Source organism: Mercenaria mercenaria, chromosome 3 (genome assembly GCF_021730395.1).
Source record: "Mercenaria mercenaria strain notata chromosome 3, MADL_Memer_1, whole genome shotgun sequence".
NCBI lineage: Eukaryota > Metazoa > Mollusca > Bivalvia > Venerida > Veneridae > Mercenaria > Mercenaria mercenaria.
Genome location: NC_069363.1, coordinates 24,603,684 through 24,855,476, shown reverse-complemented (window position 1 = coordinate 24,855,476; position 251,793 = coordinate 24,603,684). Strand labels below are relative to the sequence as shown.

The following is a 251,793-nucleotide window of genomic DNA, read 5'->3' as shown; positions in this document are numbered from 1 at the left end:
TACTAGCTGATATATATGTGTAGACAGCTGTTTAATTTTTAGAATCTAACCATGTTTGGATTGTGCTTTCTTACAGTTTTATTATTTTATCTGGACATAAATACTATCGTAGCAGGTAAAATATTACACTTTCCACCTGGGTTTTTTTTCCACAGGGAGACCGCATCACAACCCAAGATGCAGGTGGAAAAATAATTTAAAATGCCATGTACTGTCTGAAGTGATATTTTTGGTATCCACAACGTACTAGTTTACACTATATTTTGTTCCTGTTACGAGGGTTACAGATAATCAGATGAAATCCAGTTCGGTACACAATGTGCTGTGGAAAAATGAAGTGCTTTAATAAATGAAACTTTAAAAATGATATAATATGTTTTTCCTAAAGCATTTCTTTTGCAGCATTACTAAGTTTTATCGTGTCTCAACTACTTTTGAATTGATGTTAAATCAGACACAACACTGTTCGTCAAATTATGAAAGCCAAGCACAAACAGTTTTATTACACGTAAAACCGCCGGACCATTATTGTGCTATATGGCTAGTCTATATTTATCATATAAAAATCTGTTTAAAACGTTTATAAGGATCTAAACTCTTATTTTATAATATAAAAGTGTATTGTAAAATTTCAGATGAGTTCGAAAAACCCGAGGTATTCCCTCGGTCCCAGAAAGTTGTTGAAAACAGCCCCGTCGTTTTCACATGCGTGAGTAATAATCCAGAGGCTGAAATTTTCTGGTACAAAGGAAATCGCCCGGTTGACGAAGAAGCAGATCAGGTCTCTATCAGGCGGATGACTGCCACGAGTGTACTGAGGATCAATGAGGCACACATCAAGAAACATAAAAAGACTTACAGCTGTCATGTCAAGCACGGACACGGTCAAAGCACGGTTGTTACGTCAGACGTGACTCTAAAGGTGCTGTCCAGAAAACGTAAGTGCATAATTACGTCTCTCCTTACATGGAGAAAGTAATTATTCGTCTGTCCGTTCGTAAAGCTGAGAGTATACAAGTATTGTCACTTTACATTTATTTGTAGGTATAACCTTGTATATCGTCACCATATTGATTATTCTGATTCAATGATTTTTCATGGAGTAATTATCCATTGAGGATTTTTTTCTAAAACGGAATCTCTCCGATGCATTTTCTAAACCGTTTGATGGTTTTTGATGAAACTTTGTGACAATAATTTATACGAGTTAAGTTTAGTTGTGCACATCGCAATTAAATCCGGCCGTCTTGTGATGATTTTAGCTCACCTGAGCACGAAATTCCAATGGACGAAGTGCCCATGGTGATCTTTTAGTTTAGAATACTTTCTCCTAAACCACTATGCCAATTTCAACCAATCTTCTCAGGAATGTTCCTTGGGTGGTCACTTTCCAGATTTCTTTAAATCTTGGTCATCCATGCTGAATTTTGGTTTGCCGTGGTAACCGAAAGGAATAGCTTTAAAAATCACCACAGACACCGCTGGTTCGATTTTGAAATAATTCCACAGAAATGTTCGTATAATAACCAATTTCCTTCAAATATTTGTGTTCAAAGAGCACGACTGTACATGTGTTCGTTGTTTAATTACAGTTTTCCGAACAATATAGACGTATATTTGTTTATTTGCGCCATTGAATCTTGTCGTACGATGTGACATACAATGAAAGTAGAAGACCACATCTGCCTATTAAAAAACAGTAGTTTTATCATCTATTGAAAAACTGCAACTTAAACCCTTATGAACTGCACCTGCAGCTAGAGACCGCTGTTTGAATCTCATTAGTGAGGCTTGGATATACAAAATGAGTGAATGAAAGTAACTGGCAGTGCAAATTGCATTATAGACAGTTATGAAACATTTGATTTGATTTCCTTTCCAGGCCTGCACAAAAATTTTCCACATATCGCCCCAGTAAGGACTGGTGATGATTATATCTTGCCGTCCCCGGACCCAGGCTCCTTACACATGAAATGTGAAAGCTTGGCAACAAAGAAGAGCAAGCCGTCGTGGAGATGGATCAAAGATGACTTTATTGACCTCAGTCTGGATAATCATGACGACAGTGAAGACGATGAGGACAGAATAGAAGTGACAGATGAAGGTAGGGAACGATAATTTGTTTACGCCCAATAGTTTCGGACTTACTGTGTTAGATTCGTTAGAATTTTACACCGAAATACAAAATATGATAGCACCGAGCATAACAGAGATCAACATCATGTTAGTCATAGACTAAAAATTTTCTTGTTTTATATCAGTATCTATGTACATTGCTAACAAACCTAAGAAATAAATAAACAGACAGACGGTCTCAGTACCACAGTATGTTTTAATAGTTCCTTCACAAAACTGTTAACCATTTTGCTTTATTTGCATGTGTGCTTCAGGGGACCTGATCATAAGCAAGGCGACCGTCCGTGATAGTGGAAGATATATGTGCGTAGCGACAAATAATCGAGGTTCGGCGTATGGTATGCCAGTCAAAGTGACTGTACAAGAAGGTAAGTAACAACGTGACACATAATCGAGGGTGGGCGTATGGTATGCCAGTCAAAGTGACTGTACAAGAAGGTAAGTAACAACGTGACACATAAAGAAGGTAAGTAACCACGTGAGAAATAATCGAGGTTCTGCGTATGGTATGCCAGTCAAAGTGACTGTACAAGAAGGTAAGTAACTACGTGACAAATTATCGAGGTCCTGCGTATGGTATGCCAGTCAAAGTGACTGTACAAGAAGGTAGGTAACTACGTGACAAATAATCGAGGTTCTGCGTATGGTATGCCAGTCAAAGTGACTGTACAAGAAGGTAGGTAATACGTACAAAATAATCGAGGTTCTGCGTATGGTATGCACAGTTCAAAGGTGCTGGTACAAGAAAGGTAAGTAAACTACGTGACAAATAATCGAGGTCCTGCGTATGTTACAGTCAAGTGACTGTACAAGAAGGTAGGTAACTACGTGACATATAATCGAGGTTCTGCCTATGGTATGCCAGTCAAAGTGACTGTACAAGAAGGTAGGTAATTACGTAACAAATAATCGAGATTCAGCGTATGGCATGCAATTCAAAGTGACTGTACAAGAAGATAGAAATAATCGAGGTTCTGCGTATGGTATGCCAGTCAAAGTGACTGTACAAGAAGGTAAGTAACTACGTGACAAATAATCGAGGTTCTGCCTATGGTATGCCAGTCAAAGTGACTGTACAAGAAGGTAGGTAACTACGTGACAAATAATCGAGGTTCTGCGTATGTTATGCCAGTCAAAGTGACTGTAGAAGAAGGTAAGTCACAGCGTGACAAATAATCGAGGTTCTGCGTGTGTTATGCCAGTCAAAGTGACTGTAGAAGAAGGTAAGTCACAACGTGACAAATAATCGAGGTTCTGCGTATGTTATGCCAGTCAAAGTGACTGTATAAGAAGGTAGGTAACTACGTAACAAATAATCGAGGTTCTGTGTATGGTATGCTAGTCAGTGACTGTACAAGAAGGTAGGTAACAACGTGACACATAATCGAGGTTCTGCGTATTGTATGCCAGCCAAAGTGACTGTACAAGAAGGTAGGTAACTACGTAACAAATAACCGAGGTTCTGCGTATGGTATGCCTACAAGAAGGTAGGTAACAACGTGACAAATAATCGAGGTTCTGCGTATGGTATGCCAGTCAAAGTGACTGTACAAGAAGGTAGGTAACTACGTGACAAATAATCGAGGTCCTGCGTATGGTATGTCAGCCAAAGTGACTGTACAAGAAGGTTGGTAACTACGTAACAAATAATCGAGGTTCTGCTTATGGTATGCCAGTCAAAGTGACTGTACAAGAAGGTAAGTAACTACGTAACAAATAATCGAGGTTCTGCGTATGGTATGCCAGTCAAAGTGACTGTACAAGAAGGTAGGTAACTACGTAACAAATAATCGAGGTTCTGCGTATGGTATGCCTACAAGATGGTAGGTAACTACGTAACAAATAATCGAGGTTCTGCGTATGGTATGCCTACAAGAAGGTAGGTAACTACGTAACAAATAATCGAGGTTCTGCGTATGGTATGCCTACAAGAAGGTAGGTAACTACGTAACAAATAATCGAGGTTCTGCGTATGGTATGCCTACAAGATGGTAGGTAACTACGTGACAAATAGGTTCTGCGTATGGTATGCCATTCAAAGTGACTGTACGGGAAAATAAGTACAAAATGTACCACTATTTCCTATAGGCCTTACCATTGTCATGATGAATGTTTACCCTGCCGGTCGTGATGAATGTTTCCAATGCCCATCACGTTTACCCTGCAGTTCGTAGTGAATGTTTACCCTGCCGGTCGTGATGAGTTGAAAGCAGTGTTAGAACAAAATCAACATATCTAATTTTGACTTCGAATGTAGTTTTAGCATTGACGGAAACGGAGTTTCCCTCCTGTCTGAAGAATTTTAGCAGCATAATAATTATGTAAATATCCCTTGTTGATACAATCTCTCAATAATGCATACATTCCTCGTGCAGGTCCTCCAGTTCCAGTATCTGATGGATGTTTTGATGATATGGGAGTACGTTCTGCCTTTGGGGAGACTTATAACCGTGAAGGAGACCCGTGCACGACTTGCACGTGCATTGAAGGTGCCGGTCTGAGTTGTAAATCTGTATCATGTTTCCCAATGCCGTGTCCTCCAGGACAGCGACATGAGATGTCTTCTGAGAAATGTTGTGAACATAAATGCGTACCGATTTCAGGTGAATAACTTTATACTCTCTGCAGCTATATCATGTATATAAAAACTAAGAAAACTAGGTTCTGTTATGTGTGTGTAAAATTTGTGTAAGTTGTAGCACTAAACACTAAATTTCTTACCAACTATATATTAGTCTCTGCTTAACGTCTCATGATGGTGAGTCTCATATAGTCAAAATATTTCTAATAAAAGTTGGAAGTTTTATGTAAGATGATGCATTGTCTCCTCATTGTCCTTTCTCGCGATGGTACTTCATCTGTTCCTACTTCATCTGTTCGTACTTCTGTCTGTTCGTATTTTCTTTAATTAGCACTCTTCCAAAAATAAGTGAAAGTAGATCTATCGTATCAAAAATCTATGTATGTTTTTGTTTTTGTTTTTTTTTGCAATGAGCAGAAGAGAGCACTGATGTCGCTATGTGTACTGACCGAGATGGACGCCAGGTGGCATCTGGAGAAAGGTTCATGCCCGAGGAAGATCCATGCTTGCAGTGCGAGTGTCACAATGGCAGACGGGGACGATGCATGATGGTCGCATGTCAGACACCCACGTGTAATAATTACACGTCATCACGTGATGTGTGCTGTAGTTACACGTGCTTAAGCACTCCTCCTCCCGTGCCATCAAGGATTGAAGGTGATCAATCAGATTATTTGACGTAATCATTTTTAAGTCCGAGACGTGTGTAACTTACAAACATATTAGAAATAACTAATTTACTCAGTAAAAGGTTTAACACGCATCAGTCCGATTATCATATGATTTCTACATACATAAAATCCGCAGTGGTATTTGAAGAAGTAATTTCTGTTAAGGCTCGTGTCTTTTGTATTGTTACTCGACAGCATATATAAGTTAAATTATATGTCATGTTTTTTGTTCTCCAAGCACGTTATGTCTCATGACTTTATGCAAAGTACGTGCATTGATGGTTTTACGTGCGTTTATCAAAGGTACAATTGCATGTCTTGCTTACAGTGTCGTGCAAAGATCACCTAGGACGCGCGGTGTCTGACGGGGATATGTACCAGCCTGAAGCGGACCCATGTGTTACATGCGAATGTGTTAAAGGGCTACAGGGGATATGTACAACTGTTGTATGTGATGAACCAGCTTGCAAAAACTACAGACTTATACCTGGTACCTGTTGTGGATTTGAATGTCTAGACGAAGAGACTGAGTCTGTGGAAATAGATCTGGATGGTTTGTATTGCTGTTACCACTGCATCAACCGAAATTATTGTTACTGACTTTATCATATTTAAGGAAACAAACTATAAAGATCTAAATGTAGACTGCCCGTGCACTCTACTACATCGCGATGAATTGCGGGAAACAAAAAATAATGTAAAAAAATGTAGGCAATGATTTACAATGGTTATTTTTCTAATTTTGTACATGAATTCAATGATTTTTCTATGAAACGTCTATGAATTTTGTACTAATTCTGTTATGTCTTAAATGTACGAAACCTCAAGCTCGATACTTACGTGTATGGATTTTAATTGGTGTACACTGTACATCAGTTTAACTCAGATATCTTAAGATTTATGTTAGAAGGTAGTTAAAACGACCCAAACTCTAGCACTGGGGCAGTTTGGAAGTCGTTTAATTGCAGTAAATATCCAAGTAATAGAGATCAAAGAGAAAATATGAAATATTAAGGCTGATGAAATCAACTGTCATATAGTTAAAAAAATCATATTTTAAAGGTGGATGCCGTGCACATGATGGTTCTTACGCTGGTAATGGGGATTCATACCATCCAAGAGCTGACCCGTGCGTCACGTGCATGTGTGAACGTGGACACCCTGTATTATGTAGGAGTATAGCATGTTTTCCTCCTCCTATGAGATGCTCGGACCCGATACCAGTACCCGGTGTATGTTGCCAGTTTACATGTGAACCACCCGAGCCGGCTTTACCTATTTTGGACAACGTCGAAAAAGGTAAATTAATATTTTCTCCTCTGTAAGTCACTGTTTATTGTTCTGAGCATTTTTAACACCAGAGTGCCAGAGTGCCATTACAACGTTTTTATCCCTAACTGCAATTATCAGAAAAAAACAACACAACAACAACAAAAAACAACATATCTTGGAAATGTAAAAAAGGACATTTTCATGACACAAAATACAATGTCATTATGTCAGAAAGTATAATACCAACATTAACCAGTGTTCATAATTAAGAACTGTCATTGAAAGGTTAATCCATTCATTTCTTTCAGTGCTAGGCCGTATCTTCATTCAACAGATTGGTTCAAACAAGGCTTTTGTACAGTGGAAGATACCAGAGAAATTTTCTGAAATGGTACGTAAAACCTTTTTTCTTAAAAACTGATGATCGAGTATAGAATAATGCTACATATATAAACAATTATGCAAGGAAAAAAAAAATAAAAGTTTAATCTGTTTTGTAAGAAAAATGATATTGTCTCATTTAGTACGAGGTGCTGTTTTACTATCTAATGCTAATTTGTGTTTACAGAAATTTAAACTACATGTATATCAGTATGCGATATCTTCCATTAGATTATAAATGATATAGAATATAGGAGAAACGAAAACAAACTAGTATCATAATATCTATTCAGCCAGTTGATTGCAACAGTTCTGGTAGCAGATATTGAATATTCGAATGGGTGATATCAAATATACGGAGTCACAATTTAGTGTAACACTTTCAAGGAAAATATCACATATTTGAAAAAATATGTGATATCTATAGTATTCGAAAATGTGATATCAGATATTCAAAATTATATCGAATTATGTGATTTTAAGCGGATGAATACATGATATGTCTAGAAATGGAATTATTTATATAACATATTCATTTTGAAAACGTGATGACCTATTTATATACGTGATACCAGACCGGCATTTTCGCTGTATTTCATAGATATACACTTAACAACTTTTCTAAAGCTACCAGTAGCCTTTTCGCTATTATTTTAAAACTATCGAAGATAATTCCATGACATTTTCAGGGCAGTTAAAGGAATTATCAAACATTATTTGATTGAAACTAACAACAAACGTTTCCGTAATTTGAAAATTTTGACGACATTTTATTTGATGTAGCCTCGGTGATTTACAAAGTCGCAAAATTTATCCAATAAATACAATTCGTAATGACATGAAAGTCAACGTTCACAATCCTGAAAAACTATTTGGTTGCTACCAACATAGTTCTCAGTCGATTTAATAAACATGTTAGTTGTTATCATCATCTTTGGACAATGTAAATGTAAATTTTTCTGCTACATAACAGGTTATGTTCTGAGACATGGCCGCCTGTCGTGTATAACACAAGTAATAAACTAAATTTAGTACTTGTACTAAAATGATCAACTTTAAAGCTTTTTTAAAGCTCGACTTTGCATAACTTAATATCTAAAAGTATTACTTACCAGTCAACACAAGTTTCACGTGCACCGCGCCTCATTTAAAAACGATTTCTAGGAAAATTAAAGCAATGTTTACATGAGCAATTAAACAGTTATTTATCGGTTTTGGAAGCATGCAAATAAACTCGCATTAAAATATAATAATGACAGCGATTATAAATGAAAATCCGAAATTCAATTTATTATAAATTTGCAAGAATAAATGAAAACCTTTCGCGTTAGTTACTACTGTAGCATATAATTATTGTCTAAATTTTCTACTTTGAAAACAGTGGTTTCGTCGGATTAGTAATAAAATCTGGTTTTTTTTTAGACTTATGTCATTGTTCATTTCGTATCAAACGATGTCTTATATACTGTTACAAATTTCCTGAAAAATGTATTCAGTTCTCTTTGGTAGCTTCAAAGTTATTGCGAAAAGGCTACTGGTAGCGTTAGAAAAGTTGTTAAGTGTTGTTGAGGAACAAGTATCGATTTGCACGGTCTAGATTAACACAGCTTCCGCCGCCGCCATCCAAGTTTATTTTTACTGTTACTTAGCAATAACAATATCAGTCATACATGTACGTTTTCATTGTCATGCCATACTGTATTTATATTTTTAATTGACCTTTTTGTATATAGATCTATTTTTCTCTGCTTTTTAACGCTGAATATTTTATTTATCTTTTTATCTTTTTCAGCCGTCAAATTTGACAGTTTTCTGTTTTAAAAATGCGTCTGATATGGGAAACGCGGATGTCATCCGTATTGGTGACCGTCCATATGCAATCTTGCGTGATCTTGACCCCAACTTTGAATACCACATAATGGTGAATGGAACGCTGGGAAAAGGAAGAGCTCTTATGTCATCTCGGCCTGTTAGATTCTCTCTGGATGGCAGAGGTGTAATACAATCCTCCATTTTAGTTTATTATAGAATTTAATGGCGATCAGAATGATCGGATATATAAGTATTTAACTGAGGACAAACAGAAATCGTTTTTTTTTTTCTTGACAAAAAAGTACAAGACAATCCAGTCTATTTCTGTACAAAGATGATCACGCTTTACATGAATCACGTATTTTCAAGTGGTAGTCAGCGCCCGCTTTGAGTGCATGTGGTCGTTGGATGCTCCATTGCCAGGTCATACCAAAGACGTTAAAATGGTACTAGCAGGTTCCTCGCTTGGCTCTCAGCATTAAGAGGATAGAGCCCGGTGTCGGTATATAATGTGCTGTTGGTATCATGTCACATGTCAACAGAGCGCTATTGCAGTAAGGCAACGCTATAAAGTTGGACATTGTACTCGCGGCTACATGTGGACACTCCTTGAAAAAAGGCGCTAAACCCCAACACTCGCAACCTAAACTCTTTGGAGTTACATAATATATCTCTAAATAGACTAATATATTGCGTTCACTAAGAATGTTCAATTGGTTATAGCAAAATGTATATAGAAATCGACCTGTCATAAATAGATGATTATAAAAGCAAAACGTTTCGAAATTCATATGTAACCGATGTAAACGCAACAATATTTTATTTTGCAGGACGCTCATCTTTTGTGCTGAGTGACGCTATTGGTCAAGTATTTGAATCCCGTGGTTCAATCCCTTACGAAGGATACAGCTTGCCGCGGAAATTCGATCCTGTTGTCCGCACTGATGATGTCAAGGTGATACTTAACACGGAAAGTTTCCACAGAGTAGAGGTGTCAACATATAACGAAGCACCTTGCATGGATCAAGGTAGGTCTGTCAGAGAGAAAAATAAACCCCTCTTAGTGTCATAGTTGAAATGTACCATGTACTTTCTTTTTTTCCACTGGCGTGTGAATGTAGCATGTGTCAAACCAGTATACCTTCCTCATGGTGCATTTTATAAGCATACCCCTCAAACTTGTGTGTTATACTTAAACAGCATTTCATAAAAAAAGAATCCATCAGACTCATTCAGACCAGGCAGTGTGTTATAACTTCTGATAGGGGAGCCCAGACTTATTACTTGCTGCCAAAGTCTTTTAACACTGGGTGGCGTTAAAGAATGTGTCAGGTGCAAATAAGTTACTGTATGTATATACAGGTGCAGACATGTTGTGTGTCGGTATGTGACAGGTGCAGACATGTTGTGTGTCGGTATGTGACAGGTTCAGATAAGTTGTGTGTCGGTATGTGACAGGTTCAGTTAAGTTGTGTGTAGGTATGTGACAGGTGAAGGTAAGTTGTACGAAGATACAGGTGCAGATGACTTATGTTTAGGTATGTGACAGCCTGACAGATGCATGTAAGTTGCATGTAGGTATGTCGCATGAGCAGATTAGTTGTGTTTGTGTTTGACAAGTGCATATAAGTTACAAGTAAACATTTTCATATTTCAGATTGTGGTTTACTGCGATTTTATTTATACACAATGGAAGGAGAATCCAAGAATGTCTTGTCACTGATGTTTACAAACAAACAGGTAAGGTCTACAGTGAGCTTGTTTCAGAGAACTGCAGAAAATTTTCAGTGTTTTAAATATTACGTTATGATGTGTAATGACTGTCTTAATGTATCAGACTTTTGGTATCAGGTTTCAGTGGCTCAGTGGGATTACGGTATCAGAACTGCTTTCCAACCAGTCAAATTGAATTAAGTATGTTTCATTTAAAATTGAAGAGACAGTTCAACTGGAGTGTCAGATCGAAACCTAATTTCAGTACTCACTTAAAGCTACTCATTCTTAGTAAGGTTATAATTTTAGAACCATAGTCTTCATTTCACAAAGTTTCAAATACAGTGTATATCTGACCTAAGACACACGACACTTTGCAAAACAAAATCACGTCATGATACAATTTTGGGTTCATTGCTGTCAGAAATATGAATGATTCGTTTTAAGGTAATGGGTGAGTAATGACAGTCAGCACTATCTGTTTGATTTTTGAACCTCCGTATCTGTGTAGGTATTCTGTAATGGAGAGTACGTTTTCGCATGGAAACTGCCCAGTGTCAATGCAGGTCTTCCGCTACAAGATCTCTGAACTAAATATTACATAAAACATCAGTTGGCAGTTGACATTCGGTCATTTACTTCTTACAATAAGCCTATATTAATTTGATTCAAAGTCTATAACTGGAACCTCATGTTTTCAGGATTTCTCCTGGGCAAAAGCTCACCTGTGAATAAAGCCATTCCAGGACTCTCTTGTACAGACTATGGAGAAGCAGAACTATTGTGAAAGACTACTGAAAATAGCTGAGGAGAGAAATAAATTACATTTCAAATTGTGTACAGATAATAGAATTTTCAAAACAAAAACTAATCAGTTTCACGAATCACTTGGATATTATAATAAAATATTCACTTAGTAGTGTATCAGGGTTTCTATTTTATTTCCTGCCTACACTGTACTCAATAATCTCTGAGGAACCCGGGAAAAGGAGAGCAAGTTGACTGTCAAACTCACCGCAGCGATATAATGAACGCAAGGGAAGGTAACCGCTGTGAGGAGCTTTGTTGACTGAAGGTCTCAAAATGAAACCATTGTCGCTCTGAATTAAACGAAAGAGCTACCACTATCAATCAATTTAGAATCTTTTTTTAGCTCGACTATTCATAGAATAGTAGAGCTATTGGACTCGCCCGTGCGTCGGCGTCCGCGTCCCGATTTGGTTAAGGTTTTGTATGTAAGCTGTTATCTCAGTAACCACTTGTGGGAATGGATTGAAACTTCACACACGTATTCACTGTGATAAACTGACTTACATTGCACAGGTTCCATAACTCTATTTTGCTTTTTTACAAAATTATGCCCCTTTATCGACTTAGAAATTTTTGGTTAAGGTTTTGCATGTAAGCTGGTATCTCAGTACTCACTAATGGGAATGGATTGAAACTTCACACACTTGTTCAATGTCATGATCTGATATGCACTAAGCAGATCCCATAACTCTACTTTGTTGTTGTTATTTCTTTTTCAAAAGTATGCCCCTTTTTCAACTTAGCAGTTTTTGGTTAAGTTTTTGTATGTAAGCTGGTATCTCAGTATCCACTAACGGGAATGGATTGAAACTTCACACACTTGTGCACTGTCATGATCTAACATGCACTGTGAAGGTCCCGTAACTCTACTTTGCATTTTTACAAAATTATGCCCCTGTTTCGACTTAGCAGTTTTTGGTTAAGTTTTTGTATGTAAGCTGGTATCTCAGTATCCACTAACGGGAAAGGATTGAAACTTCACACACTTGTTCACTGTCATGATATGACATGCAGTGCAAAGGCTCAATAACTCTACTTTGCATTTTACAAAATTATGCCCCTTTTTCAACTCAGCAGTTTTTGGTTAAATTCTTATGTAAGCTGGTATCTCAGTATCCACTAATGGGAATGGATTGAAACTTCACACACTTGTCCACTGTTTTGAACTGATAAGCACTGTGCAAGTTCCATAACACTGTTTTGCATTTTTACAAAATTATTTCCCTTTTTCGACTTTTGTATTCATTCAGTTGACAAGGCTGTAGAATAGTCGAGCGTTTCTGTCCTCCGACAGCTCTTGTTTTTTGTTTAGTACAGCTTTTATGTCCTGTAAACTAGTGTTAGGGGACTAAAAGGGGGAAGTATATTTATCCCCCTATGCATTAGTTTACTACATTTAACGAGACTTCTTATGCACCTCCATCACCACCCCTCGATATCTTTTCAATATCATTCATATTACTAACAGTACATTTTCGAAATTTCTCATACATTAGAAACATAAGACAATTTCAAGAATGTCGAGTGACGCTATAATATCATTTTTTATTATTCTACGGCCTCAACATATTAAACTTAACGCACAAATTTCTTTATCAGGCAAGAAAAAAATCAAAATAACTTTGTAAATATACCTCATGATAATCTCTTATATAGGGATATGTACGTATGAGTTTAATGCTCAAATTTGTCTGCAGATCATTAAACACTTATTTTTGGATTATTATAAAGGTATATGCTAAAATAATTGCTCATAAAATAGAGATGTATACTTTAAAGAAATACACTCACGAGTATGTTGATCAATATGCTCATTTTACTAATGTATCAAACTGATTTTACTACTGACAGTCTCGGAATAGGTATTATAGCATTTACTCTCTCGGCCCGGGGCAGACCTATTCCTCGTACGGTAACTGCGTCATTCGGCAAGCCAGTGCAAACATGGATCGCTCCGCTCTTTCGGTTTTCAAATCGTTGCACGGGTCTGTAAATACTATGCAGACCTATTCCTCGTGCGGTAACTGCGTTGTTTCGGTGAGAAATAACACCACTACAAAAGCCAGTGCACGATGTCCGCCAACATTACAGCAATCTAGGCATTGAAGAAGCTGTTTTACAAGGGAGCATTTTTTTCAGTGGGTGTTACGTCAAAAACTCCGCATTTTTAATTACCACTGTGAAAAGAAAATGGTCATTCTATTTATCAAGTAGGCTTTGCCTTAGGAAATGCGAAATATATTTTAGCGTCGTTGTTTCTAACAGTATTTCAGTTATGTATTATCATTATTATAATTATTATATATTTTAATGTATTGGTATGGGGCTGGACATGTTCTGCAGTTTTGTGCCACGTGAGAAAAGTTCAAAATAGCGATATTTCTTTACTTTTTAACGCAAAATTTTTAGCACAAATTGTTAAAATGTGCTTTCAAACAGGAACGTCCAGTTGGCGACTACTCTTGGTTATGTTCTTTGTTACTTACTGAAAATGCCTGTTCAAATCGACGAAAATGCGAGTGCTTTACAAAATAAACAACTTGATTACAGCTAATAGCAAAATACATGTATTGAAACTGAAAATTAATGAACGTTGCCTTACAACACATACTTTTACGGTGGTATAAAGGTGGCATGTAAGTTTTATTTATTTATTGCAAAACAAAATAAACAACAATCGCTTGACCAGCCAAAGTTGTTCGTGCATTTCTCACACACTTTGAGAGAGACGGGTGTGGTGGTTGGGGGGGGGGGGGGGGGGGGGGGGGGGGGGGGGGGGGGGGGGGGGTGCGGGTTGCTTGGCTACCTTACCACCCTTCAAACTATTGAATTTTTTTACACATAAATTTGAGATAGCATTACCTTATGTACAATGTTTTTGTGAATTGTGTTTCCTTTTTACTTAGAATTTTTGGTTAATTTTGATGCACTTACGCTACATCTTTGTTATCACTTAATGGATTTGATTCAAACTTAAAACAGTTCGTCCACATCTTTATCTTCATATTATCACATGTTTGACGTCGCGGGAGCGAAATAAAGCCATTACATAAAATTGATAATAAACTATAACTAAAGCTTTGACGTTGACGTCGTTTACAGTATAAAAGACGTTGGTCAAATTTGTTAAAAAAAAGTAGAATTTTTGGATGTTTCGGCAGGAAAAGCTAACATGTGATAAAAAGAATATTACATGTGTGACTTTCCACATTGAATTTGTTAAACTCGTTGAATACAATTGATAAACTCGGCAGAGCCTCGCATTTTATTATTTTATTCAACTCGTTTGATAAATTCAATATGAAAAGACACTCATGTAATATCCTTTATATATGCCTCTAGGTTCGTATTTCTTGCACAACTATTTGAACTATCTGTATGAATTTAGCCCCCTTTTTACTTACACTTTCAGTTTAATTTTGATGTTTTTTTCACACACGCAATATCAAATGGATTTGACTCAGACTTAAAATGGTGTTGTTCCATACCATCACCCCCAACATATGACACAAGGTCTATCACTCTGGCACCACTATTTTATGAATTATGCCACCTTTTTACTTAGAATTTCAGGTTGAAGTTATGAACCACTTTTTCTCTATCTCGGTTATAACTACAAGGATTTGATTCAAACTTAAAACAGTTTGTTTCACTTTATTAGTCACATGATGATGATATGACGCTTGGTGTATCACTCATGCAGAAATATTAGATGCACTTAGATGCTGCCAGAGCTCAAAACAGAAATCCTTTACTAGTAATTATCCTCTTATGAAATACGTAAACGATGTGATGACAAGGTCAGGTCAGGTTAGCACCTTAGGGTCATCATGGACCACTTGTTCTTCCTTTATCATTTAAAAATATACTAGTAACTGTACTTTAACATATTAACACTGTACAAAGTGTGCATTTGCCTTTGATTAAAAAAAGAATAACATTAAGTTTTTAATGTATATAAAAATCTATATGCTGTCCAATTTAGTAATAAAATCATTGATCCTCTTTGAGCTGGTAAAAATTTCCATTTCTGGTGTTGTAGCTCACAATAAAATTGTATAACATATGTATTAATGTATGTACAAATATTTTTAAACTAAAATACTTTTCAATGAATTCAATATGCGCTGGTCCTCCATCATCTAACAGTCATGACCGCTAAATTCCGTTTCTCCCCATTCATTGCCCGTGGGTTATTTTGTCAGCGTGTGTTGGTAGAGTACATGTCCAAGCGTGCACAGCTGTGGGATGTGGTTTGGGAACCGTTGCATTATTGGAACGTTGCTTTCTCTGTTGGATAGGTGTCCTTGTTCCTAGTGATCTTTCTTTATCAACCAAACTTTCGACGAGTTAGCCCGACATAAAAACGAGGATAAATATCCAACACCAAAAACCAGCCTCCTCTAACTGCAATTTACAGCAGTGCGCACATAGACGCTTACATGACAAAAACACGTGTATACAAGCACGCAGACACGAACGCACAGACAACGAGGTCACAGCACAGTGTAAATGAAAGGTATCCCCCGCCAACAGGTTAACATGAGCATTGGATATAGAAGACATGACATTTATAACACAAGAATTATGTTGTAAGTTCATATAAAAAGCAAATCTAAAGACCCACAAACGCATGTACTCAATACATAGCATCGCGAACAAACACCACTAAGGGCACGATAAAACAGGTCAGAAGATGATTATCAAAACAGCTCAGTCCTAGTGTAAAAACTGCCTGCTGTTCCGTCGGATACAGTCAAAGACCTCAATTGAGTGTAGATCTCGATCAAATGATAGCTGGCTCCCGGAAGGTCGGAAGTTCTACCCAGGCGCCCCGTACCTGAAATAATGCTGTGAGGAGCATCCGAGAACTTATGATCCACCATGTAAAGCTGGAAAGTCGCCGATATATTTCAGCTACATTACCACCTTCATGTTCCCAATATCTAAGCACATTATTCTATAGTTTGGTAACATATTATTCTCCAGTTGCTTAAAGGAGACAGAATCGACTCCGTGATAAGCTCGCGATGGTCATAATAATGTAATGGAGATTTTAATTCTGTGATTATAACAGAGTAACTACATTATCATGCTGAAAACTGCTTAATTTAAATTGATTATTGAACAAGAATTTCTAACAATCATTTAAATCGACGAAATGTTTTCTCTATGCGAACCTCAAAAACTGATTGGCCACCTTAGTCGTTGTTCATACGTTTCGACATAAGATGTCGGTGATACGAAGAAATGATTTCGGACGAGCCCTGGTAACGGATTTCTGAGCAGAGTGTCACGGATTTCAGGACGAGCTTGGAGTAATTTAACGTTATTGAAAACGAAAGTAGGTTGACAATCGATCTGTCTGCTCAGAATTTATCTTATTTTTGATAATCTAGTATTATTTTGTTTAAAACACTGAACAGATTACCTAAATAGCAAAATAAACTTAATGCTAATGGTCTCTTAAATGTCAAGAATTTCATGACGACCCATTTTTTTATGTTAGGGTAAAATGGGGTAACTTGGACAATGGGGAAACTGGGACACTTTACACTTTTCAGTAAATTGGGGTAAATATTGGTTACGTTCCCTAAATAAGATCATATGTTGAAAAAGAACATTCAGTGTTAAAGCCTATTATGACAAAACTTTTCTGCCGATGGATTGGAAAATATTTTAAGAATCGATTTCCTTAGACATATGTTGAGAATATTACTAATTAAATAGAAATAAGAAAACATAAAATTACACGCTGTAAATAATTATGCCTACTTTTTTCAGATGGTGCATTAAAATATTCTCGTTATGTTCCTGTCTAGTGAAACGCACAGTGGAAATAGTCGTCTGACTTTCTAGATATATTTGCTTATATGTGGACGGTATATCAATAAGATCTTAAAGATATTTAATTTCGGTACCGTAACGGCTTGATCATAAATGTGACGTCAATTTTGACGCAAGAAGCTGGTTCTCGTATACATGTAATATCGCATTTAACTTGTTTGAAATATTGAAGCGTATTATGTATCATTGCAAATCAAGGACATGGCATTATTTTTTCAAAATTCTATAAAACCATACTTTATAGATTGAAATGATATAAAGTTGTTTATATTTGCCTTTTAGCTACTAATTTTTACATGTGTCCATAATAGCAGTGCATAGGGGTCTTATCACGTTATTGTTGTTACTTATCCTTTTCGGACCTTTTCCCCCTTTCATTATCTTTAGCCTCGTTTTGAGCGGAAAACATCGGAAAAAATACAGAGAAGTTTTTCTTATTTTATTTTGTTTTTTCAGCTACATATTCTTCCGATAATCGATAATTTTAGCAGTTTTTTCTTAATCATATATCTAACTTTGATTTGACTGAGTAATTTACGTACGAACTACGGATAAACTTAAAATTCGGATAGAACAAAGAAGGAACAAAGAAACACGTTTTTGACCTACTTTATAGCGTGGGTTGTAGCCACATTCCATTGTTCTTTCTACTGCCAATACTTTACGATTGTCACTTTAAATATTAACTATGCCATTTCCCATTAACATTCTTATACTAGGTCATTCATTCACTCGAAGGCTACAGAGATGGTGTGTTGAAAATCAACAGATAAATATGAATCTAGATTCCAACAGGTTGCAGATATTCTGGCATGGAATAAGTGGAGGGAATGTCATTGACACTTGTCATCAGAAGTCCATCTGGCCCGAAACGTATTTGGCATCTGCTTTAAATATTCAAATAACACTTTTAGATATTGGCAGCAACGACCTGTGTGATCCAGCTGTGGAACCATCCAAATTGGTACAGAGCATGACTGAATTGGCGTACAAGCTACTTGAGTATGGGTGTAGAATTATTGTTTTTTCAGAAATACTGCCAAGAAAAAATGCTGAAAATTTCAACTGCAAGGTGTCTCAGACTAATGCCCTGCTCCAGGAAGTATGTTCTGGAGATCCCTCTTTAATTTTTTGGTCACATTCCAGGAACAACTACAATAGACGTTTTCTTGCAGAATATGTGGCTCAAGATGGCATCCACGTAGACAGTGTTCGTGGTATGCCACGATATTACAGCTCAGTTAGGGGTGCACTCTTGTTTGCTGAAAACCACCTGTAAGAGTGTTGTATTATTCAATACCTTGTATATTCATGTACATTATGTCAATATATGTTATTTTTATATGTTTGATTATTCATGTTTACTGTACATTTCAGATATTTTGTATCAAACTACAAACTCGAACTACAAATCTGGTAATCTACATTGGGGAAACAGGAAGAATACAGTTGTTTAGTCCTGGTTCTTTAGAAATACAAAGAAATATTTTGGAAAGATAAGAAAAAGGTTGTATGATGTTTGACTATATACACTTATTGCCTTTGTGCAGTTAATTTACTACTTACGCCTTTGTGCGGCTTGCGCCTTTGTGTGCTTTTTATACAGTTACGCCTTTGTGCGGCTTGCGCAATTATGCGCTTTTTATACAGTTACGCCTTTGTGCGGCTTGCGCAATTATGCGTTTTTTATACACTTACGCCTTTGTGCGGCTTGCACAATTATGTGCTTTTAAAAACACTTACGCCTTTGTGCGGCTTGCACCTTTGTGCACCTTATACACATATATATATGTCTTTGTGCGTTCCTTTGTGCGGCTTGCGCCTTTGTACATTTTTACACTTGAAGTTATACCTGTATTAAAACGACATCCTTTTAGTAGAAGTTGTGCGGATACCAGTTTAACGCATTTTCGCACTTGAACTTGTACTGTTTTGCTTCACCAAAGCCTATATCAAAGCAATAGCTAAACCCTTGAGGTTTTTACTCCATTGGGTTGCTTTTATGGACATGTTTTTTGAAGAGTTCAATAACTCCTTATGATGCGCCTCATATGGCGTCAGTTTACTTGAAATTTCATAATTTAATTTCTATATGATACTTGTATTTAACTTTATTTCCTTATTCAACAGTTGTTGATATTGGGGTGTATCAATAATATCTGTTCTATATATCTTCAAAATTATATTCAATTTGAATTCCTTGGCATAGCACCTTGCTATATATTCATTGTAAACATTACAGGATGCCTAAAATAAGGCCCTCAGAGGCAAAAGGTGGAAAACGCCGGAAACCAAAAGACGCAGATAGCCGTATGGCTAGACTTATAGCAACTGCCCTTGCAAAAGACAAAAACACAATGCAGGAACTAAAAGATCTTATAAACAAGCAGGAGACTGATGACGAGGATGTGCAAACACAAAGAGAAGATGGTACATATGTAGATCAAGACGACAATACAAATGTAAATCTGTCAGGTGAGGATACTGCCTCTAGCTCGGGTGAGTCATCGGAGGGGTCTGACTCGGAGTTGGAGGATGATCTCACAGGTCCTTACCCTCCGGGTGGCCACTCCGGGGAATCCATAGACCTAGGAACTTTCTCGGCAGTACACTCCCCTGTGGATAAAAAATTAAAGGAAAAAATTTTTAACATGCAATATATTGATCTATCCCACTTATATTACAAAAATTCCATTTCTGAAACAACTACCATTAAGAAAACAAAATCAGAAATGGTTACATCTGTGCAAAAATCTGCACCTAAACAAATCTCAAATATTCTAACGTGGTGTAGGGCCTTTCAGATTTACGCAGATGTATACTGCACTAAGTACCAAGATGAAAGCTCCCAACTGTTCCAGTATATGACCTTGATTCAAAATCTGGCCAACCACACTAGACATTGGCAGCTATATGATGAAAAATTTCGTCAGCTGCGTGCTGTGTCTCCAGTCCCATGGGGTAAAATACATACAGAAACATACTTGTATTGCTGTATAGCCCAGACCTCTTCCTTTCGTTCCTACAACAACAACAACAACCAAAACAACAACTTGTATGGCTCCGCCTTCAAGCTTCCACCACATATCATGTTCCGCAAAGGTTACTGCTGGGACTACCAGCGTCTCAGTTCCTGCCCTAAACAAAAGTGTAATGTCCTCCATCAATGTGCCAACTGTGAAGGACCAACCCATGGTGCCTCCAAATGTAACAGACCAGCTAGCCAGCGTAAGCCAACAGAATCTTCGAAACATCCCTCCAAAAACTGACTTTCTGCTACCTACCCCAATATCTGCTAAGCGTTTGGCTTGGTATCTTTCAGGTTACGACAGAGGTAAAACCTCTAAACTGGTAACAGGTTTCACTGCTGGTTTCCCATTGGGCACTGTAGGTTCCATCCCACCAAGAACTGCATCAAATCACCGTTCTACTTTAGAACACATTTCCTTTGTTCAAGATAAGCTAAGCAAAGAAATTACTGATAAACGTATCAAAGGGCCATACCTGTCCCCTCCCTTACCAAATTTTGTCTGTAGTCCTCTTGGTGTTGTACCAAAAAAGACACCGAACAGTTACCGTCTCATTCATGACCTATCCTTCTCAAGAAGCTTACCTTCCGTAAACTCTGTGATACCGAAGGAAAATTCTACAGTAACATTAGAAACCTTTGATCACGTTTCTGCATTGGTCCTGCAATCTGGGAGAAATTCCCTGGTCTCTAAGGTTGATATTGAAGAAGCTTTTCGTATTGTCCCTATCACACCTTTAGATTACAATAAGCTTGGATTTACCTTCCAAGGCCGTTACTACTTTGACACAGTTTTACCTATGGGAGCTTCCTCTTCGGTAGCTATATTTGAATCCTTAGCACAAAGTATTCAATGGATCTTACAGAACAAATGCAATGTTTCCAAAGTCTCGCATATCATAGATGACTTCATTTTTGTAGGGGCTCCGGACTCGTCAGAATGCAAAATAGCCCTTGATGCCTTTATAAGCTTAGCAAGTGATATTGGTATTCCTATCAAACACGATAAGACTGTGATGCCGACTACTCAAATAGTAGTACATGGTATACACATTGATACCTCCACTCTTATGGCAAGTCTCCCTGACGAAAAAGTTACTACACTGCAACAGATCCTTTTCAGTTGTAAAAAGAAACGAAAAGTTACCTTAAAGCAGTTGCAGTCTGTTATAGGCCATCTTAATTTTGCGTGCAAGGTAATCAAGCCTGGTCGATGTTTCCTTCGTAGACTACATGACCTCACTGTTGGCAAAACCAAGGGTTACCCCTACATTAAGCTAACTAAAGACAGTCGTGCAGACCTAGATCTCTGGTATACATTCCTGCAAAAATACAATGGCTGCACACTTTTAACAAATGACAGATTTGTCTCTTCGGTCACTTTGAAACTTCACTCAGATGCCGCAAGTACAAAAGGTTTTGCTTGCACTCATTTAACATCATGGACCTTTGGAGCCTTCCCCAATGAAGTTAAAGGGCACCACATAAACATTTTAGAACTGTACCCAATAGCTCTAGCTGTTTTCCTTTTTGGTCACCAATGGGAGAATAAGAATGTATGTTTTGTGTGTGATAACCTGGCAGTGGTATATTGCCTCAATAAACAGACTTCTAAAATAAGAAAAACTTCTCTGTATTTTTTCCGATGTTTTCCGCTCAAAACGAGGCTAAAGATAATGAAAGGGGGAAAAGGTCCGAAAAGGATAAGTAACAACAATAACGTGATAAGACCCCTATGCACTGCTATTATGGACACATGTAAAAATTAGTAGCTAAAAGGCAAATATAAACAACTTTATATCATTTCAATCTATAAAGTATGGTTTTATATTTACGCTCCCCTGCCGATGCAGTTCATTTATGTCACAATAAAGACACAAGATAAACGTGGATTGAAAATGTCTGACATCTAACCAATGTCAGACGTTTTATTAGAAAGTAATATTATTTAGTTATCAAAACGTAGTACAGAATTAGTTATATGGCTATAAAATTGTGACATAAAGTAGGACAAAGCAAAGTCCTAAACCAGTCCAACCAAAGAGGCAGTGGAGCGCAAACTTATAAGGCGTAACAAAATAAGGTATATGAACATAGTCTAGTAAAAACTTTGTGGGTATGTACAAACTGTTATATTTACAAAGCAGAACTACCTTATACGTAAAATTTGTAAATCGACAACCACATGCCCATGCCGACCAAAAAGTGGTGATGTAAACAATGATATTATACGCCTGTTTAAAAGTATGCTAATAATATTATAACAGTGTCAGCTTAAGATTACAAGGTAAAGGAAAAAAGGTTGATTAGGAACATAAACACATCTAAGAACATACAAGGACCGAAGTATTTCGACAGTAAGTGTATGTAAAATAGTTAAATGACCAGAAAAAAGCATGATAATTAGCTGAGCATATCTGCTGTATATTGCACTAATAAATGTAATGGTTGACACATTATCTTTTTTAAAAGATCTTACGACAACTGATGTGTAGTAAAATAGAAATCATAAAAGTACTAACAAAAATGAATAAAAATAACAAAAATGTAGACACACCCCAATGTCTACTGAACAGAGAGTAAATGGTAGACAGAATAGTACACACATAAATGTACATGTAAGTGTAAAAGTGTAGACACACCCCAATGTTTACACTGAGTTGGATGGTTATAATGTAAAAACATCTCACGGTTTATATTATGCTTGTCAGAATGTAGACACACCCCAATGTCTACACTGTTTATGTTCAATATTACATACATAAAATGAGTTGTAAACAACGTTTACAGCTTACACAGTTCAGTGTTTACACTAAGCAAGATAAAACGTAGACACACCCCAATGTCTACAAGGTTTATGTTCAATATTACATACATAAAATGAGTTGTAAACAACGTTTATAGCTTACACAGTTCAATGTTTACACTAAGCAAGATAAAACGTAGACACACCCCAATGTCTACAATGTTTATGTTTAACAGTATTTACAAAACTAAACAGGCAACAGTGTTAAATTTCCAAAACTAATATTTACACTTTGTAAGATAGATTGTAGACACACCCCAATGTCTACACTGTTTTACTTTATGTTAAGTATTAGCCACATATCAAAACAGTTTACAGTTCCTATGTATATATGGTAAAGTTCCTGTGAGCAACGGATATCTAAAACGTCAGGGCTTGCTTATTCTGTTTTAAAAATTTGCAGAACTAGAAAACATATTCCAATGTCTTTTATTATGCATATCATTCTGACTTCCTAGAAGGACACTTAGATGCCATTTTTAAATTTGGTATTCTGATATAACGTCTGAAAGCATGAGATTTCCAACGGCCCATTTTCATAACTTCGGCCTCAGGGATACCAGATACGATTGCCTGGGTACAAGCCCCTATTCTGAAGCTATGGAGTTTGTACAGTTTAGTTGATAACTTGGAGAATGTTAGCAATTCGTTGAAAACACTGCGAAAACGTGCCAGAGTAATTGGTTCATTTGTTGAGGAGATAAAGAGAGGACCATCTGAGTAACCTCTCAGGGACAGGTATGATTTCAAGGAAGCTACTGGGCAAGAACGTTTTTGTGGAGGGATAATTATGTTAACAGGTTTGTCAGACTTTCTCATTTTATGGCAGTGAAGTTGTAATTTAATTGATGGCGATACCATTGCAACATGGCCAAACTGTACGACATTCCCACAGTTGCTCAGTTTAGAAGGGAGGAGTTCTCCCATCCTGAAAAATCCATGGAAAGTGACAAGAATTATGGCCCGGTATAGGACCCGTAGAAATCTGTTTGTCCTAAAAATATGCTTTGTTGCGTTTAATAACAGGTCTACCTGTTTCTTGAGAAGGGGAAGACGTGAATCTTTCTGGTAACGTGATTTACGACAGCCAAGTATCATGCGGCGTATAATGAATGTGTTACAAGGGTCATCAAAACCAGAAACTAGGTGAAAGTAGGTTATCGCAGAAAGATGACTGCTAATAGTCGAAGGGGCAAACTGTAAGGAGTGTAAGTGAGCTATAAACAAAGATACAACAATGAGATTTGTTTTGAGAAATTACAACATACTTTATTTTTGAACGTTCCTTTTCAAAAGTGTCCCACTTACCCTAATGTATTGGGGCAAGTGGGACACTGTCGTTAAGAACAAAGTTCTCCATGATTTTATTTTTGAACGAACTGGATGCTGGAAGAAAATGGGGATACGCTGCAATGGACAGTACATAAAATGTTGTACATAACTGGACATAACCACTTTAAATTGTCAACTTTTAATCTTTTTCCACAAATGAAATGAAAATAGGAAAGAAAGTCTAGTAATGACGAAACTCTGATATTTTGTAAGTATACCACTAGTTCACAGGCGTGGTCATAATATATATTAGCTTAACTCTGGTGCAACTACTGAATTTTCTACCCGATACCAAGTTTACATGATCTAAGTCACTGTTTAGTCACATACGTTTATTTAAAGGGAGATCGTTCCGTGAACCCCTCCAACTCATTCCGCGTAAAATCTGGTGAGTTTAGAATTTTTGATAGTCTTATAGGCTAACACTGATATTTCTTTCATGTTTAAAGAAACTGTCGGCAAATCTTATATTAATAAGTAGTATATAAACTAGGTGAAGCGCAGGAACCAACTGACAGTCAAGCCAACATAGTAGTTCTTTTAGTTAATTACTCCTTTAAAAGATGACGTTGTGTCAAATATTCAAGCTAAAGCAAACACTAAATATTGGCCAGACAACACATTTGAGGTACAGTTGCCAATAGTTTCCGAGAGCATATGCCCATGTGTCCGTCTAGATCTCCTTAACCCTGCCTTCATTCCCCTCACATTTCATCCCCTCCTCCTCGAGTCTTCCTGTATGCAAAAAAGCTAGTTAATGTCCTTATTTCTTTGTGAAAAAAGACACACATTTTAATTGTCCCGTTAATATTTGATAAAATCTATGTTTTAAGACTGTTTAAAATTTTGATCAGTTTCAAGTGTAAAAATCACATATATAAGTACATAATGGATTATGTCAAGTTTATGTTTAATTCATACATAGTTATTTACACTTATAACATTTTTCTATTTTAAACGATTTATATAATAAGCATATATTGAAACAAATAATGACATAATTTAGGCAAAACTTGGACATATTGATTTCTTTAGGCATCCTTGTTTTACAAAACAGTCATAAATTGTAATTAATACTGAGCTATATTTTCAGTTTAGAATTCGTTTTTGATCTGTGGACATGAATGGTTTCATTTGTCATAAATGCGACTGTAATATACATAAATTCTAATAAAACTAAAATGTCCCAAGTTACCCCAACTGGGTGGGGTAACTTGGGACACTTGACCAATGTTTAATTAATTTATAGTTAATCACAGGTTATCAGGTATTTGTAAAAGTTTATATTCGTCATATATTATATAGGTTGCGCATACTGAAATATCAATAAATCAAGTATATATTTTGTCTTTCTAAAATTTTACTCAACAGTGTTTCTTTAAGTGTCCCAGTTACCCCATTTTACCCTACAGATTTGGGACACGAAATGTCTGTTCCATGTATCACAGACGAGTTTTTAACAAAGGTAGTGTCCAGATTACGCGTACAGTGCTCCCTCTCTACAGCGTCCCAAACTACTACTGACTCCAAAATATGCCGATTGTTCTTTATTTTACCTCTCTACAACAACTCCCTCCGAACAACAACCAAATTTTCCGTCTCCCAAAGGGTGTTGTTGTAGAGAGGGAGCACTGTATATCTAAAATACAAATCTGTCATACTGTAGGCAGAAATCCATGGCACGAAAAATTGGTCATCAGGAAATCGACAAAATGGCATTATGTTTTTGTACTAAAATTTGGCTTAGTCACGTTTTATTCGGCAAAATTACATTATATTTTAAAAAATCAGTTACAATATAAAACAGACATATCAATTCTGTGAAATACCAACCTACTTTAACATAGAAATCGCCCTGCCCACCGTTACAGAACTGAAATACTCTTGAAAAGCGGCATTAAACCCAAAGCAAACAAACTGTTGACAGACCATGCCTCTCATTCAAATCCGATGCTGCGTGCATCGAGACCAAGGTGCAAGTACTATATTCGTCAGCTTAAAGAAAGATAGATTCACAGTGAAATATACTATACATTTTCTGATTATTTACTTTGGTAGTTTCGATTACTGTGTCAGTCTGTTCATGAGAATAAAATAAGTTTCAAAATAACCTTTCAGTTACTCTTGAGGTGTGTATTGTTACACCGTTGTAAATCTGGGTATACAGGTACATTAGATTAGAATTAAATGTAATAATAAAATCACTGAAGATAAATATTTTTGTAAAATCAGCTCAGAGGTAATTAATTCATCTTCACAAACCAAACACTAAAAATGCTTAACTGGCAAATGTTTTCAGTTAATTTTTTTCAATAAAATATGAAATTTAAACAGTGCAGGTCAGCATAGTTTACTTTTTAGTTAGATCATGTCCTAAAATACAAAGACATCATGTTTAAAAATGAAAAAGTTTGAGCTTGCATTGATACTATAAAGTTTTAACAGTGTATTGACTATTTACCTGACGAAGTCTTTGTTTAAATAACAATGCTAGAAGGAGAGACGGAGATTTAAGTTTTAGAAGCCTATTTCCAGTAGGGTCATCTACTGACAAAAGTGAACTCTACTACATTATAGCAATGAGGATGTATTGACAGAAAATAAAATGTGAAGAAAGATTATGACCTATAAGCTATAAAATTTAAAATGGTTGTATATTATATTAAGAACTGAGCTATATTAAATTAGAAGGAAAACTAAGAGATCAGAAAAAAAATACGCTCAATGATCTCCCGTTCAAGGTTAAATCCACAGCTCGATTGTTTGCTGATGACTGCCTTCTATACAGGATCATCAACACAAAGGAAGATACACGCCAGACTTTGAAAGACTTTGACAACGGAGCATGATTAGCAGATGGCATTCAATACCGACAAATGTGAAGTTATACACATCACCACAAAGAGACACACTGCAATCACCCCTACAGCATCCACAGCATACAACTGAAAACTACAAACAATACACTTGGTGTTACCATAGCCAACGACCTCTCCTGGAAAAAACACACTGACAACATCACTAAAAAGGCAAACTCCACCATGTCCTTCATCAAGAGAAACATCCATTCTAGCCCACGAGTGCCAAGGTCAATGCATTCAAGACCTATGTCCGTCCAACTGTGGAGTATGCTTCATTAGTCTGGTCCCCTCACTCCGAAAGTCACATCAATCTACTTGAGATGGTCAAACGGAGAGCTGTTAGCTTTGTTAAGAACAACTGCGTCCGAACTAGCAGCGTTACCAATATTCTCCGTCAACTGAGGCGGGACACCCTACAAGATCGACGCAACTCGTCAAGGATTACTATGTTCTACAAGATCATAAACACACTTTTGACATAACTCCTAATCTATCACTTCGTGAGGCCAAGACCACCAGAGGCCATAACCAGCGTAACTGCCAAATCCGTGCACGTACAAAAGTCTGTTAGAACAGTTTCTTCCCTGCCAACATCATCCTATTCGGAACAAGCTGCCTCAAACTGCTATTGTCTAGACAAGGTTTCCAGCTGGACCTGGCCAACCAACACACCTACTACACCGTGAGATGTTTTTATCAACTTATATCCTACTGTATATAGAGGAACTTTTATTTGGAAGAAGTCAGTCCTGCCTGCTGTACATGTGTGAAATAGTTTTACCCAACTGCGAAAATACTCCATACGGAGGGAGGTAATTACTCAAGATGATGATGATGATGATGATCATGATGATCTGTATCTGTATCTGTATTGATACTCAAAATTATCTCACTAATGAGCAAATATTATCGAGGGTGTGTGCGCGCTTGATGTTAGATGTTTAATAATCGCGCGATCTATAGTCCAAGAGAGCACGTTTGAATGTATCGTTTTGGGTACAAGCTACAAATGAGTCCGGTAATGAGTTCTAATCGCGGATGATTTGAAGTTGCCGTGGGTTGTATTCCATGAGGTCATTAGCGGGGACGGCCACAAGGTCGTAGACACTATTGTGTAGGAATGCCAGGCGCTGGTCTCGTCGGCGCTCCTTTAAGGGTTTCCACTTCAGGCCGCGCATCATGTTAGAAACGCTACTTTTGCGCCCATAATCGTAAGATACGAAACACGCTGCGCGCCATTGTACGCCCTCGAGCTTGTCTATGTCTTTCTTGAAGGGGTGGGTCCCAGACAACACTTGGGTAATCTAACACAGATCGAACAAGGGAAATGTATGCTTGTTCTTTGAAGGCTTTATTACTATGTCGTAAGTTTCTTCTTATAAATCCGAGTAAACTACTTGAACGATTACAAATTTTGTTAATGTGTTTTGACCATTTCAGATTGTCACTTATTTGAACTCCCAAGTATGGATTGTCTTGCACTTGTTGTAGAAAATGATTGTTCAATGTATAGTTGTAAGTTGGTGTGATGATGATATGATGATGATGATGGTCAGAGACCACCAATTCAAAAAAGTACAGGGATCTTACTGGAAATTAGGTAAGTGTATACCCGGGAATAAGGTAATGATCTTTTACAGTATTTCATTGTCTGTCTGTCTGTCTGTCTGTCTGTCTATCTATCTATCTATCTATACTGCCTCACACCTCTCGCGAGTATTATGGGCAGGGTGCGTGTCGGTGATTAATACAGAATAAAAACTGAAAGACAGTTCTTTCAGCAATAGTAAGAATGTGAAAGTGATGGGTGTTGTTAAAATGTTAAAAAGGATAGAGTAAAAGGATAAAAAACAATTGCAGTTTACTTAGTAATTGAGCTGGGCCACTGCCTGTTTGAAGGACTCAAGGTCAGGCATGGTTGCAATATTTGGTGGTAACCCATTCCACAAGACTGCAGTGTGGGGGAAAAAGGAATATTTCAAGTAATCTGAATTGACTTGGACCTGACGAAGACTTAAGGGATGCATGTGCCTAGTAAACCTGGTAGGAGCCTGTAAGTAATTGGGGAGGGAGATGGCTACAAGGCCATGGTATATCTTATAGAACATGACAAGCTTAGAGTCTAGACGTCTGTTCTCAAGCGTGCGCCAGTCAATGGTATTTTGCATTTGTGTTTCACTGGAATAACGGGAATAATCATTCTTGACCCATCTGATTGTGCGTGGCTGGACCATTTCCAGCTTGTGAATGTTGACCTGTGTATGTGGTGACCATGCACATGAGGCATATTCAAGCTGCGGTCTGACCAATGTTTTGTATGCTAGAGTTTTGATGCTTTCATCTTTTGTTTTGATGTTACGTTTGATGAAACCTAGTTTTCTGTTTGCATTTGTTGTGATTCTGGAGATATGTGTGTTCCATCTAAGATCGTGACTGATGTCGACTCCAATGTATTTGGCATCTTTAACTGGGGACAATGTTTGGCCATGAAGTTTATAGGGGAATTCAATGGGTTTCCTGTTGCGTGTTATATGGAGGACCTGACATTTACTAGGATTAAATTCCATGTACCATAAAGATTCCTATTTCTCTAACTTAAGGAGATCATTTTGTAGCCTTTGACAATCAGAGTGGGATATTACCGCGAGATAGATGGCCGTGTCATCTGCGAACAGACGCACCTGGGATGTGACCATGTCGGGGAGGTCATTACCATGTCGGGGAGGTCATTAATATATAGTAGGAAGAGGAGGGGCCCTAGAACAGATCCCTGTGAGACACCGGACGTGACTGGGACTTGATCAGAAGTAGTGCCTTCAACTACTACTGATTGGTATCTGCCTATAAGGAATGATTGTATCCAAGCCACGATTTGGTCACGCACACCGTGTTCTTGGAGCTTGTATAATAGTTTTAAGTGATTGACCTTGTCAAAGGCTTTACTAAAGTCAAGCAGGATAAGGTCGGTCTGTTTACCTATAGAAAGATTTTTCGCTAGATTGTCTACTAACTCAATGAGCTGGGTCTCACAGGACCGTCTTTCACGAAACCCGTGCTGCAATTCATAGAGTATGTTATGTTTTGTGAAGTGTGTGGATAGGCTAGATGCTATGACATGCTCCAGGAGTTTACATAGAACACAGTCATGTTAATGATATGGGCCTATAGTTAGCTGGATCACTAGTATCACCTTTCTTATACAGAGAGGCGACGTTCGCCTTCGTCCACTCGGACGGGAGTTGACCAGAGTTTAGGGACTTTTGGAATAGCAGTGATACTATATCAAGGATCTCATGGCGGAGTTCCTTAAGGGCAATTGGCTCAATCTTATCTGGGCCGGCAGCCTTATCCACTTTGAGGTTTTGGAGTAGTTTCAGGACACCATTTGGGTCTATTTTTATGTTCGGCACCGCTGAGTATTTTGGGTTCCTTATAGAATTTTTGGACAGCTGGGACAATGATAGTGGGGAGTTGCCGGAGAAAACAGACTGGAACTGTTTATTCAAGATATTTGCTTTACCTAGATTATCTGAGGTGAGGGTACCACTGGACTGATCTTTTAGTGGGGAAATACCTTGGCTGTCTTTATACATTTTTACAAAATTTGCTATATTTTATGTATATTGAAAAAAAGTTTTATCAAATGAATATCTCCCGCCATGACAACGATGTAAACAGGGGTCATCTCATTCACACGAAAATTACATAAATAAAATATTACTGCTCATATGTTTTTCGCTCGATATTTTGGTTGAACCTAACCCTAACCCTGGTTCTTCAAAAAGATGTGATTGGATATACATGTTTCGATTTATGGAAGGCCGTACACGTCATAATGTTATAAGGGAAAACAATTGGTGTTCTCTAACCTGATGAGAAGTTCTATGCACATGTTGGATGATTAACTAAAGAAAACTTTGAAGAAAAAAATGTAAAAATAGGATCGCTTAAACCTATATAAGATTACTGTCTTTAGTGTCTGACATGTTATCTTATTAAAAGAATCCACATTAATTATCATCACTCAAATTTTTGGTGTGTGACATAAACACGGTGCCTATACCACGTGACTTTTATGGCTATGTGTGGGTATAAAAAACATAAACAGTCGTCGATTCAGGTAACATTTTTCATGATAACTTTCTTAATCCTGCACCAATTTTATTCAAATAAAGACGAGGGCCCGGCCATAAGAAAGATACAATCACGGCCCATCAGTTTGAAAAGAATAAATTCGTATTTTTGTCGAAAAATGTAACCGCACATTTTTTTTGTCAGATTGCCGACGTGCTATGTGTGGGTGCATTCTGTTAAAATCGTTTATATAACTCTTAAAAATGCGTTCAGCGACAGGGCAAATGGAACCGAGAATGTAATTTTACCTTGTTTGACAGTTGCAAAATGATCGTTAAGAAATATAGCGTATTCCTCTCGTTTTTTAAATAAATAAAAAAATGCTATGTGTGGGTGCCGCTCAATTTATGCTATGTGTGGGAGTAAACTCATAAAAATGATACCGTTGCTTGAGATACTTGCACTAAGTGAATGTTACATTCATAGAAGAAATGAGTATCCATCTAGCATAACTGATCTTTTTTATATTTATTTAGAAAGTCGCTGTGTTATAGAGAATAGCGCGTCAAATTCATTGTTGTTATTGATTACGAGCGCGTGTTATCAAACATCTTTGTAGGCATAACGCATGTTATTTCGTGTTATAACATCTGCAGAATCTCGAGGGATTGGTTGGTACCCCAGCCCGTTACTGCGAGGGTACCAACGATTCCCAAGGGATTCTAAAGATGTTATAACACGAAAAGAATATGCGCTAACGCTATTCTAGCATAAAACGCGTTAAAAACGGGAAAATGAATATATTGTTCCTCAATGTCATTGAATTTCCATGAAATGCGCGGTAAAGTCTACGTTGTTTTGTCACGTTGACGTCATTTCATTTTGAATTATTCGTTTTGGGGCTGTAATCAGGTAATGCGTTACGCTCTGCCATGGAACGTGCATATATATAAAGGTGTTATAACAGCACATGAGCGCGAGAATCTCTCTGTTAACACCCGTTTTCTCTCCTGTTAAAACACCCCCGAAAAGTGACAATAACAGCAGTTTTATGCTAGAATAAACGGTAGTTTTAAAGGGCAGTATGTGTGACAATATAGTGTAGAGCATAGATCGTAGCCTTGGATGCTGCTCCATTGTAAATTCCACTGCTCACCTAGTTCGTGGTTTGTTGCAGCTAAAATGGCATTTATTGTAGCTTTGCGCTATACGTTTGAAACAACACAAATTACTACTACTTCAGGGTTGTAGTTCAAACCACTTTTCAAGCATAAAGAAAGGGCTTCAATCCCTCCAACGAAAGTAAAGTACCTGCGATAGTGCATGTAAAAAACTGCTATTAAATTCATACCACACACATAACGCATGGAGTCATTTCATCAGAGTCGTTATTCATACTTAGATCACTGTACGTAAGTATTGCGTCTTAACTGTTCACACGAAAATATAAACACATAGTTAAGAAATGATATTTTGACAAAAGTTTATATACAGAAACAGTAAAAAGGTAAGACAATATGGTGAACTCTTCCGTGCCAAACAACAAGGTGAATCATATTGCATGGAGAGTTTACTTGCCTGATTACTCATTTTACTATTGAAAATATTTTGTATATAAACAATGTTCAAAATATCGTCTGTGACTAGGTGAGCAGTGGAATTTACAATGAAGCAGCATCAAAGGCTACGATATGTGCTCTACACTATATTGTCACACATACTGCTCTTTAAAACTACCTTAGGGACACTGATTCAATTGCGTGTTTATGAAAAACGTTGTTTATGCATCAAGATAAAAAACAACACTTAAATCAACTGAAGGAGATTGGAAATAAATCATAAATTTTACTTCAAACATATTTCCGAGTTTTAACGTTTAAATAATTATGTTTGATAACACGCGCTCGAAATCAATAACAACAATGAATCTGACGCGCTATTCTCTATAACACAGCGACTTTCTAAAAAAAAAAAAAAAAAAAAAAGATCAGTTATGCTAGATGTATACTCATTTCTATGAACGTAACACGAGTAAGTTAAAACTCACTTAGTGCAAGTATCTAAAGCAACGGTATCATTTTTATGAGTTTACTCCCACACATAGCATAAATTGAGCGGCACCCACACATAGCATTTTTTTTATTTATTTAAAAAACGAGAGGAATACGCTATATTTCTTAACGATCATTTTGCAACTGTCAAACAAGGTAAAATTACATTCTCGGTTCCATTTGCCCTGTAGCTGAACGCATTTTTAAGAGTTATATAAACGATTTTAACAGAATGCACCCACACATAGCACGTCGGCAATCTGACAAAAAAATTTGTGGTTACACTTTTCGACAAAAATACGAATTTATTCTTTTCAAACTGATGGGCCGTGATTGTATCTTTCTTATGGCCGGGCCCTCGTCTTTATTTGAATAAAATTGGTGCAGGATTAAGAAAGTTATCATGAAAAATGTTACCTGAATCGACGACTGTTTATGTTTTTTATACCCACACATAGCCATAAAAGTCACGTGGTATAGGCACCGTGATAAAAATCGATAGCAGTGTCTGACCGTGAGGGGAATTTGAGGTCAACAACAACAACAACTGCAAAAAATAGTGTCCGGACATAAAACTTGGTTCATGTAGTAACTTAAATGTGTTTGACAGTTATATATTCTCATATAAAATAGATTTTCTGACAAGGAAGAGTTATATTGTGTGAGTAACTCTTGATTAGCCTGTAAATCTCAGATAATTATTAATTTTGTAGCTTAGTTTCGGATAGACTTTGATTCGGAAGATACATCACTGACACATTAGGAAGTAGCTACGAGTCTGGTAACCGGACCTTTAAACAACACATATAGGCAGATCACTGCCAAATCAAATGTAAGCCTCCGCTGGTCTCACAAGTAGTCCAAATAATATGAAATTAGGCGCTGCCTATCTGACTGGAAAACCTAGTCATACTGATTCATTCTTTTTTTCTGCATAAATTGTTCTTTCTGATATTTTCAGTTTTGACAGTAAGCCTGATGGTTTTGCTCTTGTTATAAAAATTAACAAAGGAAAATGTTTTAAAATGTTTTGTTTAAATGAACGTAGATCTAATCATTTCTTTAAATGTGTCAAGACTAGACAGACAATGGAAAATAGTGTTCATGAGTTACAGATAATAGTGATATTTGAGTGCACAGAATCTAGTCCCAAAATGCACCCATACTGGTACTGATGATAAACTCGGACAGAAAATGACCTGAACCTGTAACTTTCTTATTTCTGCAAATTGTTATCAATCGTTGATATCAAAATTATACTTAACATTTGCTGAAAACTTTACATAATTCAAATTTATATTTAGTAAGCAAACTCACACAAAGTGAGGGCCTGAAAGGGGTATGTAAAATGGGGACTGTACGAACGTTGATAAATTCGACCACTTTGTCATTTACAAAATTTTCCTCATAGCATTATATTGAAACTTTCCCAAAAATGCTGCAACAGTCATTCTGGATCAAATAATGAAAGTTAACCAAAATTTACAGGCAAAACATTGGTTAACTATACACATTATTGATTTCTGTTCCAATAATTGCAAAAATTGTGATAACATCAATAAAAAAAAAAATTGGGCCTAAGCAAAAAAAAAAAAAAAAAATTATTTCAAGCAGCTGACGAGATTCGAACTCGGACCTCGCGCATGGAAAATATGTACGCTAACCACTGGACCACGGTGAAGTGTTACGCCATTTGGAGTTAAAATTATGTATATAAATGAATTTTGTTAGGGCAGCGGGTCTAAATTCGTTTTACATTGACATTTTTGAAATTATTGGCTTTTCTACATTAAAAAATATAAATAAACGATGATTTTATTATTCAAACACTGCTATAATGTAGCCTACATTATTATTCAATATTGGAAACAAAAAGCGGGCTGCTTGAGTCATCCATAAACTCGCTACATGAAGAAACCCGAATAACACCGATTTCCATTAATACCGCGAATTTTCAACTCGATAAAATAATTTGTTTTGATAATGTGGTGCCGGATCGTTCATAAGCAATTTTATTTTATCAAATGTCGTCCTGAAAATTATCTATTGCGCAAACTACACGGCAGCAGTTCCGGGAATTATGGGTAAAAACAACAACAACGAAACGGTGAAGGTATAGAACATATTCCCAAGTTGAACGGTATATAGGTTTACTTTGACATATACACGTACACATTATCTATAGACGGAAAAACCTTCGGTTTTCCCGTATAAATAGTGCTAATCTTTCTCCCTTTCCTCATGCCCTTCCTCAGTAGCATCGTGTTTTCTTTTATTCAACCGTGTTTCAGTATCCCTGGGAGCCCATGAGCCGTCTCGTTAATGATTTCCAGCAAAAATGCATTTAAAATCTTTAACACTTTCAGAAAATTTTAATCTTACCTTAATAAATGTTCCTATTCCTTTCAATCCATGCAATATTTTCAGAATAGCTTTCCAAGTTCTAAAAAGAAACTAACAGAAAAACAGCACTTGTCAGTTAGATATCGGCCATTTTGGGAATGCCCTTGTGACGTCACACCAAGTTATTTGTCACATCACGTGACTTTCATTGAGGAAATGTAAACAAAGCAGACGTAAATTTTATCCTGAAAAATAATTTTTTATTACAAAGAATCTTCGATGAATCTTTTGAGGATGGGAATAAAAAGTAAGTTTTAGTTGATTCAAAATGAAATTATGCTGATAATTCATGTTTTCACTGCATAATTCATCATCTTCTTCCAAGAAAAATTTAAAATGAAAGTAAAAAGTTTTTCCACAGTTTGCACATGTGCGATGAGAGATCTCGCGAGAAAGAAGTAAAAACTAAACCTGGTAACGGGTCATGGGAAGGGACGGCTCAAGGGCTTCCGACAATATGTATCACTTAGCATTCTATCAAAATCGGCATGTTCCTATCGCGTGCTAGGTAAAAATGGTGGCGTAAGAATTTAATATCTCGAAAAGAGATATTGAAAGAAGCGAAAAGGAGTAAATTCATTGGGTTGTATTTAACGAACTGTAGTTTTCTTATATAAAAGTTAACACCCCCTTTTCTTTTTGTTTTTCAAAAGTAGAGATATAGTTCTGCATGGGAATATAAGTCTCTAAAAATCTGATATGCTAGAAAATGTCAAAAAAAACGTTATAAAGTAAGCGGTTTTTTATTTTATTTGAAATAAAGAACAGTCGGATTTAGTGGTGTTCAGCCTAATTTGGCTGTCAAGAGGTTGGGTTATTGATATTCAGTTGGTGTTTTAAGATTTACCTCGAAGTTAATTGCTGTCTATGATAAAAGGAAGTGTCCAGCATTCTAGCAGTCAGGTAACAGGACTCCTAGCCTGTCCTCCAGGGGTTTTCTTGGCATCTGGTAATCAGTTTATTTATGAATTAAGTATTTTTTAATGAAAGTATTGTATTATACTTCACATAATGGGTTGCTAAACTGCATCTAATCAACGCTTGTTTAAAAATGCTACTGATTATAGATGAATTGCTGTTGCTGTTTAAAAGAGTTCCAGTGTTGTTGTTTTTTTTTTTTTTTTTTGTTGTAAGGTAGATGCTAAGACAAATGTTGACAAACAAAAGTTTCAAAGATGATGGCAAAGATGAAATGCTACAATTTAGAGGATGTGGTGTACAGGAAGTAATGAGAAGTATTAGAAACTTCTCTATTAACATAGTTATGACACATCTAGATTTTAATAAACATGATCATAAAGTAAGACTTTATTATTATTTATTAAATTTGCATAAAGAAAGTTTCAGTTATGCTAAAACATTCGCTTTACTGAACATGTTTTTAAACTTTTTATACGTCCATCTCTAAAAGAGACAATGTTTGTGGGCATAATATCTCAGCCAATTTCGATAACCAGCCAAATCGCCCCAGGCACTCTTTGAAGTTGGATTATGGCCCTTGAATTACTCGAAAAACTGCGAATTTAGCCTTGTCCACTTCCTAAGTCAAACTGTTTTCATCCGATCTTCACGAAACTTGCTGCCAATGTTTGTGGGCATAATATCTCAGCCACTTTCGATAACCAGCCAAATCGCACCAGGCACTCTTGGATTATGGCCCTTGAATTACTAAAAAAACTGCGAATTTAGTCTTGTCCACTTTCTTAGTCAAACTGTTTTCATCCGATCTTCACGAAACTTGCTGACAATGTTTGTGGGCATAATATCTCGGCCAAGTTTGATAACCACCCAAATCACCCTAGGCATTCTTGGATTATGGCCTTTGAATTAGGCCAAGTTCGATGATGGGCATATTTTGTGACAGTCTGGCACTCTTGTTATACTTATTTTTTTCCGTTTTCATCATCTCGCCATTAAAATATTCGTCAAACTACGTTTTTACATGTTGAACTAGCTTTTGTACAAAGGTAAATATTGCTATATTGGGCAAACAAAAAATGATACATTTAATTTTAATTCATTATAACCTATTCATAAACAAACTGATTACCAGATGCCTAGAAAAGCCCCAGGTAATTGTGACTGCACTTTGCAAAATAATGTAATAATAAAGTACCAAGTATGAACTTTTCATATAAAACTATTTTCAATACTGCACTAATATGATACTTCCTAACAGTTGAAGGGTAATGAAATATAGTTTCTCATTTGTATGAAAGTATCTAATTGAGTACAGCATTAAATGCTGTGCCAACCAAACACTGTATTTCTATACAGATTAATATTTTATTGGTATAGAATAATATAGAACAGGTATATATTTGAAAAATATTTTCCTATGGGTAGGGTAGGCTAAGTTAGCCAGACATGTTTGAATTTTAGGTAACTCTGTACACAACTTTTTGAAACATAGCAAGAGTTTTTCCCCATTAACAGCACATCGCACAGATATTAACATCTGTCAAAGCAAGTCTGTGGGGCATATGCATTTTGGATTTTACCCTTGTTCTCACGCCTAGTATGTTTGTTGTTGTCTTACATCACATTATAACTTTCTGTAACAAAATGTATGTTTTTGTTATTGCACAAAACGTCTTTTTTGGGCCCTCCAAAATTTTTGCTTGAGTTACTTAGATTTTACCCTTATCCCTACATCTGTCCATCCATCCATCCATCCAACTTTATGTCATGCATGTCTCAAAAAGTATTTTACCTTGAGTCAAGAAACCATATAGGAATATTATTCAGCATGTGAAATTGTCTACCAGTGGTTTTATTTCGGAATTCTTTCAGTAAGAACAGAGTTATGGCCCTTGACAGTCAAATATATGCATATAGGTCAGAGACCACCAATTCAAAAAAGTACAGGGAACTTACTGGGAATGAGGTAAGTGTATACCTGGGAATAAGGTAACGTCTGTGCGTTCTGATTGGTCAGTCATCTAAACAAACCCAGGAAGTGATTATTTTTTCAAAATTCATATTTTTTCACTGCATTTACAGTATTTCATTATACATTTTGACAAAATTTGCTTCATTTTATGTGTATTGAAAAAAAGTTTTATCAAACGAATTTCTCCCGCCATGTCAATGATGTAAACAGGGGGTCGTCTCATTCACACGAAAATTATTTAAATAAAGTATCACTATTCATATGTTTTTCGTCCGATATTTTGGTAGAACTAAGATAGTTCTTGAAAAACTTGTAATTAGATATACATGTTTCGATGTATGGAAGGCCGTACACGCCATAATGTTACAATGTAAGTCTATGGGAAAACAATTGGTGGTCTCTAACCTAAAGGGCCTAAAACTTTTTCACACATATCTCAAAAAGTGTTTGCCCAGGTCATGAAACCATGCAGAATACTTTTTCAGCATGTGAAGTTGTGCACCTTCAAATTCCTGGGTTTTTTAGGGTTATTTCACTCATCTGTATCCATACCAGGGCATCCCTTGATAACTAAACCCCCTGAAAGTTTACTTAGTATTGCATTGTGAGCAAGTAACATAATTATGTCTCCCCATATGTGGAGAGATATATTGATTTTGTCAGTCTGTCTGTTTGTCTGTCACAAAAGTTTGTCTAGAGTATCCTTCTAAATTCACTGATGGTATTTCATCCAAACATTTGAAGGGATGCTTGTTTTGTCCAGTGTAAGCATTTTGTGTTGAAATAATTTTGGTGAAGTTACAGCCACTTCAAGGTCAGTTTTCCTGCAGCTTGCCTATTTGAAGAATTAGGAAGGTTATTTCACTTGCCCTGGGCATTGGCTTTAGTTAAAGTTTTTTATGAAGTTCAGTATCTTCATCAATTGAAAATTGCTGTACTTTCCCGTAGTGACAGTGTTCATTAGTATGGTAAGTTGTGTAATTGTGACTGCAATATTTCCAGAATTATGCCTCTTTTAACTTAGATTTTTTTAAAAAGTTTTTATAAAGACCAGTATCTTCTTCATTCGTAACTTAAGATATTCAGTTGAAACTTGCTTTACTTGCTTATAGTGACAATGTACTTTAGTTTGACAAGATGTATAACTGTACTTGCGATATTTTGAGAATTATTCCCCTTTTTAATTCAGAAATTTTGGTTAAAGTTTTATAATGTCAGATATCTTCTTCATTACCTAAGATACTCAGTTGAAATTTTCTGTACTTGAGCATAGTCTCAATGTACTTTTGTGTGACAAAATGTGTAACTCTACCTGCACTAGTTATTTCTTTAGAAATTTTAGTTAGTTTTTCAAAGTGTACAATACCCTGTTTTAAACTGTTGCAGATTCTACATTAATCCGTTACACTCATCTTTCAAATAATTACACAAGGTTACAGCATCAACTCCCATAACTCTTATATAAATGGTAACAACATTGGTTGAAGTTTTGCACACAAATTGCTCTCTCCGGAGTCAATGCAGATATTGAATTGAGACTTTATACAAGTTACTTAGGTGGATAAAACATGGTGAAAGGTGCAAGTCCAATAACTCTGATTTGTATTTTGGCAATTTTTAGGGACCTTTTTGTATTTGGAAAATGCAGGTTAAAGATTTGCATGGAAATTACTGTCTCTAAAACTAATGAAGATATTTGGTTGAAACTGCAATCAGGTGTTGGGTGCTGTTGAACAAGATGACAGCATTAAGTCCCATAACTCTTACACAAATTTGGACAATATACCTATTTTCAGATTGAAAATCCTTTTTTACTGACAAGTGTGTGCTATCGTGAGACAGCTCTTGTTAGATTAGCGGTCATTTTTCATTAAAAGCATTAAAAGCATGATATATTATAAGAATCTTTCACTGGTTGCAGGTATAGATGGGAATATCCGGCACGAAGGTAACTTTTTAGGCGGTAACGAGGCTTCTGCCGAGTTACCATCTAAACAGTTACCTGAGTGCCGGATATTCCCATCTTTACCCACAGCCAGTGATTGATTCTTTTTCTTGCATGCCTTATTCTTCAATCTGTAGAAGATATAAAGAAAAATGAAGGTTTTTCTTTAAAGCACTATTTTGTTATAGTAGCGTATGAATTTACGCACCCCTGATGAGTTTTTCTAGCACCGGAAAGGCATGGGAAAATCCTGTCCGGTATGCAAGAAAGAGTTAATAAAGGGAGGTAAAATAATTGAAAATATTAGAATTATTGTTTTAAACTAAATATCAGATTGTCAGTTCATAAATGTAATGATAAGAAAATAAGAAACTGTTGGAAAATCTGTAAGATGAGGGAGACTTGTATTTCTGTATAAGTAATCTTGTATAAATCCTAAATTAAATTTTGGAGAGTGTAAATACATTTGTAAGCGTTTTTCTCAAAGAGAACTTACAAGGACATACTTATTTGATGTCATAGTTGTTTTGTGGCCATTCTGTCCCATAACAAGTGGTCTTTCCCACAAATTGTAGTTTTGTATTTGTTGAATGAATTATTGCCTCTTAAGGTTAAAGTTAAGGTGACAGCATACTTAATACCTATTCTTGTGTGGGGCATATGTATTTTACAAACAGCTCTTGTTCATTTTTTGTTGATTAGTTATGTTTACATAATGTTTTTTTTTTTAATTTTGGTTATTACCCTTTATAAGTATAATTTGTGGGAACAGTTGCTTGGTATAAAGTTTGTTAGAAGTGAAATAAAAATCATGAAGTTAAGTCAATTTAAGGGGAAAACTATGATATTTTATGAGGGGAAGGCAGTCAGCTGTGGGTGGGAGGGCAGTCTGCTGTGGATGGGAGAAGAGATCTGATATTGATGGACTTATTGTTGGTGATTATTCACACTTGTTTAAAGGTCCAATACTAAGGAAAGTGAACATTTTAATTTCTTTTAAAAAGCACAGAAACTATTTCATTTTATTGGAAAATGAAAGTTGGTATGTAGAAATTCGAAATAAATCGCAGTATATGTACAATTATTTTTCTATGAAGTATGAAGAAAGTTAAAAAGACCTGGGGGGGTCATTCTGTCGATTCATTGGAATTTCAACATAATACGCATACATTTCTTTGAGTTCCAAAGACCTTCTGTAAATTTTGACCTGCCAATCTTCATTATTTAGTGTCTTGCAGAAGTCTATGCACTGGCTATGAAAAAAATTGCCAACTCACTTTCCCTTAGTAATGGACCTTTAAATTCATGAGAGGGTGCCTCAGTGGCCGAGTGGTTAAGGTCAAATCACTTGCCCCTCACCAATGTGGGTTCGAGCCTCACTCGGGGTATTGAATTCTTAATGTGAGGAAGCCATCCAGCTGGCTTACGGAAGGTCGTTGGTTCTGTCCAGGTGACTGCTTGTGATGAAATAATGCATGGAGGGGCGCCTGGGGTCTTCCTCCACCATCAAAGCAGGAAAATCGCCATATGACCTAGAATTTTGTTGGTGCGACGTTAAACCCAACAAAACAAATAAATAAATTAAATTTATGAGTGCCATTTTTAGAAAATAATCATGACTATTACGAGCAGTAATGATTTCAGATTTAATCTTTGTGTAGTTATCACCTTAATTGTGTGTAATTTTCACTTATTAAAATGACAGAAATATTTGTCCTGAAATTCATTTGAAGGTTTAAAGTACATATTGTTTTTATAAGCCTGTAGAAGTATGAAGGTGTAGGTAAGACAAACATTACAAAGCTTTTCTTCTGTTTTCCTCTTCTTGCCAATCTTTTCATGTTGAATTGATTCAATTATATTATGTTTTCTTTTACTGCAGATCTCTCCTTAACAGATGACCTAGCATTGTGTCGCCATTGTGTTTCTGTCCAGTTTTAGGTGAACATTTAATGTCCATAAACAAACAAAATATTTCAATTAATCCTCAATAAAAACTGTCCTTTTCACACCGCCACTTCAACAGATATATCTGTTATGCCCTAACGCAATTTTACATGCTATAGTGATCAATTTAAGATTCGGTTCAAATTGGATCAACATGGAGATGCGACTAAGCGGTACACTGCACCAGAAAGATTGCTGGAGGCTCAATGACCACTTTAGCTTGGTCATACCTAAATGTCTGGCATTTCTCATCAAACCACTTGATTTTACTTGACTAATTTGTTGTGTTATTGGTGACCTAATAAATGAAATTTTATTTTGATTAAAGTGGAATGTCCCCAGTCTGTTGTCACTATGTTTTGAGAGGAGGGGGGAGGGGGGGGGGGGAATCGAAGATCTTATATTTGACAAAGTAAATGTTTACAATCTTCATATTTCATTTTGCTTGAATTGCAAAAATAAAGGCACCAAAGTTACAATAATGCAGTCTGAATAAGTGATAATGTGCTGTTGTTTTGGAGACCATTTTATAGATGACATTTGTTCTGTTTGGTGAACTGAATGCCCAGGAAGGCGATTTGTATGAGCGAATAAATAGCTTTTCCAATCATATTCTGTTGTTCATTTTACATTTCTAAATAAACAGTAAAAAGGACATTCTACTTAAATTCTGTATTTAATAAGTTTTAATATTTGGTAGACACTATTTCTTGTTCTTGAAAAAATCTTGTGCGGTATGAGGAGACATTCTCTCTTGAACCTCTTTGAAAGAAATTTTCCTTCGATTGCTTATATTCAGCTGTAGCAGGTGCTATAATTTATTAACTGTACAGAATGGGGGCTTCCATCAGTAAATAGTACACAGTTACTGTTGCCAGCATAGCAAACATATGGAATGCCGTTTACTATTTATTTATATTTTGTGGTATCCTAAATAATTCATTTATGAATATCACACATTCATTTTGTGAAATCATTAATTCATTTATGGATTTCACAAATTCATTCTATAATATCATTGTTTATTTTGGATATCAAATGCATTTATAGATATTTTATTATTTAATATCTTACAATCAGTTTTATTTTATGATACCGGTATCTATGATTCAGTTTAATGATCTCTTTAATTTGAAATATCCATAATCACAAAATGAATATAAGATATCATTAAATGGAAATATGGATTTCATTAAATAGATCCATTCTGGGATATCACTTAATCTATTCATGGTGTCATTGAACAAATTTTTCATATAAATGTTATTTAATGATTTTATTATATTTGTTATTGATATCCAAAAAAAACAACGGTTTTGGATATCTTGAAATATTTTTTATGATATTTTTAATAAATAAATACTGTTTGATAGGAATGATTTATGTCAATAAAATCATATATTAAGGATACCATAAAAACACACATGCTTTGAGATATCCTTAAATCATGTATTGATGTCATTAAATGTATTTTCAGATATCATTGAATGATTTATGATATCATAAAATCAAATTAGGTTTGAAATTAGACATATCAAACACGCTATTTTGTGATAGTACCAGTATTTTACGATATCATTTAAGGATATCATGAAATAAATTTACTGACATCTTGAATTATGATAAGTGATACATGTATCATAAAATATACTATATAAGATCAAGGGGTCATGTGTCACCTGAACCATTTTGCTACATTTTCACCATTTTTTCATGTGGCCGTTAAAGTGAGGCTATTGTTTTACATAAAAGTCAAATATATTGTATTTAGTTACTCTCTAAGTTTTGCACTGAAGGTGGCCCGAAATTGTTTTAAGCTAGTGTGACCCCAGAAGCTATCATAAAATACATTTAATGATGTCATACATTTTTGTAAAATGAATTACATGATATCACAGAATATTGAATAAATGTTAAAATGACACTCCAAACAAACTGTTAAAGTAAATATTATGTACGTAGGTTGCTTGTACAATATATATAGGTTATAAGTTGAATACAGCAGTTTTAAGATATTAATTTTGAGCGGCTTACAGTTAGCCCCTACTCAGGTACAGACTGTTATTGGGTGGAGTCTTAAATCGTAACATTTAACAATTAAATTTAATACATACAGTTGATGAAACAGAATGGCCAGATATGAATGAAATGGAGCAATTCCATTGGCAGAGCAACTTGAGTGAACTGTAAAGATTGAAACAGTCAAGATAATAGACACACATTTTTTTCGAATTGTGTATGTTATTCTATACCATTATGTAATCGATACAGGTTGTCTTTAATCAGCAAAGTTATGTGACCATTGACCTATCAGTTACTGTTTCACATTGTTTGAAAGTCATACAGATATCATTGTAACTACCCGGTCATATTATTTACCCATAGCAAACAATAAGGCCAGCACGGAAAATAACTTTGTCATAATGATTCAGCAAATTCTGTATTGTTTCAGTTTTATTTAGCAAATAGTATATCAATTTATTTTAAATCTTACGTAGAGATATTTCTCGCAGCTTATTTTTAATCATTATTTGGGTCTCAAAAGTGCAGTATGCATCATATACACACTTGAAATAAACTCCACTTATAATTTGAAATGCATTTTCCATTCAATTCTTGAGTTATAAGAGACTATATATATATATATATATATATTGCATTACATGTACACAGTAAGTTTACAGAAATATCTGCAAGACAAAAACATGAAGAAGCTGCAATATTAAAGATTTATTGTTCAACTTTACAATACTACATAGGTTATTATGTCAAGTGTGCAAATTGTATGAAGCAGTAATACAAAGTAGAGCCAGTATTGTGAGAAAATAGGGCCAGTATTAGAAAAGAGGGCTAAAGTGAGAAAACAGAGATATTAATACAAGAAAACAGGGCAAATTCAGAATTTAAGCATTTTTATTAGTTGAAGAGATTGGGTGACATTTATGTGCCATTATTTTGTCCTGAGTTATGGCCCTTTTTAGGACTTTGAAAGTGTACAACTGCATCCTCCTGCAGTTTCTGTCCAACTGAAATTAAACTTGATTTATATGGTGGCCTAATGGATAAGGCACCTGCCTCGCAGTCGGGAGGCTGAAGGTTCGAGCCCTGTCAGAGGCGGGTCTTGTTACTGAAGAGAGACCGGTTGGTGAGCCGCCAGCTAGTTAAATAATGGTTACGGATTGCCTACCTGCCTGGTGCCTGGCATTAAAAAATAGGAATCGGGAAGTAATGCTGTTCAGTGTATGTAGGTGTCTCATAATCCAAATTGGCTGTCCCTTTCAGTAGGGGTGACACTATAATAAACAAACACTTTACTTGGCTTTACTTTATATTGGCAGGATGTTTTGATTTTATTTTTTTAATATCGTTAGAACGCCCATTTCTGGTAATATTTTTCTGCAGTTATGGCTCTTTTTTCGGGACATTAAAATATTACACCTACAACAGAACATTATGTAATCAACTCCTACAGTTTCAGTTAACTGAAATGAAACTTGGGATACATCCACATACCATTTTGTCTAGAGTTTATTGTGTTGATTTTATTTAAGTTATGCCCTATTTCATGATTTAATTGAAATATTATTCTACCAAGTATTTTCAGAAGGCGTGTGTCATACAATGTGGACTGAGGCTGTCTTATTAAAAGGATGGCAACTATAGAGTATCAGATTATAAAATAAGCCAAATGAGTAATGTTAATGAAGTGTTGATTTCATTCTTATTTCATATTTTCTCATTGAAATGATAGATCTGGTTAGAAAATAATAGCTTCACTGTAATGAATTTCAGATCTCAGTTTGAGAATGTCAAAAAGAATGTAGGTTTTGACTGCAAGCGTCATAGACCAACATTTCCACAACAGACGATTAAAACTTTGAAGGCCTTTCATGAGGTCATTGAAGTTAAAATGTAGTACAGTTTAAGCATACTTTCCGTTATATTACTGGCTTACTTTTTCTGTATATGCTTACAAGGCATTATGCATTATTGATAATTTATGTATCAAGTTTCAGATACGTTAAGTTTGCACTGATACCACACTTTTATCATTACAGACTAAAGTATTCATACCTTGTACCAATAAACCACCATTTATAGGCACTTGTCAATCTGTGTTAAATTTAGATCGGTGACCCTCACATTACCTTATATCGCAATGAGATATTACTTCCCAATACAGGTTTAATAGTATAGTGTTGTACCGCTATATAATTTGTTTGGGATTTAACCGCTTTTGCATTTATGTTTCACTTTCGTTTGTCGGTTACCTGCGTTCAGCCATGTGTAGATTTTGTCTCACGTTTTCACCTACACTGAGCATGCGTGAAAATATACTGTGTCATTGTAATGATAAAATGATTGAGTGCGGTTACGATTATGAAGCCGTGTTCCTAGTCATTGACATTATAATGGTTTATGATCAAAATGCTCATTGTTATATCAAACTCTTGCTTCCATTGACAGCAAAATATATTGATTTTATGTCATTTATATATATATATTTTTTTTTTTTATTTTGGTTGAGATTGAATTTTATGTAAATTGTTCAGAATAACAGAATAAAATTACAAGACTGTAACGCTGTGACCTTATTGGTTTTCACTGTGAATAGCAATATATATGTAACGTTTAATGTACAGGTTAAGTTATCCATGCAGTGACATTGTTTTTATAATTCATCTGTGTTGGTTAAGGGAAATTCGCCCAGATTCTTCATTAATTGTCAGCTTGCATTTTCCAACTTTGTGAAAATATCTGTAGAGTATTAAATAAATCTTATTTAAGCTAATATATTTGCTGTAAGGTACAATTTGTACTACTTTTTATCACAATATTTACAACAATGCTTGTTCATTTAGAATGTGCACATACTGCCTGAAACTCCTTAGATCAAACAGTTTCCACTTTCGAGGCAAGGTTCTTACAGAAAAAAAGAAAGCATCAACAACAAACAAACAAAATTTTTTGAAAAAAAAAGTAATTTCCTCTTTGTAGGCACAATTTGTTTTAACCAGTCATGATCAATATTTGCCTGGTATAAATTGTTACAAAGTCAAGTTGACTGATTATATAGAAGTTTAGAGGAAGTATTATCCTCTTATGGGAACAAAATACATGCAAAGTTACCATACATTATAAGCATGTTTGTGAAATGATAAATGCTGTTGCCACTTGATAAATCACCCTGTAGATATTTGAATACATGTAATTCTATTTCTTTATTAATGAGCTGAATACAACTTTGTGAATAAAGTTTATGCAGACAGTTTGCATGAATGCAAAACAATATTTACATTGCTTCTGCATTCACAATGATGTACTTTTATGATAGGGCAACTCCTGATGCACATAAACAGTACTAGATTATCTGTGATTGTTTAAATACGTCACATTGCCCTATTAAATGAGATAAGTGCATTTTACTGGATGTTACCCACAGAAAAGTGTTTTGTGAGTGACGTAAGAACAATGCTAGTCTAACAGCCACCATTAACCTTTAGCCTGCTGGCGGCAAGTGATTCTGCCTTTGCGTCCAGTGCAGACCAAGGTCAGCCTGCACATCCGTGCATGTCTGATCATGGTCTGCACTGTTCGCTATTCAGTCAGTAAATTTTCAGTACAATTTCTCCTTCAAATAATAAATGGTACTACCAAAATTGAAAGATAGACCAGTCCATTTTAGAAATTTAGCAGGGAAGGGTCAGTTGACGATTTTCTTGTTTTAGATATTTACAACTTCAGGAGTTTGCAACACAAATTTTAAAGAAGGAAATTAATTTTCATTTGGGTAAAAAATGTTGCTGGCAAACGCGCACTTTTAACATCCGGATGTATTTCATATCCCATCCGGATGTATTTCGTATCCAAATTGTATACTACTGAAACCACAAATTTTATAAGAAGTAATGGAAATTGAATGATTTTCCTCCAGTTTATGGAATGTCATTATTTTACTGAAGTTTTGGTTGTGCTGACATGTTTATCCATATCAAATCATGCAAGGCATATATCCCTTCCTGTCCAGCTGGAGGAAGCCGTCTGTATATGAGGTAGATCTCACAGAAGTTTTTGAGAAAGTAATAATTATGGAAAACTTCGTTTATTTTCAGAAAAGATCATTCTGCAGAATCTATTGGACAAGAATCTGATTGGCTACATGTATGCTGTTATATTTACTATTAAGGTATGCAAGTTTCTCATAAACCAAAGTTATACCTTTTAGACAGGCATTCTTACCTGTTGTCTAACCACTATATGTTTTAGCTAAGCCTTACATGGTGCTGTGTGTTAATTTATTTACTGTAAAATTTTATTCATCCCTGTTGCTTCTGTCATTTTTAGCTTGACTATTCAAAGAATAGGTAGAGCTATTGGATTCACCCGGGCTTCCGCGTCCCGCTTTGGTTAATTTTTATGCCCCTGAAGGGAGGCATATAGTTTTTGAACCGTCTGTCTGTCTGTCTGTCGGTCTGTCAGTCTGTCAGTCTGTCCGCAATTTTCGTGTCCGGTCCATATCTTTGTCATCGATGGATGGATTTTCAAATAACTTGGCATGAATGTGTACCACAGTAAGACGACGTGCAGTGCGCAAGACCCAGGTCCGTAGCTCAAAGGTCAAGGTCACACTTAGACGTTAAAGGATAGTGCATTGATGGGCGTGTCCGGTCCATATCTTTGTCATCGATGGATGGATTTTCAAATAACTTGGCATGAATGTGTACCACAGTAAGACGACGTGCAGTGCGCAAGGCCCAGGTCCGTAGCTCAAAGGTCAAGGTCACACTTAGACGTTAAAGGATAGTGCATTGATGGGCGTGTCCAGTCCATATCTTTGTCATCGATGGATGGATTTTCAAATAACTTGGCATTAATGTGTACCACAATAAGACGACGTGTCCTGCGCAAGACCCAGGTTCGTAGCTCAAAGGTCAAGGTCACACTTAGATGTTAAAGGATAGTGCATTGATGGGCGTGTCCGGTCCATATCTTTGTCATCGATGGATGGATTTTCAAATAACTCGGCATGAATGTGTACCACAATAAGACGACGTGTCACACGCAAGACCCAGGTCTGTAGCTCAAAGGTCAAGGTCACACTTAGACGTTAAAGATCATTTTTCATGATAGTGCATTGATGGGCATGTCCATATCTTTGTCATTCATGCATGGATTTTAAAATAACTATGCATGAATGTGTGACACAGTAAGATCAAAGGTCCTAAACTCTAACATCGGCCATAACTATTCATTCAAAGTGCCATCGGGGGCATGTGTCATCCTACGGAGACAGCTCTTGTTTGTATGTAAACCGGTATCTCAGTAACCACTTGTAGGAATGGACTGAATGTGATAAACTGACTTACATTGCACAGGATTCATAATTCTATTTTGCTTTTGTACAAAATTATGCCCCTTTTTTGACATAAATTTTTTGTTAAGTTTTTGTATGTAAGCTGGTATCTCAATACCCACTTACAGGAATAAATCGAAACTTCACACAACTGTTCACTGTCATGATCTGACATGAATTGCACAGGTTCCATAACTCTACTGAGCAATTTTACAAAATTATGCCCCTTTTTCGACTTAGCAGTTTTTGGTTAAGTTTTGGTATGTAACCTTGTATCTCAGTACCCACTAACTGCAATGGATTGAAACTTCATACATTTGTCCACTGTCATGAGCTCATATGCATTGTACAGGTTCCATAACCCTGTTTTGCTTTTTTACAAAATCATACCCCTTTTCCAACTAATATTCAATCAGTTGACAAGGCTGTTGAATAGTCTAGGGTTGCTGTCCTCTGACAGCTCTTGTTTAGACTGATAATACCTGTCCATGACTGAATTAATTTATAGGCGTTTTATTGTTTGTGTCTGCTTGTGCCTGAAATCTTGCAACTTTACCCATAGTGCCTGCTTGTGCCTGAAATTGATGCCTGCCTATGCCTGAAATTTTGCACAAGACAGGAGATTTTCTTTACTATTTCAAACCAACTAATTAAAATTTTGGACATACACACTGTGATGTTATGTTTTTTATCAACACTGAAAGAAACAAGAATTGTATAGTCTGTAGTTTGTGGTAGGTAAAGTATTATATATGAAAGTGAGAAACGATTATTTATTCCAGAGCATTACTCAGTATTATTTATGAACACAGCTGTTTATATATGTTTTTTCAGCCTCACTCGAACAAACAGCTTACTTGGTTGCTTTGCACATGTTGATGTGTCAGTCAGCCGATTTGTCTGTCAGTACAGCAAACGGTTTCTGCTTAATAATTTGAGAACCACTTGACCCAGAACCTTCAAACTTGGTAGCATGATTGGGATTATGAGGTAGATGACCCCTATCGTTAAATAGGTCACGTTGGTCTGCCGGTCTGTCAGTAGAGAAAACAGTTTCAGCTCAATATCTTTAGAAACACTTGACCCAGAACCTTCAAACTTTGTAGCATGATTGGGTTTATGAAATAGATGACCCCAAATATTTTGGGGGTCAGCAGGTCAAGGTCACAGGTGCCTGAACACAGTTTCCTCTCAATAGCTTGGGAACCACATTACCTAGAAACTTCAAACTTGGTAGCATGATTGGGCCTATGAATTGTTTTTAGGGCCAATAGGTCAAAGTTTCTGCAAGGTAAGTTAAGAATCACTTGACCCAGTATCTTCAAACATGATAGTATGATTGGGCTTATAAAGTAGATGATCCTTATTGTGTTTTTGGTTCAGTAAGTCAAAGGTCAAGGTCACAGAAGCCTGACACTTGAAAACTGTTTTTGCTCAATAACTTGAGAACCAGTTGACCCAGTATCTTCAAACTTGATAGTATGATTGGGCTTATGAAGTAGATGGCCCCTATTGTTTTTGGGGTTAGTAGGTCAAAGCTCAAGGTCATAGTGATCATGGGACTGAAAAGGGACAATCTATCATGGGAGGCGTATGTGTTTTACAAACAGCTCTTGTTGAGTTATATACTTTGTCTTAAACAGCATCATATAGGCGATTTTTTCCGGCTGTTGTAAACTGTTGTAAACAGATTTTCTGGGTGAATTCCACAGTATTAAATTCTGAGATTATTTTGTTTGCAGATTTTACCTTCAGGCAGATGAAACTTAGTTAAAGGAGACCATTGGACATGTTCTTGATGTGAAATGGTAAGCAAAGTGAAGTTCTGTCAGAGAAAAACAGTGATGTGATAAAAGCATATTGTTGATAACTAGCTTTTAAGTGACTTCTTACATTGTTGGTCCTGTCAAAATTTGTTTTAACTTGTGTTTTGTAAAACTGGCTGAAGTATAGATTTACTGTAATATGACTTTTTGCAAATAATCCCAGTTTAATACAAAAACATTGTTGAAATACTGGTAATGAACAAAATATAATTAGAAATCATTTAATTTTGTGGGCATAAATTTTCATGGTTTTTGCCCAAAAGGGCTGTTTGAAGGGGACGCATATTTGTAGATTTCATTATAATAGAAATTGCATGTTTGTTCGGATTTACTTTCAGTCTCAGCTGAGTTTGATAATGAAACTTTTTTTCTCATTTCTATCAAAATAGCATGTTAAAGACTAAACTTTAAGTTAATAACTAAATTTAAAGTGAATTTTCAGTATTGATGTTCAGTCTCATTTGGAATTTTAAGCTTGAAGTTTTAGAAAAATTGATATTAATATTTTAAACTCAAACTCAGCTGAGGCCGAAAAATGTTTTGTGAACACGGGGCCAGGAAATCCTTGAAAGTTAGTCCCCGGTGAATATGATTTCTCAGTATATTCTACCATGGTTTATTTTGGCAGTTTTTATAGCCGTTATTCGGCTATATTCCCAATGCCAAAAAGTATGTATTTTTCCCAAAATGAATGCAAAAATTCCCAATCTACATTCTGAAAAAAAAATCATCAAAATTGCACAAAAAATGACCAAATTATGGACAGTTTTGTAATGGAAGTATGTTAAAGAGGTTCTACAATGTGCAACAAGTGAATGAGAAAGTGCTTAAGCACATCCTTACTATATCCTATGGGACTAAGTATTTCCCAATTTGGAACATTTACACGTCAAAATTCCCAATTTTAGGGGTATAGGCTTTGTTCCCAAATTAGCTAGAAAAAAACTTGTCTACTGTTAGGTTTCAGGCCTGCATTTTATACCAAATTCTGTAAAAATGAAGACAAATCAATTTGTTTACTCAGAGTGCAAACCGTTCAACCTTGAACTTAAAATGATGTGCTTATGAGCTTTAATGAATTGAATCTTTATTGCAAAATTTACATAGTGACAAGGTGAGCTTTTGTGATCACCCTTCGTCCGTCGTCAGTCCGTGCATCCGTGCGTGCGTCAACAATTTCTTGTCTGCACGATAGTGGTTTCATTTATGATTTTATTTTAACCAAACTTGCACACAACTTGTATCACCATAAGTTCACGGTTCCTTTCTTGAACTGGCCAGATCCCATTATGGGTTCCAGAGTTATGGCCCCTGAAAGGGCCATAATTAGCTATTTTGACCTTGTCTGCACGATAGCAGCTTTATTTATGATTTGATTTTTACCAAACTGGCACACATCTTGTATCACCATAAGATCTTGGTTCCTTTCTTGAACTGGCGAGATTCCATTATGGGTTCCAGAGTTATGGCCCCTGAAAGGGCCAGAATTAGCTATTTTGACCTTGTCTGCACAATAGCAGCTTCATTTATGAATTGATTTTAACCAAACTTGCACACAACTTGTATCACCATAAGATCTTGGTTCCTTTCTTGAACTGGCGAGATTCCATTATGGGTTGCAGAGTTATGGCCCCTGAAAGGGCCAGAATTAGCTATTTTGACCTTGTCTGCACAATAGCAGCTTCATTTATGATTTGAATTTAATCAGACTTGCACAAAACTTGTGTCACCATAAGATCTCGGTTCCTTTTTTGAACTGGCCAGATCGCATAATGGGTTCCAGAGTTATGACCCCTGAAAGGGCCAAAATTAGCTATTTTGACCTTGTCTGCACAATAGCAGCTTCATTTATGATTTGAATTTAATCAGACTTGCACAAAACTTGTGTCACCATAAGATCTCGGTTCCTTTCTTGAACTGGCCAGATCGCATAATGGGTTCCAGAGTTATGACCCCTGAAAGGGCCAAAATTAGCTATTTTGACCTTGTCTGCACAATAGCTGCTTCATTTATGAATTGATTTTAACCAAACTTGCACACAACTTGTATCACCACAAGATCTTGCTTCCTTTCTTGAGCTGGCCAGATTCCTTCATGGGTTCCAGAGTTATGGACCCTTAAAGGTCCAAAATTGGCTGTTTTGGCTTTTGCAGCCATATAGAGACTTCATTTATGGTTTTATTTGACACAACCTTCCAAAATGTCTTCAACAACAATAAATCTTGGATTCCATGACAAATCAGATCCAATCGTAGGTTCCAGAGTTATTTTATATCTGATTACCTCCCCTGATTGTAATCAAAATGGATTTATATCAGTAAGTACTTATAGGACTTATTTGAAATTTCATTATTGTTATTAGTTTGAATGAGACAATCAGGGTAGATAACTATGGACTGATTTTATGTCAAATTACCTCCCTTTATTTCAAATTAAAATGGTTATATCTCTGTAACTAGTGAAGATACTGATCTGAAATTTCATTTATGTCAACAGACTTATTTGGCAGATCCTTCTTTTGTTCACTTACAATATTTTTTTTTTAATTACTTCCCTTTTTAGCTCATCTGATTTTTTGAAAAAAAATGATGAGTTATTGTCATCACTTGCAGGATTGTCGGCGCGCGATGGTCGCGTCTGCGTCGCGTTGCCTGGTTAAGTTTTTGTTTAGTCACTTTTCTCCTAAACTATCAAAGCTATTTGCTTTGAAACTTGAATTACTTGTTCACCATCATAAGCTGCCTGATAGCAAGAAACATAACCATCTTGCTTTTTGCAAGATTTATGGCCCCTTTTGTACTTAGAAAATATCAATTCTTGGTTAAGTTTTATGTTTAGGTCAACTTTTCTCCTAAACTATCAAAGCTATTGCTTTGAACTTGAATATTTGTTACCATCATAAGCTGACCTGTACATCAAGAACATAATCCATCTTGCTTTTGCAGATTTATATTCCCCCTTTTGACTTAGAAAATCATTTTCTTGGTAATTTATGTTTAGGTCAGCTTTTAATCTAAACTATCAAGCTATTGCTTTAAAACTTGCAACACTTGTTCACATCATAAGTTGACCTGTACAGCAAGAAAAGAACTCCGTCCTGCTTTTGCAAGATTTATGGCCCTTTTGGACTTAGAAATATCAGATTTCTTGGTTAAGTTTTAGTTTAGGTCACTTTTTCTCTTAAACTATCAAAATCTATGCTTTGAAACTGCAACACTTGTTCACCATCATAAGTGACCCTGCTCAGCAACAACAATAACTCCATCTGTTTTGCAAATAATTATTGCCCCTTTTGACTTAAAAATCATTTTCTTGGTTGAGTATTATGTTTAGGTCACTTTCTACATAAACTATCAAAAGCTATTGCTTTTAAAACTTGCAACAGTTTTTCACCATCATAAGTGGATCACTGTACATCAAGAACATAACTCTACCTGCTTTTTGCAAGAATGATGGCCCTTTTTAGACTTAGAAAATCTGGGTAGACATATTTCTATTACACAAAAAAAATCAGATGAGCGTCAGCACCGCAAGGCGTGCTCTTTTTGTTTTCTATAAATAGCTTATTTTTAGTAACATTTTTATATTGCCGTAGGAAAAACGAGACCACTTTCTGTGATACAGCATGGATGGTATCGCCAATTTTAGGTGTATTTTAACATATCTTATCTTGTAAGAATTTTTTTCTTTTTCGTTAAATTTCTTCCCTTTGTTGTTCCTGTCCTTTAGATTTAGATATTTTTTCTGAGGACCTTCTTGTCCTCAAGTGCAATGATAACAGGTGAGCGATATAGGGCCATCATGGCCCTCTTGTTTAAACATTTTAGAATGATATGGATCTGTCATGTTTAAACTTAATAAATTACTTGTTATGACTTATTGGTTATACTCAAACTTCCCTGTTTATATTTCTTATTAAGAAGTTTACTATAAGATGACCGAATTAAATTTGTGAGTGGACTGGGTCATATCAGGATTAGATGCAGACATTAATCGGCTGTCAGTGCCCGGTTGACCATATTAGTGATACAGACATAGTTGGTACTAGCCAGCATGTTCTCCCCGCAGGCTGTTTGTCATCTGAGGATAACCATTTAATTGTAGTTGCCCAATGTAGGTAAATTGAAAATTTTATTGTGTATTAATGGTAAATACAGCATTTATAGAATTTAGTCAGGCATTGATATGGAAAATTATTTAAACATTTTGTTAGCTATTTGTATGAAGAAAGGAGTGTTAAAGATAACTTTTTAGCTCATCAGAGCACAACAGTTTAAAGTAATTTTAGGCAAATGTTTTTTGGGTGAGCCACCACTAATGCTGTTCCAGTTATTCTGATTTGTCTAAAAAGAAAAAAATCTTTTAATGCCATCTCCACCTAAATCACTGGTTTGATTTTGAAATAATTTCACAGAATGTCCTTGGAGGGACCCTCAACTAAAATGGTCACAATTTTAATTTGTCAATGATACAAAAAGAAGTTCTGACACCAAACTAAGAGTAACTATTTACATCATGTTGATTCAAATGGCTTATAGCCAGATATGTAGTCCTCTTTAGATAGAATAATTATCTTTAATATTATAGTTAATTTTTTAACTTGACTATTTAAAATTTCATCGTTGTTGGCATCCATGTCACAAAAGTTCAGGTTAAAGTTTTGCATGTAAGCAGGTTTCTCAGAAACTACTTGGTCAAATGCTTTCAAACTTCACTATATCTTTGGCATCATGAGATGACCTTACGGGAAAAGTTACATAACTCTAGCTTTTATTTTGTCAAAATTATGCCTCTTTTTAACATAGAAATTTTGCGTAAAGTTTTACATATAAGCATGTTTCTCAACAACTACTAGGCCAAATGCTTTCTAACTTCACATTATGTCTTATATCATAGCAAGTTCCATATATCCTTAGGACATCGGGCACATTTTCATGCAATCTTGCCAGGTATGTATTTGACAACACAGAAAATGACATCACTCAACCTTCAGTTATTCCCGGAAGTAAAGAAAATGAAAGTAGACAGGCTAAACTTGAAAACGAAAGTCGCATTTGCATTGGACGTTAGTCAGAGGTCACACGCAGGGTTCACCTCGTCTAAACATTTGCATGTGGACTTCTTTTTCTTTGGTTTTTTTTTTTTGCTAATGGGGAGTCATTTTTCAGCACTTTCTAACGATTTGAAAATACCTGGGCTTAAGCATGACATGTCAGCTTTTCTTCTACGAAAACATGTTTGAACTTGAAATAAACACAAATCCAACAGGGGTCCGTAATGGAGCAAGGGTATGAGATTTTTGCAACTTCATCAGATTGTTCAAAAGGTCCTTTTTAATGTTGTCTGAAAGTGTCAGTATATGCCTCGGATGTAATATATTTCCATATTTGAGAGCTGCAGACCTAGACATTTCAGAAATAATTTCAAAATGAAGTTCATCTAATAAATGTTGATTCTACGGAAGCATGAAAGGGCCATCAGATGCTAATACGTTTTATTACATTACAGGTGTGGAAAGGATATCTAGCTTACATTTTGCCCCTTTTTCAGCTTAGAAAATTTTGTGAAAGTTTTTTTTATGGAAGCTAGTATTAAGTGGAAGAGTTCCAAATTAGAAAGCTCTTGTTGTATTATTGTTATTATTATTATTATCATTATTATTTTAAGGTCATTGTTGCATTGTTAGTAAAAGGACATAATATTATAGTAGAATTTTTTGTCTGTTCTGTATCAGACATTTACAAATTTGAATTTTTTTTATGCTTACCAGAAGGTGAGCTAATAGTTATTGCTTTTTCCATTTGTCATTATGTGCTCATCCATTCTTCTTTCCATCCATCACACTTTCCAGTACCTGTAAAAGTACCTAAGAGATTTAAAATGGAAACTGAATATTCAGTGGGAGTGGGTGCACTGCCAATACCTGTCCACCAAAAAATATGTCAAACACACATCTTTTTAGCTCATCTGATTTTTTGAAAAAAAATGATGAGTTATTGTCATCACTTGAGCGGTTGTCGGCGTCGGCGTCGGCGTCGGTGTCGGCGTCGGCGTCTGCGTCGGCGTTGCCTGGTTAAGTTTTATGTTTAGGTCAGCTTTTCTCCTAAACTATCAAAGCTATTGCTTTGAAACTTGGAAGACTTGTTCACCATCATAAGCTGACCCTGTATAGCAAGAAAAATAACTCCATCTTGCTTTTTGCAAGATTTATGGCCCCTTTTGTACTTAGAAAATATCAGATTTCTTGGTTAAGTTTTATGTTTAGGTCAACTTTTCTCCTAAACTATCAAAGCTATTGCTTTGAAACTTGGAATACTTGTTCACCATCATAAGCAGACCCTGTACATCAAGAAACATAACTCCATCTTGCTTTTTGCAAGAATTATTGCCCCTTTTGGACTTAGAAAATCAGTTTTCTTGGTTAAGTTTTATGTTTAGGTCAGCTTTTATCCTAAACTATCAAAGCTATTGCTTTAAAACTTGCAACACTTGTTCACCATCATAAGCTGACCCTGTACAACAAGAAAAACAACTCCATCCTGCTTTTTGCAAGATTTATGGCCCCTTTTGGACTTAGAAAATATCAGATTTCTTGGTTAAGTTTTATGTTTAGGTCAACTTTTTCTCTTAAACTATCAAAGCTGTTGCTTTGAAACTTGCAACACTTGTTCACCATCATAAGCTGACCCTGTACAGCAAGCAACATAACTCCATCCTGCTTTTTGCAATAATTATTGCCCCTTTTGGACTTAGAAAATCATTTTCTTGGTTGAGTATTATGTTTAAGGCAACTTTTCTCATAAACTATCAAAGCTATTGCTTTAAAACTTGCAACAGTTTTTCACAATCATAAGTGGACACTGTACATCAAGAAACATAACTCTATCCTGCTTTTTGCAAGAATGATGGCCCTTTTTAGACTTAGAAAATCATGGGTAGGACAATATTTCTATTATACAAAAAAAAATCAGATGAGCGTCAGCACCCGCAAGGCGGTGCTCTTGTTTTAAGTTTTTACTATTCACATGCATGAAAAATATTGTGCTGGCTTCACTCAGACACCAGTAATTATTCTTAATACCACGGGATGAGGTATTCCTATGCTTGTGTGGCTTACATAAATATTAATGCAAAATTTTATTTCATAACATAATATTATGTTCATCTGGCTTCCCTCTCTGGTCATTATTTTTTACAAATGAATATTACAGTGGTGATACTGCTATGAAATTGAAAGCTTGGAAAAGCATGCACAAACTTTTACCTCACTCTGCTCACAAATCCTAGTTCTATTACCACTGCCTTACATAATAAATTATACAACAAACAAAAACTTGTGTCAATATAATATGAGCGGTGCCATGGGAAAACCAACATAGTGGGTATGCGACCAGCATGGATCCAGACCAGCCTGCGCATCCGCTTAGTCTGGTCAGGATCCATGCTGTTCGCTAATAGTTTCTCCAATTCCAATAGGCTTTAAAAGCGAACAGCATGGAGCCTGACCAGACTGCGCGGATGCGCAGGCTGGTCTGGATCCATGCTGGTCGCATACCCACTATGTTGGTTTTCTCATGGCACGGCTCATATAATCATTATTCAGGGAATGGATATTCCTATACAGATGAAATCTAAAAATTTGAAGTTTTCAGTTGACTTTGCTTGCAAGTCTTCATATAGTATTATTTTTTCAACAGAGAGTGATATTAACAAACACTTCTTGCATATCACACAAAAATTAACTTTATAAGTACTAAAAGTTCATTGCCCCCACTCCCCTCTCCCAACCCAAAATCCTGGATCCACCACTAATATTATTTGTAGATACTATAGCGTCAGTTTCTATAATTACTTTAATTTTCTAGACATCATTTTTGTATACACGTAATTATATGCAGCTATACGTATCATTTCATCATTTTCAAAGATTGAAACCGTCATTATACGGCTACTTGATTTCTTAGCGACACAGAAATGCACACTCATACATCGGGTCCTTCACCTTGGGTGAATTCACGTTCACAGGGCAAATTGTAAACGGAAATCGGAAGCACTAGTGCAAAACATAACAATTATGAGAGTGTAAAATATGTTAAGTCATTCATTTTACAGATACTATAACTTTTTTAATACAAGGGAACCAGTGAGTTGATCATGGTACACATATTAAGGCACCATATTGATTGCTATTCTCCTTGTTCAATGCTTTTATTTTTACACATGTTTATCAAGTTGCTTAAATAATTAAGTCACTCAAAGTTTATTCAAAAGCCCATTTGATGGTATACATGTCTCAGAATGTTAACAGATTCTATGTAATACCAGATTTAAATTCTGTTAATCTGGTGTTGACAAATTTCTACATTTGTAATACCATGTATTGACTTTGCAAGAAGAGCTTATGCTAGTCAAATGAAGATGAATTTACAATTACTACACTATAACATTTTATGTACTTTCAGTTTGTTATGGTGAGATGTTTTGGGAAGTTGGCATTTTCTTGAGAATAAGTCTTTAAAACTATTTTTTATTTAATTAGCTTTCTAATTTGAATGATCTTGATATAAAATATGCACCATGTTTAATTTTCCATGGTAGAGCACTTGTTCAGATATAGAAGACATGTTGTTTAAGTGAAATTTCTTACAGAGCGAATTTTTAGCTGTGATAAGGACAGTATGAGCAAACTATTTTATTTTTGAACCTCCTCCAGTGCATCAGCGGTTACTTACTAGAAATGTAAAAAAGTTGTGTTGCTGTTGCTTGATACTACAAACTGCAATGAAATTTTGTTGTTCAGGTACTGAATGAGTGTAGTTGTACCCACTTGTATGAAAGCCCAGTTTGCATGAACGTACCATTTTTAATTGCCTCTGCTTATTTGTTATATAATGTTCTGTGAATGCCTTCCTAAGGGTTGTAGTTTGAAGTTAGATTTTTCAGGAATGTACCTAACAAAGCTGAAATGATTGAGTTATTGACTGAAAAGAACTGATAACTATCTATGAAATCATCTGTCAGGTTGTTAAAAAAGATTGATTTTTAGAAATAAACGTGAGCGGAAACCGTGAAAATATGTAAAATATGTAACAAGAGGAAAACCTTGAAATTGCTAGATGGTAGGCTCTGGGAAAAAGTTACAAGCAATAAAATTTGTCATTTAGGCCATAGTTTGTTCAGTGTTCAGTTATGTCATAATTGGTCACAAAACATGTAGGGTTGCATGAAACTTTGTACTTGGATAAAGGCAGTAGGAGAATATGTACATCCTTATATTATTTTGTAGGAAAAAAAGCAAGGTGGCTATGGCAACAAGACAGTAGTCAATCAAATATGACAAAAGTTGCAGAATGAGATCCTGGTTTAAAAAGTGCATTTTTTAAAACATGCATTGCTGAAATTGTAACAAAAGCCATTTTATGATCGTCACCTACGCTGAGTACATGTTATAATGCTAGAAAATACTGGTTATCCGTTCCACGGGTGGCGGAGGGTGGGGAGGGGTGTCCTGACTCTAAGTGTCTATGGTACAGAACTGTATGGCACAGTGCGGTAACACATGTTCAGGACAGGTAAATTGTTGGTAAATTAATGTTGTTTGTTTAAAATATATTGTGAGAAGTCCATTTTATGATTATATTCTCTTTTTCATTGATGATTCGTGTCGATTTCATAAAAGTCACTGTATTTGTTTTTCTTAAATTTACAATAACTTTTTGAAAATTTGTCACAAGATTACAAGAAAAGATAATTAAATCAATGAAAAACTTCCGTAGTTGTCAATTTTAGGGATCATATATTCATTCAAATACATACAAATGTACTTATTTTACAGTTCTAAGACAGTAGTGTCCTATCAAAAACTTCAAACTTTCTGGAAATGCAAACATTTTCTTGAGTCATTTTCCAGGTTCTAAGACTCATGTTAATAAAAACAGTTCCTAAGTAGCACAAATAACTTGTTTTATTTCTTGTTATATTTTCACATGAAACAACACTCGTTATATCATATATGCTCTGGTTTTGTTCATGTTCATGTATGTAAACCTTGACCTAAATGTTAAGAAAATTCTCATTGATTTGTGTCCTATTTTTGCCATTCCATTCTTGGAGATGTGTTACACAATCCTGCTTTTATAAATGACACAGTTCCTTTCAGTGAAACATTCTGTCATGAAAATTGCTTCCATGTGTTTTACTTTTTAGCTCACCTGAGTACAAAGTGCCCATGGTGAGCTATTGTGATCACGCTTTGTCCATCGTGCATCCGTTCGTCCGTCCGTTCGTTGTCAGCAATTGTTTTTAAACGTTATCTCCTCCAAAACCACTGAATGGATTTTAATGAAACTTGGTGTGGATGTTCCTTGGATAGTCCTCTACCAAAGTTTTTTAAACGGTTCTCGCTTGGTTGCACGTAGGGGCCACCAGAGCTAAAAATAGAAAAGTCTTCAAACAACATTTCCTCCTAAACAGAAATAATTTCACACAAATGGTCCTTGTGTGACCCTCTACTACGATTAATCAAATTATTCCAATTCGTCAAAAAACATGGCCGCCAGGGGGCGCGGTCACTTTTCCCTAAATATATATATATATATATAATATATAGTATATATATATATATATACACATATATATATAGTGGAAATTAAAAAAATCTTCTTGTGTGAACTGCTAGCCCAATTTTAAAATAATTTTACACAAATGGTCCTTGTGTGACCCTCTACTAATATTATTCAAATTATTCCGATTCGTCAAAAAACATGGGTGCCAGAGGGCGTGCTCACTTTTCCCTATATTTATATAGTGGAAACTTAAAAATCTTTTTGTGTGAAACTGTTAGCCAATTTTAAAATGATTTTACACAAAAAATGGTTCTTGTGTGACCCTCTACCAAGATTGTTCAAATTATTCCTATTTGTTAAAAAAGCATAGCTGCCAGGGGTGGTGGTTACTTTTCCCTATATGTATATAATCTTCTTGTATAAAACTGTTAGCCCGATTTTAGAATAATTCACACATATTGTCCTCTGTGACCTTCTACAAATACTTTTCAAATTTTTCTGATTCTTCAAAAAACATGGCTGCCAGAGGCCCTAGTCACTTTCCATCAACAATTTATTTTAACAACATCTCCTCCAAAACCACTGAATTAATTTTGATGAAACTTTACACAAATGATCTCTGGCTAGCCCTCTTTCAAAATTGTTCAGATGGTTCCAGTTCATTGAACATATCTTTTTTGTTAAAAATAGGTGTTCAGCTGTCAGACTTTAAAAATCTTTTTCTCTAGAGCTTTGATATAGGCTAACATAAAAGAAACCTAAACTCTGTACTTGTACTATTATGTTATACAAATTTGAAGCCTTGTTCACAGGTGAGCGCTTTTGGGTCAATGACCCTCTTGTTTCAAGTTAGGTAACATTTTAATGACCGATTTGTATTCCTCAGAGGTGAGTGAACTGAGTGATTTATAATGATGCATACTGTTTGGAGTTGCAGGTAAGAAGCTTGTCAGTTAACAATGTAGGGGCCAGTTTTCTACCTGATCTTTATGAAACTTTGTCAGAATGGTTGTCTTTCTGAAAGCTTGGTAAAGTTTGAACTAAGAAGTAAGCCAGGTGAGAAATACAGGACCTTCATGGCCCTCTTTTAATATACACTATATTTGTACAGGTATTTTCTTGCTTCAGATCGACAGAATTTCACCTAAGCACGTTTTCATTTTAAAAAAAACAACAATGTCATGAAGTAGCAATATATTGGCTGCTGAGTGCCATTCCAAGGAGAAAGGCATTTCTTAGTGAATGTTATGACTTTTGTAAGAGGAAAGTGCAAGGTGCCATTTAAAGGAGCAAGGCATTTATTGATGAGGAAAAGAAAAGCTTCAGTTTATTAATGTCATATACAGGAGCAAGTTTAATATTGCATAATTAACATGTGCAGGAACAAATTTGATATGGGGTAATTATTGTCATGTGCAGGAACAAATTTGATACTGGGTAGTTAATGTCATGTGCAGGAACATGTTTGATATTGTGTAATTATTGTCATGTGCAGGAACAAGTTTAATGTTGCATAATTAACATCATGTGCAGGAACAAGTTTAATGTTGCATAATTAACATCATGTGCAGGAACAAGTTTGATATGGGGTAATTATATTGTCATGTGCTGGAACAAATTTGGTATTTGGTAATTATTGTCATGTGCAGGAACAAATTTGATATTGGGTAATTAGTGTCATGTGCAGAAAGAAGTTTGATATTGGGTTATTAGTAGCATGTGCAAGAGCAAGTTTGATATTGGGTAATTAATGTCATGGGCAGGAAGAAGGCATCTCGTAGAAAAATACAGTATCAAGGAGAAAGGCATTGATGTCATGTGTATGAGCAAGGTGTTTTAGGAGCAGTATATTGGTTGATGATTGCCATATGCTGAAGGTCAAATCATTGGTCATTGGATGTCTGTTTTGGAGCATATAGAGCACCATGGCATTCATAGATGTCATGAAGGGAAGAAAGGCATAGTCTGATGAATGACATTGAGAAGCAATGCATAGTTTGATTGATGTAATGTGGAGGAGCTTGGCGTTAGTTGATATGTTGAGAAGCAAAGTATACTTTGAAGTGTAGAAAATTAATGCATAAATTGATGAATGTAATGTGGTAGTGAAGGAGCAAGGTATTGGTTGATAGATAGCATGTGGAAGTGCAAGCGTTGGTTGACATGTCATGTAGTTTAGCAATACAAAGTTTGATGAAAAGCATGTGGAAGGGCAAGCGCTGGTTGACGTATGTCATGTAGTGGAGCAAGACATAGTTTGATGAAAAGCATGTGGAAGAGCAAGTGTTGGTTGACATATGTCATGTAGTTTAGCAATACATAGTTTGATGAAAAGCATGTGGAAGGGCAAGGACGTATGTGATGTAGTGGAGCAAGACATAGTTTGATGAAAAGCATGTGGAAGAGCAAGCGCTGGTTGACATATCATATGTCATGAAGTGGAGCAAGACATATTTTGATGAAAAGCATGTGGAAGAGCAAGTGCTGGTTGACATATCATATGTCATGAAGTGGAGCAAGACATAGTTTGATGAAAAGCATGTGGAAGAGCAAGTGCTGGTTGACATATGTCATGTAGTGGAGCAAGACATAGTTTGATGAAAAGCATGTGGAAGAGCAAGCGCTGGTTGACATATGTCATGTAGTGGAGCAAGAAATATTTTGATGAAAAGCTTGTGGAAGAGCAAGTGCTGGTTGACATATCATATGTCTTGAAATGGAGCAAGACATAGTTTGATGAAAAGCATGTGGAAGAGCAAGCACTGGTTGACATATGTCATGTAGTGGAGTAAGACATAGACGAAAAGCATTTGAAAGAGCAAGTGCTGGTTGACATATGTCATGTAGTGGAGCAAGACAGAGTTTGATGAAAAGCATGTGGAAGAGCAAGCGTTGGTTGACATATGTCATGTAGTGGAGCAAGACATATTTTTATGAAAAGCATGTGGAAGAGCAAGCGCTGGTTGACATATCATATGTCATGAAGTGGAGCAAGACATATTTTGATGAAAAGCATGTGGAAGAGCAAGTGCTGGTTGACAACATATCATATGGGCCTATGAAAAGTGGGCAAGCATGTCAAGTCAGAGTGATAGATAGAAAAGCATGTGGAAGAGCAAGCGTTGGTTGACATATGTCATGTAGTGGGCAGACATAGAAGCATAATTTTTTATGAAAGACATATGTGGAAGAGAAAAGCGGCTGGTTGACATATCATATGTCATGAAGTGGAGCAAGACATATTTTTGATGAAACAAGCATGGTTGACATAGTCATGAGTAGCTGTGATGAGCATTGAAGACAATGTTCATAAAGTGGAGCAAGAATAGTTTGATGAAAAGCTGTGGAAGAGCAAGCGACTGGTTGAACATTAATGGGGCATGTAGTGGAGAGCAAGCATTGACATATGATGAGTGAAAACATGGAGAAAAAGCAAGTGCTGGTTGACTATGTCATGTAGTGGAGCAAGACAAATTTTGATGTAACAAGACACATGTGGAAGAGCAAGCGCTGGTTGACATATTTAATGTAGTGGAGCAAGACATAGTTTGATGGAAAGCATGTGGAAAAGCAAGTGCTGGTTGACATATCATATGTCATGAAGTGGAGCAAGACATAGTTTGATAAAAATGCATGTGGAAGAGCAAGCACTGGTTGACATATGTCATGTAGTGGAGCAAGACATAAGTTAGATTTGAAATAGCAGCTTGATGAAGGTGGAAGAGCAAGTGCTGGTTGACTATTAATGTGTGCAAGACTATTGTAGCATGTGGAAAGCAAGTGTGGTTGACATATCTTGTCATGAAGGACAGCATAGTTGATAAAATGCATGGAAGTGCATTGGTTGACATGCATGTCAATTGTAGTGGAGCAAGACATAGTTTTTTGATGAAAAGCATGTGGAAGTGCAAGTGATGGTTGACATATGTCATGTAGTGGAGAAGACATAGTTTGATGAAAAGCATGTGGAAGAGCTAGGGCTGGTTGACATGTGTCATGAAGTGGAGCAAGACATAGTTTGATGAAAAGCATGTGGAAAAGCAAGTGTTATTTGCAGGGTTTCGGAAATTTGCCGGTTTGTCGGTTTTGGACCAATTTTTGACTTTTCAGACCGATTCGTGAAGTGAAAAAAACGAAAAAAATCGGTCCCTTAAAAATGGAGAAAAGTATAAATTTCGGTCTGATATCTCAATACACGATCACCTGCCAAGCAGGAAATTTTTGGTCGCACCCTCAGATAATCAATAAACTTGTCAAACAGTCTGATTGTCACTTTGATAATCGGTCTGTAATTAGCACGTGACGCAAACAGTGCTCGGGCGCGGCACATCCTTTAATGTTTGCAGACAGCCGACTGCAATGTATTAAACATTTTTGACTGGTTTCCAATTGTTTCTTACTGGATCCAAATCATTTCAATGGGGATCCACTTCATTTCAACTAGATATTTTGCTCATACAATTGTGTTTATACATTACATTTAATTTCATGCTTTTCTCTTTGTAAACATTTTGTTGTATAGGATTGTACGCCACTGTATTGGCGATGAACATTTATTTGTTTATGCCAAATAAAATATTGAATTGAATTGAAAAAAAAAGAATCATTTATTTAGAATCCGACGGATGGCTTATTTCAAAAGGCTATGTTTGACAACGGGTAAAAAATAAATGGTCACTGCATTTAATCAACGAGCTATAATTGTACATTATAGGTCTTTGATTTAATGAGACATCACACGGACAACCGATAAAAATAATTTCTATAATTACTTGATTAGAAAAATTACATGATTAATTTTTTGGGGGTCCAATTGAAACAAGTGCAGAAAATCGTCTTTGCAACCCAACCGTACAAAAAAGAAAAAAAAAAAAAAATGGACTGGCAAACACGAATGATAAAGAAAACCGGGGTGGCACTGTTTATCAAATCGGTCTTTTAAAAAACGTTTCAAAATGAAATTTTGTTTACATCAGAAGAGAACATATAACATTATAAAATGTAGTTGCTTACTGAAGTAAACCTAAGTAAAATGAAATATCCGCGGCCAACCTGCGTGATCTTTTGGCACTATACATGCGGGAAATTCGATCTCAGCGTTCACATAACGGACACAATCGGTCCGCGGCAGAGTATTCTTAAAATACTGAGGCTGTTTAGCAGAGAATATATGTCGTGTAATTCACTTTGACGCATTGTATTTTATAGAATTCCGTGAAAGAATGAGAAAACATCACAAAGTATCTGCCGTGTATACGGTACCGAAGTCACGTGCGTTGGCTTTTAGACTAGATACGTGCGCGGTGTCAATGTCTCGGCAATTTTATCCTTGCAAGTATTTTCTCGGAAAAACATCGAAATTTAAACAAAGTAACGATCACTCATAACACTGAATAACTGTCTTCATGGTATGGTAACTCGCGGTGACCGGTAACTCATATTTAATGAATGACATGCTTATTTCTGTACTCTATCACGTTTTACAACATGTGTAATATTGAGAATGCGGTGGGTGGGGTAGTGCCGATATCAGGATTTTCGTTTCGGACCGATTGAGTTATCAAAGTTTCCGGAGCCCTGGTTATTTGATAGTATGTCACATGGAGGAGCAAGCATTGAATGATGTATGTCATGTGGAGGAGATGAGCATTCATTACAAGCATATGTCATGTCATGTGGAGAAGTGTTGCTTGATATATATGTCTATTAGAGAAGCTAGACTTAGTTTAATGAATTGCATGTGGAGAACCAAAACATAGTGTGGCCGGTAGGTTAAGGTCGCTGACTTCAAATCACTTGCCCCTCATCGAAGTGGGTTCGAGCCTCACTCGGGGCGTTGAATTCTTCATGTGAGGAAGCCATCCAGCTGGCTTACGGAAGGTCGGTGGTTCTACCCAGGTGCCCGTTCGTGATGATATAATGCACGGAGGGGCACCTGGGGTCTTCCTCCACCATTATAGCTGGAAAGTCGCCATATGACCTATCATGTGTCGGTGCGACATTAAATCCAACCAACCAAAACATAGTGTGATAAACTGCATGTGTGGAGGTGTAAGTCTTGTTATGCCCTCCCCCCAGTAATCAATGTCAAAGGGGCCTGAACCTTGATAACGGTTTCTGCTCAAAAACTTGAGAACCACTTGACCTAGAACCTTCGAACTTGAAAGTTTGATTGGAATTTGAAGTACATGACCCAGTTTGTATTTGGGGTCAGTAAGTCAAAGGTCAAGGTCACAGGGGCCTGAACCTTTAAAATGGTTTCAGCTAGATAACTTGAGAACTATTTCATTCATATGTTTTTGACAACAATTTTGTTTTTTTGGGGGGGGAGCAGTTGATTGCAAGTGGGAAAAGTAGATCAAAGGTCAAGTTCATAGTGATCACGGTACTGAAAATGGAACAACCATCATGGGGGGCATATGTGTTTTACAAACAGCTTTTGCTTTATGTATGTCTTGTGGAGGGGCAAGCATTGTTTGACATATGCAAGTGGAAAAGCAAGCCATTATTTAGTGAATTTTTGTCATGGAGCAAAGTTCTGGTTTGTTGAAGGTCATGTGGAGGCATTGGTTAATGAATGTCATGATATTATTAAGTTTAAAGAAACTGTTTTAATGTTTAAAGGTGCAAAATAAAGACAAATGAATAGACATAATTCTTAAAAAAAGACTACACATTTTGAAATATAGTACTAAACATTACGATAGCTGTGCAATATTCCCTTGAAATCAACACATGTACAGAGAAACAAATGATTGTTTCTGTATTTTCTTAGACTGACATGGGGGGTCATTTTGTCCTACTTTCGTGTTTATCGCTTTTCCGTAATTGGACGGAAATTCTTCGGGATCACATGATTTTAAAATTGTTTCAAACGAATGTCCATTTAAGACGCGCAACAAAATAACTGTATTTCTATGATGGTAATTATGCACGACTTGCACGAAAAATATGAGATGTACAAAATTTAAATTTAAAATTGACAGTGACATATATTAGGCCAAGACAATGTGTTTAATGTCTAAAATCTTATTATATTAATGTAGCCATGTGTACATAAATAAGTGTATTTAGGTAAATTTCAATCATACTTTGTTTCTGCAGTGTAAGACAGTTACTCATTTATATTCTTAAAATTACACTGAAAAGAGATTAACTGAAAAAGTTTCAGAAGAAGTTGTAAAAACACTTTTATTCGGGAAGGGCCTGAATTGTCCTTATGAAAACTTGTAATATAGCTGTATATTACCTGTATTATAAGAATGATTTTCATGAAGTTTTTGTGAGTTACAAAATTGTTGAATTCCATGTGCTAAGTTTGTAAAAATCACATTATCGTTTGGGCATATGATATATTTTGCATCTATTTATAAATTATAGCCTCGTTTCGGAGGATTCTTCCGAAAAAGTCCGAAGATGCTCGACGGGTTCGTAAGCAGTCGGAAAGCATACTTTCGGTTTGACATAGGCAACATTTTTTTTTTATTTGTTAGTTATTCTTGAACATATTCATGACTATTTGGTCAGATCCGATGCAGTGGGCCATATTTTCAGTAAATAGGAAGTCTCAGCTACAAACTCTGGTTTTCATATAATACTTGTTCGGGTTTTAGTAGTGGACCTTTAAAGAAATATAAGCTGTTGTGCATGACAGCATTATCATTTGTCAAACAGATTGATGACAAAAATTGCTGAGTCATTCCCTATAATCCTGTATAAATTAATTTTCACTCTTTCTTTACTTAAGGTTTCGATGGAGGCCTTGAGAAACAAAAATCAAACAACACCAAATCATAGAAAGGAAGAGTTGTTTGACATGAAAATTGAACAGCATGTAAAACATGTATATTACTTTACGAAACAATTGTCAGTGTACTGATATAAACATTGAATTCCGGAAAAGGGCTGCCTAAAGGGGCTCCACTTCCGGACAGTTAAACGCCTTTAAAAACTCACCATTTTCAAAGAACTGTTACACATGTTTGTTTTGATGCATTTGCAATAGCGTGCGAGTGGTGAAATTTCACGTAACAAGGTGGAACACAGTTTTCAGCAATTGTTTATCTTTTTTTCTTTACAAATGGCATTCATTTTCAAAGGGAGACAACTTTTTCTCAAAGATTACTTAAAATAATCGGAAAAAGTTGTTTCCCTTTGAAAATGAATGCCATTTGTACTTAAAATAATCGGGAACAGTTGTCTCCCTTTGAAAATGAATGCCATTTGTAAAGAAATAAAGATAAACAATTGCTGAAAACTGTGTTCCACCTTGTTATGCAAAATTTCACCACTCGCACGCTATTGCAAATGCACCAAAACGAACGTGTGTAACTGTTCTTTGAAAATGGTGAGTTTTTAAAGGCGTTTAACTGTCCGGAAGTGGAGCCCCTTTAGGCAGCCCTTTTCCGGAATTCAATGTTTATATCAGTATACTGACACTTGTTTCGTAAAGTAATATACATGTTTTACATGCTGTTCAATTTTCATGTCAAACAACTCTTTCTTTCTATGATTTGGTGTTGTTTGATTTTTGTTTCTCAAGGCCTCCATCGAAACCTTAAGGATTAGTGATGAGACAAGTTTGTATGTGTTTGGGAATAGAAAGGTTTCTATTACAAGCTAATTGTTTAAGGAAATTTCTGCTCCAAAGTTAACTTCACCAGCAAGTGAAGGTATAGGCAAATTTATTTTGAATTTTTCCTATGTCCTTTTTATGAGGACAACTTGTAATGTAATATTTATGTTTTAATGGTTAAGGATAGTAACTTTAAATCAGTTTTCTTATAAGTTAGGAATATTATTGCCTTTGAAATTGCTAAATATGTTTGGTAAAAAAATGAAGGCTTGACACACAAAAAAATCTGCGAGATTATTAACCAGCTGTTTTGTTATTTAAATAAATATTTATTGCTTTGGTCATGGCTGAAAGGAAAATGAAAGAAAACTGCATAGGTTCAAAATGTTATGAAAAAATAACCACTTAATTCATGGTTCAGGAAGATGTTAATGTTTGTGTTTTGATATAGGGTTTTCACCATTTTTCAATAAGCAATATTTTTAGAATCTGTCCCAGCATGAATTTATTCTATGCCAAAAACAACTGGACATCTTCATTACATGAATGAGAGGCGGAGGATGAAACACATTGTCCTCTGTCATGCATAACCAAACTTTGTACATTTATTAGATGCACTGAAGTAACTTGGTGAGCAAAAAAGTGCGAATATAAATGATGCCTGCACGTTTCAGAGAATTTTAGAAAATGTCTAGTGATATATTCATTGTTCAGACAGGATTACGATAGAAATGTAATACACGTTTTTTGTGTATTAAAGTGTGCAGAAGCCCACATGATAGTGTCTTGGTCACCAACATATTCCAAAGGTTTCTTCAGACATTAATACACAAAACAAACATGTATTATTAAATTGTTGCTATTCTTGCATAAAAAAAGCATGACACAAAGGCTAAATTGTTTTCATAGGTTTTGACCATTTGATTCTGGTAAAGTTTTATATGGATTCTGTTGTATATGTGCGACATTAAATAAAAGCATACAGATTGTACTAATAAACTTTGATAATGTGGCAGTTGACCTCAATACAGTCGACACTGTTTATTTTCCAATACAGGTAAATCCAATAATTGCTTTACAATAGACCTGTGACGGATTATCTTTGAACACACCTGGACTTACTGGGCTCAACTGCCACATTATCAAAGCTTATTAGTACTTCCCAAAATTGTTGATATGATTCCTAAAAATAAACAATCGCACAAGTAACATGTGATTCAGTACATTCACAGTAACTTTTTCCTGATGCCCAATTTGAAAGAGAGTAAACATTGGGACTAAGTGAGCGGCCCATGTGCTTTCGCCATGCAAAAATAAATACTCGGGCCCCACATGGCATTTTAAAACTAAAAATCAGGGTTGAACAGCATGTGATTTGCCATGTTAATACATGATTTTTCTCCCGTTAATACATGCCGTACGTGCCCGGACCTAGTGAAAAATATATTGGTGTGCCGTAATACCCAAATAAATAAATAAATAAATAGTGAAAAATATTGTTTTTATGCAAGAACACAGGTGAGTTATTGATTCGGTTGAGTTGTGGTTTCCATCCTGATTTCTGAACAGTCATTCATATGTACTTTATGCTTAGTTTTCTGTGCTTTTCCTTTACAGAGAAACACAAAAACCTAAACAATTTATATATCTGATATTACTGAAGTGAATGAATGTGGCATAATAGTTCATTAAACTGCTACATCATTCTATACAGTATTATTAAAGTAACATACACCTTGTAAAATTTGCCTCCTCTAAACATGAACACCACTGGAACCTGTTCCCTGAATTACATGATACCTTTCAAGTTGTGAATTAGTCAAAAGCTTGACATTTTTCCACAGATCAAGTTTGGTAATGGATATCTACAGAGTTACTTTTTAGGGAGACAATCATTTTGATTTATCATAGTTTGACTGACAGAATGGTGCAATTTAAGTCTATGGTTTCAGTATATATTTGGCCATTTTGGTGAAAATTGACAAAAACCTGTGTTTTTTATAGTGTTTTGATATTATAGTTTCAACATATTTGTTTACTTTGCAAGGATTTGGTATTTTTCTCAGTTTTCAATCTTTGAAGCTAACTAAAAAAAGTGACTTTGGGAAACGTAGAAGCCATATAATACATTTAGATATTTCTTTTGTCGGCATGGTTTGTTATATGTGTAGTTAATTTTAATACCATTGTTTACTTCAAACAAGAACTCATTGATTTTCTTCATCATCCCATAAACAGCATTGCTTCTTGCCAAGATAAAAGTCAAAATAATTTTTTGTTCACATTCTGCCTTAGTATTTTATAATTATGATAATGGTGTCATGTTTATTCATATTTATGCATTTGATTTTAATGAGAGTAATTTGATGTGATGTTGAAATATATACATATATTAAATGAAGAATTATTCTGTTCATTGTTTACAAAATGGTTCTTATAAATATTCTGTAACTTAAACTTGAGGCATTATATATACTGAGAAAACATTCATAATTAGGTGAGATTGATTATAAAGAACTATTTTTTTCAAATGAAGATGCAGTGCGACGTCACTGACTGCATTAATGAAGATCAGAAGTATTTTAAACTAACTAATCTTAAATTTACTGGTCACAAATATAAGAATAATTAATGATTGACAATTTTGTTGCACTTTGGGTAAATATCCCATTAGTATGTTTTCAACTCCGCTTCCATGCCTTTATATCTCTTAACTCTTGACAACGTTAAATATGAGCCTTTACCCTGCTGTATTTCTAAAATGGACGGGTTTATCATTTAATTTAGACAGTACCACTTATTATTCAAAGGGGAGTTCACTGAAAATTTACTGATTGAATAGCGACTATGCAGACCATGAGTGCAGTGTGATCTTGGTCTGCACTGGTCGCAAAGGCAAAATCACTTGCCGCCTCCAGGCTAAAGGTTTGGTTATTGACTACATTTTTTGCCTAAAAGTCCAGTATTTGCCTAACGATAAATTGAATTATTGAAAATTATAAGAACTTGTATAGGTAACTTTATCGTTGCTTTAAAAGTTTTTTTTTTTTTTACAAATCCATGCAATTTAAACACAACAGTATGATCTTCTGAAATATTTATACTATATAAATTATAGTTTCGTGAGAATTTAAGGAGAAGATATAAACAATTATGTTAAGTGGTATTATATACTTCTTATTATTCAGTATTTCAGGAAGTAAAGGTTCGGCTGTCTATATAAAGTTTCAGTTGCTTGTTTAATATTTAGTAGTTTTTTAACCTTTTAAAAAATTCAGTAATCATCTTTCTTTTAGATATTATATACATTAAATCTACTGGAAGGAGCATCTACATTATGTAGAAACTTAATCTCAAATGTCTAAACAGTATCAGTATAAACAAGAACATTCTGAAATATGTATATTTCAGTATAAATTCTTGTGACATGTTCTTTCTTCTTCATTATCTTACTACCACAGAAGCCATAGTCTCATCTGTTTATTTCTGGTGTAAATTGCCGACTTCAACAAGAAGACCCTACAGGTGGTTAATCAGATTTTGGTCAGCTAATAGATATGTCTGAAACTTTATCAACTGATCATTTATGCTTATTTTTGTTTACTGAATTCATAATGTGTGTAAGATTTTATTATTATCTCCCTTTGCATATCTTAGTTGAACAACCAAGATAGATTGAAAATACAGGTTGTTTCAAAACTTGACTTCTGTTTAAGGTAGTTGAAATATAGTGCAAATGTAAAACTAGATATTATATTTTAAATCAAAAGAAAAGTCAAGTTTTTGAATACTTTTATATTAAAGGGAGGTAATAACAAAATTTAAAAAAAAGTATTGAAACATGCATTTCTAATAGGGATCTAACTCTGTATAATGAGTCTTTTTGTTCCTGAAATATATCTCTAGCAGAATATTATGAAAATTTAAATCTGATTGACCTCCTTTAAAAAAATTATATTTAGCAGAAAATAATCAGTTAAGTTATACCTAATTTCTAAACTTGTTAGTAGATAACTGTAGCCCTGTAAGTAAGTAAACAAATTCATGTTTTTTATTTATTTTCAGATTCCAGCATGTTTAGACTGTAGATGATGATAGATATAACAGACACTGCCTACCTGGGGAGAAGTTTCAGGACAAGGTCATAGTAAATAAGTGAAAAGTCACAGAGAGTCAACATCACTGATTTATTTATATTTGTCAACAGTCGATACACAGATATTGATCATACTGTCTGTCCAGTGAACAGCACCCTTGGGCAATGTACGGTCACGGAGAGACGATTGGTAGGTCTACGATTAATGTTTGTATATTTTGGTATGACTTTGTCGTTGCTTTATCTTGCTATGGTTTTGATGAATGTGACGAGGCATTAATTGTTCATACAGATTGATGGGACTTGATGAATTTAGCGATATTTAATGGATACCTGTTACAATGTTTACTTACAGGGACACAACCAGTCAGGTCACATATAAGGTTAGAGATACAGGTACAAAATTTCCTATCTGGTTACATCTTACATAGAAAAAATATCTTACTTTTTTTATCAAAACTTGTAGACTTGATGTAAGTGGAAAGCTACTGATAATTTATTAGCATTTTTTCGCTTATCTATTTGAAGTATAGGTAGAGCTATTGGACTCGCCTGTGCATTGGCATCCGCTTCAGCATCAGGATTTGGGTTTTGTATGTTAGCTAGTAACCACTTGTGGGAATAGATTGAAACTTCACACACTTATTCACTGTGATGAACTGACTTACATTGCACAGGTTCCATAACTCTGTTTTTTTTTTAAATAAAAGTATGCCCCCCTTTTTTACTTAGCAAGTTTTGGTTACATTTTTTGCATGTAAGCTGGTACCTCAGTACCCACTAATGGGAATGGATAGAAACTTCACACGCTTGTTTACCGTGATGATCTGACATGCAGTGCAGCACAGGTTTCATAACTCCACTTTGCATTTTTACAAAATTATGCTTCTTTTTTACTTCTATATTCATTCAGTTGACAAGGCTGTTGAATGGTCGAGCATTGCTGTCCTCCGATAGCTCTCGTTAGTTTAAAATATGCTGTTGTTAAGTGCTGACACTGAATCCATCTTTACAGGTTTACCGCGAAACTAGAGGAGTTTTCCAACCAGCAGTTCAATATTTTTTTGACTACCTTTTCCAATACTGAAATACAATGTCTCTTGTGGTCAGAATTTATTGTGTACCTTACACTGTTGAGTTATAGACATTAAAGTCGTAGGACAGGTGTTTGTAACTATAAACTGAAGGCAGGTCAATCTGTAATTATTATGTATTAGTTTATGATACTTGTCATTCAAATAAAATACAGTCATTTGCTTTGATATCGTAGCATGACATTGCACAAACAGGGCTCAACACCTTGTTGGAATGCAGGTTGTCCTTATGGATGACTTTCTTACAATTTTCTCTGGACTGCTGTTTGTACTTGCAGTTAAACTAAGGAAAAAAGATGTTTATCTACAGTATCTATTTTAAAGTCAGGTGAAAATGGTATGTACCAGAATCAGGTTGTATACTATTGAACGTATAGCTAATGCGATCATATTGTGGTATGGTTAGGGAATGGGGAGGTCTTTTTAGAGTTGAAAACAAGCTTTAAAAATGACCTTTGTTTTCAGTTGTTGAGAAGTTTCAGCATCTCGGAGGCTCAATATATTAAACTGAATAGAATTATTGCCTTTGATCAGGAGATGACTCCTACGATATTTTTGGGTGTTAGTACCTCAAGGGAATCTTTAATTTGCAAAATGGTGCAAATGGTAGATGAGCCTTGTTGGTTTTTAGGTCATTTGGTCTAAGGTCAAGTTCACAGCATACAAATCACATACATGTACCTAGTTGCACTCCCCCACTCAGCTGGCCTTCATGAGGTTCATATGCATTTTACACACAGCTCGTTTTGTACCCCCCCCCCCCCCCCTGACAACAAAGTTGTAAGGGGGGGTATACTGGTTTCAGGTTGTCCGTCTGTCCGTAGATGCAATCTTGTGCGCACCATCTCTCCTTATCCCCTTGACAGAATTTAATGAAACTTCACACAAGTGATCAGTACCAACAGTAGTTGTGCATGGGGCATGTTAGGTTCTTTTAGAAAAAAAATTTGCAGAGTTTTGGGACTTTGTTTTTTTGTTACTATACTATATATATAGACACAATCTTGTGCGCACCATCTCTCCTCATCCCCATGACACACTTTAATGAAACTTCACACAAGTGATCAGTACCAACAGTAGTTGTGCATGGGGCATGTTAGGTTCTTTTAGAAAAAAAATTTGCAGAGTTATGGGACTTTGTTTTTTTTTTACTATACTATATACATAGACACAATCTTGTGCGCACCATCTCTCCTCATACCCCTTGACACAATTTCAATGAAACTTCACACAAGTGATCAGTAACAACAGTAGTTGTGCATGGGATGTGTCTCAGAAAAAAATTGCAGAGTTAGGACTTGTTTTTGTACTTATATACATAGACCATCTGTGCGCACCACTCTCTCATCCTTCAACAGTTATGAACTTACACAATGTCATAAACATGTTGTGCATGGGCAGTGGTCTTTCAGCGACAAAATTGCACAGTTATGGGACTTTGTTTCTTGTTAACATACTATGTACATACAGTCTGCATATGCAATCTTGTGCGTGCCTAATCTACCAAACCCTTGCACACAATTTAATGAAACTTCACACAAGTGATCAGTACCAACTCTAGTTGTGCATGGTGCATGTTACATTCTTTTAGATAAATATTCTGCATAGTTATGGGACTTTGTTTTTTGTTACTATACTGTATACATACAGTCTATATACATACAGTCCACATAATTATGCAATCTTGTGTGCGTCAAATTGCAATGTACTGTGTCAGTGCATGCGGGGGGTACATTCATCACCTTTAGTGATAGCTCTAGTTGCTAAATGGATTTTCTTCAAATTTATAATACTTGTTCATTATCATCAGCGGCATCATATGACGTCAGGGCCATATAACTTTCACCAATATTTCATGAATTATGCCCAATTTTTACTTAGAATTTTAGGTTTGGATGCACTTGCACTCTGTCCTTATTTTTACAAAATGAACTTAATTAAAACTTATACTAGTTGTTTAACATCACCACCCACATCATACGACACTTGGTAGAAATATTCCATGAATTATGTTACTTTTATACTTAGAATTTATACATTCGTTTCATTACTGTAGGTTGTGGAAGGAAGGTCAAATTTTTGATATAAATTTGAAAGTAGCAAATTGACTTTTTTTTTATTTATTAATATATATTTGATTAACTCTTGAAATTAAGATCATAAAAGACAGTTTTAAATTTGTATTGAAATTTAGCAGTTTAGAGTTGATAGAAACTGTGGAATGGAAACAAATTGATTAATAATATAGTTCTTTGTATGTGAGCTCATTTACAGACAGTATTATAGATATTTATGGAAACAAGTGGGTGAATGTACTAGATATACCCTCACATTGTCTGTGATGATGTAGTTATTGGAAGACCCAGCCTGTAGAAAATGTCATTTCATTTAACATTTTGATATATAAGGCAGCTTGACACAGTATATTCATGTACATGTATCAAACTGGAAAAAAAGCCTTGAAATGAATTTCTTACCAAGCTGAAAGATAACATCTATTGGATCCGCCTTTTTCGAAAAGTGGTTTCCCCGATTTATCATTAAATATAAGACAGTACCATTGACTTTATATATCATTCTAAAGATTTCCAAGGATGGTAATAGGAACTGCTTAAATTTTTATTGGTTACTTCTAAATTTCACATCAAAAATGAATTTTGAAGGTGTTTTTTCCATTGTAAATTTCAGCTATTTGGAGAACAAAAGATTTTGACTATATTTGTTAATGGATTGTTATAAAACTTTCATGATATTTTAGTTAATAAAGCAGTATTTCCATGTAAAATGTTGTAAAATTTCTAAAAAAGATTTTGTCAAAATTTGGATTTTGCCCAATTTTTACTGCGTGATAAGTATATCACTAGAGATTTTAAAAAGATATGCCATAACCTCAGACCTTTAACCCTCAGCCTGCTGCAGGCAAATTTAACAGCCTTTGCAAACAGCTTGGAACCAGATCAGACACTGATTAAATCGGGGTCTGATCAGGTTCCAAGCTGTTTGCTACTCTGACAATATTTCTTCCAATTTTGGAGCAAATTGAATGAACTTTACAATTTTAGCAGACAATATTTCCAGCAGACGACAATTTATCTAGCATGCTAAAGGTTAAAATGATGTTTAGCTGATGTTGGGGTTTTGCAAATGAAAGCCACAGTTCACCAAAAACCCTGATACAGATTAGGTGGATCAGACAGTAAGTGGTAGAGAAGCAAGAGCCCATTTTTATCAATTTTCTGAGTAACAGAAGTAGACTTGCACAAGGTCAAATGATCTCTGCTTGTTGTGTAAGGAAAGTCCATTGCTTTGAAAGCACCATTTTGCCAAGTAATTATGAAATGTTTTTGTCTTAAGCCAGTTTGTCTGTAAACAAGATTTGAGAATTAGAGTTTTAATTATTAGCTTGTATGATTTTTGAGAAAAATCTATGAGGTATTGTCGTCACTTGATCGTTGGTGTTTGCGCTGGTTAAAATTTTTGTTTACACTGTAAGAGCTACAGTTTTGAAACTTTGCACACTTGTTTACCATTATTAGGGGACTATGTAGGCCAAGAACCATAACTCTGATATGAAATTTGTTAGAATTATGACCCTTTTTGTACTTACAGAATTTGAGTTTATTGGTTAAAACTTTTATTTAGGTCACCTTTTCTCAAAAACTATAAGAGCTGCAGCTTTGAAACTTTGCACACTTGTTTATCATCATTAGGGGACAATGTAGGTCAAGAACTGTAACTCTTACCTGCATTTTGTCAGAATTACGGCCCTTTTTGTACATAGAAAATCTGAACTATAACTCTTTTCTTAGATATTGTCCAGCATTTGCAGACCAGCGATGGCACCTGTAGGTGGTGCTCTTGTTTTATAATGACTTAAGGTGCATGAAATACTGATTTCATTGATTTCAGTGTTTAATCTGTAGCAAGTTGGATACACAGTGGTTTTATTGTTCAGGCCATTTTGTGAACTGTACAAGAACTTTGCGATTATTTAAACTAATCAATACATGTGTAATAATAATAATAACGACCTTATTTATAGAGACGACACAGTTGGGCAAGCCCAGTCTTCCCTGTGAGCCTCTTGAAATATGTACATGGTTATTTACAACATGATAGTACCATTTAAAGAACTTGAATCATGCTTTTCAAAAGAATTTAATTTGTGATTATAACATATTTCTGAAAATAAAACAGTCATACTTTTTAAGTGTTGGGTCATTTTGTTGTTTGATAGTTGCCAAAAATACTTAGTAATAATTATTTTCATTTGAAGTGCAAAACTAAAAATATCATAACAAGAGTCATAATTCTACTAGATGTGCATTATTTTCTTACTTAATGTTTTTTTTTCCATTTAATTAATGTTTGAAGACAAAAACCATTTTTCTCATATATTGCTACCTGTTTGAATTTAAACACTTGAACCCATTTATTTAAATAGTGTGAGTAATTTTGCATTTAGATATGCACTAACAAGTCACTGTCTTAATAATCCATTTTGACATTTCCTATTGTTTTAACACCATATTTGTGTAAATATATGTAATATACTACGTACCTGTGGTCAGATGGTATTTTATGCAAATATATCTTCCCCGTTTATTTTGCTAAGTCATTCAGCAGTGTGGTGTATTGACTAAGTTTTATGAATGAATACAGTGTTTAAACGTGACATAATAGATGACGGGTTAAAGTTTATGATGAAAATGGACATTTTCTAGAGCAAAACCTGTTCTAATTATTTTATCAATTTAAATTTACTTAAAAAAAAGAAGATATTCAACTGTTGGCATTATTTTCAGTTTGATGGACTTGTGCAAAGGAAAATAGCACTATGACGTAAAAGGGAGTGTATATAGATGTATAGGAAAGGTAATATGAATATAGATTTTTGTTCATTTTGCTTGTAATCATGTAAACGTGATGCGGAGTGGAGAAAGTATTTTTCTGTGTCATGGTAGGTATTGAAGTCATTTAACACTTAAGAAAACTTTAATATGATGACATGATCAAAGAGAATTATGGAAAAGTATGTATTGACATGTAATGAGGCCGCTGGTTTAGAACAGTATCACCTGTGTATTGGTGTGTGAAGGTGGTGTTGTGAACTTTTTTTCTCCCTCCATTCATTAATTAGTTGTGGTAACATCACAGAGTAGGATTAAAATCCATAAAACTGGCTGCTATTTCACAGTAAGTGTAGAATCTGATTGCAATTTTTGTACGTACTGCATTAATAGTATAAATTGCAATGGAGTTTAGTTTGCAAGAATGGAATACAGGTACATTTTCTTAAAGTTGCATTGACTTGGAATGGTCAGTGTTTGCATTTCTTCTTTTTATTATTATCTAGATATGTGTCTAATTTATTGAACCAGGTTGTTCAGTTTGTAAGAAAACATGAAGAAAAGGTTTATCTTCAGTATTTTGGTGAATTATTTGAAATTTAGGACAAATTGTTTTAATGATCTGCTTGTACTTAATTATAAAAATCTTTGACTGGTTGAAGGTGCAGATGGAAATATCTGGCTCGAAGGTAACTGTTAGGCAGTAAGGAGGCTCTGTCGAGTTACTGTGAACCACCTTCAGCTAGTGATAGATTCTTTTTCTTGCATACCGTATTCTTCAATTAATAGAGGAAATAAAATAAAACAAATGCTTTTCTTTTAGCACTATTTTATTGTAGAAGCGTATGAATGTACACATTCATTCAGAAATTTCAGCACATGAGATTTCCAGCTCTGGCAAAAACACAGGAAAATCCTGTCTGGCATGCAAGAAATTATTAATAATGCACACCATTTAATTAACTGAAGGTTCAGTGTGAGCTATTGGTATAGGCAGATGGTCGGGTATCCTTTGCTAACATTTTAGATTGAGTATCTACTCGTCTAAAACTGCTGGCCAGAATTACATCAAGCGTTGTCTAAAGCATCCTTACAAGGTCCCAACTGCCTTTTTTCATGTTTTCCACATGGGCCCTTTTAGGGGCTGCCAGTGCTAAAGAAATAAAAAAAAAATCTTTAAATGCCTTCTTTCACCAAACTTGGTCTTAAGCATTCTTGCACAAATTGTCTCTCAGTTTTGTAAATCCCCAGCCACTTGTGGCTTGGGGGTTATAGGAATGGTCTCTGTCCGTCCGTCTGTCCGTCTGTAACATTTCGGGTCCACTCTGTATCTCATAAACCCCTTCAAGGATTTTCATGAAACTTGGGTCAAATGAACACCTCATCAAGACGATATGCAGAACCCATGAGTCAGCCATGTCGGCTCAATGTCAAGGTCACAACTCAAGGTCAAAGGTTTGAGCCTTCCATTTCGTGTCCGCTCTGTATCTCCTAAACCTCTTGAAGGATAATCATGAAATTTGGGTCAAATGATCACCTTATCAAGAAGATGTGCAGAACCCATGAGTCAGCCATGTCGGCTCAAGGTCAAGGTCACAACTCAAGATCAAAGGTTTGAGCCTTCCATTTCATGTCTGCTCTGTATCTCCTAAACCCCTTGGATGATAATCATGAAACTTGGGTCAGATTATCACCTCATCAAGAGGATATGCAGAACTTATGAGTCAGCCATGTTGGTTCAAGGTCAAGGTCACAACTCGAGGTCAAAGGTTTGAGCCTTCAGTTTTGTGTCCGCTCTATATCTCCTCAAGAAAGCCATTAAAGGATAATCATGAAACTTTGGTCAAATGATCACCTTATTAAGACTATATGCAGAACTTGAGTCAAGGTCACAAGTCAAAGTCAAAGGTTTGAGCCATCAGTTTTGTGTCCGCTCTGTATCTCCTAAACCCCTTGAAGGATTTTCATGAAACTCTGGTCAAATGGTCTCCTCATCAAGACAATACACAAAACTTGTGAATCAGCCATGTTGGCTCAAGGTCAAGGTCACAACTCTGGGTCAAATGTTTGAGCCTTCCATTTTGTGTCCACTCTATATCTACTAAACCCCTTGAAGGAATTTCAAGAAACTTGGGTCAAATGATCACCTCATCAAGACGATGGGCAGAACTCATGAGTCAGCCTTGCTTATTGGCTAAAGGTCAAGGTCACAACTCAAGGTCAAAGGTTTGAGCCTTCCATTTTATGTCTGCTCTGTATCTCCTTAACTCCTTGAAGGATTTTAATATGACTTGGCTGTAATATTCCATTTATCAAGACAATGTGCAGAATTCAAAATTCACCCCTGCCAGCTTAAGGTCAAGGTCACAACTCGATTGTTTAATGTTTCCACCCAATACAATAAACACTTTCACTATTCATAACAATGGCGGGGCATATAGCTGTCTTTCAGACTGCCTTATTTCAAATGCTTCTGCTTGGCCCGTTTAGGGGGAATCAGAGTGAAAAATAGAAAAAAAAAGACTTTAAGCAATTTCTTTTTATGAATGATGTGTTGGAACAGTAATATTCTTGTTAGGACCTCTTTCAGATTTGTTCAAATGTTTCCACTTGTCCCTTACAGGGGCTGCCAGGCAGAAAATATAAAAAGCCTCTAAATAACTTTTTCATATGAACCACTTGAAAGATCTTTGCTAAGCTTGGTATATTACATCCTTGGATACACCTTCTCAGATATATTCAGATGTTTTCAGTTAACTGCAGAACTGAAAATAGTAAATATTCAAATAACTTCTTGTCATCAGCTGTTTGATGGATCTTCATCAAACTTGATCTGTAGCCCTCTCAGTTTAACCTCCCTCAAGTTTGTAAAAGTTGTTACTCATTTTGGGGCTGTTGCAGCAAAAAAAACAACTTTATTAATTTTTAATGAACTGCTTAATGTATGTCCACCTGACTTGGTCAGGAGCAAGGTCAGAAAGCCAATTTCCTTCTCAGGTGAGCAATTTAGCATCATTTTGGCCACTTGTATGATGATTCTAAATGTTAAATCTTGACTTGATGTCACAGTATAGGACTTGAATATTAAACGGGGAGAAAGTGTGTAGGCGGCTGGTAGCTCGGTTGAGCATCGGAACGGTATTCTGATGCCCCGGGCTCGAGTCCGGGTCTGGCTGCACATTTTTCTCACCCTGTGACATTTGGCGCCCAACATGGGACCGTTACAGCATTACACTGGTTAGTCTCCGACGCCTTTAATTGCTTTAATATAAAGTATCTACTGAAATTCGAGAATAAATTTCAAAAATGGTGGGGAAATATGTCATGGTATAGGACCTGAATATTAAAACGGGGAGAAAATATGTAGGCGGCAGGGTAGCTCAGTCCGTAGAGCATCGAAACGGTATTCCGAGGCCCCGGGTTTGACTCCCGGTCTGGCTGCACTTTTTCCTCACCCTGTGACATTGACATGAAGATGATTTCAGACCAACTCACATCTGTCTTAAACTGTTGTGTAATAAGACAAACTGGTTGATTAAGAGAGGCATATACTAAAACATGAAGAATTATATAGCAGACAGATTTATTTTTAAAGATTTTAATGCAACATATATATGATTCCAGTGATCCGAAAGTCTGTCTGAACACATTTTTTTCATATCTTCAGGGTCAAGGTCACAAAGCTTATAAGTCACTCTTCTCTTATTCATATCTTTGTGAACTTCTGCATCTATGTTGTTTCACCATTTATGATTCGGTGTGTCTTCAAGATAAAATAACCAAGGTTAGGTGAGCGACTGTCGGTCAGTATGGCCCTCTTGTTGTTATAACATTTCATCTTCAAAAAGATTGTCACTTTGCTAGTTTCATAATATAACACAAGCCTTGTACGTTTTTTTGTGGCATATTTTGTTTCAGTATGTGTAGATGAATGATGTAAGCCCTGACTTCAAGAAGGACAAACATGCAGATCTGACTTAGAAATGTTTCTTGTCCTGCCTTTCAATGTGCTTTACTTGATTGTCTTTATTTATAACTGCCATTGGATGCCTATATGGGGGACTCATGTTAGTTGTTTTAGGTCTTGGAGTTCTTAGAATAGTAGATATTCCAGAAGTTTCCATAGACTGTTGTAAAGAACCTATATATACAGGTGTAGTTCTAACTGAAAAGACTTTCATAGCTCAGCTGGATGATAAAATAGCTGCTTCCAAAAACTGCTATTTACACTGTACCAATGTACAACCAAGCACCTCCATTGTTGAACTAAAAAGGACTTCTGAATAAAAAGAACCCATAGCCGATTAGGAGACAAGTAACTAAGCTGCGAACGTGAAGATTAGAAAAGGCTGTATCATTCTTCCTCACCTGTTATTTTATCTCACTATACATTAATCATTGTTCAATTTTAATATCAAACACAAATTCTGCTTGTGTCATAGCGAACGTGAAATAAAAACGACCTTGACATTGAAAGCGACAAATCAATAATGAAAAGTAATTGGGATTTAAATTTGTTTCAGTTAGAGTAGCGCAAATGTAAAAACCCAATAGGGCGTAAATGAATGCTGTATGAAATACTTATCTTTAAACATACCTGTCATAGCAGCTTAAACGTCCTCTTACTGTAGTTTAAATTTAAACGCAAGGTAATGTTTACTTTTGGCTGGCGAACTCACGTTCACTGCACTATTGATATGCAAGATATCCTTGTATTCATGCAGTTAGGTAAACATAACCAATAGATAATAAGGAATGTCCTCGCTTTATCTTCATCTAGGTTATTGATAAATAACATTTGATACGATTTGCAGTGAATGTCCCTGTATGTTTCATTCAGATGAATCTGAATGCTGTTGTTAGTGTTTCATCATCAATATAATGTGCAAATAGCGAATGCATTTGGTGTGAAAGTGTTGTACGATAAAGTTCATTCATTAATTTTCTATTGCATTTTACGTGTGGACTTTTATGCTGTCAGTGGAAGGTGGAATTTTAAGGATGTTGAATGAAAAATCTTTGACATGTTTAGATGCAAGTAGATTATGATACTTGACAGTTATATTATATTTCTGTCATAAGTTGTTGTTTCTGTGTGGTAAGTTCTGTTTTTCATTTTAGTATGGTTTTAATTAGATTGATGAGGCAGTTCTTTCTCTGCAGAAGATTACAGAATGTATGGTGGTAGAGGGTGCTGCATTGAATCCCAAATGTCTTTGAAGACATATACAAGATCCTGAGATTTCTGAAAAAGGTGTTTAAGGGAAAGTAAGTCAAGCTGGCATTAATGAAACAGAATTTTCACATATATTTATAGTAGCATTGGAAAGGGAACACGAGTATCTTGCTTGCACTTACATTAAAATTGACTGTTTTTTTCCCAAAGATTTGAGGATGCTACTGTTATTGTATTTGGTAAGTTTCCAGCTTGAGCTCAGAATCAACCTATCAGAATCTTGAGTTTGAATGTCTTACTTTCACCATTGAACCTTGCCACCAGTGTGGTCTTGGATGATAGTGGCTATACTTCAGCAGTCAGAGTTATTTTAGAGAGTTTACTAAGGTATGAACTTGATATATTCCTGAAGCTAATTGTTTGTCATAAAATTACTTTTTATTCTCTGAAGTCACATTGAAAATGTATGACATAATGCATGTTAAGGTGGACTTTGTGGGCGGTTTACAATTAAAATGTTGGGTCATTAATTAATTAAAAGTAGAAGTTTAACACTGCTTGATTGATGAGGCTATATTAATGCACCTGGACATTTCAAAACATACAAGATTTTTATGCTTACAGTTTTTTTGTTATCAATAAAGATACAAACAATTGAAGTAGTGTGGGCAGTTGTAGAGTGTGGAAAATTGTTTCTTGGGTTTTCATTAAAAAGATTACAAAGAGGTAAAAAAACATACCACTAGAGACAAAATGATTTGATATAGGTATTATTTTTAAGAAGTAGCTATCATAAAGACATGTTGAAATTCAGTGAATTTTATTCTGAGATACTACTTTCATTTTCGTACAGAATGTAGGTGTGGTCCTGTCAGGATAATATAATCTGTATTTCAAGTCTTCATTTTAAAAGATTTTTAGTGTTAAATGGAAGGATAGAGATTACATTGATGCTGACCTATATAAAATGATGGACCTTTATTAAGTGCAAAAGAGGCATAGAAGTATGTGTTTGGTTCATCTTGGGGACACAGAAATAGACTGTGAAGCAAAATGTTCCTCCATGTATCAAACTTTTTTCTTTAAGGCTTTTCACATAAAATAACAATAATTTGATTGGAGTAAAAAGTTTGAATTCGTGTTATTAGAATGTGGGCAAAGAAAGAAATTAATATATAAATAATTGTAGCAATTTGTACAACGACAAAAATTATACATGTATAGCATGCAATGATGTAGCTTGTATGAGGCCACACAGACCCAGGCCTCTGTATTGAGAACATTAAACAGGAGAACCAAAAAAAAAAAGTAAAAACATAATTATGAAAACTCTTAAAGTGCACAAGCACTTGTCTTCATTAAAATCTGTTTGCAGTGTAATCCTAGATAGATATCAGTTGTTTCTTTGCAGACTAAATGCATCCATTCCAGTTACAGTCAACAATTCTGCCTCCGACTACCAGTTGTCTGCATAAAAATAATGTTGTTTAAACAAAGCTATAAAAAAAGCTATGACAGTATGACACTCATTCCATTAATTTCTTTAGACTTAGTATTGCTGGAGCATGTGTAAAAATATTTGATAAAACATAGTGTTTGGAGAAGTCATTGGCAGTAAAAAATGCTAGTGTTGCAATGGTTTGCTGCAATGTTAGTTGTATCCCAATAGTCTGTAAGTATTAGTCTCTAACCCATGAAGCACCTACAATATATTGGACCTACAGATCTGTATATTAACAGCTTGCTATGCAAGTTATTTTGTTGTATGAATTACCACTCCAATGAAAAGTTATTATTGACAGTGATATTGATTTAAGGTGTATAGTTGTTGATCTATTCCCAAGTGTAAGGTAGCCACTGACGTATTGGACTTTGACGTTGAATGACTCGGCAAAATTTTCTCTCATTATCATGTAATCAGACTTACAGCTATTTGCAGATCACTTCACAGTTTTATCAGTTTGTGTGTGAGAATATTTAACCAGGTAAGGCTGCAGGCAAACAAACTGTTTTATATCATTTTAAAAGAAATTTTATCTATAAAAAGGCCAGTTTTTTAGCTCACCTGTCACATAGTGACAAGGTGAGCTTTTGTGCTCACACAGCGTCCGTTGTCCGTCCGTGCGTCCGTCCGTAAACTTTTGCTTGTGACCACTCTAGAGGTCACATTTTTTTGTGGGATCTTTATGAAAGTTGATCAGAATGTTCATCTTGATGATACCTAGGTCAAGTTCGAAACTGGGTCACGTGCCTTCAAAAACTAGGTCAGTAGGTCTAAAAATAGAAAAACCTTGTGACCTCTCTAGAGGCCATATATTTCACAAGATCTTCATGAAAATTGGTCAGAATGTTCACCTTGATGATATCTAGGTCAATTTCGAAACTGGGTCACGTGCCTTCAAAAACTAGGTCAGTAGGTCTAAAAATAGAAAAACCTTGTGACCTCTCTAGAGGCCATATATTTCACAAGATCTTCATGAAAATTGGTCAGAATGTTCACCTTGATGATATCTAGGTCAAGTTCGAAACTGGGTCACGTGCCTTCAAAAACTAGGTCAGTAGGTCTAAAAATAGAAAAACCTTGTGACCTCTCTAGAGGCCATATATTTCACAAGATCTTCATGAAAATTGTTCAGAATGTTCACCTTGATGATATCTAGGTCAAGTTCAAAACTGGGTCACATGCCTTCAAAAACTAGGTCAGTAGGTCTAAAAATAGAAAAACCTTGTGACCTCTCTAGAGGCCATATTTTTCACAAGATCTTCATGAAAATTGGTCAGAACGTTCACCTTGATGATATCTAGGTCAAGTTTGAAACTGGGTCACGTGCCTTCAAAAACTAGGTCAGTAGGTCAAATAATAGAAAAACCTTCTGACCTCTCTAGAGGCCATATATTTCACAAGATCTTCATGAAAATTGGTCAGAATGTTCACCTTGATGATATCTAGGTCAAGTTCGAAAGTGGGTCACGTGCCTTCAAAAACTAGGTCAGTAGGTCAAATAATAGAAAAACCTTGTGACCTCTCTAGAGGCCATATTTTTCATGGGATCTGTATGAAAGTTGGTCTGAATGTTCATCTTGATGATATCTAGGTCAAGTTTGAAACTGGGTCACGTGCTGTTAAAAACTAGGTCAGTAGGTCAAATAATAGAAAAACCTTGTGACCTCTCTAGAGGCCATACTTGTGAATGGATCTCCATAAAAATTGGTCAGAAGGTTCATCTTGATGATATCTAGGTCAAGTTCGAAAGTGGGTCACGTGCCATCAAAAAGTAGGTCAGTAGGTCAAATAATGAAAGAACGTTGTGACCTCTCTAGAGACCATATTTTTCATGGGATCTGTATGAAAGTTGGTCTGAATGTTTATCTTGATGATATATAGGTCAAGTTTGAAACTGGGTCAACTGCGATCAAAAACTAGGTCAGTAGTTCTTGAAATAGAAAAACCTTGTGACCTCTCTAGAGGCCATACCCTTGAATGGATCTTCATGAAAATTGGTCAGAATTTTTATCTTGATAATATCTAGGTCAAGTTCAAATCTGGGTCACATGAGCTCAAAAACTAGGTCACTATGTCAAATAATAGAAAAAACGACGTCATACTCAAAACTGGGTCATGTGGGAAGAGGTGAGCGATTCAGGACCATCATGGTCCTCTTGTTTTTTTTTTTTAAGAAAATCTTTTTAAGATTGGTCAACCATATTGAAGATATTGTTTTATGATATAATATTAGGTACTGGTGAAGTACCTGTAGTAAGTTTGGTTAAAAATGGATTGTGTTGAAAGAAGGACCTATTGTATTTGGCAAACCAGTGAGCTTACCCTTTTAGTTAGGTTAAAGTCTTTGACATGTTTCAAACTTCAGAAGTAGTCAAATAATACAGTGTTTGATTTTTGTGATACTTTATGATTGAAAGTTTGTAATTTTGAATGTGATGTTTTCAAATAGAACAGTTTGCCCAACTTATTGTGCAGCTTTCTATTAGGCTAGAAATAATTGAGGACAGTTTGTAGTTAATATAATTCATCTGCAACTAAAAACATTACTGTTTCACAGACTTTTTTTTGCATGTTTGCAATGCTAATTTTTCGAGATAAATACTATTTTCTGTCCTCTACCTTAGTATATAAAACTTGCAGAACACCCAGTTTCCTTCCTTTTGAAAACGTAAAACGAGGGACGTATTTGACATATTTCAACTTGCAGGCACATGTTATTAAAGACCAGATTAAAAATCAGAATGTAATTTTTTTTTATAGTATTTAACTTGCAATGAGCTAAAAATATCATAGCTGTCAGGTCTTCTTGTTTCCAGAAAATATTCATGATTGATGTGAGTGGTAAGATGTCCATCAGTGGTATCGCCAGTATTAATGATGTATTATCAACAGTAGCTTCTGACATTTCTACTGGCATTCAGTACTTTGAGCTAGTTCTGCAACATCATCCTTCAGTTAATTATGTCTCTTTTTTATTGACTTATTCTTAAAAAAAAATTTGCTTAATCATTCTGTCTGATATGCACTTTTAGCGACTTCAAGAAAGTTCACACTCTGTTCTACTGCCAGCTAGGACTAAAGTACAATACGGAATTTTATGTGCAGAGACTTGTTTTCAGTGAAGAAGTATTCAGAAGTCATACTTCTGATGGTTTTAGGTTATGAGTTTGGAGACCAGTCTCACAGCCTTGCCATTGGTCAGTTACAAGATGGTATTCAGAATTAATGCAGCCTTGCCATTGGTCAGTTACAAGTTGGTATTCAGAATTAATGCAGCCTTGCCATTGGTCAGTTACAAGATGGTGTTCAGAATTAATGCAGCCTTGCCATTGGTCAGTTACAAGATGGTGTTCAGAATTAATGCAGCCTTGCCATTGGTCAGTTACAAGATGGTGTTCAGAATAAATGCAGCCTTGCCATTGGTCAGTTATAAGATGGTGTTCAGAATTAATGCAGCCTTGCCATTGGTCAGTTACGAGATAGTGTTCAGAATCAACCAGTCAGGTCCAGGAGTTTGGAGACTGTCTCCAGTCTGGTCTTTATAACCTTTAACCTTCATAATAGTAAAATTCTATCCAATGACCAACATTCTTTTGGAGGTGTAGCTCATATTGATAACTACAAATAACTTAAATACATATTACATAGTTTAATTGCCCATTGCTTGATAAAATGTCAGTGTAACATGTATGTAGATTGTATCATTAATTGATTTATTTAACATTTAATTAATTTAAATGTTTGATTCAATGCTACAAAAGGTATTTGACATCATTTAACACAGACTACTTGATATTACAAACAATAGACTACATAATTAGATTACAATAGATTGCTCTCCTACAAAGATTTACATTATGAACATTTTTGGAATTCTGCCTTTATAAATGAATTGTAACAATATAATAACCGTACTTAATTGCAGATGAAATTTTGTTCTTAAATAACTCGTCTAGTAATCTCACAGAATTTCTGCAAGGATGTTAATACACTGAAAGGAGGCCATTTTCAGAATGTAGCAAATTTTTTGTGACTGGTCTCCGAATTCTGCCATAGGGTTTTTTTTGTGTAAGATTATTAAATATTTGAGATGAGCCCGTGCATTGGTAAACCAAACCCATTGATTAGGTGTTGATGTTGCCCGATGCGGCAGGCTGGTCTGGATCCATGCTGGTCGCAAACCCACTATGTTGGTTTTCCCATGGCACGGCTCGTTTTAATATTCTATTCATATTTTTAACTCTCTCTCAAAACTGTCTTGAGTCTCAGATGTTCTTATTTCAGATTGAATGGATATTTTAATGAGCTCTTGACATGATATTGCTGTGTTTATGAGTGTTACTTGATCTAAATTTGGTCATGTGAATTTAAAATTAAAACCAGGTTATTGCTGTGTTAGCCTAGATATAAAGGATATTTGAAACATACTTTCAGGTTTTGATAGGTCTTGATCATCAAATACAAAATTACAGACCTCCTTTTTTGAGTTCAAGTCCTTAGTTGGTTCCAGTTGACTTGTTAATATCCTTTTATATCCATTTTGTGCTGACACATCTTTCATTTAAATATATTTTTAATTGTTGAACTTTATGATGTGTGAAGGTTTAAAATGAAATCCAAGCAAACGTGCCTGTTTAAGTCTTACTATCTCTGTGTAAAAGATTGCTTAACTTAACCAGGAGAACAGAAGTATGATAATCATCATATGTTTTGTAATGACATATTGTTCAGGTTATCCCAGGTAGCAGACCCAGGAAGCCGAAGCTAAAATGATTCAATTTTCTTCACAAAGTATTGAATTTTAACCTTTAGACTGCTGGCAGCAAGTGATCTTGCCTTTGCTACCAGTTCAGACCAAGATCAGCCTGCATATCCATGCAGGCTGATCATGGTCTGCACTGTTCGCTATTCAGTCAGTAAATTTTCAGTTAACACCCCTTTAAATGATAAATGGTACTGTCCAAATCGAATGATGGACCATTCCATTTTAGAAATTAAGCTGGCTAAGGGTTAAATATCCGAGAAGTAGATACAGGTATTTTATGTTCACATATAGAAAACCAAGAGAAATATATGTATAATTCAGTTTTAATGAGCTTACTTTGTATCATTTCGTCTCCGGAAATATGAAACTAACAATCGTAAAACATGATGCTATTCTTTATAGATTTAAAGTTGGTTATGCAAAGTGGGTTGTACAGGAGTATTTCATTTCTGCTGTGATGTTGCGGCAATTACATAATACTATATATAAATCATGCAAGTGTCACTTTCAAAAGCAGCAGTATCAGTTTTCTCTGAGAAACCAATAAATACCTGTGATTTTTCAGAAGTGGTCAAAAACAGTAGTGAAAATTAAGGCCTCCTTTGATTCATGCAGAATTGTGGAGTGAGACTGACAGTTGCGGCAGTCAAAGTAAATTGTAGACCAACGAATGTGGGAATCAGAACCAATGATTGCTAACTTTGGAAAAACCAGTCATTATTTTTGGATGGAATTCATTGGCTGAAAATGAAAATTCCGCAACAGCAACCACGGTCACTGATGTTTGCTCTCTTTACTTTTACCTGTCTTTACACTACCCATCATAATGATCCCAAAACTTCTTAACCAATAGCACTTAAACACAGGGCATCTTTGTTTTTCCAGACACCTATTATATGTGTAGATGGGTGCCCATAGCATTTATATGGGGGCTGTATTTGTGGAAGGTATAATTTCAAAGAAGCATGGTTTAGAGGTAAAAATATGGTACAGTTAAACGGGATTCTGTTCAAAATTAGCAAACAGTCATCAAGTTTAATTAAACTACCGCTGTAGATTTGAAATTTCTAAGTGTTTTCCCCGTTTTAAATATTGTTCATTTGGATATTGCTGGTAAAACTGTACAATCTGAATCATTAATCTGTCTTTCAGTTTATTTGAGGAAGGCAGAAAAACTGCAAATCATGCTAACTCAAAAGTTACAGTTAAATACCAATACCCGATACAGGTATTAAATGACTGGGTTTTGTATAAGGAATATAGAGTGACACACCTGTATATAATTTTTGCCACACATGAAAAAGCTCGAAAATAGCAGTACGCTGATAGTGTCGTTCATTGGTAGATAGCGTATAGGTTCTGTATTGGCAAGTAGCAGTTTACTGTGTTCGCGTTGTATCGGATTATGAAATCTTAAAATACTAGTTGGAATATCTCAGCTGATGTGTTTTCCCAGGAAACATACCTTCCCTTGTAGAGAAAAAATTTATGAATAGTTTAGGATCAAAAATGTATTTAGTGATGGATTTAAATATATTGCATGGACATGCAGAAATCATTTAACAGTTGTTTTTTTTCTTTTTTTATAATGAATATGGAACTTAAGGGAGAAAAAAGAGAAAAATTTATAAAAATGGATATATCGTTTTGTTCAGGCTGTTGATTCTGAACTGTTTCTTCTAAAACTGGTAAGATTTTAATAACTTACTTTTTTTCTTTACTTTTTTTTAAAAGAAAAATATAAAAAAAAGTCAAAAAAAGTCATTGTAAATACTAAAAATTAGTGTTTTTTAAAAAAAATTTATTGAACAAATAATTAAGGACTGTAAGTAATACTGTTTTAATTGAGTTAGTGAAATTTATTATATAATCAGTTTTTTTTCTTTGGAAAATGAAATTATCTGTTTTTTTTTTCATTTACCTCACCCAAACAAAAATAAAAGACAGGAGATATATTTCATTCAAAAGATAAAATTGTGTATTATTTGAAATTAAAAAAAAACAATATTCAGTTCTGTAAAATTTCATAATAATTTTATAATGGTTTATGGTTTTTAATAACTTCACATTCCAGTTAATATAAAGATTTGTTTCAAATAACCATGAATCATTCTTATTTTGAATTTATCTTTATTTCATTTTCGTTTTCCCTGGATCTGAAATAATATGATCGTTTGTTGCATTTTTTGTAACTGTTGAAAGAATAAAAAAATCATCTTGTTTGAAAATTGTTTCTGTTATTTATGAAAACAAAGACATATTATGATATTTTGTAAAGAATATTTTGAAATGGGCGTTTGATGCATAATTAACATTTACAACAAAAAATTCAGCAAAGGTTTAGACAGAAAAAAAATGTATTTTCCCTACAGCTTTAACAAATGAAATTTAGTCATATTAAAGCTTTGTCAAATTGTTTTAGTTTGTCTGAAAGCAGTTGGGGATATTCATACTGTTGTCACAGTATATACAATGAGCATAACAATGGAATTAATGCACATGAGGTTGTGAATTGCTATATGTCTGTGATAACAAATACAAGATGTATTTAATACTTATAGTTTTTTGTATGTACATAATATATGATGTAATTTTGTTTCAGGCACTTTCAGAGAGCCTGTGTTTCGAAACACAGATAGATTACAGGAATTTCAAATGTGTTTTGATGTTTTAGGTAAAATTAATATATTTCTAATCTGATAAAATTTTATTTTTCAGAGTTCTGCTAGGGTATGAAGAAGTCCAGTCTCCGACATATGTTTTTTTAACGTTGGAGGGAAGCAACAATCAAGATGCAGGGAAATACAGAAGTTGAACTTACGGAGTTTGAGAAGAAGATCAATGAACGGGTCGGGTTTTCCTCGTGCTACCGGCCGAGACCCGTTACAACCGAAAAATCAGATGGAAACATGCATTTTAACATAACAAAACATCCAAAAGAAGCATTAGAAATCATGAATGCTTTACGTAGATCAGAAAAATTATGTGATGTGACGTTATTAGTTGGTGATGAAAAATTTGTGTGTCATAAAATAGTGCTAGCATCGTCGAGTTCATATTTCCGTGCAATGTTTACAGGCGGCATGAGAGAGGAGGAGATGAGCATAATTCCCTTGCACGGAATTCATCCGTGCACATTAGCAGTTCTAATAGACTTTGCATACACTGCAGAAATTAGAGTCAGTGAACAAAATGTGTGCTATCTTTTGCCGGCAGCTACTATGTTCCAGATGAATCACGTTGTTGAAGCGTGTAGTGTATTTTTAGAACAGCAGTTGGATGCTAGTAACTGTATAGGAATAACGGACTTTGCGAGTGAACATGGATGTACAGACCTGGAAACAAAGGCACGAGAATATATTTATAAACATTTCTCAGAAGTAATCAAATGTGATGAGTTTTTGCAATTAACTTCTTCTCAGTTAGTTAATTTAATTAAACACGATGAACTAAACGTGAAGTGTGAATCGGAGGTTTTCAATGCTGTGATACGATGGGTGCAACATGACACAGAAAAAAGACTGTGTAAATTAGAAAATATGTTGTCTGCTGTAAGGTGCCACTTTTTGTCCCCAAATTTCTTAGAAAAGCAGTTAAATCATTGTACAGTTTTAAAGAAAATGCCCCAGTGCCAAGAATATTTATCTCGAATTTTTCAGGGGCTTAAATTACACCAAGTTTGTCCAGAAAAACCAAGAAAACCTTGTGCGCCATTAGTGATTTTTTCTGCTGGAGGATATTTGAGACAATCTTTAAGTAATTTTGAATGTTACAATCCACAAACAAATCAGTGGTTAAAACTTCCCGATTTACCAACACCACGTAGTGGGCTGTGTGGGTGCACAGTTAAGGGTTCATTTTATGCTGTGGGGGGTAGAAATAATTCTTCCGAGGGTAATTTAGATTCTAATTCAGTGGATATGTATGACCAGTATAGACATTGTTGGGTGCAGCGGTGTCCAATGATACTGCCGAGAAACAGAGTTGGGGTTTGTGCAATGGACAATATGATATACGCTGTAGGCGGCTCTCAGGGACAGATTCATCATAATTCAGCTGAAAGGTGGGTACGAGAGAAGAAAGTTTGATTTAATAGACTGTATTATTTCTGTGCTGAACTATTTACCAATGATCAGGTTGGGAGGGATATAGTGTTTTTTCTGGCTGGAAAAAAATGCGAATCAGTAAAAAATTATTAAATGGTACTATATATTATAAACTGTACCCCAAGAAAAGTTCATGTATTCAAAATGTTTTTAAATTCTTAGAGGTTTGTCACTGTCAAAAAGATTTAATTAGATAAAATTTAGTGGAATATAAATCTTTTTAAAATCTTTCTGCTTGATATAACAATGGCCCTTCTATGAACTGTTGGAATTGTACATTGGATAAAGAAAGAAAAAATATATAGAAAGGATGGCTGTGTAATAGTTAGTAAATTTCATGAAGAAACTTCCTTTAAAATAATAACTGGAGTCTGTGGGTACCAAATTTGCTCTGCTTCCTTAAATAACTAGAAAGCTGGTCTTAAATGTTTTCTCAGTTTTTTTAATAAAAGTGAAAAAAATGTACAGCAGAAAAGTTTTATTTGTAGATGAAAGTCTTACTTAATTTACAGAGTATTTTTCCTTGGCTTCAAGTTACCGGTATTGAGATGTGATTGTATATCAGTTAATTAATAGGAAAATAATTATGTATGTTCTATGAAAGACACAATCAGACAGATGTATCATAAATTGCAACACTCAAAAAGCCATGATAATATTACAGTGTGTCCGTAAATGACAAAAACTGGCATTTATTTTGATCTTACGACTGGGCTATCTCTGCTTTAATATTCTGATGGTAAATACTAATCATTATCATCAATACTATACTGTAGTCATAAACAAAACATTTGCAAGTCATAGTAATATTATTACAACATCAGGCAAGGCAAGTCTGATTTATTGTTTTACATCATTTTGCAATTTCATATTTCATATGCATTTACAAATATACAATTACAGTAAATCACCAGTTTTGTAATTAAGCATTTGATTGAAAGCTTATGTTAATGAATCTCAGTTTTGCATCTTTTGATATCAATGAATGTACCTATATATATTTAAAGAAGTTTTTTTTTCTACAAAACCTTATTATAAGTTATGTGTATATCTGTTTGATATTTCGATTTATTAATTTAATAATGTTTTTTTACTGATACTTGCATTCAAAGGTAAAGAAAGAAAAAAAGAAACATTTATGAAATAAAGAAAAGAAATATTTCTGTTGGCCTGAAGTAAGTTGAAAAGGGGGATATTGCTGTGTAAGGCATTGTATGTATCAGTAACAGAGATCTTTTGGCAGGAGATTAGCGGCCATTGTTTTTGGTGTAGCCATTTAAATTGATTTGACACCAGTCTGAATAAATAAATTGATATAAGGTAGCAAAAACTATAAATTGTTTAATGAGCGTTTTGTACTGATAAAGACTTGAAGTCTGATTAAATCTTTGCACCATGATTTAGCTCAAACTGACAGTACTTTGTTACAAAAAAAGGTTGAATGTATATATATGTCAATTTTGTGTCAAAGAATATGTGCACGAATATAGATGATTCAGTTGACACCTCAGACTGTATTAAGATGAAAAAAAAAAAAAATCCCCAAAAAATTAAAAAAAAAAAAAAAAAAAGAAAACAGGATGTACCTAATTAAAGTTCTTTGGGATCATTTATTTATCTAAGAACACGAGGATATAATCTTAATAAGGACATTTTTTTTTTTGTAGTTATAGCTTCTTCCTCTTTATCATATAAACGTGATATGAATATAAAACACGAAGGGAAATCCCTTATCTCGTAACTAGAAAACCAATTTTAATATCACAAGTTGTCATTTATCAGAAGTATTTTGATAAAGAATCTAAAACAAAATCAAGGCTTTTTATTTTAATCAAAAATCCTATATTTTTTAGGCATTTACTTTTAATATTTACTATATCATAGCAATAGAACTATTTTCAATACAATTAGATGCGTGATTCTCTTACCCAGAGGAGTCTCTGTTTACAATTTATTCATATTTTAAGTAGAGCTCTGTTTTCATGTAAGAGACTGGAATATTGCTGGATATTACCTAGATACAGGACTGTATTTTCTAGAACTGGAAATTTACCAGGATAATGTCGGGGACTGTCTGATTTCTAGAACAGATTCAGTTACCATATGATATGCTATATTTGATACTTCCTTTTAAGCAGCCATGTAAAGTAAGCTGATGTTACTGTGTCTTTATTTATCTTGCAAACATTAAATTATAGTTATGAAAAATTTTCCATCCTTTTCCTACCCAAGTTTAATATATTTTATCACATATGAGCCGTGCCATGAGAAAATCAACACAGTGGGTTTGCGACCAGCATGGATCCAGACCAGCCTGCGCATCCGCGCAGTCTGGTCAGGATCCATGCTGTTCGCTAACGGTTTCTCTAATTGCAGTAGGTTCTAAAAGCGAACAGTATGGATCCTGACCAGACTGCGCGGATGCGCAGGCTAGTCTGGATCCATGCTGGTCGCAAACCCACTATGTTGATTTTCTCATGGCACGGCTCATATATTTATATAACAAGCATACAACATAAACAGTGTGCAAGGTCACAATGTTAACATTGTTACCTATGGTCCTCCCTTTTTTTCCTTGTAGAATTAAGTTGATATAAAGCTACTGGTACCTAAAATACTATTTTTTTACAAAAAAAAAAAAAAAAAATGAAAAACACCTAAACTGATTTTTTACTCAAAATTGATATTGTTTAACAGTTATTTCATCATTATAGTAGCATTAAGTTCTAGTGATGATTTAAGTTATTTACTTTTTACGTTTTTAAATGGTGATTTATTATAAAGTATAAAATTCTTGGAGGTTGTTAAACTAGTTTTCGCTGTTGAAAACTCCTGGATACTTTTTTTGTAGCAAAAGTAAGGTGGAAAATTTGTTATTTTTCTACCGGACAATAGATCAAATTACCAGTGTGTTGATGATAATTGAAAAGTTAAAATAGTATAAAACTTCAAGTTTTATGATATTCAAACATTGAACCATACTGAAATAAGGACGGTCTGATTAAATTTAATTGCATAATGCCACTTTTCGATATAATTCTTTATTGCTATAATGCACTGTAAGCTTATTTGAGACGATTTAAGAGTTTAATGTATTGTCCAACTTGTTACAGTATCGACATTCAATACAGTTGACACACTATTGTTGACCAAATTTTTGGACACTAGAATGTTTTGATATATGTTTGTGTGCACCAGGTGTATGAAGTTTTTCCAGGTGGAACGAAAGAAAATACAGAAATGTAACTTAATTGGGATTAATTTATAAATCTCAGAATTTATATTTAGAAGTACGCCATCTGGTCATAGGTGTAATCTCTTTAAATTTAGGAACACTTACTGTTTTAAGTGGCCAATTTTTCATACATTATGCAAGTTTTTTTTAAAATCTTTTATTTGGTGTGTGCCATCTTTTATGACATTGTTTTAATGTTTGTTGTTGCATTAAAAAGTTTTTCCACGGCAGTAATTCCAATTTTACTGGGGTAAAAAGAACAAGATTGTATAGTAGTAATAAGATTAGACAGCCATCTTTTCTATAAAGTAACATTTTCCTACCTTTTATATATAAAATGTTGGCCCTGTTTAGTAAGAGGTTTGTAGACTTCAGAGAAATATGGAAAGCCTTGATTTGTCATAGGGTATTGAGCTTTTTGTTTGAGTGTTTTAACTAATATAGAACTGAAATGGATTTTTATCTTCTTTCAGGTATGATCCTGATTTAGACAAGTGGCAGAAAATTGCTCCTATGAACAGTCAGCGTATTGGTGTGGGTCTCACATGTGTTAACCGGCTCTTGTTTGCAGTCGGAGGTTTTGACGGTCAGCAGCGTTTAAGAAGTGTAGAACGATATGATCCTGAAAAAGATGAGTGGTCATACGTTTCACCTATGAACACGACAAGAAGTGGTGCTGGTACGTTGCTTAAAATAAAACTTGAAATCTCTATAAATTCTAAACAGATGCAAATGTGTCTTGTACAGGCACATGTCTTGCTATTTTTAGAACAGTATAGCATTACCTAGAAGGTCATACAGATTTATTGTAGTCATGCAAAAGATGGAATTAGTTATGAAAGATGGACAATTGAGATTTGCACAGATCTCTGCTTTCAAATATTACTTATACTTAGACAGTATCTAGTAATGTTATACAGTACATTTTTCCTGTTGAATCTGATAATTGAACTTTTTATTTCAAAACCTGTAATTAGGATATATTTGTAATGTTGATAAAATCTTTATAGCAGCTTAAAGGAAAGATCTTTAGTTATAATTTGCACAATACAGAAATGGTTTCACATCTATTATCAGTTAAAATTAAGAAAACGTCATTTATTTGTAAAAAATTTAATCCTGGAGATAACAGTAGAACATTTCTCATTCTTAAAAATGAAATACGTAGTGATCTTTGTTCTTGACAAAATCCCTGTTGTCTCGCATTTTTAATGCAGCTTGTATGGGTTTTTTACCTAACTGGAAATGACGTAAACAAATCGACAGTGATTGATAAACACTTCCATTTAATTTTTACATCTGACATTTGGTTGCATTTAACAAGCGAGGTTAATTTTAATGTGTAAAAACACAGGTAATCTATTAACTGATATACCTGGTTAAATATCAGTAAGCGCCTGTAGGTGAAATTTGTGAACTCCATGTTTTACTCATAAGACAGCTGAAGTTACCTCCCTTCTACCAAGCTATAATATTGCTTTACCAGCAGGCTTGTTGTTTTTGAATATTTATGGGGTTTGTAATGATAGAATAATGAAAGAACCCCAGAACTCTTCTGCGTGTTAACTAATATCTAAAATTTAATCATACTAATGTTAAGAAATAGTTATACAAAGATTTACCTTGCACACTCAGTGCATTTATATATTTATCATATTTACTATAAGCATTAGTTAGATAAAAGAATGGACTATGTACAAGGCGAGAGCTAGGGCTTTATACTTACAGCTTAAGAGTAAATCAGAAGCCATAAAGCTGTTCTATAATATCTGATCTTTTCAGACAAGAAATTAGGGAGACAAAAAACACACATTTTTTGAGGTGATATTTAAAGGTAATCACCAAAAGATGTTAGACATGTTGCATATAATATTTGAAAATATATTTACTTTACCGAGAATCTTTACTTTAATGTATGAAACATTATGTTTTTCAGGTTGTGCGTCCCTTGATGACTGTGTATATGTTGTGGGTGGTTACAACAGTTCCAGTCAGTTATCTACAGTAGAGCGATACTGTCTCATGACAGATAAGTGGGAGTTTGTAGCATCAATGAGAAGTCCAAGAAGTGCCCTCAGTGTAGCAGTACTGGGCGGAAAACTTTACGCTTTAGGTATAGAAAACAACTTACGTTAGAATTTGTGTTTTAAAATTGTAAGAAATTTTATAAAAATCACGAGGATGGGAAATTTGAAATATGGGGGAAAAAGAAATTTTATAAAAATTATGAGGATGGGAAATTTGGAATATAGGGTGAAAAAGAAATTTTATAAAAATTATGAGGATAGGAAATTTGGGGTATGCGTGGAAAAAAAAAAAGTTATACAAAAAATATGCAAAGATGAATTCTATGGTTATTCACATAGCACCAGAGTGAGGCTCTTGAACCTTTACTTTTTACCTTTTTAAATCTAATTTTTGCTTCTCTACATTAATTTTTATATAATATTTCAGGTGGATATGACGGCAATGATTTCCTGTCCACCGTAGAGTGTTACGACCCAGATAAAGATGAGTGGACAGACGTCTCATATATGACTTGCGGGCGGAGTGGTCACGGAGTTGCAGTGGGTGCAGAGCCTGTCGGCAGCTGACGGCAGTAAACCAGAAATTACGTTGGAACAAATAAACCAAAGTTGAAACTATCAATGTTTCTATGGAAATGCTGTACAGATACAATCACAGGAACAGTTAGGGTGAAGTCAATGTTTTCACATTCTGAAAACACAAATCCTGCTTATATATCTGAAAACCATAGTACCAAAACGGACACCAGTGCTCACTAACTTTCTAAGATATTAAAACACCAACATCAGTATTAAGACAAAACCAGATAATGTCTGAAACACTGTGCAAAATCCAGTTTCATGTGCTTTGGCTGACCAGTTAAATCTGAAAATAAACCAGCTCTGCAGCTAAAACATGCACACTGTATTACAAGTAGGCAAACAGAATAATAGAAATACTTCTAGAGGAACTGGACACAAAAAACTGAACCCTGTTGTATGTATTCAAAATCTTTCAAACCTGTTACCAGTACAAAACGGTGAAAGCTGATTTACCATAGAAAACTATCTGTGAAAAGCAGTTCACCAGTAGAAAAATATTAATGAAAACCAGTTTACCAGTGATGTATTGAATGTCAAAATGGACAAGTGACCTGTGTAGCAGGCAGAAACGAGGAAAGGTTGGCGGCACAGCTGTCTCGAGCCTGTAATAGACACACAGTGGAAAGCTGCTAAACAATCCAAACCAATACAACCTCAGCTAGTCATCAAAGATCTTATGTACTGTCAAAGTTATCATTTTTATGGCTCCTAGAAAAATGGAATAGTCACAGAAAAATTTTGAAAGGACAGATATTTGTGGGTTTTGCTCCTCATTTTTTTCTGCTCATAGATTGGTGTGAAATGTCAATTCTTTCAATGACCTATAATATTTAAATATAGAAAGTGAACGTTTAAGAAAACTACGGTTTCTGCAGAGTTGAACATAAAGAGAGAATGTTGTTAAACTTTTTTGTGAGTTTTTTTTTTGAAAACTTCTGTCTGGATGACAGCAGTCAAATAAAAGCAATATGTGATTTTCAAGGCCAGTCATCTGTTCCATGTATGATTACATGTTCAATAAAACAACTTATTCAAAGTTTTCTGTTAATAAAAATGAAATTATTTCGTAATTTTGTGACATTGCATGTAGTTTAAAATTGTACATGATTGATTGCCGTATTTTTTTTTCAGTTTAACATTGTTGGTCAATATTTATAGGTTCAAAAGTTCACAAGTTTTGCAGTATAGATTTCATGTGACTTCATGAGTGCAGTTTAACTCAAAGATAAAATGCAAAAAAAATCATATTTTTATTACATGTACATGGACTCTTAAAAAGATACAAATTTGTTTGTGCCTCAGTAAAATAGACATTTTGATGTTGGTTAACTTTTAAATGGGACAACACACAAAAAGTCATTAATGAAAAATTTTGACTGTAAAGGTTCTGTTGTAACTTATCAGCACTTTATGTAATCACAATTTGGTTCTTCCATTGAGATTATTTGTTAGATGTCCAGCAGTGAGTATATGAGAATTTTTGTAAATGTTCACTTCCATCTATGAGTAAGTAGTTTTGAATTATGTAGTATGATTTGATGCTTCTAAAGTTGTACCTTCATAATACAACAAGTAAAGTGCGGTTTTTTTGTGCTCTCAGCATAGTTTTACTAAATCAGTTTTATTTTCAAGCTTTTTTGGATTGTGTAGTTAAGTTTGCCAAATTAACATTTTTCTATAGATTACAAAAAAGTAAATCATTTGTTCCCAGCTTTTGGACTGTAATTCATACTGTTTATATATGATAATTAATTTTTTTTAAGTACAGGTGCAATACTTGTGTACAATGCTGAATCAAGTCACAAATTTCTTTACACATAAAAATCTGACCATTTCTGTCCTAGCATAAAAAAGTTCTTCTGTTTTAAAGATATAGAAATGTGAGAACTTTTGACAGGTGAATAGAGGCAAAACAATCATTGAGGTACAAAAAGCTTTTCTGTAGTTTACTGGTACTGTACCTCAACATTCGTCCCGAATAGATTTGAATGGAATGTAGGATCAAATTGTATGACATTGTGCATGATTTCTTTGTTGTAGAGGATTTTCAAAAACTGGGCTTTCTTTGTTGTATATGATGTAGGACCATTTTCTTATTGAATGCAATCAGTTTTAATCAAAATGACTAATACCTAGTAGATATTAGTATATTATGTTAGACATACTGAGCCTGTTCTTTTCTTAGTAACATGAAATTAAAGTGATACTATTTAACCATCATAAGATGTGTTTATTTTTCAGTGGTCAGATTGCTAACAGAAAGTATTCACAAGTGAAGAAGTTGTCTGATAGAAAACTTTGTCTCTGTTTTGTTTGGATTAAATGAATGAAAATGTGAGAAAATTGAAAACAGTGTTGTTATGTAAAACTAAGATAAATAGTGTACATTTTCTACAACATTCAGCAAGTTTCAAAGATTTCTAAGTTAGCAGTTAGCAAGGAGACAGGTTTTCAGTAAGATTTAGCAACTTAATATCAGTGTTCGCTTTAGATAAACTATTATTATTTCAAATTACACTATTGTATATTATTTTACAAAAACAATTACTCTGTAAAAAATGAATCAGATTTTTACCATTTTTATGAGTTTTGTTTTTCGGATATAAATGGTAGAAAAACACTGATCAGTTTTTACTGATACTCATTTCTATAGCATGGCCAAGATAGCATCTTTTATGAAATGATTCAGCATTTTTAATTTTAAGTTCTGGTATGTTATTATTCCTGTCCCAATAAAAGATGCTTTCATTGTTATATGATACTTTTATATGGCAAACCATTAAACGTCTGTTTATGGAACATGTATCAGTTTTGGTTGTGAGACAGTAACTATATTGGTTTCAGTTTTTTGCTGGGAGAATAATTATATACACATACATAGGTTATGTATAGTCTAATTATGTTTAGGGATGGTGTACCCATAGGTTATTTACAGCCAAAACATGTTTAAGGGCAGTGTGCACACAGATGCCTTATTTCCTAAGTATTTAGGATAGAATAACTCCTGTTCCTTCATGTAAGCTTGAAATTGTGAAAAATCTTTTCTAGCATCATTTTATACAACAGAATAGGAAGAAATGATGAATAATTTGTTAAGACTATTGTTCATGTTATTACCATGTTTGTTATAAGACTTGAGATCTGCATAATGTTCTTGTTACTTATTATTGATGTTTATTATGATAAATTTGTTTTGTTATGACAATTTGTTAAGCATTATATAGCTTTACAAAATGATCAGAACTGTGAAAATAAAAAGAAAGTAACTAACTGAATAAATGTGTTTATTCTATTTTAATTTTTGACCATTTATATGACCTCCCAACTCCAAGAGGGCACTTAGTTTTTTAGCTCACCTGTCACAAAGTGACAAGGTGAGCTTTTGTGATCGCGCAGCGTCCGTCGTCCGTGCATGCGTCCGTGCGTAAACTTTTGCTTGTGGCCACTCTAGAGGTCACATTTTTCATGGGGTCTTTATGAAAATTGGTCAGAATGTTCATCTTGATGATATCTAGGTCAAGTTCGAAACTGGGTCACTTGTGGTCAAAAACTAGGTCAGTATGTCTAAAAATAGAAAAACCTTGTGACCTCTCTAGAGGCCAAATATTTCAAAAGAGCTTTATGAAAATTGGTCAGAATGTTCACCTTGATGATATCTAGGACAAGTTCGAAAATGGGTTACGTGCCCTCAAAAACTAGGTCAGTAGGTCAAATAATAGAAAAACCTTGTGACCTCTCTAAAGGCCATATTTTTCATGGGATCTGTATGAAAGTTGGTCTGAATGTTCGTCCTGATGATATCTAGGTCAGTTTCGAAAGTGGGTCACGTGCCTTCAAAAACTAGGTCAGTAGGTCAAATAATTGAAAAACCTTGTGACCTCTCTAACGGCCATATTTTTTATGGGATCTGTATGAAAGTTGGTGTGAATGTTCATCTTGATGATATCTAGGTCAAGTTCGAAACTGGGTCATGTGCGGTCAAAAACTAGGTCAATAGGTCTAAAAATAGAAAAACCTTGTGACCTCTCTAGAGGCCATACTTGTAAATGGATCTTCATAAAAATTGGTCAGAATGTTCATCTTGATGATATCTAGGTCAAGTTTGAAAGTGGGTCACATGCCATCAAAAAGTAGGTCAGTAGGTCAAATAATGAAAAAACCTTGTGACCTCTCTAGAGGCCATATTTTTCAATGGATCTTCATGAAAATTGGTCAGAATTTTTATCTTGATAATATCTAGGTCAAGTTCAAAACTTGGTCACATGAGCTCAAAAACTAGGTCACTATGTCAAATAATAGAAAAAACGACGTCATACTCAAAACTGGGTCATGTGGGAACAGGTGAGCGATTCAGGACCATCATGGTCCTCTTGTTACCACTTGAATTCACTTTTTGTCTGTCTGCCTACAAAAAAAAAACATGTCGCTTGTATCTCAAGACCCGTTAAACTAATGATTTTCCGCAGGAACAGAGATATGTACCTTGTATGCATAAACACCCTAAATAGTTGTTTCACATGTGACCCGCAGTATTTGCTTTTGAGTGAGTAATATGAAGAGTTATTTCATTCATTAGTTCATAGGAATATTACTCAGCACATAAGCGTGTGAACTTGTTCAACTTTGGCAAGTAAAAGCAGAGTAGCCGACATTGAATTAGTATTTTCAGACTTGTGTTATACTCGATTTAATTGGCTAGAGACATGAAATTGACAGAAATGTTGATCAGCATGTAAAGCTCTGTACCTTGGGTCTTGTTTGTGCTTTCACAGTAGCATCGAAGTTTTATTGCATATTAATGTGATAATTCAACGTCATAATGTATGAGCGATTTTTGATTTACGTAGGCAAGACGATGTTCCAATACTACAAGTTTCATGATCGGCGTTCCGATTCGATTCTAAACATTTTCATTTTTCCATATCTATATAACAATGAAACTGTCAAACTATACTTGTTCTGAGGCACGTTGGCTTTACACCAGTCGCCAACTCGGCGATATATGACCATTTTGTGTCGATTCGCCGTAAAACCCAACTCGCTCACCACACCAGTCGCCAAATATTCGACTTGCTGTAAATCAGTATTGACTTCTTTGCAACAATCATTACGTATTAAATTAAAGTTACCATTATACTGACCTGTATTTCACATTGTTAACACTACTGCTATCTTTATATTTCATTTTCTGTATTTTTGTCAAAACAAAACACAATAATATTTTAATCCTTACCCTGCTAAATTTCTACAATGAACTTGTCCATCGTCAAATTGGGCAATACCAGAAATTCTGTTGGTCCATAATTACAAGTTTTACGTATTATATTTTATTCAGAACAGGACGGCTCAAGTAATGTCTGAATCAGTTGCACCTAAAATTATGAAAGGTAGATACATGGTAAAAAATAGCCAACACTGTCTAAGAACTTAGATATTTTTTCGTGATAATGATTGAATATAGATACAATACATACATTTCTGTATTTAACAATACAATGTTAATGCCTCAGCTCTATGTTCACTTTAGATCTACTTAATAAAAGAAACAAAAGTAGATAAAAATTGTTACCGTATGATAGTGTTTTGATATTTTCCGCATTCAACATGTAATTTGCAAAATCTTTTCCATGGCAAACACTTTGGCAGACAGACACATAATTGATGTTAAGTTTTTTTGTTGTACAATGCAATTATAATATATAAATAAAATTTGTCATGTAGTTCAAAACAGCGGTTTAAATGAAATAGTTTTAATCTCTTATACACAGTAAGAATACATGATGAATACTACACGGAAATGTACAAACATTTTAATAAAGAGGTTCTGAACATACATATATATCTTTTATTCCACAGTTTTGCTATTGCAAATCGTGTGAAAATCCTTGCCACGGCCAATCGTAGCCCAGATCCTTGCAAAAGCAAAATTATATTTAAAGGCATTTGAACTACAAGTATGTTTTAGCTATGAGACCTTGGCATTTTCAAAGATTTAAAACATAACATAAACAAAACCGAATTACTACTGTCATTGCTCACCTACAAAAAAAATGAATACTGTTTATCTTAACTTTAAGCGTTTTTATTTGATGTATGTGCTCCGGAAAAAGCGTAAAATAGACATTACTGATAATCCAGCGGTGCTCAATGATCTCAAATTGAATCATTTAAATTACCAAGAACTAGGCCGAGATCCGTAATTCCTTTGCCCTTCCAAAACTCTAATCAGTCGTCGCAACAGAAAATAACATTTACGTAGCTGAATACATATTCTTGAGGCGCAGGGTAATACCTGAATTTGTAGTTCTAAACCTACCATATCAGCCAGATAGCTCCGCGCAATACGTATACACAGAAGTCAAGACCGACCGTTTAGATGTACCATCAAGTATGTGTCACTGTAAAGAAGTCCTTAGTTTTATGCAAAGACACGGTTAACACCGTTCCATAGCCTTGTAGTTTTCGTTGTATTTTAGCATATGAGCTGTTCAAAGCAATGAAAACTATTTGTTTTGTGTTCCATGTACTAACACAAAAGATGACTGGGCAGTCAACAAACTTTAGAGACGTAACGAACTGAATTACAGACTTTTCTGCAACATTTATAGGCTACATAGATCGTCAAATAGACTATATATTTGTGTGTACTTTATGCACTGTCATATATAAACAACAATCCTACGAAAGCCGAATATTTCATTAATATTGAAAGGTACGTCAACACCAGCTTTGCAAAAACTAACATTTTGAGAAATTCAACAAAAAATGATATGGATCACCGTACATTTCAATATTGATTATGTCTTTAAATGTGCATCAGAGGTACTACGATACAGAGGCCAGCAGTATTTTTTTTCAAACATTCCGGCCAAGATAGCTATAAAAGACTTCCTCTCTGTTACTAGTTAAAGCATAGGCCTACGCAGCCACGATGTTGTCAATTGCATTTTGTGACAAAATACGGAATCTCCGGAGCCGCGGTCAGTTCAATGTTTCAAAAGGCAGGATGAAATGAAATTGCTCTCTGCCTCAGAGGCTCTAACGATAAATTTACTTTAATTTAAAAGGCACAAAATGTATCGAAAGGTACTCATTATCAAAAAAGTAAAATGTAAACCTCGGGTATATAGTTTCGAAATGATGACTCATTTAGGGCAGTATTTTGATACACTAAATGTCGAGGTCTTTTTAAATTCACGTTCACTACTATGACGAAGTATTTTATACACTTTCATTTGATTTAATGGCTTTACATTGACAAGTTATGAAAACAAGTTTTATTAGCGTAATGACTTGGAAATATTCCCACAGACCGACAATGATTTAAAACCATTCCTCTTCACGTTAACATGATTTTGCAAGTAAAACTTAAAGTAGAGGATTTGGATAGTAAATATTGCATTGGAAATTAAAATCATGACCTTGTACACCCTCACGTTCGCATGATACTGCAAGATCAATGGATTTAGTAAAGTAGAAGCTCACGTTCGCTATAAAGATGACCCATCAACAGAATTTGTAGTTCTGAATCACCAATATAGAGCTAGATACTACCTCTAGCTATGGTATGGTATGGTCACATAAGTAACAGTATATATCTTCTTTAATTTGACCTGTCGTCTGTTCATTGTAGAACTGTGGCCCTGTACAAGGAAGTTTTGGCATTGTTCGACTGGTCCGAAAGCACGAACGGCCGATTATCAATGACAGTCATGTCGCCAGTTTTAGTAAGACGATTCTTGCTTCTTTAAATCTTTTACTGTAACAAAAATTAATGTTCTGAAGTATGATCACAAGGAACGTTGAATATGCAAATTTACTGATGAAACGCATTTTCATGAGACACATAACTCTCGCTAATGGATAATTTTATAATCTCACATTCTCATAAAATCTGTAAAACATCCCGCTTAACCAGCCTAACAATATACGCTTGCAATTTCGGCACATCTAAAATGCACTTTCATGCATATTTAAAAACTCTGTACTTTAGACGTCCGAATGCATGTTCAAGTTCGAATAACCATCCGAATTAGTTCACTGAGCAAGGTCGATACCCGGGTCCTTACAAATGATTTCTGAATATCAGCTGTGCCCTTCCTCTTTACAGCCTATGTCGCATAACCAAAGTAAAATCAACTGTCTGAATGTATATATAAAGGTGAAAAAAAGAAGAAAATGATAATGAAATATAATATAATAAACTGATTACGTAAAGAAGTAAGTAACTTAAATCTTGCGTGTATTCAGTTTGAAGAAAACGATTATCACAATTTTACTGTCATCTGGATTTTTGTGGCGTTTAGATACCCGTTCTAGATACAAAGAACGTAAAAAAGTTTGTGTCTTGATCGGCCCCAGACATAAGAAGGACCCTGTAATTCTATTTCTTAAATTCACTAATATATAAATATTAATATTCTCATTTTAATTTTGCGGCATTTAGATACTAAAATACAAAGTCACTGCATCACCTTGCCGTCGCCTTGCAGCAGTTAATACCATCGTTATTCCTGTTATCAGAATCCGGATGGCCATAATCTAAGTGCGTACTTGACGGGATGAACATCTTTCTATCTTCTTTTGCCACTCACTTCGGCTTATAATGACCTACTTCCGCAAATGCAAGTGCACAGTTGTGTCTTAGTGACGTGCTTCACGTTGAAACCCCTAGAATATGTGGATGAAAATGTTAGAAAATCTATTTTATGATATGTAGTAATTTTAACTGAGGCTAGATTCTGAGAACGATACATTTATAGTCAGTGTTTTAGGAAATAGTATTCAATTTGACTACATATTATAAACAGTTCCATTAACTTCTATTTGAAATTATGTAAATTTTACAATCCATTAGCTTAGATCATATAGGATTTGTAACATTTATCAGTGTATTATAGAAATAGAATTACCGTGTGGCCTTCTAAAATCTTGGGCTAATTATTGAAGGATATGGAAAAGGCACACATCCTTTACAGCTGCAATCAGAAAAAGCCAAGTAACGCCGCATCGCATTTATAACATGATATTTATGCATTCTTCAACCTTATCTTGTGTCAAAATATTTCTGAACCTCTAGTATAATTTCTAAAACTTGTCCTTCTGTTGCCATTTTTACAACAAAATCATAAACCAGTCTGTACTTGCTCTTAATAATATACAATTTCGGAATATCCAGATGCTATAGATATAGAATGACACTCCTCTTTGTGTGATTTAAGAAATAATATATAGCTGGACTATGTTTTAACATACTGAAAGAATACGACGAGGTTATAAGCCTGCGGAATAATTTCACGTGGGAGTAGCTCGAGTGAATTCAAGCCGTATAACCGATTCGTATTTTTGAGATATGTTAAAATATGGTTCTTCTATATTATTTCGATTGCAATATGTATCATGTGTAAACAAGAAGCTGAAATTGGGAAACACTATTGCAAAAGATCAGAGGTAAGGTAGATTTCCCGGAAGCACAGAGCACCCCGAACACAGCCATAGAGCCATGCATCGCAAAGTAGGCCCACAAGAAAAAGAAGCTGTAACGGAAAATACTGTAGACGGGTTGCTTCAAGTACATTATAAATATATGCTCTATCCTCTGACCTCTCTATTACTTGTCTACATAAATGATATTATTCTCGATTTACGTTCAAATGTGAGGTTGTTCGCTGACGACACTAGTATGTACATTATTGTCGATGATCCTGCTACGTCGGCAGTAACTCGAAACAGTTCTGAAATGATTTAAGACTTGGCCCTTCGAAAACTGAGACTATCACCTTCTGTAGAAAAATGACAAAACCTGTACATCATGACCTATATTTTGATCATGTTTTATTACATCCTGTAAGTACGCACAAACATCTAGGTCTAACATTGTCGGAAGACTGCAAGTGGAATGCACACATCACAAACAGTCAATAAAGCCTGGTAACGTCTTGCACTTCTACGTTCCTTTAAAAACCTTTTAACCAGACAGAGTCTTGAACGGCCCTATGTTTCATCTATCCGTCCACTACTAGAACACGGCGATGTCGTCCAACTAATTAAAATCAGAACTAGAGTCTTTGCATAAAGGCGGGAAAAAGAAGAAAAATGACCCGAATAACTATAGAGCAATTACATTAACATCTACTGTATTAAAGCTTTTTGAAGATGTTCTACTTCATCGGTCAAAAACTAAAATGCTATCAAAACTCAGCCCACAACAAGGTGGTTTTCAAAAGAATCTCGGATGTATCATGACTTCTTTCAGTCTACGTGAAGCAATACTATTCGCCAAAGAAAATCACAGTAAGGCATACGTTTGCTTTCTCGACTGTAAGCAAGCTTTCGACAGGGTATGGCACGACGGTTTAGTGTTCAAAATGCATGGAAGTGAAATCGACTCCTTAACTTTGAGATGCTTTATTAATATGTACTCAAATGATTGTAACCAATCATTCATTTCAGACTGGTTCGAAATAAAACAAGGAACCAGACAGGGTGGGAAGAGCTCTCCTATGCTCTACCTCCTATACATCAATGGACTCATTTTGGAACTTGAACAATCAAAGCTTGGATTTTGCATGTATAATATGAATATTAGCAGCCCAACTGTCGCAGATGACATGGTACTTGTATCGCTCTCGAAACATGGCCTTGATGAAATGATTGATATTTGTTACCGTTACTCAACTAATTGGCGATTTGAGTATAATGCTACTAAATGTGCCGTTGTGGTTTACAATGAGTTTACAATGAGTCAAACACAGAATTTGAGAATACTACTAGAAATTGGTCAATTGGTACAAAATCAATAAAAGAGGATACCGAATATGTGCATCTTGGTATAACACTTAATAAATACTCACTCTTAAACGTACATTCACAACGCTAGCACTAAGCTTCGGGAACTCACTTAGTATAACTATAGCGGGATTAATAATGGAGACGACCTAAACCCAATGACCCTATCAAAGATATATAAATCAATAGTACAGCCTAAAGCATTGTACGGTTGTGAATTATGGAATTACATGACTAATTCTATAACATTGATTCTTGAACGTGCTCATTGTTTTTGTGTTAAATATATACAAAGACTACCGCTGCATGCAAATAATGACATAGCTCTGTTTTCGCTTGGATTGCATTCCATAACAGCAATAGACTATAAAAAGCTGCAAGTTCTAGGACAGCTTTGTAGGTTACCTGGTAGATACTTAGCAAAACAGATTTTATACATAGGCTGTTTCGGTATATTAATTGTACAGAGAGACAGTGCTTAGGGTTTATGCCAGATATATTTAAAATCCTGCAAAAATATGATTTGATAAGTTATATGAATATTTTCCTAGAAACCTCATATTTTCCAAGCAAAGGAGCATGGAAGTCAGTATTACAGCGTTCCGTTTTCCAGCATGAGCAAGAGAAACGCTTTGGAAACCTGTGCCAGCTTATAACAGTTGAACAGTGTATAAACATTTTTGATGTGAAAGGTCCATGTATTTTCTGGGCAATTAGTAGGAAATACCCAACAACAAAATCATATTGCTTTACGGCTACAAAAATACTTAATAAATTGTTTATATTTAATAAAACGGAGAGGTGCAAAAAATGCAATTTTACTGTGGACAATTCTACAATACACTTAATATTGTTTTGCCCATGTAATGAGACAGTCCGTTCATGTCTATGGTCAAATCTTATCGCAGTCTGTGGTGTACGTTCTTTTAAGACGTTCATATCGAAATCACCTTTGAATCAAATCGTGGACTTACTGGCTGGTTTATATTGTACCGATAATGATATAATCATATTAGAAGTGATAAAAGCATGCCATAAAATGATAGTTTAAAAAGTCACTGTTTTACTCGTCTATGTATTGTTCAAATGCTGGATTTGCGGAAAAGACTTAATCATGTTAATGGAATTTGTAAAAATTATATGTATGTATATATATGTGTGTGTGTATTTGTGTGTATATATATATATATGTGTGTGTGTGTGTGGGGGGGGGGGGGGGTGTGAGTATATACATATGTATGTAAGAATGCGATTGTGAATCAATTGAAAGCTGTCTATTGATTACCCTTTTCTTTTGCCTTGTATTTCGTTTCGACAAGGCATGAATAGAAGGGTGATATCCATCCATATGTTGTTAATGCCAAATTTTAACAAGATTGCGTCATATAGTTTACATATAGTTAAGTATATGTACACATAGTACTTGTAATTGATATTGTATGCACAGAAACAATTCCTGGTCATTTTAATATCGGCTGGTGATATTCTCGCTTTTCTTATCTTTGAAACTAAGTTGTACTTGTTTGTATCTTGTCATGTTAATGCTCTTTGTGTATATATTTGTATTTAGTTTACTTATTTGTATTGATTGTTGTTTGAATAATTTTGCCATGATGCTCTCCTATCTGTGGAGGTAATAAAGAATCTATCTTTAGTCGAGACGTAGAAACATAAACTTTCCCTATTATTTAAAATGAACAATAACCTAGCACCCAACTACTTATGCAATTTAATTCCTCCTCGGGTTGATCATATGTTCCAATTTAGAAACCCTCAAAGGTTTATACCGTTGATACCATGCAGAACAGAGTTCTATAGAACATCTTTCTTACCCTCTGCAATACGGGAATGGAAGAGTTTACCAGCTTCTATCACAGACCAAGCAACCATTCCTTCAAAAATGCTTTAAATGCAAGAAGCAATCTAAAGCCTAACGTCCTGTTTAAAATTTGTGAGCGTAGGGTCCAGATGCTTCATACACGCCTAAGACTGGATTGTAGTTCACTAAACTTTGATCTCCATCGGCGTTCACTAATTGACTCTGCATAATGTAGTTGTGGCTTAGTCGAAACAGATAGTCATTTCTAACTGTCCTGTCCCAACTACACCAAGCAAAGACAAAATCTTTTGACTAACCTCCCCTGTCCAGCTACAATTGACAGCCTCCTCTTTGGCAACGAGCATCTGTCTTTCGAACAAAATAAGCATGTCATATTCAAAGCTAAGCAATTCATAGCAGCGACATGTCGTTTTGATCCGAGTCACAACGGTTGATGGGCGGGGTCCCCTAGTAGCTAAATACCGGTATATTTTTTACATTATTTTCTTCATTTGTTTCTGTTCGTATTTTTTTTATCAGTGGAAGAAATAATCAGTTTTTTAGTTTTTTCCTCTCATTTTTATTTTCTTCTAACTTTACTTTTCTACATTGTTTTGATCATTCAACTATGCATATCTTCTTGCAACCTGCCATAACAATAGAAGTCTAATTGTAACACTTAGGAAAAATATTCAGATAAGTTACCTTGCAATTTTTTTCCTAATTCTAACTGTATTTGTTACAATGCTGTTTCTGTTATGTTTACTTGATTAAAATGAATAATGTTTAAACTGACCCCAGGGCCTCGGAATACCGTTCCGACGCTCTACCAGCTGAGCTAGGCCTACTTGGCCGCCTACGCCTGTTCTCCCCGTTTTTAATATCTAAGTCCTATACCGTGACAGTCCGAAACGTTATTTTTTTTTATACAATATAGTAGATTTTAACGGAAATATGCATGGATTTTTGTCATCATACTAGAATGTGTCTTTCATAAGTTTTATACGAATAAAAATTCATGTAAGGGAGATTATTCATACAAACATTCTTAAAATACTGACTAACATTACTTTACCCCTCCATGTATGTATGCTTATTCTAGCATGAAACTTGTGAAATGAAAGGTTACTATATATTCTATATAATGGTATCATTGTTTTAATGTGTTTTGCTGGAAAAGCGTGAATTTACGATAGGGGTCAATTTTAAAACTTGCAGATTTGACAGAAAGTGACCAGAAAACTGTTAATAGGTTATACACAGCTCTTTTCTCATAATTCTAGTAAATATTCTGTGACTTACAACTGTCAATAAACGAGATCGCACTTTTAGTTCAAATCATCGCAAGTAAATTTGAAAGTAATCCTCATACGATTGCTGGTACCTTCTATACAGATGAAGGTACTACACATACACCCAGCCAGCATTCTATATCGGCCCGATATCAAACCGACGTCGTTGTCTATAACGACCCGATATCGGCTTCAATTTCGGCTGCAAATAGGAATGATGTCGGCCCGACGTCGGCAGCTGCAAGGACCGCACATTGTTACAAACGTACCAAATACCAATTAAAGTTACAAGTTAAAACACTACATATTCACCCAAAGTTATTCCGGTATAAAGTTAAAAGCGCAGCATATGCAGTTGAAAGCGCCACATATAAAATTGAATGCACCACATATACAGTTAAAAGAACTGCATATAAAGTTAAAAAGATCGCAAACACAGATGGAAGCACCGTATATACCGTTGAAAGTACCACATATACAGTTGAAACGGTCGTATACACAGTTAAGATCACATTAAATGCAGATGAAAACACCTCATATATAGTGTTAATCTCTTTATAGGCCTATACATGTATAATCACTGTAGAGGTACTTCATATACCGGTAATAATACAGCATAAAATACTATATCAACATCACAATACAGCAACGGCGTTCCATAGATTACTGGAATCTTATGCACACAAGTGTATAATAATAAATTATTTATTATTAATTATACAGAATTTCAGTAGGAATTAGTATCTGTTTCGTCGCTTAGCTCAAACCAAATGAAAATAGCTACGCAATTATGTAACCCTAATGAAAGACTTTGCAACCTTTTCAGCCAAACACTTCTTCACTTTAAACAAGCTTGGTGTATTGCCTTTCTTTATTTTATGTGAGTTAATGTACATTTAATTTTAAACTAAGTAGTCTCTGCAGTAGAGATGACGAGTCGTTTTTCAAGACTAAGCATCATTGTAATGTTCGAGTTCAGAAGGACTGGCCTGTCACCATTGTAATGTTCGCGTTTAGGAGGGCTGGCAAGTCATTTTTTAAGACTAAATATCATGGTAACATTCGTGTTTAGGAGGGCTGGCAAGTCGTTTTTCAAGACGCTGCAGGCGGTATTTCGTACTTCTACAAACTTGATCACAGTTTAAAGCTGTTGTGTAATACTTTCTAGCGGTATCGTAATTTCCTTGCGCCTCATAACATGCACCGACAACTGTACAATCAGTGGAGTAAACGGCCCCGACTGATGTGATGAGGAACCGTGTTTCAATAATGTGATCTAGAATTGCCAGTGTTTCCAGTGCTTTCTGTTCGTCATTAGAATGGTGATAGCATACAAACTTCAAAGAATATGCATACACTGTAGGGGAAATCATATTCAGAGGACGATAGTTGAACACTTCTGGCTGAAATTCCTCAGGAACAATTGAAGAATTGTCAAGAAGTACCAATTTCCTCACTAACGCATCATTGAATTTGTTTTCTAAACTCAAACCTCGGCCACAGAACTTTTCAGTGTAAATACGTATCTCTTCTTCCGTGTAAAACGGATTTCGGCGAAGCATCAGACCGGCATCAGGCGTTATTTTGGGGCTGACAGTATTCAGTATTTCAAGTGCCGTGTAGTAGTTTCTAGTTGTACAATGAAAAGATGCTAGTAGAATAAGACCACACAGTCGGTCTGACCTGCACCCTTTCCGTAAATGTTCTTTTTGCAGCCGTCGTAATTCTTTACACTGTTCACCATCTCCAGCTACATGTATCATCTGCGCTAGCTCTTGACGAAGAGAAGATACCAGGCAGCCGATTACTCCTTTTGCAAAAGGTTGTACTTGCTTGTCATATTCCTTTTCCATTCTTTCCAGTGCAGATATCAATAGCTCCATGTCGTCGAACGGATAAACGTGTAATACTCTGAAACACAGAAAATCTAGTTTAGCTTCACGTTCTGCTGCTGTCATTGGTGTTGTTGTTTCCATGTATGGGCGTAAAGATTCGCAAAGGTATAATCCTTCATATCCAGAGCATTTCAATTGAACGAGAGTTTTCAAAATGTCCGGCTTGTTATTTTCGTGTACCTTTCCTTTGAACATATTGTTATCAGGTATCACATAGTTAGGACAGTTACACGTCTCTACCCATTTGATTAGCTGGTCAAGACACATCATGTAGCAAGTAAATAGATTGTCCTTGTTCCAGACCTTCTCATCGTTATCTGTTTCTTCAATCAACCAGAAAAGGCATGTCTTTAGATAATAAGAACATATGATATCCTCGTCCGTAAGCGTTTTACCAAGACCCTCTTTAAACACTACCTTCAATAGACCATAACACAGCCAATGGATGTGTCGCATTGACAAAATTAGGCGCTTTTCGGCTTTGGCAAACGACATTCTCCATAATGTTCCGGAATAATAATGTCTTGGTCCAACAGGTACATATATGCAACCAGCTGAAAGGAGTTCGTTCACTAATTTGTCGGAAAGCCATCGTTTACTAGTACATGTGGTAACTCTCTGTTTTGCAATCCGCGGCCAGAAGGATCCGTGTAAACTTATGGCGAAATCATGTACTCCGTCGCTAATACATGGACCATGGCTTGTGTTACCAGGTCTTATGAACTGGCCCCTAAATCTAGCGCTTGCTACAATACATTTCCCACCCGACTTCTGAAGAGATCGTTTTATATTAAGTATTTCCGTCCTTTTTGTATTTTCTTCGTTATTAACAAAGCTTTCTTGAACCTCAGACAGAAACAGGCTTGCATATCCGGGTCGCTGTTCATCTTCTTGCATGTTTACTCTGAGAGTATTTTTATCGAGTGTCACTTTCTCGTCTATGGGAAGTACGTCTACATTCTTGAGGACAAGCATAATATCTTCGTCACTACCTTTCAAGTCAAAACCTTCTGAAAGACTTCCTCCAGATATTGAAATAGAATCTCTATCACCGAAACTATTAATCATGCCCATATATTTAAATATTTCTTGTCTCGAACGAATGTCTTCTTCTGTACCAACAACATCAAGAAGTACTTTATACAGTTTGTCATTTACCACCTTATCTTCCATTCTTGAAATAATTGTTTGGACTGTTCTTTTCTGCTCATAAAAACTACCTGAATATAAAATAAACAATATGTAAATATTAATTCAAGACTAGCATTTTAAATGAATTATGAACAAAAGATTATATGTATATACCTTGATTTGTACATGTGTTTCACTACTACAGAATGAACGTTTATATATTTGCTTGCAATAAAACAACTTTATTGACATTGTCTCAAGTTCCTGTAGTTTTCTATATAGACCTAAATATGTATACATGTACACTGGAAGAACGATCCATTTTGTTATACTGAATAGCGTGGAGTGTGATCCTTCTGTCAGTTTGGAAACAATATATAAACAAAGTTTTAAACTTAACTTAAATTTTTTGAAATATGGCGTTTTTATACTTTTTTTAGGTAAAATGTGAACATATACATATGTATTAATGATGTGTAAATAAATGTATGGATGTTGACCATTTCGTGTAGTAATGTAATATTTACAGAGATAAAAAAGCTAAATTAATTATCCGCGCTATTTGAATTTTAAAGATCACGTTACTATTAATTGGTAATCATATTAATTGGTAATCGTATTCATCCTGTTCTTGGTTCAAGTTAAATCAATTTTGACTTAATTAAATTCTAGTAGACAACCACTCACCCAAAATCCATATTTCTTTTGACTTCCTCTTTGCTATTATGATCAATAACCTTCTTAATTAAACTAAGATACAGCTGTTAAATACCGAAATATCGAAATCCGACATATCTACAATGTATCTACTCAAATATCAAAAATCTTAAATCAAATTTTCCGAACATATTATTCGTAAGTTATAATGGCAGGGAACTGACGAAAGATCTGTGTTATTCAGTATTTCTTTTGAAAAAATAAGACACATGTACGTACAAATATTATATTACATATATTAAGAATGTCTATATAATTTTAACGATATTGTGAATTCAGGAAGTTTGGACTTGACTTGGCGCTATTTTTAACTCCAAGTATGATTTATCGGCGCACTAATTATTAAATTACATTATGAATCATTATCCGGCAGCCTCTGCATGATTATGATGCCGACTGTTTTAGTAATACATTTGTATTTTGTGTCCCGAGAACTGATGTAGTGATTTATATATTCACTACACAGGGCCGAATTACAAGAAATACAATGTTATCTGGCTGCTTAGCTTAACAGACAACAAGGATGGACAGTACATACATGTAAACAACTACTTACAACCGATATTCTCGAGGCTGGAGTAGGAAAATACAATTACAGATCTGAATAATATGGATGCTGGAACTCGACTGAAGCCGGTTGGCTGGAATTCCCGCGTGCTGCTTCAGTGACGTCACATCTGCAGGTCAGCGACCCCTTCCATCGCTGCTCAAAGGCCACTATTCACTACACTGATATTACCATTGGTTCATAATATGCAAAATTAGCTAAACATATCTAATGTAGAGTAAATAATTTACCTTCGGAGTAACAAAATAGCCTACCATTTTAAAAATAATGAGGGACTTTAGGACCTGATCAGAACTGTCTGGCACATTAAAATTGATGTAAAACATAAACTATAAAAGAAAATAACAAACTTGTAAGTTTGTGTTATTCTCTTTAATATTCATGAATATGCAAATAAAGTTATTAACATAAAAATACTGTCTACATATATCTTCATAAAAAGCATATTCAAGACCATACGACATCCTGTGTGTTTATTCTCAAAACATCTGTACAAGTCTGACAAGTAATGAACATTGCACATTGGTAGAACAGAACTCACAGCTATATATTTGATTATTTAAACATGCACTAAATTAAGCTTTCCTCAGCTTGTTCAAACAGGTCGGTTTAGTGTTTTCATTTATAGTAAATAAAATTTATACATAGACCATTCTAGACAATTGTACTACATTTGATCTGCTATATATGTTCGGAAGACAGTGACAGCATTAGAATCAGTATGTGATGCGAGTGAGCTACAAGAAACGCTTTTGGTAAGAAACGCTCTCGGAATACGTTCAGTCAAAAGAACGTGGCTTTCCAGAATATTTCCATACACGTAGGCCTACTGCTAAGCGACGATGTGTTTGCCATTAATCTTGTGAAGAGACACGCCAATACATAAAATACGTTCTGATTCTGGCACTGCTACAATATAATAGAAGATGTGGAAACTCCGCAGATCGCTCAACACGACAAAAAACGATTGCAGGCTCGGTTTGACAGAGCCTGTTCATGGACGCTAGTGGAAATGCATGCTACCGTCCACGCCCTCTAGCCCCGGGTTGAGCAGAACTCAACATTTACACATGCTACAAGTACAAAAATCAATTTAGAAACATCCACAGATGTATTCATACGGCGGTGTGATAGTTGAAAATACATTTATTAAACTGTTCTTCATGTGCATACTTATGAACTCTAGGTGAAATAGTCGATTTTAGTTCCGGATAGAGTTCTAGCATTGCGGGTCACCACCTGTTGATATGATGGCATGGCTGAAGAATGCCACTCCCCATTTTGAAAACTATAAACACGTACATAAAACACAAGAGCTCATTGACAACAAATTTTCATTCAGACTTGCAGATGATGACATTGCGATGTACGATATACTTTTAGTACAGAGATACAAACGTTGCGACCTGCCGTAAGCATCAAACTTCCTACGATCACCAGTAAATATATTGTTAAAATCTCTAAAATCAACACCAACATTAGCTATGCGGGAACTGTTCTCTACAGCTCTGACATTTGTGTAGTAGCAGCTTGATGAAGTAGAAAGACCACGCCAAATAGTTGCTACACTTTCAGATAGAAAGAAATATCCACAATACCTTTGATAGTGGAACTATCAATACTAATTGAGTTTATGCTGGCTTAGTAGCACCCGAGTACATTTTGTCAACTGAAGTCAGAAATTATGAATGGACCCATACACTTACGCAAGTTCGTTATAATCTAGGCGTTAGACTGGCTCCTCGGACGCAGTTTCACATTACGAGATGTTGGGGCGTCCTTAAAACAATCGAGCTTTGGAATCCATCTACTGACGCTGTGGAGAAATTTTAGTAAGAAATAAGAAAATAAAGTATCTGTCTCAGACAAACAATTCTGATTGGACTCAGTGCCAAATAGAATTTCGTTATATTTTTTTATAAACAGTAAATGTATATCTCTGTATTGTATCCCTTGTAGAAAAAATCCTTTTAAACATTTTTCCCCCACAGTTCTGTTATGACCATTACACGGCTAGGGATGTCGGTCACACGAAGAAAAATGGTTTCGGACGAGCTTTTGTAACTAATTTCTGGACAAAGTATCACTGATTACAGAACATTTCCCGTGTTATTTACCGTTATCGAAAACGAAATTAGGTTGGGATTTCACAGAATTGACATCTGTTTTATGTTTAATTTATTTTAGATAATACAATTTTGCCTAAAAAGTGAACAGGTGATGTAAACGTCAAAATAAACCTACTGTCACGATTCATGAAGATCCATTTTTCTGTCTACAGTATGACAGATTTACATCTTTATTCGCGTTTTACGGCACGCCAACACAGTATTGGTTATATGGCGCCAAACAAGATTAAAATTTTTGGTTTTACATCTTATTTAGTATTTACATCAAAATAAGAATACGAGGTCTTTATACCTGCCGGGATCACAGAGGTCACCAAGTCTTCAGACCCAATCAGTCGTCTACTACGATCATGCAAGGGTAAGGCAGTGTTTCCAATTTATTTCACACACAGTCATCTCAGAAGCACACGGGACCTTAGAAATGTGGGTAATTTGGACATTTCCTTCATTGAAAATAGTCTACGATAAACGACACAAATATTTCATGTAAGTTTCCAACAGGTTGTTCGCGTTTTTCAGTTAACATTGTTGACAGTCAAACCCGAACAAAGTCTCCCAGTGATATTTTACCATATACTGTAGGAATCTTTTACCAACATCTAAACACAACCGTTATTTTGGAATTTCAAGGGCTAAAACTGTGGTTTTTATTTCACGACTCTAGGTCAAATACTTTTTTAGATATACACAACACAAATTCGCAAGGACGGACGTATGTACGGACAAGGGTTAATCTAAGTGCGCTCCCAAAATTTTGATAAGAAGGGGGCATAAAAAATGATGTTTCCAGGAAACTTGGTTGGTACCAGAGGAGACAACTTCAGTTTCATTTGAACAAGCAACAAATCCAGCTCCCAAGGACACAGATGTTGTGGACTACTCATGCACGTTCTCCAACACCGTAGAGTACCCAAGCAGTACCTTTAAAATATTTTCTCATGCACAAGATCAGCTTTTGTCATTATACAATAATTCTAGGTCTTCCCTACATACATTACTGCCAAATCTAGATAAGCTTGTTTTAAGAATGGCAGAGAATATTTCTACATCTACTATAGACGACTTCCACATAGACCTAGCAAAAAAGCAGCCGAAGTTCCCAACGACTTAATGTTTCTTCAAGGTTCAATATTTACAGTTTACACATTGCTGAGGTGGAAATCAGGATGGTTTAGCATATCATCCCAACCTCTGATATTATCAGAAGTTCCACTTAAAGATGTAATTCGACAACTGCCATCAAAACCACAAGCCTTATGTAGAGACAGCATAGTTACTGATTATAAATAATGTACAAAATAGATTGAACATGTGTTGTTTGTAAACATTTACTGCATAAATGTTGAAAACCATCAAATGCTTCAAAACAAGCATATTGTTGTTTGGTAAATAGGCCATCAGTGAAAATAGTCTAAATATATGGTAAAACTATTTCAGATGTAATGGCAAGAACATTCTTATATGCTACAAGCACACCACAGGAAGTAAACAAAACAAACTGCCAACTGTATGCTGTTTTTATTTCTTTCTAAGGTTACAAGCATCTGTAAAAGGTCAGACACTACTGTACAAAACAAAAATCTTACTAGTATCAATGCAATACAATTTAAATTATATTTACTATATATCTTTATACTGACAATCACATTTTGTTCCATTTTAATATAAAATGGAAATATGATTTTACATATGAACACTATCACAGACAGGTTACAGCTTTTTCCACATACTTTAAGTCTTAAATACACCAGACAAAATAAAATTTTGCATAACAAAGGCCACATGAGGTGTTGACCCTGCTACTGTGATGTTTTTAGCATCTGCTTTAATACAATAACAATCTATGTAGTTACTTACAGTCAATTCTAAACCTAACAAAAGCGCATGGTTGTGTTGCAAAAAAGCAACATCAAAATTAAATATATTAAATGTTACACATGAACTCCAGAGTATATTCAAGTAACATGGTACTTAGTGTCACAACTTAATGTAATAGTAAACTGACATAGATAAACTAAATGAATTAGCCATCAATTTTCATAAGGTACTGAATGGTCCTCAAGCACATGCCATCTTTTATGCCCTGGTGACTGACTTCCCACAAAATGATGTTGAACAGTGAATCTAGAAAGTAAGTTCTATCTGGCAGTGCGTGGTGGGTTAGGTGAAGGACTACCCCCTGACTGATCCATATCAACTTTTGGTATAGATACAGATACAGTAATTCCCCTACCCATTGGAGCACTCACACTCGCATTCTGAAATGTATTTTTAATATTTTAAAGTTTTGACAATAAAAGAAACATTAATTACACAGAAATTTAAATACATCTCGCTGACAAAACACATCTGCATTCTGAGAAACAGCATCATCGTCTATCAAATAATTACAGAAGATAATGTAAAGGGATTCATGCTCTGTTTTCTCTCATGATAATATATCACATTTCCTAAAAAGGGAGGAAAGGCTGAAACAGTCTTAAGTAATTTCATGTGAAAGACATTGTATTACTTTTTGTAATGTTGAAAGAATTTTCCAAACTGGACCACTTATGAAGAAGATATATGGCATTGTGAAATTTAAGAAAAAGGTGAAACAAGGAGGCAGCCATTTTAGTGTGTTTATGACAGCATTTAAACAATACTGAATTATTTATCAGCAAATACCTTTCAAACAGATTAATTTCGATAATTATTGAGTTTAAGATGTGAAATGTAGAAAATTACAGAAATTATTCAAATTAAGGAAAATAAGCATCTAAAAATAATTTAAAACTGCCATTTTATGTTGTCATGGAAACAAAATGACTGCCATTTTGATAAAAATATTGAGATGTTCATAACAGTAACTTTCTAATTTCTAAGCCAATTTTGAAAATTAATTCACTGCATTTTGGTTTAAGAAGGCTTAACAGACGGAATTAACATTAAACTAATGTTGCCTTTAACTTCAAATTCAAATCATCTATGTTAATATTAAATAATCCTTTTTCACTAGGTAATTCCCTACCTGACTATCAACTGACTGGAACATCATTTTGTAACTCTCAGATCTCTGGGATATTGGTGAAATATTTGGAGACACTGGATATGCTGGAAGACCAGTCTGAAACAATGGATTAAAAATTGTTACCATGGTACACAAAGAGCAGTTATTAATGGCCATTGATGGCACAGCTGTGTTTCACAGCTGAAACAGGAAATAATTTTGGTACAAAGTCATCCAAGAACATTTCTGCCAAATTACTATGATAGCTTTCCTGCAGATCTAAAAGAAAATATGAAAGATTTCCATAGAACCATATAAGGAAAACTAGCTCCACCTCCAAGCAGCCATTGTTCACGAATCCAGAAAGTTTGAATAATTTTGCTAGTGGGCCAACCAAGAAACATTTGTGTAAAATATTTTAAAATTAGGCCAGCAGTATCTGACAAGAAGACTTTTCAAGTTTTCACAAAGTCCTTACAGGAAAAATGATCATGCTCCCTAGCAACAATGTTTTCTTCTGGCAAATATGAATATTGTGACAACTCTTGGTAGACTGGTAATCAAGGAACATTTCAGTGGAATTATTTCGAAACTGGAACAGTAGTATTTGATGAGAGGTTTTTAATATTTCCACTATTTACATGTGGGAAAAGGTGACCAAATCCTCTAGATGTCATGTTTTATGGTTATAGTCATTTAAATATTTCTCTGTTTATAACTCTGCTGGCCATGTTTTCTAAGAATAAGAAAAGTCTAAATTTGAACACACCAGGTAGTCACCATTTGATTATTCTGTGATTATCAGGATAGCAGTTTTTGACAAAAAGATTTTTAAAGGTTTCACTTTTTACATTATGGAAAGGTAACCCCAACCTCTGGCATCTATACTTTTTTGACAAATCAGAATAATTTGAAAATCCTGATACAGGGTCAACCACACAAAATTTAATTGAAATTATTGTAAAATTGGGCCAGCAGTTTCTAGGTTTTAGCCAGGTGTTTTTAGGAAAAATCAAAGCAGACAGTCACCTAAGGAATGTTTGTGTGGAATTATAATAAAATCCGGAGAACACTTTTTGACATCCACTATATACAGAGAAAAGTGACTGATATGAGTGTGAAATTACTGTGAAATTAGACCAGCATTTTTTAAAAGATTTTTCCACTATTTACATACTGGGAAAAGTGACAACAGCCCCTGGTGGTCAGGTTTTTGAAAAATGTGAATAACATGAATAATCATGATGCAAATCGTTTCTAAAGATTTTTAAGGTTTTTCTTTACTGTTGCCATGACAACCAGAGTTCTGTATGGAATCCTTTGAACAACTTTGAAAAGGAAACAACACAGAAAGAATTCTTTTGAAGTTTTGTGGGAAATTCTGACAGATTACTGTTGAATATAAACAGCAGAGGAAATTGTACTTTTCTAGCATGACAGAACTTACACATACAGACCAAAAAAAAAAACAACTTATAAATTAGAAAAGGAATGTAATAAATTTTAACCCGTTTCTGTACAGGTCTGTATCCTGGTAATTCTGTTGACTGTCTGACAGTTGTCGTTCCATTTGTCATCTCAGCTGGTATAGTTGGTCTGGGGCGATGATTCTGCTGTACTTGCTGCTGCAACTGTTGCTGCTCCTCAAGCTGCTGCTGCTGAAGTTTCTGTTGCTGTTGCTGTTCATGAATTCTTTGCTGTTGCTGCATGACCATTTCAATAAGTCTCTGTTGCTGCTCATGCTGCAGCTGTTGCTGTTGAATCCGTTGTTGATTTTCTACAACCTGCTGTCTTGCTTCTTGACCCTGCTGCTGTTGAATTTGTTGTTGTTGCTGTTGTATTAATACATCTTGACCTTGACTCTGAGCAGCCTGCTGCTGATGCATTAAACTATTTAATCTCTTCTGAGCTTCAGCATGTTGCTTATTCAGCTCGGCAATTTGTGAGGCAAGAAAATCTCTGTCTGAACCAGGAACCATTGGGTCATGTGACCTTTCTGAAGAATCAGATTGGTCTTGTGATGACACGCTATTCTGGTCATGTATCCTTTGCAATGTCTGAGGCCTGTCTTTGGGTATTACAGTTATTGGTTGATTTTTCTCATAAAATGACAGTGGTAATTGTTGAGAACTTCTGGACGGGAGCCCAGTAGAGTCCGAAGGTAGAGGTATTCCTACATTGCTCTGAACTAGTGGTGTAGGTCTGGGAACATTTACAGAGTTCACTGACACTGATACAGGAAGTCTAACCTGTGACTGAGAAGCTGGTTCCTCACTCGGTAGTCTGTTTGTCTGCAGGGGACCAGTGTTTGGGTTGATGACTTGAGCAAGACTTGTTGTACAAAGACCCGGCAGCTCAGCAAAATCTTCTTGCAAGGCAGAACTATCCACACTTGAAACATAGTCCTGATAGTCTAACAAGGAACCCTGCTGCCCTAAAATACAATGATTAATATAACTTTAATTGAAAACCATAGCTCAGAGAGAACATGTTCAAATTCTTGATTTCTTAGGGAATTTTTTTAATGGAAAGTTGTATCAGTTTTGTTTTCAGCTGACAACACAGGAGAAGGAAATCATTTAACATCCCATAAAGATTGTTACTGTTAAGACATGTACTTTAATTTGTACAACAATTATACATAAAATGCTTTCACCAAATGTTTGTTTCTTAGCAACAATGCTTAGAGGAAACCCAATCCTGCAGAAGTAAATGTATACCTTGTTTTCCTATGCCAAGGTAAATGCCATAATTACAAATTACTGTTTTGGCAGAAATTACAATGTCAACAAAATCAAAAGATTTTGCAGCATCTGTCCGAGGTATTTGACTTATTTTGAGTAAAGAATTCCATAACATCTCTGAGGGTGTCATTCATATTAAATACAGTTGCTCACTAAGAAAACCTTTAAGTCAAGCATTGTCTTTCAGGTAAGTTTTGCATAAAAATCACAAAAAAAATGGAGGTGTTTGAGAAGGAAGAAAGAATGTTTTAGAAGTCTGGATCGCTTTAGCGGTAACAAAATTGTTGACAGCTGTAACAGTAAATTATGATATTACTGCAATATAAAAGACCAAAAATACTGACTAGCAACTTGTCTCTCAGGTTCTATAACTCTTGACCTTCTCACAGGGGGAGATAACATAACAGCAGCAGAAACAGGCTTCAGATGATCTCCAAATGGCTGCTTACTAGGCATATCTGTTTAAAAGACAAAATAAAGTGCAATGAATTATATGGAGGAAGATATCTGCCATATTACAGATTGCTTTACTGTATATTTTCAAATTTGTTATCACATATAATGATGTATGTCTTGATGAAGATATAACAGTAAAATTGTTTAAAAGTGCAATCCATCAGTGGTTTTGAAACAGATACCAAGGACAGACCACTCTGATGCTTTTAGACAATGGATATTTCATCTACATTAATGCGTTTTTGTTTTATAGGGGGAATACTTTGAGGGACTGAATTAGGCGTTATTTTAGTAGATTTTCTAGTTTGCATTTTTGAGCCCGGTAACAGAACTTTTTGAATCACCCTCATATTTAAGATTTAATTAAAACTTCCATAGGTGTTTCCTTAACATTACTTTTATCCAAACAATGATCCCCATGGCTGACCCAAATTTGATCCAGTGACCCTTCTTGAAATTTTTAGGAGCACACTAGCCAATACCACGTACAGGACTAAATATCAGATGTCCAAGTCACTTTTACTATTACAATGTGAATGTAATAATGTCCGTTAACATACCAAGTGTTTCAAAATTTCATACCAGTACTAACTCTTTCAAACAAATCAGAGATAGAGCATAGATGACTCTTGACATAATGTAACGCCTTTATTGAAAACCCTAAAGCTCAACAGTAATTTTGGCTTGTGGGATTCGGATTAGTGGTTTACAGTGAAGGCAGTCAAAAATTAAACCATACTTTGTATATCTTGACGTTGCTGGGCTTTTGGTGGTGTCTGGGTCTGAACTGGTTCTGCAGGATTGGAGTTCACTGACTGAGCCGGGCTCCACTGCTGTGAGGACTGGGGCTGTTCACCCTGTCATGAAAATATTGAATAAATATATCAATAGAGAACACAGACATATCAAAACAAATGAATGTATCAAACACATCATAGTCTCAGTCACAGACATCTTCACCCTATATAGAGTAAAACTCCAACAAACTAAAGCTTGAATGTCAGGACCAAACAAATTACTTGAGCTACTGATGCCAGGGTTATTGGTGTTTCATCAGTTCAAGTAGAGATAAAATAATTTATGCTTTTAGATAACATTATTGACATACATACTCATAAACAGTTTCTTACAGGCATTAAACAACTAATTCACACATGTCTTTAAGAGAAAGGAGATGGAACTACTTCAAAGGTTTCAAAACTTATAGTTTGTTAAAGACGTTTATAGTTCTAAAATTACCACACTAGCACAGAAAGTTAAAGCTACAGATACCTTCAATCTCTGTATTTCAGCCTGTGTGTCTTGTCTGAATTTCCGGAACTCAGATGCCATAGTGTGGAATTCCTCTTGTGTAAGAATAATATCCTGAAATTGGAAATTGAACTCATTATTTTTCATACTGTACAATTTAGTACTTCAAACTGTAGTATTCACTTCCTCAATAAAAATACAAGTGTCTGGCACAGACTACTGACAAATTATGGACAAATATGATTTATTTTTTTTTTTCATTACGGTACCAAACTGATGTTAATGTCCTTATGAATTTGGTATCTGATGAGAAAGTCCGTAACAGTTGTGTAAGTTGTAAATTTGAAGCAACATGGGGTAACTGGAGTTGAAAAAATTATAAACACTGACTCGTAAAATTATTCACTATGCATATTATGGAACATTTCTTTAAAATCTAAGGTCTTTAAGGGAAAATATAACAACTTTAGGGGAAAATATAGCTATTTTTAGCTAGGGGAAACAACCTGTATTCGGTTGTAAAAAAAAAATCAAAAAAAAATCACTGCACACAAAGAACAATGCACTGCTCTAGAGTAAAGCTTAAATACAATCTACAGAAATATAAATCTGTGCTTTAAATGTCAACATAAGTTCATAAAGAAACAGAATTCCAAGTCCAAATCTCAGCCATCATGACTGTGTCTCAAAAATCTGAAACATGGTAAAGCTTTGCAAAGTTAAGGAATAATCTAATCATTTAGCAGACTGTCTGTTTACTTACAGAAGTTAATGCATCAACCAATGCTTTAAATTGCACAACATCCTGTGCAAGCTGTTCCCTGACAGTGACTTCAGCATGCAAACGTAGTTCACATTCCCTAAGGTAGCGTGTCAGTTTTGTTACTGAGTCCACAATAGCTAGAGTGTAACCGGAGAACGACTCCTGCCTGTGACGTTCCGCTGGAGGTCGACGACCTGTCAGACGCTCGTACTCTGCTACTTCATCTTCTAATGTTTCTAAAACCTACAGCAAGTTACTTATTATGTAATTTATTGAAATGAATATTTGCAAGAACAAGAGCTGTCCGTAAGACAGCCAAGCTCGACTATTCGAAATATTGTCACAGAAGCTGGAAATTATTACCCAAAATGTTAAATATCAAAAGAGTTTTAAGTTCGAAAGGGGACATAATTTGGCCAAAATGAAGGTCAGAGTTATGGGACTTGGTGCTATAAACTAGTTTTATAACCCCGAAGACACATGTAAAGTTTCAATTCAATATCTGCATAAGTTTTGGAGATAGTAACTTGCATGTAAAACTTTAACCAGGATTTTCTAAGTCCAAAAGGGGGCATAATTTGCCCAAAATACATGTCAAAGTTATGGGACTTCACCCAGTGAGGTAGGTAATTGATCTAGAAAAAGAAAAAATAAGTTTCAAATCTATATGCCTTTTAGTAATAGCTGTATGTACTTGCATGCAAAACTTTAACCAGAATTTTCTAAGTCCAAAAGGGGGCATAATTTGGCCAAAATGAAGGTCAGAGTTATGGGACTTGGTGCTATCAACTAGTTTTATAACCCCGAAGACACATGTGAAGTTTCAATTCAATATCTGCATTAGTTTTGGAGATAGTAACTTGCATGTAAAACTTTAACCAAAATTTTCTAAGTCCAAAAGGGGGCATAATTTGCTCAAAATACATGTTAGAGTTATGGAACTTGACCCAGTGAGGTTGGTAATTGACCTAGAAAAAGAATAAATAAGTTTCAAAGCTAGATGCCTTTAAATGATAGCTGTATGTACTTGCATGCAAAAACTTAACCAAGGTGTGACGCCGACGCCAGGGTGAGTAGAATAGCTAGACTATTCTTCGAATAGTCGAGCTAAAAACTAGAAAAATCTGGTAAAATCAAACAATTGTTGTTCTTAAAAGATTTCTTTAACAAAAAAAAGATGATATTCAACTGTTCTGTTTTTGTCGAGTTTTAAACAAACCAACAATGTTACTGTCATATGCCAACTTTCCAGCTTTCAAAGGTGGGCGGAGTAAAAATCTCAAGCCACAAATCAATCACAAGACCTGTGTTAAATTCAAGCCTGCATACTCGCATAATATTAATGAAAATTTAAATCTGCAAGTTGAAATTTTATGAACTTCTTTTTGCAAGAGAAAATTTTGGGCCCAATGAAATTGAAATGCATTTTTAAATCAGTGATCTCAATGAAATTTTTTTCTTTGATAAACTGTGGTCAGTGCAGAGTATTTTGTCATTTTTGGAATGCCAGGGTAACAGCAGAGGTTAACATTTGAATGACACCTTTTACGCATGTCTTTTCAAGGGTTATCAAGTACCTGTATCAATACTAATGGCGGCATCTTCCGTATAAATAAAATTTGCTAGTCTTTCATGTGCCTTTTTGTGTTTCCTAGAATCAGCAAGTTAAACACTGAGAATTTGAAAATACAGGTTGTTTTTGCATTTTGTAAGTAGAAAAAAATACTACCTGCAAAAAATGCAAGTAGAAAACCTAGCTAAATTCTGAATGATGAAGTATAAATCACTGGTTAGGTGGATGGATAGCTCAGTGGTTTGCACACTGGCCTTCCAATCCTGAGGTCGGGGGTTCGATCCCCGGCAGCTACTCGGGAACTTTCAGAAACGCTTTTCAGTGTTTCCCACCCAACTAGAGGTGTACTGGTCAGGAACCCAGGCAATCCTTGCGTGTATCAGTGCTTTACACTGGGCACGTTAAAGAACCAGGCTGTCTATTTGCAACGAGCTAGTTTAAGTTAGCCGGACAAGCCTGTATCTGATTTCTGATCTCTCTGTCGTGGGGGCTGTCTCACTCTGTCCCTCTGGTCAGATCGCTCTGTGTCTGTACTAGTAGAGGATGAATTATGCGCCCTCTGTGGCTGCATTTGAACTATGTAAATCACCTTAGAACATGAAATTGATCATGAAAAGGGCGCTATATAAATCTGGTATTATAATAATAATAAAATTAAAAAGTTACCTTTCTTAATTCATTGAGACTGAGGTTTGATGTGTTCTGTTCTGGCTGTGGTTTTGGAACTCTTCCTTTGGTTTTATTGATCTTGTTTGTATCATTCATAGCTGATTTTGGTGGCTGTAAAATTTCTATTGATTCATTTGGGTCTTTCTTGTTCTTTGGTGGTGTACGAAATGAACCATCTGGAGAAGAAAAAATATGTCACCAAAAAGTATTTCTTACAAGTGTTACAGTGGATTCTATTTTTATCTTTACATACCCATACACTTCATATATGAAAATATGACTCGTAGTATCAGCAAGTGAATATTTTTTTCATTTAAAATATGAACAGCCAGTATAGGTATATATTGAACATCCCTTGAATTCATGACAACGTGGTTACCTTTTGATGTTAATTCTGTCTGATCAGGTAGTTGAGAACTCTGGATATTTCTACTGTTGAGCTGACTTGACAACATCTGACCCAGATGACTCATGCCTGCCTGTCCGCTAATTGTGCTCAGAGTGGTATTTTTCTCTTCGGCTTCAATAAATTGCTGGAATCTCTGCATGTTCATTTTTGGCTGGTAAGACAATGGCACTGGATGAGATTCATCTAGGTCTGTGAATATAAAAGAATATCTTAGAGAGAGCTACACGCCTTTCTGCCATTAGCTGTTTCCTGTGTAACTGGTACATGAATCACCCACATGAATCATGGCAATCTAAAGCATTCTTAATGGATCTAGTTGATTTGTAAAGGGATATTTGTTTGTATTGGAATTTCTCATGAAATTGTGACCTTTTCAGACTTTGAATACTGAATCATTGTGTAAATGAATCAAGGCAATACAAGAGACAATAAATGGTCCTTTTTAAATTTAACAGTGTACATATTCAAACTTTTTGGCATTATTTCAAGTGCAAGCGAGCAGGCAAGCTGGATGGTTTTCTGTCTAGAATAAATCTGAATGCTGGTATTGGCTGAACTGACATGTGTATGTCAGCCATAAGCAACTCTGCCGGACTCTCTTTTTTCGTTTCTCTTGATACTTTGGATACTTGTACATTGTCTATGGTTCATGCATATGTAAAATAAGGAATTTCTAGCATTAAGTTCCTTAAACAAGAGGGCCATGATGGCCCTATATCGCTCGCCTGTTATCATTGCACTTGAGGACAAGAAGGTCCTCAGAAAAAAAATCTAAGTCCAAAGGACAGGAACAACAAAGGAAAGAAATTTAACCAAAAAGAAAAAAAATTCTTACAAGGTACAGATATGTCAAAATACACCTAAAAATTGGAGGTACCATCCATGTTGTACCATAGAAAAGTTGACTCAGTTTTTCCCTACGGCCAATAATAAAAAAGTTACTAAAAATAAGCTATTTATAGTAATGTAAAAGGGAAGTAATTTAAAAAAATAATTATTGTAAGTGAACAAAAGAAGGATCTGCCAAATAAATCTGTTGACATAAATGAAATTTCAGATCAGTATCTTCATTAGTTACGGAGATATACCCACTTTAATTTGAAATAAAGGGAGGTAATTTGATATAAAATCAGTCCATAGTTATCTACCCTGATTGTCTCAGTCCAACTAATGACAATAATGAAATTTCAAATAAGTCCTATAAGTACTTACTGATATAAATCCATTTTGATTACAATCAGGGGAGGTAATTAGATATAAAATAACTCTGAGCCTACGCTTGGATCTGATTTGTCATGGAATCCAAGAATTATTGTTGTTGAAGTTATTTTGGAAGTTTGTATCAAATAAAACCATAAATGAAGTCTCTATATGGCTGCAAAAGCCAAAATAGCCAATTTTGGACCTTTGAGGGGCTATAACTCTGGAACCCATGACGAAATCTGGCCAGTTCAATAAAGGATCCAAGATCTTGTGGTTATACAAGTTGTGTGCAAGTTTGGTTAAAATCAAATCATAAATGAAGCTGCTATTGTGCATACAAGGTCAAAATAGCTAATTTTGGCCCTTTCAAGGGCCATAGCTCTGGAACCCATTATGGGATCTGGCTGGTTCAACTAAAGAATCAAGATCTTATGGTGACACAAGTTTTGTGCAAGTTTGATTAAATTCAAATCAAGTTTGTATCAAATAAAACCATAAATGAAGCTGCTATTGTGCAGACAAGGTCAAAATAGCTAATTCTGGCCCTTTCAGGGGCCATAACTCTGGAACCCATAATGGAATCTGGCCAGTTCAAGAAAGGAACCGAGATCTTATGGTGATAAAAGTTGTGTGCAAGTTTGATTAAAATCAAATCATAAATGAAGCTGCTATTGTGCAGACAAGGTCAAAATAGCTAATTCTGGCTCTTTCAGGGGCCATAACTCTGGAACCCATAATGGGATCTGGCCAGTTCAAGAAAGGAACCAAGATCTTATGGTGATACAAGTTGTGTGCAAGTTTGGTTAAAATAAAATCATAAATGAAACCACTATCGTGCAGACAAGAAATTGTTGATGGACAGACGCACGGACTGACGACGGACGAAGGGTGATCACTAAAGCTCACCTTGTCACTAAGTGACAGGTGAGCTAAACAAGAGCTGTCGGAGGACAGCAACGCTCGACTATTTAACAGCCTTGTCGCTTGAATGAATAAGAAAGTCGAAAAAGGGGCATAATTTAGTAAAAAGTAAAATAGGGTTATGGAACCTGCATAGTGCTTATCAGCTCATGACAGTGAACTAGTGTGTGAAGTTTCAAACCTTTCCCATTAGTGGATACTGAGATACCAGCTTACATACAAAAACTTAACCAAAAATTTCTATGTTGAAAAAGGGGCATAATTTTGTAAAAAAGCAAAATAAAGTTATGGGACCTGCTTTGGGCATGTCAGATCATGACAGTGAACAAGTGTGTGAAGTTTCAATCCATTCCCATTAGTGAGTACTGAGATACCAGCTTACATACAAAACCTTAACCAAAAAATTCTAAGTCGAAAAAGGGGCATAATTTTGTAAAAAAGCAAAATAGAGTTATGGAACCTGTGCAATGTAAGTCAGTTTATCACAGTAAGTAAGTGTGTGAAGTTTCAATCCATTCCCACAAGTGGTTACTGAGATACCAGCTTACATACAAAACCTTAACCAAAAATTTCTAAGTCAAAAAAGGGGCATAATTTTGTAAAAAAGCAAAACAGAGTTATGGAACCTGTGCAATGTAAGTCAGTTTATCACAGTGAATAAGTGTGTGAAGTTTCAATCCATTCCCACAAGTGGTTGCTGAGATACCAGCTTACATACAAAAACTTAACCCGGGACACGGATGCGGACGCCGACGCATGGGCGAGTCCAATAGCTCTACTATTCTATGAATAGTTGAGCTAAAAAGGGTAAAGTTTCTTGTTCAATGTGGGTAGTCAATGAAAGTCCCCACCTGGAATGGATGGAACAAACTATTTCCAGTCCAGCCCACGGCAGGTGTCATATTTACCTCTTCAGCATCCTGCCTAGGCTGATATAGCTGGAAACAGTACCAATTTAAGAAATCAACCGGCACTGAACTCTAGTCAGGATATCAGCAGCAACTGGGAATCAAACCTTTTTTTATTTTTTTTGACTTACCAGATCCTGAGTCTTGAAGTTCATTAAGTGCAGACTGATTCATCATTAAATCACTGATATCTTCAGTCCGAGTTCTTATATCTGGAGGTAGATTTATCAGAGAGGAAGCTACGTCTGCTTTCCGGGAGTTTGGTGCAGTTGTTACAGATGGGATACCTGCAAACCTCTGGAATATAACATACAGAATTTACACAACTGAAAAGTTGCTTTCTTTCTGATTTCTATTTCAATAGTAAATGCTGTAATCACACATGATGAAAGAAAAAGCTTTACATGTTGACTTTTTTTTTTCAGTGCTTTAAAACTGACACAAGATTTTGTAGATTTGGGTTAACTAAACATTTCCTAGCACAAAGCTGTCTCACAACAGCAAGCTTGACTATTCAAAGGCTTGTCAGTGAAATGAATTTTCTATCTAAGAATAAGTATGTTGTCTAAATTCATGCAAGAGTTATTGGACCTGATGCTACGATTTTGTTCAATTGCACCCAATATCTGTGTGAAACTTTAACTTGCATTTTCCAAGTCCAAAATGGGACATAACTTTGCAAAAATAAAATTCAGAGTTATGGGACATGAACCTTTCACTATGGTTTATCCTTCTCAGTAACTTGTATAATGTTTCAATTCAATATCTGCATTGACTTTGGAGAAAGCAATTTGTTTACAAAACTTCAAGCTAGATTTTCCAAAAAGTCCAAAACGGGGGTAGATTTTGTTAAAATTAATGAAAGAGCTGAAAGATGAGTGTGAAGTTTTAAAGTTTTAACATAGTATCTGCAATGGTATTGTACTCTTTTGAAAAGCTTTTAACAAAAATTTCTAAGTTAAAATGGGGCATCATTCCTGAAATATTGCAGGTAGAGTTACATATCTTGCCACACTAATGTACGGTGTCACTACAAGCAAGTATAGCAAATTTCAATTAAATAACTTAAGTAATGAAGAAGACATGGTACTTCAAAACTTTAACAAACCCAGAAGCAGACGTGGATGCTGGGATCAATGCAATTGCCCTTCTTATTCTTTAAACAGTCAAGCTAAAACTTCAGACCTTCTAGCCAAAAGAAGTGAAAGTGAATCAAGACCTTCTAGTCAAAAGAAGTGAAGTGAATCAATGAGCAATTTGTTCACCAAAATGAACTTAAATGTCTCCTTTTAAGTAATACTCAATTTAAATGTCATTGTTCTTATAACACTAATCAAGAAAGCTTGACAACTCTTTTAGACCACAGACATTTATATGACATTACGATCTGGTCATTTATTATAAAAACTTTCGGTGGTAGGATACTATGACGTAGACATTAGTAATAATTACCCTTGGATCATCTCCAAACAAGTCTTTGACAACAGCCATCATAGTGTCTGACTTTTCCAGTACTTCCTGTAGCTGCAATACAGAAATATCACAATCGTAATGAAGGTGCAACTGAATGACAGTATATATGCTGTTTTCTCATATTCTCAGGGGCTATTATATTCCCAATAACAGATTCAAATCATTTCATAAACAGTATTTGGGTATAATTTTGTAGAAAATTCACTTATCTTTCAGATGGAGCCATGAGATGTTACAGAAATTATCCCATTTAATTGTTTTGATAGAGTATTTGATTCCACCCCCAGCCTCAGAAATGGACAAGAAGTTTCTCGTATTCCCGTGGATTTAGATTTAACTCTTCAGCACAAACAACTTGTAGAACTTAAAACTGTGCAATAAAGAGACATATTCTGTAGTAAATGCATCAAGAAATATGACAATTAACAGAAAGTGCTGATCAACATTCATCATGTTGTAACGAACCTGACATCATGTGGCAAAATTTCAAATCACTATGTTCTCTCGCCACTTCCGTGCACCAAACACATTGTTTAATGCTGAATGCAGAATATAAAATGCTTCATTTCCTACAAAGCAATTGAACCCATTAGAATTTACATTTCTGTCAAAATATTATTTACCTGTTTTTGGTCATAGAGAACTTCCTTCATGATGGCAATTTTACGAGCCTGTGAGTTGTTTTTGAATGGACTGGCTCTTTTACCTGAAACAAATAATTTGTATTACCATACTGGTATTGTTTTCATACACAAAAGGCGTCATGACAGAAATTTTAAGACCTTAAGTCTGTGAATTCTTTTATGAAATGGCTTGCTCTTTTACCATAAATAATTTGTGATATTATGATCTAAATAATTTACTCTAAAATATATTATTATGTAATGGGATGCCAAATTGTTTTAAAATTGAGCCAGCAGTTTCTGACAAGATTTTTAAAGGTTCAACAACATAAACAGAGAAAAAATGACAAAGCTGCCTGGCTGCCATGTTTTTTAATGAATCTGAAAAACTCATATCCTAGCCCCTATGTACATCCAAATGGCACTGTTTGATCAATTTTGAAAGAGAACTACATCAAGAACACCCAGGCAAAGTACCACTATCCAACTAATGGTTTCAGCGATCTTGTTTAAGAAAATGTTCACTAACATCAGATGGACAAACAGAAAGACAATGACTGATCACAATAGCTCAAATACAGCACACTGTGCTCTGGTGAGCTAAACATAGTCATATTAAATATGAACAGAGCTGACAACTTTTATTACTGATACAGTCTATGTTGTATCAATTATGATTATCCGAAGTGTGACTACCTTTCCTTGCAGATCCAGGTCTTGTAAGATGTGTAGACACAGCATGTTTTGATCTATGTGAAGCTTTCCTGTATGCCTGAAACAGCAATATGGCCATGATGGACCTAAGTTTTTCACCTAATCTTGATTGTTGATCATAAAACACTGTGTCATAAAAGAGAAAATGGAGCAGTTCTATAGAAGTTCTTAAAAGTTAATTCTATTTATAACTTTGCCTGCCCCTAAAAATGCTTAAGCAAATCTATCTGAACTAAGCTGAAAGAGGACCTTATGCAAATGTAACAGACCTAATTCGGTGAAGATCCATCAAGTAATTCATGACTGAAGGTTTTTCTTTTCCTTTTTGCTCTAGCAGCCCTAAGTGGGGCAACATGGAACCTTTTGAATAAACAAGCATGCTACCGACTATGTTTGGTAAAAGTTCATTAAATAGTTCATGAGGAGTTGTTTAAAGGCTTTTCTATTTTATTGCTCTGATGGGCATTTAAGGGGGCCAAGCAGAACCAACTGAGCAAACATTTGAGAGATTACCACTTGGGTCAAGTGGACCTGACCTTGACTTTGACCTGCCAACCCAGTTCATTAGCTCTGCAAATCATTTCATTGTCAACTACAATGTACCTATATGGCATATTTAAAGTCAATACCTTGAATAGTTATTAAGTGATGCCCTAGACAAATAATATGATGGACAGCTCAATCAGTAACCTAGACCTTTGACCTTCTGAATATTTCAAGCACTCTGCAACAACATCTCATTGCCACCTACCCTGCACCTACCTATATGCTAACTTTGAAGTTAATACCTTGAAAGGCTATTAAGTTATGCTCTGGACACGAAAAATGACAGACCAATCTTTGTATCAATCTGTGACTTTGACCTTTGACTACTGACATAATTCATGTGCTCAGCACATCTTACCCCCAACCTACCTGTGTGTCATGTTTAAGATTTATACCTTGAATAGTAATTATGTTATGGCAGTTTTTTCCAAAACCAGCGTATAAAAAGTATAAGCTTTCTTAGTTTTTAACTAGAATTTCAATGCACAAAGAGCACTAAAATCAGTCCTAGCTGTTGCTTTTTAAAGACTGATAAAGCAGGCTCAGTAAATCCCTTTAAGGGGCATGGGTTTCATTTGCAACCACTGACCCTTTAACACAGGTTTCATTATTTAAGTAGAAGGTCATCTAGTTGCAAAGTAGAGGGGGTCATCCACGGATAGTGGCTCAAATCTTTGACCTTGAGTTGTGACCTTGACCTTGAGCCATCATGGCTGACTCATGGGTTCTGCACATCGTCTTGATGAGGTGATCATTTGATCAAAGTTTCATGATTATCCTTCAAGGGGTTTAGGAGATACAGAGTGGACACGAAATGGAAGGCTCAAACCTATGACCTTGAGTTGTGACCCTGACCTTGAGCCGACATGGCTGACTCATGGGTTCTGCACATAACCTTGATAAGGTGAGGTGATCATTTGACCCAAGTTTCATGAAAATCCTTCAAGGGGTTTAGGAGATACAGAGCGGACACAAAATGTTACGGAAGACGGAAGGACGGAGACCATTCCTCTAACCCCCCACCATTTGTGGCGGGGGATTAAAAAGCAGAAATTTCTGGCAAAGTTTTTAGACTGCTTAAAGCATGTTATGTTACAGTGCTAACTAGATCAGATATGACCCTGAAACATAACTTGCCCTTTGAGGTCATCTGATGATGCTGAAGACATTAAATTTTGTATAGCTTGAAAGCATTAGGCCTAGTAGTTTTAAAGAAACATGCTTACATGCAAAACTTGAAGCTGAAATTCCAGGTTAAAAAGGGGCATAATTTTTACAAAACAAGAGTTGTCAGTTGACAGCACACACGACTCTTCTCAGTGCTTGATAGTATAATATAAGCTATCAGTAAAGCTTTTAACATTACAATAAGCATATTCTAAGTCGAAAAGGGGCCATAATTCAGTCAAAATGCTTGATAGAGTTGCCTCCTCCTTTTTACAGACTGGGGTCATGATGGTAAACAAGTATGCAAAATATGAAAGCAATATCTCAATGGATTTAGAAAATATTTGGGGTGGTACGCAAACTTTAACATTAAAACAAGAGCTCGTCGAACACGAAATGCCCCTCTTGATGCAATTAGTAATTGCACAAGGAACAAATTATATGCTCACTTATGCATTTGGTTCAAATTTGAAGGCTGCAGCTTGAAAAATGTGAAAGTAGGTCACTAGGTCAAAATCAAGGTCAAATTTTATTTCGGAACATAAAACTATGCAAGTGATCCAAATTAGAAGCCTGTACCTTCAGAAATGTGAAAGTAGGTCACTAGGTCAATCTCAAGATCAAAGTTAATTTCAGTACACAAAACTATGCTTGTGGTTCAAATTTGAAGGCTGTAGCTTGAGAAATGTGAAAGTAGGTCACAAGGTCAAAATCAAGGTCAAATTTTATTTTGGAACAAAAAACTATGCATGTGGTCCAAATTTGAAGTCTGTACCTTCAAAAATGTTAAAGTAGGTCACTAGGTCAATAACAAGGTCAAAGTTTGTTTCAGTACACAAAGCTATGCATGTGGTCCAAATTTGAAGGCTGTAGCTAAAGAAATGTGAAAGTAGGTCACTAGGTCAAGATCAAGGTCAACTCATGTCAAGGTTCATCTTGCCACTCAAAACTATACATGTGGTCCAAATTTGAATGATGTAAGTTATGGACATGAATATTTTAAGTTTTTCCCTATATAAGTCTATATGAACCATGTGACCCCTGAGGCGGGGCCTATTTGACCCTAGAGGGATAATTTGAACAACCTTGGTAGAGAACCACTAGATGATGCTACATTACAAAATATCAAAGCCATAGTCTTTGTGGTTTGGACAAGAAGATTTTCAAAGTTTTTCCCTATATAAGTCTATGTAAACCATGTGACCCCCAGAGCGGGGTCATATTTGACAACTGGGGAAAAATTTGAACAATCTTAGTAGAGGACCACTAGATGATGTCATATACAAAACATCAAAGCCCTAGGCCCTGTGGTTTTGGACAAGAGGTTTATCAAAGTGTTTTCCTATATAAGTCTATATAAACCATGTGACCCCCTGGGTGGGGCCATATTTGACCCCAGGGAAATAATCTGAACAATCTTGGTAGAGGACCACCAGATTTTGCTACATACCAAATATCAAAGCCCTAGGCCCTATGGTTTTGGACAAGAAGATCAGAAACCGTTTTAACTGTTCCTGGCCAATGTGACCTTGACCTTTGACCTAATGACCTCAAAATCAATAGGGGTCATCTGCTGGTCATGGCCAACCTAACTATCAATTTTCCTGACACTAGGCTCAAGCGTTCTACAGTTATTGCCAGGAAACCATTTTACTGTTCCTGGACACTGTGACCTTGACCTTTGACATACTGACCTCAAAATCAATAGGGGTCATCTGCTGGTCATGACCAACCGCCCTATCAACTTTAGTGACCCTAGGCCTAAGCGTTCTTGAGTTATCATCCGGAAACCATTTTACTGTTCAGGGTCACTGTGACCTTGACCTTTAACATACTGACCTCAAAATCAATAGGGGTCATCTGCTGGTCATTACCAACCTCCCTATCAACTTTCATGATCCTAGGCCCAAGTGTTCTTGAGTTATCATCCGGAAACCGTTTTACTATTCAGGGTCACTGTGACCTTGACCTTTGACATACAGACCTCAAAATCTATAGGGGTCATCTGCTGGTGATGACCAACCTCCCTATCAACTTTCATGATCCTAGCCCAAGCGTTCTTGAGTTATCATCCGGAAACGGATTGGTCTACATTCCGACCGACCGACCGACATCTGCAAAACAATATACCCCTCCTTCGAAGGGGGGCATAAAAAACCCTGGAAAGTGGATGCAGACACTGGAGAATGGGTGATAGCAACCGCTCTACGTATTCTTCAATTTTTCAAATAGTGACAGGCTAATAATATGAAATAAGGCACTGCCTCAAGCAGGAATCGATCCGACTTCAATTCATCCCATAACATTTGAAAAGAACTGTCTCATAACATCATGGAAGGACACATGTTTTTAATTCGATCATTTTAAAGGTAGAATTTGGAATAAAAATATCACTGCCCATATTTGTACTGATGTGCAAGACGCTGCGGTTTGGACAAGTTATGTGGACGCTTATTAGGCACAAGGAAAAAGCGTATTCTTCCAAAAATGTGACGGAAGGACATATCTTTTAATTTGATAGTATATATCTCATCCGGTATACTGCATGTTACCGTAGAGGGATTGATCGATTCCCTATAAATTACTGACACATGCACTGGAATATCTATTAAAACAACAACACCATGGTGAATTTTACTTACAATTTCTTCAGGTGTAGCCTTGTAGGCATCTAAATCATTTACTGTGTCCTGGAATAGCAAACAAATCATATTATATTGTTTGTGAAATTGTTAGTAGAAAATGAGTGAAAGTTTCAATAATATGCAGGGGTTTCATTAAGGGCATGGGCAGGGTTTCCTCTGGGTCAATTTCATTTTGCGCCAACAAATTCGCCAATCAGGAAAAGTTTGCACCAGTGGCTCTCAAGTCGGAGCCAATGTAGTCTGTGATGGGCGACATACCATTTTCTTTTTCAATCTCTTTTTCATTTGGTTCTTTACAGTAACCATGCAATTTGCTCTTGAAACAGTCTATCCTACTATCACATTAAATCAAAAATAGTTTTTAATCTTCTCAACCATTTTCAAGAACATTTTCTAAACAAAAGTAATTGCTCAATCTATAAAATTATCCCTTTATATACTTTGCCATTTTTAATTATCTCCCTTTAAGGGTCATTTTCTCTAAATAGATGTTTTTAAAACATGAATATTTATCCTAATATCACACTGAATCAAAAAAAGTTTTTAATCTTCTCAACCATTTTCAAGAACATTTTCTAAACAAAAGTAATTGCTCAATCTATAAAATTATCCCTTTATATACTTTGCCATTTTTAATTATCTCCCTTTAAGGGTCATTTTCACTAAATAGATGTTTTTAAAACATGAATATTTATCCTAATATCACACTGAATCAAAAAAAGTTTTTAACCTTCTCAACCATTTTCAAGAACATTTTCTAAACAAAAGAAAATGCTCAATTTATAAAATTATCCCTTTATATAGTTCGCCATTTTTAATTATCTCCCTTTAAGGGTCATTTTCACTAAACAGATGTTTTTAAAACATGAATATTTATCTCTTTATTCTTTTAACTTTTTATTTCAAAATTAAGGCATTATCCTGTTATTTGGAACGCGTTCCAAACAAATATTTAACATAATACGTACCTTATGGCAAAATGGATGATGTTTACATTCCGAACCCGATAACCACTTTGGAACTACTTTTTTAATTCATAATGATGATCAATTCTTTTATGTAATAATACTTCGATTTATTCCGTAATTCTTTTTTAATAGAGTCAAATCATTCAGTTACTTTAATTAATTCCACCTCTTGCCTCTAAACAATAGATATAAAAGAAAAACAAGGGCGTTCCAAATAACAGGAGTATATATATAGCGAGCGAGTCAAGATACTAAAAATGCCTTGCAAGGGGAAGGTTTCCCCGGGAAAAGGGTTTTCTTTGGGGGATATATTTCTTCAGAAAATGGGGCTTGGCAATCTTTTGGGGGTTAAAGTGTCTGAAAATTGTATATTTTAAAGAAAAAAAGAAATATTTAGTATGCGTTCCAAATAACAGGAGTATATATACGCGACGAATTAGGTCAGATTTGTTTACAAAGTATTACTACGCACCTGTGTTACTGTCGGATATTTCGGTGTCATACGATCTTATCCTACCGGCTAGGTACTCGTATCTGTTGCTTGAAACATTGTAAACTTAATTGTTATCTTAATCTCCATCCACTTTTCAAAACTTCTCGATTATTCCTTTCGCTCATTATACATGAATACTACACATTAAATGATTTAAACCTCTGGTACATTCGAGCACAGACTGACCACTAGGCAAGCGGCAAGCTATTAATGCCAGATAATTTTATGGCTATCTTAATGATCCTTATCACTTGGAAGTTTGGAACATCATTCAGTTAGGATGTAGCATGCTGGAATTCAGCATAATTTATAAAATAGCATTCATTGTTCAGATGGATCGAACTCTGATAAGGACATCGCATGCACGTTTTTTTTTCTTTCTGACCGTTCCAAAGCATGCATGTTTTTTTTACCGTTCCAAATAACAGGAGTATATATATACCGAGAGAGATTTGATTTCAATAATGCATGCAAGGGGAATGTATCCCCGGAAAAGGGTTTTCTTTGGGGGATATAATTCTTCAGAAAATGGGGCATGGCATACTTTTGGGGGTTAAAAGTGTCTGTACATGGGACTTTTTCAAAAGAAATGCCTTTTTTAGGATGCGTTCCAAATAACAGGAGTATATATACGTGACGAATTTACTGAAGCACGTGTCACATCCACAGCAGAAACTTAACTTTGGCAGTTTAAATATTTTATAAATTCATAAATTGGATAACAATACGGAATAAATCGAAGCCTACATTCTGCCAGGTGAGTTGCTAAGTTGTATTGTTTTATGAATGAAACTTGCCCCAGATGGCTCCGCCCCAGATAGTATTTCTTCAATGGCGGATGAATACAATCAGTTCTTACTTGACCTAATTCGTCGCGTATATATACTCCTGTTATTTGGAACGCATCCTAAAATTAGGCATTTCTCTCTAAAAAATTCCATTTTCCTACACTTTTAACCCCCAAAAGATTGCCAAACCCCATTTTCTGAAGAAATGTATCCCCCAAAGAAAACCCTTTTCCCGGGGATACCTTCCCCTTGCGAGGCACTATTTAGAATCACAACTCTCTCTCTCTCTATATATATACTCCTGTTATTTGGAACGCACTTGTTTTTCATTCATACCCATTTCTGGAGACAAGATGTGGTATTCAATAGAAGTGAATTGAATGATTTGACAGTATTTAAAAAGCTATACGGAATAAATCGAAGTATTATTATATTAAATTATTCTTTACTAAAAAAGTAGTTCCAAAGTGGTTATCCGGTTCGGAATGAAACAACGTCCATTTTGCTGTAAAATATGGTAAAATATTTATATGGAACCCGTTCCAAATAACAGGATAATGCCAAAATTAATTTAGGTCATTTATCAAAAACAGTGTTGTTTTATATTATTTTATAACTTTTGAAAAGCTTTTTTAAAATGCTTAAGTTTCATAATATATATAACTAAATTTCTATTTGCTTTCATAAATACTAATGTATAGCGAAAATACCACCTACAGGTATTATAAGAACTATGTTTTGAAGCTCTGGGGTTGAGCTTTAAAAATTTATCCCGGTGTATCAATGCTTAACATTGGGCACATAAAAGAACTGCTTTAGTTCATTTGTATCTCAAAAATTTTCCGATTGAAATTATATGGCCGCGACTGAAATTTACGAACGCGTAGATTTATTTAACAAGGCTTGTGCAAAATTTATCTATTTACTCATAGAATATGTGTATCTTTTGATCACGCTTTGACGTGTCATTATTTCCGGCATTTGGACATTATGCTAGGGATTTTGCCCTAAGTTCAATGCTATTCTTGACTTCAGTAGCTGATAGTTTTATAAAACAGCTTCAAATACTGATAAATAAGTTATATTCCTATCAAACTGTCACAAAAAATAGTTTTATTTCATATTTGTTTTCTTGAAAATCGAACAGTTTGTAACTAAGGGTCATATTTTTGAAAAATTTGAAATGTGTATTTTTGGTTAAAATAAGCATTGGTATTTAAGATATGTCTACTGTGAAATATTTTAACACAATAAATAAACTTATACCATGCAGATTATCAGTTTTATTGACATTTTTGAAAATAAACGAAACGGAAAAAATAAAAGTGGAACACAACTTTTGGTCCCTATCTGTAACTCAGTTATTTCCACTCGAGTGCCCATGATAACACCATGCATTGATCATAGCCTATTGTTTGTTTTCTATACATCTATTGCTATACTAATCCCCAATGATAACGTGATTCCCGCCGAAACGCGAGGACAAGTCTAAATCATGATAACTGATGAAATAACCATTCATAATGCTTGCACATTACTTGACAAGCAAATATTAGTATTTCTTTCATTTCAAATATCCACTAAGTATATGGCAACATAGCTCAGTTGGCTAAAATGCAGACAATAATTGGGTGTAAGCAGATTGTTTCGTGGGTTCGAATCCTCACAAGGGTTGTTCTTTTATTCATATTTTTTTTGTTTTCCCTATTCGTTTTCATTTTTGCTTCCGTATTTTTGTTTCTTTCTTTGATGGTTTGTTGTCGAGCACGCTTGCGGTGAGCTCGATATAGTCGCCACTTTCGGTGTATGTGCGTGCGTGCGTCCGTCCGATTTTGTCCGGACCATAACTTTGACATTAATGGACCAATCTTGTTTATATTCCGCATTAATATTTAACTCAATGAGAAGGCGTGTCATGCACAAACCCCATGTTCCTATCTCAAAGGTCAAATTGAAGTTTGTCCGGAGCATTTCTCCTTCATGCATGGTAGGATTTTGATGTAACTTGGCATGAATGTTCACCATTATAAGACGGAGTGTCATGCGTAAGAAGCAGGTCCCTAGGTCCAAGGTCAAGGTCACACTTAGAGGTCAAAGGTGCTGTTAGGCTCGACATTCTGCTCGTGGGCATACTTGTATTTGTATATATGTCTTTATATAACACACTAGTATGTTCATTATTTGCATGGCTAAGTGCATGCATTTAATCAATATCATCTTTGTTATGTAATAAACTATTCTGATCTGCCATATCGCCTTTAGATACCTCTCTGTTGTGTTGTCATGGAGCTCATGAAGGAATCTTGATTTTTATGCAATTTAAAGTGAAATAAAAATTAAAAGAAAAATTAAATGTCGATGCCGAATTTCGAACCCACACGGCGAAAGATCTGTTGAACTTGGACTGTATGCTTTACCACTGAGCTAATTCGTAATTGGTATAAAACCTGGAAATATTTAGATTGTAACATGTTAGGAAAATGTTGAATTCCCTATGTTCCATTATAATCTATTTATAGTCATGTTTGTAAATATCAAGTTATCGTTGGGGCATAGTACTGTATTTATACACATGTACAATACTGACCGGGCATTATGTGGAGGATTATTATTGAATACATGCAGTGGTGTAGCTGGCCATACATTGGCGTAGTTGGCCTTTTTCAGTTGAAACGGAGGGGTGCAGGAGACTGCCTATTCCACTGTGGGTTCAGGGATGCCTTACTTTTAGCATTTTATATCAGTGGAACAGAACTTCACTAGCTAGTATCAACATTTATATAGATATTCTTGAGGTGTCTGTGTTAGTTCTTTGAGGTCATTACTAGTATTTCGGTTAGCTTCAAAATAAGTTTCAGAAGTGTGAGCGAATTGATATTAATTCTGGTGGTGTCAGTGTTAGTTCTGGGCGAGTCAGTGTTAGTTCTATGGGTCTCAGTGTAAGTTCTGGAAGCAACTGGGTTAGTTAATGAGATGGTGTCTGGTAGAGTTCTGTTAGGGTATAGGATGCTGGATCGAATAAAAGCAAATGTTGCTCTTAAAATGCATTATAGGTTCGCTTCAACTGTGCCCTACAAAAGTTAAAACATTTGCACCTAAATGGCACTATTCCCATAGAAGTTTGTCTGTATTTCTTTGTCATGTTTACGTTGAAGACACATATGTAATATGTCGAAGCCACTTGCTTGGTTCTTGACTTACGACAGATGCAGTTGTCTCAATCCTGATGACACTCAGTCGACGGACTTAGACTGTCAAGAGGTAACAGATCTGATTGAAAAATTCATAAGGTATACTTATGACGATCTGTCTGCTTTCTAGCTTGACTTTCTATGTCAGCTATTTATTTAGTTTAGTGTTTTCTGTGCTTGAAATATTTACAAAAATGAATAAAGCTGTATATATGTAAGGTTTAGGAAACACATGCAATAAGTGTCAAATATTTATGTAAAATGTATTTGCTGACACCCTGTACGTAGTTTTTTTCAATCTTAAACACTTTCCCACCTGTGACCAAGTGCCATTTTTTGCAGCATACATATATACTAATTACTTACAAAGGCATGTGAATTATTTTGTTGCGTCACTGGGGGGAAAGATGTTTAAAATGTAAAAATAATTTATGTTCATATTTTAATAGGAAAGAGAATGAGAAATGTCTACAAAGTCGTCTTTTTTGTTCATAAACTTGTAAAATGAAGTCGCATTTATCAAGAAATGGTCTTCAACTATCGTAACTATGCAATTTCAGAAGTCTATCCCTATGTCACTTTTTCCTTAATCGGATTGGCAATCTGAATAGGAAAATGTCCGAGGTCCTTTAATACTTCGGCGAATCGGATTGTCATTAAAATAACCTGTAAATTTATCTCGCGTTTTTTGCATCATAAAAAAGGTGGTGCATTAGACAAAGCACGCAGCTAATATTTCGTTTCATTTGCTTTTGTGTAAGTAGGCGGGGCTAAATTTGGTGAATCAGATTGACAGATAATCGTTCTTGGGTGGAGGAATGCTCTAGTGACTCGACGAAGTTTTAAATTATGCCCCGAGGTGTAAATCGATATTGACACGTTGTGTATTGTCTTCTTGTAGTGTTAAATATCGGATAATCCGTTATTGCGTCATTGAGAAAGATCAGAAGAGCAGATCGACGATTAACTTGTAGGCGCCAATAAAATTCGCCAATTGACGATTTTTAGCACCAGAATTTACATTTTGTCGCATTTGGCGCCATTGGCGACCGACAGCGGAAACCCTGCATGGGGATGGGGATTTCTCTCTGCTTTAGTGGTCGAACACCCCAGCTACTTTTCACATAGCAAATAAAGTTTTAAATAGGAGGACCCCCAGTCCCTGTCTGCTCTTCAGCTTCCAACTTCTTATTCGATAATTAATAAAACCTCTGAAGATGTCATAAGATTTACTTTAATCAAGGCTTTCTGAACTGTTCACCTGTAATTATTTGATAATATTTGCATACCTTCCTCACATATTTGCATACCATACTTCTTCTCAATCTAATTACATCTTAAACTAAAGGAATGACAAAATTCAAACATATTTTTAGAAAACTAAGAAACTATTAAATTCTACCACCTATGAAATTATTCTATCACAAAATTTACTCAGTAAAATTACTGTAGTCATGTGTAAGGAAATTGACTATATCTTACATCCCAAGGTCTGGGTTTACATGTCTTCTTCTTTCTTGGTGGGTTTCTGCCTCCAATTCGCACAAACGACATCTGGAAAATATAAAAATGTGTCTTCTTACGTCCCCTCTATTGTTTCAATTCTATTTATGTTTCACTTTTAAATAACAAAATTTTCCTCTAAACACATTTTCTGTCATCTCATTCGGAGTGCCAGGCCTCGACCTTAACTTTTTTCAGCAGTTGCCAGCAGGTCCACCAACTGCTAAAATCTAGTAGACCTGCTCAGACTTCAGTGGACCTCCAATTCTATCACATAAATTGTGATGTTGTAGACGTCATAACTTCATATGACTCAAAGAAACAGGACTTATTTCTTAAATAATTAAAAATGGAAGACTGTAGTAATCTGTTATCAATAAATTACTGTTCTGTTCTGTTATCCCGAAAAATAATTATTTTGAAAAGTGTCCCAAAATATGGACACAATAATCATCATCCACCCGACCCGTGTTGAAAGTGAAAAAAAAAAAACATTAACAATTATCGGTAATTATTCTGATGATAAACTAAGTAATTGGTCTTGTTTTCATCATCAATTAACACCCCCTCAAAGAGCTAAAAGAAGTGTGTCGGTTATTATGGCATCTGAAGTGAAGATCAAAGTGGTATAGTTGCCCGAGATTGTCATGGCATTACCGTTTACGTCATGTTTTCGCGCCATGTGACACATCCTTTCTCGATTCAAAAAATTGTTGAGAAGTAATAAATAAAACAGTTTTTTCTTTAATTTTTTAAAAGCGAATGTGCAATATCCCGAATAAACTGACATGTAAATGTGTCAAACCGTGAACGATGATAGTGGATATCCTACCTCTGTGACCTATTTGTCCTCAAGGAATTTACATTATTGTTTGAGAAGAATATCTAACAAAGTGTTGTGTCAAAAAATACATGTACAAAGAATCATTTAAAACTTATTAAAAACCGCAACGACATCATACTGCTTTATTTTAAAACCACATTTCTATTTACGTTCACGAGGTCACGTAACCTATTCTGCCGCGCTAACAGAAATCTGTTTGCCAAAATCGTTTTACTCCATGTATTTAAATTGCTGCCACTTTTTCATTATTTAAGATATTTTAATTGTGTTTTATGTACTTTCTGGTCAAAAGTCTGAATTTTATTACCATAGTATGTACCGTTTATTTACTTTAAGAAAGAAAGAAATAATCAAGATTGCGCTGTTTGAAATTTTACAAAACATTATTAGAAAATTTGATCGTTTTTAAAGAATTTTGCCTACATTCCTGTCGATATCTTATTAAAATTCTTATAGAATTCAAACTGTATTAGTTCTTAAGCGGTGTTGAAAATTTGAAGTGATTATATTAAAAAATGAATGCACTACGCGCGTTTTTTGTGTTAAAAGTAACCGCGATGTAAATTAGATATTAAGATAGGGCGCACGTGCTTGTGGAATGGAAAATTACCAGCATGACGTTTTGATATTTTTACGATTCGCGGGTAAATTCTAGTCAATCCAAGTAATTTTGCCTGATGTAATTTCTCAATTTGGTAAAGTTACCACGTAAAAACCACTCGCCCAATTGGTGGAGTAGCTATCCTGACTTTAACTCGCCAATGCTTATAACTGTAGAATGCCGTACTTAAGGCAAACTCAACTTTTGTTTTGTGAATTCGCCGATATGAGTCCGATTTCCCCCCCCTATTTTTCACTTTTAAGGGTTTTATTTTATTTGCAGACCGTGACTGAAAATTGGTTGACCGTCGGTCTACCCAACTTTTGATAGTGAGTGGACCTGCAGATATTTTGGTTGCATCGGTCAAATGGTCCACCGCTAAGGTCGAGGCCTGGTATTAAGTAAATTCAGTTCCTTTTTCAACTTGCATGTCATGGCGCTAAAATCTTTCCATGTTTCCCTAAAATATCTCCACTTCTCCCTTCTTAGCCGAGGGAGAAGTGACTTCTCTATCCCCATTGATACCCATGGATTTTTAAAAGGTGCATGAAAGTGACTATTTATGCGTGAATTATGTGGATTTCAGCGTGAATGGGAATGTGATCATGGGTGAAAATTTATGACACTGGTTTTTCTAAAAATGGCGGCGAGTTCGAAACCGCTTTGATGTGCAAATAAGGCGAAGCTTTAGCAGACTAAGCGAGGAAGTCACTAGAATCGCCCCCTCGTCAGATCCCTGATCTGAGCGACCAGAATTTGAATCCAACCACAGGCAGTTGGGATTTTTCGTCATAAAATGCTATGCCCTTTGATTTGTAAAGCTAAAAGTCGGAAGTCGTCCGGGAAAAACTTAGCCAGAACTAACACTAAAGACAATGTGCTTGTCCGTTCATGTCAACATGGTCAATTGCGAGTAACTTTGAATGGCTCGGCAAAGCGAATGGACTGACCAAAGAAACGATGTCTGTCGTATGAATTATTTTGACGTTATACACACGCATGTGAGCGACAGACTAAACTAGACTTACTTTTTCAATAAAGCTAGGAACTGTTGGATTTCTTTGGCAATTTACATTTCTGCGCCATTTGTAAATAAAATTGTAACCGCAAATACGATTGGATGAGGCTATTTAAACGATATGACAATCTAAATACCGGAAAAGAAACTTTCCGTGAAAACAGCTTCTTTTGTTATCACTCTGTTTGATTTGTTTATATTGGATATTTGGTAAATAATTCATCGAAACACCGGGTAAATGTCCATCTTTTATCCCAGAGAGAATGTTTGTTGGAAATTTTAGCATTTTCAGGCGGCCCCGATAAATGCCTCATACATTGGTTCAATATCAGTATCCAAAATTTTATGTACTGGATCACTTTTCATTACTTGATGAGGAATGACTGTTGCATCATTTTTGGGAAAGTTTCAATATAATACTGTTGAGATTTTTTTTAATGACAAAGTGGTCGAATTTATCATCAGTCAACGTTCGTACAGTCCCCTTTTTACATACCCCTGTCAGGGCCTCACTTCTTGTGAGTTTGCTTACTAAATATAAATTTAAATTATGTCAATTATTCAGTAAGAGCTAAGCTTTATTTTGATACCAACCATTGATAACAATTTGCAGAAATAAAAAAGGTACAGGTAAAAAACCTCATTTTCTGTTCGAGTTTTTATCATCAGTACCAGTACTGTAAGCAAACCATGAAAAGTTCCAGTCAACCTGCATATTTAACAAAACTAATAAAGAGGTCAAATCCTTCTCTATAGGTCAAAATGAGGTTATACTTCTAGGCGTGGACCTTGACTTTCAGTTAAAGTTTGATCTTACTAGTCACAGACTTGTGCAGGAAAAACAGCCAGACAACTACATGAGTAAATGAAAGCATTCTTTATCAGGTCACATATTACTTTCCACTTCTCTGGCATTTCTGTAGTAAATCCAACACAGAAAATCTAAAAGTTTGCAGTGGCAGGGCATTTTTGCGAGTATGCTCTTGTTGAGTGAGGCAATTACTTAAGATGATGGTGATTTTCGCGAGGATATAGACATTCAAGCCCGTCAACTGTCAAAGAGTAGGTTTCTATGGAGACACATAATTATTCAACCTGCCAGACCGCCTGGCTTAACTGATTGGATTTAAGAGAGTCAGTATTCTCAGGGAGAGAGTTCCACTGGACTACAGTGCGAGGGAAAGATAAACAATTGTAGAAATCAGAGCTTGTGGATTTGTCTATAAAAAACAAAGACAAATATCAAACAGGGAATGCCACGTACCAAAAACGCAGCCTCCCCAAAACGAAACCCACAGCATGCAGACGTGCACCACACACACACACACACACACACACACACACACACACACAGAGACACACACACAGCCAACACAAGAGGACAAAACGAACAAACAAAGGAAAAAAACGGGGCACCGCCTTGGAACGGTCAGTGGCAAAAACACCACTGGGGAGCTTAAACCGGTTTGTGGTGCGCACCCAACCTCACTCTTACCCCCACCATGTTCCAAAGACATGGGACAGTGTAAATAAAAATAATCCCCGCCAGGTGAATCTCTAACACACGTAATGGAAACAAAAAGGCATGGCATGTAAAACACAAAAATGCTTGTGTATAAATAAATAAAAAGCAAACCTTTAGTACCAAAAACGTATGTACTCAATGCCTTTTCAGAAGACAGAGAAACAAGAAAAACACCCTTAAGGGCCCGACGAAACAGGTCAGAAGACAGATATGAAAACAGTTCAGTCCTGGTAGGATTTAAAAACTGCTTATCATAGAGTCCTCTCCTCTTCCGTCAGACACATTCAAAGAGGGAAGCGTAGTGTCCAACTGTAAACGGGTAACCATAGACCTGACCTTTTTGGGGTTAGATACGGTTCAGGTGGGATGGCAACTAGGTTATGGGTGATGTTATGAAGCCATATGCAGTTACACTGGGGGCGCAGTAATGTTTGTGATTACAAAAACTCCATCATGGTCACTGGCTCTGTTTTATCAGTGTGATTACTGATAAGAAAGAAAACATTTTTATCCTGAGTTGATTCCTGGACGACCTGGGAAATCTTATTTTCGCACAATATTTCAAGGAATTCTCTATAGTATGAGGGTGATTTGAAGTCTGTGGTTAGGGTCATGTCTGTCCAGTTCATCTTTGACATGTTGAAGTTGCCATCGATCCACAAAACTGTGTTGAGTTTTTAGTCTAAATCACAAGATGACTTAAATTTAGCCGTACTGTCTTGGTCGATCTCCTTGGGCTTGTAATAACTTTGTCATTGGAATTGTTACCCTAATGTTTTCACAGTTTGTACACAGTTCAGTGGCTCCTTGAGTTATTACAATTTTTTGACAGCTATAAATACACCTTCTCCTGCTTGCTTCTGTCTGTCATGCCTAAATGGTACATAACCTAAATCTGGGTAAAATTTTTCACTGTCTGAATATTTTGGTTTGAGCCAGGACTCTGTGCCAATAACTATGTCTTTTTTTTTTCTTTCTTTTTTTTGTGAACATAATCATATTCTCTACAATATGTCAAGGCAAGTGTAGTCTCAAGGAAGTGAAAGACTACAAATGCTGATAAAAATTGTTGCTTTTTTTACATAGAAAATAGTAGCAGAGGCATTTAATACCATTTAACCTATAATAAATAATTCGCACTTGTGAAAATTTTTTCAACCGATGTAAAACTGGTACTTTTTGATCAGAACCATTTTAAGACAAACTGGGTATATCATTTGCATATATGGGCAAAATTGAGATTTTTTTGGGAAAGTAGGCAAAGGACATTATGCTAGGGATTTTGCTCTAAGTTCAATGCTATTTCTTGACTTCAGTAGCTGATAGTTTTATATAACAGCTTCAAATACTGCGGGTTCAGGGATGCCTTACTTTTAGCATTTTATATCAGTGGAAGTTCACTAGCTAAGTGGCACTATTCCCATAGAAGTTCGTCTGTATTTCTTTGTCACAAAAAATAGTTTTATTTTATATTCGTTTTCTTGAAATTCGAACAGTTTGTAACTAAGGGTCATATTTTTGAAAAATTTAAAATGTGTATAAATACAGTATAGCAATAGATGTATAGAAAACAAACAATAGGACATGATCAATGCATCAGTGTTATCATGGGCACTCGGGTGGAAATAACTGAAGTACAGTTAGGGACCAAATGTTTCGTTCCACTTTTATTTTTTCCGTTTCGTTTATTTTCAAAAATGTCAATAAAACTGATAATCTGCATGGTATCAGTTTATTTATTGTGTTAAAAGATTTCATAGTAGACATACCTTAAATACCAATGCTTATTTTAACACTCAATCGACGGACTTAGACTGTCAAGAGGTAACAGATCTGATTGAAAAATTCATAAGATATACTTATAAGGATCTGTCTGCTTTTTAGCTTCACTTTCTATGTCAGCTATTTATTTAGTTTAGTGTTTTCTGTGCTTGAAATATTTACAAAAATGAATAAAGCTTTATATATGTAAGGTTAAGGAAACACATGCAATAAGTGTCAAATATTTATGTAAAAATTTATTTGCTGACACCTTGTACGTAGTTTTTTTTCAATTTTAAACACTTTCCCACACGTGACCAACTGCCATTTTTGCAGCATACGTATATAATAATTATTTACAAAGGCATGTGAACTATTTTGTTGCGTCACTGGTGGGAAAGATGTTTAAAACGTAAAAATAATTTATGTTCATATTTTAATAGAAAAGAGAATGAGAAATGTCTACAAAGTCTTCTTTTTTGTTCATAAACTTGTAAAATGAAGTCGCATTTATCAAGAAATGGTCTTTAATTATCATAACTATGCAATTGCAGAAGTCTATCCCTATGCCAGGTTTTCCTTAATCGGATAGGCAATCTGAATAGGAAAATGTCCGAGGTCCATTCTGATTTTTAAGGTACGTGATTCCCCACATCTCGGTTTCGCATCAGCGACATCATTTTAGGTAAGAATGACAGAAGTCGATATTTTTCGAGCACTTTTAGCTGTTTCTTGCAAACAAATGATAGAAGTAAGAAAGGTTAGGCCGTATGATACTTAATTTAATGAAAAGTTGGCATGTTGTGTTCATCCAACACGTTTTTTTTTTTTTGCAGGTGTGGACGGCCTATCTTAATGGGGCATAATTCCGACAGTAGTCATTCTTTCAAACTGAAGATAAGATAAGATAAGATTTATTTTGAGTCGGCAAGACATTTACAAATAACGTAAGCTCTGAAGAGCTTTTTTAACCGACTATAGAATGTTGGCGAAATTGTTGACAATTGACTTACTTTTCAGACTTTATTTACGTACAATAATTGATGGCAACAGAACGATTTTGAAAACTTTAAAAACTTGATATGTCATATAGGATGAAGGTAGTAATTGAGTCGAAGCTGTTTGGTAACACTAAAGTGAAAGAAAGTATTTCATGATGTCTACCTACGCAATATTAGCGTTTTCACCACGTGTCTCGATCAGTCACGTGACCATGGTTTCACTGCCATTTTTGATTAGGAAGTGAAAGACTAGAAATGCTGATAAAAATATGTTATAAATTGTTACTTTCACATAGAAAATAGTAGCGGAGGCATTAAGTACCATCTAACCTTAATTTCTGTTTGTATGTAGTGAAATAGCTTTTGTTACATTATCCGACGTAAAATAAAGTTTCTTGTTTGCATCTTGTATAAATAAAGAATTATTACATGAAAATAAATGTTATTTTCTCTCTCTCTCTCTAACCTGAACTGGGTGTTTCTACAGTTTTTTAACCTTAATTTGCAATAGCAGTACTTATTTAATGATGTATAGTACTGGTGCGCTCATCCTTGACAGTCGCCTCTGCGTCAAAACTCTGTGTTCTATTTATAGAACACGAAAAATTTACCGAAACAGACTATAGGAGAATGCTTGTTTCAATATGCGCAGTGTAAATGCGCGAACAGTCGTGTGTAATCCACCGGTAGAAGCTATCGATAAATTACAACCGGTAAGTTTACACACGCGGAAGATTAAAAGAAAGCACCGCTTTATGTATACTGGTGTTAGAAGTTTCAAGTTATACACGTTAACTGTCTGGGTACGTCTGGATTTCTGTAGTTTACTTTTATATCTTTATAACTATCGTCCTTTGTTAGCGATTTTCAAGGCTGTTAATGGCGTCGGTTTTGTTGGTCAATCGACATTTTCGGATATAGAACTTTATAAGGTGAATAGTGTTGTTTATAACTTTTGTTCTGGTGAAAACGAAAGTAAAAGTGGAACCTCATTCTTTTCAAATACTTGGCAGAAATAATTGATTGAAAAGTTCCATAATTTATCATGGATAACACACTGTCAATTCTAGCCAGTGGCAGCAATTGAACTATGACAGTTGGAAGTTTCATTGGCCTTATCCATTTCATTTCTGAGTTTGTTGCAGGGTTGTGGAATTCCTTTGTCCAACTCATGACTTTTTGCCGGCAGAGAAGTGCATTTTTTTTATTCCGTTTGTCCGTGGACAAGCATACATTTTCAGGTATAAATTGAGCACAAAGCAAGAATGAATTGTAACGCTGTTGCTAGAAGTTAATGCGGTTACTTTGAATACCGGAATCTACTTCTTTACCGGAATCTACAGGAATCTAGATTGTACTACCGGAATCTACATATGACAGCTTTACTCTTTCAATTAAATCTCATTTTCCGATGATTATAAACTTTTGATATCTTATGTAAATAGCTTGTATTATATTTCACACAAAAAAAATCAAAATTACGAGATACTCGGCGATTGTTTACATGCGCCGTTACATTGACACGCAGTGATTATCGCAAGTGAATAATTATCTGATCACAGTACTTGAAATGCATGCATTTAAAATGCATATTATTAATTAAGTTTCAACAGAGTTGTTATCATATTAAATTCAGAGTATTAAAAATTTTGTTCTATGTAAAAATCTATTAAATGATTTATAATTAGCTCTACAACAAAATTGTATTTGTTTGTTTTTCCATTTCCATCAGTTTTTTCATAAGGGGATTTCAATTTACGATCAAGCCTCAAAACCTCCTGTTCGTTGCTTTCTAAACATGTTGAAAATTTGTTTTTGTTTTTGTAGCAAAAACAAAAGCTTTGAAGTAGTAGTCTCCAACAGGCAATATAATAAAAGATGAAAAAAATGTCGAAACTGCAAAGGTTAACTGGGTAAAGTGTAAGATAAAAATTCAAGAAAGAAGGAGTTTAAATGCACGTAAACGCTCCGGCAACATTACTTCTTTCCAAACATCTTCTCGCTTGCAGACGACACTTCTCCCCATACCTCACCCCTCTACCGTGAAGTGCATGCTTTCAATGCATTTGTCTTCCGTTTTTTTTTGTTTTTTTTTTTGTTAAATAAATGAAAAACTAGTGTTGAAATCAGGTTTTGTCTTTGTTAAAAAAGACGAGGATATTAATTCAGACATCCCGTTGTCAATTTAAAGAAAAGATGTGATGATATTCTATTTAAATAGAAGAAAATTTTGCAATTCACCTTCGCCCGAGAAATATATTGATCAGCAGTTGTAATAAACGTTTTTATGAGACAGCAATAAACACATAGGTGTCATAATTATAACGCACAGCATGTCCTAATTGTATAATCAATTTGATATGATTACACTGATTAAACACGAAATATATGCATTCATATATTAAATTTATTGCTGTTTTTTTAACCGAAACAAGAAAATAACTACTATTTTCTCTGAGAAAGTTTTGTTTTCAAAATTACATACATGATTAAGAATATTATTCTGTATTCAAAGTATTCAACTGACTTCTAATTTATTTTTCAACACCATTTTGATCTACGGCGTAATTATGGAGTTTTTTTTTTTTTGTTTTTTTTTGTTGTTTTTTTTTTTTTTTTGTCCCATTTTATGAGATTTTCCCATGTTTTTTTTTTAAAGAAAATTAACTGGCGGAAGTCACCTGCAACTGGCAAGTTATTAAAACATATTGTTAATTCAATTAACATTCAAATATTGCACACATAAAATTATATTGGCCCAACTCTCAGTGTGCAACATCCTGAAGGTGACACTTATTCTAACTTTTAGCGGGGTATTGTCACAATTTTTATTACCAGAAATTTAAAAACGGAAACGTCAGCAGAATTTGCAAGTTCACACCCGTATATATAAGAAATAAAATTAACAGAGAAACATATAAGCCACATAATTATGGAATATCCATGCTCCATCTGTGCTTTAGAGTGTCTGCAAGACACCATACAATGTTCAAATTGTAAGAATTGGATTCATAGTAAATGTTTAAATCTGAGTGATATAGATTTGCGAGCTTGGTCAGCTGCTCATTTGAACTTTCTATGTCAGAACTGTGTATTCTCTGGAACCAGCTATGATGCCAGCGCAGCCCTAGCAAGGTAAGAATGGTTCATTTTTCATTATTACTTACTAAAGTCAACAAAACTCCTACTTGGTCATTTTATATTGTAGTTTGGTTAAATTTCGACATTAGAGCGCGGATGGTAGATCACCGATTAAAGGTTTTTGTAAACGGAAATGAGGTTAAAAATGGAAATGCGCATCAAAGTGACAGCTTCAAACAATTTATATCAAAATTATTTTGAAATTGCGAAAATAATTACACATGCATCGTAAATGTGTTCCGGCTAGCAACATCCCGACAGCTCGCTCGCGTTGTGCCTGTGTCAGTATCACTATGACGTGTTTTTAACACGTGCATGTTGCCGCATATGCACGTGCAAAATATGCAATATTGGTCAAAATAAATGAATAATTAGCTGAAGTACCTATTCAATTTCGTATGAATACATGTATTATTAACCAAACAGTAATGAACTGCACGCGCAAATATTCAATATTGGTTAAAATAAATAAATAGTAACCTGCAGTACCTAATCAAATGTCGGTATGTGAAATTTCTAGAGAATACAAGTCATGTATTATTAACCAGATAGTTATACAATATAAAATGACCGATTACAAATGTCGAGTGTGTACACGTTATCATTGCAAAAGCAGCGGCACGATGGCACGTGCAGATTTCCCGCTAAAACGCAAATAAACTATTCCTTATTGCTAAATCATAGCTTGAACTGGTTATTCTCTTCTTTTTTTTCGCATAAACAGTACTATTAACCAAACTCTGTGACGTAACGTCAAAAGTTGAAACCCATTAGTGTAACATAAAAGCGACGTATCAGTAGTTTACACATGATAAAAACGGGACGTCTAGATGCTATTATTTCATTTTAGGCGTATTTTGTTTCATGTTATATTATAAAAACAATGCATACTTATATTAAAGCGTACATTTAAATCTAATAAAAACATTTTAACAGTACAGATATTACCTTTTATAACATCTGATTATTTTTCTGTCTCGTAAGTTTGTGTTTCTTTTTAACTGAGATTTCACCCACATTGTCAAGAATGGTATCGTGTAAATAAACGGTAACGAAATAGAGTGTTTGCAATCATTTTTTTTAAAGAGCACACATGATTAAACTTGAGATAGTGCGCGTTTTATTATTATTATTATTATTATCTGTTTGTCAAATATCCTGTTTTCGGATAGTAAAAACCGCGGTTTTTTTTTACGTGTGACAGTTTTAAGAACTCATTCATCTGTAAATAAAAATATCATCTTTGAAAGCATTTTCAAAATTAGACTGCCATTTTACAGAGAAAAGCAAGCGAAACTGATCAAACTTGTTAAAATACAAAATAGAAAACAGTTTTCTTTTGTTATCGCAGTTTGCAAAACATGGTTAATTTTTAGCATGGGTCGCAACTTTTGACGTTACGTCTGACATGCATTTATTAGCTTATATAATTGAATCAAATTTCATGAATATCGTTAGGATATTTTATATTAAATTTAAAGCCAAAATAAATTTGAATGCATTGGAAAATCTTAAATGTGTATGTTGTAAGTTTGTTATTGATTCCGACAAGAATTTTATATGTTTAATAGGTCTGTTACTCGATGATGTTGGTTTCACGTGCGTAAAACACCTAGTGAGGGGGAGGGGGGTGGTATATTTCTTAAGAAGGCTTTAAAACTAACTTATTGAAATATTCATGTTTTAAAACGATTAATAGATAAACCGTTTAAACTCTGTCTTGTTATATGTTTTAACATGTAAATCGAGCTGATATCGTACAGTTTGTTGTTAACATTTTTTTTTTATTCCAGACTGCATACAGCTTTGTTGTCAAACCGCAGAAACAGTTTGGCCAATCAGGCAAAATCTGAATCGATGTTGTTGGAAACTTACGGCGTAGAAGTACCTACACATACACCAGATTCTGCGACATATGAAATAGACGAGGAAGCTGTCAAAATTCTGGAAATGTACCAATCATCGATGAATTCGGCGTATGTTCCGCTACGCACTTTGGGTGACGGGAATTGCCTTTATAGAGCTGTGTCACGTGTGTTGTCGGGAGATGAGCATGCACATATCCTGTTAAGGTTATTGACTGCGTTAGAAATGATACTAAATAGATCATGTTATGACACAAATAAAAAACACAACGACTTCATTAACGATATTAGAATTGTCACAAGTGACTATGATAAACTTTTGAATGACGTTTTGAAAGAGAATTCTTTCAGTGAAATGGCGCATATATATGCATTGAGTGCGGCATTAGATGAACCCATACAGTCCTATTATCCGCCTCAAGTTAAGCGGGAATTATCCTCTGCTTTCACAAGAAAAATTGTAGGAAGCAGCACTTGTGCAGATAAGATTCCTAGAATAATGTTGATGTGGACATCGATGGCTGCCCCTGTTTCAATTTCTAGTTTTCATGCAAATCATTTTGTACCTCTACTTGATAAACAGGAACTAACAGATGTTTGTGACAGTAACTGTAGCATAAATGTGGACCAATATCCTCTGTTTCCAGGTGAAGAGTCTCTAGAGACTAATGACAGTATATGTACATCTATAGGTGGTGCTTATGGGTGTGAAACGCTCGAGGAGCCTGTCACTTTATCTGACATTTCTTTGAAAGATTTGGTGACGGACTTGGTCGGTGTTTCTGACCCGCCGGTATCCAATGCTCCTGGATCTGAACCTGTGGAGAAACCAGTCACTTCGTCTGGCAAGTCTATTCCAGATTTATTGACGGTATCAGCCAAAGATTCAAATCCTGCAGTATTTGACACCACCAATTGCGAAACAGGGGAAATCCCTTTATTTGAGGGTAATGCCGAAAATAAAGGCACAGACTCTTCCGATGTTTCTAATGAGACAGTCTCTTCAGAAACATCTAATGATATGAAAGGGTCGCTACAATCAGGGTTTCTCGACACAAGTACCTTCATAACCCATCTCCTGAAAAACATCCCAGGTCTCCCACATATCCCTAGTGGCTGCAAGGAAAATGTCTTTTTCATAATAGACAACAAGGTTAATTTTTTGAACAGGTCAAACAAAAAACGAAGTGCATTCTCAGATGACCGTGGTATTTGGAATTCGTCTGCTGGAACTTCCCCAAAATCATATTTTCTTCTACACGAGAACGGTGACCTTAGCGCTATGTATCTCAGGCAAGGTATTTTTTGTTCAAAAAAGCAGGTCAAAAAGCAATAAGAGTATCGTCCCATACAGCCACAGCCAGAAAAAGAGCAAATAGTTGTTCTCCATCGTTATTACACCACTCATAAGTTAGACAAAAATTACAAGAAAAAGGTTACCTGGTTAGGCGAGGGGGGTCTTGAAAGTTCTTTGGCCCTGGTTGAGTATGTCGGGAAATTCCCTGGTTTAGCACCCCATGGCCTGTCTCACGACAATAAGACGTATGTAAGGACACCTGACTATGTTATGGATGAAATCGACAAATTGGCAGATAAGAAATTCAAACCTGAAGAAATATATCAGTCGTTAAAAGACAGATTCGACGAGACAACAAGACCGCCCATTGAGTCAATTTACAACAAAATCTTTAATAAGAAGGTTAAAGAGGCCCGGGAAAACGGACTTGTCATATAGAATAATATTTCTGACCAAATTTGTCACCTTGAAAATATGGTTACTGAAAATGATACGTTTGTCAGGTCAATGATACGGACTGGTGGCAAATCCCCGACAATTATCCTATACACTGACGAGCAAATTGCCGACATAAAACGACTTTGTTGTACGGGACAGACTGTTCTTGGTGTCGACAAGACTTTCATGTTGTGCAAAATGCACGTAACGGTTACCTGTTATAAGCAGTTGACAGTTTTTAGACACAGAACGGGAGAACCCCCTCTATTCTTTGGCCCAATGTTTGTCCATGACAACAGTGAATATGAGACATACAGCTACTTCTTCCATCATTTAAAATTGAAGTTGGCTAGTACAAATATGGCAAAGCTTGTCATTGGTTCTGATGATGAACAAGCTATGGTCAAAGCCATAACGACTGAATTCTACAACTCGACGCACGTTTTATGCACGCGACATTTACAACAGAACGCAAGACAACATTTGACTGACAACGGTGTTGCCCTGGCAGACAGGAAGGTCATCCTTGACAAAATATTTGGGCGTGATGGACTGGTCAATGCTTCGGATGACATAATCTTCGAAGCCCAGTCTGACGAACTTGAAAGCTTCTGCACAAATTTTTCTGACAAGTTTGTGCAATACTTTCAAAAACAACTTCGACAGACGCTTAAAACTAAGGTGAACGAACCTTTAAGAGATGGAATAATATCAAGCGACTGGACAAACAACAACTGTGAGTCAATTAATCATGTGTTGAAACAGACAGTTGACTGGGAAATGAAAAGCTTACCTGAGTTTGTCAGGCTGGTTAAACAACGAGTGAATGGCCAGTTCCAAGAACTGAGAGCAGCCCTTCCGTCAACAGGTAACTTTCGCTTGGCTGCTTCTCACCAGCACTTTGAGGTTACAAAGGAAGTCTGGATAGATATGACTGAGCAGCAAAGAGCAAACTTGTTCAAACGCTTCAGACAGTATGTTGTTAAAGATGACAAAATTGTCATTTCTACTGACGGACGCAGTGCTGTCATTGCACCAAGAACTGAGGGTAAAAAACCTGGTCAAAGAAAGCGAAAGGTCAACATCAGGACTGTGACTGTCAACGCCAAAAAGACGAAACAATGAATAACATCATTTTAAGTTGCAAGATGAAATATCACACTAGATGCATTTAGCACATTATGCACCTACATTTCTGTTGACATTTCCCTTACTTCCTGTAAAGTGCAGACAGCTTTCTTAGTTCCTGTAAAACTGAAAACGATGTAAAAAGTGTATATATACAAATATGTATGCATGTTTGGTTCTTGTTCTGCTCTGCTTCATACAGAATTCAGTTCAGACATATCACCAGAGAAATCAATGAGAAAAAATGCTTAAAGTTGCACATAATATTCATTAATCTTAGCTTTGCATTTTCTTGCTTGTGGCATTGAATAAATTTATGACATTTTTGCACTTTATTGTTTGTTTATTCTTCTGCAGTATCAGTCTGAGAAATGCAGTATCAGTCTGAAAAATACATATATATTAGAATATAAGTAAATCTACATAGCCGGCGCCATTACCTCTATAAAGTCGGACCAGCTTGCATTAACTTGAGATATGCCCAACCTAAACTTTAAAACCTGGACCTACCTGTTTACCAATTTTTATTAAAACATGAGGCCCTTTACTTTTGAAAGTTAAACCAAAAAGGACTAGCCCTGAGCTAAGGTTATAAAGCGATTTATTGTACTACAGCTAAAAATAAAAATAACAATAAAAAAAAAAACTAAAAATAAATAAAAAAATTTTAATAAAAACTTGATACTTATTAAGAAATATATTATGATAATTTGAACAACGAAAGCTACAATAAATATTTTATTTCGTCTATTTACAAAGGGAAGTAACAACTGCCTATTTTACTGCCTATTACTCCGTAAGAAAAGTTTCCTGTGATATTTACACCCAGTGAATAAAAATTGACGATATTCATTGTTTTCATTATTTTTTTAGAAATTTCTTTTCTCAGATGTATTTTTAATGTAATCATTTGTTTACTAGACATGATTAAACATTAAATAAATTAAAACTTTAACAGTAAATGGTAGATTTTGGTAAAATAATCTGGATTCCGGTAGATTCCTGTAAAAATGTAGATTCCGGTATTCAATGTAACCCAGTTAATGGAGGTGATAAGATAATCTTGTCTATGAAATCCATGTTTTACCCACTGAGGGCCTCTCTATTGCTGCAGTTTTCGTACACAGTAACTATACGGATAGAAACGGGAAACATCAACAATTCTCGCATACTTTTGGACAAATTTAAGGATGTACGAGCGTTTTTTTTTCAGAATATCTGCCATTTTGAAAAATGTTTGTTCGAATATTGCTTTCTAACAAAAGTTTTGCAAAAAATTAATATTAAATTATTAAAATATGGCTAATAATGTACCATTTAACAAAATAAATTCTACTTTTTGCGAAAAAAAAATTTTCACCCTTATTTTTGGCTGGCATTTGCCTAAATTTGACGTAAGATTTACAATGGGGTAGGGGTAGGTAATTTCAAATATCTATGAAAGTAGATCAGGTTTGGTTTTGATATTTTTCTGAATGATACATATAACAATAAGCTATAACTGAAATAAAACTCTTTAAGATAGCACTTTATTTTATCTAGAAAATATAGATTAAAACAAAAGGAACAAAAAATATCAAAATTCACCAATTTTTAACAGTTTTTTCTTAATAAATCTCTTAGATGCATGGTGACCCCAACATTTTTTCTGTCCATTTTGAAGCATCTTTGTATGTCATTAGAGCTGCAAAATATTTTGAAAATCTTACTGTCAGATTTTTTTTTGCAGATCTAAAAACATTTTTTCCATTGAAAATAAAGTGGGTGGGGTAATTATGTCAACATGTAAAAATGAAAGAGATTTGTTCGTAACATTCATGCTTATATAATACTGATATCACCTTGTATTCATATTAACCTGTAAGACATGAAATCCCTTTAACATTAAATGGGATATTATATGTTTTATAACATACCACCATTTTTACAGTTTTACAAAATTTCAGAAATGCTCAAACACTGGGTGAAGAAAATGCCCTATAAAATAAAATGAGTTCGGTGACCTGTGTTTTTTCTTCTCTTGTTTGTTTTAGAAACTAATGTTCTTCAAGCTCACAGAGCATGAAAAAATTCTGACCGTTAGAAAAAATTAATAGAATGTTGGTAACCGATAGTCAGGTAATAACAAAAATCAAAAGCACAGAGAGATCGCGAGTAAGATTCAAAACGAGTCGGATCATTTCAAGAGTTTCAGCTGGCTTCACATGGGCAATGTTTCGGCATGGAATTTTTGTTTCACAGTGCTTTAAAGTTTAGGGTATAGAGGATAAGTTGATAACTTATGTATCCAGACTTGAATTATTGTATAAATTTTAATAGTATTCTTTTATAAGCGTGCAGACAGACATTCTGACAAACATTTTAAATGTTTGCTTGTGTTATATTTCATATGTGATAAAATGAAATTCGAAGCTATCATTTACTAACTAAATCAGTGTGTATGTAAAAACATCAGTGAATGAAAAGTATTTGATAGAAATTTAAAAACCTGAATGTTTTTGGAAAGATAATACATAAATATTATTACGGTATTCTGATTTAGAGTAAAAAATCTTGGGAAGTTTGTTTAGATGTGGATTTTAAACTAATAATTGAAAAAATGACCAAAGCTATCAAACCTGTACACCCTAAATCAGCGCATATGTAAACAATGGCATGCAGAGAAAAAAACACATGAATTTCTATTAAAAGATGAATGTTTTTAAAAGAATAGCCATATTCTGTGTGATATACACAAAAAACTACTTAATTTCATTTCTTTGAATTGGAATGCACTCAATACAGGAAAAATTAGCTATCAGCTATACACTAATTTAAAAGCACTGTACTGAATCTGTTGAAGGTTCCCCAACCTCGCAGATGCGACTTCAGCCTTGTATACAGGCAAAAGTGTTGATAGCTTTTTTTTGTCACAGTTACAGTAATACACTGTTATGTTTGCTTTTATTTATACCTGTGTTGCACGAAATAATGAATTATTGGCGGTTAAGTGCAGTTTTTAGCTCGACTATTCGAAGAATAGTCTAGCTATTCTACTCACCCTGGCGTCGGCGTCGGCGTCGGCGTCACACCTTGGTTAAGTTTTTGCATGCAAGTACATACAGCTATCATTTAAAGGCATATAGCTTTGAAACTTATTTATTCTTTTTCTAGGTCAATTACCAACCTCACTGGGTCAAGTTCCATAACTCTAACATGTATTTTGAGCAAATTATGCCCCCTTTTGGACTTAGAAAATTCTGGTTAAAGTTTTACATGCAAGTTACTATCTCCAAAACTAATGCAGATATTGAATTGAAACTTCACATGTGTCTTTGGGGTTATAAAACTAGTTGATAGCACCAAGTCCCATAACTCTGACCTTCATTTTGGCCAAATTATGCCCCCTTTTGTACTTAGAAAATTTTGGTTAAAGTTTTGCGTGCAAGTACATACAGCTATTACTAAAAGGCATATAGATTTGAAACTTATTTTTTCTTTTTCTAGATCAATTACCTACCTCACTGGGTCAAGTCCCATAACTCTGACATGTATTTTGGTCAAATTATGCCCCCTTTTGGACTTAGAAAATTCTGGTTAAAGTTTTGCGTGCAAGTACATACAGCTATTACTAAAAGGCATATAGATTTGAAACTTATTTTTTCTTTTTCTAGATCAATTACCTACCTCACTGGGCCAAGTCCCATAACTCTGACATGTATTTTGAGCAAATTATGCCCCCTTTTGGACTTAGAAAATCCTGGTTAAAGTTTTACATGCAAGTTACTATCTCCAAAACTAATGCAGATATTAAATTGAAACTTCACATGTGTCTTCGGGGTTATAAAACTAGTTGATAGAATCAAGTCCCATAACTCTGACATGTATTTTGGGCAAATTATGCCCCTTTTGGACTTAGAAAATCCTGGTTAAAGTTTTGCGTACAAGTACATACAGCTATTACCAAAAGGCATATAGCTTTGAAACTTATTTATTCTTTTTCTAGGTCAGTTACCAACCTCACTGGGTCAAGTTCCATAACTCTTAACAGTATTTTGAGCAAATTATGCCCCCTTTTGGACTTAGAAAATTCTGGTTAAAGTTTTACATGCAAGTTACTATCTCCAAAACTAATGCAGATATGGAATTGAAACTTCACATGTTTCTTCGGGGTTATTAAACTAGTTGATAGCATCAAGTCCCATAACTGATATGCATTTTGGTCAAATTATGTCCCGTTTCGAACTTAAAACTCTTTTGATATTTAACATTTTGGGTAATAATTTCCTGCTTCTGTGACAATATTTCGAATAGTCGAGCTTGGCTGTCTTACGGACAGCTCTTGTTAATGTTGAAAATCTGGACGTGTGAATTTTGACTGCAGGCAAGTGGGTTTTTATGTTGGGATTTTCACACCCCTGTGTTGGCAATTTTTGTATTTTTTTTAATAAATTGACTGGAAAAACTGTCAAAGTCAGATCAAAATGCAGTTGAATGTTTAGGTTTGATCTAGGTTACATTATTGGTTCATCATCATCTTCTAAAGTTCATCATCTACTAGTCCAAATAAAAGGATGATTAGGGATAGCGCGGCAAGTTTTTGCTGTTACTGTCCTGTTACATTATCCCTTTAGAGGAATGACAACTATAAAATATCAGTACATAAAATAAGTCATCCTAATTATCCAAACGAGAATGGCTAATTGTTAGTCCAACAAATTTGATGCGATCCTAGGAAATATTGAGTTATTTTTCTTATGGGCAATATCTCCACTTGCGTCAAACACTTGACTCTAAAGACCATAAATTAATAGTGGAGGAAATTTCCGATGAAATTGTAATAGCTGTCGATTTAAGGGGTTTAAATGCTGATTTTGTTGCAAATATGAGATAAAATCAAATGAAACAAAGTCTTGCAGGATGTATCAAAAGGAGATTTAATTCCTCTTTGATTTATGTAAAAATTATCAAATATTTTCCAAAACTACGAAATTTCTGGTGATTTAAACTAACCGTCAAATTATTTTTACTAGGTTAATCATCTACAGTTCTAAGTGTAGAGTTTGGTGCATAATGTACCAGTTAGTATATGATGCACCAGTTGTTGTATCTGGTGTTTGGTATATCCATCTTTTAAGTGAAATTTTGGAGATAAATAACACGAGAACTGATTACAGGTGTAGTCTGACACCAGAATCATTTATTGTTTACATTTAGTTAAAGCGATCTTTTCAAACAGAGGAAATAGTTGTAAGCCCCAGTAATCAGGGGTGGTATAGTACGTCATCAACAGGTGCGCGCAACACTTCCCGATGCGGCTTTTTTGTGTCAAAACATCTCGATTCGGTGAGTAAACTTGCGATTATTACATTGATAACTAATAGATTCGGAAATGACATATAGTCGAAAGTACCCGCACATGCGTCTAGTTTATCATTTACGTTTGCATTTTTCAAGAAAGCCTTCCGTTTAAGAGAACATTCGTGCACAATGCACTTCATGGAAACACTTCCCTATTCACCACACCATATTATGTCGCATAACAAGAGTTTACATGCATTTCTGATAAATCCAAGCATTGACGGGTGTTCTTTTATGGTAAACAGATGTCAGTGATACCTTGATTACTCACTGGAATCTAAACTCTCCGAAAAATCAGTAAACTAAAATTTCGCCTTCCCGATTCACCAACTGAATTGATGTCCTTCCCGGCTCACCAATTTCCAGCATGACTAACATCGGGCTGGTGCTCATGTAAATGTGATCACACTTGCCTGGAAGTTCTATTAATTCGAATAACTAATTGTTAGAGTGTTTGCACTAGATGGTCTGTAAACTTCATTTAAGCATTTGAAGATAATATTGAAAGAACGAGGCATATCTTGAACATATGTTGTATACTATAAACATGCATATGTATGATATAATTATGTTCTATCATGTCCTTATATTTGTTATTTTAGGTACATGAAAGATGAAAAAGGAAACAAAACTTCTAGTCTGCATCAATGGAATTGTCAATATATGTTAAAAAGGATTGCTGAGTGATCGGCATGCAAGACATTATTAACATATTATATTTTCCAAAAGCTGTACGACATAATATTTGAGAAGTGGAGAACATCCTCTAACGGAATTACCCCAGACAAGGATTTCAACGCTCAACTAGGTCTCCGTACCAAACTTTGTCACGACTATGTCGTTGCTGTTTGAAGGTATGGATATAAATAACTGATTTAATTTCAATAATGTTACAGTAGATAAACCTTAATAAGGGGTATAGATAGATAGGCACTTTGACACATGATAATATAAATAGAAAGTATTTTGGAAACCATTAGTTAACTTGTTACTCTAATTATTTTTTAATGATAACTATTTATGGCGTGTCATCGAAAATAGTCTAGTATGATGGCTTTGATTCCGAACTTGAGTTCAAGGCAAGGCTCGGTGAGACAAATAAGAATATGCATTGATAATATGCTAAGTAAAGCAAAATTATATAGTTAAATTATTATCATGTGCTGATTTTTAGCCCACCATCATCAGATGGTGGGCTATTCAAATCACTCTGCGTCCGTGGTCCGTCGTCCTTCCGTCCGTCCGTCCGTCCGTCCGTCATTCCGTCCGTCCTTCCGTTAACAATTTCTCGTTATCGCATCTCCTCAGAAACTACCAGGGGGATTTTGACCAAACTTTGTCAGAATGATGTATTGGTACCCTAGTTGTGTCCCCCTGAAAATCAGACTGGTTTAACAATTTTTGAATGAGTTATGGCCCTTTGTTTATTTCTATAATTTACATAGATTTATATAGGGAAAAACTTTGAAAATATTCTTGTCCAAAACCACAGAGCCTAGGGCTTTGATATTTGGTATGAAGCATCATCTAGTGGTCCTCTACCAAGATGATTCAAATTTTTTCCCTTGGGTCTAATATGGCCCCGCCCCGGGGGTCACATGGTTTATATAGACTTGTATAGGGAAAAACTTTGAAAAACCTCTTGTTCAAAACCACAGGGCCTAGGGCTTTGATATTTTGTTTGTGTCATCATTTAGTGGTCTTCTGCTAAGATTGTTCAAATTATCCCCCTAGGGTCAAATATGACCCCGCCCCGGGGGTCACATGGTTTACATAGACTTATATAGGGAAAAACTTTGAAAATTTTCTGGTCCAAACCACAAAGACTAGGGCTTTGGCATTTTTAATGTAGTGGTTCTCTACCAAGTTTGTTCAAATTATCCCCTTAGGGTCAAATATGGCCCCGCCCTGGGGGTCACATGGTTCATATAGACTTGTATAGGGAAAAGCTTTTAAAATCTTCTTGTCAATAACCTACAACATTCAGATTTGGACCACATGTATGGTTTTTAGTGGCAAGATGAACCTTGACATGAGTTGACCTTGATTTTGACCTAGTGACCTACTTTCACATTTCTGTAGCTACAGCCTTCAAATTTGGACCATGTGCATAGTTTTGTGCACTGAAAAAAACTTTGACCTTGACATTGACCTAGTGACCTACTTTCACATTTTTGAAAGTACAGGCTTCAAATTTGGACCACATGCATAGTTTCATGTTCTGAAATGAAATTTGACCTTGATTTTGACCTAGTGACCTACTTTCACATTTCTCAAGCTACAGCCTTCAAATTTGGACCACATGCATAGTTTTGTATACCGAAACAAACATTGACCTTTACATTGACCTAGTGACCTACTTTCACATTTTTGAAGGTATAGGCTTCAAATTTGGACCACATGCATAGTTCTGTGTTCCGAAATAAAATTTGACCTTGATTTTGACCTAGTGACCTACTTTCACATTTCTCAAGCTACAGCCTTCAAATTTAGACAACTTGCATAGTTTTGTGTACCGAAATGAACTTTGACCTTAAGATTGACCTAGTGACCTACTTTCACATTTCTGTAGCTACAGGCTTCAAATTTAGACCACATGCATAGGATTGTGTAACGAAACAAACTTTGACCTTGACATTGACCTACTTTCACATTTTTGAAGGTACAGGCTTTAAATTTGGACCACATGCATAGATTTGTGTTCTGAAGTGTAATTTGACCTTGATTTTGACCTAGTGACCAACTTTCACATTTCTCAAGCTACAGCCTTCAAATGGACCACTTGCATAGTTTTGTGTACCGAAATAAACTTTGACCTTAAGATTGACCTAGTGACCTACTTCCAAATTTCTCAAACTACAGCCTTCAAACTTGTTGCACATGCAAAGTTTTGTGTACAAAGAACTTTGTCCTTGAAATTGATCTAGTGACCTACTTTCACATTACTCCGGGTACAGCTTTCGAATTTGGACCATTGCACAGTGTTGTGTACGGAAATGAAATTTGACCTTGAGCTAGTCAGTAAGTCTTGAAATTTGGAACACTCAAAAATGGCACATTGGTGGGCGCCAAGATCACTCTGTGATCTCTTGTTAAAGTAGCAACCTTTTAATATATTTTTAAAGGTATAAAGTCGCACCAATGCAGTTTAGTTTTTAATGATATGCAACTATTTAGTTTTGTTTAACGTTTCAGGGTCACGTGATCATCACAATTGCTCGGGGAAAAAATGAGAAATTACTGTATCGCGCCAACGAAATGTTCTTATTAAGGAGTTTTAGATGTGCGCAGGGAAAGACCAAGAGTGACTACAACCGAATTATAATTACCACTTAGTAGAATGGGACATTGAATCGACACTAGAAAGCGGTTGAGGATTTAACATTTTACTAATGTTCAGATTTTGCTTGCAAATCTTAGTGCACCCAATTTCATGTTAAAACTCGAAGTGAGCTTGAACAGTGGTAGAACAATTTTACTTGCAATGTAAATTACTTTGCTTTTCTTAAACTGTTTAGTTGTTGAAAATGTTGTTGTATAAAAGATTATTTAAAATAGGAAATTTTACTGATTTTTTATTTAAACCCTTACACAGTGGAAACCGTTGTGACATAAACATACGCACATACACTTTCAAGACATAGCAACATCTTCCTTTTATCAGCTAATGTTATATATTTACACAAATCAACAAAGTAGATTTATTGCTTGATTGTAGCAATTCTAAATTTTATACACACTTATAAATACAAGTATAATGAAAACGTTTCTTTAACTTTGGACGTAATTCTTTATAACTCAGCATTTAAAAAAAATGAAATTCACCTTAAGTTTCATTAAGATCGCATATATGTATGCTTTATTTTTTTGTTCGATCAAGAAGCAGTGTACATCTCTATGTCACATATTCTCAACAACTGGAAATATTCAGACACGACAGAAAGACGCGAAGTGAAGATGCACTGCCTAAACTTCAAAATCAACAAAAATCAGAATATAATAACTCTTGAAACCATTAAACTGGAAAATGTTGAGGTTTTGCGCAACTACACTAATTATAACTCAGAAATTTCATTAGAAACACACAAAACTTGATAAAGTGACAATGTAGTATAATCTGTGAACGTTTATTGACCGAAACATAGAGATAACAAGAATATTTACATAGTTGTGTTTTACCCGTTATGCGCATTAGTGTCAACTACATTTCATACAAAGTTTAATACTGCTGTTGCCTTTCATCAAAATCTGTCAAATGTTATTTAGAAGAAAGGAGAGACACTGACAAGACTCTGTGACACAGACAGACAAAACAAAACATGTTTCAATAAAAAATCACAATTGTTTGAAGTCACGCAAAATCACATTAAATTCCGTCTACAAAAGCTGTTCATGGCTAAATATTGTACGGTAGTGGTCACACGTAACAGTGAGCTGTTTCAAACGGTGTCTGCACATATTGCCAGTGAGTGAACCTCAAACAACGACTACTTTTGTGGTCTTCATTTCTGACTTTTTCACAAACATCCTCAACAAGCGGGTATTGTTCTTTCTACAATTCTGATTTTTTTTGACGTGTCATTTTATTCCCGAGAAATGCATGAATTACTACTATATGCAGTTTATGTTCATCTCTCTACGGATATCATACTGCTGAACCCCAAGTGTTTAGCTTCATAATTTAATTCTGATAAACAGAATATCTCTGGTGTTTCTGTTGTGATCTGAAAAAGAAAGAGTAAATCTGTCGTAATATAGCCCTTGAACATAAATTAAACACTGTTTTTACTGACATAAACGTTCATTGCTAAATACTAGTTTTGCTGGTATGACAACCGAAGTACCATGCGTCAAAATAAATTGAAAGGCTACATATAATTAAGTCAAACACGATGCCACACGGGTGGTGAGCCGGGAAGTGCATCGTTTTACCTGGTGAACCGGGAAGGCGAAATTTTATATTACTGATTTCTTTGAAACTATAGATTCCAATAATTAATTAAGGTATCACTGACCTCTGTTTGCCATGAAAGAACACCCGTCAAGGCATTTAGTCATTAGAAATGCATGAAAACTCTTTTTATGCGATATAATATGGTGTGGTGAATGGGGAAGTGTTTCCATGAAGTGCATTGTGCTCGAATGTTCACTTAAACGTAAGACTTTCTTGAAAAATGCAAACGTCAGTGATAAACTAGAGACACATGCGGGTACTTTAGACTATATGTCATTTCCAAATCTATTTGTTACCAATGAAATAATCGCAAGTTTACTCACCGAATCGAGGTGTTTTGACATAAAAAAGCCGCATCGGGAAGTGTTGCGCGCACCTGTTGATGACGTACTATACCACCCCTGGTAATGAATCCTTTTTTTTTTTTTTTAAATGAGAGGATGCACCAATCCAGTCTAAGAAAGTGGTATATTTACAGATTATAGATCTATAAATTTACAGATTATATAAGATTTACAGATTTTTCAATTTATAAATTTACAGACTAAGTGTATGAAAACTGCTGAAGGTACATTTGGCCGCAAAAATCACAGCTTGAAATTAATTGATTTTTCTATGGTAGACTTAAATAAAGGTCAAAATTTGTGAATTTCAGTCATTGCTGCTGTCTTTGATTTTTGTGAAAAAGCCAAAAAAATCAAAGCCAGAAGGTCTCAGTTGTTATCAAGTCTGTGTAAGGTTATTCTACAAAGTGGTGGCAGGAAAAAGCTGTGTTGACATATGGGGCTGTTTATTTTGTCAAAGAGAGCTGTGTTCATCCAATGTAAGGACAGAACTTGTTCAAGTATCTGGTACCTTGACATGAAGCTTAGAGATTTAGGCATGGCCTTTCAAATTAAATATTTATCTCAAGTTCAAAAGATTCAGATCACAAGGTGCAAATGGTTAAAAAATTGTGATTACTGCAATCAGATTCTGTCATAATTATGATGTTCAAATAGCTCTATGCTCATATTGAAGTCTTGAGGGCAATAGATGTGATATATTATCATATATACTAAACATTATTAGTTAAATTATAAATAAGTTTGCCACTAGTACATACTATTACCGGTATTATAAAAATGAAATTTAAAGAATTCTTTTTAATTTCAGAACATTACGAGGGGCAAGAAAATTATTGTAGATTTAAAACTGGCATAGAATGGCATCAGGAGATGGGAGTCCTATGACAACCCCACCACCTGGACCAGCCTACACACCAGATAACATACAGAGGATGCAACAGGTGCCTTGACTTGAATAATAATTGCAGTTTGTTTCTGTGTAAATAATATTAGTATTAAAGGGCATTGCATGTACTTAATTAAAACATAGTGAAGTATAAATTGGTTCAGATGAAAAAAAAGTAGAGAATTGTTTTACTCTTTTTAGCTCGCCTGGGTTTAGGGTTAGCTATTAGTATAAGTGAATGGTCTGTAGTCTGTTGTCAGTCGTCCAGTCTATTGTCAACACTTTTACTTATTAGAACAATGTTACATCTTCTTCTGTGAAACTCATGATCAGAATTACACTAAACTTGGTCTGTAGTAATCTGGCATGGTCCCTCTCAAGTTTGGTCAAATGGAGGCACTTTGCTCTTCCAGGGACCGCTAGAGCGAAAAAAAGAAAAACCTTTAAACAACTTCTCATTAACCCATTGATGGATCTTCATCAAACTTGGTCTGTAGCATCATTGTAAGGTCCCATGGCTCTCAACTTTGTTCAAATGAAGCACTTGGCCTCTTTTGGGGCCGCTGTGTTAAAATAGAAAAGGCTTTTAAAAACGACTTCATCTCATCTGCTTGATGGTCTGTAGCATCGTTGTAAGGTGGTCACTCAGATGTGTTCAAATGGGAGCAATTAGCCCCTTTTAGGGGTTGTTAAGAGTTAAAAATAGAAAAAGATTTAAACTTCTTCTGATGCACTGCTTGATGGATCTTCATCAAACTTGGTCTGTAGAATCATTTTAAGGTCCTCTCTACACTTTGTTCAATGGGGACACTAAGCCCCTTTTAGGGGCTGCTAGAATCACTTGATTGGTAGAATTATTGTAAGACTTTCTCTCAAATTATTCAAATGAGGACAGATGTCCCTCTTTAGGGGCGGCTTAAGGTAAACCATAGAAATACAATTTAACAGCTTCTTCTCATGAAGTGCTTGATAGATTTTCATCAACTTGGTCTGTAACGTCATTATAAGTTCCTCTCTCAATTTTATTCAATTTTATAGGGGTCACTAGAGCTAAAAATAGAAATACCCTTAAATGACTTCTTCTCATGAACTGCTTGATGGATCTTCATCAAACTTGGTCTGTAGCATCATTGTAAGGTCCTCTTCGAAAATATTACAAATGTTAGCATTTATCCCCTTTTTAGGGACAAATAGAGCTAAAACTATTAAACAACTTCTTCTGATGAACAGGTTTTGGATCTGCATCAAACTTGATCTGTGTTATCATTGTACAGTTCTCTCCCAATGTGTTTAGTGGGAACACTTAGGGTCCCCTTTTAGCGGCCACTAGCCCAAAAAATAGAAATACCTTTAAACAGCTTCTTCTCATAAATGGCTTTATGCATTATAAAGAGACCTTCCAAAGCACCATGATCCATTGTCTGTGTGTAATTTTTTACCCAATTTGAAAGCATATAGTGTTTGAACTGTTTGCCATCTGTCACGCTAATTATGTAATCAACTACTGCTGCCTCAGGAACTTTTGACATCTGGAGCGTATTATGGTCCTCTTCTAACGTTGCACATTCTCTAGCCAGTTTAAGCTATAAAACTCAGATGAGCTATCAAGAGTCATCACAGCCCTCTTGTTAAAATTGTGTATAGCTAAGTGATTACAGATAGAAGTAATGTTTCTAATAGTTAATAGCTCGCTGGATTAATCATTACTTGTTACTTATATTTCATTTATATGTTAATATTTCTGTATTTTTAGAACATCAAAATGGAAGAAAAAGGAATGTCCCCTAATCCCCAGCAGTATGGTAGTCACATGCAAAGACCAGGTGGAATGCACCCACAAGGAATGCAAGGTGGTCCGCAGGGTATGCCTGGACCCCAGGGGATGCAGGGTCCACCAGCTGGACCAGGTGCATCCCAGGGTATGCCTGGAGCGCCCCAAGGAATGCAAGGTCAGCAAGGAATGACTGGTCCTCAGCAGATGCAAGGTGGACCACAAGGTATGCAGCCTCAGGCAATGCAGGGACAACAGAACATTCAGGGCTCGGGACCACAAGGAATGGCTAACATGCATCCACAGGGTATGCAAGGAGGTAATATGGGACCCGTCCCAAATATGAGTAATCCAGCCATGGGTGGACCCAACATGACTGCCCCAGGTGGTCCAGGTATGGGACGGCCTGGAATGCAAGGACCAGGGCCTAATATGGGAGGATACATGAACAATCCTGGAATGATGAGTGGAAACCAGAATCCAAACATACCTTCAAGTGGGGCAATGGGACCTGGCTCTAACATGCAGCAAGGTCAGCATATGGGACAAGCCATGGGGCAGAACATGCCAGCTCCTGGGTCACATATGAGTGGAAACATGGGTGCCCCAGGGCAACAGGCGCCAAATATGGGCAACCAGATGACAAGACCACCAAGTGGTGGACCGGATGGACAACATATGAACATGGGACAAAGTCAAGGGGGTGCACCAAATCCAAATATGGAGGGATCTAATTATAACCAAGGTATCGGTTGTAAAAATAGTTTCAAGATGGATTCATCAGGGGTGTGATTCTTCCTCGTTTTAAACAGAAAAGTTTGAAAAAAAGCTGTCAGATTTGGCAAGATAAGTGCAATTATTAGGTGTAGGGGGTATCCTCTTATTTCCTTGTTTTTGGTCAGTGGGCAATCACATCCCTGTTCATGTTGTATGATTATCATAATTATGTCTCCCACCACACAGTGGTGTGGGAGACATTTTGATTTACTCCTGTCTGTATGTATGTCTGTCACAAAGCTTGTCCGCACTGTAAGTCGAACATTTCTTATCCGATCTTCACCAAACTTGAACAAAATGTGTTTGACCATAAGACCTCGGCCAAGTTCGATAACTAGCCAAATCCGCCCAGGCTCTTTGGAATTATGGACCTTGACAATAATTAATGAATCACCTAGACTCATAAAAATTCTGAAGTATTCATTCTAAAACATGCGCCAAAAACCATACATCTTGTCCACACTCTAAGTCGAACATTTCTCGTCTTATCTTCACCAAACTTGAAGAAGATGTGTTTGCTAATAAGTCCTTGGCCAAGTTCTATAACTAGCCAAATCGGCCCAGGCTCTTCAGAATTATGGCCCTTGACCATAATTTCTAAATCACCTAGACTCATAAAAATGCTGAACCATTCATTCTAAAACATGCTCCAAAAACCATTTATCCTCATCACCTAGACTCATAAAAATACTGAACCATTCATCCTAAAACTTGCTCCAAAAATTACTGATTTTTTTTTTATTATTCAGATGATTAGGCAGTTGTGGGAGACATGCACTTTTCTCAAAAGCAGCTCTAGTTTTATATTAACATTATCATGGACACTATTTGGTACTTTTATTCCAAAGTCATGGTTTTGTGTACCGAAATGAACTTTGACCTTAAGATTGACCTAGTGACCTACTTTCACATTTCTGTAGCTACAGGCTTCAAATTTAGACCACATGAATAGGATTGTGTACCGAAACAAACTTTGACCTTGACATTGACCTAGTGACCTACTTTCACATTTTTGAAGGTACAGGCTTCAATTTTGGACTCGTGCATAGATTTGTTTCTGAAGTGAAATTTGACCTTGATTTTGACTTAGTGACCTACTTTCACATTTCTCAAGCTACAGCCTTCAAATTGGACCATTGCATAGTTTTGTGTACCGAATTAAACTTTGACCTTAAGATTGATCTAGTGACCTACTTTCACATTTCTCAAGCTACAGCTTTCGAATTTGGACCACATGCACAGTGTTGTGTACGGAAATGAAATTTGACCTTGAGCTAGTCAGTAAGTCTTGAAATTTGGAAAAATTACTGATTTTTTTTTTATTATTCAGATGATTAGGCAGTTGTGGGAGACATGCACTTTTCTCAAAAGCAGCTCTAGTTTTATATTAACATTATCATGGACACTATTTGGTACTTTTATTCCAAAGTCATTGATGCACTTATATAAGTGTTGTTGTTTTATTTTCTTGTCCTTTTGGATCACGAGTCCATTCAATACTTGCATAACAGAGTTCAGCAAAATCCGGTGCTAAGGGATTGGAGGAGTGTTGCACTTATCTCTCATGAATGGACTCCGTCTAACCAATTATTATTTTGCTAGGTTGCATTCTGTGCTACCAAAGGACCTTCTTACAGATTTTATTTGTTATATGAATATTTTAGGCGTGGGTATGCAAGGCAGAAATGTAGGACCAGGTTCAGGGAATCAGATGGGCACACCAGCGATGAACCAGATGGGAGGACCACAAGGTCCCGGAAACCAGATGCCTGGCCAATCACCAATGAGGAACCCAAACTTCATGCCACAGCAGTTACACCAGCTCAGAGCACAGATAATGGCATATAAGTTGTTGTCAAGAAACCAACCACTTCCTGATCAGTTGAGACTTAGTTTGGAAGGAAAAAGGACATTTCAGCCTCCTATGCCAAGACCACAAGGTATAATCATTTCATAAATACCACTCTGAGAGGTCATTAGGACCAAGGTCAAGATCACACTAAGATGTCAAAGGTCATGGTCGGAGCATTTTAACATGGCATCTGGTGGTAATGATCACCTTGGATGATATTTCTAGTTGTATTAATAGTATACATGTACATGTATTCTCTTAAAAATCATAATTCCTAACTTAATATTCATCATGAATAAGGATGTCATTATATTGAAAAGAATGTTGGAAAGAAATGATTTTATATACTATAATCATTTAAGAATTGTCATTTGATATGTGATATCATGAAGATTCATATATATTTTCATGGTTGTGGCCAGAATGGCTATTTCTTTGGGATATGAATTTGAGGATTTCATATTTGAATTTAATATGAATTGGGATTTTTGAGTAACCAACATGTGTTTACAATTTAAAGATGAGGGTACTTAGATTTTTAGCCCACCATCATCAGATGGTGGGCTATTCAAATCACTCTGCGTCCGTGGTCCGTCGTCCGTCCGTCCGTCCGTCCGTCCGTCCTTCCGTCCGTTAACAATTTCTCGTTATCGCATCTCCTCAGAAACTACCAGGGGGATTTTGACCAAACTTTGTCAGAATGATGTATTGGTACCCTAGTTGTGTCCCTCTGAAAATCAGACTGGTTCAACAAATGTTTAGTAAGTTATGGCCCTTTGTTTATTTCTATAATTTACATAGATTTATATAGGGAAAAACTTTGAAAATCTTCTTGCCCAAAACCACAGAGCCTAGGGCTTAGATATTTGGTATGAAGCATCATCTAGTGGTCCTCTACCAAGATGATTGAAATTATTTCCCTGGGGTCTAATATGGCCCCGCCCCGGGGGTCACATAGTTTATATAGACTTATATAGGGTAAAACTTTGAAAAACCTCTTGTCCAAAACCACAGGGCCTAGGGCTTTGATATTTTGTATGTGACATCATCTAGTGGTCTTCTACTAAGATTGTTCAAATTATCCCCCTAGGGTCAAATATGGCCCCGCCCCGGGGCCACATGGTTTACATAGACTTTTATAGGGAAAAACTTTGAAAATCTTCTTGTCCAAACCACAAAGCCTAGGGCTTTGATATTGTAATGTAGCATCGCCTGGTGGTTCTCTACCAAGTTTGTTAAAATTATCCTCCTAGGGTCAAATATGGCCCCGCCCTGGGGTCACATGGTTCATATAGACTTATATAGGGAAAAGCTTTTAAAAACTTCTTGTCAATAACCTACAACATTCAAATTTGGACCACATGTATGGTTTTGAGTGGCAAGATGAACCTTGACATGAGTTGACCTTGATTTTGACCTAGTGACCTACTTTCACATTTTTGTAGCTACAACCTTCAAATTTGGACCACATGCATAGTTTTGTGCACTGAAATAAACTTTGACCTTGACATTGACCTAGTGACCTACTTACACATTTTTGAAGGTACAGGCTTCAAATTTGGACCACATGCATAATTTCGTGTTCCGAAATGAAATTTGACCTTGATTTTGACCCAGTGACCTACTTTCACATTTCTCAAGCTACAGCCTTCAAATTTGGACCACATGCATGGTTTTATGTACCGAAACAAACTTTAACCTTTACATTGACCTAGTGACCTACTTTCACATTTTTGAAGGTACAGGCTTCAAATTTGGACCACATGCATAGTTCTGTATTCCAAAATAAAATTTGACCTTGATTTTGACCTAGTGACCTACTTTCACATTTCTCAAGCTACAGCCTTCAAATTTGGACCACTTGTGTAGTTTTGTGTACCGAAATGAACTTTGACCTTAAGATTGACCTAGTGACCTACTTTCACATTTCTGTAGCTACAGGCTTCAAATTTAGACCACATGCATGGTTTTGTGTACCGAAATGAACTTTGACCTTAAGATTGACCTAGTGACCTACTTTCACATTTCTGTAGCTACAGGCTTCAAATTTAGACCACATGAATAGGATTGTGTACCGAAACAAACTTTGACCTTGACATTGACCTAGTGACCTACTTTCACATTTTTGAAGGTACAGGCTTCAATTTTGGACTCGTGCATAGATTTGTTTCTGAAGTGAAATTTGACCTTGATTTTGACTTAGTGACCTACTTTCACATTTCTCAAGCTACAGCCTTCAAATTGGACCATTGCATAGTTTTGTGTACCGAATTAAACTTTGACCTTAAGATTGATCTAGTGACCTACTTTCACATTTCTCAAGCTACAGCTTTCGAATTTGGACCACATGCACAGTGTTGTGTACGGAAATGAAATTTGACCTTGAGCTAGTCAGTAAGTCTTGAAATTTGGAACACTCGAAAATGGCACATTGGTGGGCGCCAGGATCACTCTGTGATCTCTTGTTAAGTTATTGGTTAGCTGTGCCTTTACCAACTGATAAACATGGAAAATGATTTCTGAGGTTTCTGTCAGTTAGCTGTTTTTGTATTGAAGTTGACCAGCAACAACAGAGCATGAGGATGCAGCACCAGCAGCCTCCCCACCAGCCCCAGTCCCAACAACCCCAAGCCCCACCTATGCCTCAACCTCACAGTCAGTCACAGTCACCTGTAGCCTCCACATCAGCTCCTGCATCACAGACAGTTCCCCAAGCTGGACAACCCAGCACAACTCCACCCCAGCAGAAGTTAGGGCCAGGTGGAACACCACCCAATGCGTCTATGCAGGCTTTGATGAGTATGCAACAGAAACAGAACAGAATTGCACCAGTGACAAAACCTCTTGGACTGGATCCGATTGAGTTACTTAATGAAAGAGAAAATAGGTATTTTATATCATATTTCACTTGTAGGTTTTCTGTTCAGTTAGTTTGGTTTCATTGTTGGAGAATTTTATTTTTTAAAGCTTTAAATACTATGTGTAAATATTTTTCCTGATCATTTTATATCTCTGTTTAAAAGTGATGTTTAAAGCATTTATGCAAAGAAATTATATGAACAGTTACACGTATTTAAATGGTTGTTGTACTAATAAAAAAAAGTAAACTAAGTGAAATGATATTGCTGCATGTGATAGACACTTTCTGTTTTGATAAAAATATAATGACGTAAGCTTCTTGTCATAAACAAAGGTTAAAATGAGGTATCAAAAAATATTTTTTAACACTAAACTGAAACTTGAATTGCAGGATTGCAGGCCGTATATCATCTCGGATCAAGGAATTGCAGAATATTCCTGCAACATTGCCAGATGACACAAAAACTAAAGCTACAATTGAATTGAGAGCACTTAGATTGCTTAATTTCCAGAGACAGGTACTTGAAGCTTATTTGAACTATAGTATTTACTGCTATAGTTATTTTTGTGTGTAAATAACTGTGCACTGATTTTGTTGGTGCTTTGTGGTTTGTTTGATCTACCTGTATACACACATACCTGCATTAGGGGTTACCTGTATGTGAAATGACCCTGCTTAATTGTTGAAATTCCCTATATAATGATTCTTTATATAGCGTGACCCTGTCGAACACCCTCACTAGCTAGTAGAAAAGTCAGCAAAAGTCGATATAACAGTCACAAAATCTCTTATGTTATGTGGTAATATAACAAGGTGTCATTTGTTTTACAGTGTTATTGTAAATAAAGCTCAGATAAAAGGGAAAAAAGTGTGAGATAACAATTTTAATTTATTTCTTTCTTTCAGTAAATTTTTTGTTAGCGTAAAGCCCAGTTGGCACAAAACTGCATGAAATCAAAGTATCTTATGCATCTATGATAGTTGATTAAAACAATTGTCAAAACATTTCCAAGCGAAGTTATTAATATAATATTAAAGCCGTTATAAAAGGATGTCAGAATTAAAACTGAAAGTTATCATTTATGAGACAGTATCCATTTCTTAAGAAAGGGAAGAGGAAGCCATTATATATTTTGGAAAGAGAAACTTCTTCGATCAGTTGTGTGTGAATTTTGTGCATTTAAGATAGCATAACATACAAGAACCTGTGCGTTATTATACCACACAACTTGTGATCATAATAAGCATAATTAAGTTATAAACCACTGTTGGTCACCTGTCCATAGTGGCCACTTTCTGTCAGTCCCAATGGCTTCTATAAACAAGTTAAAGTGTATATACAAAGATTGTCAGAGAATTATCCACAAATACAGAGATAATTATGTTTGGAAAATTGAGACCGAGTATAGAAGTTAGGAAGATGTTTCTCCTAGAGACAGAGGACTGGGTATTTATTGGAGTCTTTTTCAGCCAGATGCACGTTTTCTATATGTACATTTTATTTGTGCATATGATTTAATATTCTTAGTGTTCAAAATTAAGAATGTTTTCCTTTTTAGTTACGTCAAGAAGTGGTTGCATGTATGAGAAGGGACACTACCCTTGAAACAGCATTGAACTTTAAGGCTTACAAGAGGGGTAAGCGTCAAACATTGAGGGAGGCAAGATCTACAGAAATACTGGAGAAGAAACAGAAAATGGAACAGGAAAGAAAAAGACGTCAAAAACACCAGGTCAGATTATATACAAGAATTTTGCTACAATTCAGTTTGGGGGAAGTGTTGAATTGTATATTCTCAGTGTTAGAAGATATATTACTTTTTTAGCCCACCATCAGCAGATGGTGGGCTATTAAAATCACTCTGCGTCCGTGGTCCGTCCGTCCGTCATTCCGTCCGTCCGTCCGTCCGTTAACAATTTCTCGTTATCGCATCTCCTCAGAAACTACCAGGGGGATTTTGACCAAACTTTGTCAGAATGATGTATTGGTACCCTAGTTGTGTCCCCCTGAAAATCAGACTGGTTCAACAATTTATGAGTGAGTTATGGCCCTTTGTTTATTTCTATAATTTACATAGATTTATATAGGGAAAAACTTTGAAAACCTTCTTGTCACAAAACCACAGAGCCTAGGGCTTTGATATTTGGTATGAAGCATTATCTAGTGGTCCTCTACCAAGATGATTCAAATTATTTCTCTGGGGTCAAATATGGCCCCGCCCTGGGGGTCACATGGTTTTAAACAGACTTATATTGGGAAAAACTTTGAAAAACCTCTTGTCCAAAACCACAGGGCCTAGGGCTTTGATATTTTGTATGTGACATCATCTAGTGGTCTTCAACTAAGATCGTTCAAATTATACCCTAGGGTCAAATATGACCCACCCTGGGGTCATATGGTTTACATAGACTTATATAGGGAAAAACTTTGAAAATCTTCTTGTCCAAACCACAAAGCCTAGGGCTTTGATACTTGTAATGTAGCATCATCTAGTGGTTCTCTACCAAGTTTGTTCAAATTATCCCCCTAGGGTCAAATATGGCCTCGCCCCGTGGGTCACATGGTTCATATAGACTTACATAGGGAAAAGCTTTTAAAATGTTCTTGTCAATAACTAAAACATTCAAATTTGGACCACATGTATATTTTTGAGTGGCAAGATGAACCTTGACATGAGTTGACTTTGATTTTGACCTAGTGACCTACTTTCACATTTCTGTAGCTACAGCCTTCAAATTTGGAGCACATGCATAGTTTTGTGCACTTGAAAAAACTTTGACCTTGATTTTGACCTAGTGACCTACTCTCACATTTTTGAAGGTACAGGTATCAAATTTGGACCATATGCATAGTTCCGTGTTTCAAAATGAAATTTGACATTGGTTTTGACCTAGTGACCTACTTTCACATTTTTGAAGGTACAGTCTTCAAATTTGGACCAAACGCATAGTTTTGTGTTCCGAAATTAAATTTGACCTTGATTTTGACCCAGTGACCTACTTTCTCATTTTTCAAGCTACAGCCTTCAAATTTGGACCACATGCATGGTTTTATGTACTGAAACAAACTTTGACCTTTACATTGACCTAGTGACCTACTTTCACATTTTTGAAGGTACAAGCTTCAAATTTGGACCACGTGCATAGTTCTGTATTCTGAAATAAAACTTGACCTTGATTTTGACCTAGTGACCTACTTTCACATTTCTCAAGCTACAGCCTTCAAATTTGGACCACATGCATAGTTTGTGTACTGAAATGAACTTTGACCTTAAGATTGACCTAGTGACCTACTTTCACATTTCTGTAGCTACAGGCCTCAAATTTAGACCACTTGCATAGGATTGTGTACCGAAACAAACTTTGACCTTGACATTGACCTAGTGACCTACTTTCACATTTTTGAAGGTACAGGCTTCAGATTTGGACCACATGCATAGATTTGTGTTCTAAAGTGAAATTTGACCCTTGATTTTGACATAGTGCCCTTTACTTACACTTTCTCAACCCTAAGCCTTCAAATTCGGCCCACTTGCATTGTTTTGTGTACCGAATTAAACTTTGACCTTAAGATTGATCTAGTGACCTACTTTAAAATTTCTCGAGCTACAGCTTTCGAATTTGGACCACATGCACAGTGTTGTGTACGGAAATGAAATTTGACCTTGAGCTAGTCAGTAAGTCTTGAAATTTGGAACACTCAAAAATGGCATTTGGTGGGCGCCAAGATCACTCTGTGATCTCTTGTTTTGAAGAACAGCTCCTTTTATTGTTGATGTCAGATCCTAGGACTTTTCAAGTCTTGACGTTAATGTAAAAACAGTTCTGTTGCAATTTCAAGTAATGGCTAGATGATACATCTTGAATTATATTTTATTTATGTTTATGTTTCACTTTTTTCCAACCATTCCTTTGCTGTATATGACAATTGAGTACATAAAAAGCTGATTTAAGTTATATACAAAAATATGTTTTATTTGTACTTTAAAGATGAATTGTATTACAGGAATACCTTAATGCTGTACTTCAACATGCTAAGGAGTTCAAGGAATTCCATCGGTCAGTCTCGTCAAAAGTCAGCAAGTTGAACAAAGCAGTGTTGATGCATCATATGAACACAGAAAGAGAACAGAAGAAAGAACAAGAAAGACTCGAGAAGGAACGTTTACGCAGACTTATGGTAAGTATCTTTTTGCACCTAAATGTAGAATGTATTGCTAAATTTTTTTATGTCACTTTCATATTTTTTGGAGTCTGAACTTAAGATAATAAAGTAACCTGTGTATGATGTACGTGTCATTTTGATGACAAATAAGAAAACCCAGTATACAGAATAACCTGTAACCTTTGTTGTCTCTTGTCAGGAATAGTGCAATTTACTGTTACTAAACTTAATGTGTGTATTAATAACATGTCAAAACTTTGTTTTGTAGGCAGAGGATGAAGATGGTTACAGAAAGTTGATTGATCAGAAGAAAGACAAGCGTTTAATGTACTTGCTGCAGCAGACGGACGAGTATATTGAAAGTCTGACGAAACTTGTTGAGCAGCATAAAGTGGAGCAAAAGAAAAAATTACGTAAAAGAAAGAGGAAAAAGAGGAGTGAGGAGGTAACTCTGTCAAGATTTAGACACATATTACTAGAGGAAAAAAATCTGTATATTTTTCAAAGGAAAAGAAGTACTTACTTGTTTCCACATCATAGCAATGTCAGCAGTTGGTTTCAAGTCTCAGAGTTGCCTATGCTCTCAGATCCATATGAAATCATGAACTCTGTATAGAGTGTCAAGAGAGGGCTTACCTACTCGACCTATTTCTACATTGAAGTCTGCAGATAGGGGAATTCCAATTTCTCTTTTAAAAAAATCCTGCTCTCATTGTATTGCAGATCTCTATAAATTTAATTAGAATTTGTGATTTTTGTGTTAACAGCCAGGAATTCCTATAGGGTAAAAATGTTGTTTTAATACGAATGCTTGTTTATACCTCTGAAAAACAAAGTTTAGTGGATATATTTGAGTCATCTTACATTGGATCAAAGCTCAAATTTCATGTAAGATAATCTGATATTCCAGTAAAAAATACATAACTTGTGACTATGTTTGTAGGAACAGGCGGTTAGTGGTGAGGAAACACGTGTTCCTGTCATAGAGAAGGAAACTGGTAAAATTCTGACAGGAGAAGATGCACCATTGTCCAGTAACTTGAAGGAATGGTTGGAAATGAATCCTGGGTATGTGACTTGGCATTAGATTACAGGGGTTCCATTTGAACCGGGACCCCGGGTCTGGACCCGGGAGATTTTCAAAAGATGCTCAAAGGACCTTGCATGATACTGGCCTGTGCGTCACTTGGGACCCGGGGGCATTTTCCTTTGATAATTCTTTCTCTTATCATTCATTTCCTGCCATAAAACTATGTCCACAAATAACTCGTGAATTCCAAATAAACACTCTCGGTCACTGAAAGCACGCATACACTAATAATAATATGCGTGACGTTAAGGCAGTAAGGTATGGTAGGCGGAGTTAAACTACCATTGACAGGCGATCACAGGGCTGGACTTGTCTAACAACAGCTTGTAAGCAACACAGTCAACACTGTGTTTGTGAATCAAAAGATGTGAAAAATTGATAATGTGTGTAATAAACAACATCCGTTATTGAAAAGAGGGGAGTAAATTTGCAACAATATTATTTGATTAGGCAGTCAATTGGCAAAAATTAGATAACTGAATAAAAAAAATCGATGTTTGTGTACTTGATAATGATTTTATGAGCGGATCGGCCGTGATGATATAGCAATTTTTAGCTAACCTGTCACAAAGTGACAAGGTGAGCTTTTGTGATCACGCGTCCTCTGTGCGTGCGTTTGTAAACTTTTGCTTGTGACCACTCTGGAGGTCACATTTTTCATGGGATCTTTATGAAAGTTGGTCAGATTGTTCATCTTGATGATATCTAGGTCAGGTTTGAAACTGGGTCACGTGCGGTCCAAAACTAGGTCAGTGGGTCTATCAATAGAGAAACCTTGTGACCTCTCTAGAGGCCATATTTTTCAATGGATCTTCATGAAAATTGGTCAGAATGTTCTCCTTGATGGTATCTAGATCAAGTTCGAAACTGGGTCACGTGCGGTCAAAATCTAGGTCAGTAGGTCTAAAAATAGAAAAACCTTGTGACCTCTCTAGAGGCCATACTTTTCAACAGATCTTCATGAAAATTAGAATGTTCACCTTGATGATATCTAGGTCAAGTTCGAAACTGGATAAGTGCAATCAAAAACTAGGTCATTAGGTCAGATAATAGTAAAACCTTGTGACCTCTCTAGAGGCCATATTTTTCATGGGATCTGTATGAAAGTTGGTCTGAATGTTCATCTTGATGATATCTAGGTCAAGTTCGAAACCGGGTCAACTGTGATCAAAAACTAGGTTAGTAGGTCTAAAAATAGAAAAACCTTTTGACCTCTTTAGAGGCCATATTTTTCATGAGATCATGAAAATTGGTGAGAATATCTAGGTCAGAATCAAAACTGGGTCATGTGCCTTCAAAAACATTGATGATATCTAGGTCAGAATCAAAACTGGGTCATGTGCCTTCAAAAACTAGGTCATTAGGTCAAATAATAGAAAAACCTTGTGACCTCTCTAGAGGCCGTATTTTTCAATGGATCTTCTTGAAGATTGGTCAGAATTGTTATCTTGATGATATCTAGGTCAAGTTTAAAACTGGGTCACATGAGCTCAAAAACTAGGTCACTATGTCAAATAATAGAAAAAACGATGTCATACTCAGTTCAAAACTGGGTCGTGTGGGGACAGGTGAGCGATTCAGAACCATCATGGTCCTCTTGTTTTTATTGTTACCGAGTCTTAGTTTAGGGAGGAAATGCTTTAAATAAGCAGAAATTCTAAGTTTTGAATAGCTATGATGAAAGAAAATAAAAAAAAAACAACAGGTATATTATCAAGAATTTTAAGTCGTAACTTACGTTTTCAATATTTGTCACCTGTTTTCATGACTGTGATTTTCGGACATATCTGTCTTTTCTAATGAGATTTTCTAGTGCAATCTTAATAAGTAGTCATTGAAAAGTCTGCATTTAAGAAAAATATGACAACTGTTGTTAAACCAGCTAATATTTTGAAGCATTTTTATGCCCCCGAAGGGAGGCATATAGTTTTTGAACTGTCTGTCTGTTGGTCTGTCGGTCTGTCCGCAATTTTCGTGTCCGGTCCATATCTTTGTCATCCATGGATGGATTTTCAAATAACTTGGCATGAATGTGTACCACAGTAAGACGTGTCGCGCGCAAGACCCAGGTCCGTAGCTCAAAGGTCAAGGTCACACTTAGACGTTAAAAGTCATTTTTCATGATAGTGCATTGATGGGCGTGTCCGGTCCATATCTTTGTCATCCATGGATGGATTTTCAAGTAACTACGCATAAATGTGTGGCACAGTAAGACGATGTGTCGTGCGCAAGACCCAGGTCTGTAGCTCAAAGGTCAAGGTCACACTTAGACGTTAAAGGTCATATTTCATGATAGTGCATTGATGGGCGTGTCCGGTCCATATCTTTGTCATTCATGCATGGATTTTAAAATGATTGGGCATGAATGTGTACCATAGTAAGACGACATGTCGCACACAAGACCCAGGTCCTTAGCTCAAAAGTCAAGGTCACACTTAGACGTTAAAGGTCATATTTCATGATAGTTCAATGATGGGCATGTCCGGTCCATATCTTTGTCATTCATGCATGGATTTTAAAATAACTACGCATGAATGTGTGGCACAGTAAGACGGCGTGTCGCGCGCAAGACCCAGGTCTGTAGGTCAAAGGTCCTAAACTCTAACATCGGCCATAACTGTTCATTCAAAGTGCCATCGGGGGCATGTGTCATCCTATGGAGACAGCTCTTGTTGATAATATAACCTGCAAAGCCATCAAACCCCACCCACCATTCTTGTGATAGTTTATTACTTACAACTGAATAAGCCCAATGATTTTTATAATGAAATAAATATTAATAAAACAAAAACTTTTGGTTAATATTATCGTATTACCAGCTGCGTATTACTATATAAGAAAATTTAGTCCATAATATCGACATGTTGGGACAGGACTCCTGTATTTTGGAAAAGGACCCTTCAAAATTTGGACCCATGGGTACTGGGACTCCTGGGTTTTCAGGTCTAGTGGAACCCTTGGATTAGCGGTGTAAGATATGGTGCCAAGAAAATTTTTATGATACTTCACAAAACTGAATAAAAAATCCAAATAAGGAAGGTACATGTATTAATAGGTTGAAAATGGGTATTGCTATTATGAATTGGATTTACATGGGATGGGAAAAGAAGTATTACAAAGAGGTGTTATAGTGAAGAATGTGTCAGTTTGGCACAAAGGGTGACTTTCTGTGTGTAAAACAAGACTAAATTTGTATAAAATCTTTTTAGCTCACCTGAGCAATGCTCAGGTGAGTTTTTCTGATCGCTCGATGTCCGGCGTCTGTCGTCCGTCGTCTGTCGTCTGTCGTCTGTCAACATTTAGCTTGTGTATGCGATAGAGGCTGTATTTTTCAACTAATCTTCATGAATATTGGTCAGAATGATAACCTTGATGAAATCTAGGCTGAGTTCGAAAATGGGTCATCTCGAGTCAAAAACTAGGTCACTAGGTCAAATCAAAGAAAAACCTTGTGTATGCGATAGAGGCTGTATTTTTCAACTAATCTTCATGAATATTGGTCAGAATGATAACCTTGATGAAATCTAGGCCGAGTTCGAAAATGGGTCATCTCGGGTCAAAAACTAGGTCACTAGGTCAAATCAAAGAAAAACCTTGTGTATGCGATAGAGGCTGTATTTTTCAATTGATCTTCATGAATATTGGTGAGAATGATTGCCTTGATGAAATCTAGGCCGAGTTCGAAAATGGGTCATCTCGGGTCAAAAACTAGGTCACTAGGTCAAATCAAAGAAAAACCTTGTGTATGCGATAGAGGCTGTATTTTTCAGTTATTCTTCATGAATATTGGTCAGAATGATAACCTTGATGAAATCTAGGCCGAGTTCGAAAATGGGTCATCTCGGGTCAAAAACTAGGTCACTAGGTCAAATCAAAGAAAAACCTTGTGTATGCGATAGAGGCTGTATTTTTCAATTGATCTTCATGAATATTGGTGAGAATGATTGCCTTGATGAAATCTAAGCCGAGTTCGAAAATGGGTCATCTTGGGTCAAAAACTAGGTCACTAGGTCAAATCAAAGAAAAACCTTGTGTATGCAATATAGGCGGTATTTTTCAATTGATCTTCATGAATTTTGGTCAGATTGATTACCTTGATGAAATCTAGGCTGAGTTTGAAAATGGATCATCTCGGGTCAAAAACTAGGTCACTAGGTCAAATTAAGGAAAAACCTTGTGTATGCGATAGAGGCTGTATTTTTCAACTGATCTTCATGAAATTTAGCCAGAATGATTACCTTGATAAAATCTAGGCCGAGTTCGAAAATGGGTCATCTGGGGTCAAAAACTAGGTCACTAGGTCAAATCGAAGAAAAACATTGTGTATGCAATAGAGGATGTAGTTTTCAGTTGATCTTCATGAAATTTGGTCAGAGTGATTGCCTTGATGAAATCTAGGTCCAGTTTGAATATGGGTTATCTGAGGTCAAAAACTAGGTCACTAGGTCAAATCAAAGAAAAATCTTGTGTATGTGATAGAGACTGTTTTTTTCAATTGATTTTTATGAAATTTGGTCAGGATGATTGCCTTAATGAAATCTAGGTCGAATTTGAATATGGGTCATCTGAGGTCAAAAACTAGGTCACTTGGTCAAATCAAAGATAAAACTTGTGTGTGTGATAGAGGCTGTATTTTTCAATTGATCTTCATGAATTTTGGTCAGAATGATTGCCTTGATAAAATCTAGGTCGAGTTTGAACATGGGTCATCTAGGGTCAAAAACTAGGTCATATCTAAGAAAATGCTTGTTTTATCGCAAGAGACCAATTTTTTGGTCCAATCTTAATGAAAATTGGTCAGAATATTTGTTTCCATGAAATCACTAGGTCAAACATGTTTTACACTGTTATGGTGTGTTTCTTAGGTGAGCGACCTAGGGCCATCTTGGCCCTCTTGTTTTATGTATACCAGTGTGTTTTTAATCATAGAAATGAGTTAATCCATTTATACTAAAGGTGATGTGATTAAATGAATAATATTGTTTCTACAAACAGACAGTCATAAAGATATTTTCCCTCTCAGTTTTTGATTCAAAAACCACATAAACAGTTGTGAAAATATTCCAAAGTTTTGACTATCCAGACTTTAGGTAATAAACTAATAATGAAACATCAGTAATTTCTATTAGTTTAAGTTTTTATCCGTATGTGATTTTGGCATTCTCCAGTTGTTATGGAAACCATTTCTGGTATTAGCTACATTTAAGGCTGAAGAAAATTCCAAACTAGCAGACAAGAATATGAGATTACACGGATATTGCTGAATGCAATTGATCCATTGCCTTAATAGATCAGATTCCCAGGACCGTAGATTTATAGCTAATGACTTGCAGGAGACACAGTGCAGGAAATGATAATTGAATGAAAACCAAAAATATATAATATTTCAGATATGAGGTTGCTCCTAAAGATGAGGAAGAATCGGGAGAGGAAGAAGAAGATGAAGAAGAAGAGGGTGTAACACTGTTCTATGATGAGGAGGAGAAGAAAGAAGCTGCTGAAAAGAAAGAAGGACCAGAAACTGCTGGGTATATTTATTATATATAAAGCTCTTGTCATTATAGCTACTAATTGTTATTTTTCCATAATTATGCTACATGCAAGACTTTTATTTTTTGACATTACTTGACTAGAGACTATTCAGTGGTATGCATACTGTAAAAAAATAGCTTTGTATCAAGTCAGTGTTTTTTTGTTTTTTTCAGGCTAATTTGGGGCTGAAATTGGGCCCCAATGACAAAGAGTATGTTTTTTTCCCCAATTTCAAAATTGAAATTCCTGAAGTTAAAAAGAAATTTTTTTTTTTAGCTCACCTGTCACATAGTGACAGGGTGAGCTTTTGTGATCGCCCTTCGTCCGTCGTCCGTCCGTCTGTCGTCCGTCAACACTTTCTTGTCTGCACAATAGTGGTCCCTGAAAGGGCCAAAATTAGCTATTTTGACCTTGTCTGCACAATAGCAGCTTTGTTTATGATTTGATTTTTACCAAACTTGCACACAACTTGTACCGTCATAAGATCTTGGTTGCTTTCTTGAACTGGCTAGATCCCATTATGGGTTCCAGAGTTATGGCCCCTGAAAGGGCCAAAATTAGCTATTTTGACCTTGTCTGCACAATAGCAGCTTTATTTATGATTTGATTTTTACCAAACTTGCACACAACTTGTATCACCATATGATCTTGGTTCCTTTCTTGAATTGGCCAGATTCCATAATGGGTTCCAGAGTTATGGCCCCTGAAAGGGCCAAAATTAGCTATTTTGACCTTGTCTGCACAATAGCAGCTTTGTTTATGATATGATTTTTACCAAACTTGCACACAACTTGTATCACCATAAGATCTTGGTTCCTTTCTTAAACTGGCTAGATCCCTTTATGGGTTCCTGTGTTATGGCCCCTGAAAGGGCCAAACTTAGCTATTTTGTCCTTGTCTGCACAATAGCAGCTTCATTTATGATTTGATTTTAACCAAACTTGCACAAAACTTGTGTCACCATAAGATCTTGATTCCTTTCTTGAACTGACCAGATCCCATTATGCGTTTCAAAGTTATGGCCCCTGATAGGGCCGGAATTAGCTATTTTGACCTTGTCTGCACAATAGCAGCTTCACTTATGATTTGAATTTAATCAAACTTGCACAAAACTTGTGTCACCATAAGATCTTGGTTCTTTTTTGAACTGGCCAGGTTCCATAATGGGTTCCAGAGTTATGGCCCCTGAAAGGGCCAGAATTTGCTATTTTGACCTTGTCTGCACAATAGCAGCTTCATTTATGATTTGATTTTAACCAAACTTGCACACAACTTGTATCACCATAAGATCTCGATTCCTTTTTATACGCCCGCAGAGATGTATTATGTTATCGCCTCGGTGTCCGTCTGTCTGTGTGTTGGTTAGCAATTTCCCTTCCGCTCTGTAACTCTTGAACCCCTTGATGGATTTCAGAGAAACCTGACACAAATGTTCACCTCATTGAAACGACGTGCAGAGCGCATGTTTCGGATGGCTCACTTCAATGTCAAGGTCACACTTGGAAGTCAAAGGTCATATGACGGTTTTTTGTGAATATTGCTCTGCATTTGCGTTGCATTGCAGTGCTCTTGTTAGCTCACCTGTCACAAAGTGACATGGTGAGCTTTTGTGATCGCGCGGTGTCCGTTGTCTGACCGTGCATGCGTGCGTCAGTAAACTTTTGCTTGTGATCACTCTAGAGGTCACATTTTTCATGGGATCTTTATGAAAGTTGGTCAGAATGTTCATCTTGATGATATTTAGGTCAAGTTCGAAACTGGGTCACGTGCCATCAAAAACTAGGTCAGTAGGTCTAAAAATAGAAAAACCTTGTGACCTCTCTAGAGGCCATATATTTCATGAGATCTTCATGAAAATTGTTCAGAATGTTCACCTTGATGATATCTAGGTCAAGTTCGAAACTGGGTCACGTGCGGTCAAAAACTAGGTCAGTAGGTCTAAAAATAAAAAACCTTGTGACCTCTCTAGAGGCCATATTTTTCATGGGATCTGTATGAAAATTGGTCTGAATGTTCATCTAGATGATATCTAGGTCAAGTTCGAAACAGGGTCATGTGCGGTCAAAAACTAGGTCAGTAGGTCTAAAAATAGAAAAACCTTATGACCTCTCTAGAGGCCATACTTGTGAATGGATCTCCATAAAAATTGGTCAGAATGTTCACCTTGATGATATCTAGGTCAAGTTTGAAACTAGGTCACGTGCCTTAAAAAACTAGGTCAGTAGGTCAAATAATAAAAAAATCTTGTGACCTCTCTAGAGGCCATACTTTTCATGGGATCTGTATGAAATTTGGTCTGAATGTTCATCTTGATGATATCTAGGTCAAGTTTGAAACTGGGTCAACTGCATTCAAAAACCAGGTCAGTAGGTCTAAAATTATTAAAATCTTTTGACCTCTCTAGAGGCCATATTTTTCAATGGATCTTCATGAAAATTGATCTGAATGTTCACCTTGATGATATCTAGGTCAGTTTCGAAACTGGGTCACATGTGGTCAAAAACTAGGCCAGTAGGTATAAAAATAGAAAAACCTTGTGACCTCTCTAGAGGCCATATTTTTCACGAGATCTACATGAAAATTAGTGAGAATGTTCACCTTGATGATTTCTAGATAAAGTTCAAAACAGGGTCATGTGCCTTCGAAAACTAGGTCAATAGGTCATATAATAGAAAAACCTTGTGACCACTCTAGAGACCATATTTGTCAATGGATCTTCATGAAAATTGGTCAGAATTTTTATCTTGATAATATCTAGGTCAAGTTCAAAACTGGGTCACATGAGCTCAAAAACTAGGTCACTATGTCAAATAATAGAAAAAACGATGTCATACTCAGTTCAAAACTGGGTCGTGTGGGGACAGGTGAGCGATTCAGGACCATAATGGTCGTCTTGTTTTTATTTGGCAGATCCTTCTTTTGTTCGCTTACAATAATTTTTATTTTTAATTACTTCTCTTTTATGTTACTATAAATAGCTTATTTAGTAACTTTTTTATTAGCTCACCTGTCACAAAGTGACAAGGTGAGCTTTTGTGATCGCGCGGTGTGCGTCGTCCGTGCGTGCGTGCGTGCGTGCGTCCGTAAACTTTTGCTTGTGACCACTCTAGAGGTCACATTTTTCATGGGATCTTTATGAAAGTTGGTCAGAATGTTCATCTTGATGATATCTAGGTCAAGTTCGAAACTGGGTCATGTGCCTTGAAAAACTAGGTCAGTAGGTCTAAAAATAGGAAAACCTTGTGACCTCTCTAGAGGCCATATATTTCACAAGATCTTCATGAAAATTGGTCAGAATGTTCACCTTGATGATATCTAGGTCAAGTTCGAAACTGGGTCAGTAGGTCAAATAATAGAAAAACCTTGTGACCTCACTAAAGGCCACATTTTTCTGGGATCTGTATGAAAGTTGGTCTGAATGTTCATCTTGATGATATCTAGGTCAAGTTCGAAACTGGGTCACGTGCATTCAAAAACTAGGTCAGTAGGTCTAAAAATAGAAAAACCTTGTGACCTCTCTAGAGGCCATATATTTCATGAGATCTTCATGAAAATTGGTCAGAATGTTCACCTTGATGATATCTAGGTCAAGTTCGAAAGTGGGTCACGTGCCTCAAAAACTAGGTCAGTAGGTCAAATAATAGAAAAACCTTGTGACCTCTCTAGAGGCCATATTTTTCATTGGATCTATATGAAAGTTGGTCTGAATGTTCATCCTAATGATATCTAGGTCAATTTCCAAAGTGGGTCACATGCCTTTAAAAACTAGGTCAGTAGGTCAAATAATAGAAAAACCTTGTGACCTCTCTAAAGGCCATATTTTTCATGGGATCTGTATGAAAGTTGGTCTGAATGTTCATCTGAAACTGAAACTGAAAACTGCTTTATTTGATTAAACGCCTAATTTTACACATAGTATATTCACCGGCGTTGTACATTAAATTATACCAGATTTATATAGCGCCAATGGCGCTTTACATAGTTCAAATGCAGCCACACAGGGCGCATAATTCATCCTCTACTAGTACAGACACAGAGCGATCTGACCAGAGGGACAGAGTGAGACAAAGCCCCCACGACAGAGAGATCAGAAATCAGATACAGGCTTATCCGGCTAACTTAGCCTAGCTCGTTTCGAATAGACAGCCTGGTTCTTTAACGTGCCCAGTGTATAGCACTGATACATGCAAGGAATACCTGGGTTCCTGACCAGTACACCTCTAGTTGGGTGGGAAACACTGAAAAGCGTTTCTGAAAATTCCCGAGTAGCTGCCGGGGATCGAACCCCAACCTCAGGATTGGAAGGCCAGTGTGCAAACCACTGAGCTATCCGTCCACCCATCTTGATGATATCTAGGTCAAGTTCGAAACAGGGTCATGTGCGGTCAAAAACTAGGTCAGTTGGTCTAACAATAGAAAAACCTTGTGACCTCTCTAGAGGCCATACTTGTGAATGGATCTCCATAAAAATTGGTCAGAATGTTCACCTTGACGATATCTAGGTCAAGTTTGAAACTGGGTCACGTGCCTTAAAAAACTAGGTCAGTAGGTCAAATAATGAAAAAGCCTTGTGACCTCTGTAGAGGCCATACTTTTCATGGGATCTGTATGAAAGTTGGTCTGAATGTTCATCTTGATGATATCTAGGTCAAGTTCGAAACTGGGTCAATTGCGGTCAAAAACTAGGTCAGTAGGTCTAAAATTATTAAAATCTTTTGACCTCTCTAGAGGTCATATTTTTCAATGGATCTTCATGAAAATTGATCTGATTGTTCACCTTGATGATATCTAGGTCAGTTTCGAAACTGGGTCACGTGCGGTCAAAAACTAGGCCAGTAGGTATAAAAATAGAAAAACTTTGTGACCTCTCTAGAGGCCATATTTTTCATGAGATCTTCATGAAAATTAGTGAGAATGTTCACCTTGATGATATCTAGGTAAAATTCAAAACAGGATCACGTACCTTCGAAAACTAGGTCAATAGGTCAAATAATAGAAAAACCTTGTGACCTCTCTAATTGGTCAGAATTTTTATTTTGATAATATCTAGGTCTAAACTGGGTCACATGAGCTCAAAAACTAGGTCACTATGTCAAATAATAGAAAAAACGACGTCATACTCAAAACTGGGTCATGTGGGAAGAGGTGAGCGATTCAGGACCATCATGGTCCTCTTGTTATTGGCAGTAGGGAATACTTTTCTGTGGTACAACATGGATGGTACCTCTAATTTTTAGGTGTATTTTGACATATCTGTACCTTGTAAGAATTTCTCTTTTTATACCCCCACCAAACATGTTTGAGAGGGGTATATAGGAGTCAGTTTTGTTGCGTCCCGTCGTGTCCCGAAATCTATTATCTCAGTTATTACCAAATGAATTTGATTCAAACTTAAAATACATGTTCCACCTTATCGCCCACATCATGTGACACAAGGTGCATAACTCTTGACACCAAGTTTTTATGAATTATGTCCCCTTTTACTTAGAATTTAAGGTTAATTTTGTTGTATTTTCACTATATCTCAGTTATTACTAAATGGATTTGATTCAAACTTAAAATAGATGTTCCACCTCATCACCCACATCATGTGACATAAGGTGCATAACTCTGACACCATTTTTTTTATGAATTATGCCCCTTTTTACTTAGAATTTAAGGTTGATTTTGATGTATTTTCACTTTATCTCAGTTACTACTGAATGGATTTGATTCAAACTTAAAAATAGATGTTCCACCTCATCACCCACATCATGTGCCCACATCATGTGACACAAGGTGCATAACTTGACACCAAGTTTTCATGAATTATGTCCCCTTTTACTTAGAATTTAGGTTAATTTTGTTGTATTTTCACTATATCTCAGTTATTACTAAATGGATTTGATTCAAACTTAAAATAGTTGTTCACCCCATCACCCAGATGATGTGACATAAGGTGCTTAACTCTGACATAAATTTTTTATGAATTATGTCCCCTTTTACTTTAAATTTAGGGTTGATTTTGATGCATTTTCACTATATCTCAATTATTACAAAATGGATTTGATTCAAACTTAAAATGGATGTTCCACCTCATCACCCACATCATATGACACAAGGTGCATAACTCTGACACCAATTTTTCATGAATTATGCCCCTTTTTACTTAGAATTTAAGGTTAATTTTGATGTATTTTCACTATATCTCAATTACTACTGAATGGATTTGATTCAGACTTAAAATAGATGTTCCACCTCATCACCCACATCATGTGACACAAGGTGCATAACTCTGACACTATTTTTCTTGAATTGTGTCCCCTTTTACCTAGAATTTAAGGTTAATTTTGATGTACTTTCACTATATCTCATTCTGATTGGCTTAGAGCCAAAGGGAAGTAACCTTTTTTTAACCTTTGTACTGAGTTTCTTCACCTTAAATTCCAGGAATTAGTCTATTTTTAGAAATCCTATTTTTAGATTTTCAATATTTTATGTATTTTTCTAACTTTTTTATTATAAGTCCTATGTAAAAAGTAAAAACATTTTTCCGTGGTAACATGGGTCGGTAAGACACTTTTTTGTATTCACTTTTAGTGTATCTCTAATATTAGAGATTTAATATATTTACTAGTATTACTATACTAGTATTATACTAGTATTACTTATATGTGGAAGCCCAGGATGAAGTACTTCAAAGTATTTTTAAGATTCCTTATGGTTGCCTTTCTTCTGTGACAAGACCGTATGGTGGGGGTGTGAGTCACTCCTGTGACAGTTCTAGTTGTTTTTGGTTAAAGCAATGGTACTCAGGTGAGCGATATAGGGCCATCATGGCTCTCTTGTATGTTACTATAAATAGCTTATTTAGTAACTTTTTTATTTTTGGCCGTAGGGAAAAACTGAGACCACTTTTCTGTGGTACAACATGGATGGTACCTCCAAATTTTAGGTGTAACCTCCAATTTTTAGGTGTATTTTGACATATCTGGAAAATTTCAACTATATTTTCTCATATTTCTTTTGATTAATCTTGATTATGATTTTTTGACCTTCTTGTCCTGAAGTGCAATGATCACAGGTGAGCGAAATAGGACCATTATGGCCCGCTTGTTAATAATTTCTATGATATATTCTGACCAGTCTTTCTTGGCGCTGATTATCTAGTGTTCTGAAAAGAAAAGGGACATAATTATACAAAATTTGAATAGCCTCAGGAGTTATCTCCTACAAAACAAAGGGTCTGAACACAGACTAGGCAGTAACCATTAATGATGATAATGATTTACAAAGTGTTTGTTTTTTTCAGAGTGCATGATGATGAATACATGAGCAAGCAGAATTACTATGGACAGGCTCACGAGATCAGAGAAATTGTTACTGAACAAGCCGCAATTATGATCAATGGCCAAATGAAAGAATACCAGGTATTTTTTATTCAAGAAATATTACTGACATTTTAACTAAGGAAGTCTCAAAGTTAATGTAATTAAATGCTCTCAGCATAGGATACATGGACAGCAAGTTTTAAGCTCACCTGAGCATGAAGTGCTCAAGGTGAGCTTTTGTGATCGCCTGGTGTCCATCGTCCGTTGTCCATCCGTCCGTTCGTCGTCAACAATTTGACTGTTAACACTCTAGAGGTCACAATTTTGACCTAATCTTAATGAAACTTGGTCAGAATGTTACCCTCAATAAATTCTTGGACGAGTTCGATATTGGGTCATCTGGGGTCAAAAACTAGGTCACCAGGTCAAATCAAAGGAAAAGCTTGTTAACACTCTAGAGGTCACAATTTTGGCCCAATCTTAATGAAACTTGGTCAGAATGTTACCCTCAATAAAATCTTGGACGAGTTCGATATTGGGTCATCTGGGGTCAAAAACTAGGTCACCAGGTCAAATCAAAGGAAAAGCTTGTTAACACTCTAGAGGTCACAATTCTGGCCCAATCTTAATGAAACTTGGTCAGAATGTTACCCTCAATAAAATCTTGGACGAGTTCGATATTGGGTCATCTGGGGTCAAAAACTAGGTCACCAGGTCAAATCAAAGGAAAAGCTTGTTAACACTCTAGAGGTCACAATTTTGGCCCAATCTTTATAAAACTTGGTCAGAATGTTACCCTCAATAAAATCTTGGAGAGTTTGATATTGGGTCATCTGGGGTCAAAAACTAGGTCACCAGGTCAGATCAAAGGAAAAGCTTGTTAACACTCTAGAGGTCACAATTTTGGCCCAATCTTAATGAAACTTGGTCAGAATGTTACCCTCAATAAAATCTTGGCCAAGTTCAATATTGGATCGTCTGGGGTCAAAAACTAGGTCACCAGGTCAAATAAAAGGAAAAGCTTGTTAACACTGTAGAGGTCACATTTATGACTATATCTTCATGAAATTTGGTCAGAATGTTAATCTTGATGGTGTCAAGGTCCAATGTAAATCTGGGTCATGTAGGGTCAAAAACTAGGTCACTAGGTCAAATCAAAGGAAAAGCTAGTTAACACGCTAGAGGCCACATTTATGACCATATCTTAATGAAACTTGGTCAGAATGTTAATCTTGATGATCCATAGGTCAAATTCAAATCTGGATCAGGTGGGGTCTAAAACTAGGTCACCAGGTTAAATCAAAGGAAAAGCTTGTTAACACTCTAGAGGTCACAATTTAGGCCCAATCTTAATGAAACTTGGTCAGAATGTTACCCTCAATAAAATCTTGGACGAGTTCGATATTGGGTCATCTGGGGTCAAAAACTAGGTCACCAGGTCAAATCAAAGGAAAAGCTTGTTAACGCTGTAGAGGTCACATTTATGACTATATCTTCATGAAACTTGGTCAGAATGTTAATCTTGATGATCTCAAGGTCCAGTTTGAATCTGGGTCATGTAGGGTCAAAAACTAGGTCACTAGGTCAAATCAAAGGAAAAGCTAGTTAACACTCTAGAGGCCACATTTATGACCGTATCTAAATGAAACTTGGTCAGAATGTTAATCTTGATGATCCATAGGACAAGTTCAAATCTGGGTCTGGTGGGATCAAGAACTAGGTCACCAGGTTAAATCAAAGGAAAAGCTTGTTAACACTCTAGAGGTCACAATTTAGGCCCAATCTTAATGAAACTTGGTCAGAATGTTACCCTCAATAAAATCTTGGATGAGTTTGATATTGGGTCATCTGGGGTCAAAAACAGGTCACCAGGTCAAATCAAAGGAAAAGCTTGTTAATACTGTAGAGGCCACATTTATGACCATATCTTAATGAAACTTGGTCAGAATGTTAATCTTTAGGTTTATATCTGGGTCAGGTGGGGGTCAAAAACTAGGTCACTAGGTCAAATCAAAGGAAAAGCTTGTTAGCACTCTAGAGGCCACATTTATGACTGTATCTTCATGAAACTTTATCAGAATGTTAATCTTGATGATCTTTATGTCAGATTTGAATCTGGGTCATGTAGGGTCAAAAACTAGGTCACCGGGTCAAATCGAAGGAAAAGCTAGTTAACACTTTAGAGGCTACATTTATGACCATATCTTAATGAAACTTGATCAGAATGTTGATCTTGATGATCTTTAGTTCAGTAGGTCAGGTGAGCGATACAGGGCCTTCATGGCCCTCTTGTTTCATAAATTGTTTAACATTTTAAAGTGTTACTTAATGGAACATGTAGTCATATTTTATTTGATTTTTAAGAAATTCAGAGTAAAATTGTGGGCAATGGCATATGAAAATCTGAAATGCTTTATGTTCCTGCAAAATGCATCTAGTTGAAAACTTGCTTTTCCTGGAAGCTATTGAAAAATGAAGAATTTTTTGTATGTTTTGCAGATCAAAGGTTTGGAATGGATGGTGTCGCTGTACAACAACAATCTGAATGGCATTCTAGCTGATGAAATGGGTCTGGGAAAAACTATCCAGACAATTGGTTTGATAACATACCTAATGGATAATAAGAGAGTTAATGGACCATTTCTCATCATTGTACCACTCTCGTATGTCCTTTATCTTTCATCTTAATCTTATCTTAAGCATACTTTGCATATATGTCAGTTAGACAGAACGTTTCTTTAAAAGCCATGCAACTAGTCCATAATAATGTAGTCCTTTACTGTGGCACATGTAGTTAGGAATATTTGGCTTATATCTAGTTGGACATAAATATTATTGGACATACTGTTGATTAAATATATGTCTTTCAAATTCACAAATTGCATTGTTCATGTTCACTGATATAAGAGAAAATAAAAACACTGTGAATATAAAGGCATTATAGTAACTAAGCAGTGTTGAGTAGCTTATCAGTACTCTTTCTCTTTGTAGAAGATATAAATTCAGTAAAATAGTTGATACCAGGTATTCTATAGTAAACCATCAGCTAGCTGAGGCATTCAGATTTTCCCTGAGTTTTACCCATACTGGAATGAACTTACTAAATCTTTGATTAATGATCCATAATGGATTTAGAAATGTTATCTATGCTGTTTTTGTCACTATAGGTTTTCTTAAAACTGATCAAAACATTTAGCAGCCAGTTATGGTTAATGGTATCTTTGTTGTAATATTTTGTTGTTGATGATAAAAAGATCTGGTGTTACCAGTGATATATTGAATCAATATTTGTAACACCTGAGTTATGATATACTTACAGAACACTGTCTAACTGGATGCTGGAGTTTGAGAAGTGGGCACCATCTGTACTGAAGGTCCAGTATAAAGGCTCTCCTATTGCCAGGAAACAACTTGGAGCACAACTGAAGGGAGGAAAATTTAATGTGCTACTTACAACATATGAATATGTAATCAAGGACAAAGCTGTTTTGTCAAAGGTATATAGGCAGCATTACAGCTTATTTTAGAGAGTGACAGTATTGAATTTCATATTAAAGCTTCTGTTCTGATTGCTATCACATTGTTGCAGTATAAATAATCTGTAAAATTCCTTTTAAGGGAAGATAGAAGTATATGTCTTCATTTACTCGATTTATATATTTCAGCCTAAAGGCCATCCTCTTTAGTCGAGAATATAAAAAGTTTTTTATGAAGTCAAAAACAGATTTATTTGACATTCTTGTATATTGATGAAGTCTTTTACACTAAATAATTCAATCAGTTTAGTAGTTCAGTAAAACCTCTAGAGAGGATATTTCATACTTTCATCATAAGCACAATAATCATTTTTAGCTCACCTGTCACAAAGTGACAAGGTGAGCTTTTGTTATCGCGCGGTGTCCGTCGTCCGTCCGTGCGTGCGTCCGTAAACTTTTGCTTGTGACCACTCTAGAGGTCACATTTTTCATGGGATCTTTATGAAAGTTGGTCAGAATGTTCATCTTGATGATATCTAGGTCAAGTTCGAAACTGGGTCACGTGCCATCAAAAACTAGGTCAGTAGGTCTAAAAATAGAAAAACTTTGTGACCTCTCTAGAGGCCATATATTTCACAAGATCTTCATGAAAATTGGTCAGAATGTTCACCTTGATGATATCTAGGTCAAGTTCTAAACTGGGTCACGTGCCTTCAAAAACTAGGTCAGTAGGTCTAAAAATAGAAAAACCTTGTGACCTCTATAGAGGCCATATATTTCACAAAATCTTCGTGAAAATTGGTCAGAACATTCACCTTGATGATATCTAGGTCAAGTTCGAAACTGGGTCACGTGCGGTCAAAAACTAGGTCAGTAGGTTTAAAAATAGAAAAACCTTGTGACCTCTCTAGAGGCCATATATTTCACAAGATCTTCATGAAAATTGGTCAGAACATTCAACTTGATGATATCTAGGTCAAGTTCGAAACTGGGTCACGTGCCGTCAAAAACTAGGTCAGTAGGTCAAACAATAGAAAAACCTTGTGACCTCTCTAAAGGCCATATTTTTCATGGGATCTGTATGAAAGTTGGTCTGAATGTTCATCTTGATGATATCTAGGTCAAGTTCGAAACTGGGTCACTTGCGGTCAAAAACTAGGTCAGTAGGTCTAAAAATAGAAAAACTTTGTGACCTCTCTAGAGGCCATATATTTCATGAGATCTTCATGAAAATTGGTCAGAATGTTCACCTTGATGATATCTAGGTCAAGTTCGAAAGTGGGTCACGTGCCATCAAAAACTAGGACAGTAGGTCAAATAACTGAAGAACCTTGTGACCTCTCTAGAGGCCATATTTTTCATGGGATCTGTATAAAAGTTGGTCTGAATGTTCGTCTTGATGATATCTAGGTCAAGTTCTAAAGTGGGTCACTTGCCATCAAAAACTAGGTCAGTAGGTCAAATAGTGGAAAAACCTTGTGACCTCTCTAAAGGGCATATTTTTCATGAGATCTGTATGAAAATTGGTCTGAATGTTCATCTTGATGGTATCTAGGTCAGTTTCGAAACAGGGTCATGTGCGGTCAAAAACTAGGTCAGTAGGTCTAAAAATAGAAAAACCTTGTGACCTCTCTAGAGGCCATAGTTGTGAATGGATCTCCATAAAAATTGGTCAGAATGTTCATCTTGATGATATCTAGGTCAAGTTTGAACTGGGTCACGTGCCATAAAAAACTAGGTCAGTAGGTCAAATAATAAAAAAACCACACTTTTCATGAGATCTGTATGAAAGTTGGTTTGAATGTTCATCTTGATGATATCTAGGTCAAGTTTGAAACTGGGTCAACTGCGGTCAAAAACTAGGTCAGTAGGTCTAAAATTATTAAAATCTTTTGACCTCTCTAGAGGCCATATTTTTCAATGGATCTTCATGAAAATTGATCTGAATGTTCACCTTGATGATATCTAGGTCAGTTTCGAAACTGGGTCACATGCGGTCAAAAACTAGGCCAGTAGGTATAAAAATAGAAAAACCTTGTGACCTCTCTAGAGGCCATATTTTTCATGAGATCTTCATGAAAATTAGTGAGAATGTTCACCTTGATGATATCTAGGTAAAGGTCAAAACAGGGTCACGTACCTTCGAAAACTAGGTCAGTAGGTCAGATAATAAAAAAAACCTTGTGACCTCTCTAGGGACCATATTTTTCAATGGATCTTCATGAAAATTGGTCAGAATGTTTATCTTGATAATATCTAGGTCAAGTTCAAAACTGGGTCACATGAGCTGAAAAACTAGGTCACTATGTCAAATAATAGAAAAAACGACGTCATACTCAAAACTGGGTCATGTGGGAAGAGGTGAGCGATTCAGGACCATCATGGTCCTCTTGTTTAAAACTATTCTACTGTTGAAAATTGAGAACTGCTGGCTTAAATTGATGTTTGTTCTTTAAATAGGCATAACATAAGGCCAGAGTTTTTTTATTTTTTGTTACTCGGTTTTTGGGCAGAAAAATGTTGACAGGAGGAGGGAAAAAAATAAAAATAAAAAGGCAGTAAAATTACTAAAACAACAGACGATAAGTGATCACTTCAAATGTGTTGCCTGAAAGGATTTTAACACTACCTTAATACGCATTTAACATGTAATACAAAGAAAATTACCATTCTGTGTTTAACTTTTTTATTATCTTGAACATAAAATTGATGATTTCAAAAACTTTAACAAAATCACTCTTTGGGCATGGGTACTATTTGCCCTTGGTCATAACATCTCCGGCGAGTATTAAATTGATGATTGAATAGCAATTTTCAATGGTCTGATCGGCTGGTTTCATTTTTAGCATATGCATACTTTTATTTTTAGCTCGACTATTCGAAGAATAGTCTAGCTATTCTACTCACCCTGGTGTCGGCGTCGGCGTCGGCGTCACACCTTGGTTAAGTTTTTGCATGCAAGTACATACAGCTATCATTTAAAGGCATATAGCTTTGAAACTTATTTATTCTTTTTCTAGGTCAATTACCAACCTCACTGGGTCAAGTTCCATAACTCTAACATGTATTTTGAGCAAATTATGCCCCATTTTGGACTTAGAAAATTCTGGTTAAAGTTTTACATGCAAGTTACTATCTCCAAAACTAATGCAGATATTGAATTGAAACTTCACATGGGTCTTCGGGGTTATAAAACTAGTTGACAGAATCAAGTCCCATAACTCTGACATGTATTTTGGGCAAATTATGCCCCCTTTTGGACTTAGAAAATTCTGGTTAAAGTTTTACATGTAAGTTATTATCTCCAAAACTAATGCAGATATGGAATTGAAACTTAACATGTTTCTTCGGGGTTATAAAACTAGTTGATAGCATCAAGTCCCATAACTCTGATATGCATTTTGGTCAAATTATGTCCCCTTTCAAACTTAAATCTCTTTTGATATTTAACATTTTGGGTAATAATTTCCTGCTTCTGTGACAATATTTCGAATAGTCGAGCTTGGCTGTCTTACGGACAGCTCTTGTTAATTCATAAACTTTTCTGACCAAGATCTTTATTTAGTACACTTTAATATTTATTTGTTGTGTTATAAGTCACACTGACACAATTTTATAGGTCATATGGTGACTTTCCAGACTTAAATGGTGCTGGAAGACCCCAGGTACTCCTCTGGGCATCATCTCAGGCAAGAATTGGCATCTGGGTAGAATGGCCTACCTTCCGTCAGCCAGCTGGATATCTTTTTCACATGATGACCTGAGTGAGGCTCGATCCCACAGTGGTCAGGGGCAAGTGATTCAAAGTCGGGCCACTCTTTTTATATTCGATGACCAGAAAATGACTGAATGCATAAGTAGCTAGATAGGTCCCTGAAAAGGATTTGTATGCAATGGAATATATAGATAAATACCTCCAATCAGGCAACTTGTAATATATATGTATATATGTCTTCATAAGCATATCACATGGTTTTATCCCCTTCATAATAGGGTCCTTCCCTCAGAAAATATCTTTTAAATTATGCAGTTTTCCCCAAAAACTGACTACATATTAAGGTTTTTTATTCCCCTTTGCCCAAACACCGTGCTGTTTTTGCTCCAAATCACAGGCCCCTTTCCCTCCTGGTTAACCCCCCCCCCCCCCCCCCCCCCACCCCCTCCCCCAAAAATCTGAAACGGATGACTCCTTTGGCAGCACTTTGTTGCTCCTATACGTCATCCTCATGTAAATATATAACTGCCAAAGGCATGTCAAATTCACATTCAATGTTGCCGTTGTTATTTACGTCGGGTAAATCTATGTTTTTCTAACATTTTGAGACACCGTTACTGACCGTAACCTTTACAGAACTTGTTTTTCGTTGTTTTATTGTCTATATACTAGATCACAAACCAGATATTCCACTTTTCCATCGCGCATACATTGTTCAAAGACAATCTTAAATTTCACTCAACAAGCAAGTTTTTGTTTATGTACGGGAGACGCTTCCATTTGAGCGGAAATTGCGCCTATATGACACTGACGGATAATGCGCTGACGAAAATCGACGTCGCCGTCATCGTCAGAATGCAGCAGAACATCGATCGTCGCCCGAAAATAATTTTGAAATTTTTGAAATTTCAATTTTTATTTTTTTCGAAAATGACGGAAAATAGGGTCGGCGGGTCTGAGTAACGAAAAATCAAAGAACTCTGGCCTAATGTAATTCAAAGAAAAGTTATTTTGGTTATTGATATCCGATCATGTTTAAGCATAGTGGTAACCAAACAGAATCCAACTGATTATTATTTGATATGTACACTGTATGACAGAAGTACTTAAACTAACACGCAGTTGGAAATGAGTTGATGCCTTCCAGGAAAATATAGCTGTAACTTTGGACTATATTTATTGTAGATACGTTGGAAGTACATGATAATAGATGAAGGTCATCGTATGAAGAATCACCATTGTAAACTTACACAGATCCTCAATACTTACTATGAAGCTCCGTTCCGTCTTCTTCTTACAGGAACACCTCTACAGGTAACTACTGCTTTATATTTTATTGTTTCTCTTTTTAAAATAAAGAAATGTATTTTTTGTACCAGCTTGATGGTCCTTTTCTGCTGCCTGCATTTGATATATATGTACATGGAGTATTATTTATGTATTTTGGATAGATACAAATATTTGACAATGTATAGCAGGATTTGAATTTTGAGATATATAGCATTACAGTTTGTGTTTTCTTTTTATCTGTTTACAATAACAGTTATAAACTTTACACTAAAAGTTATTTTGCATTTTCAGAACAAGCTACCAGAGTTGTGGGCCCTGTTGAATTTCTTGCTGCCAAGTATTTTCAAGTCCTGTAGCTCCTTTGACAGTTGGTTCAATGCTCCATTTGCTATGACTGGAGAAAAGGTACTCTTTTGTGTTATATGTTGTGGTAAAAAAGGTGCTCTTGCTTAGATTATCAGGCATTTACTGTGAACATTTTTCGTGGTTTTGACAAACCTGATCATTTGTTGGGGTCATGTATTCCAGATAAAGAGAATGGAAAAATTTGCTTAATCATTGGGGTTCAGTTATGTTGGTTGATACAACAACAAAGTCAGTGAAATTTAGTTTCCCTTGAAAACTAATGATTTCATAGAGTACAGGGCCAGATACACAAGACAGCTTACAATGGTGTCCATTTAAGTATGACTGTTGAGGTGTTATACCTCATAGAAGCAGGGTAGTGACATAGACAAAGTAGGGATCCAAGCTGAAACACAATACATGAATAGATACATTACGGATAAAGGTTTATTTATGTACCTAATGCATATTTTATTTCTCTGTCTTTAAGATTCGTGCAACTTTAATTCAGGTCAGAATAAGCAAGTTGTATAAATACAGATAATACTAGACATGCATATTTCAAATATATGGCTAGGATATTTAATGGTTGAAGGTGATTTACTTGTACTATGAGTAGACACTTACTCTTTCCTATGCTTTTTAGGTTGAATTGAATGCAGAAGAGTCTCTCTTGATTATCCGTCGTCTTCATAAAGTGTTGAGACCTTTCTTGTTACGTAGACTGAAGAAGGAAGTAGAATCTCAACTGCCTGAAAAGGTAACTAGTTACACTTTTGTCCTATTACATATTCTGAGTGCAGATAGGGGTAAAATAAAGTTTAAGTGGCAGTGAAACTTTGGACCAAACCTTTGAATATGTCTTCCATACCACATGAGACAGTTTTTGGTTTCATTTGTTAGTGATAAGCAACCTTTTTTGTTGAGAAGACATATTAGATGAAAAAGAAATAATGTTCAATGATGTAGACAAATCTTATGTAGTTTATGGTACAATATAAGATGTCTGTATGAGTTGTATAAATGATTGTCTTATCATTGCGATTATTTTTAGCTCACCTGTCACAAAGTGACAAGGTGAGCTTTTGTGATCGTGTGGCGTCCGTCGTCCGTCCGTCCGTCCGTGCGTGCGTTCGTGCGTAAACTTTTGCTTGTGACCACTCTAGAGGTCACATTTTTCATGGGATCTTTATGAAAGTTGGTCAGAATGTTCATCTTGATGATATCTAGGTCAAGTTCGAAACTGGGTCACGTGCGGTCAAAAACTAGGCCAGTAGGTCTAAAAATAGAAAAACCTTGTGACCTCTCTAGAGGCCATATTTTTCATGAGATCTTCATGAAAATTGGTGAGAATGTTCACCTTGATGATATCTAGGTCAAGTTCGAAACTGGGTCACGTGGGGTCAAAAACTAGGTCAGTAGGTCTAAAAATAGAAAAACCTTGTGACCTCTCTAGAAGCCATATTTCTCAATGGATCTTCATGAAAATTAGTCAGAATGTTCACCTTGATGATATCTAGGTCAAGTTCGAAACTGGGTCACGTGCGGTCAAAAACTAGGTCAGTAGGTCTAAAAATAGAAAAACCTTGTGACCTCTCTAGAGGCCATATTTCTCAATGGATCTTCATGAAAATTGGTCAGAATGTTCACCTTGATGATATCTAGGTCAAGTTCGAAACTGGGTCATGTGGGGTCAAAAACTAGGTCAGTAGGTCTAAAAATAGAAAAACCTTGTGATCTCTTTAGAGGCCATATTTCTCAATGGATCTTCATGAAAATTGGTCAGAATGTTCACCTTGATGATATCTAGGCCAGGTTCGAAACTGGGTCACGTGCGGTCAGAAACTAGGTCAGTAGGTCTAAAAATAGAAAAACCTTGTGACCTCTCTAGAGGCCATATTTCTCAATGGATCTTCATGAAAATTGGTGAGAATGTTCACCTTGATGATATCTAGGTTAAATTTGAAACTGGGTTACTTGCGGTCAAAAACTAGGTCAGTAGGTCGAAAAATAGAAAAACCTTGTGACCTCTCTAGAGGCCATATTTTTCATGAGATCTTCATGAAAATTGGTGAGAATGTTCACCTTGATGATATCTAGGTCAGATTCAGAAGTGGGTCACGTGCCTTCAAAAACTAGGTCATTAGGTCAAATAATAGAAAAACCTCGTGACCTCTCTAGAGGTCATATTTTTCAATGGATCTTCATGAAAATTGGTCAGAATTTTTTATCTTGATGATATCTAGGTCACATGTGCTCAAAAGCTAGGTCACTATGTCAAATAATAGAAATAACGACGTCGAACTCAGTTCAACACTGGGTCATGTGGGGATAGGTGAGCGATTCAGGACCATCATGGTCCTCTTGTTTAAAAGGTTGGCAGTATATACATAAATATTTATTTTATCTTGTACCGTACAGGTTGAGTATGTACTTAAGTGTGATATGTCAGCTTTACAACGTCTCATCTATAGACATATGCAGAACAAGGGGGTCCTGCTCACAGATGGCTCAGAAAAAGAAAAGAAGGTATATATATTTAACAGTACATTCCAAATTTAACTTTTCACAAACAGCAAGTTTAGAATTGGTAATCTCATTAGTTTTAACATGTTATAGCTATATACCAGTAGTGTTTTTTGTCCTGACAAAGCTGGGGCGTGTTCAGATAAATTTCCACTATGGCACATGTCCCAAAAATTTCATGTGTGGTAGTTGTTCATTGATCGATAGAAATAGTTACTTTTTTCATCGCAGTCACGGCCCATTGATAGTTTTTTTGCTATACAGAGAATGGCACAGTATGTAGAGGCATCCATGTCCTATGGACACAATTTTTAGTTCATATGTTATCAACTGTGAGGCTTACCTATACATAAGGACTATTTGTTGTCACAGTTTTTGCCATTTGATAATTTGTAAAAAGAAATCTTTTTATAGACACACAGTTAGTTGTAGGGGACAACCATGTCCATTTGATTGATTCATTGCTATTGAAATCAGTATTTCATGCATTAGTATTGGCAATCAGTCAACATTCTGTGCTGGTTAATCAATACAAAAAATGCTTGATTGATTATTAATCATAATGAAAATCAAATTACCAGTGCCGGCCAAAATAAGATGAACAGTTAAACTTTTTAATTTTGGGCCATGACATTATTACAGAAATTTTGGTAATTTTGAACACTTCCCAGGAATTAGCAGTTGACATTTATAGTTGAGGGACAATCTTAATAGATCTTGCATATTTTGGGGCATTATTAAAAAGTCAAAATTCATCAATGTTGTTAATCTTGTCCACAATCACGTCATGGACCATTCATTCATGATTTGATGCTGCCATGAATAATCAGCACCTCACTTTTGCCTTTTCCTATATATATAGGGACGTGGTGGAGCAAAGATTTTAATGAACACCATCATGCAGTTGAGGAAGATCTGTAACCATCCATTCATGTTTCATCATATAGAAGAAGCTTGTGCAGAATTGCAAGGTTCCACGGGAGTTGTAACCGGGTAAGTAACTTTTTGGAAACTATTTCATTCATGTCAGTCACTGACTTGTATGCTGATATTATGATGTTCATTTATGATTATTAGTTAAACTTCATCAAATGAAGTGGTTTCTGTTGTGCTACATGAAGCATGACTATCACAACCAGTGCTGGTGGAGTTTTTGCTGTAAATCATATCAAAATATACAAAATTCACAGTGTGCATTTGAAAAAATGTAATGTTATTAAAAGTTGAAGTTGATACTAAATCACCATCAGACATTTTCTTTACAATTAACTGACTTTTCTTTGTGTTTAAATTGTTATAAACTTCTATTCTTGTCAAAAGTACTAGGCATATCTGAAATCTTTCGTTGAAGTGCTATAACATAACAAAATGAAACACCATCCAGTTATATAGGTACAGGAGAGGCACCAAATGTGTGCTGAACTGGCTGCAGTCTAGGACTGCTCATATAAACCCACCACTCCTAAACTTTTCATTAATGTCAGTGTCTGTTATGTAAACTTTTTCCATCATGAAAATCAACTTAACCTTTTGTAATTGGAAATCCTGGTCAGTTTGTTTATTAATTCCTTTATCAGTGTCAGAACTCTCATTAATACTTATTATAGACAGCCAAATCTATGTACGCATGTATATTAGAAATAAAACTAATCCAAGCATGAGTTTCACATGTGTAGCTGCCCTTCTTGTGGCACATACATATTATCACAATTTATATTCATATATGATAAATATACACAGAATGTTATGTTATATAAATAACTTGATGTGTTTCCTTTCTGGAAATTGGTGTTAAGCAGTTTATTGAGTAATTAAAATTTTGCAAGATACAGTGGATTAGCTTAGTATGTTTTGAAACAGAGTCACTTCTAGATTTTTAAATTGGCTCTTTGGGCCAAGTAAACCACTGACTGAGCAGTAATGTTGAATTGAGAATACTGTATTTTTACAGACCAGATTTGTATCGTGTGTCAGGAAAGTTTGAGCTGCTGGACAGGATCCTGCCAAAACTGAAATGTCAGAAACACAAAGTTCTTCTCTTCTCTCAGATGACTTCTCTGCTCAGTATTCTTGAGGACTATCTCCTCATGCGAGGGTTCCGCTACCTCCGACTCGATGGTACAACAAAGGCAGAGGACAGAGGAGAGTTGTTAGCATTGTTCAATAAGGAGGACTCGCCTTATTTTATATTCATCTTGAGTACTAGAGCTGGAGGTTTAGGTCTGAATTTACAAACTGCAGATACTGTTGTCATATTTGACTCGGACTGGAATCCTCATCAGGTATGCCACATAGGTATTGACAGGTTAAAAGTGCATGAGTTTTTGGCCAAAAGATTTTTTCACATTTTACATCAAATTTTATTGGACTACCTGTGAAGTTGTTTTTCTCTAAAAGCTTAGTTTCAGTTTGAACGAATTATGCTTTATATCGACTTACGGGTTATTGGAAAATGGAGCTGTATTTCTGACTGGAATTTATAGGTAGTTTATCAATTTGATCAAGCAATGGATTTGTTTGAAAGTTAAACAAATGATAATTTACTCTTAATTTGCATTCACTGAGTGCTTAATATGTGTTAGATTTGAATCTCTAAAATTTTATTTTTTCTGTCTTGGTTGCCTCACCAAACAAAGTTATCTTAACGCAAGTATGAATTTAAAGTATACCAGTGGATAAGATGTTTATCTGTCTCCTTACTGCTCCATACTACTTTATGCATAAAAAATTGATTATTGCGAAACCAGTTTTCAAAGAAAAAACATGGGACCTAGAAATATGCTTGCTTCATCTGTCCGTCCTTCTGTCATGTCTTTCTGTCACACTTTGTTTGGTCATCAACTCTGCCATCCATGAAGAGATTTTGAATTTACTTGGAAGAAATAATTCCTTTAATAAAACAAAATATCGTGCACAAGACCTGAGCTCAAAGGTCAAGTTGACACTTAGAGGCCAAAGTTTAACAGAAATGGTTTTGGGTCCGGTCCATAACTCTGCCATTTATGATGGAAGTTTGATAATACTTGGTACAAATGTTCCCCAAAACTGTGCGACTTGTAGTAAATGTTTTGTATAACATCAAACGAGGTCCAGGCCCTAGGCCCCTAGTGTGCAGATAAGAACATATTTTGAGTGGATAAACGTTCCTTTGTAGGGAAACTTGATAGTTCTATTTAATTTCTTGTCAACTACAGTAATACAGGTAAACATAACCATATAAGTTTATTGCTGTAGGATTTACAAGCTCAGGATAGAGCACATCGTATTGGACAGACGAATGAGGTGCGAGTGTTGAGGTTCTGTACAGTGAAGAGTGTGGAGGAACGTATCTTGGCAGCGGCCAGATTCAAACTAAACGTAGACGAGAAGGTTATCCAGGCCGGTATGTTTGACCAGAAGTCTACAGGATATGAGCGACAGGCTTTCCTGAAAAATCTTCTCCAGCAGGATGCCGAGAGTGATGAGGTAAGTCTTCATCAGTGCTTTGTTGCCCCTTCAAAATTTGCTCAGTGTTTTGTCCCTTCAAAAAGGGGCGGTACATTTGAAGTTAATTATTACATACACTTACAATATCTAGGGGTAGACTTCATATTTACTTTAAGGTGGGTTCACTTGTATTCCATTATGTAGATGTACCAAGTAGTAAGAACATACTGTTTTACAGAGTCATAATTTTCCATCAGTAGTTAAGGTACATTGGGAAAAGCTCCTTTTGTATGGACATGAGCACCCATGTCTAGCGGTTACATTTCTAGGTTTACTTTGTTTTCTTAATTGAACACTGAGCTTGTGCTGAAATAACATGTTTCAACAAGGACATTTAAAATGAGTACACATTAGATTATGTGTGTACTTTGATTATGGCTATACTTTGTTGGAAAAACTGGCTATGGGGCTTATCAATTAATTAGTAGTGGAAGTTTATGTAATAAACGTGGTTTATAAGAAATGTATGTATAGACGTGACGAATCTACTTTCGTTTCATAATCTCATTTTAAAGATAGCGCGTAACGAATACATACATGTACTTCCGTTTACCTTTAAGTTAGTATAACCTTCGGAGCCTTGTTTTCATTAATGTATCATGTGACGATAAATGCTTTAACGAATACGCAATTCTACTTTCGTTTAACGTTGGAAAACATCAACTTTCGGAGCCTTGTCTTTAGAAATGCATCACGTGACGAATACACAAAATTTCGACGCTCATTATAATAAATGCATCACGTGATCAAATCCAGCCACTGAAACATAAGCTCTTTGTTCAAAACCGCGCCGAAGCATGCGTCAGCCGCTGAAACACAGTTCTTTGTTTCTAGTCCATGTTTAGATCAACACAGCCGAGTAACAGCGTGCTCATTATAAATTTAACTAAATATATACCTATTCCCGATTTGAAGGATTTGTTTACTCTAAAACATTCTGAAATTTAATCGAGTAAATTTTGTGACTGGATATTACTTGTGTGATTTTACTATTAAGTTGGAGATTGTAATTCTTTTAATCAAAGATTATGGAAAGCAGCCAATCAAGGGCGAAAAGTAGAAGAAATCGTGAACAATATGACATGAACTGTGTAGATAATTGGGGAGTAAAGAAATTTAGAGAGGCTTTGTGCAAGCGTGGAATTCGTGTGCCGTCGTCATTGAATAAGACAGCTCTTAAGGCCTTATACAAAGAAAATGAAAGTGTTAATCACCCGGACGAGCGCGTGTCATTGTCTAGAAGCAGGTCGCCTCCAAATGAAAATATCACTTCGTCTCAGGCACAAAATGCTAATTTCCCCCCAGAATTTTCTTTGTGTATGTTCACTCTGGCAAATACGATGTCTGCATTTACGGATACTGTTAAATCTTTCGGACCGGCCTGTTCTTCAAGACTGCCTTCCAATACCTTAGTGAATAGCACCGGAGATGGAATGCCAACATTGGAAGACATTTTTCCGACTCAAAATATGGATATCTCACAAAACGTGCAAATCGAAAACGAAATTGATAATCTACGTCACATCGCAGCTAGAACTCCTGGGGGTATTCCTGCCAGTAAACTTACTAATATTGATATAGTTTCGGACTCACTAAGACGCCAAATTCAGGACGTGACGTAAACCTGGCCTCTCTCCTTATCCCAGGTTACGACGGCAATATTAAAGACAGCAAAAACGACCCGAGATTATGCAAAAGATTAAATATAGAACTCTAGGAATACGAGATAGACATCGGAAGGATCCATGCTTTCTACGGTGAAAAATTTTATGATTATCACTTAGCCTTCTCAAGCAAATCTTCCGAGGCCGTTAAAAATCGCATTCGAATTAACTGGGCTATAAGGAACGTGGAGAATTTCCAGCTCATCCTCGGAGGATTACCTGCAAAACAATGCAACTTTTGCTGCTCTACTCTACACGCATTAGAATTCTGCCCGAATAATCTAACCCATAATCAGCTTAGCCTCCAAGCTTCCAATATTGTCGCACCTCCACAAAGACACCACCCCTACGCTACCTTCAAGAACCGAGATACGGACAGGCAAGGAAGAAAGATTTCATTCTTCAACGGTTCAGAAATCTGCAACAATTATAACAACGATAAAGGATGATTTTTAAAAAACTGCCAAAGGATTCACGTTTGCTCCACATGCAAACAATCAGGCCGTGAAAAATCTTCATGCAAGAAGTTCGAAATCAGCCACCAAAAGAAAAGTAACGGACAAAAAGAATGACTATTCAAGGCTACGACCCCTATAGATATCACGGTTTTAAGACATGAATTAAGAAACCACGAAGACAGGAATTTTGTACAATATTTATGCCACGGATTGGAACATGGTTTCGACACTATGCTAAACTCTTTACCTGAAGATACTAAGATTTGCAATAATCTCCTTTCTGCTTTAAAACAACCCGCGGAAGTTGACCTTCTCTTAGAAACCGAACTGAATAATGAATTTATAAAAGGTCCTTATCAATCACCGCCATTTGAAAAGTACAGAATTTCTCCACTTGGAATTGCGGAACGTAAATATTCAGGTAAAAAACGACTAATTGTAGATTTGTCAGCACCACATAACTCGCAATGCCCTAGTATAAACCGTCTGATCGACAAAGAAATGTGCACTTAAGCTACGTCAAGATTGATGACGCAGTTAAATCAATAAAAGGCTACGGCAGATGTGCGATATTATGTAAAATGGATATATGCAGTGCATTTAAGCTCTTACCAATTAAGCCAGGGCAGATGCCGTATTTCATGGTTTAGTGGAAAGGTCAATATTATGTTTACACCCGTTTAGTGTTCGGAAGCCGTTCATCCCCAAAAATATTTGACAATCTGTCGAGAGCGATATGTTGAATTGCTAAAAATAATTTCGGAATAGAGTCGATTTTTGACTTGCTAGATGATTTTCTGACCGTCCAGGCGCCAACCTCTGATGGAGATTGAACAATGCCACTGATTACTCTCATATTTAATAAACTTAAAATACCGATTTCTCCTTCAAAGACAGTAGGTCCAACTACACAGCTCGAGTATTTAGGAGTTATTTTGGACTCTGAGAAATTACAAGCAAGACTTCCTGATGATAAAGTTCAGAGAATTATTGAGTTTATCACGAGCTTTTTGCAGAAAAAAGCAGTCACTAAACGAGGTGTTGGAACTTTTAGGTCATTTTCAATTTGCATCAAGAGTGATACTGCCAGGAAGGAGTTTCGTGTCATATCTTATTAACGGTTCAACTACCGCAAAGGAACTTCATCATTATGTACATCTTAGTAAAGACTGTAAAGAAGACCTATCAATGTGGTTGAAATTTCTTAAAGATTGGAACGGTATTTCTGTGTTTTACGATGACATTTACACTTCCTCAGAAGATATGGTGCTTTTTACCGACGCTAGTTCAACTAAAGGTTTTTCGGGTTACTATAAAAAGAAATGGTTCTGTAACAAATGGCCTGAACAAATTCCAGAAACGGCTTCTATGGCATTCCGCGAATTGTATCCTATCGTAACTGCGGCAGTGGTATGGAGTAAACTTTGGCAATGTAAAAAAGTTATGTTTTATTGCGACAATGTAGCTACGGTAAATATATTTAATAAAGGGCGATCAAAATGCTTAGACATTATGAAACTGATGAGGAAATTAACGTGGCTTGCTGCCGTCAACAATTTTACTTTCAAATCAAAACACATACCGGGAAAAATAAATGTAATCGCGGACTCTCTTTCCCGATTTCAGATGGACAAATTTCAAGCAGAAGCACCAGATGCAAGCATCCACCCAGAGCCATGTCAAAGCATTGCTCAAGTATGGTGGAATTATAAGCAGTAGTAAAACTGTAGTTTCTTATAATACCCTGAGTTTTATAAGAGACAAAAACGAAACTACCTTCATGCTTTCTAACGAAGCACACTAGGACCGAGAAAGTAACATCTTCCTAGTGAATTACTAATGTCCTGCATTGCTTGCTATTTTAAGGGTACAGTCAAACTGTGTGGCATTTATTTAGGTCAGAACTCTCAGATAGAAGTACTTGTGTATACACTGTTTAATTGAGTAAAGAGAAATCAGTTAGGAGTAAACTTGCCTATAGATGATATCAAAGTTCCAACAAATTGAATGACAATATGCGAGGTACATTAACCTAACAAATAAGAAGATTCTCAGATGATCACTTTGTTTTTACTCTTGAAACAATCCAAGCAGGTTACATTTTAAGTAACGATATTTTAAGTAGCAAGCTCGTACTATCGGGCATTACAACGGGCACAAACAAATACAATACGGGATTATTATGTTTACTTACTTAGCTTAAACCTTATGCAAATATTAATGCCACACAGATACACTTTCTTATAATCTTGTTTGCATGCATATATATGTGTTGAGAGTCCACGGTTTGACAGTCCAGTCATGTCGCTATCTAGACCTATAACCATAGGTCGCAACAGCGTGACAGCCAGCAACCACGTCATAACCCAGGTCTACAACGTAGGCGGCAACGGTGTGACAGTTTTCAGTCATGTCACTACCCAGAGCTATAACCATGGGTCGCAACGGTGTGACAGTTTTTCAGATATGTCACTACCCAGACCTATAACCATAGGTCGCAACGGTGTGACAAGTGCAACCAGCAACCACGTCATAACCCAGGTCTACAACGTAGGCCGCAACGGTGTGACAGTTTTCAGTCATGTCACCACCCAGATCTATAACCATAGGTTGCAACCGTGTGACAGTTTTTCAGTCATGTCACTACCCAGACCTATAAACATATGTCGCAATGGTGTGACAGTTTTCAGTCATGTCATTACCCAGACCTATAACCATAGGTTGCATCGGTGTGACAGCCAGCAACCATGTCATAACCCAGGTCTACAACGTAGGCCGCAACGGTGTGACAGTTTTCAGTCATGTCACTACCCAGACCTATAACCATGGGTCGCAACGATGTGACAGTTTTTCAGTCATGTCACTACCCAGACCTAAAACCATAGTGCACGGTGTGACACAGCAACCAGTCATAACCCAGGTCTACAACGTAGGCGCACGGTGTGACAGTTTCAGTCATGTCACTACCCAGACCTATAACCATGGTCGCAACGTGTGACAGTTTTCAGTCATGTCACTACCAGACCTAAACCATAGGCTGCAACGGTGTGTGTGACAGTTTTCAGTCATGTCACTACCCAGACCTATAACCATAGGTCGCAATGGTGTGACAGTTTTTCAGTCATGTCACTACCCAGACCTATAACCATAGGTCGCAACGGTGTGACGGTTCGCAACCACATCATAACCCAGGCCTACAACGTAGGCTGCAACAGTGTGACAGTTTTCAGTCATGTCACTACCCAGACTTATAACCATAGGTCGCAACGGTGTGATAGTCTGCAACCACGTCATAACCCAGGCCTACAATGTAGGTCGCAATGGTGTGACAGTTTTCAGTCATGTCACTACCCAGACCTATAACAATAGGTCGCAACGGTGTGACAGTTTTTCAGTCACGTCACTACCCAGACCTATAACCATAGGTCACAACGGTGTGACGGTTCGCAACCACGTCATAACCCAGGCCTACAACATAGGCTGCATTGGTGTGACAGTTTTCAGTCATGTCACTACCCAGACCTATAACCATAGGTCGCAACGGTGTGATAGTCCGCAACCACGTCATAACCCAGGCCTACAATGTAGGTCGCAACGGTGTGACAGTTTTCAGTCATGTCACTACCCAGACCTAACCTTAGGTCACAACGGTGTGACAGTCAGCAACCATGTTATAACCCAGGCCTACATCGTAGGTCGCAACGGTGTGACAGTTGTCAGTCATGACATTACCCAGACCTATAACCATAGGTCGCAACGGTGTGAAAGTTTTCAGTCATTTCACTGCCCAGACCTATAACCATAGGCCACAACGTTGTGACAGTCCGCAACCACATCATAACCCAGGCCTTCCAAGTAGGCCGCAACGGTATGCAGTCCGCAACCAAGACATTACCCAGGCCTATCACGTAGGTCGCAATGGTATGACAGTCGCAACCTCGTTATAACCAAGGCCTACACTTAGGTCGCAACTGTGTGACAATTTTCAGTCATGTTACGCGTCACAACCCAAACCTCAAGCAGGTTGTAATGGTGTGACAGTTTTGTTTGTTTTTCAAACAAGTCTTGATGTAAGACCTACCATGTAGGTTGTGTTGGTTTTATCATTTTCTATCATTGATGTAGTACTTTAGTTTTTGTTCATAGAATACATATCTTTGACTTAAGTATTGCTCAACAGGGATTCCCACCTTCTTTCTTGGGGCTAAACATAAGATTTTTGGAAGAAGCTATGCACCAAAAATCCTTATGTTCTTATGTTCTTTTGGGCATTAGGCTTTAATCTAAAGCCTCTACTCCCAAGAAAGAAGGAGGCATACTGGCTCACTTTCTACACCAGACTTTATCTGATTTAAGTTCATCTATGTACATACTTTGAAATATGTCATTATTCTTATCTAGTCATACTTTTCAGTCTGGTGTTTGTTGAGGCCAGTTATGCCAAAATAAAAGAATATTTAAACCAAGTAACAACTTTGTATTATTTACTGATATAGACATTGAGTATAAATGAAAGTTTATGTAATAAACATGGTTTATAAGAAATGTATGTATAGACGTGACGAATCTACTTTTGTTTCATAATCTCATTTTAAAGATAGCACGTAACGAATACATACATGTACTTCTGTTTACCTTTAAGTTAGTGTAACCTTCGGAGCCTCGTTTTCATTAATGTATCATGTGACGATAAATGCTTTAAGGAATACACAATTCTACTTTCGTTTAACGTTGGAAAACATCAACTTCCGGAGCCTCGTCTTTAGAAATGCATCACGTGACGAATACACAAAATTTCGACGCTCATTATAATAAATGCATCACCTGACCAAATCCAGCCACTGAAACATAAGCTCTTTGTTCAAAACCACGCCGAAGCATGCGTCAGCCGCTGAAACACAGTTCTTTGTTTCTAGTCCGTGTTTAGATCAACACAGCTGAGTAACAGCGTGCTTATCGACCATCCGTCCCCACAGCTTCTCCTTGTTGAGTAATGCCAACTGGTTATAGGTGAGCTGGTCTCTTCCTTCTTTCTTAGTGGAGTGGCGTTAGGCTTTAATCTAAAGCCTTTACTCCCAAGAAAGAAGGAGGCATACTGGCTCACTTTCTACTCCAGACTTTATTTGATTTAAGTTCATCTATGTACATACTTTGAAATATGTCATTATTCTTATCTAGTCATACTTTTCAGTCTGGTGTTTGTTAAGGCCAGTTATGCGGGGGTTAAACATAAGATTTTTGGAAGAAGCTATGCACCAAAAATCCTTATGTTCTTTTGGGCGTTAGGCTTTAATCTAAAGCCTCTACTCCCAAGAAAGAAGGAGGCATACTGGCTCACTTTCTACACCAGACTTTATCTGATTTAAGTTCATCTATGTACATACTTTGAAATATGTCATTATTTATCCCCCCGCCAAAGGCGAAGGGTATATTAGAAATGCTCTCCGTCCGTGCGTTCGTCCGTCCGTCCGTGCGTCCGCAACGATCTTTGTCCGTAGCATAACTCCAAAAGTACTGGAGGGATTTTCTTCAAATAGAACACATTGGGAGGAAGTGCAGTGTGCAAGAACAATAACTCTACCTTGCCTATTTTTTGAGTTATTCCCCTTTATCATATTTTCTTAAATTTTTTTATCCCCCCGCCAAAGGCGAAGGGGATTTTAGAAATGCTCTCCGTGCGTGTGTCCGCAACGATCTTTGTCTGGAGCATAACTCCAAAAGTACTGGAGGGATTTTCTTCAAACTTCATACACTGATAGAACACATTGGGAGGAAGTGCAGTGTGCAAGAACAATAACTCTACCTTGCCTATTTTTATCATATTTTCTTAAATTTTTTTTATCCCCCCCGCCAAAGGCGAAGGGGATATTAGAAATGCTCTCCGTCCGTGCGTGTGTCCGCAGTGATCTTTGTCCAGAGCATAACTCCAAAAGTACTGGAGGGATTTTCTTCAAACTTCATACACTGATAGAACACATTGGGAGGAAGTGCAGTGTGCAAGAACAATAACTCTACCTTGCCTATTTTTTGAGTTATTCCCCTTTATCAGATTTTCTTAAAACATTTTGTCCGGAGCATAACCCCAAAAGTACTGGAGGGATTTTCTTCAAACTTCATACACTGATAGAACACATTGGGAGGAAGTGCAGTGTGCAAGAACAATAACTCTACCTTGCCTATTTTTTTAGTTATTCCCCTTTATCATATTTTCTTAAAACAATTTGTCCGGAGCATATCTTCTTCATGCATGGAGGGATTTTGATATATCTTGGCACAAATGTTTACCACCACGAGGCGGAGTGTCATGCACAAGAACCAGGTCCCTAGGTCTAAGGTCAAGGTCACACTTAGAGGTCAAAGGATACAAGAATAAAAACCTTGTCCGGAGCATTTCTTCTTCATGCATAGAGGGATTTTGATATATCTTGGCACAAATGTTCACCACCACTAGACGGAGTGTCATGTGCAAGATCCAGGTCACTAGGCCTAAGGTCAAGGTCACACTTAGAGGCCAAAGGTCAGATACTAGAATGACTTTGTCTGAAGCATTTCTTCTTCATGCATGGAGGGATTTTGATGTAACTTGACACAATTATACACCATCATGAGATGAAGTGTCATGCGCAGTTCCCTTCTTTAGAATTACTTCCCTTTGTTGTTACTATAAATAGCTTTTATTGTATCTTTTTCATTACTAGTCGTAGGGAAAAATCGAGACCACTTTTCTGTAGTACAACAAGCATGCTAAATCCAATTTTGAGGTGTATTTTGACCAATCTCTACCTGATAAAGATTTTTGTGTGGACTTGCATTTTATTTTTTTTTAAAGATTAACTTCCCTTTGTTGTTACTATAAATAACTTATATTGAAACATTTTTATAATTGACCAGAATACCAGTCGTTTCACCCCCTGGATGTTTCACCCCTAGTTGTTTCACCTCCCAAAACCCTAGTTGTTTCACCCCCCATTTGAATATGAAAAGTATGATTGATTTAAGCTGAAGTTTCAGTTTTCACACCTCCCTGAGTAGCCTCTCCCCAACCCAACCAGCAAAACCTTGCCAGTTTATCTTTAACATCCATTAAAATTAGGTATTTTTGGCTTTTTCTTATAAATTCTATATTCTGAAATAAATATCAAGGAGTAAATGCGAGAGTTCTAAGTGCAATTAAATAAAGAAACACTTAGAACTTTTTCGCATTTACCTCTCGATAATTATTATGCAGTCTTTACATTCATTGAAATAAGTCTTGTTGTGTAATGATGTTTTTTTGTGTTTTTTTTTAGAAATTAGTATGTAGTCATTTTGTTCTGATAATACTAATTATTTTTTCACTGATTTTTTTTCCATTTGACTCAAAGTTATCTACACATTTTGCCTAAAATAAACATTCAAGCAAATTAATTTATTGAATAATTTACAAATTTAACTATAATCTGCAACAATTTTTTTTTTAAATACTACAGAATTATTATTATAAACTTAATAAAGATTATTCTGTAATTCAAGAGGTATGATAAGTTTTCTAAGTTTCTAAATTATGTAGTCTTTTTATTGAAATAAATAACAATTTTTTACTGATTCTTTTTTCAGTTTGACTCAAAGTTATCTACACATTTTGCCTAAAATAAACTTTCAAGCAATTTTATTGAATAAACAATTTTACAAGAAGGATTATCATAATTTTACCTTTTTTATATATTTTTTTTAGAGTTTTTCTAAAAAAATACCTAAATTATTTTGATTTATTCAGAAATAAAAAATGTATGTACAAAAATTAACATATTTAATTCAATAGACCTATTAACTGCAATTTTTTTTATAAGACTGCAGAATTATTCTTAAAAACTTAATCAACATCATTTTTTATTTCCAAATAAAGTTGCTGAATATGTTGATTAAGTATGTGCTAAAGTTCTGCTGTTATGCTTCTTTGATCTGAGACTGCTCAACACCTACCATTAACCAAAGATCAGTCAAGTATAACAAAAGATCATTTAACACCTATTTAATCACTATAAATAATCAGGGGGTGAAACGTCTAGGGGTGAAACAACCAGGAGGTGAAAAGTATAGGGGAGAAACGTCTAGGAGGTGAAACGTCTTGATACCATTGACCCTAGGGAAAAAACAAGACCACTTTTCTGTGGTACAACATAGATGTTACTCTCCAGTTTTAGGTGTATTTTATTATATATAAGGTATCTCTACCTGGTAAGGAGTTTTTTAGTGGACTTTAAAAAACAAAAGACTTACAATGATTACTAAACAACCACAAAATTAACATTCCATTTGCAAATACAGCTGCTAGAGTAAAGAAATTTGCTTTGACGGGCATATATTGTGACATTCTGGCACTCTTGTTCCCTGTTAGCTTTCCATTCCTTCTTTTTACAGTAGCCATATAGAAAAACATCATAGCTATACTGTTCATGAAAATTAATAAAATTTAGCAGTAAATCACCTCACTATTGACTTATTCTTTCTTCCACATCTTAAAACCCCTGATGCGGACCACAACTAAACGGTTCTTCAAAGTTTTCCCCAAAATTAATACTTTCAGACACTAACTTGCCAGGAACTTTAGCCTTCAATTTTAATATGCCCGGCGGGGGGATTAGCCATGTGTAACATGGCTCTTGTTCTTATCTAGTCATACTTTTCAGTCTGGTGTTTGTTAAGGCCAGTTATGCCAAAATAAAAGAATATTTAAAAGAAGTAACAACTTTGTATTATTTACTGATATAGACATTGAGTATAAACTTGAACTAAATACTCCATCTCAGATGTCATACAAATATCTATAAAAAAACATGACTTGTTTGTTGCTGGTGGTAGTAATTTTCCAGGCAGTGTAACTATTGTAGATCAGTTCTGATTGTTGCTTGTGTTGATGTATGTTTTCACATATTGTACATTACAGGAGGAGGATGAAGTTCCTGATGATGAGACTATCAATCAGATGTTAGCCAGGTCAGAAGATGAATTTGATATCTACCAGGTTTGTCTTATTTATTGATTGATTCTTCATGACCAAGTGCTTTGGGTCATTCACTTTGAATCATTTTTCTACAAAATCACACTGTAACCTTTAAGGTGTATGTAAAAACTCCAGAATTTTTAGCCACACATTCAGGTAGTTATGCATGTTTGGGTAAAAAAAAATCCTATAATGTAGAATTTGATAAAACTAAGATTTTTCCAAACTTCAGAATATACTTAGAAAAATTGGCAAATAAAAAAGATAGGATGGAATGCTTGATTATTTGCTAGACTGATTTGAAAATTTAGACCTCTCACAAGTTTTCATATTGGGCGCTAGTGGGAGAATCACAATTTTCAAGAATAAGAACTTTTCTACAATGTTGATTTTATTGAAATTTCTCGCAGTCGTAAATAAACGTGATAAATAATTTGGTGAATGAAATGTATAGGTCTGCATGTTTGTCTTTGAAATATTTGCCAATGATTAAATAGATCCGCAAAAGATACGCTGATTTTAAGACATTATTTAGGAAAAATTAATGTGTCAAAACGTTTTAATATCATTTTTCAACCTCATCTAAATACTTGCATTGCGAAAGAAAGCTTGAACATCATGTTAAACTGGAGGCAGTTCTGTTTAAAAGTTTGTAAGCATTTGACAAATTGATCTATATTTTGTGCAAAAGGCAGTGAACATAAATGCACTACTAGTATATTATGTGTGTAGCTGTGATACTTAGATTGATGATTTCTCTGTTAACAGCGTATGGACATAGAGCGGAGACGAGAGGAGGCTAAACAAGTCCCACGCAAGCCAAGACTGATGGAGGAGTCAGAGTTACCTCTCTGGATAGTCAAAGATGAAGCTGAGGTAATCATTTTGTTTATGTTTTTGTATATAAGTTTTATTAGGCTAGTTGAGTCCTTCACGAGTTGACATTGAACATAAATATAACATTTTTTCTTCGTAATTGTTGCTTGTAGTAAGGTATGAAATTTCTGTGAACTTTAGTGTGGTTTGGAAAGAAAATTATAACACATATAAAGAATGTTAGAACTCATCCAATATGTTGGAGATGAATGTAACACAAGGGGTATTAGAAGTAAATCTTGAATGCAAATTTAGTGAGTTTTTCTATCAAATATTGTGATAATATACTTTTTTTCTTGGAGTTTTGAGGAAACAAAGATTACTTTAAATTTATTAAGTATCTCAGTTTGATATATGCAAGTGCACTGTTTTTAGGTTGAAAGAATGACAGCAGAGGAAGATGAGGAGAAGTTGTTTGGACGTGGTTCTCGACAGAGGAAGGAGGTGGACTATTCTGATGCTCTGACAGAGAAACAGTGGCTCAGGGTAATATTATCATAGCAGTCAGATGTTGTTTGATGGTGTAGTGACTACATGTTTTATGGTGTAGTGATTATGTGTTTGATGGTGTAGTGACTATGTGTTTGATGGTGTAGTGACTACATGTTTTATGGTGTAGTGACTATGTGTTTGATGGCATAGTGACTGTGTTTGATGGTGTAGTGACTACATGTTTTATGGTGTAGTGATTATGTGTTTGATGGTGTAGAGACTATGTGTTTGATGGTGTAGTGACTAATGTTTTATGGTTGTAGTGAGAGTGACTATTTGATGTGCAAAAAGTGGCTGGTATTATGTGTAGTGACTACATGTTTTATGGTGTAGTGATTATGTTTTTGATGGTGTAGAGAGTATGTGTTTGATGGCATAGTGACTATGTGTTTGATGGTGTAGTGACTACATGTTTGATGGTGTAATGACTAGTCCTTGATGACAAAGTGACTACATGTTTGATGTTGTAGTGACTACATGTTTGATGGTGTAATGACTCCAAGTTTGATGGTGTAATGACTACATGTTTTATGACAAAGTGACTACATGTTTGATGATGTAGCGATTATGTGTTTGATGATGTAGTGACTACATGTTTGATGGTGTAGTGACCGCATGTTTGATGGCATAGTGACTTCATATTTGATGATGTAGTGACTGCATGTTTGATGGTGCAGTGACTGCATATTTGATGGTGTAGTGACTACATGTTTGATTGTGTAGTGACTACATGTTCAATGGTGTAGTGACTACATGTTTAGTGGTGTAGTGACTACATGTTTGATGGTGTAGTGACAACATGTTTGGTGATGTAGTGACTACATGTTTGATGGTGTAGTGACTACATGTTTGATGGCATAGTGACTACATGTTTGATGGTGTAGTGATTACATGTTTGGTGGTGTAGTGACTACATGTTTTGTGATGTTATGACTACATGTTTGATGGTGTAGTTACTACATGTTTGATGACATAGTGACTACATGTTTGGTGGTGTAGTTGCTACCAATGGTGTAGTGACTACATGTTTGATGGTGTAGTGACAACATGTTTGGTGATGTAGTGACTACATGTTTGATGGTGTAGTGACTACATGTTTGATGGCATAGTGACTACATGTTTGATGGTGTAGTGACTACATGTTTGATGGCATAGTGACTACATGTTTGATGGTGTAGTGATTACATGTTTGGTGGTGTAGTGACTACATGTTTTGTGATGTTATGACTACATGTTTGATGGTGTAGTTACTACATGTTTGATGACATAGTGACTACATGTTTGGTGGTGTAGTTGCTACCAATGGTGTAGTGACTACATGTTTGATGATGTAGTGACTACATGTTTGATGGTGTAGTGACTACATGTTTGATGGTGTAGTGATGGTGTAGTGACTACATGTTTGATGGTGTAGTGACTACATATTTGATGATGTAGTGACTACATGTTTGATGGTGTAGTGACTACATGTTTGGTGGTGTAGTGACTACATGTTTGATGGTGTAGTGACTACATGTTTGGTGGTGTAGTGACTACATGTTTGATGATGTAGTGACTACATGTTTGATGATGTAGTGACTACATGGTGTAGTGACTACATGTTTGATGATGTAGTAACTACATGTTAGTAAATAATGCAGTTTGTGGTCTTTTTATTTCAGTTTACTAAAAAGTAAAACAGTTTAGTATAGGAAGTAAGTCACTGTAATAAATTAAATCATCAAAACAAGCATATTATTTGAGACTGTTGTATGATATATGTCTTGTATTATGTCAAACATTTACCATGTATTTTGTTATACTTGTAGTTTGTATTTTTTTTTAGGACTACAACTCATTTTGTATTCCTTCTCTTATACATGTATGTAAAAACTTGCTGCAAAAGCTGACAGTGTGGCATAGCAAAAAAAAATACACAAGTATAACAATTGAAAAACTGAATTATTAGATATCCTAGTTAGCTGCTGGTATCAATTTGTATAAAAATGATCTTTGAATATTCTTCTACAGCAATGTTTATGTTATATCCTGACCTGACCAACATAGGTTGGTTGTTTTGCCTGTGTGTTTAAGGAATGTGTTCGGTGTATTTTAGGCAATAGAAGAAGGTGATCTAGATGAACTGGAGGAAGAGATGAGAAAAGAAAAACAAGATAAGAAGAAACCTACAAGAAAACGCAAGAAGGCTCCATCGGAGACTCCGCCTCCAAAGAACAGTGGTGATCCACCTGTCAAAAAAAGGCGTGGCCGACCGCCAGTTGAGAAACTGAAGCCCAACCCACCTAAGGTGGAGGCACAGTTGAAGAAATTACTAGATATTGTTCTTGGTTACAAAGACAGGCAAGTACTCGAATCTTTCTTTAAATAATAAGGTTGTTGTAAATTCTCACAAAGGATAGACAAGGTATATCCATACAAACTTGTAAAGTATTAGAGCTTAAACTTTCAAACTAACATTGAAGGTATTTAAAACTTAGTTAAGAGCTATAGTTTGTCTTCTCCCACTTTGAAAATGTAGAATATCCTGTTGTAGACTTTATGTAACTTGATCTGATGTTTTATTTGATGTGTGATAGTGTAGTATATAAATACTGAAATCTCTTTCTTCCTTATCTTTACAGTGATGGCAGAATGCTTAGTTCTGCCTTTGAGAAACTCCCATCAAAGAAGGATCTCCCAGAGTATTATGAAATCATCACAAACCCGCTAGATTTCAAGAAAATTAAGGTGAGTCTCAATATTCGGCATTCCCTACTTTGAAATTCTAGAAATTCAGTTATACTCACAGAAAATATTTGCTTCCTGTGAATTGTTTCTTGCTTGTAAAACATCAATTATATTATGTTAGAAATCAAATAACTTTAATTGTCTCAGTGAAAGAACTGAAAAACTCACAAGTGGAATATAGAAAAAGTCCGTTGTATGCAAATGTTACTCTTTCATTTTGTGGAAATAGAACAAAGTTAGAAAAAAGAATACAGGGGACTTTTCATAAGTAATTTCTTGCATTGCTTTTGAACGGCAAATGTAAGTACTACATATATTAATAACATACATAATAATTTATAAGGAAAGATAAGTTAATTTCTGAAGACAAGTTGGTGTGATTGCTTTTTCAGAAACGTATCAAGGACCACAAGTACCGGTGTCTGGAGGACCTCGAGGATGATATCTATACCCTCTGTCAGAATGCTCAGCTGTATAATGTCGAGGGTTCTCAGGTATTTCTTGTACAAGCATATTACCTTATGAAAGTCTTCAGTGTTAATCTTGGGCATTATGTTGCTATTTGGAGTTGATGTTTGCTTTTGAATTTGCAGGTCACACAAAGTAAAACTCTCCCGAGAGTAATTTATCTTTATCCATAAGTTCGCTGATAAGAATTTTGAACATTGTAAATGGGTTAATGAAAGTCTTAATTAGAATTTAATCTTGAAGTTCTGTTAAAATTTGTTGTCAACATTTCAATCTCAAACTCAGCTGAGACCAAAAAATGTTTTGTGAACATGGTGCCAGTTTATCTGACTTCTGTCTTTTAAAACAGGACTATTTGTGCTGTTCAAACTTTTTTGGGGGGAGGGGCATTTATAATTGCCCTTGTCTCTATGTCCTTCCATATGTCCATCCTTCTGAATTTGTGTCCTGTACATCAGAAGATTGTAGTTGTGCACCTGGGGTTTTGTTTGAGACTCCTTGGCCATATCAGAGTCGTGGCCCTTGCCTTAGAAAAATAAATGCATTAAGAGCGTAAAATTTTGTGTCCTGTGTAGCTCAAATAGTATTTGACCTGAAGAATTGAAATTTTAAAGGGTGATGGTCGGCATAATTAATTTAATGAAGGTTTACTCCTTTTGTTTTATTTGAGATTTGGAATTTATTGCTTTTCATTAGGATTATGTTGATATCTCTGATTGTTTCAAGCTTTTCCAGAGGATTGTGTTGATATCTCTGATTGTTTCAAGCTTTTCCAGAGGATTGTGTTGATATCTCTGATTGTTTCAAGCTTTTCCAGAAGATTATGTTGATATCTCTGATTGTTTCAAGCTTTTCCAGAAGATTATGTTGATATCTCTGATTGTTTCAAGCTTTTCCAGAAGATTATGTTGATATCTCTGATTGTTTCAAGCTTTTCCAGAAGATTATGTTGATATCTCTGATTGTTTCAAGCTTTTCCAGAAGATTATGTTGATATCTCTTGATTGTTTCAAGCTTTTCGTTAGGATAACATCGATATTTCAAATTGTCTCACTTTCCATTAGAGTAACACCGATATCTTTTATATCTATAGCTTTTCATTAAGATGATGTTGATATCTTATTTTTTAAGCTTTTCAATAGGAATATATTGACATCTCAAATTGTTACATGCTTTTCAAAAGGATAATGTGGATATCTCAGATTGTTTCAAGTCTTTCATGAAGATAATGTGGATATCTCAGACTACTCCAAGCTTTTCGTTAGTATTATGTTGATACCTCAAATTGTTTTTAAAGTTTTCTTAAGGATTATGTTGATATCTCAAATTGTCTAAAGTCTTTCATTAAGGTTGTGTTTATGATACTTGTTATACCTGTTATCAGTAGATATTTTTGTTATCTTACAGATCTACGAGGACTCTATAGTGCTACAGTCTGTACTTACCAATGCTAAGGAACGGATGATGAAAGACAGTAGTGATTCCAGTGATGATTCATCAGATGATGATAGTGACAGTGATAGTGATGATAGCAGTGATGGTGATGATACTGATAGTAAGTTAAAGTAGATCCTAAACGTTCTCTTCTACCAATGGAGTATAAATAATTGCAAAATGTTCACCATGGGGTCAAAATAGGCTAGTCATACATATTTTACAAGAAAGGTTGGACTAAGCCTATTGCAGTTTGTGTGTGATACATCCTGGCCCATTTTAAACTTTGAACGATGAGTGTGGCAGATATCAGTGTGAATTTCTTCAATGAAGCATACACTTACAGTGGTAAACTTTGTATGACTATGTGTATGTAAGTGACTTTCCAGTGTAAAACTGCTTCCCAACAGTGTGATCTGTCAAAGACCTTACCAGATAAAATTATTTTGCTGTCATAATGTTTTATAGTAGTATGTTCATAGTAGGTTTCATTCAGTAGTACTTCTTACATTGATCTAGATGTATTGAACGTTATCAGCAATTTTTCCATCAGTAAAGATAACAGCTAATCATTTGGTCTCTGTGTGTTGCAGCCCAGTCAACTTCAACAACAAAATCCAAAACTAAAGAAAAAGAAAAAGAGAAAGAGAAAACAAAAGAGAAGGAAAAAACAAAGGTAAGACTCTAATTCTTCACTGTTTTCATCTTGTTAGTACATGATTAGCCCTTAGGTATAAATCTGGAGCTTATGGTTTTTAGCTTGACTATTTGAAGAATAGGTAGATGTATTGCACTCACCCATTTGTCTGCATTGGCACCCCGATTTGGTTAAGTTTTATATGTAAAACAGCATCTCAGTTTGGACTGAAACTTCACACATTTGTTCACTGTGATGATCTGACATGCAAAGATTCCATAGTGAATGGTGTGAAATTAAACACCGTCCGCTGTGATGGTGTGTCATTCGATGCACAGGTCCCATAACTCTGTTTTGCTTCTTCACAAAGTTATGCCCCCTTTTCAACATAGCAATTTTTGTGTTATCTAGGATCATAAGCCCTTTTTGTGCTTTTAAAACCTGAGTTATTAGATTGGGGTATGTCGTTGGTCGGGCGGGCAGATGGGCGGGCGGCGTCAAACTGGTGTTTCCGGTCAATAACTTTTGTTTCTGTAAAGATATTTGAATAAAACTTGGTATGTATGTAGCTTATATCAAGACAAAGGCTGGGATTGATTTTGGGGTTTCTGGGGTCAAGGTCAAGGTCACTGTTACTTAAAATAGAAAAACGGTTTCCGGTCAATAACTTAACTTAGGAATGAGCTATCATGATGAAACTTGGTGTATAGAAAACTTATATAAAGTTGTAGCTTGGGATTGATTTTGGGGTTTCTGGGATCAAGGTCAAGGTCATTGTTACTAAAAATAGGGTTAGGGTTAGGTTAGGGTTAGGGTTAGGGTTGTGCTTTAAAGTGGTGCACTGTGATTCAGTATACTTTTTTATTCTTATGAAAAGTGTTGAAAACCTGGTTTCGTGGCATTGCCGCGTTTCTTGTTTAAAGTTTTTTTAGTGACAAGGCTTTTGAATAGTCTAACATTTGTGTCCTACAGCTCTTGTTTTTGTAAAGGAATTCCAGTCTCAGAAGAGTGTGCTGTGAAGTTTGAGAAGATTTCAAATTGTTTTTGTTTTGGAAATCACAATGCATAGTAATAGTAATTAGTATTAATTAAGTAGTGTCAAAGGGTATTAAAGATTCTACACTAACAGTAATCTTGTTTCTAAGTTGAAAAGATACTCATTTAATATTTTATAATATGTAAGGCTAAAATATTCATATTGATAAGAAATTTGACCCCTCAATTTATAGTAATCACTACAGGTATGGTAACTATTCAGGTTTAAAATTTCAACCTTCCCCATTTTATGTCTCCCTGTGATTTACTCTTGTCTGTGTGTCCATCTGTCTGTCTGTGTGTCAGTCACAAATCTTGTCCGTACTCTAAGTCGAACAGTTCTCATCCGATCTTCAGCAAACTTGAACAGAATGTGTTTGACCATAAGTCCTCGATAACTAGCCAAATCAGCCCAGACTTTGATTTTGATAATCAAAGCACTGAAAGTCTGATTGGGAATTGCAGTTATAGGAGACATGCACTTTTCTCAAAAGCAGCTTTAGTTTCTTGTTTCTTATGGAAGTAATTTAAGAAATAACATTGATCACTATTTCAGACAAAGACCCCTTTAAAAGCACAACCCTCTACAAGCAAACGTACAACACCACCTCGAGGCAGACCAAGACCAGTCATAAGTGATGATGATGATGATGATGACGATGAAGATTAAATGTTGTCAGCTTTTTGTTATTCATGACCACTTCCTGTTAAGACTGTGTCATCTGTATTGCTTCTAATTGTAGACTGGATCACAAGTTTTATCTAGTAAGACGGGGTATCATAATGATAATAAGGAGCGCTTATCATGTAGATATGTTTGACAGAAGAGTGACAGGAAGGCTACGTTTAGTTATATTATGTGCAATGTGTTTGAAATGTAAATTCAGTTTTAGATATTCTGTAAGAAGGTGGTGTTATGTCACTATACACAAGTCTATATTTGCTTCACATCTGAATATTATATGTATGACCGTGCCATCATAATTAAGAAAATAATGGGTAAGGACAGATCATAGGTATTGCACATATATTTTATTTATGGAAAGTGGGTATATCTTTAGTATTAAGGCATCTGTTAAAGAATTGTGAACCATTTTGAATACAGTTCTTTTCAAATGGAAATTTAGATGTACTTAAAACAAGATCAAGTGATTTAATTGACCTTGGTTACATACCACAGTTATGAAATTTCTAGACTACTTTGTCCCCAAGATGCTATTTTCTAGTATTTAGTTTTGTCTGAAAGTATATGGAATTGTGCTTTATCAGTTTGTACAGATGAAAAAGTCAGCTGTATTGGAGCAAAAACCTTACAGAATTGTCAAAGGAAGGCACTTTAACAAAAAAGTTAAGTTTTATTATAAACTTTATGGGAACTTGTTTAATGTCTGGTATTTTACTGATTTGCTGTTGTGTCTATATATATTTTGTGGGTAGAAATGACAGCCTTGGCAAAAAACCCCCAAAAAAACAACTGATGTGGCTTGGTGACAGAGACTTGTTTGTTCAAGCTGTATTAGTTGAAAGCCTTACACAGTTAATATAAATATGAGACCAAATATAAATGTGTAGCAGAGTTTCATTGACGTGAATGTATTTCTTGTAATAAATGGAATTGCTATGTGGTCTTTTTTGTCAATGTTGTTGGCCGTATTTATGGTATGAACTTGATGTGGGGGATTTTGAAGTTTTGATAAACTTTGAAATAAATGAACAACTTGGAGATAAAAGCATGTCAATGAGCAATAAAGGTCTTTTGCAGTATGTAAAACATGCATTGTAATGACACTAAATCAATACTCGCACAAATATGATAGATAAGCTGGTCCTTTGACCTATATTGATCAGATTTCAAAGCTCATTAAAATGAGGGTTTTTTTATGTTGTAACATTTCCCTTCAAATTACATCAGTTTTTATACTAAATAAGTTTGGAGTCGAAGCCGATATTTGTAAAGCTATAAATGGGAAAGCTATTTGAAATAATTCGAAATGCATTATTAACTTTAAGAAAACCATGCAATTTAGGCGTGAATTATCTCTTAAAGGCCTAGATTTTTGCAGTGGGCCAAGGGATTTTTGTCTTCACCAGCACAGTTGGGGGCTAATGACCATCACAGTATGGCTCCAATAAACAAGGGTCATTGTTTATTGGAGAGTCAGTCTACTTTACAAGTGTATCTATTAGTGAGAAGTGGAAACAATGTTATTTATTTTGGTAACTTTTAAAGTTATACTAGTTTTTTTGGCATTTCTATGTAAAAAAAATATTTGTTGATCAAACAAAATAATAAAATAATCAGAAACTTAATTTCACAATAATGAAATAATGAGAAACTTACTTAAAGAAACATGCATGTTTTTATTTTTTCAAATTCTGTCTAGAGAATTGTGATATTTCTGAAAAATGTGACTTTCACTCATCTAAAGCTTGCAGAATACTGTAAATAACATTTGTCTAAATTGAAAACAGAATGTGAATTTCAAAGTTTCAAAGCAAAGCACGAAAAAAGTCCCTTTTGGCAACATACTGAAAATGAAAATTGAGTATAGATGGAACACAATAATTTTATATTCAAATAATGTTGATTACATGAATACATGAAAATCAATTTCCAGATCGAAAAATATTGTTTGTCAGCACAAAGTACTCGGGAAGTTTTCACTATACTTGTGTTTTATTATCATTATTATTTTCAATATTATTATGATTATAATTAGTTCTATTATTATTATTGTCATTATTATAACATTAAAGTAATAGTTATTATCATCTACATAATACCAAAATAATAATGATTATTATTATCATTCCACATTTACTGAAGAAAAATTAATTTCTCTCGACTCCACTGCACACATCTTCATGGTCTAGTTGGGGTCCCGGCTGTGCTAATTGCCCTCTAATCAGTTGCTATATCATAATCGCTGATAAGCAGCAGATAAGATGGGAGTTGTATATTGGATTTGGGGCGTGGGGGGGGGGGGGGCACTTACATAGTAGTGAATCTAGGCCTTTAAATTAGTTCTGCCTTGTTATATATATATTCTTTGCCTGGTAAATTGAGAAGAATGTAGGTCACTAGGTCATTGAAATGGAAATTCTACTAATATCATTGTTATTAATGTATAGTTAGTTTACAAAATAAATTTGCTTCTTCACTCCGTTTTATATAAAAACAAGGCAGTCTGAAAGACAGCTAAATCCCCCGCCACTGCTATGGATAGTGAAAGGGTAAAACCTTTGATTTTAGCTGTGACCTTGACCTTGAACTGACACGGCTGACTCATGAATTCTGCACAACGTCTTGATGAGGTGATCATTTGACCAAAGTTTCATGAAAATCCTTCAAGGGGTTTAGGAGATACAGAGCTGAAACCTTTGACCTTCAGTTGTGACCTTGACTTTGAGTTGACATGGCTGTCTCATGAGTTCTTGATGAGGTAATCATTTGACCCAGGTTTTATAAAATTCCTTCAAGGGGTTTAGGAGATATAGAGTGGACACGAAATGGAAGGCTAAAACCTTTGACCTTCAGTTGTGACCTTGACCTTGAGCTGACATGGCTGACAAATAAGTTCTGCACATCGCCTTGATGAGGTGATCGTTTGACCCAAGTTTGATGAAAATCCTTCAAGGGGTTTAGGAGATATAGAGCGGACACAAAATGGAAGGTTCAAACCTTTGACCCTAAGTTGTGACCTTGACCTTGAGCCGGCATGACTGACTCATGGGTTCTGCACATCGTCTTGATGAGGTGATCATTTGACCCAAGTTTTATAAAATTCCTTCAAGGGGTTTAAGAGATATAGAGCGGACACAAAATGGAAGGCTCAAACCTTTGACCTTGAGTTGTGACCTTGACCTTGAGCCGGCATGGCTGACTCATGGGTTCTGCACATCGTCTTGATGAGGTGATCATTTGACCCAAGTTTCACGAAATTCCTTCAAGGGGTTTAGGAGATATAGAGCGGACACAAAATGGCAGGCTCAAACCTTTGACCTTGAGTTGTGACCTTGACCTTGAACCGACAAGGCTGACTCATGGGTTCTGCACATCGTCTTGATGAGGTGATCATTTGACCCAAGTTTCATGAAAATCCTTCAAAGGGTTTAGGAGATATGGACCGGACACGAATTTGTTACGGACGGAAGTACGGAAGGACGGACGGAAGGACGGACGGACGGAAGGACGGACGCAGACCATTCCTATAATCCCTCCGCCACGGCGGGGGATTAGAAAAACAGGACAATACCTGGTTGGGCGATTTCTGATCACTTGGCAATATTAACTTTAAGGTGCTACATTAATGGTCACTTGAAAGCCAGTTGTGCAGTTACAAAGAAGAAACCACACTGTTCCGTTCCAGAGTCTGTGTAGTGATTGTAAAAAATACATAGTCTTATTGAAAGTAGAATTGTAATCAGAGTCTGGGGTTATAATAAGCTAAAATATCTATTTCCTTTCCTTTTTATTCGTGTATATAAGACAGAGTAGGTATAACAATACCGGATTAAAATATTCCGAATCTACAACAAAACAACTTGCTTTGCAACGAGGGCCTGAACATGTGATTTTGTTTAACTTGATGATACCTTAGTCTGGCAGATAGCTTGCTTAGAAACAGGTATAAAAAGTAGAATGTTGTGAAATATATATAATGTAGTCGTATGACTTTAAAAACGCAAACCAAGCTCGCTAACTGTTAGGATGTGTTCATGCTGGGAAGAAATATAAATGTACAACTTACAAAATGACCTAAGTTTGATAAGGAGAAATGAATTATCTTTATCGACCACCATTGGGTGATTGAAAATACAGTACAAATAAAAAAGACATGAGAAAGACGTATTTATGACTGTTCAAATAAATAAAATAGACAACTGTCGTTATTATACAAATATATCAATGCACTACACAGTTTCTGCTAATGTTCTATTTTGTTACCAAGTTAAAGCATATTGTCTGCAGAAAGTTACAGCAAACTAATTATAACAGAGAATACAGAGTACTTCTTTCACAGCCCCATGTGATCCAGTTCTCTGTGCATCTGACACAAGGCACAGAAGTAGCAGCAGTAGAGGGAGAGATAATCCTGGCATATTGATCCCTGGAAAAAAGTTTTGATTAATATATTTCCATATGACGCATGTACAGATATATACGTCAAGGCAGTTATTTGAATTAGAATTTTAATGCTCTGCGGTATGATTAAAACGCGGGTCTAAAGGGTTGGATAACGTTCCAAATGTTTTGCAGCAAGGCAATAATATAGATTCAACAACCGCAGGTACTCTAGCACTTTACTCTCTCAATAAAACCCCGTTTCGGTTTACATGCACGGATTGAATTCTTCATACAGAGGAAATATGTCTGCATACTACAACAAAACTGCTGGATTCAGTTTCTACTGAAAAATTATTTTTATTTATGCAGCTAGACCACCACTCCCCGTTTTGTATTTGTAATTGTATTAACCAAACTGGATAGAAATTAATACTGAGCGTGTTGGCGTTAATATCTGAGAGCGTTACTGGTCCAGTGCCTAAATCCGGACAGTGCTTAATAATTCGGACACCTTTAAAAAACGCTTTACGATCGTGATTTTTTTACTGGAATGAATATGATCGGCGAAGACGAACGCTTTGATGACCAGTTGTCAACAACAGTGTGTAAATGTAAGTATTTCCAGAGAAAATTACCTGCAAATATCCGCACCGCTAAAAGTAAAAATTGTGTGTCGTGGGGGATGACGTCATACAGCGCACGCCAGTTATTAGAAGTGCGGCGAGGTACTAATTTAATGAGAAAACAATTCTGCCTGTTGCAGACGACTGTTTTTCTTAGTTCATCAAAACTGACGTGAAAACATGTTTTACAATTCTGTACTACCCTCAGTATTTATTTAAGAAATTTAACTGATTTCTATAAATTGTGATAATTAATTCAATAGAGAAGAAAATGCCAGCATTTTGCAGACAAGGGAAGCAGTTCATAAGATAAAGACGGCGCGGCATCATTATAGCGCATGGTTGCGTCAAAAAGTATAACGACAGCGACAGAATCTGCATGTGGGTGATATTTGGCAGTTGCGCATTAAATTAGAAACTAGTCCACATGATCACGTGATTAACAGGTAGTAAAACTTCACTTCACCTGAACGGAGATGTCTGTATACATTTACAGGACTGAATCTGACCGCTTTGTTTCATACAAAGTCGTGTTCATTGTTATTTTAGCTCACCTGAGCACGAAGTGCTCAAGGTGAGCTTTTGTGATCGTCCTGTGTCCGTCGTCGTCCGTCCGTCCGTCACTCTAGAGGTCACAATTTTGGCCAAATCTTTAAAAATGAAACTTGGTCAGAATGTTACCCTCAATAAAATCATGGACGAGTTCGATATTGGGTCATCTAGGTTCAAAAACTAGGTCACCAGGCCAAATCAAAGGAAAAGCTTGTTAACATTCTTGAGGTCACCATTTTGGCACAATCTTAATGAAACTTGGTCAGAATGTTACCCTCAATAAAATCTTGGACAAGTTCGATATTGGGTCATCTGGGAGCAAAAACTAGGTCACCAGGTCAAATCAAAGGAAAAGCTTGTTAAGACTCTAGAAGTCACAATTTTGGCCCAATCTTAATGAAACTTGGTCAGAATGTTACCCTCAATAAAATCTTGGAGGAGTTTGATATTGGGTCAACTTGGATCAAAAATTAGGTCACCAAGTCAAATTCAAGGAAAAGCTTGTTAACAATGTAGAGGCCACATTTATAACTATATCTTCATGAAACTTGGTCAGAATGTTAATCTTGATGATCTTAAGGTCCGGGTTGAATCTGGGTCAGGTAGGGTCAAAAACTAGATCACCAGGTCAAATTTAAAGAAAAGCTTGTTAACACTGTAGAGGCCACATTTATGACCATATTTTAATGAAACTTGGTCAGAATGTTAATCTTGATGATCTATAGCTCAGTTCAAATCTGGGACAGGTGGGGTCAAAAACTAGGTCACCAGAGCAAATCAAAGGAAAAGCTTATTAACATTGTAGAGGCCACATTTATGACTTTATCCTCATGAAACTTGGTCAGAATGTTAATCTTGATGATTTTAGGTCAAGTTCAAATCTGGGTCAGGTGGGGTCAAAAACTAGGTCACTAGGGCAAATCAAAGGAAAAGCTTGTTAACACTCTAGAGGCCATATTTATGATTTTATCTTCATGAAGCTTTGTCAGAATGTTAATCTTGATGATTTTTAGGTCAAGTTCAAATCTGGGTCAGGTGGGGTCAAAAACTAGGTCACTAGGGCAAATCAAAGGAAAAACTTGTTAACACTAGCGGCCATATTTATGACTTTATCTTCATGAAACTTTGTCAGAATGTTAATCTTGATGATTTTTAGGTCAAGTTCAAATCTGGGTCAGGCGGGGTCAAAAACTAGGTCACAAGGGCAGATCAAAGGAAAGGCTTGTTAACACTTTAGAGGCCATATTTATGACTTTATCTTCATGAAACTTTGTCAGAATGTTAATCTTGATGATCTTGAGGTCAAGTTTGAATCTTGGTCATGTGGGGTCAAAAACTAGGTCACCGGATCAAATCAAAGGAAAAGCTAGTTATCACTTTAGATGCCACATTTATGACCATATCTTAATGAAACTTTGTCAGAATGTTAAATCTTGATGATCTTTAGGCCAATAGGTCAGGTGAGCGATACAGGTCCTTCATGGCCCTCTTGCTTGGTGCACAGATTCGTTGCATTTCATACCGAAATAGTGTCCGAATATTTAAGCACTCTGAAGGTCGATTTTGACAGCTTTTACTGGCCCACTTGGATGACTTTTTCTATGATGAAATCAGCAATATACGATTTTCTTGTTATAAAGAACCTAAAATTATACATTTGAAATGTGATGAAAGTGCGGTTTCGGAATGCAAAGTTATCGTCATTAAACCACCTAAAGTGTCCGGATTTAGGTACTGGACCAGTACAGGCTTTTTTAGTCTGTCTAGACTAGTGAGGGGATTAACGAGTTGTGTATAAGAAAAGCAATCTTAAAATGGTAAGGTTGAATTCCTTTTATGATTATACACTTGGAAACGTGCTTACCTGTATTCCACCAAGAGTCCTTAACCGGGCGCGTATGGCAACTAATCCACCGGGGATGCAGAATGGCACACACACATTTTCGCCAGTTCTTTTCGAAATGTCCGCCAAAACACACTCCGTACACATCCAGGCCATCATACCTATTCAACATTTTTAAGAACATGAATATATAAAACCGAAGGTAGCAAAAGACAGAAATGATTATTGTTTCACCAAAGTGTAAGCCATTGTCGGCCTCAATGTCAGTAGACATACTATCCCAATAAACAAACGCAGATACATTCCATTCTTTCGACTCTGTAACTTTACATTAGATGTTAATGGTTCCATGTCATTCACCAGTGGTTACTCATTTGACAGTGGTTTCTTGTCAAGGGACATTGGTTACATGTACTTGTCATTCTGTAGTGGACAGTGATTACTGATTACTGATTACTCATTCGGCAGTAGTTACTTTTCCTTCGGCAGCGATAACTGGACATTTCTACTCCTTAAGTACACGTGTTTTCTGTACTTTACACCTTCTCACCGTGTATGCAGATATACCCTACTCGCTTTGTACAAAACATGTACCTACCAACCATGTATATAGATTTACTTTTCTAATCAAACGCGCTCAATACTCTACTCACAATGTACATAATTGATAAGTTTTGACTGAACTACATCTGAACGAAAAGGTACCACATCGTAATATGACGTAAAAATAAACCATCGAAGTATTTGACATTCCATAAAAATGCCAATGTTTTGGTATGTGGCAGCAATTTTTCCATTTTTACTGCTTATAATATGCCGTTACTATACATTATTTGTAATCAACTAATAATGCATTTCTTAGGAATTAATCTCAAATGATGTATTTTTACGAAAATGATAGGAAAAGGCTGCTGTGATTTTCAGACTTTGACAGAATGACCCTGTGTATAAGTTGAGATCATTTGCAGACCAAAAGGAATCGTCCTTTTGACTTACCGACGCCAAATCAATGCAGGTCATTTAGCGACCACAGACAAGATGAGATTTGACCACAGTAAGCCAAAGTGTTTTCCAATTTTGGAGCGGAACAAAATGATAGTACGAGTAAATTCAAAGTTTGTTTGTCAGGTATGAAGATAGCAAACATGGAATACGTACATTTTTTCACGTCATCTGTGCAAGAGAACAAGCCAGAGCTCCAGTCTCTGTGTCCTTCTCTATTACAGACAAGCTTGCCGCCACCCACTTGAGGTTGTTGGATGACTACAGTCGTCACTGGTCCTGGCTGCCCCTGCCCACCGTGGACCGCCGAGGAGTCTGTAGGCTGTACGCTCATTCTTTTGAAAGCTTAAAACTGTTAAAAGATGCAGTAGATGAATATTGAAATCAGAAGTGTAGCTACTACGTAGTGCCTAACTTCCGGCCCAGCTCACAATTTCCACCAGAATGGTTTATTTTATTACATAATTTAGAAATTGGTCAGACTATACTAGCATCTCCAAATATACGCCACCAGAGCTGTTCTACGATCCACTTCTTTCGGGGGGGGGGGGGGGGGGCATACGTATACGCCAAGATCCATAACCCGTGCCTGCATATCTATATGGTTTCCATAATGTTCTTCAATAATTATGGATAATATTTTGTCAGTGCAGTTTCTGTCAAGGACTTTTTTTTTTAAATAAAAGATTCACTTAAAGCAGACAACACAAATATCAGAATATATTATACCAATTTATCGTTTCAACTTTTTTGAAGTGTTATTGAACTATAAACTTAAAGATACGAATGATCAGACTTTGATCAGAACCGTTTATTTATTTTAAAACAAAATATAATCTACATAAATCGCGCATTCCACTTTTCATGTGAAAAATATGATAAATCTAAGCGGACAACCGGGTATTTTATTTCTTTGATCATTTGTTTTGGTTTATCGCTTGTAATCTGCCTGGATTCTATACCAGTATGAAGTCTTAAGCAGAGCTTCCCCGTATGAATCGGGCCAATAGAATACCTGACTTTAATCAGTCAAATCGTCACGGAGAACAGTAATGTCAGCACAAAAGTACGTAGTGCTCCTTTTGAACGCGAAGCGCGAAGGTACGACGGTATGATGGCGACAGTACGACGGACTGTCACCATCGCACGGTCGCTCTTCGCCATCGTACTGTCGTGTTATCACCATCGTTCTATCGCGCTTCGCCATCGTGTCGTCGTACCTCCGCTCTTTGCGTTCATATGGAGAGGCGCTGGCCCTATCGGAACACCGTACGAAAGCAATTAGTTCTAGTTTTTAATGAGATTGAAAACGAATATCCTCATTAAAATATTTTACAGCCAAAAGAACTAATTCCGTCAAATTTTGCGTCGTTTCATGTTGATTTTGAAAAAAGAAATGTATACAAGTAATCAAATTGATTTACTGCGTGTGACATACAACGCATGTATCAGAATGGTCTTCAAACGGTACTCTTTATATTAGACACTTTACTGTTTTAAATGAATTGTCATCTGATGCCTTCATTCAAGTTAATTGACATTTTGAAAAGAAGAAAGTTTTAACATTTAAGAATGATTTCGTTAAGCAACAACTGAATAACAATGATGTGGTTTTCAGGCACGTTGATCAACTTGACATTAATTTCACACTGGAAAATGTTATTCCAGCTATTTTTCCCTTAAAAGTGGTAAACGTGCTCGAATATATCAACTAATTCCTGAAATATTTATTGAACGTAAAACCATTTTAGCACCAGTGTTATGTAAACTTTTTAATCATATTTGAGCCGTGCCATGGGAAAACCAACATAGTGGGTGTGCGACCAGCATGGATCCAGACCAGCCTGCGCATCCGCGCAGTCTGGTCAGGATCCATGCTGTTCGCTAACAGTTTCTCCAATTCCAATAGGCTTTAAAAGCGAACAGCATGGAGCCTGACAAGACTGCGCGGATGCGCAGGCTGGTCTGGATCCATGCTGGTCGCACATCCACTATGTTGGTTTTCCCATGGCACGGCTCATTTGGTGTTTACGAGTGAATTTCACAGATATCACTGTACTTTACCTTCGCGCAGAAAGAGTGATCCAAATGATGTGAATAATTCTAGTTGCATCACTCTCGTTAGTATTTTTTTTCTGATCTTTTCTCAGTATTGAAAGACATGAGATTTCGCAAATGGGCCAACAGTAATGCTTAAATGAAAAGGGTCAGAAGTGACTTTCAAATTGTTGCTAAGTACGTAGAGTTGTGCGAAATATTGCGTTACAGTAGAGCAACTTGAGAAAAGAAACCATTCTCGTATTTTTCATTTAGTTTTTCCAGAGTGACACGTATGTAATGATCCCTTGGAAGTATAGAATGCAACCAGTCAAACTATAATCGGACTCGGTTCTATTGACGCGGAAGCGGAATTCTGTTATGGCAAAAATGGACTTCAGGACCAGAAAATATAATTATTACATACTCGTTTCTATTCCCCGTTAAGTTACACTGGTACCGGAAACGTCAATATTTTTCCATACGCTGACGCCTGAATTTCATATCAGGTGCGTGACGTAATTCACACTGTTGTTGCACTATTTTTTCTATTTAGTTCAGTATTGTCAATCCTATTCAGGCTATTGAATATGTTTATGAAATTTACATAATATCTATACGTGTAGATGCGTATGTAATGAAAAGGTTATTATCTTTGCATCGGGAGATATGCACTCGTTCTTCAGCGGAAGAATATTGCTCTCCCAAAGTCGCGCAATATTTCCGCTGAAGAACTCGTGCGTATTTCCCGATACAAAGCTAATAACCTATAATAACATTGAGTACAAGTACGGCGAGTCTTTTTACATCCGCCATTCGGCACTTAAAGACTGCTGCTGTGATAGTTAATAAAATCTTGGAAGTACAGAATGCAAACTTTGATTTTATTGACAGATTTACAGGTTTTTATAATACAGTATTATTTCCTTATTTCAGTATTATTTCCTTATTCCAGAAAAATTATAAACAGTCTTTAATGGACTGCATAATTATTAACTAAATGGATTATTGTTGCGAGTGTTTGTACGGAAAATTTTCACTAAGCTCCAAAAGCATTCATTACCTAGTCAAACATTAAACCACTGTACCCTATGATTTCTTTATTTAATGTAATTGCTTTGAATATTACAGAAAAGATAAAAATATTTGATCGCAAGGTATGGGGTTTTCATAAAGCACCTGGCATTGGAAAGGGCATTAAAGACTTTTAAAATAAGAGGCCTTGGTGTAAGTCACCTAACTACAACAACATCTGCAGTTGTAAGATTCTCCATCAGTAATACGAAAGGCACTGGTTCAGAATTCTAAAATTCCCTAACTCTCTGTTACACACTTAAACGTTCAAATGAAAATCTGTTGAAGAATGGTAAAAGAAAACAAAACAACAAAAAGAAATGTTAAAAGACTGTTTTCAGACTGGGACTTTTTGTTAAAAGACTGTTTTCAGACTGGGACTTTTTGTATTAACCCTTATCCTGCTAAATTTCTATAATGAATTAACTTGTCCATCTTTCAATTTGGACAGTACCATTAACTGTTAAAAGAGGTGCTTACCAAAAAAAAGATACTGACTGAATGGTGAACAGTGTAGACCATGATCAGTCAGCATGGATGTGCAGGCTGACCTTGGTCTGCACTGGTCGCAAAGGCAGAAACACTTGCCACCAGCAGGCCAAGGGTTAATTGAATAATGAAAATGTTACAAATGTGCATGTCAGTAGTACAATACAAAAATAAATGGTCATCAATTGCAACAATGGTTTGCTGAACTTAGTACCTTTTCTAAACGGAAAAATAAAAGTTATTTCGAAAATATTTATTGATTTGGATTTATAATAAGATGTTTCTTATATAAGGTAAACTATAGATAAAGAAATATTGAAAGAAGCCAAAATATTTTTACCAAATATAGATATAATATTAAAAGAATTAAGTTGAAATAGAAAATCACTTTAAATAATGTGACCAGTTTATAATGACTCGAAAAAAACATATTTACCCACACATTATTGTTTTTAGCCTTATATAAATAAATGCACAGTGAAATGTAATTATTAATTTATCAAAGTTTGTATATACGGCAACACAGCAAGGAATGAAACTAGTTAACTATATGTTTAAATGTTTTGAATATGTATAATAAATTGACATCATAAATTAAAAAAAAATCAAAATATTGTTTATACTATGCTTTTCTGTATTGCAATATTGTATATAGATGTGTAAACCGCCAGAAAGTTATTTGGCGAGGAACATATTTATTTATGTCCCGAGAAAATATTTGATTGACTTAACATTTTAAAAGTATTTTTTTCTTATTTTCAACGATTTTTCTTCTTCGAATTTTATTTCATCAAAATTTCTGCAAATAATTTTACAGTCAGTATGCAGCACACGACAACTATTTTAGCTATATTTAAATAGCCATTAAAAACAACAAAGCTAAGGAAGAAATGAATAACTTACCAGTCCACGACTTGAAAACCTAACAGAATTTTCTTTTGGGACTATGTAGCAGTTTTGTTTACACCAACTGTAACCATGGGCACGGTTTGTTTTCATTTGGTTCACCTGAGCGAACATTTTTCACTTCCTGATCCTCTAAAAAAATCCCGTTTAAAGGCACGTGCATGCATCCAGATTTTATGTCAACTTTTTCAAAATTTAGAAGGTGCGTTCATTTTTACACGTGAAAGAAAAATAAGAACAAAGTGAATCAATGGGTTTAAATATATATCATTTATTCATAAACACACTCGTATGATAAGCGCATGTAGAAAAAAACTCTAATGCGTTTACCACTCGGAAAAAAACTGAAGGAAAACAGGAGGTTTTTAGTGCTACTCAAAGTCATTCTCATAAAATGATAATGATTTACGGTTCTATGTTTTTACTCTTTTACGGTTTCTGTATTTAATAGACATTACCTGTTTGAAGAGATATTGTGTTGCACACCTCTAATTCTCCAGCTTTAACTAAACCTGGCCGCACCCTTCTGATTAACCAGCTATGTATGAACTTGGCATAACCCCTCTGATTAACCAGCCATGTATAAATCTGGCAGCAACCCCCTGATACTAGCTATGTATAAACATGGCAGTAACTCTCTGATAAACAAGCTGTATAAAACTGGCAACAACCCTCTGAATGTATCAGCTATGTGTAAAATCGGACAGCAACCCTCTGATTAACCAGGTATGTATGAACCTGGCAGCAACCCTCTTATTAACCAGCTTTACACGAACCTGGCAGAAACCCTCTTATTAACCAGCTTTACATGAACCTGGCAGCAGCCCTCTTATTAACCAGCTTTACATGAACCTGGCAGCAACCCTCTTATTAACGAGCTTTACATGAACCTGGCAGAAACCCTTTTATTAACCAGCTTTACATGAACCTGGCAGCAACCCTCTTATTAACCAGCTTTACATGAACCTGGCAGCAACCCTCTTATTAACCAGCTTTACATGAACCTGGCAGAAACCCTCTGATTAACAAACTATGTATAAATCGGGCAGCAACCCTCTGATTAACATGTATGAACCTGACAGCAACTCTCTGATTAACCAGCTTTACACGAACCTGTCAGAAACCCTCTGATTAACAAACTATGGGCGCAAATCGGGCAGCAGTCCTCTTATTAACCACCTTTGTATAAATCGGGCAGCAACCCTCTGATTAACCAGCTATGTATGAAACTGGCAGCAACCCTCTGATTAACCAGCAACCCTCTGATTAAGCAATTATATATAAATCGGGCAGCAACCCTCTGATTAACCAGCTATGTATGAACCTGGCAGCAACCCTCTTATGAACCAGCTGTAGAAACATAGCAACGCCCCACTGATAAACTAGCTTCATATAAGACTGGCAGCACCGCTCTAATTAGCCAGCTATATATAAACCCAGTTTACTTTTTTCAGGTTGTTGAAGTGTTATACTAAGAATCAAATGTAAATGTAAGACTAGAAATTACATTGAAATCAAAAGAGGTAACTTTTTTATTGTGCATTTAATTTCTGTTCTTAATATTTTCTTAAGTGTTAAAGATACCTTTAGTTTCATTAATATAATCCTACGTACATAAAAATAATGCAGAGTTTTATTTTCTCCGAGTATAGGGAGTTTTCAATACAACTATGATCTCGGACCATTTATACATTATACGAAGGCGAGCGACCCAATAACTTGAGTTCTCTATCCATTTTTGTCTTCACCCGTTTGTCAAGATATAGCTGATAAGTGAAAAATCTATATGATCTGTTTGTCCTATAAAATTCAGCTTATCAAAATAAAATATAATCATTTAAAATGAATCATGACTGTAGAACAAGTGAAGAAATGAAAAGATGTTTAAACGTGAAGGATAAACTTTTCTGAAATTTTCTCCAACAATTGATATAGTCATACCAATAGTTATTGTCGTATTATCCAGAAAGACAGCTCCTTGATTTTTAAATTAAATCCTGGAAATAGTTTCAGTTAATTTTTTTTTTCAATACCCCATTAGATCAAATGATCCGTGGGAACATACAATACATGATACATTGTAAGACAACATACAACATATACATAAATACGGTGTCCCGTTAGGACATCGCCGTATACTGTGAGCTGGAAACGATTCGGCGATGTTGAAAAGACGAAATAACGAAACTAGCACGCCCCTTTGCTTACAAACACAATAGTGCTTAGACCGAAATGTCTATGGTACAATGAAGAACTATACGAAGCCAAACATTTGAAACGAAAACTTGAACGCAAATGGAGAAAAACAAATCTGACAGTAGATCATGGGATATACAGAAATCATTGTGCTTCTGTGAATAAATTGCTGAAACAAACACGTGTTAACTTCTTTTTGAAAAGACAGAGTCCTGTGGACGATTTTATTCAAAA

The 251,793-nt window shown here is 35.7% G+C and overlaps 8 protein-coding genes and 2 long non-coding RNA genes across 22 annotated transcripts in view; 5 read left to right on the top strand and 5 right to left on the bottom strand.

The window, feature by feature from the left end:
* The window catches only part of LOC123525241 (uncharacterized), an 11,611-nt gene extending 128 nt beyond the window's left edge, over nt 1-11,483 (top strand). Inside the window, exons 1-13 of the mRNA XM_045304119.2 lie at nt 1-115; nt 636-938; nt 1,883-2,104; nt 2,391-2,504; nt 4,512-4,739; nt 5,135-5,374; nt 5,717-5,941; nt 6,451-6,687; nt 6,969-7,051; nt 8,834-9,035; nt 9,684-9,881; nt 10,511-10,593; nt 11,268-11,483. The exon at nt 1-115 is cut by the window's left edge and continues 128 nt beyond it. Of these exons, the coding sequence (XP_045160054.2) occupies nt 52-115; nt 636-938; nt 1,883-2,104; nt 2,391-2,504; nt 4,512-4,739; nt 5,135-5,374; nt 5,717-5,941; nt 6,451-6,687; nt 6,969-7,051; nt 8,834-9,035; nt 9,684-9,881; nt 10,511-10,593; nt 11,268-11,297 (2,229 nt within the window). The 5' untranslated portion in view covers nt 1-51 and the 3' untranslated portion in view covers nt 11,298-11,483. The remainder of the gene's footprint in view (nt 116-635; nt 939-1,882; nt 2,105-2,390; nt 2,505-4,511; nt 4,740-5,134; nt 5,375-5,716; nt 5,942-6,450; nt 6,688-6,968; nt 7,052-8,833; nt 9,036-9,683; nt 9,882-10,510; nt 10,594-11,267) is intronic.
* A 5,964-nt stretch (nt 11,484-17,447) lies between these two features.
* On the top strand, nt 17,448-20,736 carry LOC128555531 (uncharacterized). Its single transcript, XM_053538024.1, has 2 exons — nt 17,448-18,730; nt 19,466-20,736. Exon 2 carries the CDS (start codon nt 19,467-19,469, stop codon nt 20,490-20,492), a length of 1,026 nt encoding a protein of 341 aa, XP_053393999.1. The 5' UTR covers nt 17,448-18,730; nt 19,466; the 3' UTR covers nt 20,493-20,736.
* A 315-nt stretch (nt 20,737-21,051) lies between these two features.
* LOC128555862 (uncharacterized) lies at nt 21,052-27,238 on the top strand. The gene is made up of 2 exons (XM_053539633.1): nt 21,052-21,563; nt 27,178-27,238. Exons 1-2 carry the CDS (start codon nt 21,052-21,054, stop codon nt 27,236-27,238), a joined length of 573 nt encoding a protein of 190 aa, XP_053395608.1.
* Nucleotides 27,239-33,894: 6,656 nt separating this feature from the next.
* LOC123525244 (kelch-like ECH-associated protein 1B) lies at nt 33,895-105,597 on the top strand. Of its 7 annotated transcripts, XM_045304128.2 has the most exons (10): nt 33,895-34,036; nt 48,677-48,750; nt 51,660-51,725; nt 74,949-75,169; nt 79,136-79,269; nt 80,879-80,948; nt 95,087-96,431; nt 100,183-100,388; nt 101,646-101,822; nt 102,164-105,597. In XM_045304128.2, exons 7-10 carry the CDS (start codon nt 95,161-95,163, stop codon nt 102,301-102,303), a joined length of 1,794 nt encoding a protein of 597 aa, XP_045160063.1. In that variant the 5' UTR covers nt 33,895-34,036; nt 48,677-48,750; nt 51,660-51,725; nt 74,949-75,169; nt 79,136-79,269; nt 80,879-80,948; nt 95,087-95,160; the 3' UTR covers nt 102,304-105,597. The 7 variants fall into 7 exon arrangements, with proteins under 7 accessions (XP_045160063.1, XP_045160064.1, XP_045160066.1 ...); XM_045304129.2 differs by lacking the exon at nt 79,136-79,269; XM_045304131.2 differs by lacking the exons at nt 79,136-79,269; nt 80,879-80,948.
* LOC123525247 (uncharacterized) lies at nt 84,490-85,682 on the bottom strand. Its single transcript, XR_006681421.2, has 2 exons — nt 85,521-85,682; nt 84,490-85,202 (listed from the first exon to the last, which is right to left on the bottom strand). It is a non-coding gene; the product is annotated as an uncharacterized LOC123525247 (long non-coding RNA).
* An 11,309-nt stretch (nt 105,598-116,906) lies between the features above and the next one.
* On the bottom strand, nt 116,907-120,647 carry LOC123525243 (uncharacterized). Of its 2 annotated transcripts, none has more exons than XM_045304127.2 (2): nt 120,517-120,647; nt 116,907-119,332 (listed from the first exon to the last, which is right to left on the bottom strand). In XM_045304127.2, the coding sequence occupies exon 2, from the start codon at nt 119,283-119,285 to the stop codon at nt 117,261-117,263; it is 2,025 nt and encodes a 674-aa protein (XP_045160062.2). In that variant the 5' UTR covers nt 119,286-119,332; nt 120,517-120,647; the 3' UTR covers nt 116,907-117,260. The 2 variants fall into 2 exon arrangements, with proteins under 2 accessions (XP_045160062.2, XP_045160060.2); XM_045304125.2 differs by lacking the exon at nt 120,517-120,647 and adding an exon at nt 119,931-120,189.
* Nucleotides 120,648-124,156: 3,509 nt separating this feature from the next.
* On the bottom strand, nt 124,157-153,234 carry LOC123525879 (spindle and centriole-associated protein 1-like). Of its 3 annotated transcripts, none has more exons than XM_053538020.1 (16): nt 153,128-153,234; nt 150,634-150,705; nt 143,709-143,756; nt 139,336-139,411; nt 138,640-138,722; nt 137,996-138,067; nt 136,675-136,840; nt 133,482-133,700; nt 133,100-133,278; nt 130,861-131,103; nt 130,119-130,211; nt 129,586-129,703; nt 128,735-128,848; nt 127,155-128,080; nt 125,668-125,763; nt 124,157-124,915 (listed from the first exon to the last, which is right to left on the bottom strand). In XM_053538020.1, the coding sequence occupies exons 2-16, from the start codon at nt 150,703-150,705 to the stop codon at nt 124,796-124,798; spliced, it is 2,625 nt and encodes an 874-aa protein (XP_053393995.1). In that variant the 5' UTR covers nt 153,128-153,234; the 3' UTR covers nt 124,157-124,795. The 3 variants fall into 3 exon arrangements, with proteins under 3 accessions (XP_053393995.1, XP_053393997.1, XP_053393996.1); XM_053538022.1 differs by having other exon boundaries at nt 127,896-128,080; XM_053538021.1 differs by lacking the exon at nt 153,128-153,234 and having other exon boundaries at nt 139,336-139,479; nt 150,634-150,691.
* A 4,840-nt stretch (nt 153,235-158,074) lies between these two features.
* LOC123525242 (probable global transcription activator SNF2L2) lies at nt 158,075-237,390 on the top strand. Of its 4 annotated transcripts, none has more exons than XM_045304122.2 (31): nt 158,075-158,117; nt 176,723-176,855; nt 178,554-179,316; nt 181,013-181,288; nt 183,757-184,087; nt 184,451-184,577; nt 185,620-185,793; nt 188,067-188,240; nt 188,494-188,670; nt 189,169-189,293; nt 194,706-194,843; nt 202,139-202,256; nt 204,657-204,820; nt 205,477-205,654; nt 210,534-210,662; nt 210,930-211,043; nt 211,630-211,743; nt 213,405-213,512; nt 214,372-214,502; nt 215,461-215,791; nt 216,744-216,974; nt 220,744-220,812; nt 228,044-228,121; nt 228,869-228,976; nt 229,352-229,462; nt 231,564-231,808; nt 232,090-232,195; nt 232,588-232,689; nt 234,071-234,218; nt 234,691-234,773; nt 236,326-237,390. In XM_045304122.2, the coding sequence occupies exons 2-31, from the start codon at nt 176,772-176,774 to the stop codon at nt 236,437-236,439; spliced, it is 5,151 nt and encodes a 1,716-aa protein (XP_045160057.2). In that variant the 5' UTR covers nt 158,075-158,117; nt 176,723-176,771; the 3' UTR covers nt 236,440-237,390. The 4 variants fall into 4 exon arrangements, with proteins under 4 accessions (XP_045160057.2, XP_045160056.2, XP_045160058.2 ...); XM_045304121.2 differs by having other exon boundaries at nt 158,093-158,207; XM_045304123.2 differs by lacking the exon at nt 158,075-158,117 and adding an exon at nt 158,212-158,336.
* Nucleotides 175,178-175,976, bottom strand: LOC128555530 (uncharacterized). Its single transcript, XR_008370130.1, has 2 exons — nt 175,891-175,976; nt 175,178-175,337 (listed from the first exon to the last, which is right to left on the bottom strand). It is a non-coding gene; the product is annotated as an uncharacterized LOC128555530 (long non-coding RNA).
* Nucleotides 237,391-240,724: 3,334 nt separating the features above from the next.
* LOC128555529 (cornifelin-like) lies at nt 240,725-249,456 on the bottom strand. Its single transcript, XM_053538023.1, has 4 exons — nt 249,361-249,456; nt 245,014-245,209; nt 243,877-244,016; nt 240,725-240,880 (listed from the first exon to the last, which is right to left on the bottom strand). Exons 2-4 carry the CDS (start codon nt 245,189-245,191, stop codon nt 240,788-240,790), a joined length of 411 nt encoding a protein of 136 aa, XP_053393998.1. The 5' UTR covers nt 245,192-245,209; nt 249,361-249,456; the 3' UTR covers nt 240,725-240,787.
* Between the last annotated feature and the right edge of the window lie 2,337 nt (nt 249,457-251,793).

Excerpts from the sequence above, each read along its gene's own strand:
- LOC123525244 (XM_045304131.2), top strand. The coding sequence starts at position 95,161 with ATGCAGGGAAATACAGAAGTTGAACTTACGGAGTTTGAGAAGAAGATC. Across the intron at positions 100,389-101,645 it reads CACGACAAGAAGTGGTGCTG|GTTGTGCGTCCCTTGATGAC; the intron begins GTACGTTGCTTA and ends TATGTTTTTCAG. Across the intron at positions 101,823-102,163 it reads CGGAAAACTTTACGCTTTAG|GTGGATATGACGGCAATGAT; the intron begins GTATAGAAAACA and ends ATAATATTTCAG.
- LOC128555529 (XM_053538023.1), bottom strand. The coding sequence starts at position 245,191 with ATGAGCGTACAGCCTACAGACTCCTCGGCGGTCCACGGTGGGCAGGGG. Across the intron at positions 244,017-245,013 it reads CACAGATGACGTGAAAAAAT|GTATGATGGCCTGGATGTGT; the intron begins GTACGTATTCCA and ends AATGTTGAATAG. Across the intron at positions 240,881-243,876 it reads GGACTCTTGGTGGAATACAG|GGATCAATATGCCAGGATTA; the intron begins GTAAGCACGTTT and ends ACTTTTTTCCAG.
- LOC128555862 (XM_053539633.1), top strand. The coding sequence starts at position 21,052 with ATGGGAGCTTCCTCTTCGGTAGCTATATTTGAATCCTTAGCACAAAGT. Across the intron at positions 21,564-27,177 it reads CGTGCAGACCTAGATCTCTG|GATCATCAACACAAAGGAAG; the intron begins GTATACATTCCT and ends CCTTCTATACAG.
- LOC123525242 (XM_045304122.2), top strand. The coding sequence starts at position 176,772 with ATGGCATCAGGAGATGGGAGTCCTATGACAACCCCACCACCTGGACCA. Across the intron at positions 188,671-189,168 it reads GGAAAAAGAGGAGTGAGGAG|GAACAGGCGGTTAGTGGTGA; the intron begins GTAACTCTGTCA and ends CTATGTTTGTAG. Across the intron at positions 220,813-228,043 it reads CATGTCAAAGCATTGCTCAA|GAGGAGGATGAAGTTCCTGA; the intron begins GTATGGTGGAAT and ends TGTACATTACAG.
- LOC123525243 (XM_045304127.2), bottom strand. The coding sequence starts at position 119,285 with ATGGAAGATAAGGTGGTAAATGACAAACTGTATAAAGTACTTCTTGAT.
- LOC123525879 (XM_053538020.1), bottom strand. The coding sequence starts at position 150,705 with ATGTCGTTTGTGCGAATTGGAGGCAGAAACCCACCAAGAAAGAAGAAG. Across the intron at positions 138,723-139,335 it reads ACCTGGATCTGCAAGGAAAG|GTAAAAGAGCCAGTCCATTC; the intron begins GTAGTCACACTT and ends TATTTGTTTCAG. Across the intron at positions 131,104-133,099 it reads GTCTCAATGAATTAAGAAAG|GTTTTAGAAACATTAGAAGA; the intron begins GTAACTTTTTAA and ends AACTTGCTGTAG.
- LOC128555531 (XM_053538024.1), top strand. The coding sequence starts at position 19,467 with ATGCCTAAAATAAGGCCCTCAGAGGCAAAAGGTGGAAAACGCCGGAAA.